Here is a 282,267-nt window from a genome sequence, read left to right on the forward strand (position 1 = left end):
CATTCATATGCAACCAGGGTAGACCCTGCTTAGCTAAGGGGACAAGTCATGTTTGCTACCACAAGACCAGCTCTTCTCTCAGATGGTATGTTCAGCCTACAGTATGTTCAATCATCTATCCCTATTACACATGAGCCCTCTTCAGATGTCATGAGTGCTGCAGGCACTCATGCTGATGAGGGCAAAATCAGAGAGGAAGACCCGCTGCCCTGTTGTCAACCGCCCGTTCATGCCCAACAAACATGCTAACAGCACAGTATGTCTGAAGGGCGTGGCACTGTAAGCATGTTCAATGGCAACTCCATGAGCTGCAAACTCGCTCACTCGAGTTATTAACATCACATGTTCTAATGAACACAGATACAATATACCTCCTATCTACTGGCACCATGTACTTGTAATGCTATCCTGTTGGACGTATCCTACTGTAAGGAAGTGTCAGATAGAAAGTGATAGAAGCAGTAAGGAAGTACAGATAGGAACTCTCAAAATGAATGCAGGTACAGTCATTAACACAAACACATGTAACTGTGTACAGAAAACTGAATGAAAGTGCAACATAATAGCCCTGTTTGCACATTATGTTCAGCACACAAATTATCTGTGTACATTGATACGCAGGTACATTTATTTACAGTTACACTGAATGCAGATATAGCACCACAGTTCCTTTCTGTACCCTACATTGGAGGAGCCTGTAAGCAGGTTCATTAAAAAAAATTAATGCAGGTACAGCCAATCATACAAAAACATGAACGAGCGTACAGAAATCTGAACAGGTACATCACAATGTCTAAAACCTACAGGCACACGAGGTGGTCTTAGGGATGAACAGTGGGCCCTTCTGAGTGATGCCGTACATGTGTGGTATGAGGCTTGTGCAAAATAACTTTGTTGAATTTTGCACCACATTAATGGGGGTGGGGCTGCATTTGACATTTCTACCTTGAGCACCAACCTATGTTGTTTTAGCTGTTAGCCCTACACACTACATTCAGTGCATGTATGATCTCTGCACAGCGTACTCCAGATTGTTGATCTGTACACATGTACAGTTACTCACATGCATAGGCAGAGCCACCATTGGGCGAAAGGGTTCAAAGAACCCAGGCCGCCAATGGGGAAAGGCCAAGAGAGTCCCGCCCCGCGGGACTGGGCTGCCAAGAGCCTGAACGAGCTCTTAGCTCGTCATTTCAGGCAGTGTCGGGCTGCCTGATAGGATGTTTTCCCCTTTCTCTCCCTCCAGAGAGGGAGGAGAAGGGGAAAACGTTCTATGGGGCAGTTGGAGCTGCCTGAATTAATTGGCAAAGAGTTTGCTCGGGCTCTCGGTGGCCCAGGCGTGAGTGGGGGAGGTGTTTGCTCTGGGTTCCTATGGAGCCCAAGCCACGCCCCCGTGCACATGATGTCACACGCACGGGCATATTGGAGGGGGCCGCTGAGCAGGGCTGGATGCAGGCCGCTGCTTGGCTGGCTCCGCACCTGCTCACATGGGCCCTATTCAGACATTTTTGTCAAAAGGCTGTACTCCCATACTGTTGGAGTTCCAATGCATCGACCTTTTGCACCAACTATCCTAATGACCACTAGGGGCACTGGGAGTAGAAATAGTGAGTAAGGGTCTCCCTAGTTATTCTACCTGTCTCTACTCTATGAACCCTGTTTGGACTCCTCAGGTATAGTATTTTCTGTGCAGAGTCAGAATCTTTTCTTTTCCTCTTAGAGAGCAGATGGAAACATGTCTCTCACTCTCCCTATTCAATACATAGTTTTTAAGATTAAGGACTAGGTCTTTCCTATCCAAAGGTGTACTTCACTAATAAATCTACTTAGTATTTTATTCTTCAAGAATCTCCATGTGTCTTCTCCAAATAGCTGCAACATCTAAACTCTGCAAACTGCTCTGTAACTGGAGTGTGGGTAGCTTTTTTAGTGCTCTGCTAATTAAACTGGGGGTGAAAATTACAACCCCTTACAGCAGGGGTCCCCAACCTGCGGCTTGCGGCCACATGCAACCCCCAAGCTCTTTCTGTGCGGCCCTCCAACCTGCTTGTTTGCTGCTATCACACTCAAAGTATTTTCCTTCAGACCCACACTGTTCTTCCTGCCTTCAGAGGCACCATCTACTGCTGTTCTTCCTGTCCCTTTCTTGCAAAAACAAAACAAAATACAATAGCAACTTTGTTTCTTCTCTGGTCTCCATGTTTCCTTCCGTCAGCCCCCTCTTGGTCTTATCCTCCATACTAGCATTTTGGCCATTCTGGGTGCTTTGCTAGCCAGCAAAGCTCAGTTACCTGAACCACTCAGTTTTTTCACTCCCCCTCTCCATGCATTACCATGCTGAAGGCTATATATGTATGTAAGGAAGATAAAGCAGCTGTGTGAATGGGTACAGGAGATGCCTAGCCTGCTTTTGCAAAAAAGGCGGGAAAAGGACAGTAAAAGGGCTGGTATTTTTTCAAAAAAAGAATACACAGTGTTTTGCATACTGAACATTTCTAGAGGCCCCACCCATCAAGGCTTCTCCAAGTGGCTTCCAAGGTTACTGTTGAGGTTGCTACTGCAGGCAAAAGCATTCTTCCTTCCTCAACAAGAGCTGGTTGCTCTGACTTCTTGCTTAGCTTGCTTCTTCTTCTCCTCCCCCACTTACTCCAGCTAGGAGTCTTCTCATACATCTGTGATTGCAGGAGCCGGTGAGTGGCCCCTTGGGTTGAGAGGGAAGGGGTTGTACTCTCTTAGCAGGGAAGCTGATGGGATTCCTCTTCCCGCATTTTCCTCCAGCCAAGTTCCCCTCCCCACCACCGGCTGCCATTTTGCTTCTCATGATTGAGGCTTGGCTAGCAGGCAGTGATGTTTATGTGCGCCCTGCATATGAAGCCAACGTAATGGCATATCCTCTCCAGGTGGAAGTCTGCCCTTTCATTTGCTCTTTCTCTCTACCTGCCCTTTTTTGGAGGGCCTCCAATTTTTAAAGTATTAGCATGTGTAGATTTAAACCTGAAGGCAGTGTGTTTATGAAGAAATAAATCTCATAGTATTCAATGTACTGAGGACTGCAACTCTGCCATATGGTAGGTCAGATTCATAATCCATTTAAAAAAATTCTTCCTAGCCTGTGCATATGGGCCAGTACTCCTAAGAACTGTATTGGATAGGGAGGCAGGGGTCTCTTCTCTTTGCCATGGTCAAAATGAAAATCCCCAGCTAATAGCAGCTAGAATGGGGTGTATTTGATGGGAAAGGAAGAGTTAGGCCCCTAAAACTATACTCATGTTTTTATTTATCCCAAACTAAACATTTTTTGTGAAGCAAGTTAGTGAAGGTAACTTCTCAAACTTCTCATGCTGCAATGGACTAAAATTTGAGAAGGACAGGAATTTACAATTCAATGTTAAAAAACACATCAAAGCACTTAACCTATTGCAGGTGGAATTCCACAATAGATTCACTGATTGCCATAAGCATGGAAAGGAAATAAGAAATGCTTCAGAATCAATTTGAAGTAGCACCAGAAGATGCAATTAACTTTTTTCAGATGGAACTAATTGATTTGCAAGCCAGTGATCATCTCTTTACAAAGAAGAAAGTCTATTAAATTTCTATTCTGGTCTACCTGATGTATTTATCAGCCTACATGAATTTGCTGCAGGCGTGTTCATAGTCTTTGGCACCACATACATCTGTGAACAAACTTTTTCCAAGATGAAAATTGTGAAATCCAAGTGTAGGTCAAAACTTACCAATGAACATTTACCTGACATTTTAAGGGTGTCTGTTGCAAACCTTGACTTGGACATGAATGCCTTGGCTAACAAAAAACAGCCACAAAAATCACACTGACTTGGTAAGCATGTATAGCTAGATAAAAGGATTCCATAGAAAAATATTGTTCCAAAATAGATTATGTTCAAGTTAAAATTTCTTCATTGACCTCTAAATGTTTACTTTTGATCTAGGTAGGTTAGTCATTTTGTTACATTTTGATTTAAGATGTGGCCCTCTTTAGGCATTGGGCATTCTAATGCAGCCCCCATGTGCCAGAAGGTTGGGGACCGCTGCCCTTCAGGATTATGGGCCCAGCAGCCTAAAATGTCTACAGCAGAGTTCATTTTCATTTTAAAGTGCAGCTGAGTTAGTTAGAAAGAAAGCATGGATTATCCTATTCCCAAGTTTGATGGAAGCAACTACGAAATTTGGGCTTTGAAGCTGGAAGGAGTTTTCATGACAAAAGGGATTATAGAAGTCCTTACAGAAAAACGTCCAGATCAAGATGCAGCTGCCCAAGCCTCGTGGACAAGAGAAACCAGCAGGCATTTGGACTCCTGGTTTTGAATGTGAGTGATGATTTATTAATCTATATGTATGATACTAGGATAGCCTCAGAAGCATGGACAATATTACAAGAGCAAGGTGGGGAAACTTTGCCTAATGCTGCTGTTCTTTTGTTTAAAGACTTTGCCAAATGCAGCTAAAGGAAGGAGGCAATTTCTCAGCCCACATGGCCCGTCTCTTAGAAATGAGCCAGATTTTAAAACAACGTAAATGTGAATTGAATGATACAATGCTTATTAGACTAATGTTGCAATCTTTGCCAAAAAGCTTTGAGCCTTTAACAATGGTTCTTGAAACATCAGGCTCTGAATTAAAACTGCAAAACGTTGTAACAAGTCTGAGAAACTTTAGCTTAAAAAAGGAACAGGAAGATTCCCAAACCAAAAGTCTGCAGCTTTCTTGAGCAAACAAAGCCATTCATTTGCAAATAGAGGAACCAAGAAAACTGGAAGCTGCAAGCCCAGTTATCATGACTACAGAGTAAACACAGAGCTTAGTAATGGTGACAAAGAGATGATCAGAAACACAGACCACATGGTTGCTTTGAAAGACAAAGACAGCCACAAAGACTCTGAGAGACAGAGGAAAGGTAATGCTTCTTTACTCAAAGGCAAAACCAGGGGCATATCTAGGGTAGGGTGGGCAGAGCACATGCCCCAGGTGCCACTTGAAGGGGGGGCACCATTTTCTAAAATGAATTTTTAAAAAATAAAATGGCCACTGAAAACAAAATGGTCACTGCACATGCTCAAATGGCCTCTGCAAGGCCCTAGGCCATGTCAGGCCTCACAGAGGCCATTTGAGCATGCGCCGTGGCCATTTTGTTTTCAGTGGGCATTTGAAAAATATATATATTTTAAAATGGCCACCGCACTCGCTCAAATGGTACCTGCTAGGCCCTAGGCCTTGCCAGGCCTCACAGAGGCAATTTGAACATGCGTTGTGGCCTCCAAAACTGCCACCACGCCGATCTTTGTAGGCCCAAATAGGCCTGAAAATCAGCCTGGGACGGGCTGCGGTGGTGAATTAAGAGGTCGGCGGTGGGAGGGGGAACCTTTGCAGACCCCCTCCCCACAGCCTTTAGGAAGCCCTGCGAAGGGGCTACAGATTAAAAAATAATTAAATGTAATATAATATGTCACTGTACACATATTCAGTTTGGCACTATGTACAGAGAATCAAGGCTTGTGAATACTGAGCTCAAGCTTATGAGCTAAGATTGTATTCATTTGCTCTTACTTTGCTTCTTGTGATATGTGAGTTAAATGTGATGTCTTAATAATATGGCTATTAATGGTGAGTTTGTCTCTGAATCAGTGTGAAATCCTTAGTATTAAGGCCCACTGGGAGTTTCTTGCTCTCTTTCAATCATTTTAACTGTCTTTCTGAAATACTAGAATATATTCCAAGCAGTGACAGAGTTGACTCTGCATATCCTTTAATTTTTTTCAGAGTATCTGGGAAAAGTCAAATTCTCCATTTATTTTTAAAACTTTTGTAATAGTGATGTTACAATGCATAGTAGAGAATTAGACAGGCACTTCCATTCAGTTTTCCAAGTAGACCTCCACATAGTATTTGGGTATTTCATGAGCCCCAGCATACTGAAATTAGTAGTTTTCCAGCATTTTTTTGTCTGGCTACATCCACTGCTAAATAGTTTTTGAAATATTAAAAGATATTAATATCTTTTAATTGAGCTTGACTTGTATTTTTAAGCTGATATTATGGTAAAGTTATCTGAAAGATGGGTGTCAGATGTTTGTACATGGGGCGCAATTTCAGTGCTTGCCCTAGGCACTATTTTCCCTAGATATGCCTCTGGGCAAAACCTATAATATAGGATTGATTACAGATAAAAAGCACAATTTTATTGTGGATTCCGGTGCTACTGAGAATGTCTTTAATACTGCAGATTGGTTTATTGAACTAGACAGAAATGACAAATCAACTATAGCTGTAGAAGATGGCAAGGAATTAATCATGCTGGGAAAAGGAATGGCTAAAATCCTCTACAAAGGAGCAGATGATGAAATTCAAGAATAAGTGATGCACTCTTAGTACCAGAAATGCAAACCAATTTAATTTCAGTTGGGCATGAACTTAAGAGAGGATGCAAGGTGATTTTTGAGAATGGAGCATGTTATATTTCCAAAGACAATGAATTGATTATGACTGCTCATATACGTGATGATGGACGTTTTTCAATTAGACTGTGTTACTGCACAAGCAAATTTGGCAAGCATATGCCAACACATAAATTGTGATCTTTTATGGCACCCAAGAACAGGCCGTAGAAAATTAAATTATAAAGCTGATCTTCAAATGAAAGAATTAATCAGACACTTTAATGTAGATATATGTAAAGAAACGGCCAACAGATATCAGTGTTGCATACTTAATAAAGAAGTAATGCAGAGTTTCCCTGCAAGGAAAAATGCAGAGTCAAAGGAAATGTTGGAACTAGTGCATTCTGATCTTTGTGGTCCATTGCAACCAAACATGGCTGGTAATTGATACATATTGACCTTTATTGATGATTTCTCCAGATTTTGTTATGTATATGCTTTGAGAGAGAAAAGTCACATGTTGGAGAAATGTAAAGAAGATGTTGCATTAGTGAATAACAAATTTGGAATAAAACCCCAGTGTTTGAGGTTAGACAATGGAGGGAAATACGTGACAAGCCAGATGAGAGAATTTATGAAGGAAAATGGAATTTTATATCAAAATATTCCCTCATACATGCCTCAACTTAATGGTGTGGCAGAGAGGAAGAATCACTTTCTACTAGAAATTACCAGATGCATGCTGGGTGATTTTGGCTTAGCAGACAGATTCTGATCCACCTAATGGCGGAGTGGGGAAATGCTTGTCTGACAAGCAGAAGGCTGCAGGTTCAAATCCCCGCTGGTACTATATCAGGCAACAGTGATATAGGCAGATGCTGAAAAGCATCATCTCATACTGCGTGGCAGGAGGCAATGGTAAACCCCTCCTGTATTCTACCAAAAGAAAACCACAGGGCTCTGTGGTGCAAGGAGTCGAAATCGACTTGACAGCACACTTTACCTTTAGACAAATTGTGGGGGAAAGCAGTGATAGCAAACTACTTGCAAAACAGATTGCCAACCAAGGCAATAGATAAAACCCCTTTTGAACTATGGCATGGGAGAAAACCTTCCCTAAATCATATCAGAGTATTTGGATCAAAGGCTTATGTGTATGTACCAAAGCCTAAGAGGACCAAATTCAATTGCAGATGTGAACTGGGAATTTTAGTTGGATATGCACCTAGCCATAGAGGATACAGAATTCTTGACCCAACAAGTGGAGAGGTCAGAATTTGCAATATAGTGTACTTTGATGAAAGACAAAGGCCAGATAGAGATGATATGCCAGAACTTGTACCAGAAGTCCAGATGAATGAGAAACCACATGATTGGACTCTAATGAAATTGGAACCAGACAGCGAATCCAAAGAATTGGTGACAAAACCAGTACCAGATTCAGAAGGGGCTGCAAAACCTGAACCCAAACTGAGACACTCACAGAGTCCCAACAAAGGGGCTCCACCCAAAAGACTCTTACTCATGGCCAAAGGAGGAGAGATACAAGAACCTACTATATGAGGAAGAAGCAAAATGGCGTCCGGAATGAAAACACCTGACTAATTAGTAGTCAGGGATTTCATCTACTGTTTGGTCCTAAAACCTTCCATCAGCTGGATGGAGGTTGGTATGTGTGCAGGGCTCGGTCCTCCTTCTGGAGGTGTGGGGCCAGGGTGCCCCCAGACCCTGAAAAGTCTGGAAAACCCTGGATGAACACCTGGAGAGACCTATCTGCAATCATCAGGCTGAACGGGAAGAGGCATTTCCACCGCCCAGTAATGAACAACCTGCTATAAATCCTTTTCCTGCTCTAATAAATCTCTGAGATGACTACAGCTGTGAGTTTTTCAGATCTACGGTTTTTTTACTCTCAACTTTTGCTTATTTTTTGCTATCTTCTATTTTGAATCCTTCTATGGACTTCGCCAGAGAGCTCAGCATTCCAATGCTATTAGCTTTTAGTTTTGCTTTGAAGAATCCTTTTAAAATGTTAGAGGCTACAGCAATTACTTATTTTATCTTGATCTTTAACCTACATGTAATCTGTTGGAGATGATCATGAACTTTGTATTTTCTGAGAACCGCCCTTGAATTTTCAGCAAAAAAGTGCGACATCTGCAATGGAGAAGAGGAATGGCGAAGAAGATTGGATTGGAGAGAAAAACAGCTATTTCATGGGTCTTTGTAAAACTGTCCTGCAATGCCACATATTTACACATTTAACCATCTTAAGTTTTACTTACAAAGTCCCAACTGGAAAGACTTAGTTTATCTGTGTTTGGGAGGATTTGCCTGGCACATCTTCCTTTAATTTATAATTCCTTCTGTTTGCACAGCTGACAAAGTGTTTTATGGCTGGACAATTATCTTCCTATTACCAACCATTTGAAGCTCTGACTGGGGTAATGAAAATGACTGGTGAGAACTGGCTGACTGTTTCGGCAGAGGAAGACTGTTTTCCTATGTTCTATCTCTCTTAGTGGAATCAGGACTTCTCAGTCTTTTGGAATTCAATACCACTGATGGAACTGCTATTCAATCACAGTTAATGTCAATTAGCATTTTGTATCAAGATCTTGACTTTACTTTGAAGAATTTCTAAACTTGTTACTCAGCTGAGTTGGAGTGATGATGATTTTTTATTCTGGTGTTGCAACCATGGTACTTTTTGTTAAACACAGGGAGGGGAAATTGGCATGGGGGGAGACTGTTAAGTGGTGTTTTACTTTAAGATAATTTAAGAATATTTTACAAAAAGGGGTCTTTTAAAGTATCTAAATCTATTTAAAGGTTTATTTGCTTTGGCTATATGTCTTTTGGGTGTGTCCTAGCAGAACTACTTAGTTTTTGGATAGGTAGCCATGGTGAGATTTACGCGGAAGGATTCTAACTGAAGGAATTTTACTGTATAGAAATTTGATAACCCTTTGTTCCCAGGCACAGAAGTTAAAGTCCCGGCACTGTTTAGTAGTCTCCCCCTAAATGAGAGAGTGTCCTTGGACACTGGTTTTAAGATTTGATATTAACCCTATGTCAGCTATGCAACCCTATGTCAACATCGCAGGTAGTCAGCTGCGATGTTTACCAGCTTTTCTTTCTGTCTGTCTTTGTTCTGGGATAAATGAAAAGCCTGATATTTTTAGTGATGTATCTATCAGTATTTTATTTCTCTTTGCTGATATATTTTCAATATAATGAAATGATCTTTTCTCTTTTATTTTTCTTTCCCACTGAGCTTGTTTCCCCCCCCCCTTCTCCTTTTCTCTCCTTTTTGAGGTCTCCTTTTTTCCCCTTTGTGGCTCCTTTTCTTGAGATATTTGACTTATTTAGGGTTCATATATAGGTTTTGGCTTAGAGTATAATTACATATTATACCTTTTTTTATTGTATTTCAATGTATTCCCTGTGTTAATTGTTCCTTTTTTCTTTCTTTTAACCATTAAGATTTAGGGAACTCTATATAGGGGTTTAGTATTGAAATAACCTACTCAGAAACTGAGAATTATTTTTTTTTAATGATATACCCGAATGTTCCAGTGACTTAAGGAACTGCTATATACCTTTATGGAAGAAACGATAATTAATGTAACTAAGTTAGGGTTTCATATATAGGTTTTAACTTTGAGTCTTTTAACCATTAAGATTTAGGGAACTCTATATAGGGGTTTAGTATTGAAATAACTTACTCAGAAGCTGAGATTTATTTTTTTTATGATATACCTGAATGTTCCAATGACTTAAGGAACTGCTATATACCTTTATGGAAGAAACGATAATTAATGTAACTAAGTTAGGGTTTCATATATAGGTTTTAACTTTGAGTATAATTCAATATTATACCTCATTAATCGGCCTTTCATTTAGGGGGCTCTATATAATGGTTTAAAACACATAATAACCTAATTAGGAAATGGGATGTTGTATGATAAACCCAATAGTTTTAATGACTTAAGGAATTGCCACAGATTTTTGTCCTTTGCTTCTTTATGTTTCTCTTTTGCCTTTCACAGAAGAAATGAGATATATTAAGAATGGGGGAATTTTAAGTTTAAGGCATAAGATTATTGGCACTATTTTATTATATGATATTATAGCTTTAAAAAGACTACGTATCGAGATATTTTATTTGGAAAGCTCAGTGTCTGACTTTTTGGTACTCTTAAGTCTTGGTTTGAACAATTTATTAATGAGCCTTAGCTTCTAATTGAAACCAAATTTCAACTTTTAAAAAAATATATACCTTTATCATATCTATTTTCTTCTTCTTCTCAGTATCTTTTTTCACTGTCATTTCCTCCTATGGGCTTTTACTGGTTGTTATGAAAACTATATAATGATAACTGTTGAATGACCTGCTTGTGATGCAAATAATCAGAAGGAAACTGAGAAGGACTACACGTATGTATGGGGAGCGATCTCGGTGTCATAGCTTGATAGCCTATTCTCCCAGTGGTGGGTTATAGAGACCAGTTTTGGCTGAAGTTAGTCTATTTCTTCATGAAAGAATATCTTTCCATTTATCTCTCCGGTTTTTTGTTTGCTAAATGAAGAATAGGACTGCTGAAGGTTTAACTGGTTTCTGTCACTTGCATATCTGGGGACAAGATGGGAATTTTGATTATAAAATATTGGTGGATATGTGGTTCCGTATTTACAATATATGTACCTTCTCCTTATGGCAGAATTTGTGTTTTAACGCTTACATTTTCTTCTCCATTGAATTGTTATGTTTTAAATCGTTCTTTTGAGGCCAAGGTATGGGAGGTTTGAGGTTCATTTTTTCCTCTGACGATTGGATTTAGTTTTTTAGACATCATGTATCCCCTATTTCTTACAGATTATCTTAACTCATTCAAGTATACTTAAATATTATTACTCTGCACAAGTCTTTTTTCCTTTTCTTTTGCTTTCCTTGCTGTGGATGAGCCATTGCTCTAATTCATGTATGATTATGTCAACCTCAGAGATGTAACCAGTCTTATTTCCATTACTAATAAAACCAAAAATTCTATTTTTTTAAAAGAACCTATTATATGGCAAGACACAGAAAAGTTGCCAACTGATGAAGCTGAAAAGTGGAGAAAAGCAGCAACGGAAGAAATTGATTCCTTGCACAAAAATGAGACTTGGATACATGTGGTACTACCCGAAGGAAGAAAGGCTGTGGGATGCAAGTGGGTCTTCAAAGTCAAGCAGGATGCAGAAGGGGATGTACAGCTCTAAAAAGTAGCCAAAGGATACTCCCAAAGGATACTACTTGGTCTAGTAGCCAAAGGATACTCCCAAATCTATGGTCAGGACTATGATGAGACTTTTGCACCAGTTGTAAAACACACTTCAATTAGGACACTGCAGCTAGAAAGATGCAAGTTGAACACTTGGATGTAAAGACTGCCTTCCTTCATGGGGAAATCGAGGAAGACATCTACATGCAACAGCCACCAGGCTTTGAGGAACCTGGAAAGAAGGGGCTAGTATGCAAATTATAAAAGAGCATCTATGGCTTAAAGCAGGCAGCCAGAGCATCGAATGAGAGACTAAATCAACTGCTACTTAAGGAGGGGTTCACACAAGGAAATGCTGACCCCTGCCTATATTCAAGATTCAGAGACAATAGATGGACTTACATCCTGGCTTATGTTGATGACTTGATTCTTGCACATGAGGAAAAGCAAGACAGTCTTGAGATTGTACAGCACCTGAACAAGGAAATACAGATGAAAGAACTTGGAAGCATCTCCTATTACCTTGGCATTCAAATAGAAAGAGAAGAAAATGGGACGTTCCTTCTCAGCCAGAAGCAGAAGATAATGGATCTTTTAGAATGCCTGGGACTGACAGATACCAATGGATGTGAATTTCTGGAAGCAAGATGGAGACAGAGAGCCTTTACCAAGCAACAATCAATACAGAAAGGCAACTGGAAAGCTTCTGTATATAGCCACAGTGACAAGGCTAGATATTGCCTCAGTAGTGGGAATCCTGAGCAGAAAAGTACGTGTATCAACCAACAAGGATTGGATAGCAGTCAAAAGACTGGGAAGATACCTAAAAGGTTCTGCACACTATGTACTGGAGATGCCAGCAAGCAGCAATCCCAAACTAGTGGGATACATGGATGCAGACTGGGGCGAAGACAGAGCAGATCGCAAGTCCACAAGTGGACACCTGTTCTTGTATGGAAATGGAGCCATAAACTGGAGTAGCCTCAAGCAGTCACTTGTTGCGCAGTCATTCTACAGAAGCAGGATACGTTTCTGCAGCTGAAGTGTGCAAAGAAGTCATGTAGATACACCAACTACTATCGGACTTTGGGATTGAGGAACCAACGCCCACAGTGATGTTTGAGGATAACCAAAGTTGTATCCAGATCTTCCAGTTGGAGAAGATGAAGTCTCAAACAAAGCACACTCCTATAAAGTATAACTATGTTCGAGACTTGCAAGAGAAAGGGGTGGTCCAGTTGGAGTACTGCCCAACAGAAGAAATGCTGGCAGATGGATTAACTAAGCCGTTGCCCAGAGACAGATTCCAGATGCTTTGTGAGAGGATGGGAGTTGTGAGCCAGTGTGTCAGGCAATGAGAAGGCGTGTTGGAGTTCCAGTGCATCAACCTTTTGCACTAACTATCCTAATGACCACTAGGGGCATTGGGAGTAGGGATAATGAGTAAGGGTCTCCCGAGCAGTCCTACCTGTCTCTACTCTATGAACCCTGATTGGACTCCTCAGGTATTTCCTGTGCAGAGTCAGAATTTTTCCTTTCCTCTTAGAGAGCAGATGGAAACATGTCTCTCTCTACCTAGTCATTATGTAGTTCTTTAGATTAAGGATTAGGTATTGCCTATCCAAAGGTATACTTCACCAATAAATCTACTTAGTATTTTATTCTACAAGAATCTCCATGTGTCTTCTCTAAGTAGCTGCAACAACTAAGCTCTGCAAACTACTCTGTAACTAGAGAGGGTAGCTTCTTTAGTGCTCTGCTAATTAATCTGGGGGTAAAAATTACAACCCCCAACACATATAGCTTTGAAAAATGGGGTCAGAAGTCCTCCCCCAGCCTGTAACTCACTGCCTCCTCCCTGCTGCTCATGGCTACAGGGGTGTTTGTCTGATGAGGGGGGTGACAGGTGCTTCTGTGATTGAGAAGCTCGGGCACCCTACTCTTAATTTCCAAGGGGCTAGTTCTTGCATTGACTTTTTAAATGACTGGGTGTGCAAAAATCCACACGAGAATGTCTATGTGCATCCAGACACCCATAATTGTTCGTTGCTAAGTATGTGAGTAGGCTAATGGGGTAGAAGAGAATTAAGATGGGCAGCAAATGTGCTGGCAATGTGAGGCTAGGATGATAGAAACAGCAGGAGCAGCAGAAGACTTAACACACACGGCTTTTGGTTTGAATCTCCTTCGGGATAGAGATTGAGAGTCCACATATCAGCTGCCTTTACTTCAAAGTCCCTTCAGGCTATCAAGGACCAGTACGGAGAGAACACTCTGTTTCCCCTCAAATCGAGGCTGCACATTCTGGCTTAGCTCGATTTATGTCTGACTTAAAATAATCCTCTATTTCTAGTGGCTTTTGAAAAAAGTATGTTATGCCCCGCCACTTTCCCTTGATGTGTGGAGTGGCATTTTTCAAAACTCAATGAAGGGGAGTTTGACAGCCGTTGGGTATGGTCTGCTCTGTGTCAGCAATCTGGCCACCCGGTAGGCAAGTCTAGGATGATAGTTCACCAAAAGACCAAACTGAGTTGCAGAAGCAAAACATGGCTCAGAAAAATTTCTCTCTCTTTGGCTCAGGCTGAAAGCTGTTGACACCAGGGATGACATACATTGCCTTCCAGCAGCTAACTACAAGCTGTAGATGAGCTATATAGTCCAAGCTGCTAACTCTCAGCTGGCAGGGATTCAAGGCTTATCAGCCCTCTACAAGAGGCACTTACCTCATGGTTTCCAGCTATACCCGCCATCTTGTGATGCACCTCTGCTGTGGAGTCAGTGGGGGTTGCCTGTACAGCTCATCCTCCGGTTTGTCCGTCACTGTCTCTGCTGCCTCAGACTGCTGTGCCTGCTCTGAAACATCAGCTGGACCTGCCTCATCCGTCTCTTGGGAACCAACAGCCAGGCTCTGCCCCTCAGGCACCCCTTCATCGGCTGAAGGGCTGTCAGCTTCCCCTTCCTCCTCGCTATCTGAGAGCGAGGGCGTGACACTCTGAATATTTGCAATTGCAAGTGCTGGTGGCGGGGGATGGTTTTTATCAGATTGGTTAAATTTGGTGGAGGGAGTCCAGGGGAGGGAGAAATTCCAGAGTTAAATGCAAGCACAAACTGCAAAATGCGGGTCTTAACATAGGCTTTAGATATGCAGAATGGGGACTACAGCCTGATGTAACCTGAGCCCCCCCGCCCTTTTTGGCTGATTCACCTGCATTTTTTGTAATGACAGAGAAAGCAATGGTTTCTACTTTAAACTTCCCTGCCTCTGGGGTATGTGGTGGGGACATGAGGTGATGAAGGCATTCACTCACAAAGGAGAGTTCATTCTAAAAATCAGCAAAGATTTGGGTCAGATTTGGCAGGCTCGGGTTACGCATTCTGCTGTTTGATCCCTTGGCAACTCATCATGCTTTTCTTCCGCAACACTGTAAAACTAACAGCAGCAACAACAAAAGCTCTCTCACCTCCTCCTCTTCGAGGATTGGTTGGAGGAAAAACCCAGAACCAGCTGGTGGGAACGCACAGGAAAAAGACCTGCCAGGGATTGCGGAGAGGAGCTGACACTATTTTAACTGCCCATTTAATGCCCCGAATTAAACATCTTGTGAATCTGCTGCGAAGCAGATTCACTCTTCAGATACCCCGAGGCATAAAGCCATGTGTGAATAACCTCCAGCAGTCATTAAGGTAGGCAGTATGGGAGACAGTTTTGCCCTATGGAACACAATCCAGCAGAAAAATATCCTGTGGAAAGTCCACTGAAATGGAGATTGAAGCAAGAGTGCAACTCCTGTTCATTTCAACTGGGGTTGTGCAAGCGAATTGTGCCCCATGTTTGGGGCTAGGTTGTGTCCCATGTTCATTAGTGTGGTGGAGGTGCCACTTGGATTTTCCACCGCAAGCAAAATGTCTCACGCCAGCCTCGAGATCAGCTCTTCACACAGCCACAGCTGCCAAACACTGAGCAATAGGATTCTTCAGCCTGCCTGAAGAGAAGCAGCTGGTCTAAGGGTAAGGGAGGCCCTGCCTTCCCCCCCACCATTGGCGGATTACTGGAGAGGCAAAGGAGGCATCTGCCTATAGCGGCAAAATTTGTGGAGCAACTTCCTCCACGTGGAGGAAAGCAGGAAACGGCTGCTCGTCAGAGAGGCCTGTGCAGTCGGTTGAAAGGAGGAAGGGCTGCTGGAAAGAGCTCGCAGCGCCCATCCTGGTAAAAGGGGGAACTCTCCCCTCCTGGCCCCCCTCCCTGCAGCCTCCGCCACCAGTGCTGTACCCCATCCCATTCCCACTCCCTGGGTAAAAGGCAAAGAGTTGATTAAGGGGAGCTCTCCCCTCCTGCCCCCCCACCCTCCCTGCAGCTACTGTCTTTTAAAGTAATGGGGGGGCTTTCTCCTCACCACCGCCCCCCACCCTTACTGCAATCACTGCTGCACCCCAGACAAAGAGGGAACGTTTCCCCTCGACCCAACTCCCTGCAGCCTACTGCAGCATTTCCTGCAAAAAGCCTTTTTGCCTATGGGCGGCAAAATGGCTAATCCGCCCCTGCTGCCCCCCCCCCCCTCGCCCCATTCTTTCCTGGAAGGATTTCCTACCGCCTGCAAACTTATAATTGCTGCATGACAGGCAGACACTAAGTAGGTGAGGCATTCTGCCTGCATCCTGGAGAGTCTCTAGGCCAAGAAAAGGAGGGACTTTTGAATTCTGCATTTGGAAGTCTACCAGTAAGAACATAAGGTAACAATCTTGAAGCCAAGGGTGAATACACATAGGGCTGCCACCTTCTATTCTGGCCTTACTCTTTCACCTCTAACAGCGGACTGATACATGGAAATGTAGAAAGGGATGTCGCTCAGTGGTAGTGTGTGTGCCTGCTTTTCATGCAAAAGGCCTCAAGTTCAGTCCCTGGCACTCCAGAGAGAGCTGGGAAAGAGGAGCCCTGCTTGAAACACTAGAGAACTGTTGCTGGTTAGCGTATGCCAGGGGAGATGCGTATGTGGTGGTGGGGGGAGGGGGCGGGCAAAAGGATGTACTAGAGGCCAGTGCTTCAAATGTATTTTATTCTTTAAAGTCTTTTTGCCTCGGGGGGGAAAAAAAGGTTGGGGAACACTGAATGTAGCAGTTCCCTGTGTTCTAATAGGCTTAACTCCGCTACATGTGTGCCAGGTGGCTGTTGAAGACACAGGAGCAGGGCCAGGAAGAACCATGGCAACTCTAAGAACATAGGAAGTGCCCGGTGAGAGACTGAGGTTGAACATTCTAGTTCCAACAGTGACCTACCAGATCCCTACCTCCTGGCAATCAGAGGTATACTGCTTTGAACATGGAGGTTTAATGTTCCAGATTATAACGGCAATAGCCATGGATAGTCCTAACTCTATATGAACAAGAAGCAAGAATATTTTTTTCCCCGTATGTTAGGGGAGCGGCTGCTGCTGCGGGGCGGAGCAAAATCTAATGCCTTGATGTAGCTAGCTAAAAGAATCTCTTACGCCTGCTTCTGATCTGACCGGCTTCCGTAGATGGTCCAAGGGCGCCCTCTACTGTCTTTCTGGGCAATAACAATGTTTTGTTTCTGTCCCTTCCGGTCAGCTGCAATCCTGTTTTGGCGCCGTAGCTCCAGTCCACATTTCAGGGTTGTAAAGTTTGCCTGTGGTTTGCTGCGCTGGCTTCGGAAGCGGAACACAGCGGGTCCGGCAGGTGCGGGGAAAGGATCGGAGATCAGTTTCCAGCATCAGAAGTCTGTGTACTAAAATAGTTGGGGGAGGGCAACGGCAGTAGGCCTAAGAAAGGCATGGGAAGTGGGGTAGGCAATGAGTATTGTGTACATTACAGGGTGCACAAATCTCCTTCAGCACAGTAGGCCCTGGGACTTTGCAAGCGGTGGGAGGGTTGGCTACATGTTTGTAGCGGACATAAGACCAGAATGGAAAAACGAGATTACAAAAATCGTAGGTAGCCGTGTCGATCTATTAAGGGGGAAAGCCAAAAACCACAGCCTGGTAATAGCTTTGTTAGAGGCAACCCAATGACCCAAAGTCAGCACGCTTTCGAGTTCTTCAGAATTCTTCATCAGGCTGGAAGCTGGATGTTTAAACAGTACCCCTCCCCCTTGCTTTGCGAACATCCAACCTGTTTAACACCCCACTCCACGCCGGTTCTGGGGAATTCTTGCTCTCAAAACTTGATTAGAGAGCGAGAGTGTGTGTGCGTGCTGTTGTGTGTGTTTGATTTGCATTCGCATTTGCAAAGGTAGGGGGTCGAAGGAAAGAATGACAAAAGTGGGTAAACTGGAAGGTATATGTGAGAGCTGCAGTGGGAGACCCGGACCCCCACGCCCTTTCAGGCCTGGACACTGCAGAACACAGGAGGATGAAGGGACATAGAGAAACGTGGGCTGATCATTGTAAAGAACAATGGAGTGGAGACCCTCCCCCCTCAGGTACTGTATTTCCCTGAATTGAAGACAACCCCCTTTAAAAGTATGTTTAATATAGGTTATACTATTTACCCAAAAGGAAGACCCTGAATTTAAGATGATCCCCCAATTTCTAACACTGAAGAACTTGTGGGGGGTGGGGGGGGGATCTAGTTTTGGATTCAGGTAAATACAGTACTGCCTGGCAGATGTGAATGGAAGAAGGGGTTGTGTGTAGTGCTGGCTGTCCACTCCATATGCCCCTTCTTCCATTCACATATGCCTAACTCTATCTGAAGGAGAGTCCATCAGGGGAGATGATTTTAGACTGTGAGCTGTTTGGGGACAGGGAACCATCTCATTTAATGATTTTTTTCTGTTTTAAACCGTTTTGAGAACAGTGGCATATAAATATTTGTAGTAGTTCATAGTAGTAGTAGACTCCCCCATAAGCAACCACTGGATGAGAGGGGAGAGTTGACTCCACGCTCTGGACACTGCAAAGGGGAGACGGCAGGGTGGCTTTAAATATTGCAAAAGTTGTGTGGGCATTATAAAAGGTCACTGACAGCCGGGGAATGTATATAGTGCCATCAGTGTGAAGAAAGGGTGTGGGTCCCTGCCCTGCAGAGTTTAAATGGGGGCAGAGGAAGAAGAGGGAGACAGAGGCAGGAGAAGAATCTATCTATATAATTAATTCCCGTAGACGTGCCACTTGGGATGCGTGGGGATGTGTGCCGGAACTCTCGCGAGAGTAGCAGCACCACTTGCTAGAGTTCCAGGCTTTGGGCTGGTGGTGGAGCCCGGGCACAGAGGAGATGTGAGGAGGAGACTGGTCGGCGGGCAAAGCCACGCCGGCCTGGAGAGGCAGCCAGTCAGTGGGTGAAACTGCACCAGCATGAAGAAGCGGCCAGTGGGCGGGCAAAGCCACACTGGCCTGAGGAGGTGGCCGGCGGGATGTGGTGGTGGAGAACTAGGGGTGCAGATGCTCTGTGCCCGGTCAGCTAGTATGCATTGATTTGCTCTGCATATGTTGGCTTAGGTGCAATAGGGCATGGGGATGTGATGATTGTGCCAAAGGACAGAAAAAGTGAGGAGGATTTTGAAGGGTGTAAGATGATGCAGTTTGGGGGGTGTTCCAATTATAAGGGGCAGGGGCAGCAAGGGAGAAAGGGCAGAGTCCTGAGGGAGCAGGATATAAGACAGAAGCAGGTCACGAGAATTTCAAGTGACCTGCTATCCCCATTTATCTTCGAAAGATGTGCGTATTTTGTGCCAGTAAACTAGCTTTGGATGAAATCACGTTGAATAGGGCACCATCACCCACCCACGTTAAAAATGCAAAAGAGGTTCTCCTCCAAGAAGGTGTGATGGCAACGATCTTCAGCGGTCATCTTGTGGCTTGCTTATAGGTAGAATGGCTGTCTCCTGCCCTCTTGTACCCTGCTCTTGCGATTGTTTTGTTTCGCTTCCCCCGGCCTCTGCCACCAGAGAGGTAATCTTTGGCAAGAATTCCGACCGGCCAAGGGATGAAGTCCAGGAGGTAGTCTATTTCCCAGCTGGATGTCATGCCAAAGGGACAAAGGTCCAGGTGAGCTGGGAACGGAGGTTGGCGGGGGGGGGGAGGGCAATGAAATGAAATGCAGCAGAATGTGGAGAATCCGGAAATCTCTACTGCGTTAATCCACTGTAGTCAGAGGCCACCATCACACTCGTGTGTCACACCAGTCTCCTCCTCTCATGAAATCCTTCCCACGTTGGGGTGGGGGGAGTTACATCTACTGGCCACACCCTCTAATACCACTGCACCTACTGGCTGTAGCCCAGTGAACAGCTTTTGTGAGAAAGGGGTGGTATCTGCATACACCATGGGAGCTCCTGTAGTGTATGCAAATACCACCCCCTCCAGCCTTGGTTTGGCTCAGGCAGGCTGCAGGTCTGATTGCAGGGCAGGGAGATGAAGGCCAAATAGGTCAGAGGGAGAGGATGTTGTCAGGACAGGTGGGAGTTGAGGGCTGGATCAGGCAGATGAGGATGAGAAGGGCCAAAGACATAGCATGAGTGGCCAAAGACTAGTTTATACAGCAGACATGCTCAACTTAGGCTCCCCCCCAACTGTTTTTGGACTACTACTCCCATAATCCCCAGCCACAGTGGCCAATAACCGGGGATTATGGGAGTTCTAGGCCAACATCTTCCAGAGCAGCCCTGTTACACAGGAATGAAGCCTGAAGCCTCTGTTACATGGGGCCAGCCAGGCTCCTATTGGCTCCTCAGGTCACCTGGGTTGAAGAGCTGCAATACTGATTCTGGCCATTTTATGGGTGGCAGTGGGGAAATGACTTGATTAGCAAGCCAGAGGTTGCCGGTTCGAATCCCCACTGGTACCTGTATTGGGCAGCAGGGATATAGGAAGATGCTGAAAGGCATCATCTCAGACTGTGTGGGAGGAGGCAATGGTAAACCCTTCCTTTATTCTTCCAGAGTCTACCACAGGGCTCTGTGATTGCCAGGGGTCGACACCGACCCATGGCTTTACTTTTACTGCACTGTGGTAGAGAGCAGACTGATGATTTCCTTTTGACTGGGTTTTGTGGTGGTAGTGGTGGTAGTAGTAAGGGTGTTTGAGCCCTGTTGCCAGAATCCCCAGTTTGAAATTCTGGTGCCTTACAGCTGACTTTTCATGAACGACTGCCATAGGGTGTGACTGCCATTAGGTGTGTGGCCACCAAGTGTATTCCTGCTCTCCACCCCACAATAAACTGAATGTTAGCAGGATTTTATGAGAAGAAATAATATTTTCTGTATGTTATCAGAAATATATGACACTTAGGAACATAGGAAGCTGCCATATGAGCCAGACCATTGGTCTATCTAGCTCAGTATTGTCTTCACAGACTGGCAGTGGCTTCTCCAAGGTTGCAGGCAGGAGTCTCTCTCAGTCCTATCTTGAAGATGCCAGGGAGGGAACTTGGAACCTTCTGCTCTTCCCAGAGCGGCTCCATCCCCGAAGGGGAATATCTTACAGTGCTCACACATCAAGTCTCCCATTCATATGCAACCAGGGTGGACCCTGCTTAGCTAAGGGGACAAGTCATGCTTGCTACCACAGGACCAGCTCTCCTCTTATACAGAGTCAGATTGTTGTTCCATTAGTTCTGTATTGTCTACACTGATTGGTAGCAACTCTCCGAGGTTTCAGTCAGGAGTCTTTCCCGGCCCTACCTGGAGAAAGATAGGAGTCTTTCCCAGCGGATTGAACCTGGGACCGTCTACATGTAAAGCAAATGCTGTACTGCTGGTAGAGCATGGCCCCATCCCCAGAAGGGAAAGGCAACACACAATCTGTCATATTGTCTTAGCGCAACATCTTTTTGGATGAGGCCCCCGTTTCCCTGGGGTGCAGATGACGCCCTCTCCCTTTGTTTTACGCCTGTAAAATGGTGGTGCCTATTCTAGCAGGGGAGTCGTGCAGCTTGGGAAGTTTCACTCTTCTTGAAAAGAAGAAGAACTAGAACACATTTCGCCTTTGTTATACCAACACTAATGTGTTGGTGCTGATGCAGTGTTTGCTACAGACCTTTCCTTTCTTCTCAGTGCACGTACATTGAAATAGACCAGGCAGAGAGGACTCACGCGGTCATTCTGAGCCGACCCGCCTGGCTATGGGGGGCTGAGATGGGGGCCAATGAACATGGCGTCTGCATCGGCAACGAAGGGGTGTGGACCAAGGAGCCAGTTGGAGAGGACGAAGCCTTGCTGGGGATGGATCTGGTCAGGTAAGAGGCAACCCAACGCATGGCACAGGTTGATGCATCCGCACACAGCTTGTGACATGTACCCTGCCCCTGTATAGTGGATCCAGTAGTCTACACAGAGGCTGTGGTGCTGTGCCCGGCTTTGTACAGATCATTGTCAAACAGACACTATTGAGCCTCAGTGCTTTTATTTGTAAAACAGGAGTAAAAGTGATCTGCAGCAATTTTGTGAGGATTGACCTAAAGACTTTGAGCAGGTGCATTGTGCTATTTATTAATAATGGTAAATGATGGTGATTGACAACTTTAATCAGCAAACTTAAATGGTAATAATACTTGGCATTCGTATGGTAGTTTTTCGGAAAGTTTGTATGGCAGTCCCCCCCCCCCCCCCCGTATGGGTATGCATGCAGAGGGTCTCAGGTTCATTCCCTGGCATCTCCATGTAGGGCTGTGAGGCTCCTCCCTGAAACCTTGGAAATACGAATACGATATTAGGGATGTGCACAAATCATTTCAGTGCGGCGGGGAGCGGTCCCTTTAAGCACAAGTAAAGCTGGTACTTACCTGCTCCTCCTCTGCCCCATCACATTTCCTGGTGCGGCGCTGCGGCATTCAGAAGTCCATGTGCCACTGTGTCCATGTGCATCCCGCTGCTGCGCGCAGGCTGCTTTGCACAGCACCACAGCTGCATGCGGACTTGTGAATGGTACAGCGCCACACCAGGAAATGTGTTGGGGTGGCAAAGGAGCTGGCGAGGAGCTCTGCTTGTGCTTAAAGGTACCGCGCCCCACCCTGCCAAAACAATTCGGCGGGCCGTGTCAAATGGATTTGTGCACATCCATAATTTATTTACCACTTTTCAACAAAAGTTTCCAAAGTAACTTGTATGTTAAATGGCTCCCTGTCCCCAAAGGGCTCACAATCGTGTGTGTGTGTGTATGTATGTATATATCTATCTATCAGCTTCCTATGTAACCTGTATATTCAAGGGATAGACTATAGCTCAGTGGTAGAGCATCTGCTATACATGCAGAAGGTTCCAGGTTCAGTACTGGCATCTCCAGGTAGGGCTGGGTGAGACTCCTGCCTGGAACCTTGGAGAGCTGTGATCAGTGGAGACAAGGCTGAGCTAGATGGACCAATGGTCTGACTCAGTGTAAGGCAGCTTTCTATGTTCCTATGCTCACAGCAGTTAATATATGCTGCTACGTTACAGCAGCAACATTATTGGGCAGTAGGTAATACCACTTCACTAATCACTTCACTAATCTAGAGGTTGTGGAGGGGGCAGTCCTTGGGCTGAGACATAATGGCCTGGTGGTGGTGGTGGTGGGGTGTCACCCAGTAAGGGCTAAACTATATTACTCTGATTTTATTTTTTTCTAAATAAGAGCTGCACAGGGAGAGGGAATCTGGATTGAGACTGTGGTGTGCTGGAAGGGGGAGGTTAACTCTTTACCACCCCCTTTGCTGCAGTCTTGTTGAAGATGCCACTCACCCCTACCCCTCTGTAGCTGCGATTTGCAAGGGTCAAGAAATATGGGTTCTGTTCAACAACCAGACAAAATGTTTACTCATCAGATGGTTCCTCAAGCTATGTTGGTGCATGTTTGCTGTCAGGCTCGCGTGTGTTTTCTTCAGGTTTTGGCTCTTTCAACTAAATGAACAATTTATATTTAAAAGCTACTATGAGGGTTGCATAAAGGCTGAGGGAGGGATAACCAACAGAAGTTGAATCCAAATAAGATGGAGGTATTGACTATGGGGAGTCAGGACCCAAGAGATGCTTTAGATCTGCCTGTTCTGGATGGAGGTCACACTCCCCTGAAAGATCTGGAATGTGTAGCTTGGGAGTGCCCCTGGACCCAAAGCTCTCCCTGGTTTCTCAGGTTGAGGCAGTGGCCAGGAGCACTTTTTATCAGCTTCGGCTGATACATCAGCTATGTCCATTTCTGGAGGTAAATGACCTTCAAACTGGTGCATGTGCTGGTAACCTTCAGCTTGACTGGTAACCTTCAGGCTTAACTAATGTAATGCACTCTATGTGGGCTGCCTTTGTACGTAATCCGGGAATTACAATTGGTACAGAATGAGGCATCCAAACCAGTTTCTAAGGGACAACATAACACCGATCTTAAAGAACTGGGACAAACATAACACCGGGACAACATAAAGGGACAACATAACACCGACCTTAAATACACTTAGATACATTTCCAAGCGAAATACAAAGTGCTGGCTATTACCTATAAAGCTCTCAATGGCTTGGGTCCAGGGTACTTAAGACAGAGCCTTCTCTGTTATGAACCCTGTCGCCTATTAAGATCATCTGGAGAGGTCGATTATGGTTGCCACTGGCTTGTTTGATAACGACTTGGGACCAGGCCTTCTCTGTGGCTGCCCCAGGGCTTTGGAATATGCTCCCTGTCAAAATAAGAGCATCTCCATAGGAACATTAGAAGCTGCCTTATACCAAGTCAGACCATTGGTCCATCTAGTTCAGTACTGTCTACCCAGACTGGCAGCAGCTTCTCCAAGGAGAATCTGTGCAGGCAGGAGTCTCTCTCAACCCTATCTTGGAGATGCCAGGGAGGGAACTTGGAACCCTCCCTACTTGGAACCATGCTTGGCGGCCTCCAAAATGGCCACCACCAGTACACAGAGGCCCAGAACAGTTGAAACTGGGCCATTTCGAGATGAGGGGAGGCCAGGGGGTGGCATCTGGAAAATTGCCCCAAGCACCATGGAAAATTCCCCCAAGCACCACCTGGAGGCAGTGAATCCATTTTTTTTTAAGGATTCGACTGTTCTGGGCCTCTGTGTACTGGTGGTGGCCATTTTGGAGGCCGCCAAGCATGCGCAATGGTTTTTAGGGTTTTCCTAAAAACAATCAGTCATGGTCTTGTAGTAGCAAGCATGAATTGTCCCCTTTGCTAAGCAGGGCCCACCCTGGTTTGCATTTGAATGAGAGACATATGAGCACTGTAAGATATTCCCCTCAGGGCATGAGACCGCTCTGGGAAGAACACCTGCATGCTTGCATGCAGAAGGTTCCAAGTTCCCTCCCTGGCATCTCCAAGATAGGGTTGAGAGAGACTCCTGCCTGCAACCTTGGAGAAGCTGCTGCCAGTCTGGGTAGACAGTACTGAACTAGATGGACCAATGGTCTGACTTGGTATAAGGCAGCTTCTAATGTTCCTATGGAGATGCTCTTATTTTGACAGGGAGCATATTCCAAAGCCCTGGGGCAGCCACAGAGAAGGCCATGTCCCAAGTTGTTATCAAACAAGCCAGTGGCAACCATAATCGACCTCTCCAGATGATCTTAATAGGCGACAGAGTTCATAACAGAGAAGGCTCTGTCTTAAGTAAAAAAAATTAAATTTTTTTTTTTTTTAACTTTAGAACCTCCAAACCACCCTCAGCTGGCCGGGCAGGGGAGAATTTGTCTCAACCTCAAGCTGAACCAGGGCCGGTCCAGCTCGAGGGCAAGCCCTTGAGCTGGACCAATTTGGTGTTGAAGCAGCTCAAGGTCGAGCCTGTTCACACATCTCTAGTAAAGGATTGGCTTTCCTTTCCACAGTGATCAGTAGCTTGGGCAGCAATCCTAAGCATACATCCTCCCACTGAACGTGGTCAGACTTGCTTCTAAATAAACATGCTTAGGATTGTGCTGTACTTGTAAATAATCTTGCCCATCCAAAAGGTACTTTTGGCAAGGTAGGCCAAGGAAATATAATACGGCTTTTATATTACAAATTCAACATATTAATGAAGCAGTTGATAGCCAGCTGTACAGTGTGAATAGCAGCTAAACGTTGTGTTTCAGGCTAGGTTTGGAGCGGGGCAGCAGCGCCCACGAAGCACTTGGGGTCATAGCAGCGCTTCTAGAACGCTACAGCCAAGGGGGGAACTGCAAGGAGCAGCTAACCCCTTTCATTTACCATAACACCTTCCTTCTGGCTGATCGCACCGAAGCCTGGGTCTTGGAAACAGCCGGTCAGTTTTGGGCTGCTCAGAGGATCCTAGGTGAGTGTTCATAAAAACGCAGAAGGAAACTCGGAGCTCACTGATGCACTGAAAGCTGTTCATGGAGCTTGGGGTTTTCCCCAGCCTACAACTTGCAGTTGAACAATGCCAACTGAAAGCATCAAAACAATTGGCTTGAATGCAGTAGTCCAGTCATAAAAATCTTCCTAACATGGAAGGTCTTGATCAGCCTTCTAAATATAGGGAGGGAGGAAGCCAGCTGAACAAGGCTGAAATCCTGACTCACAAAGCACTTGTAGGAGGATGTTGCACAAGTGCAAAGGTGTTTTGTGGGCTCCTTGCCCTGACTCTGGAGCTTGCATTCCAGACTACTGTCGCACGGCCACTTCCTTGCGCAGACTGCAGTATACCTCATTTGTTTTCAAGGGAACGTTTGTACACAAGTGCTCTAGCACCAGAGGGCAGTCCTGAAAATCCCTATTTTTTAGTGCAGCAACGTGATCTTTGTGTGCAAGCCCAACTTGGTTATGCAAGCGCTTTGTTCGTCAGGATTTCAGCCAGTTTTCCAGGGAGCAGGTGGAAGATGGCCATCCGACTCGTTTATTTTTATATCTTACTTTTGAATTTTACCGTTATAAAGAAGTATTCACAATGATGTTCTACATGAAATTATAACGGCAGGTAGGGATATGCACAGACTGGTTCAGCGGTCTGTTCACACACGGCCAAACCGGTTCAAAAGACCAGCGTTCGAGCCTGTTCGAAGGGGCGGGGGTAGTTTTAGGTGTGGGGAGAGTGTCCTTATCTCCCCCGCTGCATTTCCCCCTCCGGTGCTGCTTCCAAAACTGCTATTGCGGAGCGGCTGTATACCCTCTTGCCACCCCGGTCAGTGTAATACCAGAAGTGGCCAGCGTGAGTGCGCTCGTCACATACACGTGCTGGCCACTTCCAGAATTACACTGACCGGGGTGGCAAGAGGGTATACAGCCTCCCCGCGACAGTGGTTTTGGAAGCAGCACTGGAGGGAGAAACACAGCAGGGGAGATAAGGACACCCTCCGTGTCTTAAAGCTACCCCTGCCCCCACCTCCCTGGAGTGCAGGGAACCGGTTCCGTGCACATCCCTAGCGGCAAGGCATATAATTGGTTAATTAGCAAATACAACATGACAAAATTCAAAACTAGCAAAAGATAAGCCACAGCAGACAGTGGAGTCGTGCGGAATGGTGAAGAAGGGGAAAACCTGACACCAGGCCAAAGGCATGACGAAAGAACAGAGATAGAGAGTCACTGGGGAGGCAGTTCCTTAGGGGAACTGGGGAGGTAGCTTCACTGGGGAGGCAGTGCCACAGTTTGAATGCAGCTACAGAGGAGGAGGAGGTTGACTCCTGCAACATCTCTGAAGACGGAGGCACCTGCTTCTCCTGCAAAACCTAAAGTATACAAGGGAATATATGGGAAGAAGCACTCCTTCAGAGATCCAAGGTTTAGGCTTTCAAGTTTCAAGCCAATGCTTGGAACTCAACCCCGATGCTCACTGTTAACTAGTTTTTGTTTGAGAACTGGAATTGGATGGGCTCGTTCACTGGTGCACTCCAGCCAGCTAGCTATGATTTCTAGACCTCTTTCAGATGAAGCCCTACATAGGTCACAATGCAGTATTCTAGTCTAGAAGTTACCAGAATATGCATTGTGGTGGCTAGGGCTGCATTTCCCAGGAGCAAATGCAACTGATGTACAGTGGTGTGAGCTGCCTAGAGCATTTTGAGAGAATGATGGGATGTAAATCGCGTGGATAAATACAATCCAAAGCTGGAAACTGATTCAGGGTAAAAATCAAGGGGCTGGTTCGAATGATACTTCATTTGCTGGCCCAGCTCTCCAGAATCAGGATGTCCTGCACTCATCCATCCCCCCACTCCCAGCATGCAAGGGAATTGCATGGAAGAAATGGTTTGTTTTGTACTGCTCATCTACGTGTGGCCCAAATTGTAATTTTAACTAGAGTTTGGCTTGTGTGTAGAGGAGTAGTCTAGATGAACTCCTGCCCCCCATGTGATTTGGGAGAGGTGTCCCTGCATGCTGAGAGTTGGGGGAAGGACATGCATGCACACATCCTTATTGTGTGTGGGCATCTAGTGGTTGAAGTATCATCATCTGAACCAGCCCAAGCGGGTTGAGAGACAGCTTACAAACATGGGCCCTAGTTATGGACTGTCAGGATGGAGACCAAGTTATCCAATTAGCAGAGCTGTCTTCTCTTCTCAACTTCCCACTGGTTCCTCCTACACAGAGGGTGCCCGGAACATCTCCAACCAGCTGAGCATTGGCACAGATATTTCTGCAGAACACATTGGCCTGAGGCAACATGCCCAAAAGCAGGGATGGTGGAGCGGCGAAGGGGAGTTCAGCTTCAAGGAGGTGTTTTCACTCATCCATCAGCCTGTCCGCATGGAGGCAGCCAAAGCTCGATATTGTGCTGGCCAGCAACTATTGCACCAATATTCAGGTAAGTCAGTAAATCTTTATTTCGATCTCTGATCAACATAAAATATACACGTACTGTAATTTTGGGTAGAAACACCGCAGTAAGGAAAAAAGGCTGAAAAATTGCAGAAAGCCAGAAGAAATGCCACATTGGCGTAAACACTGGTTAGAGGCGTTTAAAGCCAGTTAAAGCATCATGCTTTATTTTTTTGCTTGTGTGGAGTACTTAAATTTTGTTACCGTACAGTCAAGTTTAAAATTTTACTACAGGTAAGCACTGCAATCTAAATCACTGGTAACCCATATCCTCATCAGTCTTAACACAATGAAGAGAAATGAATGCAATGAAAGGAAATTAAGACATAAATACTGAACAGGTTTTTTTTAAAATTTTAACTCATCACATTGCAGACGTAATTTCCCATTACACTTCATAGGAAACATCTTATTTTTAAGCACATCGCATTATAAACTTCAGATTGCACTTCAAAGAAAACATTGTTTGCTTTTTTGTTTGCACATCACATTCCAAAAATTATAAATTTTAAATTGCACTTCAGAGGAAACCTTCAAAGTCCAAATTATCGCTCCCCGAAATAAAAAGGTTTTAACAGGGTCTTGTCTAATTTTTCAGGATAGTTTGCATCCTCGTCGTTTTCATCCTCTTGTGAAATGTCAGTTGCATCGCTTTCAGCATTTTCAGATTGTATATAATTCCAGCTTTTGTGAAATCGGAAATCACTGAAGAAGTGATTAGCAGAAGTGATTAACAGTTTTAACAGTTTCCCATGCTTCCGAAACCCATTTTGTGACCTTGCCGTAGGTTGCTTTGTGCATTTCCCCACTCTTTGTGAATATATGCAGGCCTTTCCTCATCCAGTTTTCCCAGCACTTCCGCATTTCACATTTAAATGCCTTGTTCATGGATAAGTCTAAGGGCTGCAAGAGTTTGGTCAAACCACCAGGAATCACAGCTAGCGTAGTTGATACCCTTTTGCATTTATTTTTAACTGAATCCAGTAAGTGTGCATGCATCGAGTCCATTATTAAAATGCCATGTGGTTGGAAAAAAGCTCCTTTTCTTTTCCGCCAAATTTCATTAAGCCATTCAAACATTATGTCTTAGCACAGCTTTCTCATTAGCACAAATAACAACATCTGAAGAAAAATCGCCTTTCGGGATAGATTTCTGTTCCATCCGTGGAATTTCATCCATATTTATTATTTGTGATTGCACAAATTTCCCCCGCTTAATAGTGTTTGCCACAAACTTTTAAAATGTTGGTCCCCCCCGCCCCCCACTAGTCCTTCAGCAGCTGCTGTCCCATTGTTGTTTTAGTGCGCACAGATAAATTCTTTCACCTCATAAATCTATAGCACCACTACCTTTAAAGTCAGTTATTCCCATTGCTTGTGCCATTAATTTTGCTTGTAGACGGATTTTCACAGTAGAGACTGGCAGTCCTTTTCCTCTCTGCTCTTTAATCTACTCCTTGAGGTTATTCTACAAACCAGGCCAGGCTGCAGCACCACTTCTTGCATGTTTTGATTTCAGCATACTTGCCAGGTCGTCTTTTTTTTCATTCCCACCTACGAATGCAGCGTCCATCCACTTCAAATTCACGGGCTGCAGCTCTGTTTCTGATCTGTTCTGCTCTAAGCACAACTGTCAGCTTGAAACTAGCAGTGTAGCTCATATGCCATTTTGGGTTCCATTTCCCCCCACGGAAACACCGCCAGAAATCCCGCCCAGAATTTCCTCGTAAATGCCGCATCAGCGGAAGCACTTTCCCCTGAATTCTTACGTAAACGCTGCAGGCAGTGAAAAAAACGTACCCACCACAGCATTTCTACCCTAAATTATGGGGTATCTTAATTAGAGCTTTCAAAGAATATAGGGATAATCCAGCTTTAATGCCTCCCCAAAGCTTATTACTGCAGAAAAAACAGTATAAATTGCTGAATAATAGGAGGACGAGCACAGTGAAAGCGGCCTGGCAACAATTGATCATTGCAGCTAAGGCACAATATTCAGCTAGGTTTTGGCGCCTTGTTGCGGAGAGACCTGCAAATGGCCCATCCTGTTTGGATTGCCATATTTCAGCTGTAGTCTGGGAAGCCCATTTTTGTGACTTATAATCACAAAGCCCCTGGGAGTGATCTTATTCCACCTGAGTTAATCAAAAACATAATTTAGGGTGGTGGGCCCCTATTTTAGCCTCTCTTACCTTTTTTGATCAGATGACCTGTATTCCTGAAGAATGGGTGTTGGCCATAATAATCCCCCTCTTTACAAAGGGCATAAGAGATTATCCAGTCAATTATCGCCCTCTAAGCTTATTAAACATCATTAGTATGATTTATGCCCACCAATTATATGAGAAATAGCTCGACTGGTTTAAGAGTGAAGAGATTCTAGAGGAGGAGCAAGCCGGATTTAGGTCCGGTCGTTCACCCTTAGAATGGTCTGTCATTTGACAGAAAAATAAAAAATTCTCATCTCTTACATGCTGCTTTTGTGGATTTTAAATTTGCTTTTGATCTAATTTTGCGGGAGAGGCTATGGAGAAAACTTAAAGCCTCCTCAACTGATCAGACATTGTAAATAAGAAGAAGCAATGTCTGATCAGTTGAGGAGGCTTTAAGTTTTCTCCATAGCCTCTTCCGCAAAATTGTATGAGAACATCCTCTTGTGAGTTAGATACAATGCACATGGACAGCTTTCAGATATTCTTACCCAGAAAGGTGCAAGGAAGGGTTGCATTTTAGCCCCACTTTTGTTCAATTTATAGAAATCTCTTGGTAGAGAGGCTAAGTAATTTAGTACACCACCCTCCAAAATGTGCATCTAAGCACATATCTGTGCTCCTTTATGTGGATTATTCTGTGATTTTATCCCTGTCCCCCACTGGGTTAAGAAGAGCACTGCGGGCTCTTGAAGGCTACTGCAGGGAAGATTCCTTGCAGGTTAATTAGCAAAAAAACTAAAATAATGTTTGCAAAATCCCGCAAGAAGTTGAACTAGAGTATTGATAGATTTTTAATTAAGCAGATTGACCATTTTAAATGTGTAGGGGTCTTTTTCCAAATGAAAGGCAGTTTAAATGTGCATAGTTTGTAATGCAAAATGCCCAAAGAAATATTTCAGCAATCTTGTCTTTTTTTCCCCAAACTAGAGGTGGACAGTTTATCTTTATTTTTTATTGTCGTTAAATTTATATACCGCCTTTCATTAAAAACAATCCCAAGGCCGCTATCAAACTATACAAAGCTAAAGTGTTAGTCCATCTCCTATATGGTGCCCCTATCACCTTATATTCCAGTAAGCAGCCTAAGAAACAACCCAACCAAGTTTTGGGAAGCCTGTGTCAAATGCCTTGCTGTGTGCCTAATGTGATTTTACATTTAGAGGTACAATTTACATTGTACCAAGTATGGAAACCTTGGTCTGGCTAGCAGTATATAATTTATGGTTAAAGCTTATTTTTCTCCCTAAGGGTTTGACACCTTTGATACTGAAGGATGGCTTTCAGTCATGATGGAAATTACTAATAGCAATGAAATTCCATCTGCTTAGATTCTCTCCTGAGCTATTGATAGCATGGGGCCATGAACGTGCCATGTTGGCTCTCAAACAAAGGCTCCTAGATACTGCATGCCAAAACTATCTAAATTATGTCACAAATAAATTTTACCTTGGGAACCAAAAATATAACTCCAATCCAGCTAGGTACCTTTGCACATTAACAGTGTCTAAATATAGAAGAATGTTCTTGTTGGCACATTTTAATGTTCTCCCATCAGCGGTTCTGGAGGGTTGGTTTAAGCGGATTCCTTATGAGGAACTGGTATGCCCATGTAGAGATGGAGCAGTTGAGTCTGTAACCCATGTTTTGTTTTACTGTAATCGAGATTCTCATATTTCTCTTACAGCTTCTTTACTAAGAAACTATCCTGGCCATTCAGATGAGTTTTTTGTTTTTCTTTTCTCTTGTGTTGTGGCCAATAGAATTAAACAGACTCTAATACCTAATCCAACTGTTATACTTTAGGATGAATTGTTATTAATGTTTAAAGTTTTTTATCTGTCTACTTTGTATTGCTGGTCAGAGACTGAAAAATAAAACTGAATTGAACATACAGATAATTAATTAAATATCAAATTAATTGAATCTATTAAACAGAATGAGTTGTATAAACAGCAGCACAGAACTTAGCAGTTTTAAATGTAATTTTAGGATTCTGATCTGAAAGCAAATAAGCAACATAACATTTCTTAGAACTGCCCAGTAAGGCCTGTAATATAGTGACAATGGAAGAACAGCGGATTTCTTGATTAAAAACACAATGTAAAAGAATATGCTCCACTGTACCCAACACAGAAATGTTCGTCCTGCATATGGAATTCTCTGATATCTATCTTATAATATTGCTGATGGCAGAGCATCACACAAACCTGAGTTAGTGCAGGCATTTGGGGCAGACCTAAGACATTTTGGTGCCTGAAGTCGAAAACCTAAATGGCAAGCCCTTTTTGCTCATTTCAAATGAATGAATGAATCATTGTCGCTTAGTGGGACAGCCAGCTTGCCATATCCTCTGGTATTAATGCTGCACTCCTCTTTTGTGGCTGCAGGACGCATCACTGCTGAGACCTTCATTACCATCTTGGGTGACAAGGCCAGTGGAATCTGTGTGGATTCTGAGGGTTTCCGCACTACGGGAAGTATGGTGTCCATCCTCCCGCAGGATCCTCACCTGCCTTGCATCCACTTCTTCACAGCCACACCAGACCCTTCTAGGTGAGCCAACCATGGCTGTTTAATTTAAAAGGGAAAACACATACGTGAAGTTTCCTTCTGCTAGGTGTTGCCATCCTTAGCCTTTATTTCCTGGTCCAGAAGTAGCTTTCCAGTGTTGGGCAGCTCTCGAAAGATGCTGAAAGCTAGAGTGTTGTGTGCTCTTTGTGGGGTTGCCCTTGATGGAAACCAACTGGGGTAGATGGTGGTGTCCTACCTCCTATTGAAGTAGGGCCACCTGTGAGCATATTGTAACCCTATGCTAGTTCTTGCACTAGCTAATGATTGCCTTCCGGCTATGATTCAGTGCAGTTGTTCTACAACTATAAAACCCTAAACCACCTGCTTATCTTAGAGGCTGCCTTTTGCCTTAATGTTCCAAACTGAAAACCCAAGAGCACTCCCTTGAATTATTATTGGGCAGACCAGAGTTCAAATGGCCATTCTGCCATTAAGCTTTCTAGATGCCCTTGGAACAATTTCCGGACTGGACTATTGTAACACACTATGTGAGCTGCCCTTGAAGACTATGTGGATGTTTCCACTCATACAGAGTGCAGCTGCACAGCTTCTGTCCAGTGTGCATATACCCTGTTCCACACCAGTTATATTGTTACTAGTTTGCATTGTGTTCAAGTAAAGGTCTTATTTTTAACCCTTAAGGGCCTTTACATCTTGGGACTGGGAAGAGCAGAAGTTTTCAAGTTCCCTCCCTGGCTTCTCCAAGATAGAGCTGAGAGAGATTCCTGTCTGTAACCTTGGAGAAGCTGCTGCCAGTCTGTGAAGAAAATACTGAGCTAGATAGACCAATGGTCTGACTCAGTATATGGCAGTTCCATTTTTCCCTATGAGAGCTTCTACTACACCACTTGAGATCTGATCAGTTGGCATTACTTGTTGCTCCGTTCTTCTTGCAAGCAAGAGTGGAAGCAGCTAGGACTGGATCCCCTATGGCTACAGCAGTGTACCCTGAATTATGAAACCTACATTTTTGGTTGATTCTGCTCTGTTTCTGTGGCTGTGTTTTATAGTGTGTTATATTGATTATTATGCTTACTGCATTCAGCTTTAGAAAAGTGGCTATAAATAACGATTAGATGTTTTGAAGACTTTGCGCAAAATAAAATCATACTTCTCGATGACCTGCAGATAACACATTTTGCATACACAATCCTGCCACTTAAATTAGCTGAATGAATTGCTTTTTACACCAGGATATGCTGAGTGAGAGGTTTAAAATTGGGGGCGGGTAGCAGAAATGCTTATAGTCAGCATTTCTGCTAAAAAAATGATCTTGAACTTTCTTATAACTGTAATCTGTGCAAAATGACTTTGTCTGACATCAGGCACCTCTATAAATAAATAAAAAGACGTACTGTTTTAACCAGGTGATTGGTGGTTGTTAACTGGTTCTGCTTTAATTATATTCTAATTCAGGTATTTAATTGTTTTTGTGTAATCTAATTGTTTTTGGTTGTAAACCACCTAGAGATTCTTGATTAGATTTTTTTACACAAATGCTAACCTACTTGATAGGGTTGTTGTGAGGATAACATGAGATTACCCCATGAGCTTCTCCATGAGCTTCTTGCTAGAAAAGCAGGATGTTGTTGCTGCTGTGGTTTAGGATATGTATCTAGTGCTTGCAACAAAAGAAGTTCTCAAAGCAGTTAATATTGCAAAAGGAATAAGAAGATGGTTCTCTATCCCAAAGGGGTTCATTTGAAAAGAAACACAAAAGCAACACCAGAAACAGCTTCTGATAGGGAGATGAAGTTGAGTTGAATACGGCCGGCTGCTCCCCCTCTGCTAAATATAAGAGAGCCACCACTCTCCAAAGTGCCTCTTTGCCCTGTTAACAGGGGATATAGATGTGATAGATAACTTTCACAAACCATAAATGGTAGAATTCATATATCTAGAATAACATAAGCAATTAGAAATCACCTAAGAAACCAAAACAAAAGTAAATATGCAGAGATAATGACTTCCAGGAGTTACCTACCACACAACTATGGAACTGCTTTTCCTTTGAAGGCTTGACAGAGTTCTTAACAGCTGGGGTTAAGCATTTCTGTGGCATTTTAATTAGTATTCATATATGGCATTTTGTATTTTATATGGTTTCGGATCATGGTCTCATGTTTTTCTTTTCCTCCTCACTGCTTCCTTAATGTGCTTCAGGGACTGGGTGGGTTGAAAATCCGCAAGAGCACCTGAATTTGAATGATGTACCTGACAAGAATCACTTTCTGCTGCTTGGCAGGTCGATCTTCAAACCCTTCATTTTTGTCCCCAACGTGACTTCCTTCCAGCAAGTGAGATCACCAGACTTTGGTGACAAAGACCCCATTAAGGAGACTCCTCGGTTTCAGAGCCAGGTTGACCGGCGGCATGAGCTCTACAAGCAGCACCAGCTAGTCCTGGAAACAATGGATCATAACAAGGTGACCCACTATGCTTGTGTGCAACTTGCCTTAGCCTTCAGCTGCCCCAGTTCAGTGTTGTGGCTGATGCCACCATGAGAATTATAATTATTGGAGTGGCTGAAAGTCTTGTGATTCATAGTCTTCCACTCGCAGAACTACAGTTTCTCAAGGCAGGAGCCAGAACTATTTGCAAGTTTTGTAATATAGAAGTTGCTTTTATCTCTTGACTACCATGGCAGCATTATTTTCAGGCCTTGGCAAATTTTCTGTGGATCTAGGAGCCAGCTGCAAAATTTGAGAGTTAGACAACAGACACTTGACAAAGTTACCAGATTAGTGATGGACACACTGGAAGAGAAGGGTAAACAGGCTTCTCTTTATCCCCTTTATAAGTGACAGAGAACAGACGCAGGGCTTTCTGAGACAAATCAAGATATTATTAAATAACTCTACCTCTGAATATCATTGTGAACCACCCAGAGACTTGCGTATGGGGTGGTATAAAAATGTATTAAATAAATACATAATCTAGGTGCTGTGATTAAATTTCCAGATTCCCTGGCACCTAGGATTTGTCAAGCCCTGTCTTATTCAATATTTCTTAAATGCAGAATTCTGAGCAATCCTGCACTTACCCTGACCACTTCCTAAACGTGACCCTTTGGGTCCCTTTATAACATATTTTGCAGCACAGGAGTCACTAGGGCATTTGATCATGAGAAGCAGTTTTGGCAGTGCTGCAGTGTATTTGTACACTGGCAGATCTCCTCTATGACATGGAAGGAGAAGAAATCTGCATTACAGCTCCTTCCTCCACTGGTGTTGCTTCACTTCCCTGGAAGGGACCCAGTGGCATGAGGAGGAGAAATGACTTGTGGATTGCTCCTGTGTGAGCCCCGGCTTCAGGGGTTTGCAGTTGCTGTAGGAAGGAGCCATGCTGTGTGACAGCCACTCTTGCACCATCCAGGAAACTTGTGCTCCCATTACAAAGGTCTGGTTGTGCACAAAGCAGGCAGGCAGGCATCCTTTATGCTGACTGCAAAATAGAGGTGGGAGGAGATTCCATCATTTGGTATCTTTTGGAAACAGAGAGAAGGGAAAGAGAGAGCACATGGGGAGCTTAGGGGTAGAGAACAGGATACAAGAGTAAAATGAGCCCTGCAGTCTTGTGATTCAGCGGTGCTTGGCGTGCTATCCACCAGATCTCTTGTTTCTGAGTTCACAGTACCCCATATTTATTGTTTCTTTTTAGTGTGGCCTTGAGACTTAGAAACCTTTGTTTTCTATATTATTATATTTTCCTTTTAAAGAAACATGATGAACAGGGGTTCTGGACCCAAGCTCAAATAAAAGACAAGCTTGCACCCCAGTGGATTTAAGTGGAAGGCAGGAGCAGCATGAGATTTTTTTGTGGGTCCACATTAGTATCCTGTTTCTCTCTTTTTCTTCTCTCTTCAGGGGGAGTGCAAGAGACTCCAGGAGACTATGCAGGAATGCCAGCTGCTGATCCTGGAAGCGATGAAGAACTTGTTGGAAGGTTCTTTTACTCTGAAACCCCAGGAGATGGCAGACCTCTTCTATGACAGTGTGGCTACAGAACTCAAGTTATATAAATGATGGAGCCCTGTTGCTTTTCCTCACCCAGGACTAAAAGGCTGAGGTTACTAATACTGATACTATTGAGAGTTCCATGTATGAATGGAGCTGTCCATAAGAATCTTCCCTTTACGTTTCTTATGCGAAGATGAGAATACTTTGAGCTTGCTTGCTTGTTAAGCTCAAAATCTGTTGGCATGCAGAGCCTCAGGAATTCATTGTCCCTGGATGCTTTAGGGCCATTTGCATAGGTAGTGGCTTTGAAAACTTCATGAGGGCTGGGTCTATTTGGTTATTAGCTGTGGTAGCTAAGAATGGAACCTCTCTGTCCAGGGGCTACAGACAAACAAGAAAGAGCTATCTCCATTGTGTGCTACTTGGGGATTCCCTGGTGTCTTTAGCTTGCCACTGTCGGATACAGAGTACTGAACCAGATGGACCTTGGGTCAGACCTGGCCTGGAATTCTTATGAGCAAGCTGTGTGTGATAGGGTGGAGGGAGCGGGCATTAGACACTCCTCAGTGAGCAGAATCGAGAAGTCTCAATACATTTTAGTTTGTCATTCTGTGTTAACATCTTGGCTGACCTTTTGTTGTGCTGGATCCTCTTATCTCCATGGAGGCAACTTGCTGAAACAGCTGTCAGTGCTACATTGTCTGCAGGGTCACCTGGCTTGGGAACTCCTGGGCCCAGCAGAGTTGGCAGCTGCTGTTCACTGTGTCAAGGGAAGGGCAGGCACAAAGCTCAAGGGAGCCTCAGGCTAGGAGAGAGCTCCCTGCAAGCCAAAGATAGGACCACTACACTAGGGATGTGCAAACTGGCTCAAGGTCGAGCTGATTCGCCATAGAACTGGGCCTGTTCAATGGCTTGCCCTTGAGCCAAACAGGGCTGGGTTCGTTTCGGCTTGGCTTGACTTCAAGCTGAACACCCCAGGCCTGCTCTGGGGGTTCGAGAAGTTTAAAAAACCCACAAAACTTACCGTCTGGTCCAGTGGCCTCCAGCGGGTACGGCCATGGTGGGGGTCCTCCAACAATTCCCTGCTGGCCTCCCCCCAGCTTTTTAGGCCATTTACAGGCCTTTCTGGCCCTCTGCCTGTTCGTAGTGGCCATTTTGAAGGCTGCTGTGCATGCGCACTGGACATTTGCATGCCTGGGTCCTGGATCATTGGAGGACACCCCCCAACAGCAGCACCCCCTGGAGGCTAATTAAAAAAAAAAAAAAAACCTCCTAGAACCACACCCTGCTTTGAGCTGAGCCCAAACCGAATAAGCTTCGAGCCAAACTGGGGCCTGGCTTGACATGCACAGAACCGAACCAGGCCTGGTTCAAGTCTGGTTCTGTTCAACCCAAACCGGGCTTTCTGGTTCTGTGTACAACCCTACACTACACTAGCCAAACAGATAGAACTGTTCCATACAGGCTTCCATACAGACTTTACTCCCAAATAGCCTTCTGCTATCTGCTGCGACCACTATCAGTACTGTAGCCAACCCTTTCTTAGTCATATGATGGATATAACTGGGTGTATTTGGAGCAAAATCATCATGGCAATATTACAAACCTGCCCTGTTTGTCTGCTTCTACAGGGAGTAATGAGAGAACTTCTTTCAGACCTGCTTAACTATTTTACCTCCCAAGCTCTGGAAGTAGGTTTAGAACTATTTAATGAAGAATTCTTGTGACAGTACAATTTTCAGGGTCCTTTTAGGGAAACTCTTACTGTTAAACCAGTTTTCGTCCAGTGCAGATCTTTAGTGCAGATCTTTAACTTATATTCCAGTGGGCTGAGTAAATCTGTATTCAACTTCCCCCTCCCCTCCCCACCCTTTTTCTCAGAGGAAGTGCTGCTTAGACACTGCAGCAGAGGTCATTTGGATTTCTGTTTCTGATTGGCAAACTTCCCTCCCCACACAAGGTTTCATTGTATGTTTTGGTTTTTATTAAAGTTAGACAATAAGCTGCCTGCCCCTTTGATTCAAAAAAAGTGTGTATTTGTCGAAATAAAACAGTTATAGACCTTTAATAACAGTGAAATGGTCATTTCTTTACTACCTTGCTTCCCGTTTTTGATGCACTGGATACCTCCCCTTTCAAAGTTTTCAACTTGGTCCGGCTTCCACCTTCAGCTTTCCCTTTTGGAGCACTGGATCCCACATGAAATGTTGCATTTGTTGTTTTTAAAAGCGGCTTAGAAGCAGCATGCTGCTCGGTTTGGAGAGTGGTGTCCTCCGGGGCTGGGCTTGTTGGTTCTGACAGATGCAGCATTGTGGCGGGGCTGCCTTGGCTTGTTTGAAGAAGTCGCTCTTGCAGTTGTTGCCGTTCCTTCAGCTCCTCCAGACGGGCCTCATGCTCACTCATCGCCTGCCCCCTCCTCCGGGCTGAGCGGCTGGTAAGCTCATTGTGGAGGTCAATAAAGAAATCTTCCCAAAAAGATAATAAGAAAAGGCATGATTGCCATATTCTGGCATCTGTGGGACTGTAACTCCGAACCAGAAGTGGAGACCTCAACCTTCCCACCACTGCAATAGGGTTAGAAAATAGCAACGCGTCCCACCACTCCATGTTCTTGCTGGCCATTCTCAGCGTTTGTTTGGTGCCTAGCCTCTTGATGGCCTGGGCACCTCATAAATTTTGCCTGGTTAGGTCTGCTTCAAACTTGGCCTGTTTGCTGACTACATAGAGTAAGTAAGGCTGTATTTTCTTGAGATAACTTCCCTTTGGCTCCAATATTTAGCAAATGGCTTTTCTGATTCCCCATTGACCACAATGGGACCTCCAGGTAAGCACACACAGGATTATTGTATACTGTTAGTTGCCCTTTTTCTATGTTTGACAGTGCCTGATAAACTCTTGCAAGAGGAAACTGACCAGGACTTCAAGCAGTAGAGCTTTAATGCACTGCCTAGCTCTTAGCCCCTACCTGCAGTGGGCAAAATTAAAAACATACATCATACAAGTCCTGTATACAAGTTGCAGAATTTGGCAGGGGGGGGGAGAGCAAAACAGAATACACAATTCTGCCAAAATGATATAAACTTGTTTCATTAATAGAGAGCCAGAGTATACAAGAATACATAGTGTGCAAAATGCATACAGAGTTCTGCGTCGGCAGGGACTGTCAGTGTGTGTACAGACTGTGCCTTGTATGACTGTCAGAATCACACAGAGTTTTGAATTTTATATGAACAGATGCAGGTGCCTTATGCTGAGTCAGAACATTGGTCAAGCCAATTCAGTACTGCCTAGACCAAGTGGAAATGGCTCTTCAGGTTTTCAGACAGAAGTCTTTCCCAGCCCTAACGAGATGCCAGGGGTTGAACCTGGGGCCTTCTGCATGCCAGGCAGGCTCTACCACTGAGCTGTGGCCCCTTCTGCTAACTTGGAGCAGGGTGCACATCACTGCAGCCACTGATCTCAGTGGCTGCAGTTTATTCCCAAATCAGAGAGGCTGAAAGATACAGCAAGCTTTGAAGAAAGTCACGGAGTTCCTGATCTCCGTGCCCCACGGAGATCAGCCCCAGATCTCAGCCAGGAATCCTTGACTTGCTTCAAAGCTTGCTGTATCTTCCAGCCTCTCTGATTTGGGAATAAGAGTGGCATACCTAATGGGGTTAGTGCTGAAGATAAATCACACAAGGCATTAAGAGTCATAGAAATGATGGCAATGATACTTGGTTGCTGAACCTGGAATACTTTGTTCCCCCATCTTCCTAACACTTCTTAACAAATGGAGAGCAAACTTTGGTCCTGCAGCTAAATTTTTTGGATTACCTTTTTCTGTGCTCAGTAGGCTAGAGAGCTCAGGAAAGTCCTCCTCGTCACTGTCTTCTGAATCTTCCTCCTCTTCCCTTTTTGGGAAAGGAGCCTTCTGCCTGGGGACATCCTGGGCATCCAGTTCGATGAGATGGGGCAGGGCTGCCAATACACTCTCCCTTGGAAAGGCAAGGAGAACGCAAGGGATTCGTTTGGGGGTGAAACACACTGCCTCCAAAGCATGAGACAGGCCTCCCCAGTGCGGTGTTGCTAGAAATGCTGAAAATTTAAAGCAAGCACTTCCTGGCTCATCTAATTCTTTTGTGACTCAGTGCAGAGTAGGAGGCAGGGAGAAGATGTAAAACTGGAGAAGAAGCCCCCGGTTTTATCTAGAGAGACTTAATTTCTTTTTTTGAAAAATGCTAGAAGCTATTTTCTTTGACATGGAAAGCTCTGCCTATTCATTCCACACTCTCTGCATCCAGCCAGAACACACCCTGTAATTTCACCTGTTTCATCATGCTGTATGCACAGACCTTTATTTCTGTGGGATGCCAAATGGAGGACAACAGGCAGACCCCAGAGATGGGCCAGGTGTGCCAAGACAGTGGGCAAGTGATAAACTCTATTTCCCCTCCATGTGTAGACCACACAGGTACAAAAAGAAAAAAGGGTAAGTTCCAATATGATACCAAGTGATATGAAAGATGGATTGTGGAGATATAATCTCTATGCCCCATGTGTTTTGGTGATGAAACTTCATCAAGGACATAAAAAGAATTCCTTCAGTGGCAGAGAGCCACATAAAATGGGATGGTCCTGGTAAGTCTGTCACTTGCTTTTGAGGCCTCTGATGAAGGTTTATTGCTAAGATGCATGGGGAATAGAAAGAGGTCTCCACAATAAGTCCCACATATTGTCTGACACCCTCTTGGAGTCTGTTGCTGCTTGGTGCTGTCCTTTCCCCTTTGCTTCTACAAGCCAAATGTGCATGGGTTCTGTGGGGGTGGGGATTTCTTCCTGGCTTTACCTGTAGCCGATATGACTCCTGCATTTGTTTCCTGTGAGGTCAAGGATGACAAGGCTCTGGGGCAGCTCATCTGTGCAGACCAAAAGACAGAAAAAAGAGGGGAGTTGGTGAGAGTGGAAAGAAATACAAATAGCTCCAGTTTCAGAGCTCCAGAGTTCAGAGTTGGCTGACTACAGTTTGGCACTTGGAAGTGAAAAAGGAGAGACCACCACCCATTTAATACGGGGCACTTGCCTTAGTACCAGATTTTGTATTATCTGTGATACCATGATTGATTGCAGCAGACAAGTTCAGGAACAAATAGACATAGAATTTATTTTTTAAAAGCTACTCTCTAGCGTGGAGAAAGTACATAGAAACTTTCTACTTTCTACGTCTGGAGAAACAGCAGAAGGCAGATGTGGCATTTTACAGGATTTCTAGTGTTCGGGGGAGTGGGACAATGCTATGCATGACTCTTGCCCCTAGACAGACAAATGAAGCAAAACAAGGAAAAGTACACAACTTTGCTTAGTTTGCCTAAGTTATGATGGTTGTAGAATTGGGGTTATGTCAGTGCAGGGTTTCCTTGTGGTGGGGAGCACAGCATCTGCTAGTCACACCGATAAAAAGCTCTTTAGTCTTAATACTTCAGAGTGAAGGGCGGGACGGGTGGTTTTCCATAGCAGAACTACAGGCAATGCTTTGACTGTCCATTCACTCCTGACAGCATGTTAAAAACCATGGAGAGCATAAGTAGGTGCTACAATGCAGCTGTAGTATAGGCATACCTGTGTCCAGAGTCTCAATGCAGTTGTGTGAGAGGTCCAGAAACTTCAGCTTCTGGAGAGCCAGGAGGTTCTCCACTTTGTGGATGCGGTTCCCAGCTAGCGATAGGAATCTGTGATTATATGGGGAGGTGAGAAGAGGAACCTGTGAGATTTAGGAGGTCCCTGCTTTGGGAGAGGAGAATCCATTGTATATAAGCAATGAAGCACTGAGGTCTAGTAAGCGAAAGGTTTGGTGGATGATGTCACAAAGGTTGTGATCTACCTCTCACCAGGCAAGTGGGAAATTATGGTCCAGTTTTGACAGCCAGGCAGTGGTTCATCTGCTGGGTTAGTCCCTTTCCTCTTTTTCTTTCTCCTCCTCTATTCCCTGCATAGAGCCAGCGTGGTATAGTGGTTAGAGTGCTGGACTAGGACCGGGGAGACCCGAGTTCAAATCCCCATTCAGCCATGAAACTAGCTGGGTGACTCTGGGCCAGTCATTTCTCTCTCAGCCTAACCTACTTCACAGGGTTGTTGTGAAAGAGAAACTCAAGTATGTAGTACACCGCTCTGGGCTCCTTGAAGGAAGAGCGGGATATAAATGTAAAAATAATAATAATAATAATAATAATAATAATAATAGTCAACCAGAAGTTTCCAAATCTCACTATTCAAGCTATCAATATATCTGCCTCTGACTCACTGAGGTGATAAAAACATCCCCTCCACACTGAAAACCAGCATGTCAGGGAGAAGCACTCTAGCTTAGTTTTCTTCCTGAAATGCTAGTTTTCGATGTAGAGGGAATGTTTGGAAGAACATTCAGTAACATCTGCCACCACCTACAGTCTGAAGTGGTATAGCCCAGTTAAGTTCATGGCTACAGTCTGAAGTGGTACCGTGGAATTAATGGCTCTGACTGTATTCTAAGTGACCAAGTGAGGCCAGGAACAGCTGTATAAGACCCACTTCCAAGGAGGGGCTAAAGGTAACATCATCCTGCCTCCCTCCTCCCTTGTGGGGTGTGTCTGTGTTAAGACAGTGGGCGGGGGGGAACAGCAAGAATATGAGGTTAGACTGGCAGAAATGAAGACGAGACTATTTTTGGAAGAGCCTGGACTGCATAAGCCAGGCAGAAGGGTAGCAGAACCTTTGAGGGTGCAGGAGTGTCTTCACGGAGAGTGGATGTCACCTGTTGCTGACTAATAGGAATGCTCTGCTATCTTCCAACTGATACTCAACTTACATATCTGTGTAAATAAATTAAATATTACAAAGACATCATAAGTCTCCAGTGATCCCTCCTCAAAGGAAAACCAGAACCCGAGAAGCATTGCAGCCCAGGAACTTCTCACTATTTGAAGAAGGTGGGGTGGGGGGTGCACGTAACAGAGTACTAACTTGTTTCCCCAAAATCCCAATCATTTGGGCTTTATTGGGAGTAGCTGGAATTACCTCACCTTCCACACACAAGGAATGACTTTTTCAAATGTTTCCCCCCTTCTGTAATGGTGAATCATTTTGTTGGAAAAACAAGAAAAACCACTTACTTCAGGTTGGGGAGGCAGCTCAGGTTTTCAATTTTCTCTATTTGGTTCTAAAAATGAAATGGTCATGAGTCAGCTTCTGAATCACAAAGAAGTTCATGAACTGAGTGTTGCTGAATGCAGAGCAGCTGAGGGGCTCGTTTGCATGTGTGGGCATTTCTCCTGCCTGTGTGCCTGGCTCTGTGCTGCTCTGCACACAACCCAGCATGTCAGTGGTGTTGTCCTTGAAAATGGCAGATGTCTTTCTCCCAGGATGTTCCCACAGTAATTGCAAGGATGACTATACTCTGTATTTGGGGGTGGGGGGAATCAAGTTTATGTGCCAAAATTAAAAAAAAATTCTGAGCCAACCCACCCCGCTAGCTGAATTTTTCAACCTGTATGGATTCTGCTATGAAAATTCTCATATGTTGCCTTGCTTTGCCTATGTTTATTCTGCCTCTGGTAGTCATGGGGAAAGACAAAGAACCCTGCAGGGCTCTGAGCACACAAATCTACCTCTCCTGTAAAGCTTGCTTCTCCCCTGCCCCCATTCTATTATATTTATTTATTTTATTTTATTTATACACTGCCCTTCCAAAAGTGGCTCGGGGAGATTCACATTAAAAAACAACAACAATTAAAAACATAAACCAGTTAAAAGCAAATTACAATTACAATTAAAACTAGATAACATTAAAACTAAATACCATTAAAAGCCAGGCTAAAAAGATCAACAAAGACAATGCTCATATATCCACGGGGAACATGTTCCACAACCTAGGGGTGACGACAACAGAGAAGGCCTGCTCCCAGGTTGCCACCAGATGAACCGGTGGCACCCAAAGACAGACCCCTCCTGATGATCTCAATGAGTGTGTTTGGGGGGGATCTTGTAGAGTAAGGCATTCCCTCAGGTAACCCGGGCCTAAGCCATTCAGGGTTTTAAAGGTGATAACCAGCACTTTGTACTTTGCCTGGGAACATTGGTAGCCAGTTCAACTGTTTGAGAACAGGCATAATGTGGTCTCCCTGGGATACCCCAGAGACCAATCTGGCTGTCGCATTTTGGTTATTCAACCCTGCATTGCCCAAATGCTTTCAGGCCTAACTTTGCTGCAGCCCCGAAGGCTAGAAACATAAGGGTTACAGTACACATAACATTTCAAGTGTCTTTACCCCCAAGTCTTATTTTTTCTTTACCTAATAGCAGCTGGAGCAGGAGCCCTTGAGGACTGGGACCTGGTGGAGTGGGGGGCTTTAATCCTATCCCCTACCTCATGCATCCCCAAACTGCGGCCCTCCAGATGTTGCTGAACTACAACTCCCAGCATCCCTAGACACAATTTTTTGTGGCTGGGTATGCTGGGAGTTGTAGTTCAGCAACATCTGGAGGGCCGCAGTTTGGGGATGCCTGCCCTACCTGATCCATGGGGGCCTCAATCCGGCTGCTATTATTTACCCCAGAATAAAAACTCCATTTATTTTATTTAAATTATAGTTAATATCCGCAGGATGCTGAATCCTGAACCTCATATCACATTCTGCATCTGTACAGCACACCTGTGGAATTCCGAGATATACATAGCCTTGACTTAGACCAGATTACAGGAAAAGTGGAGGGATTGAAGAGGGTGAATTATTTTCACTTTTGGGGACTCCACACGTTTTTGTAAGGTTTGGATCTGAAAGTACACATCTCCTCTTCCCATTCCGGCAGCAAGATGTTCAAACTACCCCACGTCAGGAGAAAAGTTGGTTAGAAAACTAACTGCTATGGGGAGATGCACGAGTCCTATTGTCTTTTCTGTCACCCATGTCAAGGGAGAAACCAGTGCAGGTATGAGCTTAGAGTCCATGTGAAGCACAGGGGCCCCACCTTATTTATTTATTGTTTAAAATATTTATACCCTGCCCTTCCTGTATACTACTGCTCAGGGTGGCTCAGAACATTTATAAAATAGTTACAATGTAAAACCAAACTAATGAAATGAACCAAATTAAGCTAAAACCACAATCAGAATTACAGATTTTAAAATTTCAAATACTGAAAACCATCCAATATAACAAGACCAGATGGTGCACTGGTAACATCCAGTTCTGGTACGGCAAAAATCTTAGTGTCCAAGTCAGAATGGATTAAAAGAGTCTGTTGTAACAGGACAGCAAACAGAGTGATAGAATGCTTTACCTGTTGAAGGTAGATACTGTGGAGCTGTTCTAAACCTTGCAGGTTTGAAATACAGCTAATTCTCTCCCTGTCTAGCCGGAGGATCTGAAGAGACGCCAAGGCTTGGGATCTGAAGAGAGAGGTTTTTCAGAACTGTAACGCCTTCCTTCCCCAAGTATTATCACCCTCAATTAAATCTTACCACCAGTTTGAACAACCTTAGGATACTCACGTATTCTCCAGGACCACCTCTTCTGCTGGGATGAACAGGTTTCTCCAGGCGATGAGGGTTTTTGTCAAGTTTACCCCTGCTTTGCAGGAGGTCTGTGATTTCTCTGAAACCAACATTAGAATTCTTACTTCTCTGAATCCCAAATCCAAATGATGTTTAACTAACAATTCAAAGATAGACCCAAGGAAATACAAATATAACAATACTTGTTTTATATGTTTTTATAGGCCAAACTACTTCACATTCATTGTCTTGCACTGCAGCCTAATCCTAGGGCTGAAGTTGGTTCCTTGTTCCCAGTTCCTTATTCCTTATTCAACGCAGAGAGCTGCATGAGAAACCTGAATAAGGAACTGATCCTCCCGTTGAAACTCCAAAGACAGTCTTATCTTCAAGATGCACAAGCATTCCGTCCAACTCAAAGTGATGTTTTTGCACAAAATGCTACAACACAAATTTCGTCAGAAATATGTATCACTGTGATCAACACAACTCATAGGAACTTACCATATACTAAGTCAGAACATTGGTCCATCTAGCTCAGTATTGTCTACACAAACTGGCAGCAGCTTCTCCAGGGTTGCAGGCAGGAATCTCTCTCAGCCCTATCTTGGAGATGCCAGGGAGGGAACTTGGAACCTAGATGCTCTTTCCAGAGCGGCTCCATCCCCTAAGGGGAATATCTTACAGTGCTCACACTTCTAGTGTCCCTTTCATATGCAACCAGGGTAGACCCTGCTTAGCTAAGGGAACAAGTCATTTAGCTCTCCTCTCCCAATTAACTCTGCACAGGATTACAGCTTTAGTAATACTATAAGGCAGGTGTGGGCAGAAGGGAATCTGTAGTTCACTGCTGGACCCTGGCCAAATTTTAGAGAGATTACCGTGACCTCATACTTGTGGGTTGCTGAGTAGCTTGGAAAAACATCTGGACTGGGGTCTTGGTCTGATTCTGCAAGATACTTCTCATGTTATCTTAAGAAATAGTGTATGTTCAGGTTCACTGAATGTGGATTGATTATGTGGATTTTAGACATTAAAAAGCCATGTTGGACTGAACAGCAGCCTGCCTGGGACTATATTAGTTGTTAGATCTCCAAACATGAACTATCTGTTTAACTGATGATGCTTGAGGGCAAATACAGGTGAAATATTTTTGCTCACACCCTGCCTTTCTAGAACTGAAAGTCCAATGTGCAAGAATGACCCACACGATTGTACTTTTAGCAGTGGCGGAGGCTGACCACTGGCGGCCTGGGTGCGGCTGCGGCCCCGCTGACCCCACCCCCCGCATCTGATGTCAGCCGCGGATGGCGTGGTCTGGCTCCCAGAGTTCAACCCCCAAAGGGGCCATGCGGGGAAGAGCCGCTCCTGGCTGCACTGTGAACGCAGTGCCAGCCTCAGTTTACCTCCTGAAGGGGCCGCGTGGCCCCCGCTCTGGAGCTAAACCAGCACCCCCGCGTCAGACGCGGGGGGCGTGTTGGGGCATGAGGTGTGGCCCCTGATTGGGCATGGCCCGGGTTCTTTGAACCCGTTGGCCCAATGGTGGCTCCGCCCCTGACTTTTAGGAATATTTCAGAAGAAATGATGATAATGTTAAATACCCCCTCCTTCTGCTGCTTCTGGCCAGCACTGAGCATAACAATTTACACTAAAAAATACAGATTTCCCATGTAATCACCTCTTCAACTAGCATCTTCACACGTACAACATGTGAAGGCCTAATGAAACATCAGTGTCCTCAGAGATAATGAATCTACCCTTTCATTTATTCAATCACTTTTCTCTTGTTCTTTTAGCTGCCTCAAGGACATAACTCGGGGCTAGGGCCAATTAACAGGAAGAAGAGGAAAAGGAGGCAGTGATAGTGGAGAGAGCTGTGAAACAAGGTCTGTTTCTGTAAGACCACATAGATTAAGATGGTGGTGCACTAGTATGTGGCTGCGGGTAGGCTGTGTTAAGGAACAGCTACGTCCAGGCCTCACTTCATCAGAGTGTGTGTGTGTGTGTGATCTTTTACAAAAAGATCTTGAGGAACATTTCTGCCGCAAGAAGAAGGTGCTTCTCAAGAGGAAGATCTCGGGAGGCCAAAGATATCTGGCTCCCAGGCCCACTCTGGCAGGAGAAGAGGACTGAGATCATGATACTCCTAATTTTCAACTGGACAAATCATTTGCTTGGTTTTTATGCTTCTAATTGTCTTATGTTTCTTTCCTGTCAGTGATGAGAAAAAAACAATGCAGTGATTTCATAAGTGCGAAGTACTGAACAAACTCTATTTTTAAAAAATGTACATCAACTGTCTCACTCCAGATGTCAAGGAGACCCGAAGTCACCCAGAGACTACCATGCCTGAACAGAAATTGTAATGCTGGTCTTCCCAGTTGCATTCCAACATTCTACCCACTACATCAGGGGTGAGCTAACTTTAGACTTGTGTGACAGTATACATATTCAGCACCGAGTATGGCAGCCATGGACACCCTTCTTTCAACACTGCTGGTTGCAGCTAGGGCAGTAGAACTTATGGTGCAGTGTCCATCCACTGCTCCAGTTAGTTTTCACAAGTACTTTCCGGGTATAATGTGAACACCTGCAGGCACAATAGGGGTGGGAGGACTTAGCATCAGGCTTTGCCCCAGGGCTCTCCACACCTGGAACTAACCTTGGTGGTAATTTTAATCTATTGAATTCTTGTTTGTCATGCAGTAGGTAAATAAAAGGGACCCTGCTAAAAGAAAGATGGCAATCTTATATGTAGAGAATGCCTCCTTTGTCATGAACCCTGCCGCCTATCATCTGGAGAGGTCCGGTTATGGTTGCTACTTGTTTGGTGGGGACTTGGAACTGGGCCTTCTCTGTGGCTGCTCCAGGGCTTTGGAATTAGGGATGTGCACGAAGTTTCTTCGGCACCGGTGGGGGTAGTCCTTTAAGGGCGGGGGAGGGTGCACTTACCCCTCCCGCTGCATGTCCCCCGCCGGCACTCCGTCACTATTAAGACCCTCGGGGCGGCAGCATTCCTCCCTGCTGCCCCGTTTTTGTCATCGGCCGGAAGTGGCCGAAAGGAGCAAGCACGCGTGCGCCCGTCATGTGCGCGCACCCGCATGGCAGACGGGCACGTGCACGCCCGCAACGGGCGCATGCTCCTTTCGGCCATTTCCGGCCAATGACAAAAACGGGGCGGCAGGGAGGAATGCTGCCGCCCTGAGGGGCTTAACAGTGCCGGAGTGCCGGCGGGGGATATGTGGCGGGAGGGGTAAGTGCACCCTCCCCCGCCCTTAAATGACTACCCCCGCCGATGCCAAAGCACCGAAACTGCCCCCGGAGCCAAAACCTTTCGGAGGCCTCCATAATGGCCTCTGAAACGTTTCGGGCACAAGCCTATTTGGAATACATTCCCTGTCAATATAAGAGCATCATCTTCTCATACTGCGCAGGAGATGGCAATGGTAAACCTCTCCTGTATTCTACCAAAGAAAACCATGTGGCTCTGTGGTCTCCAGGAGTTGACATAGACTCAATAGCACGACTTTACTTTACCAGCTCTGATTGCTTTTAAAAAGACCCCCAATGCACACCTGTAGGGATGTCCCCGAACCAGTTTGGCACCTCCTTAGGGAAGTGCCTAAGGGAAGTGCCAAACTGGCCTCTTTAGGGAAGTGCCAAACCAGATTGGGCGCCTGCATTTGAACCAGTTCAGCGAGGCGGGGATCGGTTCCTTTAAAAAGCAGGTAAGCAGGTCCTCACCTGCTGCTCTGCAGCCTCACCGCTTTTTCAGGTGTGGTGCCTGCTTTCCAAAAGGCAATGCGTGGCTGCAGCACTGCTCCCAGCTGCCTGCGCATGCGTGGCAGCCATGTGTGTGCTGATGCTCTGCACAGGCTGGGAGCAGTGCTGCAGTCACACACTGCCTGTTGGAAAGTGGGCACCACACCAGAAAAACGGTGGGGTGGCGGAAGGAGCAAACAGCTCACAAAATGGAGTGGACTCTTGCTCAGTTCATCTAAGATGGCGCTGCTATGGCTAACTTTCAGGTAACACTTTTAAAAGGAACCAATCCCGCCCCCCACTGGAGCCAGTTCAGGCACATCTGGACACACCTGTTTTCTCAAGCTTTTAATTAAAATTAATTTAAACTGTTTAATTGTTTTTATTCCATAAAATTGTTTTAATTGTTACTTTGTGAAATTGTTTTGTTTTTACTCTGTTTTATATTGTGTTTTAAATTGTGTACACTGCCTAGAGATACACGTATCAGGCGGTATATAAATATGATAAACTGAATGAACTAAATACATACATACACACATACATTATTTGCTTGGGAACTTTTGTTGAAAAGCGGTATATAAATCTTTGTCTTCATCCATACATACATGCAGGCACACTCACACAAACACAGGCAATCCCAGGCTTGTGACCCCTTCAGATAAGATTACCGGTACTCACCTTCTGGCATGATTCTTCACAAAAGAGAGATACAACGTGGATATACAACTCCTAGTAACATAATCCCCCCTAGCTGGGCCTGTGAATGAATTCGTGCCTATGGGTTATTCACGTTTTGGGAATCTCCATAGCAACAGCTCCCGACTAACAGGAAGGTATCCATAGCAACACGTTGTGGGGGGGGGCAAAAACCACGTTAGCAACAGCTTGGAGGTTGCCTAGCAACTACCCGGAAGGGGTGTCCTCCTCTGAAGGGGGTCCCTAGCATTAGGCATGGAGGCCCTTTGCGATGTGGTTGAAAGGTGTGGAAGGAAGCTTGTCAGGGTGTCCATCCTGATGCCAAAAGCAGCTGAGGAGGCAGTTTCTTTGTTCGGAGGGTTCCTTAGTAATGGCTTGCGGGGATCGGTGGGTGGGGCCGCCTCCCTAGAAACAGCTTGGGGAGAGGGTCTCCTTGGTGGACGTTCCCCTTAGCAACACAGCAAGTCCGTCCCAGGATGAATCGCCTTTCCCTTAAAACGTGTGATAACTATACGTGAATGCGAGAGAAAGCACTTAGGGGACCAGAGGTTTCTTGTGGGAAGCGGGGGCGCCCTCTTCATTCAGGCACGCTTCTCCACAGCAGGGTCAATAAAGGTCTCCTTCCCCTTTAAATCCCGCCCCCCCCGCTTTATGGAGGTTTCCTATCCCATCATGCTCTCCTTCCTTGCTCCACACCGCCCTCAAGATGGCTGCTGTTACCGGCTGTTGCAAAAGGTTTTGCAAAACTGGTAAGGAAGGTGGATACATACTACTAGGGGACTTTTTGGCTCTCCCGCCTTTGCTGTATCCGAAAGCCTGTCCTCCGCATGCGTTGCGTCTCCCTTTCCGTCCTCATTGTGATCCAGCGCCTGCACTTTACCTTATTAAAATCCAAAGTGATAATTATAGAATCGTGGGATTTTAGAGTTGGAAGGTACCATCCAGCCTCTGTTTGAAAACCTCTAGTATAGAGTAGGGGAGCCCAGCTCTGCAGAGGCAGACTGTTCCAGGATCAGATTGATTGATTAAGTGCCGTCAAGTCGGTGTCGAATCTTAGCGACCACATAGACAGATTCTCTCCAGGACAGAATCAAACCACACGGATAGAGAAGAATAGCTCTTACAATTAGGAGATTTCGCTTAATGTCTAGCTGATAGAGCTGTTCCACAGGTGTTTTATAGCTCCTTATCACTGCACCCACCCCCATCCAGCATGTAGCATTTCTAGAGTTGTCGCTCTTTAAGCTGGCATGAAGTATCTGGCTGTTGAATAGCTAGAAGTATCTAGCCATTCACCACATCAGTATGAAGTATCTAGCCATTCACCCAATCAGTGGGGTAAGAGGAGTATTGTATTTATCTGAATCCAAGATTAGATTTTTTCCAAGTTTTTTGATATTAGAAATCAGGAGGTTGTCTTAAATTCAGAGTCCCTTTTGAGAAAATGCAGGTATAACTTCTGTTTAACCTCTACTTTTAAAGGGGACCGTCTTAAATTCAGAGTTTTCTTCAATTCCGGTAAATACAGTAGGCTGTCAAAAGGAGCTTATGGCAGCCACTTCTCCATCCTTTAAACTAGGATATTGCATCAGGGCTCTTGAGAATGCCAGACCCAAATATCCCTGCAGTTTTTTGTTATGTTTTAGCTATGCCCCTGATGTTCAGTGTTCCCTCTGTTAAGGGAAGTGTGCCTAGCTAGTGTTGGGGAAAGCACCTGGCAAAGTGGTTGAGGGCCATACAAATTGCACTATATTGATAGAAAACATGATGATTTAATGCAGGCTGTCAAGGTGGGCAGATTTTGACTATATTTTCATGAGAAACAAAATCTCTATGGACAATGCATTTTAAGATACATAATCTGTGATTTGTCATGCATGTGAAATGCATTGTCAATAGAGATTTTGTTTCTCATGAAAATATGGTCAAAATCTGCCCATAATAATTCTTCTACTTATTAAAAGCATCCAAAATACAAGTAGTCTGTGATGAATGATGAGTGGGTGGCAACCCTAAACACTTCCTGCATCTGATTCCATTGGGCTCAACAGAAAAAGCACCCTCCTTTTGTATTTGCATGTGCTTCCCTAACACTTTTGCTCTACCATTTCCCTTTGTGTACCCCGTCTATTAGCATTTAGCATTTAGCATTTCCTTCCCACATTGAAGTGTGAACACTGCTGCATGCAGATACACAATAATCCTTGTTTCCTTGTTTCTCCTATGCCCTATATTCTCCCCTACCCCAGTGAAGCTGGCAACTGCAGTAAGAGATTGGATGAGAACTGTAAACAGGAAGAGGGTATAGTATGTGTTTCCAAGCAGGAAGCTGACATCTTTGTATATTGTGGTGTATATTAATATGAGGTGGCAACTATGACATTGGTAACACTGGGTCCTCCTAGCTCAAGCATTCTATGGCAGTGAGTTCCATAGGCTGATTGTGCCTGGTGGGAAGCAAGTTCTTTTTGCTTATCTTAAACCTGACACCTCTTGGTGACAGTGGATGATGCCTTCCTTTCAGGGGCATAGCTAGGGGAGAGGGGGCCCGTGTTCACCACTTTCCCTGGTGGCCCCTCAGAATGAAGGAGATGAAGAAAATAGGGAGGGGTGGAGGTGGGGGCCCCAGGTTCTTTGAACCCATCCGCTCAATTATAGCTACACCCCTGTTTCGTTCCCCCCCTTTCCCCCTTTTTTGGAATTGTTTTATTACTGCTTAAGATCCTTTTTTTAAAAAACCCAGACTCTCTTGTGCTTTCCTCTTTGTTTATTTTCTCCCTAAATCAAATAGCCCAGATTGTTTCTCTTTGTATGGAAGATTATCTTCCTAATACCTTGAGATGCCTTTTGCGCATTTCCAACTCAACTGTATCTTTTTTCCTTTTTTTTTTAAAGTTGAAGTGACTAGTACTGCACATGACATTTGAAACCTGGGCTGCTCATGAATCTATGTAATGATGATGCCATGCTTGCTATTTTATTTCTTTTCTTCGTCATAAAATAATTCCTAAATGAGATCACTAGCCCACACACTGCCTGATGTGTGAAAATGACAGGAGCTAAATCTGGAAATATGTATCTGTGACCTAAGTTTGAATGTATAGATAGGCTCTTTAGTAGCACCATTAAGAACCCCATCAGGAGCTTCAGTTCATGTGAGGACCTCTGTATCTGCAGGTGCTTTCTATAATAAATAATGATGGAAAATGCTTCCCCTTTCAAATAGGGCTTCCACACTGAATGGAAGACAATGGAATGTTCCATGCTTGGATAGAAACCGTCTGTACTCCAGTGCTGGCTTCAGGGGTTTTGGAAGGGGGCTGGATAAGGTGTCCTCAGTTGGCCCTCCTCCTAGAGTTGGCCCACTTCACCATTGTTACTGCTGCCCATGTGATAGCCCATTGGGCCAAGGCCAGAGTGAGTGGAGGCTGTTGCTGTGCTGTCTTCTCACTCTCATCACTGACTGCACAGTTGGAGAAGGCAGATACAGGCAGTGACAGCAAGGAGCAGTATGGGTGTTGGTGGTTAGGAGAGGGCTTTCTGCTGGGCTTTGGGCCCAGGTTGGTGCCCAGTGATTCTGACCTCTGACACTGGGCATATTTGTTGCAGCCCTCTGTGCCTAAATATCTCATTCTCTGTCATTTTTGAGGCATGAAAACAGTTCAAAGCCATGTCCTAAAAATGAATTTCCCTCTTTGGTTCCTCTTTCAGCTCCACTTCTGACACTGAGCCTTGGGGCTGCACACAGTATTTGAATTATACGCACATTATAAATTCATAAAACAGCTTTATGCTTTGATGATTCTATTAGAACTTGGAAGTGTGTGTGTGTGTGTTCGTTTTGCCTTTTCTGCAGCCTAGAATTGATCGTCTTCCTGTTTTTCCTACTGTTCCAGGCTGGCTGCCTACCCTTCAGCTCATCCGCCATGGCTCCAAAGCTGTCACCCGCCACTGGAAAGCCATGCACATCATGCGGCTGAAGCTGATGGCAGTGACAGAATACATTCCGCCAAAACCTGCAATCCCAGAGACATGCTTCAAACCCCCTGTTGTCATTGAGGAGGTAATGGCATATCTCACCCCTGTTGGGCTGGCTCTGACTCTGTAGAGGTCCCCCTGTGGGTAAAATCCTGAAGTGGGCTTGTCACACTTCTCTCTCCATGGTGTTGCCAGTTGCATTGGGTCTTGTACAGTTTCTGTGCCAGCTAATCACAGTAACGGCTCACTGAGAGCAAAGTGACACTGGTGTCGGCTGCCCTGCCCTTTTCCTGAATCTCTTACAAACAGCTCCAGGCGCTGCTTTTGGCCTATCAGTCTCTGAAGAACTCCATCCCTGCCTTCCCTAGGCATATATATTAAAAGGGAAGTTTTAATGTTGAAGTTGTGTTGGAGCCCTCACACATGCTGCCTACTATTGAGCTTTTGTACCACAAAGTCTGTTTCCAGTGATGCTCGGATTTGAATTAAATGATTTATTTAGCTCTGAAAGTGCTAACTTGAATGTGAAAGTGCCACATTCCTTTGGCACTGGGCCGGGTGAATAGATTAGATCAAGTTTGTGTAAAACGCACTGATCAAAACTTCATATTCCCTAGAACAGGGGTTCCAACCATTTTTAACAAGCCCATAACTTCAGCTCAGATAGTCCATATAGAATGTGTGTGTGTGTGTGTATGTGTGTGTGTGTGTGCGCGCGTGCGCGCACGTACACACGTTTAAATGTTACAGTTAGGAGACAGGCTGCTCTGGTCACTGACTTACATCCAGGCTAAGTTACTCATGGGTACTCCCACTGAAATAAACATTTTGACATTACTCCCATTTGAAGTAAAATTGGATTTACTTCATTTACCCCAATGATTTACCCAATCATTTAAATGCTTATCAGCAGTGTGGGGAGGTAGGTAGGTTCTGAGTACCCCTTGGGAGCCCTTTGGGTACCCCTGTTGGGAACCCCTGCCTTAGAGGCATAATCCAAAACCTCTCGTCATACATACAACTCCCATGCTTTTTGCACTTCAGAATTTGTATCTGCACAGACAGGGGTGATGGATTTCTGTTTGGCACCCTCTTTACAAATGCAAAGACATTAAGTAAGATAATTCAGTTGAAGACCAGGTGTTCTGAAATGTCTAGAAGCAAAGGTGGATAGTTATTGTGTTGCACAGTGTTTATCTGTGATTTGGAAGTTACATATCTGTGCTGTTTGGACCGACTCCTAAGTATTCATACTTTGCACAATAATAAGCATTGCATGGGGTTGTGTCATATTTATAATACTTAGCTTTAAAAGTCAAATAATGATTGTCTCTGGTTTGCTTTTTTACATCGAAAAGTAAGTTAAAAGAGGATAATGGATTCAGTTTTAAAAGGCTGAGAAGATTTTTGACATGTTTGTATTACATTCGGATTGCATATAAAAATAATTTTTAAGGGATAACTGAATTTTTACAATAAAGAATCAGATTTATATATTTTTAATCCATTGTTATCTCCCATAAGGGATTATCGTCTTTGATGAGCAAGACAGCATTGAGGGTCAGGAGTTCACAGTGAGCAAAGGCAGCCATCTCACATGATAATTTGGGTACCATCAAGGGCAGCACAGTAGGAGACAGTTCTGACCTGCAAGATGCTATTTGCTGGGAAGTGCTCTTGTGCTACGCCCCACGAGTTGAACAAGAATAGTGTGAGAGCATGGTTTTTAATGCTACTGTGTCTCTGTAATGTTCGTTTTTGTTTGTTTGTTTTAATGTAAGCTGCTTCAGGAAATTAGTTTGGAAGTGGAGTATAAATAACTTAATACAAAAACATGTCTTGGGCCAGCCCTGACAATGGGCAGACTCACATGATCACCACCAAGTGAGTTATCTGGGAACGTCTGGCAGGCATAACATGCAAAGTTGCCAATTGCAAGTTCCTGGACTGGGTTCTCAAAATTGTACTAAGATCCTCTGCCCAACTTCAATTTTTGATTACAGAAGTTGGTACAATCTTGGGAGCCCAATGCAGGAACTGCCGGTTGGTGGCTTCACACAAAACATCCGCCAGGAGTGTGTGCTCCCTGAAATCTGGTTCCCAGCTTACTGACTTGGCAGTGATCATGTGAACCCACCCAATTTGAGAATGGAGTAGAAGAAAGTATTTTGGCAGTGAATATGCAGACAAGGGCATGCTGGACTGGTTTAGGAAAGGTTTCGCTGAAGAAACAGGTCTTAGAGATAGGCTTGTGAGAGGAGAGTGTTGTGGATACTCGAAAAGAGTATCTTGGAGATGCCATGAAATGAACTTGGAGCTTCATGCATATCATTGTATACCCTACTACTGGTAGGGTCCTTGCCTTACCATGGCTCCTTCCAAGTTTGGTGGGTCTTCACTTTTCTCAGTCCTCATGGCTACAAATAAATTTCTCCCCTCCCCCAGGAAAATGGCTATGCAAAGCTGTTGCGTCGGCAAGTGGAGCAAGCATTCCTTGAGAATAAAATGATTGCTGTGTGTCAATACAATTATATTCCTGGATATGATCTAGTTTTCATGAGGCATCGGTTGCGGAAGTACAACATCCACGCGAAATTCTTCCCCAATGAGGTACTATTCTGTGCAAATCATCTTTTTAAGAATTCAGAGGGTAATGTGAAGAGGGGCTAGTGTTTCTAAGCAACTGCTCAGAGCTGCAGAGGGTGGTGTGGGTGGGCATTAGACGTACACCTTCTCCCATCTCCGGGCACTTTCTATGAAAGGGGTGAGACAACATTATGCACACAACTATCTGCTGCTAGAAAAGAGCCAGTTGCCACCAAGCTTAGCTTAAAGTGGAAGGTTGAGACAAATGTAGAGGTTCCTGCTTAGGACAAAAAAACCCGAAGGAGTTCTGAACAGTGTTCCCTCTAACAGAGATTCTCAGATGTTGTTGACTACAACTCCCAGAATCCTCAAGCAAAAGCCATTGCAACTGGGGATTCTGGGAGTTGTAGTCAACATCTGGGAATCCCTGTTAGAGGGAACACTAGTTCTTTAATTGATTGATTGATTGATTGATTGATTGATAATTCAATTTCTATACTGCCCTTCCAAAAATGGCTCAAGGCAGTTTACACAGAGAAATAACAAATAAATAAGATGGCTCCCTGTCCCCAAAGGGCTCACAATCTAAAAAGAAACATAAGATAAACACCAGCAACAGTCACTAGAGGTACTGTGCTGGGGGTGGATAGGGCCAGTTACTCTCCCTCTGCTAAATAAAGAGAATCACCACGTTAAAAGGTGCCTCTTTGCCAAGTTAGCTGGGGTTAATGATGCAAAAAGAGTTTTGATAAACTGTGTTGAAATTTCCGGGTGTGCTTCTGTTCATCTTTATTATTTGTTTGTTTGTTTGTTTATTAACATATTTTTATACCACCCATAACTTACGTCTCTGGGTGGTTTACAACAGAAAAAAAAACACAGAAAAGCTAAAACATTAGTTAAACAGATAAATGACAACAAATAAATTAAAACATTGGTTAAAATAAATGACAGCAAAATGTAAAAACATTACAACAATTTAAAACCTTAAAACAATATTTTAAAACAATGTTAAAACTATTAAAACGGTATTTAATTAAAAGCAAATGTGTCTTTAAAGATTTTTTAAAAATTGTCAAAGATAGGGAGGCTCTTATTTCAGCAGGGTGCACGTTCCAAAGCATTGGGGCAGCAACGGAGAAGGCCCGTACCCGAGTAGCCACCAGACGAGCCAGTGGCAACTTGCAGACGGACCTCTCCTGACAATCTCAATAGGTGGTGGGGTTCATGATGAAGAAGACATTCTCTTAAATACTTTTTAGCCAATCTGTAGCAATACTTTCTTAAATGATGATTACAATCAAGTGGGCTAGCTCAGGCAAATCCAAGAACATACCAAGGCAAAGACCGCCACCATCCTGCCAAACTCTTCTTGTTTTCATAGGTCTCTCTCCCCCCGCCCCCCACTTGTTATGTGACTTCTCCTATTTAACTGAAATTTTACCTTAATGTTTTTCAGATCATGAGAGCATTTCTTTCAGAATCAAAATATAAGAATCTTCTCCCTCTCTTTGTGGATCGCAACCTTCTACTGGTGAGTCCAGAAACAAGAGTGCAAGAAATGCTGCGGGTCTTGAAGAATGTGCCACAGATTAATCTCCTGGGTAAGTGCTGAGAGCTATATGTTTATGGTGATGTCTATATACTAAGCACAAAGCCTAGAAGTGACGCAGTTTCAAGCCAGAGGACTTTAAATCCATGTTTGATTAATAAGACAAAGGCTGGCAAAAGAAGTCAGGGACTTGTGGAGATGGCAAAGGGGAGAACTGGGTGGAAGTTACTTGAGAATGGAGGGGACAGCAGGTTGCATGCTGCGCTGTCTTCCATTGGGGTGTGGGGCTGGGGCTGTAGCTCAGTGGTTGAGCATCTGCTGTGTATGCAAAAGGTCTTGGGTTCAGTCCCTGGCATCTCCAAGTAGGGCTGGAAAAGACTCATGCCTGAAACCATCAGTACAGACAATACTAAACTAGATGGACCAGTGCTCTGACTCTATATAAGGCAGCAGCTTCCTATGGAAAAGGACCTGCTGGGGCTGCTGCCAACTTCAAAGGCAGGCCCCATGGTATAGCTATGAGGTTGCTGCAGAAAGACTTTAAAGCACTTCTGGGCAGGGCGAAGCAGTGCTCCCCTCCATTGGAAATGGAAAGGAATGCTGTGCCGCTGCCTGGAGGAGGATGGGTGGGTGTTCACATATCTGCCAGATTTATCCCAAAGTCAGTGTGGTATATCAGAGCGCGCTGCATACACGATTCGGGTTTGTCTCTGTGTATTGGAGTTTAGCCCAATTTATGTCCAGAGTTGTTTTTTTTTAAATCCACTTTTTGCATGGGGTTTTTGGGCAAATTCGCAGTAGAGCCTGCTGTCGGGGAAAGCTCCTGGAAGCACTTTAAAGTCTTTCTGCAGCAACAACAATGTTATAACATCGGGGCTGCCTTTAAAACTGCATAGCAGCCCCAGTGGTCCCTTACCTTAACAGAAAACTGTGCAGCATGTAGCCCTGACTCTTTAAGGTTTAAAGGTATTGTGGGGAGACTTGGCCTCTCAGGGGTTCTTAACCTGGGCTCCATGGGGTAGGCCCACAGGTCTGTGGAAAATTCAATTTCGAATTAAAAGTAGTTCACCATTTATAATCAGATGTGGTCCATCGTTTGTTTTACTTGAATGTCAATTTAACCTTCATTGTTGAAAAGAGACATCAGAGTGTTACAGGCTCTAGTGTTCAGTGTTCACAGCCTTTCTCAGCAATGCATATGAAAAGGGCTCAGAGTTTTTAAAGCACATTCTTTGCTGCACTGAATTTAATTTGTTTCCTGGCGAGCCAGAATAAAGTTCTTGAAAATAACTATTCTGAGTACTTCTCTTTCTCTATCTTTTTACTGGCGCCTTATGAAAATAGCAGATGGGGGTCTGTCCATGGGTAATACTTGAGGATCGGCAGAGTGCAAAAGGTTCAAAACTCCTGGCCTAGAGAGTGTCCTGAAGGCACATTATATGATTTTTCAGTTAAGCTCAGAGGGTCTGACACTGTACATTGCCTGAATAGGAAGGGTCTACCTGGAAGCCCTAGGGAAGCTACTCTGAGCTCTTTAAAAGGAAGAGTGGGATACAAGTATGGTAAATCACTGAAAAGTCCGTTAAAATGTACAGTATGAAGGGCAAACAATCACTTACTGCAAATTCAAACCAAAACGTGGCCCAAGAAAACCCAAATTTGGGTATCTGTTAAGAAAATGTGACACTAGACCAATGCAAAATTCTCTCTCACCATTCAGTTTTGTTTTAAAAGCATTCAGCCAGCGCTGTCTGTGTCTGTGTGTGCACGCTGCCTGCCTGCAGTTGTGGAACCAAAATGGTAAAACGGGATTCTGTAATCCTCTCACCAAAGTGTTTCTTGTTTGTTTGTTTTAATACATTGGGTCCTATCTCTGCACCTTTTTGTTTCATTTTTCCAGGAGCTTACATTGACAATACCATCCTAAGCAAGCAAGGTTTCACCAACTACGCTAATTTGCCCTCCATGGTGGCTGCTCAAGGGCAAGTGGTGGGTACACTCTCTCTCATGACCTCCCAGACTAGTACACTTCTGCAACGCGGCCCTGTTCACTTGACTTCCTTGCTGGACCAATACGTTAAACAGCAGAGTGGTGAAGCAGTTGAAGCTAAGGAGGAGAAGACTCCTGAGAAGTCAGAAGCTGCTTGATTAATCCTCTCCAATGCCTGTTCATCACCCTGGACACAAACTGGCATCTGTTGGTTGTATGGCCCTAGTTTGGATTGGAGGGACAGACTAAGGTCTCCATATCAAGAGGGTTAAAATGATGACCCCCATGAATGAGGGATGCTCATTCCATCTGGACATGGAAATTGGTTCACATTTACACTGACTTATAAAGCAGGCCAACAAGAGTGGAGGCAACCCAGTGGGAATCTATTAATTCTGCTGTGATCTAAAATAAACTGGTAAATAGAGGAGCCAACTGTTAAACCCAACACAATGCTTAACTCTGTGGAACAATTTCCTGAAGAATTATACCACATGCTTGCAGCTGCCAATCTTAATATTATTACTACTTTCTAAAAAGGATCCTATTGTGTGTATCATGTTAGGAGATTGGGTTTATGGGAAGATGGGGTGGCCAATATTTATTTTAATAAAACTTGGCTACAAGTTTTAATATAAATAACGGCTTGTTTGCTGATCATGGGGAATGGCTATATACAATACTGAAACTTAACCCCATCTCTAGAGATGTACACAAACCTTGGTTTGTGCAGTGGTTCAAATATGCACCAGTTTGTGGTTTTGTAAACTGGTTTGTGCCGGTTTGGCCCAATCATGAACCAGTTCAAGGGCAGTGCTGGGGTGGACAGCAAGCAGCACCTTCAAAAGTGAGTAGAGTGGGTCCTTACCTGCATGCCTGCTGCTCCATGCAGCTTCCTGCTGCTGCACTGCTCCCCCCAACAGCCTGCACATGGTACCGGCATGCACATGTCCTCTGCGCATGCCTGGAAGCCATTTGTGAGGTCAGCAACACCATTCTGACCATGAAAATGGCTTCTGGGTTCATGCATGTCTCTATCCCTGTCCATTGAAGATTTTGCTCAATCCTCTGAGCTTTCACAAGTTGTTGTCCACACACTTTCAAACAAATTGTTAAAACCATATTTTTCTTCCTTTTTTAATCAAGTACTGAATAAACATAGGCTTGGAGTATGTTTGGTGGAATGTAGACTTTTAGTCATCACTTTCGTCTGTGGCTTTCAGATAGCCTTTGTGTCATATTGGGGGAATGTACAGTTAAACAAGTTCAACCCCCTTTTTATTTTGCAGCCCTAGTGATATTTAGGAATGTACATGGAACCGGTTCAGAGGCCCTTTATGGGTCTTCGAACCGGTTCGAAGAACCTGTGGTTCCACAGGTTCGAAGGCAGCGGGGGTCTATCTTTAAGAGCGGGGGAAGGTGCACTTTCCCCTCCTGCCACTTTCCCCTCCTGCCACTTCCCCCCACCAGCGTCCGTGTTTTTCAAAGCCCATCAGGATGGCAGTGTACCTCCCTGCTGCCCCATTGCCCTTGTCTTCCAGATATGACTGGAAGTCGCCGACGCACCTGTGCCTCTGATAAATTTCTGCCTGATGCATCTCTGATCAAGGCCAAGTGTGGATGCATGGAGCCTCATTTCTAAATCTATCATATATCAGACAGTACAAAGTCTTTACAGTTTATATGGTACAAAAGTTAAGATGAGCACCATAACTTGCAATTTCCATTCTTTATAGTGCAGGTAGAGCACTAGGTAGAGCAGCTTAACTCTCATTTTAAACTGAAAGTTTTGGGATTACTGAATTTCCAAGTGTTTTAGAAAGGGAAATCTGATTAGACACTATAGGGAAGAGCTTATACAAACCACAAGGTAAAACAGCCAAAAACTTTGTAAAACCTTCAAATAAGATAAAATTACACTCTCCACCACCTGAAAAAACACAAGTAAATGAAATCAGTGGATTCAGTAATAGTGACTGTATGATCCTACCTCATGATTATTCAGCAGTGAATAAGGAAACAAGAAGAAGCAGGCAAATTGTGTTCACTTTAAATCTGTACTTCATTTCCCCCCTTTTTCTTAAACATAAGATTTTTTTTTTTTTAAGCCAGCCTCACCTGTTCCAGCATGCTCCACCTTGTCCTGGCCCCGGCAAGCCGGCACTCCTTGCTGGTTGCCCCGCCCCTAGGGCTCAGATGGCCTCTGTGCATATGTGTAGTCCGCACATAAAGTGGAGACCATCTGAGCCCTGAGAGGCTGGGGCAGCCAGCAGGAATGCTGAGCAAGGTGCGTGCTGGAACGTACCAGAATGGAGTTGTGGGAGGCAGCATTCTCTGCCACTGGCCCACTCCTGGGCTCAGATTGTTTCCATGCATGTGTGCAGGCCATCTGAGCCCTGAGGGCAGATGCCAGGGCAGCTGACAGGGAATATGGCTTTCTGGGGCAAGTGGCAGGTAGGCGCGCAGCAGCAAGGTTGGGGCAGCGAGTCAGCGGAATGGAGCAGTGGGCAGGAGCATGGCAGCAGGGTCGAGGGGGCAGGGGCAGGGCAGCAAGTCAGCCACCATGCTTATTGTGGGCAGTGCTGTGGGCACTGTAGCCTCAAACTTGCTACTGCACAGATTCTATTAGTACTAAAAATTCATTCTTCTGCCTCTTAAAACCCAACTTTGAGGATCAATTGTATAATAATCAGTTGGGTCACAGGGAGCTATACAAAAGGCACTTTTCAAGCTGAAACGAAGCAAATGGACTACAAAATCATTTAAATAGCACTTCCTCAAACTGAAAAGATGTCATCAACCCCTTTAAACCCCTGCTCAAAAGAGGAAAATTTTAAACTGCTCTATCTAAGCCATTTCCTAATGGATCTTCACCACATTTGCGGGGGAGGTGTGTCTTGCCACCTAGTGAATGTGTGCTGCTAGCCAGGCAGATCAGTCATATTGTTTTGGTTTTATTAGCAACAGAATATTCAGGGCTTATAACAGTAAACATTGAAAACACTCTCCAGCTTAACTATATTGGCGCTATTGCACCAGTATAATCAGTGATTCTTTCAATCAGCTGCAACACAACTGAGATGAGTATCTCTTGAAAGCAGTCTGCATACAGCTGAACACACTTCTTTCTAGCAAATTGCATGTGAAAAGGTATCAGACTTGCATAGAGAAAAAGGGAGTGACTCACCCTGAAGTGAGCCCATAACTCAAGATGCAGTGTTGGGGCTGATTGTAATTATTCAGTAGAAAATTCGAGGCACTTTGCACATGGTTAGGTATGATCTCATCTTTCAAGGGCCACCTTTCAAGGGCCATCTTTCAAGGGCCACCTACAGTGCAGTGTGAACTCTGTAAAAGTGTTAGACATGGGTAATGAAATAGGTTCAATGTTGAGAGCTAGTAAACTGTCTTCAGGCCAGATTAAGCACTGATAATTCTCTTAGGAACATAGGAAGCTGCTGTATACTGAGTCAGACCATTGGTCTATCTAGCTCAGTATTGTCTTCACAGACTGGCGGCGGCTTCTCCAAGGTTGCAGGCAGGAATCTCTCTCAGCCCTATCTTGGAGAAGCCAGGGAGGGAACTTGAAACCTTCTGCTCTTCCCAAAGCGGCTCCATCCCCTGGTGGGAAGATCTTCCAGTGCTCACACATCAAGTCTCCCATTCATATGCAACCAGGGTGGACCCTGCTTAGCTAAGGGGACAAGTCATGTTTGCTACCACAAGACCAGCTCTCCTTCCCAAATGTATGCCCTTCAGCACTTGACACAGGAGAACGTATACTACAAAAATGCATGTATCCATTCAAAGTATACACATTGAAAGACATACAACTGAGCTGTAATAGCACATTCCCATTTCAGCTAAAACAACAAAAAATATAGTGGCATCTTAGACTAACCTCCCCCCACCCCTCTTTTAGTATAATCTTTCTTGGAGTAGAGCCTTCTGGACACTAGTCCACAAAAGCTGATGCTAAAACTACTTTGTTAGTCTTTAAAGTGTCACAAAGCACTGTTGTGTTTCCTGGCAGACTATCATGGCTACCCTTCTGGGAGTTGTTATTGTGTCAACTAGACAGTCCAGCAAAAATGGATGAAAACGTTTGCTGCTGTGTGGATCACAAAAGGCAGAAAATTCAAACAAGGTGAAGTGATATCTCTCATTAAGACCCCCTCATAATCACTGCCATCATTTTATTTATGTATGTATCATATTCATATTCCTTCTATGTATACATCTGTAGGTGATGTACACAATCCAAATTACAATATATAAATAAAAACAACACACTGTCACAAAATAGAAACAAAAAGTGAAACAAAATTTCAAAGCATAAAAACAAACAGTCTGAAATTAATTTCAATTATAAGGCTGAGGAAACAGGTGTGTCTTAAGGGTCTTTTAAAATGAAATCAGAGATGGAGAAGCTCTTATTTTGACAGGAAGTGCATGCCAAAGCCGCAGAAAGGGCCTTTCCCCTGAGTCCCTGGGCCATTTATGTTGTTGAAAGCAACAAGTTTCTGAGTTCTTCCAAACTACAGCATAGCAAAGAAAAGGAACCCTGGGTGAATACAGGCTCTGTCCTCACTGCCTCCTGTTGGGACAACATTCTTGGGATTTACTTTGGTTCCCAGTTGTGGTGCTAGGGAACCTCCCCTTTGCCTTGAACTCAGGAGCTACCTTGGTCGGGAAACAGAGTTAGTCCCCAACTCTGTGGTGATCCTTAACATATCCCTTTACTTTTTTCCATGCAAGGGAATAGCTGTCATTCCACCCAATGGACAAAAAATAAAATTGAGCACTTGATACAATGTTGTAAGAGCTGCCCACCCTGCTGATGGTGGGTGTTCTGGTCTTCAGCACGAGGTATCCTCCATGGGGGTGTAATGTGTCTATGTGCATCATACATTGTACATTGCCCTCCGCATGTGGGGCTGTACAGTTCTAGGTGAGCACAATTCTCAGTAGTTCCTCTTAAGCTCTGTTGTGGGAGGGCCGAAGCTTGCTCTCCCAAAGAAGAAGTTTTTCTTCATTATTATAATCTAATAATTTATTTATTTATGAAACATATCTTTATACCGCCCAAAACTTACGTCTCTGGGTGGTTTAATTGTAAATGATTACTAATATCTAATGTATCAGTAACAACAAAAACATTAGAAGCTCTTGACTGTACCTTATAGATGAGCAAAAACAGTAATTTTGCTCATTAATAGTGGTCTAGTACGTCTATAACCCTGGTGGCGCAGTGGTAAAAAAAACCTGCCGCCCTGTAACCAGAAGGTTACAAGTTCGATCCTGACCAGGGGCTCAAGGCTGACTCAGCCTTCCATCCTTCCGAGGTCGGTAAAATGAGTACCCAGAATGTTGGGGGCAATATGCTAAATCATTGTAAACCGCTTAGAGAGCTCCGGCTATAAAGTGGTATATAAATCAAGTGCTATTGCTATATAACTTTATTATTAATATTCTTTATCACTCTAATATAGTATTGGTAGTTCTTGTGCTCACTCAAACTAGGCAGATATCTAGTCAGGAGTTGCTCAGCAATGTCCTCACTATGTGACAAGGCTGGAGAATAACAGCTTTTATTGCATTGCATATTACAGAACTTATTGTATGTAACAGAACGTGGTTCCATACATAGTCTGAGGGCACATGATACAGCTTTCTTACTCAAAGCCAAGGAGGTCTGGGTTTGATCAGTGCTTAGATGGGTGACTGTTTGGGAACCCTATGTGCAGTGCCTCAAGTCCCATGATAGAAGAACAGTGGGATATAAATGAACTAACCAAATTATTTATATACACCTGTATAAGAAATGTCTAAGTGGCTTACAAATATGGCGCATGTATTTTCTCCAGATCCTGATAGGATTGTTTTGTTTATTTTATTGATTTAAAACATTTATATACTGCCCAAAACGCAAGTCTCTGGGCAGTTTACAACAAAATAATAAAAACAGATAAAAAGATTAAAACATTACAAAAATTAAAATTTAAAATGTGAAAACTATTTAAAAAAACAATTAAAACAATGGGGCTCTCAGGCGTAGCCCGGTAGCTTCCTGGCAATTAACCCGCCGAACTAGCCCTCCTCTTAAACCGGGTTTGCGGAGCGAGCGCTCCACAAACCCGGTTTTTTAAATTGTGAGTAGCCGCGGCGTGGCTTCTCACGAGTAGACCCCCAGCTGAGAGGCTTAAAAGCAGCCTCCCGGCTCGGGGTGTATGTGTGTGTCTCTCCAGTATGCCCTGCGCGCTCGTGCAGGGCATATTGGAGCTTCCGGGGGCTGCACGGCCCCCCGATCCTCCCAGCCCCTGCCAGATCCGTCACGGAGCCGGCAGTCGTGTGGGTGGCCAATCCGGCCACCCAGGGCTGCCGCCCTGCTCGTGTGCCCGCTCTCCCCGCTCACCCTCCCCAGGCAGGTCTCTTGGATCATGAGACCCGCCTCACTATCTAATTAAAAGCCTGGGTGAACAAATGTGTCTTGACTGCCTTTTTAAAAGTTGTAAGAGATGCATTTTGAATGACGTGACTAGCTGATAATGTTACATTCCATACATGCAAAATATTGCGTGAGCAACTGATGATTTAGAACAGTTGGATTGTACACAATTTATTGTACATGTTAAAATATAAAGTAAAATTATCTAGCTAACAATTCTCTTATATGTGCCTTGCTAAAATGAATGCAAGCTGCATGAGAGCGTGCATTGTTTAAATGGGTTAAGATTCATAATTCTCCTCCTCTGGAATTCCAGTGGTTGCTCAAAGAAGGATCTGATCTCTCAAGCCTCTTTTCTTTTAGAAACCACTTCCAGAGGGCAGCCATGTCAGTCTGTGGCAGCAAAAACAATATTTTATGGCACCTTAAAAGACTAGCTTTCACAGACTAAAGTGCATCTCATCGGTCCTTGGCTTGCAGATATATATGTACACGTACACTGGTACAGAGAAAAAGAAATACAGTCTAAAAAGAAGCCAAATAGCCATGAAATGTAAGAGGTACAGGCTGTGACAATTCCATTTAACTAAGCGTGGTGACAATTCAGTAACTTCTGATAACAAAATCCTTTGGGGTTAGCTTAAAATAATTAATACCAGCCTGGTTTGCACAATTGTTTGAATGAAGGTTTAATGTAGGCTACCGACATTAGTGTATTGTGTGAACGGCAAGGGGGTTTATGGCCCAAAATGAATATGTGATTCCTGCTTTGGCATGAGTTCACACAATCATGCTTCTGCTGGAAAGCCAAATTAAATGTAGATTTGAACGACTGAATCAGGCCACCATAATTTGTTACGAACCCACAAACCCAATTTAGGCCTGTGTGAATACAAGCAAGTGACTTGATACATTCTAATTCAGCTGCTTCCTACGGTGATTTCCCTTTGAAGTTCATTTGTTGAACAATGGAAACTTTAGGTCAGAGTATTCTGGAGGATTAAAATGTCCCCTCACTAGTATTCTGCTCCCCAGTCTCCACCAATTTTTAGAAAGCAAGTAAAATCTTGGCTTTTGACCCAGGCTTTTAAATGAGTGTTTTGATAGCTGCTGCTTTGCATCTTATGGTTATATTGTACATTTTAAAAAACTTTTAATTAGATTTGTATTTTTATATTTCATTTTAATTCTCTTTGTGTAGTTTTGCTGGTTGTATATTGTTGAATGTTTTGTAAACCGCCTTGAGATTATTTTAATAAAAGGCGGTATAGAAATTTAAAAAAATAAATACATACATATTCTGAATATTACAATTTTGATGTCAAATTTCTATCGTCTGTTGGCACAGAGACTGACCTGTTTGCCTTACGCAAACAGGTCAGCAGAAAACTTCTAACTGGAAGCTGTAAAAAGAGAACTTCTGCCCTGGGGTGCACCGCAGGCATTGTTTCGACACAGTCCTCCAGGATGCAGGGTGGCAGAGGCGAGCCGAGCACAAGGCGGATTAACGAAAGAGCACAGGCAGAGGGAGAGGCAGGCACAGGCTAGCTGCTTTTGACTGAGCTTGGCAGCTGCTTCCTGGTTCCGGTTTGCAGCAGCAACAACAGCCGTTGCTGCTTTTGGTGCAGGGATTGCAAAACGGAGACTCCAAAGGAGAAAGCAAGTATTGGTGATGGGAGCGGGCGGGATCACGGCATTGCTCTCCCCCCTCCCGTGCTTCCCACGGGGTGGAGGGTACCCTCCTTGCGCATTTGGGAAAGCAGATGTGCCTCTCTTTCTAAAAAGGAGGAAGGGAGGGTTCTTTTGGACTTTGCCCCCACGGTATTGACAGTACGGGGTGTGCAAGGAGGAGGGCTTATTCCCTTCTGTTTTAACAGGCAAATGTTGCAACCTGGCAAAGAAACACAAGAGATCTAAGGGATACGTGGAGGGAAAGAGGGAGGAATTTCACCCGTGAGTTTCGGAGGCATCTCAGGGGACTGTTGACCTATGTATGGCAAAGCAAGGGATTGGGGACTTTTGCCACAAAGCAAGTAAGGTGATGGGGGACCTCAGGGGTCAGTAAGGTGGCTTTTTGACACGTGCAGAGCGAGTCTGGTGAGGGTACCTTTGTAATGGAATGTATAGATCTGGAAGCTGTGGGGTGGGGGACTGATGGTTTATGGCACAGCGAGCGAGAGGAGATTATTGTGGACATTCCAGTTCATGGCAGACAGATGTGGATGTGGGGCTTAAGGGGATTGTTGACAGATGGGCCTATTGGGAAAGTTTGCTCAGTTCAAAGATGTATAGGGGAATGTGGGGAAAGTAAGGAGAATCTTGATTTATGGGTGAGAGAAAAGGGGAGATCAGGTGTTGGGTTTTGACCTCTATTATATGCATTGATAAAGGAGATTCTTGACCACTGGGTTAGAGAGTCACTGGAGGGATTTTGCAGAAGTATGGCAGAAGTTTTGACCCAGAGAAGGTTTGGTTGGGGAATTTTGTCCTCTTGCACAGAAGGGGAATCTGAGGATTGGAGCAATGTTGACTGAGGACTGGCAGAGATGGGAAATGGTAGTCAACTGAATTTTGCCCCACAACATGGATAGAGGTGGTAGATTGGCCCATGTAGCATAAAGAGGAATGTGGAGGCAGAAGGGAGGGGAGGGCTAATTCAAAGAAGGAAAAGGAAATGTGGTTCCTTTAAGGAAACCTGACAACTTGGTTAAAGAAGTAAGAAAGGGCTTGTGCCCAGACAACAAGAATTCCAAATAGCACAGTCTTCAAAATAAATGTACCCAGGGATTACTGAAGGACTGGTTCACATGTGCATGCGAACGCTTGATTACTGAGTGGTGTACATGGTTATGTTTATGCTCACAACAACCCTGTGAGGTAGGGTAGGCTGAGAGATATGTGATCCACCCAGAGTCACCCAGTGGGTTTCATGGCTGAATGGGGATTTGAACTCAGGTCTTCCCAGTTCTAGTCTAACTCTCTAACCACTATACCACATTGGCTCCCAATCTGTTTGTCACTTGAAGTGCTGAGAAGAATGATTCCGACTACAAATATTTATATACTGCTTTTCAACAAAAGTTCTTAAAGTAGTTTACACTTTCTAGTAGGGGTGTCCACGAACTGGTTTGTGCAGTCCTGGGAAGTGGGGGGGGGCTTTAAGGGGCAGAGAGGGAGCCCTTACCTGCCCCACCGCTCCCCCCACCAGCGCTCTCCTGAAAATCGTTGCCACGGGGCTGCTGAGTACCTCCCTGCATCCCCGGTCAGCATTGTACTGAAATGGTCGATGTGTGTGCACATGGAATGCAAGTGCACGTGTGTTGGCCATTTCTGGTATGGCACTGGCCAGGCCTGCAGGCTGCAGGGAGGTATGCAGCAGCCCCGCAGCAACGATTTTGGGAACAGCACTGGTGGGGGGAAAGCGGCAGGGCAGGTAAGGGCACCTTCCCTGCACCGGACTTCTGAACCAGTTTGGCGCTCCAGAAAAGGAGTGCCGAACCAGTTCGTGCACTTCCCTACTTTAAAATGCTCCATGTGCACCTTTCAAGATGGTGCTGGGATTCGAGAGGACTCTGTGCAGAGTATTTGGCTTCAGCTGAAGCTTTCCACAGGCCTATAAGCAATTGGCACTTAAGGTCAATGGGAGCTGCCATTTATTCCTGGGCCTTGCAGTGAGAAACTTTGGATTAGAAGATGAACCTTTGGATCTTTCAAGGCAATTCTATGCTGTGTTTCATTCTTTATATATTTGTTTCATTTTTTATATATAAAGGTTCATTCTTTATATACTCTTTATATATACTCATTATAATTTCTGTTCCTAAATTTTAAATAAAATTTCCAATATGATATACAACAAATATGAAAAACAAACAAGCCCAGACATGTTTAAACTACAAAATCAAATTAAAATATCAACTCAGATAGTGGCAGCAGAAAGATGAAAGCAGCCCCAACAATAAACATAGTGGCTGACATGAGGACTAGCTGTGAGAGTGCTACAAAATGTTCCATGCATACCAAGGCAGAGGTGTGATATTTGCTGACCTCCCCTTCCCTCTGCAGCTGCCTGTGCTTCCTGAAAATATGACCTTGAGGATTGTGGGACCTGCCTCAAGGATATATTTTATGGAGGGGAGATTGGCAAAAATTGCTTCTCCCCTGTTACACACAGAGAGTGTTTTCGGCATGAACATTAGTCTGGATATGAGCCACTAAAAAACAGATAAAACAGCAACTATGTAGCCTGTTTAAAAGATGGTGAAGTTAGCATTGCTATGCATGAAAAATTTAGATAAGTAAAACATTTTAAACTTGGTACTGAAACGTTCACAAGAATGGCCTCAGGCAGAACTCACTGGAAAAGGCATTCCTTAAGTGGGGTGCCACCACCAAAAAGGCCAATACCAGCAGCTCCCCCTGCAAAAGCACCCAAAGAACGTCTCTGACAAAAAGCCACTTTTTGTATTCATTTATTTAGATATTTATACTCTACTTTTCTATGCTAATAACTGAGGAAAGGGGCAGCTTTTAAAGAGGTGATTTCCTTATGTTTAGAAGAAGAATGTGAACCCTTTAACAACAACAACAAATATTTATATACTGCTTTTTAAGAAAAGTGTCTTTAAGGACAAGGAGCCTCCTCCCTGTGTAAACTGCTGTTTTGTTGAAAAGCAGTATATAATAATACTCAAGGCAACTCTCAAGGAGGAGAGCTGGTGTTGTGGAAACAAGCATGAACTGTCCCCTTTGCTAAGCAGGGTCTGTCCTGGTTTGCATTTGTATGGGAGACTACATGTGAGCATTGTAAGATATTTCCCTTAGAGGACAGGGCTGCTCTGGGAAGAGCATCTGCATGCTTGCATGCAGAAGGTTCCTGGTTCTCTCCTTGGCATCTCCAAGATAGCGCTGAGATTCCTGCCTGTAACCTAAGAGAAGCCACTGCCAGTCTGTGAAGACAATACTGAACTAGATGGACCTATGGTCTGACTCAGTATAAGGCAGCTTCCTATGTTCCTAACCTACAAATAAAAATCACAGCAGATATGAGTGAAAAGAACCCAGAAGTATCAACAGTGCAGAGGAAGTGGGTCCCACGTCAACCCTGCTTATCTAGTGATGCAAGCTGGTTCTTTTATTCTGCCCTGCTGTACTGTGGTAGGAAGCAGTGTGTACTGCATAGGAAGCTGCCTTATACTGAGTCAGACTGTTAGTCCATCAAGCTCAGTATTGTCTACACAGACTGGCAGCAGCTCTCCAAGGTTTCAAGCAGGGGTCTTTCCTAGCCCTACTGGGAGATGCCAGGGAATAAACCTGGGATCTTCTGCATGCAGAGTAGATTTTCTACCACTGAGATACAGCTTAGCAGAGTTCTTTTGGGTAGGGAGGCAGGAAGCAGGATACTTGCAGCTGTGGCTTCTTCGGCTGATGATTGGATCCAGTCTGCTCTTCATCTTGTGTTGATGTTCTTCCTGGGCGATAGGGTGTGCAGCATCCCAGTGACCCTTAGTGCTTTGCCCTGTGGCAGAGGCCAGAGTGTGTGCTGCCACTGAGATCCACAGCCTCAAGGCAAATTCACATGGGAGCAGGCAGTCTTTGAGATAACTGGGTTAGAACTTTCAAGTTGAAAGCAAACTTGTCACTTAGCTGTATCCACACACATCCTGACACACCTTTTCTTTTTCAAATGAAAAGCTGCCGTATAATAAGCCGAAACCTATTTTTAACTTTCAAAGCAGGTGCCTTGATGTGAGCGGTTGAAATCGACAGATGGTAGGCAGCTTGGAAGTATTAAACATCGCCGTCCTCTGAATAGGGTTTCCCCAATGCATTCATTCTCTTGATAGAGTTCTTCTTGCATGCAGATTCTAAAAACCTGAGGGTCACCACTTATACACAAAGACCCTCTACATAAATAATTTTTAAAAAAGCAAATTAAGGACGCAATTCGACTGGAGGTTTTCTTGTTCAAGCCCCATTGACATTTGAGCAGGATTTGGCTACTCAGTGTAGTAGCTCCCATTCATTTCCATTGTACTTATAGCCTTGCCTCACTCCTATTCATTTCAAGGGGGCTTGTGCAGAGAACTTTCCACTGGACTGTGCTGTACGTAGGGATACATAGCAATAGAAAATAATGTAAAATTGATAACTTGGGAGTCAGGTCTGGTCAAAATTCAGGGCTGCTAAGCTGAATTTACTCTCTGGGCGCAGTGTGGGGCAGTTTCTGCCTATTCCAAGCCTGCTCCATTTAGCCCCCCCCAGCTGTGTTTGAACTACAGCTCCCATAATCCCCAGCCACAGTGGCCAATAGCCAGGGATTATGGGAGCTGTAGGTCAACATCTTCAGGAGGGCTGAATTTGAACAGACCTGTTCTATTCCCTTGTGTATGGCCTTTGGTAATTGAACAGAAGTATATGAGAAACAACAGGAACCACTTGAGGCATTTGCTGTTCCTTGTCACCACGAGTCAGCGTGGTGTATTGGCTAGAGTGCTGGACTAGGACCAGGGAGACCCGAGTTCAAATCCCCATTCAGCCATGAGACTTGCTGGGTGACTCTGGGCCAGTCACTTCTCTCTCAGCCTAACCTACTTCACAGGGTTGTTGTGAGGAGAAACCTAAGTATGTAGTACTCTGGGCTCCTTGGAGGAAGAGCGGGATATAAAATGAATGAATGAATGAATGAATAAATAAATAAATACACGCCAAATATTGCAGAGAAGCCATGTTGGGAATTTCTTCTTTTCAGTTCAAGCAGATGGGGAGGGGAGGGGAGGAGCAGCCTCCTCTCTTATGTAACTCAGTGATAGAGCCCCTGCTTCCCACATGGAGGGTCCTAGGTTCAATCCCTGATATCTCCAAGTGAGGCTAGGCAAAATCCCTGCTTGAAACCCTGTTGCCAGTCAGCTGGATTAAGGGTCTGACTGTAATGCATTAGGGCGATAATGATATTGCTCCAGGCTTGCTCGCCTATTATTATTTTTACACATTTATTTCTCATGCTTCCTCTAAAAAGCTTAGGGCAGCATATCTGGGTTGCCTCCTTATAAACTCTTGTGAGGTAGGCTAGGCTGAGAGAGGGTAACTGGGTCAAGATCACACCAGTGAGCTTCATGGATCAGTGGGCACTCAGACCTACCGTGTTTAAATTATCAGCTCTGTTCAGACATTAGGTTGCACCTGCATTCAGATGTCTGTATACAGAGACATGTTTTCGTGCGAATGACTGCACATTTAAAAAGTGAACCTGGGTAACCTGGGAACAGGCCCCCTGAAATGCAAGATACAGATAGCATGTCTACAGCTGTACCTGCATTCAACATAATATCTATGCAACTGTATCTGTGTACAGAACTGTAACTGTGTACATTATTCACGGATTGTACTAGTGTTGTGTTCTATCTAGTAGTCTTTTACGTTTTGTTGTTTTAGAAGTTTGTCCCAGTTCGGATCCTGTAGAGAGGGGGAGGGATGGAGTGAGAAAGAAAAGGGAGGGAAAGGACAAGGAGAAAATTGGAGTTGTTTCTGAATAAAGTCTTCGTTAAAACAAGTCAAGACTGCTTTGTGTTTATGAGGGAAGCAGCTATAAAATGTTGAACACAATGTGTGAATAGGGCTGTTGGGGGGCGGAGCCACGATTGTGCAGGCGGTGTTGGGTCAGAAGAACACGGCTGCCGGCATAGCCATAGGTGGAAGTGGGGCCGCATTCCGCTTCAGCCAGTGTTGGGTTTCCAGCCTGGCTGGGAGCACTTTTCCCTGCCTTGAAAGGCAGAGAGCACTGACTGAAGCATCTTACAAACAGGGTCGTGTGGGGCTAATCAATGGCTGGGTTTGGAAAATCCTTGGAAGTCCGTGGCTGGCTGTAGAGAAAGTTGGGGTAGTGTAACGGCTGAGAGGCTGACAGTGTACTCCTATGCATGTTTACTCAAAAGCAAGCCCCATTGTGTTCAGTGGTAACACACTGCATAGGACTGGATGCAAATAGTAAGTGTATAGGACTGAAGCCTGAGTTATAAATTAGGTGGTCTCTGGTTCAAATCTTGTCTCAGCCATGAACTCTCTAGGTTCACACGGGCAAGCCATTAGTCCTTCAGCCCCATATCTGCAACCTGGGGATAATAAAGTTGGGCTACCTTGCAGGGTTGTTTTAAGGATTACAAGACTATGTGAAAATTTTTGAACACTCTATGGTGCAATGTAAATGGCATGTGTTAATATTATGTGTGCTTTGGATATGGTTTTACTACAGACACACACACACAGACACACACACACACAGACACACACACACAGACACACACACACACAGACACACACACAGACACACACACACACACACACACAGAGTGTATTATATATTTTTGTGTAGTTGTTTAGGAATAAAACAAAGAGTTCAAATAAAACTCTTGAAAGTGCTCATTTCTCCATTCCAGGTTCACACAGATAAAATTATCAGCATACAGGCCCCATCGTAGAAATGTTGTACAAAAATGATACACTTGCCGGATGCATTTCAACCTGCTGTTTTCTCCCCATGGCATTAAATTACAAATAGAAATAGATCCAACTAGAATCAGTTAAAACAAATCATCTGTCTTCCAGGCTCATGGGGCAAATAATAATTCACTTGGTATTAGTTCAGGGTCATTATATCTCCTCCTGCAGAATTAAAACAATCTTTAAACTGCACATTAAAAAAATAGTAAAGTAAATCACACTGCGCAGGAGGAAACAATGGTGAACCCCTCCTGTATTCCACCAAACACAATTACAGGGCTCTGTGGTTGCCAGGAGTCTTTATTAGAATACAGGAGGGGTTTACCATTGCCAACTCACGCGCATATGAGATGATGCCTTTCAGCATCTTCCTATATCGCTGCTGCCTGATATAGGTGTGGGAAACACACCAGTGGGGATTCAAACTGGCAGCCTCTGGCTTGCTAATCAAGTAATTTCCCCACTGCACCATTAAGTCCTTATTCCGAAGGATTTACAAAGATGGGGGGGCGGGATGCTCCACTTTTAGAGAGTGTCCAGCCACAACTGCATCACAATACTCCTGTCACACAAGCTGTAGGTTGATATATTTATAGTAATATTTATTTATTTTCAGTATTTAAATACTGCTTTTTAGATAAACCTCCCAAACTTGTTTACATAAAAACAATAAAACCATACACACTCCTAGAAAGCAATACCAGTTATGCTTAGCTCTTGTGAGTGTATAAAGCCCTTCATGTATTATGTTGGTGTAATCTTTATAGCAGTCCTGTAAGGCAAGTACAGTGGTCCCTCGACTTACAAACTACTCGACATAAGTATTTTTCGAGTTACAAACAGCAGTTTTAGATCCGGTTTTAGATGCGGTTTTTTCGACTTACAAATTTTTAGATGGGGTTTCCTCGACTTACAAATTTTTAGATGGGGTTTCCTCGACTTACAAATTTTTAGATGGGGTTTCCTTGACTTGCCTGCCTGTTTACTGCCTGTTTATTCTTGAAAAGAAATGTTCCTGTGCAGTTTGCAAGCCTTACTGGGGGTCTGGGTCTTTTTTCTAGGCTCCGGAACGCATTAATCCGTTCCCAATGCATTCCTATGGGAAACCGCTTTTCGACTTACAAATTTTTCGACTTACAAATGTGCATTCGGAACGGATTAATTTCGTAAGTAGAGGGACCACTGTAAGTGTTATGTCCCTATATTGCAGCAGGGGAGGAGGAAGTTAAGGTTAAGAGGGACTGGCCTTGCTTAATTAAAGTTATCTAGTGAGTTCATAGCAGGGGTGAGACTTGAACCAAGGAAGTTCTGATTTGCAGTTTATTTGCCTAACCACTACTCTACACCTGTTCTAATAATTTAATTGCTCTTGCTGAAGCAGAGCTGTTGTTTTTTCCATCTACAACTGACCCATTATTTGCAAACCACATTTAGCAGATGTTTTAAACTTCTAATACGTGTTTTAGTGATATGAAGTTGAATAAACCTCCTTTGTAAAATATTGTACTCACTTTTTGAGAACAGTATAAGAATTGCCCCCACATAGGCTCTAGCTGTCCCTACTTTCCAGCAGTAGTTCCATTTTCTGGAATCCATCCCTGATCAATCACTGTCCCTACGTTGACCTCTTGTGAATGCAGTGTTCAGTTTTTTGTTTTTTACTATCAGTTGCCAAAGTTATCATTCTTCAGGATTCAGCACCTTCCCCAGAGTCTCTAGACATTTAAGCTACCCCCCCCCCGCCCCGGCCAGCTGCATACCTCACCCACTAGACCACCTTAAATCAGAGGAGAGCCTTTTCACTGATGCGGTTTAATGCCTTGCCTGCTGCCATTTTGGATGGCAGATTTAAGGGGATACCGCTAAGGAACAGGCTATGTCCATGTGGTTTGAGTCTGTCTTACGTGTTCTTTTACACTGTGCCTATTATAGGGGCATTTGTACTATCTGGATCAAACCATGTTTAAAAAATAGGCTTGGTCAATCAGAAATGTTTTACATCTCTATCTTTTGGCGGAGCAACATAGAGTTGTCACAGTGGGGACAGCAAGATTCTGTGCAGCAGCCTGTAAACTGAGACGGAAACAACTGAGTAGTTGTAACTGAGATTTTTGTATAACCTGATGTTTTGTTATCTAGTTTTATTGTTTTTATTTTGTTTTGTTTTATGCTGATTTATATTTTGGTGTGTATGTTGACTGGTCATTGACCGTAATAAATTATTACATTACATTAAATCTCCGACTGAGTGGGTGGATATAGTGTGTCTCTAGTGCACCTGCATGTAAATAGGTGCACAATACTAAGACACTATGCAGTGCGCAGGATATAACAGCTGGAATCCGGTCTGTAGCAGTGTATAATGGTGGGGTGAGGTAGACTTAGGCAGTAATCCTTGATAAGAGAATTGGTGGTTACAAATGCATCCTTATTTTTATCAGTGAAGTCCTGCGGGGTATGGGCTTGGCTCATCTGCTTTGGTAATCTGCATAATAATATGCTCTGCATGCACTTTATTACTTGCTTTCCATTTGCGGCATATGTGCTTGTAGTCCTTACACATTTCACAGGCATATCTCTGTTTTCATCAGTGAAGTGTTGGCAGGTATGAGATTAGAAAGGAGGTGGTATTGTGTTTTCTTTTCAGTCCATCACTTTGCCACAACTGATCTATCCCACATGTTTACTCCAAAGTAAGTCTCATTGAACCCAGCAAAGCTCAGCTGAGGCAAAGAATTAGCGAGGGGGATTGTGGGGCAGGAGAGCATCCTTCTGGGAAGTGGGAAACACTCCCATCTCTTTTCCAAGTGTTTTTGGAAATATTGCAGTTCTGCATGAATGTATCTGACCACAGAAGTAGGGAGTTCAGTGGAGTATGTGTGTCTGTGTGTGTTGTGGGGCGCAGGTGTGGGAAGATTTATTAGAGGATGTTTCCTGGGAGGGACTGCTAAATATCTAACCACTATCACCACTATCCTCTGCATACTTAAGAGTTTTGGGTGATGTAGGGCTGTTTCGTACCTAGGGAATTCCAAGTTATGTGCTAAACACAAAACTCTTAACATTTCTTCATGCAAACCCAATTATGCAAATCAATATGCCATGTTTGCAAACTAGCTTCATTTGTATCAACTTTGCTCAATTTGTTCCAGATTGCCAGATAAGACTCAATCCAGATTGTTGCTGAGTTTTTTGCTCAGTTTGAAGGTTTTGGGCAAGGCATAGTATAGTGACAGAAGGAGGATGAGAAATGAGTGAATGACTAAGGTGTGTAGGGTGTGTGTGTGTGTCAATGTGTGTTACAATATCATAGTTGGCCATGAGATAAGGTAGCCATGGGGGGTGCAAATGCAATCTGTATGCCTAAAAACAGGTTTCAGTGAATAAGTCTGCTGTACAAGCACAACACATAAAATCAGCAACACATTAAAATCAGCAAAAATGCACATTTAACTCGGTGTGTTAAGACAATTGAAATTGCCTGTTTTGTAAGCCAGGCACAAAAGTATGCACTGATCATCTCAGGTGTGCAGCTTTTTGATGTGTATATCGTTCTCTGGATCAAAGCCACTTCCTGTCTGTTTTCAAATGTTTGTCTATTAGCTTGAGAGCTAGGAACTTGGATTTTTAAAAAAAAGGAAACAAGAGATTATTATAAATCCTGTTTCTGCTCTTAAAAAGTTCCTTTGGTTGCTAACTGCTGAACAGTAGCAGAAAGCAACCTCACTAATGTTTTCCAGTGGCCTACTAACTGAAGCTTGTGGACATGCTCATACACAGATTTTATGGGCAGAATAGTCTTTGCACACACAATAACAAGTAGTTCTGGTGAGAAAAAAATCTGCCTACTTTCCTTTCACTATCTCTACAACTGGAATAAAGTTGGTCCAAATCAGTTAGGCAGTTCACAGCCCACTTGCGTGTCAGACGTTCATGCCTCTGCCATCTTGGATTATGGTGGATGACATCATCACAAACTATGCCTTTGCGGTGCCCCTACAACTATATCGAAATTGGTTCAAATGTGTTAGGGGGTCCACAAGTTAGCCCACTTGCGCCTCAAATGTTTGTGTCCGCCATTTTGAATTGGGGTGAATGACATCATCACAAACTATGCCGTTGAGGTGTCCCTATATGTTAGGGATGTGCACGGAACAGATTCGGAGGCTCTTTATGGGCTTCAGAACCGGTTCGAAGGCAGTGGGGGTCTCCCAGAGGGTGCACTTACCCCTCCCACCACTTTTCCCCTGCCAGCATTGGTTTTTTTTAACAGCCCATAGGGGTGGCAGGGTACCTCCCTGCCGCCCCGTTGCCCTTATCTTCCGGATATGACTGGAAGTTGCTGATGCGCCTGTCACACACGCTCCCGCGCAGGCGCGTCAGCAACTTCTGGTCATATCTGGAAGACGAGGGCAATGGGGTGGCAGGGAGGTACACTGCCACCCCGATGGGCTGTTAAAAAACCCAATGCCAGTGGGGGGAAAGTGGCTGGAGGGGTAAGTGCACCCTCCCCCCGCTCTTAAAGAGAGACCCCCGCCACCTTCGAACCACCCCGCCGCGGTTCCATGCACATCCGTACTATATGTCACTCACTACAACTGTACCAACTTGGTTCAAATTGGTTAGACAGCCCACAAGTTAACCCACTTGCGTCTTAAACATTCACGTGTCTGCCATCTTGAATTGGGTTTGATGACATCACCACAAACTAAACCGTTGCGGTGTCCCTATTTGTCCCTACAACTGTACCAAATTTGGTTCATATTGGTCCAGGCATTGCAAAGTTGGTAGGAGGACACACAGATGATGCCAGGTGATCTCATAAACATACATTCTTTAAGGAAAGTAGGCTACAAACTGTGTCTTAAAATGTGCTAGGTTGCTTTAAGTTAAGAGCTCGCTCAGGGTTTAACCAAGCCATGAGCAAGAGGAGGAGGGAGGAGGAGGAGGAGGAGGAATTAAAATAGATCAGGAAGGAGTAAAGGTCACCCCCAGCAGCTGTCTGTACCTCTTTTAGGCAACCTAGTTTATGCTTTCAGAAACATACACCCAGACCATGGTTTCCTCTTTGTCCCTACTCCCTTTCAATATAAAACACACAGAGAACAAGATACTAAAGATGCAATCCTGTGCATGCTTTCTTGAGAGTAATTACCACTGAACTCAGTGGGGCTTAGTTTGAGTAAACTTGCATAGGAGTGGACTGACAATGAGGAACTTGTTTGCTAAGGGGAGGGTAGATGCAAAATAGGTGTGGCTGAGCAGTTTATCTAAAACAGCAGCTGCTGCAGCAGCAATTATAGCAACTGGAAAAGGGTTGGTGAACAAGCAGGTGAGTTTAGTAAAAGGACAATATACAGAGATGGGGAGATAGGCCCATGTAAGAGGTAGTCATTTGTCTATTTTAGGGGTTGGGAAAGCTGTCACAGATATGCTGTTGTAATTACTCTCTCATTCTTTTAAACCTAATTTTTCCTCTTTCCCTGCAGCTTTTGGGAAACCTGCAATTTGGTATACAGGAGTTGTCTGCTAAACGCTACAACCAGGAAATGAGGGGGTGGGGGGAGGAAATCGGCAGTCCGATCAAACAGTGTAAAGGAAAATCTGTATATTCATTTGATTGTGCTTTCTGTGCAATTGGGGTTGATCTTTGGGTGAGAGTGGAGAGGAAAGATAGTACTGAAAAACAAGCCGCAGGGAGGGGGGAATCTGTCAGATTTCTGGGAAAGGGTGACTAATGTTTTTGAGAGCAAGCATCAGATTTTTAGGCTTCAGCTTTGCTGAAGACTGAAGAGAAAATCTCAGAACTTTAGGGTACCAATATCACATTTCCAGGAAAGTGCTCTTGTCTCCTGACAGTGCAGCCTTTTGGTTCCGAGAATGTCATCTGGCCAGTCAGGAAAAGAGCCAGGCTGTGTCTGGTGCCTCAGAGTTGTTGAGTGGAGGGGATAAAAAAACGCTCTCAATAGTAGTCAAAAATAGCCTGTCAGGAGTGTAGCCAGAATTGAACAAGGAGGGGCAGGTGTCCCTGGGCCCCTGAGGGAGAGGGGGCCTGCCAGCTGAGCAACAGCTTGCTCTTTACTCTCCTCCTCTTGCCTCTCCCAAGAAGGTGAAGCAGGGCAAGAGGATACCTCTCCCACCTACACTTTTTGTCCCAGGACCCGCTCCAACCTTGCTTTGCCCCAGTCTCCTTGATTCTGGCTTTTTCCACTTGAGAGGGAAAATAATGAAATCCTCATACTTTAAGTCAGACTTCAAGAACCGTCAACCCCAGGGGTGCAGATCCCATCCACAAGCATTTGAGGAGCTTCCCTCTCCCAAGCACAATAAACCATGTCTTTCCTTCAGAAGCGTCTTCCCTGCCTCCCCCCAAAATTGTGAGGAGTTGCGTCTCAAGCTTTCCTTCTTACCCCCAAACAACCCTAGCTGCATGGGATTTTTTCAGTCGTCTTTTTGAGTGTTCCCTTCTGTTCGCATTCAGTTTTTTGTCTGTCTTTTGTCAGGGATTGTGGAATAAAAACTGGGATTTGCTGGTTTTTGAGAGCAAGCATCAGATTTGTAGGCTTCAGCCTTGCTGAAGACTGAAGAGAAAATCTCAGAACTTAATTTACACTCTTGCTCCATTGTACCCCTTACCCTCAAATAAAACCTGCTTTGTTCTTGAACGGGCCTTCTCAGTCGCTGCCCCGAGATTGTGGAATGCGCTCCCTGCTGAGATACGATCATCTCCATCTGGCAATTTTCAAGAAACACCTGAAAACCCATCTTTTCACCCAAGTTTTCTCAGCTTCCTAAATGTTTTTAGGTTTCAATCTCTGGGTTGTTGTTGTTGTTTTTTTAAATTGTTAAATTGTTTTAAGTTTTTTGTATATGTTTTTAACTTCTTGTATGCTATTGTTAACCACCCAGAGACAAAAGTTTGGGGCAGTGTACAAATTTGATAAATAAATAAAATAATAAATAAATAAAATAGTCAATTTGGGTTGCGGGGAATATTTCAAGGGCAAAATAGGCAATTTGGGATGTACCTCATAGGGGAAAGCTGGAAGCATGGGTAGGACCTGAAGTCTGGTTGGATACACCCTCCAGCCTTCCTCCCACCCTCTAGTTTCTAAGCCTTTAAGGGAAATAAAATACTTTTAAAAAAGTTTTCTTGCAATGACAAGGGAAAAAAATTCTTAAAAAACAAAGGTGAGGGGAGAAGCTAAGACTTTCAGGACTTTGGAGAGTCTCAATGAAATATATGTCTATATCCACACACACACAAAAATGGATGAATTCACAGACTCCTTTTCTCAAAAATATCAGCCATCACACCACCAGTGAAAATAACCATTGTAAATGGAACAGCCCCGGGGTGATTGGTGAACATCCCACAATTGTGTTTGGGCTTTGTGTGGGGAAATTCGCTCAGAGTGGACCAGTTCCACATCAGAATAATTTTTGTGCAAAGCTTTGGTGTCGGGAAAATTAACTGAAAGAGAGAGATGCTGAAGTTCAAAAACAAAGAAAGTTTTTGAGGGTAAGGGGTGTAATGGAACAAGAGTGTAAATTAAGACAATTTTACTACTAAAAATACATTACAAGATTAACCATATAACTGCTAAGAGGAAATTTAGTTTAGTGTCTGAATTAAAATAACTTCCAGGCTGACCAGAGAAAGGAGGCTGGAGAGAAACAGGTCTTTGGATTTAAGAAGAGAACAAGGATAGAAACAGTGTTCCCTCTAACAGGGATTCCCAGATGTTGTTGACCACAACTCCCATAATCCCCAAGCAAAGGTTGTTGCAGCTGGGGATGCTAGAAGTTGTAGTTAACAACATTTGGGAATCCCTGTTAGAGAGAACACTGGATAGAAAGCCCATAGGGGCACAGGGATTACTATGCAACCTCGTCCTTCCTTTAACAATGGTTGGATCCTCATGGCTCTGGTGTAACCAAAGGACCTTTTTCCTTGGGGATGGACTGGGAAGCAGCAGACAGTAGCGAGGAGCCAAGGGCGTTAGGCAGCAAAGATAGATCCAGTAAGTGTCTGCTCTTGAGTAGCCAACATCTGGTGGCAACATGGCTGGCTGGGCAGATCGGGCGAGGCAAGAGGTCCAGTCTGAAGGCTGGAAGTATTCTTGGCATGCAGAGCAAGACACAGCCAAGTGTAATGGTGGGTGTCAGATCTAGCGTCTAAGGTGTGGGTGACTCGCACTGGAATCCAAATGGAGCACGCAAGGGAGCACACAGCAGGTCCAGTGGAGCACACTGGCTCAAGGAACCAGTGGCAATTAAAGCCCATATCATGTCCTGGGGCAACTTTCCAGTTGCAATTCTTTCTTGAACAGGATAGTTTCGGGGATTTCTCAAGAAGTTCCATTGTTTGTGTTTGTTGTACTGCACTACATCACAGTGCTTTGAAATGGGTCAAATGTACCCTGTTATGTAAATGGAGTGAATGGACATGCAAACACTGTATCTCCTTAGGTTGGAAGGACCTAGTAAAATCATCAGTATTTTAATTGGTACATCTCTGAGTTTCTATGGTCCACTTTAGCTTTCTTCTGATAGGGAGGGAGTTGCATAGCAGAACCTTATCTGACTTCCCTGCTGAGCTGATTGGTTATTAGCTCGTTTGAGGCATCTATGAAGGGGAGGTAGAATGGAGAGTTAACTTTTGCGAGTTAACTCTAGGGTCTACTTAGGTATCCCAGCATAGGGAAGGCGTGAGGCTAGTTCCCTTTCAATTTGGCTTTGGCAGCTGCTAAATCTGGGGGTAACTGTCCCACTGCCTAATAAGTGACAACTGCCCCATGTGCCAACAAATGGAGAGCTCACGATCCCGTGAGGCTCCTGAGCATGTCAAGAGTGAGGAGAGTACACAAGCCTGTGGTCTCAAACATAAGCAGAGTGGCTTCTGGGATCCCCCAGAAGAGCAGTGCTAGTAACACCATGCAACAGAAATATAAAACAGAGAGAATGTCTAAAGTCATCTGATTTTCAAAATGAAACAAAGACGAGTTGATTGGAAATGAATTTGTTAGTTCTCTTCCTTTTGATCATCATAATAACATGATTGTTCCAAGGGCATCCCAAACTTCCCCCAACCCCCAACTATTCCTCAGTGGAAAGCTCCAATTGTCTTTGCCTTTCCTTGTGTAGAAATGGTGGGAATGTTGGGACTGCTGGTCAACTAAACTGCCTGCTTTTCTTTCCTCACAGCCAGCCCTCTATGATGCTCTGGAGATGAAGGCAAGGCCCTGATCCAAAGGTGCATCTCTAACACTTCTTTTGGCAAGAGGGAAAGCCCGCCCCACCAGGAATGGGTAGCCATGAGAGAGATCCGTCTTCTCCCAAAAGGGCACCCCCCCCATCCCGGTCCAACAGTACCGTGTCTTCCAAACACAGCATTGCTCGGCAGGTGTGACTTCTTGCTTCCCCTTCCCACTGGGTAACCTTGTAACCAGTTTCCATGCACCTCTGGAACTGGGTTGGAATGGGCTCCCAGGCCAGGTGGCTTAAAGGACCTGTCTGTATAGGCCTAAGTTGAGCAGGCCTCACTTACCATTGAGGAACTTTAGGCTGCAACAGAAGGCTTCAGCCAAGGTTTCCCCACAGCTTTTCTTTTTCTCTCACTTTTGCTTTGTAGGGTTCTGAAAGCTGGGAGGTAGTGGAGGAGCTGAGGATCCCAAGCGGGGCTGTCCAGGAGCCTGAGAGGCAAGAGGGCTATCTGCTCAAGAAGAGGAAATGGCCCCTGAAGGGCTGGCACAAGGTGAGAACTTTGGGAAGGGTACATCACTGGGGGCTTTCCAGTTTACTTCTGTTTTGGTTCCCTGTGGACCCTCCCCAAGCCCAAGCGTCCAGCTTGTGGTGGGGGTTTGAGTTGAAGATGTGACGGAGGCAGTAATAGGGTTGATCCCTCACGGCTTCTAGTGCTTCCGGGGCAAATAAATGCCTTGTCTGACAAACAGCTCTGTGCCTGCTCTGTGCCCTATTAACTCAGCTTCTGTACTCAAGATAAATAATGTGAACCAGTAAGATTTATGCACATTTTGGCCAAGTCTTCTGCATGGCTTTCTGTTGCTTTCAAATTTTTCTGGTGTGGGCCACAGGGTATATTATATCAGCCACCATGGGTGTCAGCAGGGCTTTTTCCAGGGGTGGGGGGAAGCCAGCAGTCCTATATTCCCCTCCCTGGGAGCATGCCCCATTGAATTCAATGGGAACAGGCTCCATCCAGGGGCGGGAGAGACTGCCTCCCCCAACGTCCATGTCAGCCACATTCCCCTTGCTGTTAAGCCTTGTTACTTTATTTAATTATTAAAGGTACTAGCCTGGCCTAGTACCTATTAAAGAATATTTGGTACTAATGTTTGCACCATTTTTCCCATGGCAAAAGTGTGATTCTTGAAGTGTTTGTTCTACTGTCTTCCTAGGCATGGAACTGGAATTAACAGCTTTGAAAGCTACTTGTGTTTAGGGCCTAAGGGCCAAATGACACCTGATGTTTAATATGCTCTTAGCCTTGATAGGCTTAGTTTTAGTGAGTAACAGGCAGATCAGATCCTTTGTGGCTTCTGTGGGCGTGGGGGAGGGGCTTTAACCCTATCTTCTCCACTAAAAAAAACCCCTCAGCCCATCAAGGCTAATAATATTTTAAACATCACAGATAGTTCAGTCCTAAGAGTCTGAGCCAAAAAGACCCAAATTCAAATGTTTCCTCAACTGAACTTGTTAAATGGCCTCAGAGAAAGCCCTCTATCTATAATATGGGAAAAATGCTGGCCTGCCTTGGCTGCTCCTCATATTTGCTGCGGTAATGTATGTGAGGCACTTTTAACTCTTTAAAGTGCTGTGATAGTGCTGTTTTTTTAAAAAATCTGTAACATAGTAATAAACCTATATGAGTAAATTTAGCCCAAGTACATGCAACAGAACACACATTGTTCCCCTGTTACTCTTGCCTCCATCTTCCTCCCCTTCCTCTGTAGCCTCCTACTATGTTAAATTTTAGATTGTATCCTTCTCAGGGCAGGGACCTACCATGTTGTTTGCTGCTTTGTAAAGCACCACGATTGTGGATGGTGCTACGTATATGATATTAATGAAGGAGTGGAGAAAATATGATCCAGCAAGCTGTGGTTATACTGACTTGCTGGAGCATATCTTTCCTTCCCACAACTCCGACTCCGACTTCTGAAGATAGGTTCTCTAGCAGCTCTTCTCTTTTTTTAAAGGATTATGTTGTTGTTCTATGAATTTCCACATATGATAGCAAGCAGTACTCAGATTTGGTTAGCCAAGTCTTTCAGGACCTTTGAGTGAATGACATTAGGCCCTGCTTGCCTGAATTAATTCAGAGTGACCAATTACTTATTCATGATGCCTTTCTTTCTCTCTCTCTCTTTCTCACTTTCTTAAAGCGCTATTTTGTTTTGGAAGACGGAATCCTGAAATATGCCACAACACGTCAAGATGTGAGTGTGGGGAGGGAAGTCTGGGATACCTCGATTTTTGTGCAGAAAGGTTCACAGGAATCTAGGAGCTGGAGATGACTAAGATTGATGAGAAGCACTGGTTAGGAACACAGGAAAGTGCCTTATACTGAGTCAGACCATTGGTCCATCTCACTCAGCATTGTCTACACAGCCAGGCTGGCAGCGGCTTCTCCAAGGTTGCAGGCAGGAGTCTCTCCCAGCCCTATCTTGGAGATGCTGCCAGGGAGGGAACTTGGAACCTTCTTCATGCAAGCATGCAGATGCTCTTCCCAGAGTGACCCCTTCCCCTAAGGGGAATATCTTAGTGCTCACATACATCTCCCATTCAAATGCAATTCAGGGTGGACCCTGCTTAGCAAAGGGGACAATTAATGCTTGCTACCACAAGACCAGCTCTCCTTTGGGAGGACTAAAAGGAAGGAATATTGGTGTCCGCAGCATAATAACATCTGTGCCCCTTCACTGTTCCCTCAGGTCATCAAAGGGAAGCTGCATGGCTCCATTGACGTCCGCCTGTCAGTCATGTCAGTTAACAAGAAGGCCCAGCGTGTGGATTTGGACACGGAAGAGAATATTTATCATCTCAAGGTAGTGGGTGCAGAGTAGTTGCTTCACCGTGTGTGTGTGTGTGCGCGCGTGAAGGGTGGCAGTGGTGGGTGGAATGGAACATGATGAAGCAGGTGACCTGGGAAACAGGAATGCAGTAATGCCCACGTAATAACAGCCCTCATACATGACCTCATAAGCATCCAGTGCAGCAGCCAGCATGCAAACATGTCAGCTGGTCATTGTGCATACATGTGAATGCATCATCTTCTCATTCTCTGGATCAGGGCAAGATGTAAAAAATAATCCATTTGTTTTCTTTCTTTGGTTGATTTAATCCAGCTTACTTATTTACAGAATTTGACATCTTGCCCTTATTCTCCTTTGGAACTCTCCAAAGCCCTATTTAGACATTATGTTGTACAAGTGTCCGTACACGTGTACTTTTTGTGTGTGAATAGGAATATAGGAAGCTGCCTTATACTGAGTCAGACCAACATTAGTCTATCTAACTCAGTATTGTCTTCACAGACTGGCAGCAGCAGCTTCTCCAAGGTTGTAGGCAGGAATCTCTCTCAGCCCCTCATCCTGGAGAAGCCAGGGAGGGAACTTGAAACCTTCTGCTCTTCCCACAGTGGCTCCGTCCCCTGAGGGGAATATCTTACAGTGCTCACACTTCTAGTTTGCCATTCATATACAACCAGGGCAGACCCTGCTTAGCTAAGGAGACAAGTCATGCTTGCTACCACAAGACCAGTTCTCCTCTCCTGCACCGGTGTTCATTTGGCAAGTGAATCTGCCTATAGGCCACTCCAATGCATGGTACAGATAGGAAGTGCTACTGCTTCAATATAGCAACTGAGTAACTGTTCCTGTGTACACTTCTATGAGAGTTGCATGCCATGTGTGAATGGGCTGAAATAGCTTACAATTCTGGACCTGAATTCTGAATTGATTGATCAATTTTTATACCGCCTTTCATAAGGCATCCCAAGGCGGTATACAAAAGTTAAAAATACAAAACTCCATAAAAATCGCATTTAAATCAGTTAAACAGTAAAAAAAAACCCACAAAAAACACAACCACACACACACACACCAGAAGCAGGAGAGCTGAAAGACCTGGCAGGCCCTGAGGGGTAAAGGCCTGAACAAATCAAAAGGTCTTTAGTTGTTTTTTAAAAAACTGCTACAGATGACAAAGTACGGACATTCACGGAGAGCATTCCAGAGTCTGGGGGAACAACAGAGAAGGCCATGACCTGATATGTTTTTGGTTTGGGTTCCAGGGCTCAAGGTTCAAATCCCAGCTGGTCCATCAGGGCCCATTCATGGGAGGGTTACCTGGGCATGTGGTGACTATAGGAAGGTTATGTATCTTGTCTCCCAGTCCATCACAGATCAGTTGTAAGCACCCATTCCCACCATTTTGCTTTCAGCACATGTTTTCCTTACATTTCCTAGAGCCTGAAAGCTGACTCCTGTATGTATCGAATACATGACACATTTGATGCAGGCCAGGAACTCCCACTTGTGCACTTTCCTTGTGTTATTTCTGCTGCTATGAAACAATCTCGCAGATTTAGGCTGAGGACCAGCTGTGTTCAGAATTCTACCAATAGCCACATAATAGGGCCTGAGAACCTGCTTCACACAAAGAAAAAGAGAACCTGATTCCTAAATATCAACGCAAGTCTTAATTGACTAAGCATCTGGTTGTTTTTCCCCATTTGTGCTCCTCATGTGCTGATGGCCCCTCTCCACTTCATTGCTCCTAGATAAAATCTCCAGAACTTTTCAATAACTGGGTGGCCAAGTTGTGCTCACATCGCCAAGTGGAGAAGATGGATGCATCCCAACGACAGTTCCCGATGGGAGGCCATGGAGGGAGGGTCCCGCATCTCGCACAGGTGAGTGTGGGGGTGGGTGGAGAAGGGATACTCCTTGTGCAGTACAAGGAGTTGCAGTTAGATGGTCTGTGAAGAACTGGCCCTGTCAATGGCCCATGTCTACATTTCTGGGCATGTGTGTGGCCATGGAGTGGCCCTGTGTATTCCAAATTCTCCACCCTTGCTTTTCTTTGTCTAAGTTATATGCAGGAAGAGAAGGCCTTTACAGTTCTGTATCCAAGAATTACTTTGTTAAACATGGATTGAAGTGAATCTTGATTCCCTCAGATGACATGAGTACATTCAAATGTCCACTGGGAAGATTGTATTGGCTCAGTGTAATGGGACACCTCTGATTCTAATGATATATAACCTCAAATACCACAGAGTTTGAGACATTTTGTAGGCAAAAGTGATAAGCTTTGCCAAGGGCACTCATATAGCTTCAGCTAGTGAACTTATGGAGAAGAGTGGCTTTATAGATCCAAACTGCCTTAACTTCTGGAATGGAACATTTCATTCTCAGAGGCATCGGTTGGGCCATTATGTGAAACAGGATGCTGGACTAGATAGGTCTTAGGCATGATCCAGCAGGGCTGTTCTTATGTTCTTACGTCTTGCCAGGTGCTCGAGTATCTTGTTAAGAGTGAATAAGAAGTGAAACAAGAGTGAATAAGAAGTGAAAACTCATAGCTGTCACCTGTACAGTTGCCTGAAGTACCAGAATCCTTTGCTCCTAGCTTCCATGCTTTTTATACCCTCCTGCCTTATTTTTGCAGGCCTGTGGCTCACGGCACCGTGTGCTGATGTCAGAAAGTGCCCCTGCTCTGTCTTCGCTAGCCAGTTCCCAAGACAAGGTGCATTCTTGGCTGAGTGACAGCAAAGGTCTGGACAGGTGTTCTGCAGGTGAGATGGGATCTTCTTTCCACTTGTCTGGTTTGACTTCCTTGTCTCTCTGTGTCTCAAACTAGCTCCTTCCCCTCCTTTGTATCTTGCAAACCTACTTGCTAGACAGAGTGCTTGTTGGCCCACCATAGTGTCTGCATCTCTGGCTAGCTGTTAACACTTTCCTACTCCATTAGTCTCTTTTGTGAAGTGATGGGGCAAGTTTCACCCTGCTGGTATGAAGGCCCTTTTCCCTTTAAAAAACAACAACAAAAACAACAACAAAGGACTTATTAGTGAAAGAAATATTATCACAAGCTCCAGATAACAGAACGGACTATTATTATAACACATTTCTTTATGTCAAGGACCTACAAGCGAAAAAATTATTATTCTTACAAGCTTTGGATAACAGAATGGACAATCATTACAGCGAGCGCATTTCCTTTTGCCAACAACTCTGGGAAACAGTGAACTTGTTTTGGTGTTCCGTTGCAACATCACAGTCCTTCATATTGATTTAGTAAGATTAGTATATTTTTACCATCTTCATTATTCTGTGCTCTGGGCTACTTTGGATATTTTCTAATGTTCCTTTGAAATATGTATGTTTATTTAAAGAATTTAAAGTATTATTTAAAGAATTCAAGACACACATATATAAAAGTATTATTATTTAATCTTTGAATTTGTATGTTTATATATATTTGCTGTTTGCACACAGTTTGTTGCTGGTTTTGGTTTGTTCTTTACACGTGTGGCCCTTTTGTTATATGTTCCATTGGTTCCATACTTGTCAGAATGGTTACATTCTTCCCCTGCTAACTGGGCAAAGAGGCACCTTTTTAAAGTGGTGATTCTCTTTATTGAGCAGGGGGAGAACAACTGGCCCTATCTAGTCCCAGCACAGCATCCCTCCAGTGGCTGTTGCTGGTGTCTGTCTTATGTTTCTTTTGTAGATTGTGAGCCCTTTGGGGACAGGGAGCCATCTTTACTTATTTTTATTTCTCGATGTAAACCGCTTTGGGCACTTTTGCTGAAAAGCGGTATATAAATATTCGTCGTTGTTGTAGTATGAACCTGCCTACCTGTGAGTTCTGACAGGCAAATTGGTGCAGAGGTTCTTCTTATCTCTCTTCAGGGCTTGTTGAGCCTTGTCACAGAATGGTCTTTGTGTGGGTATCTGGCTGACGCTGTCTTCATTACTATGCTTGTAGTACAAGCCACTAACTGTTCCGATGCTGCTACAGAGTTGCAATATAAATGCAAATTGTAATATCTGGAGCACCCAAAGTCTTGAGGTTCTTATCTTTAGGAAATCCCACCTCCTAACGTCCTGGTCTACTTGTACTGTGTTAAGCTGCAAGCACCACCCATACAAGCCCTGTTTATCATTCATTCATTCATTCATTCATTCATTTGAATTCTATACTGCCCTTCCAAAAATGGCTCAGGGCGGTTTACACAGATGAATAATAAATAAATAAGATGTGACTGACCAGTTCCTTTCAGGTGCAAAATTCCCCTGCCTCTCTTGATAATTTTTTATTTCTTCTTTTCCAGAACTCTCGGAATGTCAGGGAAAGCTCCAAGAGCTCAACCAGATGCTTCAAAGCTTGGAGTCTCTGCACCACATTCCCTCTGCCCCGCTCATCTCCACTAGTCAGGTATGTGTGATGGTGGTTGGCAGTGCTATTTCCTCTCCACAAAGATTCCCAGTTTGTACATTACTGTAATGTGATCATTTCTGCTGTTACTGTGGCTGCTCCCACAGCACCCCAGTAACATATAAACCTCCTACAGTGCCTGCCAAATTAGTGAATGCGTAAGAGTATACTGTGCTTTACGCTCTGTTGATTTGGAATAAACATTTGATGGCAGCTGCAGCAGTAGACCTTTGCTTGGTTTTACAGACTTCAGCGGGCACAGAGAGACCCAGAAAGGGGAAGAGATCCACCCGGATCTGGTGCACTCAGAGTTTTGCAAAGGATGACACCATAGGCCGGGTGAGCTGGCTTCGAACTGGTGGTGTTGGTTCTGATATGAGGTAGGAGAGGAGGGGTGTGTCACAAAAGGGGCCCATTTTACGTGGTGGTGGTGCTCCTCGGTACAAAGAGCTTTCTTGGGGCAGAGGAGAGAGCCATTTTAAGTGGTGATACACAATGTGATGTGTGGAGGGAGAGAGGGATGGAACGAGAAGTTGCTCTATTAGGTGCCTAACCTCCAGTTTTTTGCTCCCAGCAGGTGGGACGCCTGCATGGCTCTGTGCCCAATCTTTCAAGGTATTTGGAATCCTGTCAAAATCAGGCAATCTTCAGCCTCCCTCCAGAATATAGCCAGTTGCAGAGAAGTTTCTGGATCTTAGCCCAGAAAGGTGAGCTTGTGCCTGGCATCAGTCAGGTATTATACCTATAACATCCAGCAAGAGCAGTCTTTTGCCTATCTGAACCAGTGGGTGGAACGGATATTAACTTACAGGACAGAGATACAATGGGCACAAAGGAAACTTGGTGGAATGGAACATACAGTGGGATGCAGTTGTTCCAGACTCTTTAGAAAGGTCAGGAGGTGTGCAGTGGGGATGGTGTAGCTCTGTATGTCAGAGGATACAGAATCCAAACTAGAAAATGTAGGTTATTTTACATAATTTGCTCTGTTCTTGCAGAGTAAGAGGACTATGTAGTGAGTGGAAACCTTGAAGCTATTCACACGTGCGTGCAAAACTGGGCTAAGGAAACCCAGCCTGGTTTTGCGTGTGTGTGTGTGTACACACCACTGAGATCAGGCCCAATCCCAGCGGTGTCACAATGGCAAATCTGCCTACAGAGCCACACTCTAAAATGAGGTTAGGAGAGCAAGCCCTCTCCTAACCCCATTTTTGTCATCATCTGCCACCTGTGGCTGCTCTCAGCCAGGGCTGGCCACCTGCAGGGCTCCTGGTAGGCTTCGGGGAAGGGGGGAATCCCCATAATGCACCATGTACTCACATGGTGCATTGTGGGAGCTTTGAGGGGGGCAGGGCGACACGGGGTGATGCGTCCGGCACCTCGAACCTTGGAGCTGCCGGCAACAGCCGGGTGTGGTGCATTGTGGGAGCTCTGTGGAGCGGGGTGACGCAGGGTGATGCACAGCAGCAGTAGAAACGGATTGTCTGCGGGGAGGTAAGCTTTTTCAGGCTTCTCCCCTGCTAGCCCTCTTGTCCTTTCTCACTGCTCATGAGAAAGGGCTCCTTGTCTCCTGATACAAAAATTGAAGTTCCTACTCTTCTGTTTCCTTGCCCCATCACCTACTTCTTGAGACTTTAACAGGCATTTCACACATACTTTTAAAGTTTTCTTTCAGAGAATTGAGGGCTACAGACATGAGCCTCCCCGCACCACCCCGGTTAAAAATAATGATGATATTCTAAGAATTTTGGAGTCTGTGCCCAGTACTGGAATGTGCTTTCTCATGTATTTTGTTCTCTCTTGCTAGTTCATGGGTCCCTCAGCAGTGTGTTGGCCGTGCTGGCTGCAGAGCGGGACCGCCTCCAGGAGCTGCAACGAACACTGGCTCTGCAGCGTTCCTCCACACTGTCTGCACAGGGTGGCCGTGGGGGCAGCATTAGAACTGCAGCAGTCGGGGTAAGGGCTCATTGTCCTCTGCTAGAGTTCCCTATTTTCCTATCCCCCTTCTAACTAAGCAAAGAGGCACCTATTAAAAGTGGTGATTCTCTTATATTTAGCAGGAGGGGAGCAACTGTCCCTATCCAACCCCAGCACAGCATCCCTCCAGTGGTGGCTGTTGTTGTCTCCCTTGTGCTTCTTTTTAAACTGTGAGCCTGCTTGGAACAGAGAACCATCTCCTAATTCCTTTTGCAAACTGCTCTAAGAACTTCGCTTTAAAAGCGGCATATAAATATTCATAGTGGTAGTAGTATTAATTTGCTGCTTTCAGCATAAGAACTTTTTTGCTGCCAGGAGGCTTTGAATATGAGGAGTAATAAGTGCCTTTGAGCATGTGCAGAATGCTTTACCATCGCTACAGTGTGAACACATCCAACAAATAAGATATCTCAGCTGAGTCAGAGATTGTGTCATCCTGGATGACTTGAGCTCTGGTACCTCTCATTCTAGCATTGTCTGGTTTTTGTCTTATCAATCCTTAAAGGGCCATTTCCTCCCGTAAGTATCGTTGCTGACTCAAAAGCTCACCCTTTTCCCTCCTCTGCAGACACTGGACAATCCAGAATGTATACGCCGTTTCCATTCTCTCTCCATCTCCTCGGACACCACTCTAGACTCTTTTGCCTCATTCAACCCTGATGAGGTGAGTTCTCTTTTTGGGCAGGAGTTTTGGAGCTGACTCTACCCTGTAGGATACAGTATGAAAGCCAGTGAGATGCATCACTTATGCAGAATGTGGTTCTGGAGGCGAGTTTAGATGGTTTAAAAAGACTTAGGCAAACTCATAGAGACTTATTATCAGCTATGATAGCCAAAGGGAACCTCAGTGCTTAGAGGTTATATACCTTCTGAACACTAGATGCTGAGGGCCCTTTTCTTCATGCCTGCTTTATGAGCATCTGTCAGGTTTGCTGCTGACCAGTGCCTTCCTTACAGCAGATTTAGACAAAGTACTTGTTCTCATTCAAATAGTTCAGTAAATTGAGTAATTCAGTTCAGGAAATAAGAATGAAGTAGTTCAACAATTTAGTTCAGAATATGACCGTATCTGCTGTCATTCAAACGGATCAAGTAATTCAATCAGGAAATGGTAATTTAATGCATTTCAAGGGGCTTTACAGTTCTGCAGCTAATTCCAAAGCACTTCAAAGTAAATCACAGGGACTGTTGGGTGTTGTGTTATTAAAATGTTAATGTCTTGGACTCTTAAATTAGCTGTTGTGTAATGTATTGTTCTGTACCAAATATAAGAATACTTGTAGGTGAGGCCTATTGTCAACCAGGCAAATTTGTTCTGAGTAGATTACACTGCTAGGAAAGTTCAAGAAATGAAATCCAGGAGACCCTCTAATATCCAGGAGTTGTATTCGCCACCTAATGGTGCAGCAGGGAAGTAACTTGCCTAGGGAGCAAGAAGTTGCTGGTTCAAATCCCCACTGGTATGTTTCCCAGATTATGGGAAGTTCAAGAAATGAACTTCCCAGACCTAGGTTTCTCAGACTATGGGAAACACCTATATCGGGCAGCAGCAATATAGGAAGATGCTGAAAGGCATCATCTCATACTGCACGGGAGATGTCAATGGTAAATCCCTCTTGCATTCTACCAAGAAAAACACATGGCTATGTGATTGCCAGGAGTTGACACCGACTCAATGGCACAACTTTACTTTAGTATTCATGGAACATTGGAGTGCTTGACCTAACCCCCCAAAATGGGGTTAGGTACCTTAGATAAATAATCCACTCTTGTGGTGAGAGTTGATGGAGCAGCCTGCAGGGGGAGAGTGGCTATTTAAACTTCAAACCTCCCCATGCATCAGCTGAGAAATGCAGGGTGTAAAGTGTAAATAGCCACTCTTGTGCAGTGAGATTTAAAGAAGCAGAGGTGAGAGTGGGTGGAGCAGCCTGTGCCTCTAGCACCATTTCTTTAAATCTCCCTGTGTGCCAGCTGAGAAGTGAGGAGAGTGGCTATTTAAACAGTATACCAGTTTAGTAAGGGGCGTAGAAAGCCATGAATAACCAAAACTAACCCCACGATTTCTCTATTGGTTTACGGTGAGGTGGCTCAAAAATGGGCGAAACTGCTATTTGAGGGCCACCTGTATATGCCATATAATTTTTTAAAAATTTATTTGCTTGTGAAAGGGAAGTAAAAGAAGTTTGAAATTTGTAGGATTTCAACTTCAAAATTTGAATAATTCCCATGTATGGTAAGTTTGAAGCATAGTAAATTTGAATCTAAGACAGATCTTCTCTTGGGCATGATGCCGTTTTTGAATTATTGATCTGGTGATTGAGTGTTAAAAATCTGTTGAGAACAATAACAGTTAAAATATGATGATCATATTCAGAGTTCCTTCTTTAAAAATACCCCTCCCAAAATCATGTAAACCTTCCCCCAGCATACACCAGTGTAAAAAGTAGTGCATTCAGCTAATTTCAGTGGCAGGATTATGTATGCAAAATTTGGTAACTGTAGGTCATCGTGAAGTATGGTTTTACTTTGTACAAACACATTTTTCAAAATGGGTAATTTTCTTTCTCTGCTCTGCAGCCAAACACGCTACTGGTTAAGAGTCAGGAGCAGCAGCTCTCCAATCGCAGCATTGTATCTCTTTCGGACTCACACACAGAATTCTTTGATGCCTGCGAGGTGTTCCTGTCTGCCAGCTCATCTGAGAATGAGGTTAGTGGACATAGTTGTCAAGGGACTCTGTTTAAGGGAAAGCCTTGAAAGGAGTCCTTGTCTAATACGTACATGTGTCTGCCCACTCTGAAGCGTGATATCACCCTTGGTGGGTCCTATAGAGCAAGTGGGTTAAACTCCACATTTATGATACAACCCATGAATGGATGACAATGGTGGAATCTTCAAAGCTGGGGGTGAATTACTGGTGTGATATAGGCTGCTCTGATCTGCGTAGTGTCAGTGGAATATCTATTTTGAAAGCTGAAAACTGGGAAGTATAGTTTCTCCTGTTTTAATTTTGTTTAAGCTACTTCGAGTTGGAGGAGCTTAAGATGACACTTATGGGAGGACAGCTGGTCTTGTGGTAGCAAGCATGACTTTGTCCCTTTTGCTAAGCAGGGTCCATCCTGGTTGTATATGAAGGGGAGAATACATGTGTGAGCACTGTAAGATATCCCGCTTAAGGGATGGAACATCTGCATGCTTGCATGCGGAAGGTTCCAAGTTCCCTCCCTGGTATCTCCAAGATAGGGCTGAGAGAGACTCCTGCCTGCAACTTTGGAGAAGCCGTTGCCAGTAGACAATACTGAGCTAGATGGACCAGTATTACAACTCAGCTTCTTATGTTCCTGTGGTACAAGGCAATAGTGTGAGTAGGCTGAAGAGAAGCAATATCTCCACATACTGGTTTTTGAAGAAAGAACTACAAGATGCACTTTTGTGCACAGTAATGTTACCCACTTAACTCCCTGCACAGCTGTGCTTACGTCTACGTAACCTGGTTGGTATCCATGATACGTTTTTAAAAGACGGGCCGTGAAGGATTGCTTTTAGCAAGATGTACCTTCCTAGAAGCAGTAGGAATGGGAATTAACTCAGAATGATTAATTTAATTCAGGGCTAAAGGGAGTGATCTTGCATTATATGTTACTTGTCAGTATAATGATGTTTTCATTAATAGGACACTCTCATTTGGTTTTTTATTATTTCTTCATTTTTGTCATCTTCCGCCTCTTCTTCCTTTGTGAATTAGCCAGCAGCCAAACCACTCCCCCCTGCCTAGCAATTGCTGCCTCCTCCCTCCCATTCCCCCAATGGTCCACCCCACCATATATTACAGCCTCGCAAATCATTATTTGCAGTCTCCCCCCCTTTTTTGCTTACTATTATGACCAGAAAATGCAGGTTAGCAGGAAACAAGCTCTTCATAAGTTTACTTACCATATTTTTGATTCCCTCTGCCCTCTCCCTTCCCCATCAGCTACTAAATCTCGCAATGGCCTGGGGCATGTGGCTCTTCCCATGGGTCTCCAAAGCTCCCAAGAATACAAATGGGCGAATTCTTCTGTTTGGAGGCCTTAGATCAGCTTTCTGCCTCTGAGATCTCCACCTTGTGGCCCTTGCCAGGTTGTGCCCCAGAGATTCCTGGGAAATCTTTCTCTCTCTCTCTGGTTTTCTGCCAGAGAGAGAGAGAACAGCTTTCCTTTGCCTCAGGCTTTCGTATCCAGTCATCTTTCTGCACCCTAATGGGGAACTTATTCCCCCTCTCCTTGCAAGGGCTCCCAACAGTATCTTTGGTCCTTCTTTGCAGCTTGATTAGAATGGAGGTTGCATTTTGATTAGAGCTGTACTGTGCTGTAGCTGCAACTTAGAGTGGAGGACAGGTCTGTCAGGTTTATGTGTCCTCATGATGGACAGGTCTATCAATGGCTACTAGTCTGGTGGCTGTGGGCCACCTCCAGCTTCAGAGGCACTATGCTCTCAATACCAGTTGCAGGGGAGCAACAGCAGGAGAAAGGACATGCCCTCACCTCTGTGGGCTCCCTAGAGGCATCTGGTGGGCCACTGTGTGAAACAGGATGCTGGACTAGATAGGTCTTTAGCCTGATCCAGCAGGGCTGTTCTTATGTAATGTGGTCTGCCTCCTAAACCTCTTCTGGAGGCTTTTTGGAGAATGGATCCTGTTTTTATCTGAAGCTTCTGGGTGTTATTTATTTCCTGCTCCCCGTCCACACTGGATCTTATGCCCTTACACAGTTCCTAGACTCTCTCTCATGCTGATTCAAATTCCCTTCACACCAACACAGCCACTTCTCTTCCTCATCTTCCTGGCAAACCATCTCTTCCCTTGGCTTGTGTAACCTCTGTTGCTCCTCCAGGCCACAGATGACGAGTCCTGCATCAGTGAGGTGGCCAACAACATCTTGGAGGACACAGCTGACATGGCAGGAGGGCCTGGGCGTTTCCACAAAGGTACTTGATCCAGAAATAGACAGGCGTTGTATCTGAGTGGGGCGGAGCTATGGCTGGAGCTTGAATGTTAACACTTGTAATATCTTTTCTCTATAAGAGGACTCAATGCTAGGGATGGCCAATCTGAGACTCTTCAGCTGTAATTAGACTCTTATCTGTAGTCACAATTTATTGCAGCTGGGGATTATAGTTGTAGTCCAGCAAAAACTAGAGAGCCTCAGTTTGATCACCCCTGCTCCATGCCCAACCCCCCCCTCCAAAAAACAAAAAACAAAACCCCTAACATGGAAAAGGTTCAAAGACAGTCCAACTCTGAATTCCAGATGCTGGGGAAGAATACTAGAGGAGGGCTCTTGCCTTCATGCCTGCTTGTGAGCTTCTTGGAAGCATCTGGCTGGTGGCTGCTGGAGTAGATGGATGTTTGACTCCAATCTAGCAGGACATGGACATGTATTTCATGTTCTATTTAGAATGGCAGAATGTGACTTTTTCCGGTGCAGAGTTTTGGGGCTATTTGCCTGCAGCACAGAAGGTCTTGTGTCTCCACGCCTTCCTTGGGCAAATTGGACAGAGGGAATGTAAGAAGTGCCTGGATAAAAGGGATGGCAGTGTGATTCCTAATCTCAAAGATAGCATTAGGACTCAGAATGGAAGCTTGGTGACAGCTGCTTGTGTCCCTCCTGGCAGGCCCAGGCACTTTGCTCTGTGCTGGAGACACCTCCGAGATGAGCCGTGGTCTGCCAGTGCCTCTTCCCTTATACCTTCCTGGGCCGGGACCTGGGAACCCGCGACGGAACTGCCTTCCTGCCTCCCATGTGCATGCCAGTGACATCAGCTTGTGGAACATTCTTCGCAACAACATTGGCAAGGATCTCTCCAAGGTCTCCATGCCGGTTCAGCTGAATGAGCCCCTCAATACCCTGCAACGTCTTTGTGAAGAACTGGAGTACAGTGCTCTGCTGGATGCAGCCAACCGCACTCTGGACCCATGTGAAAGACTGGTATCTGCCTTACTCACTACCTCATTTCCTGGGCCCTCATTTTGGAACAGGGGTGGCATGCCTTTCCTATTGGACCCCTTGGTTAACCAACTCCTGATTAAAAAGAGGAGCCAGATTTCTCCTGCCCTGCCTTTCTACCCCACGCCCAGGCATTGGGGGTAGTTTGGAGCTTTCTGTTCTCTCTCTCCAGCCATGCAGCCTCACCCAGGATTCAGTCCTGAAACTTGAATGGAATGCTAAGGCTTCACCCTGGAGCATGGAAGTAGCAAGAACAGAGAGTGCCTCTGAGCATGTGTAGAGTACCTTTCCTTTCCAGTGTTAATGACCTCAGCCAGCCCAATTATGTCTGGGATTATTGATCAAGAGGGCTTAATATTGAAGCTAATTTAATATCATGGCCTGATTTCCATATCTTCCATATAGCTGGGGCTTTTTCTGCTTCTCCTATATGCATGTAGGCTTGGTAGAAAACAAGTGCTTTCCCGCTCACCACTGAGTGACTAAATCTTTTGGATTAAGGGGAAAGCGCTTCCAAGGTAGAGGGTATGACTTCTAGACAAGCTTTGCCAGGACACCATTCATCTTAAAAATAAATCACTGTTTACTCCCATCAGAACTCATGTTTGGTCTCCCTCTTCTTTTCTGCTGTATTTATGTATATTGCATTTCAACAAAAAAATCACAAAGTAGGTTATATAGCTGCGAAATGAAAAATCGGTTGACCCAAAAAAGGCTGATAATCTTTTTATTTAAAGACAACTCAAGAAATACAACTGACACGGAGAGGGCCACACTGTCCTGAGTTGGACAAGGACAGTTGCTTTCCCTGTCCTAAATATCAGAGAGCAGTCACTTTAAAAGGTGCTTCTTTGCCTGGTTAGCAGGAGTTACCCTTTAACTGGAGATGCCAGGGATAGTGCTTGGGACCCTTCTGTATTCAAACGTGAGCTCGTCTCCCTCCACAGCTGAAAATGTTCTTTACCAGTCTTCCTAAACTATCCTAGCTGAAAGCAACTCCTTCCTAAACCTGAAGTTTAGGGTGTGGTAGCAGTTTGTTTTGTTTAAATTAATACTGTATCAGTATTAAACCCATTTCAGTGATAGGTATGTAGAGTTAGAAGACACCAAGAGGCCCTCATATCAACCTCCAGAAATGCATTTTTCTGAGGGTTGGGAAGAAATTCCCTCCCAGTTCCCAATATGGCGATCAGAGGGAGAGCAAATCTCACCCACTGAGTCTCCCCAGTAGAAAGTTCAATACTCAGCATGGTATTGAGATTCTCCTTCTCATTCTGTATTGGAGAACCTGAGATTGTGCGGCCTCCTTGAGAGAGGCAAAACCTGCAATGTGATTGGTTGCATAAGCATCAAAGTGGAACATATTCTTTCTTTCCCCTCTTGGGTCCTCCCCTTCCAACCCAAGTACCGTCCTATTTTGTGATGGCCCCTACCTGTCCTTACAGCCATCCCTAACATTTTTTTTCTGCTTCATTCTTGCAGCTCTACATGGCTGCCTTTGCCGTATCTGCCTACGCCTCCACCTACTACCGTGCTGGCAGCAAGCCATTCAACCCTGTTCTGGGGGAAACGTATGAGTGTGTGCGGCCAGACAAGGGTTTTCGTTTCATAAGTGAACAGGTACTGAAGTGACAAGATGGGGTGCAGGGAGACAGGAGAATACGGATCTGAGCCAAAGAAGATGGCAGATAATTGTCCTGGTTTTAGACGAAACTGGGGACTCATTTCCCGCTATGTGAACAAGCCTCTGTGAGCTGTGGGCTTGTGTTCTCCGCTTTCCCTCCTCTTTTGCATACAAGGGGGAGTGGGAAAGCTTTTACTATCATTTTGAAGTTAACCACAGTTCTGTGTTAAGTCCAAACTTGGTTGCAAACCACAGTTAGGGGAAAACAAGGATCTGAAACCAGGGGCGTTGCTAGGTACTTAAAAGATCCACTGCCCTGCCTTTGATGATTAAACTCAATCATACCCCCCCCACCAACAATAATTACATATGTTTTTTAAAGTCTCTAATATTTTAATACAGCACCTATGAAGGTGGAAGCAGCAGAAAGCTTAGGTGAGGCTCTCTCCCATGTTCTGTGCAGGTCCCTCCACTGCTGTCCTTTTCTGAAAGTGCTCATGGAGGAGGGAGGTGGATGGTGAGATTCGGGGCACTGAGCAATTAATTGGGGGCCTGTGCCCCATTGATCACCCTCTTATGACACCCCTGTCTGAAACCACAATTTGATCCTGGTTTGTTTTTTCCTAACTATGGCTTGGAATAAACAAGTTTTCCCAGGGTTATATGTAAAACGAAATTGTGGTTTATTCAAAACAGAAGTAAAAGGCTTCCTTCTCCTCCTCCACGCATGCAAATGAAGTGGGTGGGGAGCACGCAACGGTATAGTTCTCCGGGGTTTGTTCACGTTACATATGAATTGAGCCATAATCTTGTGTTGTCTTACGATCCAGAATTATTGGAAGATCACATCTCCTATCCCAAGCAGCTGGGGGTTCTAGCTTGGAAGGGGGAAGAAAAGCAGGGGGTGGAGATGATGGGTTTATAACGTTATTAACAATGTGGAGAGAATTGGTGGGTGGTTGGGACAGGAGGAAACTTATTCTCCAGGATCTGACTCAAAACAGTAGAATTAATTTGATGAAATGAATTGTTAGTGGGTTCAGGAGGGACAAGAGGCCGTTCCACACACACCCCAATCCTTCCCTCCCGGCCATTTTTCTGTTTGCTGCATATTTCTGATCTTGGATCCTAGCTGGGAGAATAGTGACTGGATGAGTCCAACTGGGGACATAGGGAGAAAAATGCTGGGTGGAGGGAAGGATTCAGACACATCCTACCTGCAGCTTATCTGCTTAAAATTGCCCCTCACCCCACTATTCTCCTCTTTTTTTGATGGCAACTTTTTTTGAAGACACACGGTTGTTGTCATCATGTTGAGTTTCAACTTTCAATGTGTTTTTAAGGGGTCTTGTTGATTCTCCTCTTGGCATTGATTGTTAGTCAACTTGAGACTTTGTGAGAATATAAGAGATATAAATCCCTTAAATAAACAAACAGAGCCAATTAAATAATGAAGAATATATTTGGTGCCCTGAACCAAGGAAAAAAAGGAGTGAAAATATGGGAGGATGTGGGTCATTAGATCTGGCCACAGCCCAATTCTCATCTCATCTGGCAACTTGCCCACTGGCAAGTTGATTCCACTCTTGAAGGGAATGTGTCTCTTTGGGCCATATGACTGACTCAGTTTGTGAGCTCTGCTGGCCCATGAGAAGCAAGTAGTAAAAAGGGAGTCTAAAACGTGTTCTTGTTTGTTAAACTGTTGCTACTTGGAGGCCATCTTGACAGTTTAAGCAACACTCATGTTTCTTTGCGATTAGACAGAAGTTTAAGAGACTTGTAATTTGCTAGGTTTGTTGGTGTGGCCAGTGCAGGAAGGGACTTCTGACAGCTACTGGCTATTGTATCGGCCCCATCTGATAGCACCTCGGAATCAGGCCTTCTCTGTAGCCTCCCTGGGCCTCCCTACAATGCACTCCCTGTCAGAATAATACCTTCCCCATCTCTGGTTGCTTTTTAAAGAGTTCTCAAGACATACCTGTTTAACCAGGCCTTTAGTTAATATTTAAATGGTTTTTAGCTTGTTTTTAAATATTTCCATTTTTAAACATATATGTTGTTTAATTTTGTAAACTGCTTTGAGATACGTATATTGGGCGGTATTTAAATTCTGTAAATAAATAAATAAAGTTCGGGAGGCAGTATGTCAGAGCTGCTTCTGTTTCATCTCTGGGCTGCAGGCAACTTCCTTTCTTCATTGTTAATCTGCTCCTTTGATCCAGACAGAAACTTACTCAAATTTCATTGAAATAATAGGACTTCAGCTCGTGATTGTAATTTTAAGTTGTACTCATGTTTTAAAAGAGGGTTTAAGGATCCCAAGCTTGTCTGGATTTCACTTATACACCCTGATCCAGCTATCACACTCCTCAGGTTTGATCAAGTGGATCTAACCTGTCCGGGGAACCTATTTCACAGGATTGTTGTGAGGATAAAAAGGGGGAATGTATGCTGCCATGAGATAATATAGTATTTCATATAAATATATAAATCTTTACTAGATTTGCAAAAGCCTGCTCTGTGCATGGCAGGTGAGGAGGGGGCACAGACCATGACAAGCAACCTGTTAATGCATGCAAGTTACCCCATCCCTTAGCAGAAGTCTGTGCACACTAGCTATTGCTCCTCCACAGGTGCAACTTTCGTTGGCTCTTTCAGTTCTTGGAACTGAGGAGTTAGAACGTTTTGTGTCTGCATACTTACTCCTACAGAAACAGCATTTCCCCTCCTTCCCTCTGGGAGGTTGGTGGGCAAAAAGAGAAACTGCCTCTTAGTGGGCACTCCAAGGAGGCAGTCCTCAAAAGACCGACAGCTTATTATCTCCCTCCTGCCCCCCAAACTGCAGGTATGCCACCATCCGCCTGTTTCCGCCTGCCACGCAGAGTCTGATAACTTCGTTTTCTGGCAAGGTGAGGTCTCAAGGTAAAAGCAAAGGCGTGGCAGGGGGAGGGGGAGGGGGGCAGCAGAAGCACTCCTTGGGAAAAGGTTGCATGCTTTGCTTCCTAGGTCAAGACCACTTTTGGATGCTAAAGAGTTGTAGGGGTGTAGCTATAATTGAATAGAGAGGGGAAGACAAATGTTCCTGGACCCCTGAGGGGGAGGGCGGCCTGCCGGGAGGGTAACTGCTTGCTCTTTGCTCTTGCTGCTGATGCTGTATGAATATGTGAGGTGACTGTAGTAGGTATGTATGTAAGAAATGTTTCTGATCCGAGGGAATGTATGCACACAAGTGTGTGTGTGTGTGTGAGAGACGTGTGGAGTGTGTGATATTATTTGTATAGGAACTAGTACTATGAATATTTATATACCACTTTTCAACAAAAGTTCCCAAAGTGGTTTACATAGAGAAACAAAAATAAATAAAGATGGCTCCCTGTCCCCAAAGGGCCCGCAATCTAAAAAGAAACATAAGATAGACACCAGCAACAGCCACTGGGGGGATGCTGTGCTGGGTTTGGATAGGGCCAGTTGCTCTCCCTCTGCTCAATAAAGAGAATTGCCACTTTTAAAAGGTGGCTTTTTGAACATTTAGCCAGGGACATGCTAACTAGAGAGAGGATATGCCGAGAATGTTTTGTTTTTTGCCATGCCCTTACAATTCTTCTGCACAAACACATGGGCTAGGAGGAGGAGAAGAAGGTGAGAGGCCCATATTTGCTTCTCGTCCCAGGGCCCACTCCAGCCTTACTGCACCCCTGAGCTCCAGCATCTCTTTAAAACAGTTGGGATCAGCTCTCAAGCATAAGAGGGAGTTAGAAGGAATAGTGTTTTTAGGTGTGCAGAGTGTCTTCTATAACTAAAGCAAGCCCCTACAGATCTGACTTTAGGGGGCAGGATTTCTAGGTCAGAAGTTACAGATTCCAGAGAGCTTTGAGCCACAACACCTACCATATTTACCCGAATCCAAGACAACTCTGCATTTAAGAAGAGCCCCTTAAAAATAGAGGTCAAACAGGTTATACCTATATTTACTCAAAAGGAAGAGGACTCTGAATTTAAGATGACCCTCTGATTTCTAACATCAAAGAACATGGAAAAAACCTAGTCTTGGTTTCAGGTAAATACAGTATTTGTTTTTTGCTATGTTAAGAAATGTAACCATGAGCCTTGGGAGTAGAAATGTCCTCAGTGCTCCAGTCACTTTCCACCACCCCAGGCAGTGGCTTACACAGCTGATATGATTTCACATCTTGCCCTGTGGGTTTTCATGTTCTCTTTCTTTCTCCCCACACCCCTTCTCTCATTTTAGACATGAAATGGAAAAATAAATTCTGGGGCAAATCCCTAGAGATAATCCCTGTAGGTACGGTGAATGTCCGGCTTCCCAGGTGAGTTGCCAACCCTTTCCCCTGCCCCTCTTATTCTGGTAGTCAGTTCCTCCCATTTCTGCAAGCCCTGGACTCCCTCTTTGACTCCCTTTCTGCCAATAAAAGGTTTGGGGACCACTATGAATGGAACAAGGTGACCTCCTGCATCCATAATATCTTGAGTGGCCAGCGCTGGATTGAGCATTATGGCGAGGTGCTGATTCGGAACACACGAGACAGCACCTACCACTGCAAGCTCACCTTCTGTAAAGTAAGTTCTGATGTGGGTCTGCTTTTGCTGTGTTTCTGCCTTTCACCCTGTGGCCCCTTCTCTATATCTACCTCACCCTCTAGTGCAGGGCTGCCCCATACTGGCCCTCCACCTGTTTTTGGACTACCGTTCCCATTGTCCCCTGCCACAGTGGCCAATAGTCAGGGGTTATGGGAGCTGTAGTCCAACCTCTGCAGGAGGACCAGAGTTGTGCAGCCCTGCTCTTGTGCTTTAATTCTCCTTCCTTTTGCTCTGGCCCTACCTTCTGGCCCTTACGTTCTCCACCTCTGTATTCTGAGCCTGCCCTCTGGTGCCTGCCCACCCACCCCCTTTCCTAGCACACTTTGCTTTGATGTTGCCTTCCAGGACTGATCCTAGATCAAATGGTGGCCCAGATGAGGAGCATCATTAGCAGTGCCCCACCCCACCTATCCAACATTTGAATACCTTTTTATAGCAATTATTATTGCATTTATAGCCCTTTCATGGCAGTGATGCAGTCTGCATGCATGATGTACATGCATGGACCTGTAACTCTGTATTTATTCAAGCTTTGGATAAGCCAATAAAAACAATGCTGTTTCCTGTACTCCTATAGAATTATGGAAATGATCAGCGCCCAGTGGCCTTGGGCAGTTGCCAGCCCCTGAAGCTGGCCTTGTGCCCTGCTTTGTGGTGCCTGGATTTCCTCACCTATCATCCTTAAGCCAAGCCCTCATTCTGCCCCCTTTCCTCCTCTTCTGCCCCGTGTCTTTTCCTGTAGCTCTTTTACTCTGTGTCTCCTGCAGATGTTTTTGCTCTGCATCTATAACCTTTCCAAATGTCTCCCATACCTCTTTTCTGTTTTACTTGATCCCCAAATTGATTCCCTCCCTCTACTCCCAAGTTTCTGTCTGTCACTCTCCCCACTCTTATCTCGCTTGCCTCCCCTCTATGCTATATTTTCCCCCATCCCTACCTGATTGTACAGAGCCATCCTTCCTGCCCTAACTCCCCCTCCCATCTCTGGCAGGCACGGTACTGGGGTTCCGGGGTCAACGAGGTGCAGGGCGCCATTCTCAGCTATAGCGGCAAGGTTATCCACCGGCTCTTCGGGAAATGGCACGACGGGTTGTATCGTGGCGTGGCCCCCGTTGGCAAGTGCATCTGGAGGCCCAGTAAGGAACCAACTGCGCCGAGGAGTGGGCAATGGGGAGTTACAGCTACCTGTCCTTCCGCAGGAGACTGATGAGGTCTTTCCCCACAAGGGTTGAGTCCTTGAGAATGTCCTACGGATCTGTAATTTCTGCAGGAACTCATGGCACCTTGCTTTCTGATGAGAAATGTTTCACTTTCATTTAAAACCAAAGTTCAGGTTTCTTGCTTTCATTGTTGAACCTCAAAAAGTACATGTAAATACGTTTCTAAAGGCTTAGAAGCCAGAAGGATTCTTGGTGGGTAGGGCCCCAGCGATCAAGTGAAGAGACACAAGGCAGACATCTTGGTGTCAAATTTGAGTCACCATGAAAGGTAACCGATAGATCTTACTCATGGGGCATAAATCACCAAGAGGTTTTTCTGGGCAAGCCCTATTGAAATGAGTGGGAACTGTGCAAGAGTAAAAGTAGTCTCAAAAGACAGCATTTCCCCCCATGGATCGCCAGCAGATGGTGCTAAGAATGTAACACAGTGTCCTTGAACATTGTATGGGTTTATCATTTTATCTCCTGTTGTAATTTGCACTGAAACTGGAATATATCAGCTTTCTATCTACCTTCTCCTGAACCATTTCACTGTTGTGGGTAGGAGTGATAGCACTGAAAAGCGGGGAGGGGAGGGGAGGTAATGGGCTGTGTTGTGGAACTGTTTGTCTGAACGAGTGCCCCAACCCACCCCGGACTGCATAGGAGGGTAGCCTACTCTTCCTTGCTGTAGGGAAGCATCAAAGCTTTTGTAAGATCTCAGTCCTATCTACAGGTCTAGCAGCCAACAGACCCATCAAACTAGGGGAAATGGCTACTTGGTTAACATATGTGGAAGTAAAAGTTCAAGAATGAAAACGAATAAATGAGCAACAGCCAGCACAGGCTGTTGTTTGGAAACATAACTGTTACTGCAGGACTTGGGGAACCAAGGATGCATCATTTAAGGTTTGAGGCAATAAAAAAAAAAAAATTCTGTTAAGCCAGTTTTAGGCCACAGGTCTTATAAGGTATTGAACAAACAATACAGGAAAGGGTACTTATTCCTGTAGGGACCACCTCTCCCTTCTTTTGGCAGGCCTTTGTAATATTGGCAGCCATTGTTCCAATCCCCACCCTCCTATCAGGTCTGTTTGCATGTCTAGCAACCAACGCATCCCACCGCTCTTGCAATAAGTCCGAGAGATATCTGTAGGACTACCATGGCCCCCATCTCTTACTCTCATTTGATTGGCAGGATGAGTGGGAGGCAATATGATGGGTACTTGATGATCTGACACATCTGTCTGTTGCCCTCTTCCAGACCCCATGCCCCGGGACTTCGAGAAGAACTATGGCTTCACTCAGTTTGCCTTGGAGCTCAATGAGTTAACATTGGAGCTCAAACGCCTCTTGCCATCCACGGACACGCGAATGAGACCTGACCAACGGTGAGGACAGGGAAGCAACTGCATGGATTTATTATTTTGATATATTTGTAAACCGCTTTCTAAAGCCATAATTATCCTCTGACTTTATGGTACATACCTCTGTGGACTACTGCATTGATGGACCAATTAACGCAACAGCTTTGAATGTCTCAAGGATGCTCCACCTCAGATTGTTGTATTAACTGTTGGTATCCTCTTATAACATACACAAACCATCATATAGATTCTCTCATGGTTCTACTGGTCATTTTACATTTTGGAAAGATATCCTTTCTCTCTGAAATACAAATAGTCCCTTTACTCTATCTTTCTGATCATATCTATACAGGGATAGAAATTCCCTGAAATGTTAACATATTGCTGCATTATTGCTATTTTTTTGTTTGTGAAACTGCTTTGTTGTTTCCCTCCCCCCTTTTCTTCAAATATATATATAAAACCGATTAATAAAACTTACATTGAAAAAAAAGAGATTAAAAAGGTCAAGCCAAAAAAAACCAGCAGTAAAGGATATCCTAAGGTTTCCTGAAAATTCCACCTTACTTAATTACTTGCTACTATTATTTACTAGCTTAAAGTGCCCGGCATTGCTCGGGCTTATGGTGTGTGTTTCTCTTTGTTATTGCATCCATATACGTTTTGTGGCTATACCCGTTGTATATTGCCTGTCTGTGCGAGGTGGTTGTTGGGGTTCCCAGGTACCCTATGTTACCTGTATGGTCACTTGGTGCGGGGTTCTCTTTGTTTTTGCATCCATATGTTTTGTGGATATACCCATTGAATATCCGCCTATCTGTTGTCGGGGTTCCTGGGTACCCTACGTTACTCATAGGGTCCTAGGCAATCATTGTGCCAATTTTGGTGCTGATAGCTCAAAGGGTGCGGGAATGTACAGGGAACAGACAAACAGACATTCCATTTTAGATCTAGAGAGAGAGATTCTGCTTTTTAACAAAAAGGGTTCTCAAAGTGGTTTACGTAGAATAAGAAGATGGTTCCCTGTCCAAAAGGACTCACAGTCTAAAAAGAGACACCAGCAACAGTTACTGAAGGCATGCTGTGCTGGAGCTGAATAGGGTCTATTGCTCTCCCCCTGCGAAATATAACAGAATCACCACTTTGAAAGGGGCCTCTTTGCCTAGTAGCAAAGATCTAAGATGCCCCTTTGCATACTCAGACCAGGAAGATGGCAACATGGAAGGTACTACATGTTTGGGAAGAGGGGCCCTTGAGTTACCTCCCTCTAAGACTTCATTAGCCTTTGCTTCCTTCCTCCTGCAAGGACTACATAGCAAGAAGATTTCATTGTTGGAGAAAGCAAGGGCACCCCCAGCCCAAAGCTCATTAACTGGCATGATGAAATGCCAACCGTGGCTTGTAAGACACACCGTTGAATGGCAGAAGTTCTATAGGGCAGCTATTTTAAAGCGATTACAGAGCTATCGAAGCCTTGTAACACACAAGCCTTGTGTGAATGAAAAACAATCTCATTTAGTTTGGTGTCTCCCACCCTCTCTACCAGGTACCTAGAAGAGGGCAACGTACAGGCTGCCGAATCCCAGAAAAGGCGGATTGAACAGTTGCAGCGTGATCGGCGTCGGGTGATGGAGGACAACAACATCCTCCATCAGGCGCGGTTCTTTAGGTACTTGCCTCTCTGCTTGCTGTTGCCCTTTTGCAGGCGCTCTGTGTGTGTGTGTGTGTGTGTGTGTGTGTGTGTGTGTTTGTTTGTGTTTGTGTGTGGTTCCCAGTGACTTCCATGCACAGTTCTGTGAAAGGGCCTTTGGGTGTCTGGGCCTGTTTAGTGAGTCAGACAGCTGGCCTCTAATCTCTGGGATCACCAGTGCCTGCTGCATTTGGGCCCGGGTTTTAAGGGACAATCTTAGGAAATTACAGGGAGGGTAGTAGCCATGTGGGTCACTTGCAATGAAAATAACTGTCTAGTGACAACATCATGTGCATTTTGCAGCTAAGCAGTCTCATAGCAGAACTTGGTACTGGATACATTATGAAAATCTCTTTTTTTCCAGTATCTTAACATTTACATCACATTAAACAAATATTGACTTCCTGCTCACACCTCCTCGTGAATCACCAACTATAGAATTAACCCCTGCTATAATAGTAATTCAAAACATAGATCTTAAACCTTACAAACTCGATTTTGATCTACCCAACCTGCTATTATTACTAAATTTCAAGGATACATTATGAAAATCTCAGCTCCATTTTTAAAAAAGCGTTTTAGTCTTTATAGCTGCCAGGGCCAGCCCAAGGGTTGGTGGCATCCCAGGTGAAGTGGGCACCCCATCCCTTCACCTACACAGATGGACACCTTCTGGCGGGTGGTTCCCCATTGCCCGCCTGGCCACTCCTCGCCGCTCCTGCTGTGGTGTTATAACGATGTCATTGTGCGATGTGGCGACATGATTATAATGCATCACGGCAGCTGGAGGCAGCAAGGAGAGCAAGTGTGTGGGCAGGCAGCCCCCATCGCCTGCCCAGTCACCCATTTGCTCTCCCCACTGCCTCTGGCCACTGCTCCTGCTGCTGGCCTGCTGTGGCATATTATTATGACGTTGCCATGTGATGTGGTGACATGATTATAACACGCTGCAGCAGACCAGCCTCTCAGAAGCAGCCAGTATGGCAGGAGCAGCAGGTGGAGGTGGCGAGGAGACGGGTGACGACAGAGATGGGGAGCACTCACCCGCCCACTTTTGTGGGTGGCACATGACCCGAGCCGTTGGCACCCTCCCTGCTTTGCACCCTAAGCAACTGCCTAGTTCACTTGTGGACAGGCCAGCCCTGTTGGCTGCAAATACAGACTTGTATGAGATCTCAGGAGCCCGATGCATGAAATATATGAAATCTCAGGAGCCAGAGAAGAAGCTAAACAGAGCCTCTTGTTCCCAGGCATGGGATTCCAGGGATCTGTATTTCTTCTTTCTGTTCTGCATGTCTTTTAGAAACCAAATAGATTATGCAAAGAAGATACATGTAAATATGCTTGGTTTGCATATTCTGCACTGGCATAGTTTAACTTTTGTTGGTACACAGTTTTTATTTTTAAGCATAGGTTAATAGGCCATTGCCTGTTTAACATTCCAGCTTCATAGTGCAGGGAGAGGTATTAACTCCTTCTAAAACATGCACGGAAGGTTGCAAATGCTCCCCTTTCCAAGCTGGAGCTTCTGGCTGTTAATGGATGCCTTCCTTTCTTCCTTGCAGGCGGCAAGTGGATGCCAACGGCAAGGAATCCTGGATAAGCAACAGCACTTATTGGAAGCTGAGAGCAGAGCCTGGCTTCAGCAATATGGACAGCGCCGTCTTGTGGTAGCTGCTAGCATCCACAGGAGCGACTGTGCCTTCCTGCTGTCCCTCTGAAGTGAGGGAGTAGATAAAAAGGGTCCTCTGATGGATAAGCACAAGGTGACCAAGGAATGCAATCCTGGAATACCAGCACTGCAAGAAACAGGGGTGGGAACACTCCTAGGTGTTAATGCCATGCACTTCCAAAGCAACCCTCCCATTCACACACTGGAGAAGGCTCCCATGGTCCATCTTGCATTCTCGCACTGCTGTCTGCTGGTTAGGCAGCCCTTGGTGGAAACCTGGACTGTCACACGTGCTGATGGGAAGCACTTTAGCATTGCCTGGGTCAAAACGCACTGGGGCAGAAACGACAAGGCAATTATAATCAAATGCCCCAAAGTAACTTGACCGTTGGAGGAGCTCTGATCTCAAAGCCTGCCTTTTGCTCAAATCATTGCAGCAAATAAATGCTCCAGCAAAGAACAAGTGAGGGGCAACGGAGAGTGGTTGTTTGCACAGAGGAGCCTGAATACTTGAAAATGTTGGGCCCTTCTGGGATGCCTGCTGGCTCCCCCTGCCCCCATTGCTTTTCATTGTTTTTGTTTTTGTTTTGTTTTTGTTTTGTTTTGTTTCACTTCCCTTTCAACCCTCTATTAGCTCCATGTTCTTGTTATGAGGCAAGGCCTGACACTGGTTAAGTATTCTCTCTCTAGGAGCAGATAATTTGGGAAGTTGTGGTGGTCCTCTGAGGGAGATCTTCCTTTTCTCTCCTAAGATGGCTGTGGCAATTGGGCACCAGTTTGGGTTGGAGGTGTTCTGCCTCAGGGATACCTAATGATTGGTGCCTGTGTGATGCCTCCATCTTAGCAAAGCCAGGAGCTTTCTCAAGGAGTACGTGGTGCCAACAGCATTGAACTGGGGCAATCTCTGTGTGTGTGTGTGTGTTTATCAGTCTTGTCTTTGGTTCCTCCTCATTCTCTCCTTGTTTGCTGGAAATGTCTGCCACTCTCCTCTCCCTTTCCGTCAGCATTTCAAGCAATAATTTAAATGAAAGGGGGTGGGGGACAACTAGCCCCTTCCCACAACCCTTTGCAGGAAATTGGGGATGACCTTGACAGAAGTTTGTACCTCAGCGTTATTCCAGGTCTATGAGACTTTGTGATATACAAAACTGTTTTGTTTCTGAGTGCAGAGGCAGATGGGCAAGGGTGGTGTGTGTGTGTGTGTGTGTGTGTGTGTGTGTGTGTACACACACATGCATATAACAGGAGCAAAACAGAAGCCCAAGTGAGTTTTGAGGGAATGGAGAGAGAAAGTTTATCTGCCCCATGAAAGCTAAACAAGCCAGACATCTGAGATTTCCCACCCACCCCCGCTCACCAATGGGGAAAGGAATATCGCTATGAGGCTTGGATGCCCAGGTATTTTCTAGTGGAGAGAGCGAGGAGAAAAGGAGGTTACTTCTGTCCAGAGCAGGCCTACGCAGTTTGCCACCCACAAAGCCAAATGTAGCCCTTCAACCATATACTGCAGCCTGCAAGAGAGTACCAATCCCCACTGTTTTTGGAGTCATAGAATCATAGAGTTGGAGTTGGAGGGGGCCTATTCAGAGCTGGCCTGCCAATGAGTTGTAGTGAGGCGGCAGCCTCAGGTGGCATATTAAACAATGTGGAGGTGGTATCCTAGCTGCCACTGCTCCATTGAACTGCTCTGCCGCCACTAATATCCCTGCCTTTTGCAAATGCTATCAGTAGAGAATGGAGCAGCAGGAAGAGGTTGTCCACACTTCCTGTTATTCAGTTCTCTGCCCACCCCACCGGCCACCTTTTCAAAAGGTAGGAAGAGTGGGGACACCTGCAACCAAGGAGTTGCCACCACAAGGTAAGGAGGAGGGGCAGGGGGTGAAGGGGAGCAAGGTCTGGCTGAGAAGGAGTGAAGGAAAGTGGCTGCATTTTGTGGGGTGGGTGGAGGTGGAGGGACTGTGTGAACAGGCATGCGCCACAAGTATTGGAGTGGGAGTGGTAGCTTGCCAAGCTGCCTCAGGCAAGGCTTGAGCTGGTCCTGGGCTTTTTAGGCCGCCTGTTCCAACCCTCTAAGTGCAAGAAATCCAGACCTGGAGTATCCCCAACAGGTGACTGTTCAGCATCTGCTTGAAGGCCTTGAGTAAGGGAAAGCCCACATTTCCCAGGTAACTGGATCCTTTGTTTAATTTTCTTATCCTCCTTTGCCAGGCAGAAAAAGTGAAGGTTTCTCAATCCCCTGGGGCAATTTTCACACAGGGCTTTTAGCTCCCATCTCCTCTGGAATGGAGAGTGTACGTTCACATATCAGCCAGATTTACCCTCAAGTCCTTGTGAGCTATCAGGGAGCACTTCACACACAATTTGGGTTTTTCATAGCATGTAAAAATCGGGTTTTTACCCAATCTGTATCCAGGGTAACCCCCCCCCTTTTGTGTCGTTTTTTGGGTGCAACTTCGAACTCGCAGTAAACTTGCGGTAAAGCCTGCTGTGTGGAAAATGCTGTGTGGAAAAAACGCCCTGGTGTGCCACATACAAGGTTAACATGTAGCTTGGTGAGTCCCAAGATGTGCAGGTCTGTGCTAAGTTCAGTTAAGCACCCAATTTGTCCTTTGTTTTGGTTGTTTTATTTTCAAATAATGGGTAAGGAAGTGACTAGACAATGCTGCATGTCTTCAATATTGCAAATTTCAGGCACAGCTATAAGACCTGCATCATGCAGAGCCACCAGGACCATCTTTCAAGTTCCTTCATCTTGCACTTCTGTTGACCTGTCCAACATTATAGGAACAGACATTTACTGCCAGTTTTCCTAGCTGCTGCTTTACAAAATCAGTAGGGAGATGCAAAGTTAAAAAAACAGTCCTCAGATCCTAGCTTTAAGAGCAGGGCGGCTTAGTGGTCACATTTTTTAAGCATCTGGACTCCTGGGTTATTTTCTGCAGATCATCGGGGAGGGGAGAGGGCTTCAGTCAGGCCTTGTCACTGCCAGAACTGAAGTTAAAACAGTGTGCTACCTAATTCCCTTATTAGTCTTTGTATTAACAAGCATCTTTCTAAGTTTTTCTTTTTTTAATTGACCTAACACTTATGTGGGAATGGAGAGAGGCCATCATTATCTGACTGTTTAGAAAGCACTTTGCTTACCTTCCTTCCTTGGGGGAGGTAGGGTTGGAATACTTCTTCATAAGCCTACGTCAGTTGATATTTGGTCTGAGTTTGAGCTAATGGAGAAGACCTGGGAATGAGTTATTTGAGGTTTCCTCACTGGGATCCAAGACTCTCTTTGGGCTTCAGTCTCTCTGCTTTGCAAATCTCTTGCTGAAACGGGATAATAGCTGTGTGGGAGGGAGAACATCACCTTCTTTCTCATGATCTAATCCTCCCTCCAGAAGATTCTACCCCACACATCCAATAGGCCTCCTGTCTACCTGTTTGCCCATCTCTCTTTGTGTGCTGAGTGTCTTAAGTGTTTGTCTCCCTGCCTTGCAAAGCAGCGAGGCCTGCTCTCATTCTCCTTGCCCGGCTGGTCCGGTGCTGAGTTGCAGCTCTGTCTTTGTGTCTGCGTCAATTGGCCTCTGTTCTGTCCCCGTGTCGTGGCTTGAACATTCCACGGTGTGTCCAATAAAAATTTCAGTAAGTTTCAACGTCTGGCAGCCATTTTGTTCAGTCTCTCAACTGACACACACACCAGCCTCTTCACATGTAGGTATTTGTCCACCACCCATACCAACAACAGTTCAATTATAATAATACTTAGCATTTATATATTGTGTTTAAAATGTTCGAAAGTGCTTTACGCACATTATTTCAGTAATCCTTACAACAACCCTGTTTCATGGCCATTCTGCAGAAGGAGAGCTGTGGCTTAGAGATGGTGGCTCTCTATGCAAAGTGGGGACTTGCTTTTCTTGGCTACAACTAAGCTTTCAAAGAACTTTTGAAGATGAGAGGTGATTGCTTCCATCAACCTCTCAAAATGAGAGGTGATTGCTTCAGTTCCAGCTAGGATGCAAGCCACCTGACTTCCGGGAATGTTTGTGGGCAAAGCGCAACCAAGAGCAAGTCTACTGTAATTGGACTTGCTAAGTTGCAGAGAAAGCCTGCCCTGCTTTTATTATTTTATTTATCATATTTTTATACCGCCTGATATGTATATCTCTAGGCAGTGTACAAAATTTAAAATATTTAGAAGTCACAAATTAAAATACATGACACAAAAAAATAGCATAAAATGATTAAAACAAGTTTTTTAAATTATTACAATTAATTCTAATTAAAAGCCTGAGAGAACAGGAGGTTCTTGAGGTTCTTCCTGAAAACAAATGGAGAAGGGAGATGCTCTTATTTCAGCAGGAAGCCTATTGCAAAGACCTGGGGCAGCCACAGAGAAAGCCTGGTCCTTGGTTGCCACCAAACGAGCTGGTGGAAACTGTAACCAAACCTCTCCAGAAGATCGTAGCAGGCAGCAAGGATTATGATAAGGGAGACATTCTCTCAAATAGCCTGCAACCAAGCCGTTAAGGGCTTTGTAGGTAATAACCAGCACTTTGTATTTCACCCAGAAACATATTTTCATACTGAAAAAGGAAAACGTATTGTTTTCCTTTTTCCTCATAGCCACTTTGGCCTCTCAAGCAGAGCAGCTTGCCCAAGGCCTCCTAGTGATTCCAGAGCCTTCCTTCCACCCCAGCTAGAGAGTTGATGCAGTCTAGTGGTTAGAGTTTTGGACTGAGAGCGGAGAGACCTGGCTTCGGTTCTGTTTAGCCACAAAACTCACCTTGGGCCAGTTGTTGTCTTGGCCTGTCTTAAAGGGACTTTACTTCAAGGGCAGTTCCAGTGGGGGAGGGGGCAAGTGTTCCTTCAGAAAAGTTGTTCCCCACCGTGTGCCCCCTTATTTCTGTTTGAAAAATCTAACATGGGACACAACTCACCCACCCAGAAATGCACTTTGCCCCTTTTCTGTCCCCCCCCCCGCAACCCCACTTTTTGGTGTTTCCCGTTTTTGTGAGAATGACGGCTATGGAGGCCCTAAGGTCTTTGAAAGGGCAGCATAAAAATAACATTGATCGGTATTTCTGTAGCGGAATCAAGATGCAAATTAGGGACTACCTGAGTTCAGTCTCTTGGTTGCTGTACCACAACAGGTCTTTAACAAAGACCTGTTGGTCTCTGTTTTATTATCATTCCTCACAAGTCAGGGAGGTTGAGAGGCCAAGTCCACACCTAGGTGCTGTTGGCAGCTAAGCAGGCCCGAGATTGCTGTTACATGCATGGCCGATTACTAGGAAGACTTCAGTTTGCGAGCTGGTTTCTGCTTCCAGTACCATAACAGGCAGCGCGAGTCTGGGGACTCACCGGAGCTTCTGCACAACTTAAAAGGGAGCCCACATGGCATCACAACAGGGTTTTGTGATGTTCATCACAGCAGTCCTTTCCATTGTATTTGAAAAGAGCATTTAACTGCTGCCCAGAAACAATTTCAAGAAATGGCGACCCTGGCACTACACCAGGGCTGCTTTTAAGTTGTGCAGCAGTCCCAATAGGTCCCTACCATCAAGGTGGCTGCTTGTCATGTCAGCCAATGTGGATAACATGGGTGAGGAGCAAAGGCAGACAGCATGTTTGGGCGATTCTGTCACACAGCACTATGGCACCATAAAAATATACCTCCAACTGATGCTCTCAAACATGTATTTCCAAGATCAGCATCTGATGTCCTCTCTGCCTCCACAGATTTGAGGGTCTGCAAGTAACCAGCCCAGGAAAAGGTTGCACAGTATATGGTTTAGTACACTCCAAGATGGCAAACCTATGTCCCGGCTGCACCATTTCAGACTGCAAGTGGGAGAGAGTCTCCTAAAAACAAACAAACCCAACTTGACTATAGAAGCTAACTGATCAGGAGGAAAGGCCTCCCTGGTGTATTAGTTTTATATGAGGAAAATCTTTTTTGCAGAGAGGCATGTGAGTTTATTGCTGCCCCATAGAGAGGTTCATCACTTCATTGAGCTCTGGGGCAGTGTGTTGCTGTTGGCGGCTAGAAGTGTGGCATATATGCAGTTTTAAATGGTCTGTGTCACTATGTCCCTGTCTCCTGATGCAAGCAGAAGAAATTCAACAGATGTGGAAAAGGTCTGCTCGGTGAATTTCTGTCTCAGGTATTAAAGGCACAGAAGTTCCAGGAAACAGGGCCATGTACCAACCTCACAGCCCTCAGCAGACCGTGTTCCAGTGGAATCAAAGATGTAGCAGCTCTCTGCAATCATGGTGGTGGTCTTTCTCAAAACAGGATCCTGCTGGGGCGCCTGATGAGTGCAAGACCCTCTGCCCATAGTCAAAGGTTTACATGGCAAAATACACAGACACCCACAGCTTTACAGTTTATTTAGAGAAATTCTGAAGCCAAAACAAAAACCCGACAGGGAACCTGTACATTGCTTTCAATAAATATTTGCATTTGTCAAGATTTGTGTTCTCCTGAAGAAAAAAAAAGAGAACTCCAAAACACCACAACGACCATTGTGTCTTTAAATCTACATGTTTTGTTTTAAAAGTGTAAACAGTAATAGAGAGCTGAGCCTGACTCCCACTGACACCCCCCCCACCTCCCGAAAGAGGCTTGGAAGGGATTGCTGAGCCATTAAGAACGCTTATGAGGGGACAGCACCCCTTTTGATTGATTGTCTAGCATAATAATAAATTCACTTCACCAAATGACCATCAAGTCTTACCAGGATCACGGCTTTTAAAAACACCACTGAGATTTGGGGGATGGAGGGTTCTGCAGGGGAAGCAATTTAAGTATAAAAATACAACCTATGTCTTCCTCTTCATAAAACTACATATTGGGTGGGGCACAAATGATGGGGGTTGGCTGTAGCTCAGTGGTAGAACATCAGTTTTGCATGCGGAAGGTCCCAGGTTCAATCCCTGGCATCTCCAGGTAAGGTTGGGACAAACACCTGTCAGAAACCTTGGGGAGCTGCTGCCAGTCAGTGTCAATGATGCTGAGCTAGAGGGACCAATGGTCTGACTTGGACAGCGCCCTATGATCACTTTGGGCACAATCCACTGAGACGTTATTTCTGTGCATGAATGGCAGCTGCGCAAGAGCAGTAGTAACTATATGCTGGTGGATTGTACTTTTCTTGGTATTGCCATTGAGTTTGGAGAGCATCTCCCCAAATCCGAGTATGCACATCATTGCATATGCGATGGAACATTGGCTCATTCTGTATTATTTGCAACAAAGCAGGTTGTGGCATAAACCTTGCCCTTTTGCATGCATTAAGAGGTTGTCTCGTCTTCACTCCACTACACTGCATAGCAGGCTTTTGGCACACTTTTATTATGATGGGTCTGCCTGGGAAACATACTGCTGAACACAGCTTGCATAGGCCAGAATGGGCCATGGGCGTTCTAGGCTGCTGATCCAGCATGTAAAAAGCAAAAGAGGTGGGCAGGTATTTGCACTATAGAATCTCAGCCAAGGCCCATCCCATTGTTACTTTTAGTGGCATGGGAATTACTGCAGTATTGGTTCATTCTATGTTACTTGCAGCAAACTCCCATACTGCCAAAGGCAATGGTGGAAGAGGCACATCTTTGGACTGGAACTTGAGAATGGTTGTGTAGCAGAAACGGTAGGACATGTATTGGTTTGCACGCCAGGCCTGTTCTAACAGTCTGTTAAGCTGGGATCAAAACGGGCTTTAACCTCTGACTTGTTTAGATGGTCAAGGGGTGATCCAGCAGGTACACTGGGTGAGAACAGAATTGGCATTCCTTTGGCAAGGCAGGAGCTCTTGCCTTGTCTTTCTGGTATGCATTAGGTCAGTTCTTGTCTTGGTGTATGAAGCTCATAGTTTGCCATGAATGGTCCAAGAGTATTTTTAGGACACTAAAGCTGTCACCACCTATAACTCCTGCTTCAACCAGATACAGATTGTCATTGCAAGATAATCGCAAGATAAGAATGCTCTCATCCAAATTCAGCTGTAGTCTCTTATAAAAATGGTAGAAATGGTAGTTGTGACAAATGAATTGTGCTCTTTTTTCTTTTATTTTTTGCAGTCAGCCCAAATTGGGCGGGGGGGGGGGAATCCCACATCTTGGAGGTCCTGATCCTTCTTAGGATTGAGTTACAAGGATATTGATTGTGATAATAAGCTCTCAGTACTGAAATGAGTTTCAGGAAAGTTCAAGATTTCAGAAAACAGATTTATATATGAGTTCAGTCCCCGACACCTCCCCACCTGCAAAAGTTCCAAGTATAGGTGCTGTTGGATTTAAGGATTTCAGGGGGTGGAGAAAAAAACAAACCAACCAACAACAGAGTGCAAAAGTTTTCATCCTCATCCAGTTCTGGCTGCAAACAACGGTGTCAATGTGCAACTAGCTGTGCAAGGAAATGGCTGGAATCAGGATGCACATGCATATTCCAGTCAGTACTATGGTGCTGCCATCCACTCAGTGCATGGCAGATGGGTTGCAACCTTGGCCAGATGCACCTCAGATTTACGCCCTTGGTTCAGCAAGTGATACATACTCTGAAGCCTGCTTCTGTACATAAATCTCTTTAGCTATACTGGGCATGTCTAGAAATTGGACAAGTGGATACTTTGCATTATAGTATGCAGTAAAATGAATCACTAAGACGTAAGGTGGGGTTTTTGTTGGTTTTTTAAAAAATCTATCCCTCTAAATTGAGTTTCAAAGGCTGAGAACGTTCAAAAAGTCACATCTGCATTTTTGCCAAAGTTTGGATCTCTAAGAAATGTCATTTCAGCTGCCCCTCTTAGTGTACAGCAATGACAGAGCCCCAAAGCAAAACATGGATGGGAGAGAAGCTTTGTAGATACTCAGGGTGAGGATACATTTGTGTCTTTCGATCTGAGTGCACGCACACGTGTGTTTGTGTGTGCGCGGACAGGGTTGTTGCTTGTGGCACACATGAGCAAATGCCCTTGTGCATGAATATATCCAGAACCCAGATCTGTACACATCGTTGTGTGGGCTTGCATATCCCTATTCACAAATCTGTGTGTGAATCCATGCTTAACACAAGACAACTAGCACCTGGAAGTTGTTGCATGGAGGGGGAAGTCTGACCAGAAAGTACTTGATTCTGTGTCCTAGCAATCCTTTCAGCAGTGCCCGTGAAAGAGTGGACCTTTCCCCCCAACAAGAAGGTGTCCCCTTTTGACTAGGTACCCATGATATGACAAGGAGGGAGCCGAAATACTAAGAGCACCTCCTGCTTTCTCCTTACACATCTCTGTTGCCCTTCAGTTGCCATAGAAGCCATAGTAACCAGCATCGCCGCCTTCTTTGTCATAGAGATCGCCGTTGCGGATGGGTGGTGAACTTTCAGCACTGGAGACATAAGGAGACACCCGGCGGCGTTTGCATTCGGCTTCGTACAACCCCGAGTCTGAGGAATCTGCCGATTTCACCGAGCCTGGCTCTGCCCAGCCCTCGCTGTCCTTCCCTTTCTCGTCTCCAGAGGGCAATGCCTGCAAGTCCCTCACGGGCCGTAACCAGCCCAAGGCCCCCGGCGTGGGCTTGGGGTGATGATACTGAGCTGGGGAGCTCCAGGCAGAGGGAGGACCAAAGGGATGCTCTTGGTAGTAGGGCAATGAGGGGTGCGGAGACGCCTGCAAAGCAAAAGGCTTCACTCCATAGGGCATAAATTTGTTCCCTCTATAGTCGCCCTCATAGGTGCCGTATTCCAGAGGGGCAGGGGGTGGCTGCTGTGAGGCGAAATACCAGTGGTGGGCATCCTTGGGCTGCAAGGGTAGAGGGGTGCGCTCCCTGTTGTAGAAACGGCTCTGGGGTAGTGAGTACTGGTCGTGCAAGAAGGGCTGGAAACGGCTGCCTGCCAGGAGCTGCTGGCAGTTGGCAGCATTGGGTGGTGATGGAGTGGTGCGGTCTCCCTCTGTTGCAGTGTACATCCTGGAGTGGAAGGGGTGGAGAGAGGAGAGAGAGAAATGAAACAGTAAGTTTCCAGCAGGTGGCTGGACGGGACTGTGTTGCACCAGATCATCCCTCGAGGGACCTATTCCAGGAGCAGGTGAAAGAATAATGGCTGACATGATGCACAGCATTACAGATCCATAATCAGTGATGCTGTTGCAAATTCAGAAGTGCCATGTCATGTTCTCCACGACAGCCCCCACGGCCATGCCCTCCCCAACAGCCAGAGAAGCCAAGAAGTACTGGCAGTCCGTCTCTGTGTGTCCCGTCCCCTCACTTCACTACACCCCTGTCTGTCATGCTGCATCCCAGGGCTGCTGCAAACCTGTAAAGCAGCCCGGAAATTGTTGAGAACAGGCGGTTATGCAAGCTGCCCTAACTGCCGTTTCTCCCATTTGCAGCAATGGTAGCACTGCTTGTACAACCACCTGTTCTCTACAGCATTGGGGCTGTCTTACAAGTTGACAGCAGCCCCAGGACACAGCGTTACAGCTCCATAACACTGCGCATCAAGCCAGCCATCAAAAGGAATTCTGAATATATATGCAGCTTTCTCTCATCACAGTGGCTGACATGCTGTGCAGCAAGCCACACATCCAAGAGGGATGTGGATTCGCTGCTTCCGTGTCGGCCAAGAGCCGGCATGCACCTTCCAAAAGTGTTGTTCATGGACCTTCCAAAAGTGTTCATGCACCTTCCAAAAGTGGAGGCCGCTCTGAGCCCCCAAAGCTGAGCATCATTGCACAGCTACAACAAACCCCCATCATTCCCAGTGGAGAGACACTTACGAATCAAAGTTGTCCCGGAAGCCTTTGGCAAAAGGATTGTGGTCTATCTTCAATTGGGTGATCTAGGAGGAAACAAAGATGGAGAAAGTGACAGGGTGCTGGTGGAAAGGTTCATCCCCAAGGCGTCGATCATATCACCCCATGCACTGCCAAATCCCATCTTAGCCTTATACCTTACCCATCCTAAAGCCTCCATCCTTCCATCTCCTCAATCCCTCCTCCAAATGCCATCATGGGGTTTAGACTCAGATTCAGATTAATGCAGAGAGCAAACAAGTTTCTCAATACATGAACCTGTTGCATAAAAGTCTGCTACGTGGAGTAGAGGAAATGAGTGCATACAGCAATCTGATAATTTATTTTTACATGTTATAATAATAATAATAATAATAATAATAATTATTATTATTATTATTATTCAATTTCTATACCGCCCTTCCAAAAATGGCTCAGGGCGGTTTACAAAGAGAGATAACAAACAAATAAGATGGCTCCCTGTCCCCAAAGGGCTCACATTCTAAAAAGAAACATAAGACACACACCAGCAACAGTCACTGGAAGTACTGTGCTGGGGGTGGATAGGGCCAGTTACTCTCCCCCTGCTAAATAAAGAGAATCACCACGGTAAAAGGTGCCTCTTTGCCCAGTTAGCAGGGACAGTTATATCCCGCTTTTCCTCCAAGGAGCCCAGAGTGGTGTACTACATACTTAAGTTTCTCCTCACAACAACCCTGTGAAGTAGGTTAGGCTGAGAGAGAAGTGACTGGCCCAGAGTCACCCAGCTAGTATCATGGCTGAATGGGGATTTGAACTCTGGTCTTCCTGGTCCTAGTTCAGCACTCTAACCACTACACCACGCTGGCTCTCATATAATCATATATATGGTTATGTGCATATATAACCCTGTATCTAAACCCACAGGTATCCCTGCACACTCCAACTGCAGGCACAGCCTTTGGAAATTTTTCTGGATTAAGCGATGGTTTCGAATTAGAAGGGGACTTGCAAACAAAGCCATCATTGATAGAGTTGCAAATAGAATGAATATTTATACATTCATAAAGATGTGTTAAGCATTTGGTATTACTCAGCAATATAACAGCTGCCAGGGAGGGGTAGCAGGGAATCTTCTTTTGTGGGAGCTATAGCATAAAGTTTACAGTCTTTTCAGACTGTTTCTGTAAAGTAAATGCACAGCTATTGCTTTGGTTTTGAGGGGCATCCAGACATTCCCCCTTCAATTAAGTACTTCTGTTGTGGGGAAATGTGTTTTTGCTGTAGTCTAAGTCAGGGTCCCCAGATATTATTGGACTTCAACTCCCATAATCCCCAACCAAAGGCCACTGAGGCTAAGGATTATGGGAGTTGAAGTCCAGTAACATCTGGGGACCCAACGCTGAGAACCCCTGGTCTAAGTTACTCCCTAGCAAACCTCTTCAGACAGTGTATGCAGTTTTGCCCATGGTTGCACTAGTATCACAGGCATCTTTCTGTGAATGCCCTAATGTCACTTATGCTGAATGACATAGTTCCCTTCCTCTATGCTTGCCCATTTTTGCTATGCAAACTGCTTTGTAAACTTTTTGTTGAAAAGCATTATATAAAATATCTTAAATTATAATAAAGGAGGTTGACATGGTGAAAAAAATTACTCAAAGTAGTACTTTTAATTTCAATAGGATTACTTTGTGTAATTTCCCTCCTTCTGTCAGCCAATCACAATAATTTTCAGACACGTTTATTACTTGCTGCAAGGTCAGGGCCATCACTTAAAGACAACTACACTTTACCTTAGCCAAAAGGATGATAAGCGGCATATCGTACTCAATTGGAAGTCCCAAAACATCGGAAGGCATTCACCTTGGCATGTTGCCCCTCCCTCCCCTCAGCTGTGCTTGAAGGCCATTTCAGAAAGACCCCACTTGCAGAGCGACAATGCCCCTGTGGCACCGGGCAGACTGAAACAACTGAGCATGTCCTACTTCATTGTTTGTATTACAGAGACATTCACTTTTCCTTTATCCACCCATTGCTATGCAAGTACCCAGGACGTTCGAGTGATAGCTATGTCCCTATGCTGCTTTCTGACTCTAAGCCCCCTATTACCTACAGCATTGCCAAGTTCTGTGCGGCAGCGTCCAAAATCTGCCGGACTCTGGTAAGCAGTGGGTCCAAGCAGTCCTAGTCTGACCTCCTGCTGGGTTCCTGAGTGATACAATGATTCATCCAACACAGTGCACCACCCAAAAGACTTATGCTCCTCCCACTTTTTGCGCTATAACTTTGCACTTTATATATCTATTTATATAGTCTTGCTGTATTTATCACTTAGGCTTTTATGCAATTAGGAGGCTGTTGGTTCAAATTCCCGCTGGTGTGTTTCCCAGACTACGGGAAACACATATAGCGGGCAGCAGCGATATAGGAAGATGCTGAAAGGCATAATCTCATACTGCACGGGAAATGGCAATGGTAAACCCCTCCTGTATTCTACCAAGAAAAGCACATGGCTCTGTGGTTGCCAGGAATCAACACTGACTCAATAGCTCAACCTTTCCTTTCCTTTCCTTTCTGCCTTTTATACTTTTATGTCTTGTATGCCTTTTTATGCCCTTTTATGTGTTTAGATGTTTTTTTAATGTTTCCTTAGACCCTTTAATGTATCATTATGCATTATACTTTGCACGGTATAATCACCCCCTCTATTTTATGCTGATCTATGACCGTAATAAAGATGATTGATTGACTTAAAGGCAACTTTTTTCCTGTCATCTGGAAAGATGGGAGGGAAATTGCATGTAAATTGTGCTAGAAAGTCCCACAGGATTGTTCTCCCATCTACATGACTGGTTCATTTAGAAGTAATCCCTGGTATTTTGGCAGTTGCTCAGAGAAAAATTTAAAGATCACAGTTATGTGTAAAGGACCCCCATGATTATGATCACTGACATGATGTGCAGTTCTAACATGGTCTGAAAAACTTGTGGCACCACTGTACAAGTCCTGGAAGCGATGATGTCGCTGTACAAAATGGGCAATAGCACTAAGAACATAATAATAGCCAGATTCAGATATTATGTTGAACACTCGTAAAACGACTGTACAGTGTACACAGGTACAAATTTGTACACAGGTACAGTTATTCACATGCTATGTTGAATGCAGTTACAGCAGTACACTTCCTATCTGTACAATGCTTTTGAGGGACCTGTACCCAGGTTCACTTTTAACATGAATACAAGTACAGTCATTCACACAAACATCTGTACCCTCCTACAGCATAATGTCTGAACTGAGCTCATATTTCTTCCTGTTCTTGCGAATGAGAGAGAGTATGGTAACACGCGCAGCACTACCGCCTGTTCTCTACAGAGGCACTGCTGCTTCTGGGTCTGTTGCATTGGCACCTCAAGTTCTTCAGATGCTGTTAGAACTACACAGTGTTCAGTAAATGGTACCTAAATGGCAGGCCTGTTAGCAACCCCTTCATGGATTCATGTTAGCCTGCTTCCCAGAACCTCCCATCTTCCAACTCCTCTGTTATCCAAAAGGTGATGTCTGCAATTGAAGACACGACATGTGGGTCTCTCTCCATTCCCAGAAACTCACGTCTGCATTCTGGTATGCTGTGACGGCGATGAACTGAGTCTCGGGGAAAGTGAAGGTCTGGGTGCAGATGGAAGGGTGCACCTCGTCCACCTCACCTTCCTTGGCCTCGGTGACGTGTAGCCGTGGCTGATATTTGTGCAAGGACTGTAACACAATCATCTGCCAAACAAACGAGAGAGGATTTACTTGTGTGAGATTCAGGCGTAATGTCCCAGCATAATCTGTGACATTGCACCTCCCTGATTGTGCAGCAAAACTGCTTGGATCCTCAAATTTACACAGGTGAGGGTTTTTCAGTGGGGATACTTGAACCTAGGACGCACGCAGGAGGCACACAGAACCCTCCTGCCTCCCTTGAATGCTACACTGTTGGCTCCCTCTCCAAGAGGGGAGGGAGGGGAGTGTCAGGCAGCATCCCTCCCTACTCCTTTCTATGTTACTGGCTGACAATGTGCTCAGGCAGTAATGTGGACAGTAGGAGGGAGAGGCGGGGTCAGAGTAGGGTTATGCTGTGGAGCCCTGGCCTTGAGGCTGTAGAGGATGGGAGGAGGAAGGAAGCCACAGCATAGAGTTAGCCCCCCCCCCGGCCCCGATTCCAGGGCAGATTCGCTTAGCATGTATTTTATTTCCCACCAACTTTGGCAAGCTTTATTTCTGGGGATCACAATTCTTGGCTGCTTGTATGGGGTACCTGAGCTGAGGCTTTGAGAAAGAAGAGGCCTCTTTCTTGTTAAAAAAAGGATGAAACCCTCTAACTTAGACCAACCAAGAAAGCCATCATTACCTGTGTGATATTGTTGGAAGCTCCTTTGTTGTTGGTGAGCTTCAGCTTCCCAAAGGAAATCTCCTGTCGCATCCAGTGGGCTCCAGTGTTGGGAGAATCTGGATGCATGTATGTCCGATTCCCTGCAGGAATATTGCATTTCTGATAAGCATCTCTCAGACTTCCTGCCCAAGTCCAGAGCAAAGCACATGCAAGTGAGGACTGGTGTCAGAAAACAGCCTCACAGAGCTACACAACATCGAGATTAACATGGTTTCAAGCCTGTTTAAATGTTTTTATGCTAGGAATCATAGAAATTTCTGGAACATGAGTCTGCTGGGAATTAATTGATTGTTTTGTATGTGGAACTACAGCTCCCAGAGTTCCTTGACTGGAACCCATGGTACAAGGTTCAAAATAAAATTTAAAACTGTGCTATAATTATACTTATGAATTTGTAAGAGAGCTAATGAATGACCCTACCATAAGAAAGCATAACTTGCATTGTATCTTGGAGTACCATTTCAGCTTTGAGTTGGAAGGCAAGAGCCATAGCCATATTTAAAGGGATGCTGTTGGACATTTTGAAGATGAAATGGAAGGTGCTGTACCACGTCTAGATGAGGATAATCCGATAACCCCTTTAGTATTAGGGCCATCAACCTTCCAGAATTGGCTTGGAGTCTGGGACTCAACATCAATCATCAGGAGATTACTGAAAGTAACTTTACTGATTTTAATGACCTGATATTGGGGGAAATATTGGGAAGAGAACTGGAAAAAAATCCTCCAGGAATAGCTTCCATCAGAGTTGGCAGTCCTATTAGGTATAGTTTAACATACATGCATTAACTGAAGCAAAGGAGGTACTGTAAGGAAGAATAATTGCTGAAGAGAGTGATGTGGACAGTCTAGAAAACATATTGGGGCTATTCTCATGATCAGCAAAAATCGGGCTAGCCTCTGCTAGCCCGATTTTTGCTGATCATGAGAACCATCGGGCTCGGCTGCGAGCCCGGTGGTTCTAGAGCAAGTAACCCACTCAAGGACCCCTCCCCTTAGCCCGGGTTTGCGGAGTGAGCGCTCCGCAAACCCGGGCTATCTGATCGTGAGTAGACCCGGTGCGGCTCCGTGCTGTGGCTACTTGCGAATAGACCCCCGGAGGGGAGGCGAAAAGCCGCCTCCTGGCTCTGGGGTCTCCCCAGTATGCCCTGCGCACTCGCGCAGGCCATACTGGAGCTTCCAGGGGCCGTGCGGCCCCTGAGCTCCCCAGCCCACGCCGGCTCCATCATGGAGCCGGAAATCGTGTGGGCAGCTGATCCGGCCACCCAGGGCTCCCTCCCTGCTCGTGTGCCGGGAGAGTGGACTTAGCCTGCTCTCCCCACGCACTCAGAAAAACTGGGTCTCACTGATCATGAGACCCGGTCCATTATCTGACTGTAGGTCTTTTTCTGCTGATCTTGTTTTACATTATAGATTATTTTTATACTGATTATATTTTATGTTAGCCTCCCTGGGACAAATTCTCCAGAGAAATATTTGTTGTGTGCAATCCACAATTATTCTGAAATGTTTTAAGTGTACAGACGTTATTCTGAGATGTTTAAAATAACTGAGTGTGGAACTGATGTCAACATGTTTATTTTAATATAATACCACTTATTGTCAATTAATTGCAATCTTTCATTTGTTTATTTGTACGTCATATTTATTTGCCTTGATTTGGGGTGGATCAATTGAGAAGGGAAAAAGAAAAAGATTGGATTGAGGAAACTCCTTTTTTAAATATACCAAGTCAACACGAACCATTCCATTTCATACACATCTGAGGAAGTACGCATAAGGAGTCCATTAAGCTTTTCCTCTTCCCTCTCATCAGCCTTCAGTTAGGTGCATATTGTGCTGGATAACGCAACATGCCTGGCCATTACTGTGAAAATGAGATATGGGGCCATAGTTTGGTGGCAGAGCATAAGCTTTGCATGCAGAAGGTCTCTGGCATCTCCAGGTAGGACTGGGAAAAATTCATGCCTAAAAGCTTGGAGAGCCAATGCCAGTGTGGACAATAATACTGAGTTGGATGAACTAATGGTCTGACTCGGTATAAGGCAGCTTCCTATGTTCCCATGAGGTCCTTTTGAGACTCATGTAGAGCCTCCTAGTTGATCTTCTCCAGGCTCTCAAGGCACAGGCTGCATCCACAAAGCCTTTTGCTTGTCTTGAAAGATTATCCCAGTGCAGAATACTAGTACAAATTAAACCCCATTTCAGGAGCAATATACTGCAGTTTCCTTAACCTGCATGTTAATCCAACCTTGTGCCTTCCCAATTATATGCACCTGCCGATATCCCCAGTCTTTGCTTGCTCTCCTCCAAATCCAGGGGAGGGGAGGAAACACAAATGTCCCTTAAGATGGGAAGGGGCAGTGGTTGGAAACAGAACCGACCTGTAGGATTTGCACCAGGAGACTAGCACTGGTGGGAGATGAGAGGGATATGAGGAGATGTGTTGTTGTTTTTTAAACACCAGATGATCAGGCTTAATTTCTGAGGGATGGAATGCCCTCCAGTAAAATACGCAGTTAGCCTTCTGTTGATTTTCAACCTATGTAAAGTCTAATTTGTTTCTCTGTTTCCCTCCTACTCTTTGCCTTGCAAGAAACCTGTGGGTTTTATTAAGCCCTGAGGACTAGATTAATTACCAGATTTTATATTTCCAGAATACAGAAGTATCGCCTCCCCCCACCTTCTTTTTTCCCTGCTTCCCTTGATGTGTACTGAAACTGTCTCACAGAGGACTGCCATATGGAACAGCACACACCTGTACCTTTAAAAGATTCACAGAAGAAGGAATATCAGCAGATGCAGCTTTCTTTTCCCTTGCACGACAAGCTGCATTTGCTGATATTCCTTCTTCTGTGCTTCTCTTAAAGGTACAGGAGACCTGTGCTCTGTTCCACATGGCAGCCTTAGTCTCACACCTTTCAGAGGCTGACCCCAAACTGTATAAAGCCTCATAAACCCCATATCTAAATTCTACAAACTGGAGGCTGCTTGTAACTCTCCTGCCACATGCCCTTTTGCTTAGTACTAGCCTGAGGAAGAATTCTGATAACTCCAAAGCTTGCTGGTTAATGCTCTGTGACTCTTTAGTTGGTCCTAATAAAAGTATTAACCTACTTTGGATTGTGGATGTTTCTATTACTAATGGGAACAGCACAGCTACCTATAGGAACAAAGGAAGCTGCCATATACTGAGTCAGACCATTGGTCTATCTAGCTCAGTATTGTCTTCACAGACTGGCAGTGGCTTCTCCAAGGTTCAGGCAGGAATCTCTCTCAGCCCTATCTTGGAGATGCTTCCAGGGATGGAAATTGGAACCTTCTGCATTTCCCAGAGTGGCTCCATCCCCTAAGGGGAATATCTTACAGTGCTCACACTTCTAGTCTCCCTTTCATATGCAACCAGGGCAGACCCTGCTTAGCTAAGAGGACAAGTCATGCTTGCTACCACAAGACCTCATGTTGATTGGTGACCTTTCTTATCCGAGCCACTAGAGGGCGCCATAGCCACAGATGGATGGACTGAGGTGGTTTTCTTTCAAACCCTTTTAATTAGATGTTTTGTTGTTTTGTTTTAAGTTTAGCTAAAAGAAAAACTGAACTGGTGTGTTGATTTAATCAATACATTTGATGCTGATGTTAGAAGCTGCCTTGAACACATAAAAATGGAGGCCTATAAAGGTTTGAATAAGTAAAATCACACTCACTGCTCAAGTTAAGGAAATATTTGGGTATATCAAAGCTCTGTTTACTCACCCCCCTCATACATTTTGGTAACCCATGTGAGGGAAAGGAGTGTGTTCACTGGCTATGCCCCCCAGTGCCATATGTAGTTTCACACAAATGAATAGCCAATGGAGGGGTGTGCCCAATGGGTGGAGGGGTGGCTCAGTGCCAGGGAGGAAGGGGGGGCCAGTGGGAATGGCATCATTTCCCCCTCACCCATTCACCCCATAGGAGAGGAGCAAATGTACAGAGCTTAAGCAAATTCTGCTTTCAAAACTGACCTCTTCAGAATCACTAAAGCTCTTCCAGATTCTCCTAGATTCCAGCCTCTCTGAGAAAGGTGCATTTGACCAGGGGAAGGTGGCAGATCTTGAAAAATCCAGTTTCCATTCAATCAGCTAACCCCCCCCCCCACCACCATTCAAAATTCTCATCAGTTCCTCTGTTTAAAACATTCAGTGTGACTTTCTGGAGGGAAATGCTGGCACTTCATCACATTCAAAATTTGTGGATGTCATTAGGAAGCTCTGATACAAGACTCAAGGTTGAATTTAAATGAGGGCTCAGCCCTGGAATCTGTTTTCAGGACCATGAAGTAGTACTAAGTGCAAGGATGCCTCTGAACATGTAGAGAGCATATTTCCTACCTCAATAGGTAGGGTAGGGACGAGCCCTAACCCTGATCCCCACAGATGACCAGATTCTACATTTGGCTTTCCCAACTCACCACCCAGATGATTGTGGCTGTCAAGGGCTGTGGCCAGGGAATGTCTTCCAGGTATCAGGAGAGACCTCCCACAATACACTGCGCTGCCAGCACTTGGGAAAATATCTTTCCATCACACACCCCCACCTAGCACAGTACCTCCAGTGGCTGTTGCTGGTGTCTATCTTATGTTTCTTTTTAGATTGTGAGCCCTTTGGGCACAGGGAGCCATCTTATTTGTTTGTTATTTCTCTGTGTAAACAGTCCTGAGCCATTTTTGGAAGGGCAGTATAGAAATCGAATGAACGAATGGATGGATGGATGGATGAATGATTGGCCACAAAGGGGAAGGAGGTGGGGCAAGCCCCACTGAAACCATTTTGAGCAAGTGATCATATAATGTGCTGTGCAGAGAGGCATATTCACAGATCGCAGCCCATCTAGCTGCAGCACTCTCTGACAAACATGGTGGCCAGCGAACAGGATCTGCAAAAACAGGGGAAAGTGGACACATGAGCAAATCCAAGGTAGCATGGCTAGTACTCTTCACTAACCTGGGTTAAGATCGAAGGTTAGAAACAGGGTTATCCAGATTTGGACTACTAGGGTGTCTTAGGGCAGTGTTTCTCAACCTTTTTGGAGTCAAGGACCGGTAAATTCTTCCTGCAGAGTTTCAAGGACCGCTACATTCTTCATGTGCAGTTTCCCAGACCAGCAGTTAGTAAAGAGGTTTCAAGTTTATCTATTAGTACTATACTACAGGCATGCACAATTCAAATGACCTGGGGGACCAAAACTGACTGTGACTTGGCTTATGGGGGCCAAGGTCAATTTTTAGGGTGCTGATGATTACAGTAACACTTAATATCAATCAATTAATTAAATCAAATTAAAGTGAAATTAATTAAAATGAATTTAATCAAAATTTAACTTTTGAAGTTCTGGCCAAGATTAATTTAAATTAAAATAAAATAAATTGAATTAAAAATTCTAATAAAATAAATACAATGCAATCTGTACAAAATACATAACAATAAAATGCATTGTTCTTCCTTTCCACCTCTGCCAAATCATCACACTTAACACAGAGCACTTCTAAGGAAAAAGATTAGAGAAGTTTTTCTCTTAATTTTTGATAAGAAGATTATGCTTTGATCCTTCACCACACAGGCTTTTATAAAAACGAAAGAGAGAAGCAAGAGAGGGAAAGAATAGGGCAGGCTTGGCTTGAGAGAGAGACACAGAGGGATAGAAAAAGGAAAAGGAGATGGAGCAGGCTTGAAGGGAGAGAGGGAGAGAAAGAGAAAGAGCTAGAAAAGAAAGAGATGGAAAGAGAATAGGGAGGTTTGGCTTGAGGGAGAGAGAGAAAGTCTCTATAAGCTGCTCAGATCTTGCAGAAGGAGCTAGGTAAAGAGGCATAGAAAAAGCAAAATTAGGCAGGAGCCTGGGTAGGCAACAAGGGAACTGACAGGCCTAGGAAAGGATGTTTAGCTGAGGGAGCAGTTGAGGAAGGAGGGGTAAAGAAGGCTAGAGAGAAAATGGGTAGATAAGAGAGGTGCATGTGGCAGGGGACTGCAGAGAGACTGGAGTTAACTTATTCATTTGAAATAACAGATCTAATCTTAGGATGCAGACATCTACATTTTCTACAGACAATGCTACATTTTCCTGAAATTTAGCATTCTTGTGAGTTCACCCTCATGAGGTAAAATAAAACATTGCCACATGTAGAGATTTGTGGGTCCCCCACAAGACATATTAACTTTTGAATATGGAATGTGATTGTGGCACCACCAAATCACCTTATCATTGAAAATGACAGTTAAAAGTCATATTTTGATGACTTCACTACAGCATGTTTTCTTGATAGGACTGGGCAGGAGTGAAATCGATTTAAATGCTATTTATAAAAGCCATTTATACCTTGCCCTGACGAGTTAACACCCTCACCCCACCTGCGAACCTCTGTGTAGTTTTTTAAAAATCTTCTAATTCTAGCCGCTTGCTGCTTTACTTGCCGCTTGTCTTCCCTTGCTGCGAACCTCCGTGCATATTTTTAAATTCCGATGCTGAGGGGATGGCTGCTGGGTGGGGGATGAGCCAGTGGTCCTTCTACCCGCCCGCCCCACCCATGCCTGCTTTGAACCTCTGTGCTTAAAAAATTCCTGACATTCCAGCCGCCGCGCGGCCGAGGGGACGGCTATGGCGGGGGGGAGCCCATGGTCTTTCCACCCACACACACCCCGGCGGCGGCGGCGGAGGATCCCAGAGCGACGCCGTGGCCTGCCATCCCGCCCGGCGTCGCTTCCCAACTGTGAGGGACGCCTGCAGGCGTTACTGCGCAGGCGTCCCTCACAGTTGGGAAGCGACGCCGGGCGGGATGGCAGGCCACGGCGTCGCTCTGGGATCCTCTGCCGCCGCCGCCGCCGGGGTGTGTGTGGGTGGAAAGACCATGGGCCCCCCCCCATAGCCGTCCCCTCGGCCGCGCGGCGGCTGGAATGTCAGGAATTTTTTAAGCACAGAGGTTCAAAGCAGGCATGGGTGGGGCGGGCGGGTAGAAGGACCACTGGCTCATCCCCCACCCAGCAGCCATCCCCAGCCATCCCCTCAGCATCAGAATTTAAAAATATGCACGGAGGTTCGCGGCAAGGGAAGACAAGCGGCAAGTAAAGCGGCAAGCGGCTGGAATTAGAAGATTTTTTAAAAACTACACAGAGGTTCGCAGGTGGGGTGAGGGTGTTAACTCGTCAGGGCAAGGACCGGCACTCAAGTCGTCGCGGACCGGCACCGGTCCGCGGACCGCCGGTTGAGAAACACTGTCTTAGGGGATTTGCCCTGGTTCACATAAGCATGCAACCCTGGGTTATCTGCCTCTAACCCAGGTTTAGATGATCATGTGAAGAGGCTTATAGTGACATTTATATAGTGCTTTTCCTAGACTGCTTTTAGTGCTTTGCACATACTATTTGAATTGTGATACAGAAAATTGAAAAGTGAAATTATTATTATTATTATTATTTTAGATTTATATCCTGCTCTTCCTCCAAGGAGCCCAGAGCGGTGCACTACATACTTGAGTTTCTCTTTCACAACAACCCTGTGAAGTAGGTTAGGCTGAGAGAGAAGTGACTGGCCCAGAATCACCCAGATAGTTTTTTATGGCTGAATGGGGATTTGAACTCGGGTCTTCCCGGTCCTAGTCCAGCACTCTAACCACTACACCACGCTGGCTCTCTAGAGAAAATATAACACAATAATAACAGTAATAATAAAAAATAATATCTCTATAATCCTCATAACTCTGAAAGGTAATCCAGATGTAAAGGCAATGCAAGTTGTCTGCTGGGAAGACCTCAGTACAAATCTTGCCTCAGCCATCGCTGACAACTTTTTAAAAGTATCTAGACTATTTTTTTCACCCAAGCTTTTTAACTTGACTGGTTTTAAATTGTTTTAAGGTTTTCATTTTTTATTTGTTATATGTTGTTGTAAACTGCCCAGAGATGGAAGTTTGAGGTGGTCTAGAAATTTGATAAATAAAAAAAAATAAAATGCCTAGGATGGTTTTAGGTGAGTCAGTATTCACCCTCAGCTTCAGCCCTTCATCAGTAATATGAGTATAATACAGGCCTCCCTAGCAGGGCAGTTGTAAGAATTACTGGAAGATATATATATGTGACGTGCACTGAACACCCCAAAGAGCTAAATAAATTATATTATCATTCTCTTTATCCCCATATTACAGATGGTGGCTTAAGGCCTGAACTTATCTGACATTCGTGGGCAGCACTTCCAGGTCAAAGTTTTCTCTCTTGATAAAATGGACTACTATTTATATAAAGGTCCTTTTGTAGGCCACAACTTCAATCCTACTGATGCTATTTTGGCACTTTTGGAGAAACAAAGGAAGTTGGTTGCAGTCGCAAAGCCAATGGGGGGCATGTGCAGAAGAGGGAAAGAGAGAAGAAGGGTGAAAATTACCAAAGAAATCACCTTCAGGAAGAGGAAGGAAGGATTTCTCCAGCATACCTGATGATGGTTTTTATTTTTATTGGTTCTATTTTAATTATGTTTTAAAGTATTTAATTGGTTTGTGTAATGTAATTGTTTTTTGTTATAAACCACCTAGAGATTTTTGATTAGGTGGTATAAAAAAGTAACAAACAAACAAACAAACAAACAAGCAAACAAAATACCTGGCATATTTCCTTCTGCCTTGCCGCACTGAACCCATTTCCCACCTTGGTACCGCCAGTGATGCTGATCCACTAATACAATGTCCACATAGATGCTGTAATGTGCCACAGGGTCCAGCCCAGAGATATTGAAGCTCAGAAATGGGAACATCCTCCTGGTTAGTTGTGCAGAGCGGGATGGGGGAGAGAGAAACACAAAGGAGGTCATCGCATCACAAATTTACCTCAGACCCGAGGTATTCCCCACTTCTATGACATTCCTGCATTCAGAACTGAGACTTCTTTTAAAGTAGGGGTTCCCAGCCTTGAATTCCCAGATGTTGTTGGACTACAATACCCATCATCCCCAGCAATAATGACCAAAGGCAGTTTTAGGAGGTTTCAACTTTGCCCCCTGCTGCAGTCCCAATCTAGATTCACCCCTCCATGCATGCTATTTACACAAGGAGGGAAAGACACTGACTTATTGCTCAGTTATTATGAGGTTAAAGCACAAACATATATCAGAATGAATGTGCTAATATTAGTGATAAGAACTATTGTCTTGGAGTAGGACTACACAACTTTCACATTTATTCAACACTGCCTCAAACAAGAAATCCATCCAACTCAGTAAGCCATCTCGCAACTCTGTGGCCAACCAGATGCATGTAGTAAACTCACAAACAGCATGACGGAGGCAGGCATCACCTGATTATCTGCTAGCCGGACACATCCTCCATCTGAACATGACGGTTTCATTTTTAACTATCTCAATAGCCGTTGAGATATAGACCTATTGTCCATTCATTTGAAAACTCTCTCTTTTTAAAAGCCATCTAAGTTATTGGCATCACATCTTCATGCAACCCGTACATTTATTATATATTGTGGGAATAAATTCTTCTTTTTGTTTGTCCTAAACTGGCAATATGTTCATGTGAGTTCTACCGTTGTGAAAGAGAGAGTAAAGATACTTTCTGTTTGTGTTCTCTGTCCCATTCAGATTTTATAAACTTTCCATTGCACTCCCCTACCAGTTATTTTATTATTAATTCTATTTATTTAACACTTTCTCTGAAAAATGTGTTCATAATGTACAAGCAGTGTACAACAATCAATACACAATAGAAGCCAATAAAAAGCCATAACATACAATTAAAATCACAATTAGAAACAGCAATCAATTTTTTTTAGTTCATTTGTGCCTCGGCCTTCCTCCAAAGAGCTTTGGTGAGTATCTCATTTTATCCTCACAACAACCCTGTGAGGTACGTTTAGGCTGAGAGATAGAGAACTCAAGAGTACTGTTCAGTTATCTTCATAGTAGAATCCAGATTTGAACCCACGTCTCCTTAGGCCAAGCATGATACTCTATCCACTACATAATACTTACTGCCTCCCCCCCTCTAAATTAAAGATCTCTAACCCTTTTGTGTAACACAAGATCCTTTGATGATTCGAGGCTTAAACTGAAGTGCCCAGCTTTTGATGCCACTGGGTCTTTGCCTTCTGCAATGAACCGCCTTTTCCCAAAGGGAGACAGGAAGAGGAAGGAAGGAAGCTGAATTCCTATGCTTCACCTTGAGGGCCTTTTGCTCTTTCGGTTCTCAGCGCTTCCCCAAGAGGCTGTGCTCCACACTCAAATGAGCTTCATCCGTTATTGTATTCAGCGCGAATAGCTCAGTTCTGTGATCTACTTTCCAGCGGTCAATATATTTCCGGGCTCCCCCCACCCACCCACCCTGCACATCACCCCACTCCATTCTAGCAGGGCAGCTCCAACAGAATGACACACAGGCATCTTTTCATTCTTCAAGATCCTCTAAAATGACTGCAGCAGGTGTAAAAACAGCTCCATTTCTTTATTACCCACACTGACCTTACCAAATTCTCTATCTCACTGCTTCCCTTTTGCTCCCTCCTCTCTCCCCCACACTAGACTTCTCCCGCCACATTTCCGGTTCAGAAATAGACACCGCTTCTATTTTCAGAGAAAGTGAGAAGGGGAGAGAGAAACAGAGAACGATCAGGAAGGATGGGCAAAAAGCTGATGGCTTCAGAAGCTCATTCCCAGAGCTAGCCTAAGATAGTTTGGGGCCTGGGATGGGAAGTGCAAACGGCAGCCTCCCACCCCACTGCATATGCACACACATTAATTCAAACAAGGCACAATTCAATTACATCAACAAGAGGTCTTGACTATGCAACCCCCATTCTTGAGACTCATGCAGGAGAACTTTCTGGTTGATTACGTCCTGGCATGAGTCAAATTTATTTGTCTCCCACCTTTCTGCCCTTACTGGTGGTACTCAAATCTGCCCCTGCGGTACTTTCCCTCAGCATAGAGCAGCCTCTGTTTTATGTCACATGAGGAATAATATGGTCATAATGTCCTGCCTTTATGATCAAGTCAAAGAAACACTGAAGCAGAAAGATCAGCTCCAAAATCAAAGGCCTCAACTCAGCACACTCAGTCTGTGCAAAGGAATAAGATTTCCTCATGTTGAATTGCTGGACCAGGTGCAGAACTGCCGGCTACATTGGGGACAAGAGGCTGCATCCAGTGACAAAATAACATGGGAGTAGCCACATGTTTTACAGCTGAAAGCAGCTTTCACAGAAGTAAGTTTGTCAAAAATTGAACTATTCAACTTCTTTAATTTCAAATGTTCTCAAATTTCACTTTTTGGAAACAGCCCTGAGCCATTTTTGGAGGGGTGGTTTATAAATCCAATCCAATCCAATCCATAAATCAATAAGTACAAATGTGGGGCACTTAGAAACCTCCAAGTCACTGAGGAACTATCAGTTTGTCAAATTCAATATTTTTTACATTCAGGTATTATTATTTTTTTAAATCCACCTAAATCCAACAGCATCTATAATTGGGAATGTTTAGGTTAGAGGGAGAGAAGAAAAAAGCACGGTTCACACAGTTGTTCAAATCTAGGTTTAAAGTCAGTAACTGACATTAGCATGATTGTGTGAACCCACACTAAGATTACCACATTAAGATTCAAATCTAGGACCAACAAACAGAAGTACTTTTTCACACAAAACATAATCAACTTGTGAAATTTTCTGCCACAAGATGTGGTGACAGCCAACAACCTGGATGTCTTTAAGAGGGGTTTGGATAACTTAATGGGAGGAGAGGTCTATCATCGGCTACTAGTTGGAGGGCTAAAGGCCACCTCCAGCCTCGAAGGCAGGATGCCTCTGAGTACCAGCTGCAGGGGAGTAACAGCAGGAGAGTGGGCATACCTTCAACTCCTGCCTGTGGCTTCCAGCTACATCTGGTGGGCCACTGTGTGAAACAGGATGCTGGACTAGATGGGCCTTGGGCCTGATCCAGCAGGACTGTTCTAATGTTCTTACCGATGTTAGTTTGTGTCCTGAGGTGTATCTGAGATTTCTCCCTTGATGTGGGATTACACAATCATGCTAATGTTGGTTCCCGACTGGAGCAGGCCAACATAATTTTAAAGTTTTGGAAGTCAGGAGAACCTCTTTCAGCTCCTGAATTTCTCAGGAGTGGTGGGGGGAGAGATTGGAGGGGTTTGTTTCCCCCCACAGAGAAAGTTAGAAAAAGTTAAAACATTTATTTCGTGTTTATTTGCACTTAAAGAAGGCACACACACACCACACACATACACATTGTATCCTCACAACAGCCCTGTGAAGTAACTCACTCAATGTAACCCAGTGAGCTTCATAGCTGAGTGGGGATTTGAACCTTTTTCCTAGTCTGCCATTCTAACCACTGCACCACATGTATAAAATATGCCAGAAATATTAAAGTTTTATACGTGACTAAAATATAAATGATTAGGAAATTAGTCATATATTTTTAGTCATCAAACACTAAGGCACTGGGAGGAGTGTGTGGCAAATGTGAAAAAACTCTTAATGCCAAACCAAAAACACCTTCCAGTCGCCTTCAGAAGAGGCTCCAAAACCTACACTGGACCATTTTAATTCTGAGTACATTTCATATGGATTGTTGACTAGCCCTGAAGGTGAGTTAGGAAAAAATTATTAGCCACCCACCCACCCATGCAAACAAATAGGTCTTGCCACTGTAACAGTTGGTAATCTGAGTGGAATTTTCCATCTATCTTGTGGAAGTGTGTAGGACCCTTCTGGGGCCATTCAATGGAAGAGTGGTGTATTCACCCCACATTTGGTACAAACTTAGCAACCTCCTAGTAGTAAATTAATGTGTCAGCAAAGCAGCTCCACTATAGCATCCTTCAGATACAATTCGATGCTTTAGCATTAAGCCAGAGGTAAAGGTAAAGTGTACTGCTGAGTCGGTTTCGACTCCTGGCGACTACAGTGCCCTGTGGTTTTCTTTGGTAGAATACAGGAGGGGTTTACCATTGCCATCTCCCACACAGTGTGAGATGATGCCATTCAGCACCTTCCTATATCGCTGCTGCCTGATATAGTACCAGCGGGGATTCAAACGGGCAACCTTCTGCTTGTTAGTAAAGCCTTTCTCCGCTGTGCCACTTAAGTTGATTATTAAGCCAGAGACTCAGAAGGAACTTCTTGGAAAATGGTATGGTATGGCAGAGGACTCTCCTGCACCATATCATGACAACTGGGATTACATGGGACTGGGCAGCCCATACTGTTCGGTGCCCACTCTGAGTGGCTGACATACTGTGAAATGTTCCATGCGCTTTGTTACACATTTTTACGACACAAAAAGTTACACATATGAGTAGTTTTAAGCTCCAATTCTGCAAATATAATGGCTGGTTTGCTTGGTGTCTCTTATTCTCCTTCAAGGTAGCTGTGGGGTCAGGATGGAAATGGCAAAATACACTGTGGAAAAATACATTGCAGTTTAGTTCTGCTAAGTTTTCCGTGATGGAATGCTGCACTGCTTTTCCTTGAAAAGAAGTTTGTGTGTGTGCGCGCGCATGCGTGCGCAACCATACACACTTGCATGTTAGAACTGATCTGGCCAGCCAGGCCTGTCTGAAGCATGGCTGAGAGGCGGGATTACCCAAGGCCTGCGCTTATGGGGGTCCTACCCTGCAGCACATTAATAGAGGCCCTTCTGGGGTTCCCTTCTGGTTCTGACATGGGTGGAACAATATTTATTCATCATAGGGGAGCGTTGCAAAAGCTAGAGTCAGCCGTGCAGCCAGCAAGATTTGATTTTTAGTAAGCCAATTAACATGCTTCTACTTAATTGCTGAGGCCTTAAAGGCCAAGAGAGATGTTAAAGGCCAAGTTGAAGACAGATCATCCTGGAGAGAATCTATCTCTGTGGTCACTAAGATTCGACACTGACTTGATGGCACTTAATCAATCAATCAGTCACTTAAATGCTTCTGCTCCCCTGCTTTAAAGAACAATTGGTTCTAGTTGAGGAGTTAACATCAACTCAAACTTGTAGCATTATTTATTTTTCCCATTTTTGCACTGATTAAACTTGAAGAGTGTTGTGTTACTCAAAAGCTCCTTTCCAGCATTTTAAACATTACTTGTTTCAGATGCTGATACCACTTTATTTAAATCTCTTGCTTTGTGCATCCAATCGTGTTTTCATAAATTATTCCAAGAATGCCTTTTAGCCTGCAACATGTCACTTCTGGACATGGGTTAAAGAAAAGAAAAGAAAAAGCCATTTTAACTATTGAGGGTATAAGTCAATGTAGCTATTCCATCCAGTTTGCAGACATAAAATGCAAGAATTGATGCAAGCATCTCATATGAAAATGCCTCATATACTGATGTGGTTTTTAAAAAATGGAATAGTAGTAGTAGTAATAGTAGTTGTAGTAGTAGTAGTAGCATCTCAAAATTGCATTCAAAATGTGCATTCACTAATAATTCAGACTTCATAATTCTATCCCCCAAGAATCTGCATTCACAATCACATTCTTCACTCAACTGATATTTATTCTGTTGATTTATTTAATGTTAATGTAGTTATCATCTATGAGAACTAGAGACATTTTAAGAAAAACTGGCATATGTTGTGCATACCCCTACTATTGGAACCTTCTTTAAAGAAACACTGCTTAGTTTCTAAAATGAGAAGATTCAACTCTGCTTGGAAACCATACCCCCTGCCTTGACAACCTTTCCCCCTAATCCCAGATGTGTAGATAGGCGTAATTTGAGGGCAGGCTCAGGCCAGGCTGGAAACCTGATTTTAGTACCAAGGCTTAGACCTGATATGTATGTAGTAATAATAAAAGAGCATGGCCCTGAATATTTGCAGTCTGAATCGTTTGTTTAGCAGATTAGCCATTTGCCTTTTATGGCATTACAAATAAAAAAGTACTGGGGCTGCACACATTACACTAATTAAACCAATTAAGGATTTAATTGCACGTTAATGCTCCCCCTCACCCTGATTATCTAGGGACTAATAGTGAACAAAAACATTGAGATCCTGCCATCCGCAGAAGCCCACCACAATTGATGGCCTTACAAAAGCACGAGATCCCATTTCTTGTGCCGAATGTGATGAGAAAAGACAATGAAAGATGTTTTCTTCTTCTGGTCTAGACCCAAAACCATAACAATGTTTGGAAATGGTTACTACACATTCAAAGTCATCTGTGTTGAACCTGAAGTTAAACAAGTTACCTTCACTGAGAGCTAGCATGGTGCATAGATTAGCACGGGGTTTCTAACCTGTGGTACTCCCAAATGTTGCTGAACTACATCTCCCATCATCCACAGCCACAATAAATTGTAGTTGAGGATGGTGAAAGTTTTAGTTGAGCAACATCTGGAGTACCACAGGTTGGGAACCCCTGGATTAGCATGTTCAACTTGGACTGGAGAGAACTGGGTTAAAATCACCCTTTCGCCTTGAAACTCACAGAGTGCTCTTGAGCTAATCGTCATTTCTCAGTCTAGCCCACCTCACAGGGAGATTGTGAGAATAAAATGGGAGGGAAGAGAACCATGTGTTCTGCTCTCAGCTCCATGAAAGGAGAATGGGGGAGAGGAAATTATTACATTGATATGTAACAAAATGCACATTGATAAAACTAGATTGTTGACATTTTGCAAAAAATAAATTCAACATTCTGTAATAATAATAATAATAATAATAATAATAATAATACAGCAGTGTCTTTATAATAATGTACACACATTATGATGGTGCCCTGTTATTATTTCTTATTAAAAACAACCACCGATAATAGACCATAGCCCCAGTTCAACAAGAAGGGTGGCAGCCTGCACAACCAAAACGTTGCTGCAATGGGTAAGGACGCTCGCCCATGCTCTCCTGCTTTCTCTGTTGTTATATTATTTTATTTTAAAATCTGTAGCATTGTTGGATGAACTGTGTATTAGGGATGGGCACGGAATGGGTTTTGCATTCCATTCTGAGCTTGGAACGGAACGCAAAACAGCCTGAATGCTCCAACCAGAACACTGGGGTGACCTGGTGTTTCCACGGAGCAAGCCCATTCCATTCAGAACATTCCGGCTTTAAAAAAAAAGAATTTACGGTAGTGAGAGGGCAGCGCTGGGAAGGGGGGTGCAGTGAGAGGTATCATTAACATTAAATCTAAGCACTTACAGGTACCTTTAAGTTGAATTAATCAAAGCTCTTTGTAGTTACCAGCACATGCGCAGAGGCAAGGTGAACTCCAGAGACACACCACCACCGGGCGAGATGCTGGCTGGAGGAGGTGCTGGCCCGATGCACTACCACTGGTAACTAAGAGCTCCGATTACTATAATGTTAAAGGTACCTGTAAGAGTTAAATTGCAGGTACCTGTAAAAGGCACCTGTAATTTAACTTAAAGGTACCTCTTGATGCTGCCCCCCAGCGCCACCCTCTCACTATCTTAATCTCCCCCCCTCCACAAGCCAGAACACTCAGAATATTCCAAACAGAACAGGCTTGTTCCATTCTGAGCTTGGAACAGGACCTTTTTTAAAGGGACACTCTGTTCCGAGCTCAGAACACTCGAAACGGCCCGTTCTGAGCTAGGAATGTTCCGACTCGGAAGGTTCTGCACATCCCTACTGTGTATGAAAGTAAAAGGCTACCCTGACTTCAGTGAAAAACAAGAAGATACAAATATTTGACAGCCTGATCCAAGCAAGTCAACTTGGAAGGAAATCTCACAGGCTTACATGATGCACAATGTTATGTTGCTATAACACTCCACCCCGGGGCTGCTGAGAACTTGCAAGCCCCAACAGCCCTGATGCTGCTCAGAACCAGCAGTTGTGGGCAAGCCGTGCTACCGCAGTTTCCCCCATTTGCTGCAATGGGGATTTGCTGCAGTAGCACTGCTTGTGCAACCACTGCTTCCGAGCAGCATCAGGGATACTTCCAAGTCTGCAACAGTCCTGGTGGCAGAGCGTTAGGGCAATAGAACACTGCACAACATGTAACAGACCTTACAGGATGCACTGCATTACATCAGTGGGATCTGCTCCCAAGTAAGTGCACATTGGATTGCAACCTTGAATCACATTTGTGAGGTCTCCACTGGGACTGAATTACAGACAGGATGGCTTTAAATGTGTTGCTTTAGTTTTGTTTTGCAAGCACGTTGATTTTGTATGGGGATGCTCAGGAGTAAAATATCCTCAGCTGAGGTAGATCAATGCAGGAAATAAATAAATAAATAAATAAATAAATAAATAAATAAATCTATCTTGTGAGAGATCAGCTGACTTGATGCCTTATATATACTCCCCTCCCTTCTTGTGGTCATATGAATGACTGCATTCAAGAGTCTTAGAGAGGATTTGTTGCAAGAGTGATTTTGGTAAACATAGGCCTTAAATCACATAACATTAAAAAACCCCAGCACTGTGTATTAGGGATGTGCACGAACCTGTTTGGAGGCTCTTTTATGGGTCTCCGAATAGGTTCGAATGCCGGGGGGTGGGGTTCAAAGTTCAAGGTGGGGGGGTGCCACTTTAAGGGCGGGGGAGGGTGCACCTAACCCTCCCGCCGCTTTCCCCACGCCGGCGCTCGTTGCCGTTAAAAGCCTTTGTGGCGGCAGCGTACTTCCCTGCCGCCCCTTCCCCCTCCTCGGCCGGAAGTACCAGGTGGGCATGCACCCATTGCGTGCACGCACATGCACCCGGTACTTCCGGCCAAGGAGGGGGAACGGGTGGCAGGGAGGTACGCTGCCGCCACAAAGACTTTTAACGGCAACGAGTGCTGGCGTGGGGAAAGCGGTGGGAGGGGCGAGAACACCTCCCCCGCCCTTAAAGCGGCACCCCCACCGCCTTTGAACCGCCCTGCCATGGTTCCATGCACATCCCTACTGTGCATAACATGTCCTTGTTGGAGCAGGTCCACATATGAATCTCTTCAAAGATGGTGAGTCTAGAATGTCTTGGCAGTGCTGATCATGATCACCCCCATCAAGGGCATGGAAGGAAAATCTCCTTTCTACCTCCAAAAGGTTATTTGTGCTGTTTGGGATGTGTTCATGGAGACATCCATATGTGGACATATACATACGTGCAGAGTGGATCAGGATCACATTTTAAAAGAGCAAAATAATGCATATAATCAGGAAATCCTGACCCAAATGCTTGTTTCATCCGATTTCATCTCTTAAATACCCTGGCATGGTTCCAAGGTATTTAAGAGGGCACCTTCTTTGTCATGAACCCTGGCACCTACTAAGATCATCTGGGGAGGTCCGGGTACAGCTGCCACCAGTTTGTTTGGTGGCAACTTGGGACCGGGCCTTCTGTGTGGCTGCTCCAGGGCTTTGGAATATGCTCCCTGTTGAAATAAGAACATCCCCTTCTCTGTTTGTTTTCAGGAAGACCCTCAAGAAGTACCTATTTCCCAGGCTTTTAACTAAATTTAAATTTATTGTGTGTTTATCTGTGATTTTGTTTTTATTCATTTTATGAATTTTAACTCTTTTATACTGTTTTAATATTTGATGTGTTTTAATTTGTACACTACCTAGAGAAGTTTGTATAAGCTGGTACAGAAATATGATAGATAGATAGATAGATAGATAGATAGATAGATAGATAGATAGATAGATAGATAAGCCCCATCAATTTCCATGGGGCTTATTCCCAAGCATTCACGGATATGAATGTGAACCCTGTTTTCACAGATTTCCTGCATCTTCTCTAGAATGGCTCTATGCATATGATTACAGCCATGGGTTCATTTATTTACATACCCTTTTGCCAAGCACTCCTCACCCTGATACTCCCTATTCCTGGATTTCTTAGTCAAATATGAAAAAGGGGATGATCCCCGTTTATAAACTACACAAGTGAATGTGGGCAGTATGTGCACCGCCCGTGCCCCAGCATGCGTGTAAACAGCTGTGATGAGGCTTCACCAAAGGGCAGGAATGCTCAATGGTAAGAGTTCCATGCACAGAGTTGTGTGACGCAACACCGCTTTATTGCAAATAATGGAAGCTCACTTTACGTTGCCAAGTATGTTAGCCACTATCTTAGAAGTGATCCCTTGCCTTTGTTACCTTATATTGGTTTTTAAGTGTACAAAACATGTTACCATTCTTATATCCTATATCCTCATAAGCTGCTGATACAGGATATTAGGCTGAGAAATATATTCACTCAAGACTATTCAGGTAAGATTCATGACTGATTTTGTTAGCTGCCCCAGCAGCCTGAATTCTATACTCTGTCCATTGCACAACACTCTTGATGAAGATATAGGCTATAGATAATAATTTTACTTTTATATATCAGTTATATAATATCCTATCTTTAACAAATAAATTAGATCTGGAGGGCTGGTCTTGTGGTAGCAAGCATGACTTGTCCCCTTTGCTAAGCAGGGTCCACCCTGGTTGCATATGAATGGGAGACTAGAAGTGTGAGCACTGTAAGATATTCCACCTAGGGGGTGTGGCCATAGTGCTGGGAAGAGCATCTCCATGCTTGCATGTGGAAGCTTTCCGTTCCCTCCATGGCATCTCCAAGATAGGACTGAGAGAGATTCCTGCCTGCAACCTTGGAGAAGCCACTGCCAGTCTGTGTAGACAATACTGAGCTAGATGGACCAATGGTCCCACTCAGTATATGGCAGCTTCCTATGTTGCTATGATTTCTGATAACAAGATCTTCCTGTGAACTGGACAGAGAGACATCTTTTAAAGTGGCAGCTCTCTTATTACCGTGTTTCCCCGAAAATAAGACAGTGTCTTATATTAATTTTAGCCCCAGAAAATGCACTAGGGCAATTAGCGGTACATCAGAAATTACTGCTAGGTCTTACTTTCGGGGTAGGTCTTACTTTCGGGGAAACAGGGTAGTAGGGGGAGAGCAACTGTCCCTATTCAACCCTGTGTGATGTTGCTCCCAGGGCCATTGCTGGTACTGTATCTCTCTTGCAAAGTGAAGTCTACATGTGGGTATACTGTAAATTTAAAAAGCAAATTAAATCAGCAATAGATCATATCTAATAAGTGCTCATAACTGTGCTATTTAACCTCCTTTTGAAAAGGTATTGCAGACAGCTGGAAGAGATAGCACCAGGCCTACTCAGAAAATGTTATAGAATAAAAACCAACTTCTTTAGTGCAGGAGTATAGGAGCCTTTAGGCTGCACTGAACTCCTTCTGCCCAGTGAAGGGTTCTGTGCATTTGGAAGGTTGCTTATTCCTATGCTCAACAGAAGCTTGCCTATTAAAAACTGTCAATTCCCCCTCAACTTCCCATGCTTTTCAGTCTATTTTGCAGTCACTATGTACCATCATAATGTGGAAATATAAGCAATTCATTACCAGAACACATGGCAGCTAATCCAAAGGCTGCATATCTGAAATGGGAAGGAGAAGACACTTAAACCAAACCCATTTCACTGATTCAAATAAACTCCACTCTTCCACCTACTTTCCAGTTGAAACACAACACCTCCTCCCCCTCCCATTTCACTGCAGACACTCACACCCCTGCCACATGCTGGGGACATCTCTATGCAAAAAGAAGTAATCCACTCCCCAATGACTGGCTTCCCAGGAAAGGCTAGGTCAATATTTTAATCCCATTAAATGGTAAATTTAAATCCTAAGAGGAAACAGGCCATCCATGGGCAGCATTTCAGGTCCTGCTGGGATGGAGAGAAGGGGATATGGTAGATGTTCACACCTCATTCAAAATCTCTTGCATCTGTTTTCAATCTCTGATTTTGTTATCTTCCCACCTCAGTCCACCCCCTGAATCCAACTCAAGAGTCATGGAAAGGCATGGAAAGGAGAGGAGAGCTGGTCTTGTGGTAGCAAGCATGACTTGTCCCCATAGCTAAGCAGGGTCTGCCCTGGTTGCATATGAATGGGAGACTTGATGTGTGAGCACTGCAAGATATTCCCCTCAGGGGATGAAACTGCTCTGGGAAGAGCAGAAGGTTTCAAGTTCCTTCCCTGGCTTCTCCAAGATAGGACAAGATTTATTTATTTATTTTTATAGGACACGGTTTTTTTATTGAACCAACAAACTACCAAAGCATACAGTACGTTGCCAAAGCACAATTATATACAAAGTGGTTGTTTGTACATGATATATCTACAAAGATTTACACACAAGGATTTGGAAACCCACAAGGTTATGAAGTATATGCAGGTAGTACTGTAACTCGGGGGTGGGGGATTACAAGGCACATCAGGTAATGGGGGGGTTACATCCAACGCCCATTTCCATAATAGGGCTGAAAGAGATTCCTGCCTGCAAGCTTGGAGAAGCCGCTGCCAGTCTGTGAAGACAATACTGAGCTAGATAGACCAATGGTCTGACTCAGTAGATGGCAGTTTCCTATGTCCCTATGAAAGTTACTAGAATGTTATCCAGTCCAAAAGAATTTAATTTGAGAGTAACAGGGGGAAAAAACTTCTTAGCATGTGCTGAATACATTCTCACTGCGGGAACATTACCTAGCAACCAGATCTATGTGCCTGGGAAGGAGAGCTTCCAAATTCAGAGGATTTGATGAGAAAGCATGTTTGAGCCCCAGAATATATATATATATTTAATTAAGGAAACAGGAGGTGTGAAGGGTTTTCCTCTCCCTGCAATGATATTATGCCATTTTGTGTGGGTCCTGTACTGAATTTCTAAAATGAGAGGTACTAGAATTTAACCCTGCTGTGTGACCCATAGGCGGATAATATATCTTGTGAGGGAAGAGCTTAAAGATACCTTGGGTGCTATCAGAAATTGTGTGAGACAAATCTTACAGAAGCCTAATATGTTTTAATTCAAGTTAACTTATTTGTTATAATAAAATAAAATTACATTGTAAATTTTTTTTCAAGGTCACAAGTACTGTCCAACCATCCCTATTCTTTAGTATCCATTGGTCAGAACATGAAAAAGCAGAAGCCAGGATAGCATGCACAATGCATGTTTTCTCTCTCTCTCTCTCTCACACACACACACACACACACTCCCTTCCCAGTTACAGACTAGCCTTTTATGCTCTGATTTCACAGCCTCCTTCCCCTTCTCTTTAATCTCAGAGAAACAATAAGAACAATTAATTTTGAGCCCTGTGTGTGTGTCTGACCACTGGCAGAAAACGGGACAAGCAGGATAGATGTCTAAACTCATTAATGGCTGAATAAGCAGTTGCTTCTGTATGGAGTGTGTCCCTCTATGATGCCCAAGAAATATTTTCAAAAGTCTGGATTGGCCTTCACAAGTCTGATGCACTGTATGTCAAATTAACATCAGCAGGAATTGAAGGGAAGAAATTAAGAAAGGGGGTGGGGATGATCCCCCCCCTTCGTTAGCATTGTATCCGGGCTTTATCCTTGGGGATTAATCGTTGGGAGAGGGGTGGGGGAAAGGAATTAACACAGGGCCAAGAATGTAGTATTCTCTGACTGCTGGGTCATATTTTCCATGGAGCAATCCCGGATCAGAGTGCTCCTGCCCAGCCGGCCTACAAAAGCAGGGAAATATTCTATACGGAGTGCAATTTTTGCAGGTGTAGAAATTACAGAGGACTTCATGTCCATGCATACCCTTTTTAATGAGCTTCCATGGGAAGGGATGCTGCATTTTTTAAAAAAAATCATTTTAACACAGAACTTTTAGATTCTCCTCCCAATGGAACAGAACATCTTAAGACAAAACTGATGGACCATGTTGAGACATTGACAATCATAGACAGGCAAGCTAGCAGAAAGAATTAAGAACCTGATATGCTGGATATAGGACCAGATAATGTAGCAAACATAAATCAGGGCGATTCAACTGGACTGGCGGATGCAGCGGAGGGACTCGACAGCAGATCCAAGAAGTCCTTTGTTCACAATCTCGCCCCAGCCACACATTTATTAGGCAAATGACTTTTCTTTCAGTCTCAGCTGCGCATCTTCATATGGGAATAATAATCATCGTCTGTATTCAGAATGCCTGAGATGTGTTCTCTCTCTGCCTGTCAACAGTTAGCCATGCTCTAGTAACTCCCAGGCTAGATTACTATAATGCATTGTATGTGGGGGCCGCCTTTGAAAAACCAGAAACTCCCAACTGGTGGAGAATGTAGTGGACCACTTGTGACAAAGGAAGCTGCTTGAGGGAGGAGAGCTGGTCTTGTGGCAGCAAGCATGACCTGTCCCCTTTGCTAAGCAGGGTCCACTCTGGTTTACATTTTAATGGGAGACTACATGTGAGCAATGGGAGATAATCCCCTTAGTGGATGGGGCTGTTCTGGGAAGAGAAGGTCTCAGATTCCCTCCCTGGCATCTCCAGATAGGGCAGAAAGAGGATCCTGCCTGTAATCCTGGAGAAGCCACTGCTATTCTGTGTAGACAATACTGAGCTAGATGGACCACTGGTCTGTCTTGGTAGAAGACAGCTTTCGATGTTCCTATGTTTTACATTGACTTAAACCGTGGTCTATCTAGGTCAGGGACGTAGCAAGGTTAGAGTGGGCCCTGGGACAAGAAGCAAAGATGGGCCTCCTGGCCGCCACCACCTTCCCACAATGTCTTTGCTGCAGAATGCATGGTGAAAAACAAAACATTCTCAGCACACCCTTCCTCTCACTCCTACACAAATATCACACACTCTCCATGAACAGAGTACTTTCACTCACACACGTGCACACATGGTTTCCCATGGCTCAGAAGGAAAACATGTCTTTAACACAGGGCTACACAACTTTGGCCCTTCTGCAGAAGTTGGACTACAACTCCTATCATACCTGACTATTGACCATGGTGGCTGGGGATGATGGGAGTTGTAGTCCAAAACCAGTTGGAGGGTTGAAGTTTTGCAGCCCAGCTTTAACAGATACCTACCGCAATCACTTCATACATCATCAACAGTGAATGACAACACTGAGTGACATCAGTCACTCAGCTGATGCCCCTCCCTCCCTCAGAGGCTCAGGAACATTTGTCCCCACTCCACCCTCTGCCACCATTCAATTACAGCTACGCCCCTGATCTAGGTTAATATTGTCTACATGGATTGGCAACAACTCTCCAGACAGGAATCTTTCCAAGCTCTGCCTGGAAGATATTCAGACACGTCGTAATCCAGTCCATCCACCTTGCTGCTGGTCATCCTCTTTTTCTCTTTCCTTCAACTTTTCCCAGCACAATGGACTTCTCAAGGGAGCTGGGTCTTCGCATAATGTATCCAAAGTATGATAGTTTGAGCCTAATTATTTGTGCCTCGTGTGAAAATTCTGGATTGATTTGTTCTATGATCTATGAGTTTTGCTGGCTGTCCATGATGTCCTCAAAAGTCTTCTCCAGCACCAAAGTTCAAAAGTGTCAATACTTTTTCTATCTTGCTTCTTCAAAGTCCAGCTTTCGCACCCATAGAGTGTCACGGGGAAAACCATTGTCCAAACTATTCCAATCTTTGTAGGTGTAGACACATCACGGCATCTAAATATCCTTTTCAAGGCCTTCATTGCAACCCTACCAAGTGCTAGTCTGTTGCATATTTCTTAACTGCAGGATCCTTTACTATTGATTGTTGATCCTAAAAGGCAGAAGCTATCCTCCACTTCAATGTCTTCATTATCAATTCCGAGGCTGGTTGCTGTACCTGTTGTCATTAATTTAGTCTTCTTTACATTTAATTGTAGTCCCATTTTTTCACTGTGCTCCTTGACTTTCATACTAGAGCTTGCAAATCATCTGCATTCTCATCAGAGTGGTGTCATCAGTGTAGAGCAGGTTATTCATGTTTCTTCCTCCAACTTTAAAACCACACTCATCTTCTTCCAATCCAGCTTCTCTCAGTATATATTCAGCATATAAGTTGAATAAATAAGGAGAAAGTATACAGCTTTGACTTACTCCTTTGCTGACCTGGAACCAGTCTGTTTCACCATGTTCCGTCTGGACTGTGGCTTCCTGTCCTGTATATCGGTTTCTCATGAGAACAATGAGATGTTCTGGGACACCCATTTTCCTAAGGATATTCCACAACTTGACATGGTTGACACAACCATGCTCTTCTGTAGTCAATAAAGCACATGTTGATCACTTTTTGATATTCTTTGGCTTTCTCAATTATCCAGCGTGCATAAGCAATGATGTCTCTTGTTCCTTGGCCTTTTCTGAAACCTGCTTGAACACCCAGCATTTCCCTTTCCACGTAGAGCTCTAATCGGTGTTGAATGATCCTGAGCATTATTTTGCCAGCATGTGAAATTAAGGAAATTGTGCGATGGTTTGCACAATTTGTTAGGTCTCCTTTCTTTGTTATGGGTATGTAGACTGACCTCTTCCAATCTATTGGCCACTGTATTGTTCTCCAAATTTGCTGGCATAGTTTAGTTAGAGCCTTGACTGATTCTTCTTCTGTTTCCTTACGGCATGGATAACAACTGAGGGATCCTCTAGGATAATTTATTCGTGTGAACAAAATCAATGGGCTCTATTTTTCAGCAATTCCTTCCCCACAACACACATGAATTATCCCAAAGTTTTCTTTCTCGAATGGCAAAAATGAGTGAGAAGTTGGAGAGATGCTAGCCTGGGCTGACTTCGTGACAACTCACATTTCGACAGGGCCCACCTAGAACCATTCTAAATTATGTGAAGCAAGAAAAAAAAGCCCCTTTGAGCATGTGCAGAGTGCTGTTGCAGTCACAACCAAGTCCTGGACTTGAGTCCTGGCACCTCTCATTTTTTAAAATTAAGCTCTGAGTTTCCAAAATATGGTGAAAAGCTGCCCCCGCCTTTAGCCACCCGCCCCATATGAACCTTGCACCAATCCTTTCTTTATAAGAGTCACCACCACCACCACCACTTGCCAACACTTTTCTCTGAGCCCAACCTGGAATTGATTTTCTAGGTTCACCAAACTTTTTTAACACAGCCAGAAACAAACATGATCTTCCCCTGCCCAAAGCTGATCCGTGAAAGTTGTGCTCCCTGCACCACAATACTGCCTCCCCATCGCCAGCGAAAGCATGTGTGGCTGGCTCTATTTTGCCCATTCTGCTTCCTAGGTAAGCACAGCCAAAGCTGCATGATTGATCACAGGTAGTTTCTTTCGTCTCCAGCCTTTGATTTCCATCCGGCTTACTGGGAAAAGGCAGGCTATGGGGGAGGGGGAAGGAAGTTGGCGTTCCACAAATCCACTCAGCAATTTCTTTTTTTTTTAAACACACAAAAGTGTGAGTTTTGGAAAAAGCTGATTTATTGGCAATGGCCCCTCCACACATTGCTGAGAAACATCGGGGCAGACCATAAACATTGTGGCCATTGGGGTTTTTTTTTTCCAGAAAAAGCTGCTGCAAATAGAGGATTTTTTTTAGCCCGGACATAATTTGGGCTAAACTAGAATGCACAGCCCTAATTTGGAGAAAGCCAGAATCATGTGTGAACTGGTTCCTGATAGCCTGCTGCAACTTCGGGGTAAATCCAGCTGATATGTGATATCCTTCAGGAGATGCGAGCTACTGTAAAAGCCATGTGTGTATAAGTCCCTGGAGACAACCGGGATTGAACCTGGGACCTTCTGTATGCAAAGCAGGGTCTCTACCACTGAGTTGCAGCCCCATCCCCAGCTAGTACTAACTGTTAATTGGTAGTGATTGCTGTAGTCCGCTGATGTTAAACATCTTCATGGGTTCCCTGTTTGTTTCCTGCCTCAATTCAAAGTGCTGCTAGTCTTGATCTTCAAAGACTTAAAAGGCTGCAACTAGAGTATCTAAATGACTGCATTCTCCCAAATGAACCTGCTGGCAAACTGAGATAATCTTCAGAGGCTCTTTTCTATGTATCCCACTTTCCATCTTGAAAGATAAGCAGATGGCTACCCGAGAGGGTTCCCCCCCCCCGTGGTGGGCCCCTAACTAAGGGCCTCTACATCCAAAGTGGAGTCTGGCCTTTGTGCAACTCAAAGAATCAAAGGATGATCCCATAGATCCAGTGGCATAGCAAGACCCCCGGGGTCAGGGGACAAAATCTTGGCAGGGACCCCCTATAGCGCGTGTGTGCCCCCCAGCACCCCAAGCCCTGCCTCTTGCATCTGACATCAGGTGCAAGGAACAGGGCAACCAACATCTCCCCGACACTGCTCCTACCTCCTGTTGGCCACCCCGTACACAGCTGCTGCCGCTGCCCCACTGCTGCTTCTTATCTTGGCCCCCATGGTAGCGACAGGCACTGTGGCTGTTGGGCATCTCCGGCCGGCCTGCGTACCTCTGGCCATTGCGCAGTTTGACTATGGACATCACATGCCCATGACATCATGGGCATGCGACATCCATAGTCGAAAAGCACAGGTGTGCAGTTCGGCTACAGAGGTGCACAGGCTGGCCGGAGAGACCAGACAGCCACTGCACCCCCCCACTGCCGCCACAGGGGGTGGTCTGCTCCACTCAGCTCAGCCCCACCCCCAGAGGCGAAGATAAGAAGTTGCGGCGGGGCAGAGGCAGGGAAGGGGCGGCAGTGGGGCAGTCTGCTTGGGGGCCTTTTGACCCTCTGGGCCCAGGGACTTGTCCAATGGATGCTATGCCCTTGCATGGATCTACAGTTAACAAAGACCATCATCCAGAGACTAAGGAAGTGTTCCCGCAGAGGGGCTATTTTCAATCTCTTATCTGACGTTGATGGTGCCCCCCCCCCAATATGTCCCAGATAACTGAGTGACCCTAGGCACACATTTTCAAGGTCACAGTCAGCTTCAGAAGGAAGTTGAGATTGATGAAAATCGCCCCTCCCTCAGAGCACTTCTAGTGACACTGTACCAGCATTTTGTTAATCTCGATATTTACCAAAGCTTTTAGATAATATGAGTTTGGGGCAGGTTATGGGTAAGAGATCCCAACTTGTCCTCAAAATGTAACTATAAAATGCTATATAGCAGCAATCTATCCCACTCATTCAGATAACTTTCTCCCCCATGAAGAAGCTATGAAACAGACCTCTGCCAGATCAGACCTTTGGTCCATCTACCTCAGTACTGACTACTTTGAGTGGTAGGTCTTCACCACCCTGCTAGATAATTTAGATGGTGATGGAGATGCTGGGAATTGAACCTAGGCCCTTTTACATACACGACATGTGCTGTACCACTGAGCTATGGCCCCATCCCCAAGGGGGAGCCAAAATCCTTGACTTGGTCAAGGGATCAAAGGGAAAGAGAGCTGGTCTTGTGGTAGCAAGCATGACTTGTCCCCTTAGCTAAGCAGGGTCTGCCCTGGTTGCATATGAATGGGGGACTAAATGTGTAAGCACTGTAAGAGATTCCCCTCAGGGGATGGAGCCACTCTGGGAAGAGCATCTAGGTTCGAAGTTCCCTTCCTGGCATATCCAAGATAGGGCTGAGAGAGACTCCTGCCTGCAACCTCAGAGAAGCCGCTGCCAGTCTGTGTAGACAAGAGATGGACCAATGGTCTGACTCGGTAGAGGGCACCTTCCCTATGTTCCTATGGTTTTAGCTGCTGTTTTTCTTGTGTTGTTTGCTTTTAATGGTGTGTTGTGGATTTTTAAAAATATGTTGATGCTGAAGTTTAGTAAGTTTTTACTGAAGTATTCTGGAAGCTGCTTTGATGGCTTTATGCCACAAGATGGGGGTATACATCCCTCAAATAAATAAATAAATGGAATAGAATAGAATGCAAACATTCAAAATACTATCATGCATTCGTCATGTCAAATTTCAGGAAGATCTCCAGCATGACGTAGATAATTTAAAAAGCGATTTAAAATAAAAACTGGTTTGTACATTTGTAAACTGCAAATGAAAATGATTGCAAAGAACTGGAGGGGAAAAATACTGGCTGATATAATGTGGAAAATTACTCAAAGTAGTTCCATTGAAATTAAAAGGACAAGTTTGGCAATGCCTAACATGTACGTTTAATTTCAATGGAACTACTTTGAGTAATTTTCCTACTCGTGTAGGTCAGTTACTGCAGCAGCAAAACACTTTCATGACTTGTAATGCGGATATAAACCTTTTAAAATTGGAATTTGTTTCTAAATCACTAGCAACTTCATTAAGAAATGGCATAACTTCCCTAAGTGCCTGCCTGGAGGCAGTAATGGCCTGGATGAGGGATAGCAATCTGAAGCTGAATCTAAATAAGACGGAGGTACTGATTGTGCACGGGAGATGACAATGGTAACCCCCTCCTGTATTCTACCAAAGACAACCACAGGGCTCTGTGTTTGTCGGGATTCGGCACAGACTCAACGGCACACTTTAACTTTACTGATTGTGGAGGGTTAAGACCCAAGAGATGGTTTAGATCTGCCTGTTCTAGATGTGGTTATACTCCGCCTGAAAGATCAGGTTACACTCTCCCTGTAACACTCAGCTTGGGAGTCTTCCTAGGTCCCAAACCCTCTCTGTTTTCTCAGGTTGAGGCAGTGGCCAGGAGAGCTTTGAGTGTTAATGACCTTAAAATGGTAGTATATATGCTGGTGACTTCCAGGCTACACTACTGTAATGCACTCTACATGGGGCTGCCTTTGTACATAGTTCGAAAAATACAATTGGTACAGAATATGGCAGCCAGGTTGATCTCTGGGACAATCAACACAGATTCTGAAAGAATTGCACTGGCTGCCAATATGTTTCTGAGCGAAATACAAAGTGCTGGTCATTACCTTAAAAGCCCTCAGTGGCTTGGATCCAGGGTACATAAGAGAGTGCCTTCTTTGTAGGGCTGTGGACGGACGGTTCATAGGTTTGTTCACAGACTGACCCGAGTCTGTGACTGAACTGAACCAGGCCCGGTTCGGGTAAACCGGTTCTGCACAAAACGGGGTGGCTGGGTGGGGGCGGTGAGAGATGTAAAGCAAAGCTTACCCTGCTAGGGCGGCTGCTGGCACCGCTGCTCCCAGCAGCCCCAAGCATGCTCCCCTCTCCTTTTACCAAACCACTGGCTCAGTGGCGGCTTGATTCTGGCTTCCGCACATGCATGCACCGAGGCCAGAACCGAGCCACTGCTGCCCCACCAGCTCAGCAAAAGAAGGGAGCGCACTTGGGCATAGGCGTAACTATAGGGGGGCAGGGGGGGCACGTGCCCCGGGCGCCACTTGGCAGGGGGCGCCAAAAAGTGCCCCTGCTGATTTGCCGAAAAAAATTTATTTATTTATTTATTTTGATTTTTTTTTTTTTTTTTGCGCAGAGCAGTCCCCCTCCCACGGTCCCGGTGCACACGCACCCATTGGCATTGCTCATCCAGCACTGGGTGCCGTAAGGGAGGGGCATCATAATCATAATAATCATCATTGCATCATAATTCTGATGTTTGAGATACAAGCCAACTTCACAGGGTTGTTGTGAGGAAAAACCTAAGTATGTAATGCATTTTGAAAATTTTGGTAATTTTTGTAATTTTCTAAATTTTTAAAATAAAAGTTTTCTGAAACATGTGTGTCAGTCAGATGTATGTTGGGGGTGGCGGTGGGTGGTGGTGGTGGTGGGCGCAATTTCAGTGCTTGCCCCGGGCACCGTTTTCCCTAGTTACGCCTCTGCACTTGGGTCCACTGGAAGGGTGAGTGGAGGCACTGGCAGCCACACCAGCAGGGTAAGCAGCACCTTTCTATCTCTTGCCACCCCTGCCCAGCTGCCTCTTACCTCCCAAAGGGCCCCCTACCCCACTGTACTTTGTAAAGGGGAATCCTCACCGTATTCCCCTTTATAAATATCTCCTATAAATCAGTGCAGCTCGGTTCAGTGGCCGAACTGATCCGGACCCGGTTCGGCCAGAACTGGACTGGGTCAGTTCGAATCCGGTTTGAATTCGAACAAAACTAGCCAAACTGGTTCCATGCACACCCCTATGTCTTTGTCATGAACTCTGCCACCTATTAGGATCATCTGGGGAGGTCCGGTTATGGTTGCCACCGGCTCTTCTTGAGGCAACTCGGGACGTTTTCTGTGGCTGCCCCACGGTTTTGGAATGCACTCTCTGTCAAAATAAGAGCTTCTCCAGCTCTGTTTTCCTCTTAAAAGATCCTTATAACACACCGGTTTTCTCAAGCTTTTAATTAAAATTAATTTTAAATTGTTTATTTGTTTTTATCCTGTGAAATGATTTTAATTGTTTCACTCTGTTTATTGTGTTTAATTGTTTTAATTCTATGAAAGTGTGTTAAATGATGTTTTTGGTTTTATATTATCATTTGGATAGTGTACACCACCTAGAGATGTATATATCAAACAGATTATAAATATGATTGATTGATTGATTGATAAATGAATGAATGAATGAATGTGAGAGGCATTGGGCCAACCTATCCTACCACAAACTCTTCTCAATTCCCTGTGTTTGGGGCAGGCAGTATTTTGGGATAAGAAAGACACTCTCCACATGTTCAGAGGCATTCTTTACACTGAGCTTTGAGGGTAGGTGAACTCCAAGGAGTTTTGAGTTATGGCAAACTGGTTCAGGTTAATGCCTGACCTGTAAGGCCAAGGTACAGCGCAGGCTTGCCGTCATTTATCACTGGAGCTGCCTCTGTCCCCTCCCCACACTGCCCCCGCCCCCGGGCATGAGCTGGCACTGATGCTTCCCCACCACCTGCCTCCCTTGTTAGCTTGTCCCCTGTCTCATCATTCCAGGCTCTGTCCCTCTTCACCTCTGCTGCTGCCCTCCGCTTCTGAGATGTGCAGCCACATGCTGTTTGCAGGCATGAAGCAGTGTAAGGCATGTGTACCTCCGGCAGCACCAGCTGGCCTCTCTTTGTTGCCCTAAACCAGCACCAGCTCTCGCTCTCGCTCTCGCTCTCTCTCTCTCTCTCTCTCTCTCCTCCAGAGGTGCACTCCAGAAGCTGGGGCCAGTAGTGAGGGGAAAGAGTGGCAGAGTCTGGGCTGGTGAGGTGGGGGGCAGGCTGGTTTGACTGATACTGATATTGGTCTGACTCAGGTACACAACTTGTCCTGCCAACCCCTCCCCTCCACTTATAGACCAGAACTTGCATATTCCGTCCCAAACCTCTACACCTCTAGTTTGCAAAAACGAAGGAAAGAAAAATCCTTTTTTGATATTGAAAATGTAAATAATGAATATACTGAGTGGACATTTAAACACTTTGATTTTTATTTGCATGTGTGGCAGCCAGATGAACTGTGGGGACAGGGCAGCCTGGCCCAAGCTGCTGGGTCAGGAAGGTTGCCACTGCCGCATGCCGTGGGGTATGTGTGTGCCTGCGTAGGTGGGAAGAGAAGGGGTGAGGGAGGCAGCCCCAAAACGAACAGGAGGCCTCCCCAGAGGCAGTTCAGCACGAGTTCCTTTGACCCGTACACACAATTACAACTCTGCCTCTATAAAGGCTTCTACAGTCTCAGCTGTGCATTAGAATAGTCCCACCAATAATGTCCATGCTAGATCAATGATTCATCATAGAGCAAATAACTTGGCATAGGGCCTTTTCAACTAATGCTTTCAGTCTGGTCAGCTTGGAGGGACCTCAAAGGGGCTGCCTCAGACAGGATGCATATATAAAAAGAACAGGAGGTTGCCAACATACAAACGGAAGTGTATGTTGTCTCCTCAAGTTTCCCAACCATGACTCTAAGCTACCAGGCACATTACTTAATGTAATCATAGAAAGCACCGACAAGAAGGTGGAAAGTTTCAGTGCAATACCTCCGGGTGCACATGCTTCTGTATCATGGATAATGAGTAGGACTGTCACCAATGAAAGAATGTTTTGTTGATCAAGCACCTGCCTTTCAACAGATGAATTATTTGATTAAATCCACAATCTACCAAAGTTTCAGCATAAATCCCTACTTGAGTTAGTGAAGGAAGTGTGAGGTAGTTTATAAGTCAATACACAGAAACTACCACATAGTTTGAAAGAAAAGGCCATATGTCATATTTTCTTTTTCATTTCCCAAAACATTATTTATTTATTCATTCATTCATTCATTCATTCATTTACACAGTCAGACAGGTGTTATTGACTGGTTTGTTTTATCCAGACATCGAGTCCTTCCCAAGGACCTGGGATGGCTGAATTTTATTATCAGTGTTGTTACTGTTATTATAGATATCGTCGCAGAATATAGGCTATTCCCAGTAAAGTTGCTTTTTGTAATTTTATTATTATTGTAATTTTTTTTGTAATTTTATTATTATTATTATTAATTCGATTTCTATACCACCCTTCCAAAAATGGCTCAGGGTGGTTTACACAGAGAAATAATATATAAATAAGAGGAACCCCTGTCCCCAAAGGGCTCACAATCTAAAAAGAAACATAAGACAGACACCAGCAACAGTCACTGCAGGCCCTGTGCTGAGGGTGGATAGGGCCAGTTACTCTCCCCCTGCTAAATAAAGAGAATCACCACATTAAAAAGGTGCCTCTTTGCCAAGTTAGCAGGGGTGTAATACAAAATAGCCTCTATGAATAAACAGCCGTGCCTTTAGTTTTCACCCTCACCTATTAAAATTGACCTACACTGGTTAATAACTAAAGCTTGAATGGCTTAGATTACTGATTGCCCCTGCTTATCTGGTCAAAGAGGCACCTTTCAAACTGGTGATTTTCTTTATATTAAGCAGGGGGTGAGATGAACTGTTGCAGAGAAAGTACAGGAAGCAACGTTAACTGAGAAACAAGAGTTTGATATTTATTACTAATTAAATACAGGCTTAGAAGACAATAAACTCTCTCTGCATAGAGAGAGGGAAACTCAGTTTGAAATTCAAGTTAGCAAGTAAGAAGCAGACAAACAGTGACTCCACCTTCAAGGCAGTACATAGAGACAAAACATACAGACAAGCATGTGTAGTACATGAACTGAGACAATGCTACGGTAAAATCCCAATAGAACTGGCCCTGTTCAACCCCAGCACAGCATCGCTCCAGAGGTTGTTGCTGTTGCCTACCTTGTGTCTCTTTTTAGATTGTGAGCCCTTTGAGGACAGGAAAACATCTTATTCTTTCTTTTCTTTTCTATGAGAACCACTTTGTGAAGTTTTGGTTGAAATTGAAAATGGATATATAAGTAGTAGTAGTAGCAGTAGCAGCAGCAGCAGTAGTAGTACAGAATAAGCCAATTCAAGTTTGCAGCTTTAGTAATTCATTAGTAGCATTAATTGTGATTCAAGAATTAATAGAATTGTCACTAGGGTTTCCAGCTCTGTATCGATTTCTAGAGGGTCTTTTCCAATGCTACCCCACCCACCCCAACACCAATATTTTTCACTATATCAAGAAACAGGGCTGCTCAACTTCGGCCCTCCTGAAGATGCTGGCCTACAACTACCACAATCCTTGGCTATTGGCCACTGTGGCAGGGGATTATGGGAGTTGTAGTCCAAAAACAGCTGTGGGGCCTAAGTTGAGCAGGCCTGCATTAGAATCTCCAAGATTGTGTTCAATTGTTGCCTAGAAACTGAAGCTGATTCCTGGAGGCTCAAAGTCAATCCTAGAGAGTTGGCAACCCTAATTGTTGACCTCTCTTACATTTCTCCCCTTTTTCTCTCTGTATGAACGTGCACACACACACACACCAGCCAACTGAGGAAAATACTTCATGCATCTGATGTGCACTTTCCAGTCTAGCTGCTCAACAGCAGCAAAATGCCTCTGTTCAGGCAAGTCGCACTTGAAACGTAAACTATAGCAGAAGCAGTCTTGCAGAAACTAACAACCGGGGGGGGGGCAACTTTTTTACACTGGATATACGACACCCTAGCTCTATATCACAGCAATTAAATTCGAAACAAGGCATTGGAAATGTGAGCGGCACCCTGTTGTCAACATAGGGACTGCGGTGTCACAACGCAGGAAGTGTGGAAGCGCACTTCTGATATCCAACGTAGGGTCTAATCTGGAAAGTGCCATGAAGTAGACGATAGTCCATGTGAGCATTGACTGACTGAAGTGCCGTCAAGTCGGTGAGCATAGGCTACAGTTAATTTGTACAGTCAAATACCGCAGAGAGTGCCTTCCCCAACACTCATTAAGATCATCAGGAGAGTTGCCACTAGTTCATCTGACAGTGATTTGGGGTAGGGCACCCACTCACCAGCCACACACATGGCGGCTAGAATTATTTTAAAGATTGGCGGTTCAGCCTCATGGCTGTGGCGGGGCGGGCGCAGGTGGCGGCAGGAGGCAAGACAAAAACATTGCAACATAGTTGGGCCCAGGGCCCCCTTCCGGACCACTTGGCCCCGGTAATTTGTACCAGCTTCTCCCCCGCCCTCTTGTCAGCCCTGCTTGTGAGATGCACTCCCAGTTGAAAAAATGGGATTTGTCATCCTTAGAAACATTTAAGAGAGCCATAAAGACTTGTGTGTTTGTTTTTTAGCCTGGCTTCTTAGTGGTATCTAAATATATTTAAAAATCAATTTTTGTACTAATGTCAAAAATTGAAACTTTTAACTGTTTTAATTCTTTTACAATCTGGTTGTGAACCTCCTTGAGCTGTTTGGATTGGGTAGTATACGAATGAGATAATAAACAAATCAAACAAATAAATGTGTACTTCTTTCAGGTGTCACAAGACTCTTAGTGATTAATTCCAAATTTAAAAGCAGGCAGGACAAAGAGGAGAACCAGAAGTTAAAACCACAAAAGACCTACAGTTCTTAGATCAATTTCGATCTCTTTGGCAGTGACTGAGAGGGGTGAGCACAGAGGGCAAGGGTTAGAAAAAGAGGAGTCTGACGTGTTTGAGATGCTGCTTTTGAAAAAAGAAAACCTGACCTGTCCTTCTGGTAATGCAAAAAAGTGTCTTCCAGACAGGCAAGGAAAGCTAAACCTGAGTGCTTTCCACATTACCCGCTCAACAGTGGCAAAATAGGCCTGGTTCACACACTCATTCAAATTTAAGTTTAACTGAGCTACTGACTTTAGTGAGATTGTGTGAACCCACACAAAGGTGGTTTATGACCCAAGATAAATTCGAGCAAGGGCAGCTCGGGGGAGGGGCAGGAGCCAAGCACCCCTTACAAATAGTTTGTCCCCCAACCTCTCCCCCAATTCTCTTTTAGAAATATAACAGCTTGCCCCCCCATACATACACTTTGCCCCTTCTGTCCCCGTCTGCCATTTTTTTCTGGTGCCACCAATGAATTTGAGATTGTCGCCTTGGCATGGGTTCACGAATACTGGTAACCCACATTAAACCTAGATACGAACAATTGTATGAACCAGGCCATTGTCTGCCTTTCAACACATCTACCCATGCACTGGTCTGAAATAATGACTGAGGGACAACCACCCATTCCTCTCCATTACAGCTCTTATTTATCAAAACAAAAACCTACAAGTTGTTTCAAACATGTACCTGCATCACTTGATGACTGGAGTATCCAGTGGTGGTACATGTATGGAGCTATTACAGAGCTAACATTACACATAGAACTTCTACATCAAACAAATCCTTCTCCCTGTTCACCCTTTCAGCTGCTAGTCTTCAACTGCAGAGAAATCAAGTGATATGCATACACTCCTATGTGAAGCTAACCCTGATCTGAGGATTTCAGAGGTGAGAAGAAGTGCTTGGAAAATGTCAACCGAAATCTCACAAATCTTAAGTCCAAGTTGACTCCACCACTCAGCGATTCATCAGCTGATAACTTGCACCATAGTGTGAGTGAACTGCCTCTTTTGAAAAGTACTGGGCTTGATATGTCAAGCTACAGGAACACACTTTTGTTTCATCTGTGTGGCTTGTTCAAACATGCAAGTAATCATCTGATGTTGTCGTTATTAAGCAATGACAAGTATATGAATGAAGTATATGAGAAATCACCCTCAGAGACTTAATTCTGAATGCTCCCTCATACCAGAATTTCCTGCGGATCAATAGCTAAAAGCTGCACAAGATAAACTAGGACTTGTTACTAATGACAATAGGTGCCTCAGAAGTTCACATGACTACATAGGAACATAGGAATCTGCCATATACTGAGTCAGACCATTGGTCCATCTAGCTCAGTATTGTCTTCACAGACTGGCAGTGACTTCTCCAAGGTTGCAGAGAGGAATCTCTCTCAGCCCTATCTTGGGAGATAATTGTGCTTTGGCAACGTACTGAATGCTTTGGTAGTTTGTTGGTTCAATAAAAAAAATCTTGTCCTATTAAGAAAAAAAAAATCTTGTCCTATCTTGGAGAAGCCAGGGAGGGAACTTGGAACCTTCTGCTCTTCCCAGAGCAGCTCCATTCCCTGAGGGGAATTTCTTACAGTGCTCACACATCAGGTCTCCCATTCATATGCAACCAGGGCAGACCCTGCTTAGCTAAGGGGACAAGTCATGCCTGCTATCACAAGACAATGAAAGATACACTTTTTGGTGGAAGGAGAGGGGGGAAATTCATGGTCTGAGGGTCAGAAGAATAAAGCATATACAGCTCTGGAAAAATCTGACATACCTAGAACAGAAATGTAGAAAGGAAAGACTTTCTAGACTATAAGCAAAAAAATAAAAGTGGAAGAGACTGTAATTGTTGCATATTTATTGCACACATAATTGATCCAGTGCAGGGAACCATGGTTTTGTTTAAACAAGCAAGCCTGTTTTCCCCTATCAAATGATGGAGAATATGACGAGTGAGCTGCAAAACAGAGAATTAAGGAAAAGTCAAGAAGAGAGACCTACAGAAAAATGACTTTCTCAAGACTCAATTTGTGATCTCTGCTCCTGAGGTTCTGTGGCCCCTTCTCTAAACAGCCGAGCTCTGCATCTTCTCCATTTCCTGTCCCACCCCACTACATTCTGGTTGATCCATTGTGCAATGCAGGTGGAGCACAGCCCAGCTCTTCAGAAAGGGTGCTGAAAACCCTCCCCTCCCCATCAGCACACCATGGCAAAACAACAAAAGAGAACTAAATGCAGTGTGTGGTGGGCTGCTTACTTCCTGAGACAACTTGTTGCTGGGGGAACGTGACATGCTCTGCAATAACCACTCAAGCAAAGATGAGGAGAACATGGAACAAGGTGGCTTCTCACCCCCACCCCACCTCACCCCACCATCCCTTCTTTCACCTGGTTGCAAACAAAGAACTTTTATAACATCAACTAATCACTGTGACCGTAAAACACAATGAGGCGATTCTCACGGCCAGTGGGAAGCGGGCTAGGGGAGCTTAGCCCACTTTCCACAGACAGTGGGAACCACAGGTTTCCCCAAAGCAGGTAACCCACTTAAATACCCCTTCCCTTAGCCCAGGTTAGTGGAGCGAGTGCTCCACTAACCTGGGTTTTCCGATCGTGTATTGCTGTGGCACAGCTCCATGCCGCAGCAACACATAAGGAGACCCCTGTCGGGAGGCTGCAAGCAGCCTCCTGGGCTCGGGGGTCTCTCCAGGATGATCCTGGAACTTCCGGGGGCCACACAGCTCCCGATCCCCACAGCCCCCACTGGCTCCGTGAAGGAGCCCTCAGTTGTGTGGACAGCCGATCCGGATGCCCAGGGCTGCAGCCTTGATCGTCTGCACGGAGAGCGGGTTAAGCTCTCCCCGCAGAACCCCCTCTGGCAGTTCTCACTGATTGTGAGACTCACCCCAATATCTGCATCTTCAGCTATATTTAATCAATTTTATTTAATTATAAAATTAATTCCTATTATTATAAATATTAATATTCCACCTTTTAACAAAAAGTTTGTGAAGTGGATTACACAGCAAAACAAAAGGAAAAAAAACATTCCCTTTCCCAAAAGGACTCACAATCTAAAAACAAAATGTATCACACAAAGGAGATACTAGCAACAGCTCTTGGAGAGATGCTATGCTGGGATGAAAATTTCCCCTCTGGCGCCGGTGTGTTGTAGTGGTTAGAGCACAGTTGCACAACCTCAGCCCTCTAAACTACCTCACAGGGTTATTGTAACATAACTGTGGTCACAGCTCTGGGCTCCATATAAATATAGAAACCAACAAAGACAGCTCTAATTTTAATACAGCAGAAGTAATCAGATGAGATAACTGAGACTCTGGACTTGGGAGCTACGACTTCAAGGCCCAGTTTATCCAAGGATTTGTGGGATGTCCTTTGAAAATATGACTCAAAGGACACCCAGCAAATCCTTGGTTAAACTGGGACTTGTAGCTCCCCATCCAGAGTACCAGGTCTAGACCATGCTAGGACACCACAGGAGGGTAATTTATAACGTAGCACTCCATAAAAGACCCTTCTGTTCTGCATGGATTAGGGTACTCATCCTAACTTCACAGACCAGCTGTCAATGTACACAGCCAGAGCAGACGTTAGCCAGGTCAATTTATTATTTCTGCATTATAGATATCTTCAACAGGAGTTTCCACACATTTTTTTCACAATGAATGCAAGCTGTGTGCATCATCTGTGGAACAAATATGTAAGTAGATGTCCCACTTTTTCAGCCTTTGAAATCATAGTACTTCATAGAAGAAGAGCATGATTTAATTTAATTTATTTATTGCCCTGACTTCCACACCCCAAAGGCTTGGGCAGGTAACATTAAGTTTGTTTATTCACCTATGTTATCCCTTCCTTCCTCTCTCTGGCCAACAAAATCTGGTTTGACTTAAAAAATCTTAAGACCATTTTCAGAAGATGCACACACTTGGCTTTCGTGCATCTCCAGAAGAAAGAATTCCAATAATTCCAGAAAGAACCTTGGAGAAAAATAATTCCAAAATTGGCCACGAGTGTGCACTTGAACTCCTGACTTGGGAAACAGACAGTGTCCTTACTGGAGACGTTTCCTCCTTAGACAGTGTATTCCTTGCAAATATGATTGCAGAGCATCATGTTTGGCGTGAGTGTCATACTGTCCCACATATTGTGCTTCAAACTTCCAAACGCTTCAGTCCCTTACTGGATATTTTAGCAGCAAGGAGCACAACTCAGAAGAACCTATATTGTAGCTCCTGAGACCACAGTCCAGTGGTAGAGCATCTGCTTTGCATGCAGAAGGCTCCAGGCTCAATCCCTGGCATCTCCAGGTAGGTCTGGGAAAACCTCTTGACACCCTGGAGAACCACTGCCAGTTAGTGTAAATATTGTGCTAGGTGGACCAATGGTTTGACCTGGCATAAGGGCACTAGTTCACTAGGAATTCCACACATGTAGATCTCTAGCTGGATGGGGGACTGCATATCCAAAGGGGTTCTGTACCCATGTTTCTGATTGGACAACCAAGACTGCATGCGGGGAGCCCTTTCAAAATAGTTAACAATTGACCAATCAGTTGTTCAGGAGAGGGGTGGGAAACTGGATTCAGTCCCCACACTGCTCTCCTCTTCCTGCCAAAGATTGGAGGAATTTCAGCTATTTGGAAAGAACTTCATGCACCCAGCTGCTCCACACATTCCCTGTTTGACTGGATGACTGGCTGTTGCTAAACAATCAAATGGGCCTATAAACTAACGATGCATGTCAAAGACACAACAATGCATGACAAATACACAACTGTACTATGTGTGTCAAATACCTTTGGATTATTATTATTATTAGTAGTAGCAGTAGTACCACCTATTGGTTCTTTGTTGATAATAAGACTTTAATTACTGTGAGGTATTTTTTTAAAAAAATTGCTACAAATTTTCTTATGTGTAGCTTTTCTGTTTTTTGTGTGTGTCTTTCTTCCCCACCCCCATGTAGATGAGGCCTCCAAGACTGAATCTCTCCTCTCTTTTACATTTGCACGAACAGCAAGGGAAGGGTGGGGTGGCTTCATCTTTGAAGGAGCTCATGGCAATATGCCCTTCGGTGGGCCTCATTCTACCTGAGTGGGCTCCCCAGATGTTCCCTTACTGTGGCGGTGGGTATTGTGGTGGTCACAGGAGGTTTGAGCTGGTGGGCCAGCAGCAGCAGCAGCGTTCCACCATCATGCTATGTAGACCACTGTGGGAGAAAAACATGGCGGCCGACAGTGAAGGCTGGCTAAACTGCTTTTGCTGCTGTTGGCCTGCTGCCAACAGAGGCAACCCAAAAGAGCCACAACACCCACTTCCATGTGAGCGGAAGAGATCCACCTAGCTGGTGGCCACCAGTTGCTGGATGGGCCCAATTCTTCTTGAGGGGGTCCTAAGGCAACCTGCCCCCTGCCCCACCCTGCTGGCAGCTCAGGCCAGCTACTTGAGAATGTCACATGCTGATGTGAGGCCTGGCCAACAATAAGGGCGATTCAGCCTGGGGCCACAGAATGTTTCTAACAAAAATCTCCTCCTCCCTGAAGTTATTATTTGCCCCCTTAGGGAAAACTTACACATACCCATATGTTCCCCATAATGGGGCAAGTAGTGGCTTTGGGTGTGCAGGTGATTTTCATCAGGGGGAAATGATATATAGGGGAAGAGTAACCCCTCCCCCTCCCTCAGCACCACAGCCCTGATCTGAATGTCCCTCCTGCCACAGCTTTTAATAAAAATTTCAAAAGACAGGAAATCTGGTCACAGATTTTCATTGTCTTGTATAGTCTGGCTTGAAGACTAGGCCTTTGGGCAATGCAGAATCTTGCTTCCTTCCACCCACAGAACTTGAAATTGCACACCTGTGAATACTTTCTACCTGTTTGAGATAAAACAAAACAGTATGTGGTATTCCAGAGCTTAAATCTCAATGCTGTCTTTTGTTTTTGAGTTGACACCACAAACCTCAAGTGTTTGGCAGAACTGAGGGCACAAGCCTCACAGTAACAAATCAAACCCTGTCGTATCACAAAGCGGTAAAATCATTTCTTTAACCCCCCTGTTCAACTCCCTACCACCATTACATAATTTACACACTTACTCAGAGGGCTGCAGACAGAGGGAAACCTTGAGGAGCAACTCCTCAAATTCTTTTGGAGGGGGAGGAAAGGCACTTTTTTGCCGGGGTGTGGGGGGGGGGAGACCTGGAAGGAGACCTGGAGGTTTGGCGGGGGAGTTCAGTAAAATGCGAGTGGGGATTTCTTAATGCTTATGGCAGGTCTGTACACACATACATGGCCCAGGGTATTATACTCCCTGGTATGAGATGCAAAATACTGCCCTGCCCAATGCCCCTGACCACCCCATGCAAGTTTTGAAAGTGTACAAGGGGCAGGGAGAAGGGAAGGCTGCCAGCATCCTCCCCTTCTCCCCTTGTGCTTTTGCACAAGGTGTGTGAGTGTGAGGAGTGAGGAGAGGCACTCCTTGCAATGTTTGCGAGGGCCAGATGGGTCCCAAAGAACAACTCCAATGATAGCTGTAGATATGATACCTGCAGATATGAAGGTTGCACCTGTTGCATCACACCAATGTGTATCACACCTCCAGATATGGAGGTTGCATCACACCAATGTGTGATGAATGTGTGGCTTTCATCACACCAACTCAGAAGCCCGGTTCAGAAGTCATGGGCCCGGGTGCAGTGTAGCTCAGTACCAGAGCTAGCACACTTGTCCTGGGCACATAACTTCTGAACAGGGCTACAGAGCTCCTTGGGGCAACAGGAGACTGCATGCACACAGAGCAAAAGGCACAATACCCACCCGTTTTTTTTTTACAGGTTTCCACATGAGGACATGTGCATTTGGGGTCACAACTGCAGTTCCAGGCAGGGCCAGCTAAAACGATCTTGCTTTGCCAGGCAAAAATTAAGGTTGCTGCTCCTGTTCTGAATATTTAGCAGGCGCAGGGGGGCAGAGCGGTGTTCCTTCCTTACAGACTTTCTGAACTGCATCTCCTTTCCTCTGCTTCGTAAGTGAATGGAGCAAGGGGAAGGGGCTACAGTTGGGAAAGCTGCAGGGGGTGGAATACAAAGCCCCATCCCACATCCGGACTGTGCTCCAAACACAAATGTGCATACAGTGACCCTGCACTAGTCCTCACAGTTCCAGAGAATCAGGGTGATGTTTCTGCTCAGGCAGAGTGCCTCTGGAGAGCAGGCAGAGCTCCAAAACAATTGTGTTCTTGCTCAACAGCACCCAGGCTTGAAAAGCACAGGGATTTGCATGAGGTGAGTGCTGCATGCACGCTGATATTTGGAGCATTCACACAACATTGTATGCACACAATGTTAGGATGTCCCCCGCTCCATGTTCCAAGGATCTGGTGCACTGTCTTCCCCGCTTAATTGTTTTGCAGAGTTGCTTAAGGCCTATTCACACATTATGTCCAACGCATGTACAGTTGTAAATTTCCTGTCTGTACCCTGCAATTGATGGGGCTTGTACTCAGGTTCAAAATAAATGCATATACAATCATTCATACATAACATGTACATACAAAAACATGTGTATAGCAGAATGTCTGAATAGGACTTTAGCATCTCTTTAGCACCACATGTGTGCCTGTGTCACAGCACATTCTAAGCCTGCTTTTCACAGAGGCTGTAAACTTCTTCTAGTACCAGTTCAGACTGCAAGTGAAGACTTACATAGTTGAGTGTATCTACATTAAAACAAACAAACTTGTGGACAGAAAATGAGCATGTTGGGGAGAAAGCTGGGTTAAGTGTAATTTCATGCTAGCTTTCTTCATAGAGGGTTTTTGTTGTTGTTGTTGTTGTTTTTAGTCTACTCTCCTTAAGGAAAGTAAACTTGTGAGATTACTCAGCATTCTCTGCGTGTCTGTGTGTCCCCCATCAACTTCACAATGCCTGGACCAATATGAACCAAATTGGGTACAGTTGTAGGCACACATAGGGACACCTCAAAGGCATAGTTTGTGATGATGTCATCAACCCCAATTCAACATGGTGGACATGTAAATGTTTGGGGTGCAAGTGGCCTAATTTGTGAACCACCTAGCTGATTTGAACCAAATTTGCTACAGTTGTAGAAACACATAGGGAGGCCTCAATAGCATAGTTTGTAATGATGTCACCCACCCCAATTCAAGATGGAGGATGCATGAACCTTTGAGGTGCAGGTGGGCTAACTTGTGAACTGCCTAACCAAAGTTGCAGTGTGTGACACATAGGAACACCTCAAGGCCATAGTTGGTGATGCTGTCATCCATCCCAATTCAATATGGCGGACACATAAACATTTGAGGTGCAAGTGGGCTAACTTGTGGTCCATTTAAATGATTTGAATCAAACTTGGTACAGTTGTAATGAGTGACATATAGAGACACCTAAGTGGTGTAGTCTGTAATGATGTCATCCACCCCAATTCAAGATGGCAGATGTGTGAATGTTTGAAGTTCAAGTGGGAAATGATTTGGATCAAATTTGGTACAGTAGTAGGAACACATAGGGACACCTCAGAGGCATCGTTTGAGATAATGTCATCCACCCCCAAATCAAGATGGTGGATGCGTGAACCTTTGAGGCGCAAATGGTCTAACTTGTGAACTACCTAGCCTATTTGGACCAAATTTAGTCTAGTTGTAGGGAAAGTTAAAGGAAAGTTGGCAGATCAGTTCTTACCAGAACTTCTTATTTTACATGGAGGAGACTATATTCAGTCCCCACCTACAGTCTGAAGCACTATGACCTAGGCAGACTTACTCAGGCATTAGACCAGGGGTGGGGAATAATTGTGGCTGGAGATGATGGGAGTTGTAGTTCAACAACAGCTGGAGGGCCAAGGTTCCCCACCCCTGCATTAGACGAGTCGGTCTTTCCTATATAGAAGAGGGGGGGAAATACCTCTTCTAAAACATATGGCTTTGGGGCAAAAAATAGTTTTGTCTTTTAAAATGTTTGCTGTTTGGGCATCATTTTGTCAATAAAAATACATGTAATCCTACTTAATTACTACGCGAATTTATTAAGCAACCAAATACTGCAGCCTAACTAATTATTTGCTGTTTTAAAAGGACTTGGTTAATATTGCTATTTTCAGTGGAAAACTCAGATGTTTTGGTGAAGGCTTATTTATACATTTGTTTGTTTCGTTTTAAGAACAAGTGAATGTTCTTCATGTTCACCCTATCTATACCACTCATGAGCTTTCATATCCTTATTATTCCCATCAGTCTGATTTTTTTCCTAAGGTGGACAGGCCAAGTTTTAAACGTCTTTTCTCATAGGTGAGGTTTTGCATTCCCATGATAGGCTGAAGATTTTAATTGCCTTTTTCTTTACCTTCTTCAGCTCTACAATATCCTTTTTTAATGGGGTGAGCAGAATTGCTCACAGGTTTCAAAGATGGACCTACATAACTATATCAGTAAAGGTAAAGTGTGATGTCAAGTTGATTTCGACCCCTGGCGCCCACGGAGCCCTGTGGTTTTCTTTGGAATAATATAGGAGGGGTTTGCCATCGCCTCCTCTCACGCAGTATGAAATGATGCCTTTCAGCATCTTCCTATATCGCTGCTGCCCGATATAGTACCAGAGGGGATTCGAACCGGCAACCTTCTGCTAACTTGGCAAAGAGGCATCTTTTAACATGGTGATTCTCTTTATTTAGCAGGGGGAGAGTAACTGGCCCTATCCACCCCCAGCACAGTACCTCCAGTGACTGTTGCTGGTGTCTATCTTGTGTTTCTTTTTAGATTGTGAGCCCTTTGGGGACAGGGATCCAACTTATTTATTTATTATTCCTCTGTGTAAACTGCCCTGAGCCATTTTTGGAAAGGTGATATAGAAACCGAATAAATAATAAATAATAAAATAATATTAGTCAAGCATTTCCCTAATATCGGATACCTGGAACATGCTGGGTTAAGAGTGGAGTCACTTTTTAGTCTTACACTCATTGGGAATTGATACATAGTCTCCATCCCTATATACCAGGGACAGTCCCTGATTTCTGCACTCTGTCCCTGGAAAATCACTCTCCCTATTTTTGCCTCTTAGGGATGCCTTGTTCGATTTTTTTCGCATGAGTTCCCAAAGTTGTCATTCTTCAGGATTCAGCTCCTTGCACAGATTATCTAGAAATTAAATCTCCAAATGAAGAGGTGGGTGCATGATATCTCTAGTACACCTGCATGTAACTGGGTGCAGACAGAGGCGCTCTTAGCCCTGGAATTTGGGGCTGAAGTCCAGGGCCTCCAGAGCCCCTGGGGCACCCCAAATCCTCTTTAGTCTTTCCTGGGTGGTATGGTCACCCATCGGAGGATGCTGCTGCTTAATTTGCAGGGAAGGGGGGGCCTCCAAAGGCCCTTAGGTCCAGGCTCCAAAATTACCCAGGTGCACCTCTGGGTGCAGAACACAAAGGCACTAAGCAGTGCACAGCGTAATGGGTGGAATCCAGTCTTCAGAAATGTGTAATAACAGAGGCAGGGGCTTGGACAGTAATCCATGGTATGAAAATTAGTTGTTGCAATTGGTTGTATTTTCATCTGTGAAATGTTGGAGGATATGCTGACATAAGTGTATATTCTCCTGGCAGCTGTGGGACTGCCCAGTTAGTATTGCTTTCAGCATCCCACGCTCTGCTTAGCCCAGTCAGGGTGGGGCTCAGAAATGGGATTTGGTGCTTTCTGGGATATGTTGATGATCCTGGAGGTCAAATAATCCTAGTATCAGCAAATAATCCTAGTACAACCCCTCCATCCCCTATTGAAACTAAGCCTGGGAACACCTAACTGAGCTGAATGCATTCCCCTCTTTACCCCCCCTCCCCCGTTGCTTCCCCCATGTCAGTTCTGACATTGTAAAATCTTTGGGGCAGGGACCTGTCTTCTTTGTAAAATGCCATGTATATTAATGGTACATTAATGATGACTGACATGAGGAAGAAAATTGCTCAAAGTAGTCCCACTGAAATCGACAAGTTAGGCGTTTAATTTCGATGGAACTACTGTACTTTTGAGTATTTTTCCTCATCTTGCCAGTCAAAAATCCTGATTTCCTCTCGCAGGATGAGACCAGTTTTCATATCATAGTAGAGACAGGAAGAGTCAGTGCTGCATAGCCACTGCCCACCACTCTAATGGAAACAGAGCAATGGATGTTTCCAGCATGGGTACTTAATTCGTCAGGGCATACTTCACCCCCTTCCAGGGTGCACTTCTGTGCTCTGTCCCAAAATCTGGAAGTCATTTATCTAGATCAGGGCTGCACAACAGAACCTTTGACTCTCCAGCTGTTGTTGGACTACAACTCCCATCATCCTTGATTATCCTGCTTTCCTTTGCTGGGCGGGGTCATGTTGCAGTCGAATGATGTCACTGTGCTTGTGCAAGCTGGCATCATGACATTATGAGATGACATGGTGGACAGCCAAAGAGGCGGGCTGGCAGCAGCCCGGGCAGGCAGGTGATCAGATGGCCAGCAGGGCCCACAAAGGATGAGGGCAGGGTGGCACTGGTGGCCCAGGGACATTTGTCCCCTCACAACGCTCCATTATAGCTAAACCTGGCCACTACACATGTCTCTTTTCTCCATTGCCTCTACATACTGAGCTTTATGGTATGACCAGCAGAGGCGTAACTAGGGAAAATGGCGCCCGGGGCAAGCACTGAAATGGCCCCCCCCCCCACATACTACATTATACTTAGGTTTTTCCTCACAAGCGCCCGCCGCCGCCGCCAAGTCAGGCCACTGACTGGCCGCCAGGCGCCAGCAAAGCAATGCGGGGGGGGCCCGCGGACGGCGCGGAAGGGACCGCTCATGGGGGAGGGGGCGCCGATGCGCTCCCTTGACTGCTGCAGCACTGCTGCACTGAGCAGGAAACATTTGTATTAACAAAAAATTAACAAAAAATTAAAAAAAATATTTTTGTCATGGCGGCGCTCCCCACGTGGCCAGAAAAGATGGCGCCCGGGGCACGTGCCCCCCCTGCCCCCCTATAGTTACGCCTCTGATGACCACACAGTTAGGGTTGCCAAACTTCCAGGATTGGCCTAGTAGCGTCTCTGGAAATCCATCCAGCTCCTTGTCCCAGCTGAAGAGCGCCCCCCCCCCCCACTGCCAACCACAGAGCAGCCAGGGACCATCTTGCTCTGAGGGGAGGGGAGAGGAAGTGAGACTAAAGCCCATATAAAAATGGGCTTGATGTATTGTTCTTTATTTAAGTTTTTTGTAAACTACTTTGGGAGGTTCACCTGAAAAGCGGCATATAAATGCAAAATAAATCTATCTACCTACCTACCTACCTACCTACCTACCTACCTATCTAGGTGGCTGTTGAAAGCAATCCTGTAGATGTTACTGGCTTTGATATTGTGAAAAATGTTGGGGGGGGGATATTTTTTAAAAAAAAATCTCTAGGAACAGCTTCAATCAGAGTCGACGACCCTGCGCTCTGATCACTGGCTGACATTCTGACTAACGAACTGCTTGCAGAAGGACGTTGCACTGGGGCAAAACTGTTGCACTAGCTACTTGTACCACGTCTGGCGCTTGTCTTCCAGTCTAGTGTTGCACTATTGCAAGCATGCTTGCATTGTACAACAGCTACACAACCTGCAGCATGCTTCTTTGGTTTTAAAGAGAACTTTTGTGCAACAGCAGCAGTTATCTTTTTAAGTGCAACTATGTGATCTTGTGCTAGCACAACTTTACTTGTTCTGTTAGCCAGGATGACAGCCACTGTCCTGAATGAATACAACCAATTCAGAACCCACCAGGGTTAGGGTGTGGTTAACTTGTTTACTTATTTACCAGCATTATAACCCTTTTGTCACCTTACCAATGCACCACCTAAGGCTGGAGAGACTGCACGCTTAGGCCTGTCGCCATCTGCTTTTGGTTTTACAGTCTATCTCCAATACTGTTGTCATTTGCAAACCTGGATTCTACACTATTGACCCCTGCAACTCCACATTATTTATGAATATGGGCATGTCCAAATAGCCCAGATTTGGAGGATCAAAGACACTTCCATGCTTGAAGTTTCTCAGAAAGCACTGATGAAAGACAAATGGGGAGGTGTGTGTATTTTAAATGACTGTATAGTTTTAAAGCATTATAGTTTCTGTCCAATGACTTTTAATACACTAGCCCTATTATTTTACACTGCACCATACCCAAAGCAAAGAGTAGCACAACAACAACAACAACAACAACAACAACAACAACTAAATGGAGCCGCTGATTGTCATGAGCAAAAAGTGGGTTGGAGAAGCACCCCACCCTGCTTTGGGAACTGTGCACACTTTTGGCTTCCAGTTGTGTGCTTGAAAAAACCTAGGTAGGAGCTGGGCTGGACATCGCGGTTGTATTTTGCAACTCTGAAAGTGGTGGGGCAGGGGCAGGGAGGAGGGAAACTTAGCAGCAGCCTCTCCTCATGCTTTTTACAAGCTTTTCAAGGAGTGTGGAGACTGACCATACACAGGCTTACCACCTCAATGAGGGCAGCCTTTTCTCTTATCCCCTTGTTCCTTGCAAGGGTCATATCAATCCCAAACAGCTGCTCTGATGGCGGTGGCAGGGGGCATCTTGCCTCCCTGCTGGTGCCTCAATAATCCGCCACCTGAGGCAACCATCTTACCTCGCTTCATTAAAGGCCCACCCCTGACTTCAGACTGCAGGTGGGGGCTCACATAATCAATTGCTCCTCCATACAAACAGATCCCTCCATAGAAAACTATGGAGGGATAGAAAACTAGTTGTCAAGGAGACATATTTTAGCCCGCCTTTATCCCTAGCATGCTAGTTTTCTATGTGCAGGGCCATTGTAAATGGAGGAGGATTCAATCCTGTGAGCTGCCATGTGGAGTTTCAGCGCTATAGTCTACATTCAGGCTTACCACTTCATTGAAAACTAGGCCCAGGTTATTTTAAATGTATATTAACATCTCGGTTAATACCAAGCACATTGGCATTAGCAGTGAACAACCAAAGCTTGTTCCTACATATATGAGGCAGGTCTCCCAGGTCAGAGGGTACAGCTTCAGTGCTGGCAGGAACCCTGGTAGTCCTTTCCTTTAAAAATTAAAAATAAAATAAAATAAAATAATAAAATGCCCCCCACCCCTTGCAAAGCCCTGACAATGGAGTTAAGTTGACCATTGTCCTGGGTTAGGAAAAGCCACGTGGAGAAGCCCCGACCCGCTCCCCCTCATCTCCTCTTAAGGGTTGGAATTTTTGTCCACATCCAGAAGAGGCTGGTTAAAGAACATGCGTGTTGACAGCCTCCCTGGAGGGTTGAAGAGCCGGCACTGCGTGCCAACAGCCCCTTTGAGAAAGGAAGGTTCAGTGGAAGAAAAATTAACAGATATAAACACTCCCTGTGGGTGTGAGAAAGACGCAGCCAAGATTTGTATGGAAGAGACATAATTTGAGGCTCTGAGAAGTGGCAGGCAGGAGGGCGGGAGGGCGATATTCCTGGGAGGGCGAGAAGGCAGCAGGCCCTTGACGGGCAACTTGTGCCATGCTCTCAGGGCCACTTTGTAAACATATCAGGAGCCAGAGGGTTGCGGCTGATTTGCATATTTTGGATTATACTTCATTTCATATCATTTGCATAAAGAGAGGGGATGTGTTCGGGCTCCTTCCACAATGGCACCAGCAAAGATATCTTGCCTCTGCTGAGTCCTGTTGTGAACTGGTTTGAAACCAGTTTGCCTTTCCTAAAACTCTAGACATTGTAATTTTGCTCAGACTTCACCACAGAGCATCAGTCCAAACCAACTGTTCTGCAGACAGGGGGTTAAAAAGTGGGGGGAAGACCCTGTAGCCAAAATCAATATCTGGCCGGGGTGCAGAAAGAAGGAAAATTTGAGAAGCAACTCCTTACTTAAACTGGGGGTGGGGTGGGGTGGGGGGTTGCAAAGAAAAGATACTTTTGGGGGGCAGATATGAGTTTTTTAGGGTAGATAGTAGGGAATAAAATAAGGGGGAACTCAAGAAATGCTTTTGTGGTGGGACCTACGCTCCTGTATCTGGCATCAGAATAAATGCTGCTTTTTAACTTTCATTGTAACAAGATGTGATGGCCACCAACGGCTTTTAAAATGTAGTAGAAAAATTGATAGGGATAAGTCTCTTAATCAATCAATCATACTGTTAAGCATTTTATATACAGCTTTTCAACAACAATGTTCTCAAAGCTATTTACATAGCAAAAGGAATGAGAATTCCCCATCCCATAGGGGCTCACCATCTAAAGGAACACAAAGGAGACACCAGAAATAGCCTCCAGAGAGACCTTATGCTGAGGTGAATAGGTACAGGACAATTACTACCCTGCTGCTGAATATGAGAGCATCACTATAAGAAGTGCCTTTTTGCCTAGTTAGGCGGGGGGGGGGGTGTTGTTGTTGTTAAGAGATCAGTATCAGTAGCTAAGTAAAGGTAAAGTGTGCTGTCGAGTCGATTTCAACTCCTGGCGACCACAGAGCCCTGTGGTTGTCTTTGGTAGAATATATGAGGGGTTTACCATTGCCTCCTCCCACGCAGTATGAGATGATGCCTTTCAGCATCTTCCTTTATCACTGCTGCTCGATATAGGTATTCCCCATAGTCTGGGAAACATACTAGCAGGGATTCGAACCAGCAAACTTCTGCTTCTCATTAGGAAAGCAAATATGATGCCTCTATATTCAGAGGCAGTATACCACTGACTTCCTCAGTTGTCACAGTCATGGAAGTCTGCTTAGGGCCTGCTGTATCCCATAGGGCCTGCTGTATCCTGAGAGATACAGGAGGCCCTACCACCTTACTCACTTCACCCTCAGGTAAACATCTTTTATTCAGGAAGAATGCATGTCTGCAGCTGTGTGGGTTCTAGGAATTTTAAGTCTCTTGCTGTGTTTTGTGTTACTAGATGTTGTTTGGGCTTATATGTTTCATTGACTGAACATCATCACATTGAACACATGTACAATCTGTGTACAGTGTACACAGATACGCATCTGTACCATTATTTACTCATTATGTTTAATGCATGTACAAGCTGTGTACAGCCTATGCATGTTCAGGGCTGACATTCTGACTAAAGGACTCAACAGTCGTTGCACTGAAACTAATAGGACAAGTTAGGCATGACTAACTGATCCTATTAATTTAGTCAGGATGATGTCCCAGACCAGTACACCCATACCACACATTATGTTCAACACACGTACTGTAATACATGTCTTCTCAAGACCCTGCATTTGAGCGGGCCTTTACACTCTCTCTCCCCCTCTCCACCCCCCCGTCTCTCTCTCACACACACACCCATACCTATAGACATATACAACATAATATCTGAGGAGGGCTCTTTGCTCTTCTATCACATGAATGTAGTGTTTTTCAAATTTCTACCTTGATAAATATGCTGAGGACACCCTAAACATCTGCTATGCAGTTCCTGAGCAAATAAGGGGGATTCTGGGGCATATTTTACAGCACACGCTCAGCTCACACGGACTACTGTTTGGGCCAGTCAGGCCTCATTATAACCCTGCATGAACTGAGAGCGAGTTCTAGAATATGTAGTCATTACTGTATATTTTAGAGCAGAGGTTCCCAACCGGCGGGGGGGGGGGGGGGCTTCCAGATGTTCCTGAACTAACTCCCATCAGCCCCCGCTAGAATTTATTGTAGCTGGGGGTGACGAGAATTGTAGTTCAGCAAAATCTGGAAGCCTCCAGGTTGGGAACCACTGTTTTAGAGGAAGATCAGTAGTGGCTTGACCAGCTAATTTTTAGTGCAAATCACCTGCCATTACTGATTTCCCCATTGAGTCCAACCCCAAGAGGCTTTCAAAGACTCTCAGAGTCTTTCACACTGGAATACAGTGTGAAAATTAGCCCAAGATATTTTGCTGCCTGAAGCAAAGGACAATACGATGCCAGCCAATTACAAAGGAACATAGGAAGGCTGCCTTAAACCGAGTCAGACCATAGGTCCATCTAGCTCAGTGTTGTCCACACAGACTGGCAGCGGTTTCTCCAAGATTGCGGGCAGGATTCTCCCTCAGTCTTATCTTGGAGATGCCAGGGAGGGAGGGAGGGAGGGAGGGAGGGAAGGATAGATAGATAGATAGATAGATAGATAGATAGATAGATAGATAGATAGATAGATAGATAGACTTTATTATGATCGTAGATCAGTTATTTTATATTGTAAATCTTATAGCGATGCTCATTTAAAACTAATTTCTCCTCTTTTGGGGAAGTTTTCAGGTCACTCTGATGAATTTTATTTAGAGATTTTGTTATCTAATTTTTATAAAGCGATCACTTTCAATGTGGCTAGGTTTTGCTACATTGTTTGTATTATATGCTCTAGTCTTATGTAATTTTTTTGTTGTACAGTCTGATCTACGATCGTAATAAAGTTTATCTATCTATCTTGCCAGAGAGGGAACTTCTGAGCTGTGTGCTCCAACTGGGCAAGGAAGGGTGGTGGCAGTGGATGGCAGTGTGTCATCCGTGGTCCAGCACTTGCTGTCCCCTGAGCCCATCCCTGCACCTGAGTCAATCGCCTCACCCTGCCTCATGGACAGCCTGCTCTTGTTGAAGACCACTGTACGAATGCTGCAAATATTATCTCTGTTCATAGTCATTTATCAAAAACTAAGCCTTCACAATATCATACAAAACAGATTAAAATCAATAAAAGAAATTAGGAAGTAATAATCAGACCTCTGCAACCTGCCTAGAAATTGCTCATACTACCTGCAGGAGGCCCATTTCCAGCTTCTTCCAACCATGAGCTTCTATTTTTTAATCTTGGTAAACATATCTTTCCCTCCTTCCTTGACATATAAGAGCCCTTGGACATATGACTCAGACTATTTAGGGTCAAACTAGATGTTACTTTAAGCACATGGTTGGGACAACAGTTCTGGTTTTTTATTCAATGGGCTCAGGCCCTCCATGAACTGGGAACATGACATGGGTTTGGTTTATTGAACACTCTGCCCCTGGACCTGATCTGAATCTTTCCCTCCTCCCTGGCTGCTATTTATGCTGGGAGAAAAAACTCCTGTGTGTGCCAAATGAGAGACAGATCAATACTAAGGCACAGTACATTGCAGAAACTACAGTGGGAGGTATGCTTTGCCCACATACTAAGCTATAAGACTGATTTTTAAAAAGAACCATATCAGGCACTAAAAACATAGAAATAAACCCTGTTCCACCTTGTCAGAACTGAAACCCTCAGAGGACATTCAACCCATTTATTGAGGTTTGGAGGCAGACGGAATAGAATCCCCAGAAAAGAAAAATAATTTGGAGTGGTAAAAGCAAAGTTTTGTTGTAGATCTAGCTTTAGACATGTTTTGTTATTGCTGTTCTGGAATAAATGCTCTGTGTTAGTATCTCTTTTCTCCCCCTCCTTTCCCTGATGATGGTGGTATGTCACTGAACCACCCGCAGCACAAGTCAGAGGGGTTGGGGTTTCTTTTCTCTGATTGCAAACCCTTGAAGAGTGTGCAGGAAATGAAGCGGCTTTAATGCATTTAGACTTTCAACACATTAGGAGCGGGTTGGTTACAGCATCAAAGTGACATTCTCTGTCTGGGGCTTGAGAGAAAGGAGAGCAAAAGGAGGATGAGAGAAAGAGAGAGAAATAAAGAGACCGCCCTGAAAACAGAGAGAGAAAGAGAGAGAGGATGAAAGTGAGTGAGCGTGTTCATATCTGCAAGGGGGAGAAAAAAAGGCTTTGCAAGAGAATGAGGGCCATTTCATGTATATTTTGCTGACAAGAAAGCTGCCAGCTATATCGATGCCTGCCCTTCATAAATCATGTTGAATTTAGTACATGAAAATAAGTTCTTCCCAGAGTACAAGAAGTAAGGCATGAAGTGGCCCCGATGAAAAAAACAAAACAAAGAAAATGCAAAGCATTAAAACAAAACAAATAAAAAACCAGGGAGCACAAGAAAGAACAGAATATCAGAATTGCCTTGCTGGATGACACCTAACGTTCATCTTCACAACATAGTGAGGCTATTCTCACGAGCAGCAAAGATGGGGCTAGGAGAGCCTAGCCCCATTTTTGCTGCTCATGTAAACTACGGGGCTCGCAGGCGAGCCCAGTGGCTTACAAGCAGCTAGCCTGCTTGAGAAGCCCGCCCCTTAGCCCAAGTTAGCGGAGTGAGCGCTCCGCTAACCAGGGTTAATGGATCGTGGGTTGCTTTGGTGCGGCTCCACACGGCAGCAACTCATGAGGAGACCTCCGACCGGGAGTCTGAAAAGGGAGGCTCGGGGGTCTCTACAGCATGTCCCGCACGCTGACGCAGGGCATGCTGGAAATAGAGGGAACTGCGCGGCTCCTGAACTCCCCAGCCCCCGCCAGCTCCGTGATGAAGCTGGCTGTCGTGTGGGTGGTCGCAGCGGCCCCAGGCAGGACTTGCTGTTCATCTGTGGGGAGAGCGGGCTTAGCCCACTCTCCTTGCAAACCCTCCCCAGGCTCTTCTCACCGATCGTGAGAAGAGCCTCCTTCTTTTCAGCAGTTGCCAACTCACAAGAATCCCATGGAGACAAGCTCCCTCCCCTATATTTTTGTCCCCTCAACTGATACTCAGGTATACTACCTCTAAGATCAGCTCCAGCTTTCAAGAAGCCCTTGGCAAACTGCCCTCCAAGAGCACCTCCTTACCTGGGTGAGCTCTAGGAGAGTCACTCTAATTCTTCTGTTGTTGTTTTAAAGCTGACTTTTGGTCAGTGGTGCCATTAGGACCGGACCTTGGGGTCCAAGTCCAAGGCCCCACTCTCATGAGGGGGGCCATCACTACTCCTGTGGCTTGCCAGCATCAGGAATCTCCTACCAGTGCTGGCATGGGTGCGAGTGCCAACTTGGAGATTCCTCCATGGCTACTGCTCCATGCTGCCTCCTCCATGCTGTGACCCTGGCACCCGCCAATGGACAGTTCTCCCAGGCATGCACAAGTGCCGGGCAGCCAAGCTGCTGCTCCTCTCCTCACCTGAAGAGGGAGCTGCTCCTCACCTGCTTTCCCCTCACTCCTCAACTGTTCAGCTGGTGGGCAGGCTGGCTGAACCAGAGTGTTGGGCTCGCACGCTGCCTCTGTGTCTGCCTTCCTGCCTGCCCATCCACCTATGGGAAGCTCTCCCATGCACGGGCAGCCAGGCTAGACTTCAAAGAGGCAGAGCCTCCAGCACTGCACAGTGTGTGCTCATGTATGCCTGCCAGTGCTTCTTGATCTTGCTGCCTCCTCCCTGCTGGTGCCCCCAGAGTTCTCCTTGCTTCTGCTGCTTTGCTTCTGCTACTCATTTCTGCTCCAGTCAGGTTTGTGTTTGTGCTCAGAAACACTGTGTGGAAACATGGTGGTGGTGGGTTAACAAGTGCAGTGGCTTTGTATGTTCAAGAATGCTGTGTGAAACCATGGTGTGTGTGTGTGTGTGTGTGTGTGTGTGTGTGTGTGTGTGTGTTACAGATGGTTCTCAAAATGGTTGCTAGAAGTTGTTGATTAGTGTTCCATGTTGCATTTGAATTCATTGGCATGATGCAAGAAAGAATTTGGCCTAAGTTTTAGGAATCCATCAGTAGGTGAGCTGTGTGTGTGTGTGTGTGTGTGTGTGTGTGTGTGTGTGTGTGTGTGAGAGAGAGAGAGAGAGAGAGAGAGAGAGAGAGAGAGAGAGAGAGAGAGAGAGGAAACTATGGATTAAAATTACCTGGAAGCAAGGAGCCCCCATAAGACACTAGGTTCAGGGTCTCATATTACCTAGCTGCACTCCTGCTTTTGGTGATCACTAAATAGTGGCACCAAATGAAGTGAGAAGTTCAGAGAAACTTATGAAATGAAGAAAATAAAGCATGAGATAACAAAGATAAAGCAAAAGCTCAAACAGAGTAAAAACAAAAAACTCTAGGAGGGAGATAAATAAAATGGAAAGGGAATGAGAGAGAGAGAGATTAGATAAAGAGTATGTACAACCTCAGATCCAATCAGCAGGCACTAGAGACAGAGCTTTCCTGGTGGTGGCTCTACTGTTGTGGAATTGTCTAACTAGGGACATCTGCAAAGCCTTTTCTCTTTCCATTTTTAGACAGACTCTGAACACCCTTCTGCATTGTAAGATATTGTGCTTAGCAATCCATATATTTAATTCTTCTAGATGTACCTGTCGCTAATCCCATGCGTGGCAGCTCTTGTGAGAGTTTGCAAGCAGCTGCGAATAGGATAGCAATGGAGACATGGAAGGAAATAGGGATGCCGGCAGGCGGCCACAGGAGGCAGCAGCAGGCCAGCCCAGCCAGTGGGAGCAGGAGAAGGTGGCGGACTGCCAGCCCACCAGGAGGAGGAGGCTGATGCCGGGAGTTGGCAGGCGGGTGGGAGGAGGTGGTGGGCCGGCTTGCAGAAACCACGGGGTTGGGGAGAAGCAGGCCAGCTGGACAGCCCGGGGATGGGGGGAGAAAAAGGCAGCAGCAGTGGGTAGGCTCTGCAACCAGCCCAGCTAATATAATATAATATAATATAATATAATATAATATAATATAATATAATATAATATAATATAATATAATATAATAGGCTTTGAAAAAAATATGCTTTTAAAGGCAGAGTATAAATGTGCAAGAAGAAGACGGAGGAGGAGGAGACGGAGGAGGAGGAGGAGGAGATGGAGACCAGGGAGACCAAAGTTCAAACTTACTGGGTGACCCTGGACCAGTCACTTATCTCTCAGTGGCACAGAGCTATTGTGGGAATACACATAACCATGTTGACTGCTCTGGGCTCTTTGGAGGAATAGCAGGATATAAATGTAAAAATAAATACATAAATAAAACGATTCTATGCATACTGACTCAGAAGTGACTTCAACTGAGCTTACTCTCAAGAAAATGTGTACATGATTGTGGCCTTGTAAGATCTATTCACATGTGATGTTGAATGCACATATAATCTGTACACCATGTATGCACTTACAGCTCTGAACACTTGTACAGCTATTCATGCATTGTATTTGACACATGTAGAACAGAACACTTCCTAAATATAAATTGCATTTGAGGGTCCTATGCCCAGATTCACTTTTTAATGTGATTGCATATACAGTCAAAGAAAAACATGTACTGCACATGTGTGCAGGCACCTGAACCCATGTACAATACAATGTCTGAATAGGGCTATAGATAATATTTTCTTAATGAATGAGGTAGATTTACAGTTTTAGGACCATGCACAAATGCCTGACAGACATCAGAATGGGCATAGATTAGAAATTGTTGGCAAGTTGAACCAAGGAATTTGGGCAGATTATGATGGCCAGCAATCTATTATTTTATTATTATTATTATTATTTATTCTATTTCTATACCGCCTTTCCAAAAATGGCTCAGGGTAGTTTACACAGAGAAATAATAAATAAATAAGATGGATTCCTGTCCTCAAAGGGCTCATAATCTAAAAAGAAACAACAGATAGATACCAGCAACAGTCACTGGAGGTACTATGCTGCAGGTGTATAGGGCCAGTTACTCCCCCGGTGCTAAATAAAGAGAATCACCATGTTAAAAGGTGCCTCTTTGCCAAGTTAGCAGGGGTTAACAAAATCTAGGTGGTTTAAAAAAGGGATTAGACAAATTCAAATATCAAATACCTTGATAACTGTATATTTCCATCAGGACCAGAGGTGGCAAGCCCCTGAACAACAGGTACTAGGGAACACCAATGGGAAATTGTGACTCCCCCTTTCCCCCACTTGTGGGATTCCCAGATGTACCAGGTTGGCCATTGTGTGAAGTGGGATGCTGGACTGGATGGGCCTTTGGCCTGTACCAGCAGGGCTTTTTAAAAAAGTTATTACATTATTAACATCACACAGAAGTGATGCACCTGCTGAAACTCCCCCTTTGAAATGACTATTAAAGAGAAGACATGGGAGCCTGTCCTCCTTGGTATGGCCCAAGCACCTTGCTCTATTGTCAACACAACATTCAAGAAGTGGCTGGCTGGCTGCATTGGCCCTCACCTAGCCACAGGATACTGATGACAAGGCCAGCACATGTAATATGTGCTCTCCAACCCCACTATCATCAGTGGAACGCCCCCAGGAAGACAGAGCCTTGGCTTTATCAGGCACATCACCCACACCTCCAGTTCAGCATCAATAAGCCAGTTTGAAACCATGTAAAACCACACCGCAGACACTGTGGGTGCAGCACATCAGCTTCTTTCCTTTGAGGTGCATTCCTATTTTATGAAGCAATGATAGGCTGCTGAGCAAGGCCATAGCCATAGCGGGGGCTTGGGTGGGCTGACCTCTGTAGGTATTCATTTATGATGGTTGACATGATGAAAACAATGAGGCTGTTCTCATAGGCAGCCTAATCAAGGCCAGGGAAGCCGCCATATCCCACTTTCTGCCCTGGCTTTCAATGGGGGATAAGGGCATGAGTGTGCCCTTTTGCCCAGCTAACTGCTCATGTAACTGCCCAGGCTGCTTGCAACCTGAGCAGTAGGGATGAGCCCGGAACTGTTCCGGAGGCAGAAGGGGTGTTCCCTTAAGGGCAGGGGAGGGTGCACTTACCCCTCCCATCACATTTCCCCCACCGGCGCTTCGTTGTGCCCCTTGGGGCAGCAGCGCTCCTCCTCGCAGTCCCACTGCCCTCATCGGCTGGAAGTGGCCAGGAGTACTGGGTGCGCATGTGCTCATCACATGCGCACACATGCATGCAACGGGTGCATGCGCGCCCAGTACTTCCAGCCACTTCTGGCCAATGAGGGCAACGGGGCAGCAGGGAGGAACACTGCCACTCCAAGGGGCACCGGCAGGGGAAATGCAGCGGGAGGGGTGAGTGCACCCTCCCCCACCCTTAAGGGAACACCCCCGCCGCCTCTGGTAGACGAAATGTTTCGGAGGCCTCTATAATGGCCTCCAAAATGTTTCGGGCTCAAGTCTACTGAGCAGACACAGAGACTGGTGCCTAGAGTACCCATCTCCCGGGGGGGTTCCGTCAATGCATTGTGTTTGTCATGCAGTGCATTGTGGAATACTGGGCACTGTGCAGCTCCTGGGAAAGCCACACATTGGGCAAGCCAGCGATTGTCTGGGGGAAGGTAAGTTCAACACAGCCTTCCACCTGCCTCCGCACGTGTGCCCTCCCCACCTCCAGTTGTGTCAATAGCCTTAATTTCTCTTTTAGTTTCAATGGGACTATCCTGAGTAATTTTCCTCATCCTGTCATCCTGTTTATCCTGCTTTTTAGCCAAGCAACACAAGCCAATTGCTGCTGGGAGGGAGGGGTTCTCAGGAGGGTCTGGGTCATAGCATGAGGGAAAGAGGTCTGTCATTAGGTTCCTCTCTCCTTCTGACAGCTTCAGTTCTTTTATGTATCTATTTTAAAAATATATATATTTATATCCCACTCTTCCCCCAAGAAGCCCAAAGTAGTATACTTGGTTTTGTTTATCCTCACAACTCTGTGAAGTAGGTTCGACTGACTCAAGAGTCACTCAGTGAGTTTCATGGATGAATGGGAATTTGAACTCATGTCTTCCCAGCTCTAGTCCAGCACTCTAACCACGACACCACACTGGCTCTTTTATGACACCTACTGGCTGGGTGGGACCCCCATTCTCAGCTGAAGCTGAACCCAGGTGCAAGGGAGGGGTGCCTTTCTGCAGCTTGCCCTCCTTCCGATGGCCTTAGCAATGACACTTGCTACCTGGCTCCAGGAACCACAGATCCCCGCTTTGAATCTTCACTTTTGGTTTTAAAAAAGGGGAAATATAAAATCAGTATTCTACACAATCACTCTAAGCTAGATGTGTGTGTTGGAGGCACAGTCTATGTGTTAGAATTCAGACTGTGCCAATCAGGTAAAAAGTGGTGTGCGTGTGCGTGTGTGTGTATAGAGGGTTAAGGCAGATAAATGGTAGGGAAGATGGAGGGGGTTAAACTCTTTCCCCACCCTCACTCTCCCCCTTGAAACTGCCTCCCTCGAGCTGCTTTTCTCACAGCAAGGCTCACTTCCAGTTTCAGAGCCCAGCTGGCAGAAAAGTAGCTGGGGGAGGTGACTTCAGGGGGGAAAGTGTTGGTGGCAGAAGGGGCTCCACACACTCCTCCTCCAGCCTGCTCCTTCTCTAGATGAAATGGACCTCTATATCTGTTCAGCAGCCACTCATGCTTTCACACACGCATCTGACAGTTAAACTTTCAAGGAAGAAATCAGCCTAGGCTTGCCAACGATAGCCCAATTCAGACATTAAGCCGTACGAATGTACAAAGGTCTGTGCACTCGTACATGTGTTTATGTGAATGACTGTATTTGTGTTAATCTTAACCTGGATTCAGGCCCTTCAAATGCATGGTACCGATAGGACGTGTACTTTTGTACCTGCCTTCAACATTACATTTATTTATTTTTTAAAATTTATTTTTACATTTTATATCCCGCTCTTCCTCCAAGGAGCCCAGAGCAGTGTACTAGATACTTAGGTTTCTCCTCACAACAAGCCTGTGAAGTAGGTTAGGCCGAGAGAGAAGTGACTGGCCCAGAGTCACCCAGCTAGTATCATGGCTGAATGGGGATTTGAACTTGGGTCTCCCCGGTACTAGTCCAGCACTCTAACCACCACACCACGCTGGCTCTCACATGGGAATGACTGTACCTGGGTACACAGATTATACAAGTGTTGAACATGAATGGCCTGGTGACTGAAGCTATTATATTATTATTATTATTATTATTATTATTAATTATTATTATTATTATTATTTAACACAGTCAGACAGATGATGATGATGATGATGATGATGATGATAATAATAATAATAATAATAATAATAATTCAATTTCTATACCGCCCTTCCAAAAATGGCTTAGGGCAGTTTATACAGAGAAATAATAAATAAATAAAATGGCTCCCTGTCCCCAAAGGGCTCACAATCTAAAAAGAAACATAAGATAGACACCAGCAACAGTCACTGGAGGTACTGTGCTGGGGGTGGATAGGGCCAGTTACTCTCCTCCTGCTAAATAAAGAGAATCACCACGTTAAAAGGTGCCTCTTTGCCAAGTTAGAGGGGGATATTCCTTGAGATCCACCCCCCTCATTATTTTTTGAATGTTTCCCCACAATATCAGGCCTTTAAAATCTCCAGGATTGCTTTCAGAGTCACCTGAAAATTGATGTCAGTTCCTAGAGACTCCAGGCCAGTCTTAAAGGCTTGGCAACTCTAAGTCAACCTGTTCCCATCTTCTAGCATTCTAGGCAATGAGAGCAAAGCTGCTGGGAGAACTAGGACACACCTGGCACTTTTCAAAATAATATCAAAACGTAAATGTTATTAAAATATTTATATTTTTAAATATTTAATATTAATATTCAATTTAAGCAATACAGTCTATTAATCTAAAAGGTTAAATCTGTCAAATAAATTTAAACACTTTAACCATATAAGACAACTTTTGTTTTTAACAGTTTCACTTTCATTTGCAATGCTCCTCTTGCTGTGCTCCAAAGATCCCATTGGCACCCACCCGAAAACTTCTGGCTTAGAACCTTTTGCTTTAAAGTTTTGAAATACTTGGGTTTTATTTTATTTTTGCATCAATACTAATTATTTATTTATAAGATACTTTTGTTGTTTTCTCACCATAGTGGCTTCCAAAGTGCAGTTAAAAACCAAATTAAAAATGGTTTATTACAACTTTTCATGACATTAAGGGCTGAGGAAGAGAATAATTTCAGTTTTGTAGAGTAGCTGGACCAAGCTCTTGCACAGCTCCCACTCATTTCACTGGGGTTTGTGCAGGAGAAGTTTCAAATGGATTATGCTTTCAGATTTTTAAAAGCGTGTGCTCTATACCACAACTGCAGGAAACAACTTATTTTATGGTTGCTCAAAGATTCCTGCATCAGATGTTTAGACATTTAAGGCCAGTTGATGCATACGAGCAGAAACATGTGGTAAAGAGATCTTCCTGGATGGTACCATTTATATCTGTAGGTGAGGAATTTCATGTTTGAATTCTTCCACTTGCAGGTAGGTGGGGGGAACCCTCCATGCACACAGAGAACTAGTACTTCAAGAGGAGAAGGCTAGGCTTAACCTTTCTCTCTGCAAATGTTCTATATGCAGAGAGTGGGAGGAAATTGTTGTTAAATACAATTAAACACACAGTCCTCCTCTCCATTTGCTGCCTAAAGTATTGTCATCTAGGACAGTGTTTCTCAATGTTTTTGGAGTCATGGACTGGTACATTCTTCATGTGCAGTTTCCCAAACCAGCAATTAATAAAGGGGTCACCCCCACTCCAACCCCAACCCCAAGTCCCTCCAAACAATTTCTGGTCGGCAGGGGCCGTTGCCCCCTGAAGCTCTCTGGAGCTCATTTCCAGGCAGCCCTCAATGCTGGATGTTCATTTGAGAAAGCTAAATGAATGTTATCCAGCAGTGAGGGCTGCCTGCCTAGAAATGACTCCGGAGAGCTCGCCTAGGCTCCATGCTTCCCGGGCCCCGGCAATCTATGTGTGATGGACCTGTACCCTCACGGACTGGTACTCAACACCTCGCAGATACCAGCACTGGTCCGTGGACCAGCGCTTGAGAAACACTGATCTAGGAGAAGCGTTTCCATTTGATTCTGTTGAGTATATCAACAGGTTCTTAGATCAGTATCTATATCCCTGCCTACTAATAACGGGAGCACAGCTTGCTCTTCCTGCTTCTTTATTATCTCTGCTACCTATTCCCCTACCCCTGTCCACATTGCTCATGAGGAAATATAAGGCCATATATGGGGGTAGATAAAGTGAACCGACTCATTCTTAAATCTGAAGAGGAATGAGACATGGTGTAATGGAACTGGCCCATTAATGGAAATAATTCAGCAAACCTTAACGGTATCTGGTAATGAAATCCTCACCATTTACCAGTGAGTTTCATTTCTTAAAATGCCCTTGCCCTCCCCAAAATATTAGCTTGAGGAAACCATTGATCAGAAACCAGAAAGTTTCAGAATTGTTATTACTGTTTCACCCCATAATTTAAAGATTGTGAAAAGCAGTGTCTCACTTTTGACAGGCAGGCTTCTGCAACTTTCTGTACACAATAGCTGTCAAACGCAGTGGGCAGATCTTTTGTAATCAGGGCTGTTACTGGATTAAAGAAATCTTATTTGATTAGCTATATGAGCTTTAATTGATTACCCAATAAACGAACTGGTTAAATTAGCATATATTTGCAAATGAATAAAAATAATAGATTTGCATTTTCAAAAGGGGGCATTTGGTTTTTAGGTGATGGATACACTTGTTGAAGTAGGCGCCATCTCAGAAAAGTCATTTTTCTCCTGTGGTAGAGAAGGGGAATACCGCTTGTAAGATGGCACCTACGGTTCACAGTTTTGTGTGAAGGCACTTGTGTGGAAAAGAGTTGTTTTTAAATATGTTCACCAATTAGTTGGAATTACCGGAGCTAGGGCATGGGGGAGGGGGCCCTCAGGACATTTTGCTGCCCGTGGATGAAGGACAATATGCCACTAGGGGCTGTCGTCAGAGCAGGGCAAACAGGGCAACTACCCCAGGCCCCACTCTTTTAACCCCATTAAAATTAACTCGAAGGGGCCCACACAATGGCTGATTTGTTCCAGGCCCTACACCCCACCAGGGCTCTCTAAGGATGCCTGGCATACCTCTTCCCCTCACCCACCCCAGCTTGAGTTAGGAACTCTCCCCAACCTTGCCTGACTTAGTGGAATAGCCCAAGGGTGTTTGTATTCTACTGTATGCCCTTATAGATTTGTATGCCCTTATACAAATCTGTGGTGTGGTCACATACTGCATACAACTTTGGTCACCATATTTTAAGGAGGGTGTTGTAGAACTGGAAAAGGTGCAGAAGAGGACAACCAAGATGATCAGGGGCCTGAAGCACCTTCCTTGTGAGACTAGGTTACAGCATTTGGGGCTCTTTACCTTGGAAAAGAGGTGATTAAGGGGAGACATGATCGAGGTGTATTAAATTATGCATGGAATGCAGAGGGTGGACAGAGAGAAATTTTTCTCCCTCTTGCACAACACTAGAACTAGGGGCCATCCCATGAAATTGAAGGTCGGGAAATTTAGGACCGACAAGAGGAAGTACTTTTTCCTTATGGAAGCCAGCGTGGTGTTGTGGTTAGAGTGCTGGACTAGGACCGGGGAGATGAGTTCAAATCTCTATTCAGCCATGATACTTGCTGGGTGACTCTGGGCCAGTCACTTCTCTCTCAGCCTAACCTACTTCACAGAGTTTTTGTGAGGAGAAACTCAAGTATGTAGTACACCACTCTGGGCTCCTTGGAGGAAGAGCGGGATATAAATGTAAAAATAAATAAATAAATAAATAAATTGCCCATAGAATTCTTTGCTATGGGATGTGGTGATGGCCACCAGCTGGGATGGCTTTAAAAGGGTCTTAGATAAATTCATGGTGGACAGGTCTATCAATGGCTACTAGTCTGGTGGCTGTGGGCCATCTCCAGCGATGCCTCTCAATACCAGTTGCAGGGGAGCAACAGCAGGAGAGAGGGCATGCACATGACTCTTGCCTGTGGGTTCCCCAGAGGCAACTGGTGGGCTACTGTGTGAAACAGAGTGCTAGACTGGATCACCTTGGGCCTGATCCAGCAGGGCTGTTCTTATGTTATGTTCTCACTGCCTCAGCTGTACAGCCTGAGAATGCTGAGCACGCACTCACAGATGGAGGGGGTGACATATTGTCCTTCCTTTACCTCAAAACAGCAAAATGTCTCAGGCCATCCCACACCTCTGGCAGTTCCAATTAGATCCCTGACTTATGTGAATCCTCACGTGCAGTCTGAAATGGTACAACCCAGACACAAATTGACTCTTCGTGAGAATTAGATTGTATGATCCTCATGGCAGAGACCTATCCTTTTCCCTATATGTTACTCCATAAAACACAACGCACACTGATGGCACGATAGTAAAAACAGTAACAAAATAGCTTTTGTTACATTTTGTACATTTCTGTTACATTCTGTATTCAGATGCTACAAAACACATCCTTAAGAACACACATGTGATTTAAAATCCACAGAAGTAATCAGTGATTGAATTATATGGGGGTGAGAGAGCACACCTCCCTATCGTGACAGCCTCCTTAGCTACCATTTTTAGAAGGCTCCAGGGGGCATGATATGGCTACAACTGCGGGGAATCAGGGCATTGGGCTTGTGGATTTAATTAAATGCCCCAATACCTGTTCTCCAATAATTTGAGCCCTAGGCTGAAAGCAATACCTTGGAAAGGATGGTGCCCACATTTGGGACTGAGTCAAGGCTAACAAGTAAAGTAAAGTGTGCCTTCAAGTCGATTTTGACTCTTGGTGCTCACAGAGCCCTGTGGTTTTCTTTTGGTAGAATAGAGGAGGGGTTTACCATTGCCTCTTCCTGCACAGTATAAGATTATGCCTTTCAGCATCTTCCTATATTGCTGCCACCCAATACAGGTGTTTCCCACAGTCTGGGAAACATACCAGCGGGGATTCAAACCGGCAACCTTCTGCTTGTTAGTCAAGCATTTCCCTGCTGTGCCACTTACGGTGACCCAGTACCCTGTGCTAAAACTGAAAATGATACTGTCTTTGAAAAATACAAGTATTATGCTTAGAAGTTTCACCCCAAAGAGTTCCCCTGTTAGGATGTGCCCTTAAAACCAAACTTGCCCTCATTTCTGAGTATTTTAAAGGGACAAATATTGAATTTTTGTGCACATTTTTGCCAGCCTGGATGGAAGGCAGATATATTTTGTACCTCAGGACACCATGTGAAGGAAGAGCCAGCCACCAGTTGGAACAGAGCTAAGCATAAGTTAGATCATGCTAAGGATGTGCTCTAGTGAAGAAAGGATCTGTGTGAGGACCTGAGTGAACATGGCCAAAAGGGAATCTTCCCTTGGCAGGGAGTATGATTTTAAAAGCCTGTTATTCACAAGGCTGAAAGAGGCGGAAAGGATTTTTGGTGTCTGCAACAGCTTGTGTGGCTGTGACCCATATCATATACTGCCCGGGGACCTTGCCTGTCTATGAACCCTGGCATCTGTTCAATTGCCTAATTCTTTCTCTCTTTATGACTGACACAGAACTCAAAGCAAGTGTGTGCAGTACAGAGGAAAAGCTCTTCTATCCTTTCGTCACTTGCACTAAACCAAGAAGCTTGTGGCAGGGGGCAACTCTTCCTCAGGTGGGGTGTGTGTGTATGTGTGTGTTCCTTCCCCTGATCTGCAGACCTGGAGCTTAAGGCTTTCCAGCAGAGGCTGAAAATGCCTCATCACCTTACCAGTATCCACAGCAACTTGAGCAGAAATGAAAGTGCAGTTGGGTGGGGGCAGAAGTGGAAAAAAGAGAAGGAGGTGGTGGTGGTGGTTAATCAAAAAGATTTGCTGACCTGACAGTGAACAGCCTGGAGGAGATAAAGGTTGAGAGGTAAGTGTGTGTGTATGTGTTCAATGCTTAATTTCTAGAAAAAGAGACACTAAGGACCAGGAATATCTGGATACCCCACACTTTGATCTGGAAAGCTTTCTCCCGAATGTCTGATGTGTAGGAACTCTCTGAAGGTACTCAAGAGTGTGAGGGAAATGCACCTGTTCTACACCTGTTCAAGGGCCCCTTTGTCCTGACATCGTATATTGCAAGATGAAGGCCTGACATGAAAAACATGCCAGGGTTAGGCTGTAGCACAAACTAAGTAGGGATATATATAGAGGAGGGGGGGAGGGAGAGAGTATGATCACACACACATTAGTTTTCTTGATATAAAATGCATATACTCTTTCATTTTTTTGTAAAACCATGGCTGCTCATGAGGGCCAAATTGCTTCCCTGTTCTGTCTCCATTCTGAAAAGCCAAACAGCATGTTTACACATGACATTATCATTAGTGTTTTGTATTTCCTGGCTCTATGATGTGACTATAAAATGATTAGGATGAACATTCTGGTTTTAAAACATCTCTCTTGCACTGACAACATTCATAGGCATCCAGTCCACAAACACCACAAGAGAGAGGCTCCTTGGCATTTTTTCATAACAAGTGTGAAAATGCAAAGAGATCACTTAACTAGGATTTCCCTTAAATGGTAGGTTCTAAAATGTCGGGGACCTGGGGACCTGAAGGACTGCCTTCTCCTTTAAGTGTACAATCTGGTTATCATCAGATAGGACCTCCTTTGGCTTATTGAGGGTGTGATCGGCATTGGTAAGAACAAGGCCATTTCAGTGGTGGTGCCAATTCTGTGAGGTCAGGCAGGCTCCTACACTGTATACTTTGGCATCAATCTAAGGCTAAACATTATTTATAAGCAAGCTTTTAATGCTGCCTGACATAAGTACTGTTGTAGTAGTGATGTTCAGCAATATTTATGGATACAGTTCATATTGACTGAGATGTCAAATTCTGGTGGGTGGTTTTTTTTGTTTTTGTTTGTTTTTGTTTTTGCATTTTAATTATTGTAAACCATTTTGGATTTTTTCAGAGAAATGTGGGGTAAAACCTTTCATTCGTAAATAAATTGGATCTGACAACTAGGAAACCATGAGCCAATTCTGGCCAGTCAGATACTTTCTGTCCTTTCCATGCTTCCTTGAAGTTTGAACTGGCCACAAATTACTCTGAGCTTTTTAAAGGAAGGGCAGGATACAAAAGTAACTAATAACTTACTTACAATAAAAGATAATTAGTTACAACAACCACTCTTTTCTTGAGCAGTGAGGCCCATCCTCATGTTTTTATCCCACTTTTCTCCCATCATGGGGCTCTCATATAGTCTCCTGTCCAGGCACTAACCAGACCAAGACCACCTTAGCTTCAGTAAAGTGGTTGTCTCATATGCTCTTAGACCATGCTCTAATTTTCAGATTAAAGTTAAGGCAGGGATGGCAAAAGAGCAGCTTAGCTTGTAGGCCAGCTCCAGTCCCCAGAGTAGTCTTATCTGACCCCTGATGGATTTCCCACATTTTAATCAAGGTTTCTCTTATTAAAATTTTAAGAAGTGTTTCAAGCTTTACGGAATTTTGTACATACCATGTACCATGTACACAGATATTTCTATTTATAATGGCATGCCAGATCAGGTGTTTCTTAACTGAGAGCCAGCGTGGTGTAGTGGTTAGAGTGCTGGACTAGGACAGGGGAGACCCGAGTTCAAAGCCCCATTCAGCCATGAGACTTGCTGGGTGACTCTGGGCCAGTCACTTCTCTCTCAGCCTAACCTACTTCACAGGGTTGTTGTGAGGAGGAACTTAAGTATGTAGTACTTGGGATCCTTGAAGGAAGCTCTGGGATCCTTGAAGGAAGAGTGGGATATAAATGTAATAACAACAACAACAACAACTGGGGAGCCCTTCTCACTAGAAGGCAGCAACCCTATCATGAGGGTGTCACTCTGAGCAGGAAAAACAGGCTTTTGCAAGAGCTCCCCACGGCCCTCCCAACCCACTACCCCTAACTGTTAAGCAGAAAATGGAGAGGCTCCTGCCAATGCAAAAGTTGACCACCTTCTTGCTGAGGGTGTTTTCACAAGTAGCACTAAGAACATTTTTTTAGTTTAGAACATCTGTCATGTAGATGTTGTCAAAGGAGGGCTGTAAACCACTTTTTAAAATATTAGTTGATTACCCACTGGCCTTTATGCCAATTTATTTACATTTAATTACTTAATTTTCATCTCACCAAGACCTCAGTAAAAAGGTGCACTCTGAGATGTTGAAGGAAGCGTAAGAGGACTTGCAATTTAAGAAACAGAAACTGCCACTTGTTAAAAGGAAAAGGGGCCATCTTTAACATTTTCTTTTTTATTCACACCAGAATATGCCAGAACTAAAATAGTTTCAGAACTAACAAGTATGTATTTAACTCTTAGCCAACCAATTAGAATTGGCCTCCAGTTATTAATTGGCTGAAGCTTTTTAAAAAATTCTTGTAAAAAGGACCAAAATAAGAGGAGGACAACTCTGTAAATGGGATTTAACTTGTTGGAATTCAGCGTTAGTCGCTCAATCTACTATTTATGCATTTATTATTAAATTTTTATCCCACCCTCCTTCCAAATAAGAGGACAACACATATTCCCCCACATTTTTTATCCTCACAACACCCCTGTAAAGTAGCTTAGGCTGAGAAAGAGAGTGACTGGCCAAACTTGCAGATTAGAAGTACAGAACGCAGCCTTTTAAATACACACATGTAATGTAGCTTTTATATTCAATTTGGACCAGGGTGAGGAAGGAGATAAAACCCACTTAAAGTGTTGCCTGCAAAAAAAAAAAGAAAAAAGAAAAAAAGTTGCGGATGTGTGTGTGGGGGACTCCAGTATAAAAGAAGCAGTGGAGGTCATTGGACACAAGCATATGCTGAACAGAAGGCCAAATTCTTACCCAGTCAGGATCTGATTTCCTCCTTCCCAATCCCTATGGCACTAGTTAAAAAGAAATGCTCAACACCCCTCCAAAGGTTGCATATGATCAGGGCCTTGATCTAACTGGACTGTTAGTCTACAAAGATGAAGTGGGTATCAATTGGTGCAATATTACCAGATAAAAACCTTCTCTTCTCTGCTTTTCAACCCAGGATCACCAAGGCTCTGCCCCCCCCACCCCCGCACATGCTTTCAATATTATTGCACCTCAGCTCTGGGATGTGGGGAGAGACAATAAGGATCAGGGTTAGGAATATGGGCCAAGCGCCTCTGTCAAACTGCTGTGAAACTGCCGCAGGTCCCCATACATCTGACATCAGCAAGGCAGTGATATTCAGGTGTGAAGCTGGTCAAATGGCAGCAGGCGCTGGCCTGAATCAAGGAACGAACCCATCGCAGTGGCTACTGACGTCTCTGTGCGCCCTAAGCCAGATCTTTCTGCGACTTTTTCAACAGCGCGCTCTACCTTGTGCGCCCTTCCCAGTTTTCTCTGCGCTCTCGTCAAAACCTCAGGACTGAATCTCCCAGCCCGTTCTTGGGCCTGGGAGGAGATGCAGTCTCCAAGAAGATATAACCCGCCCCATCCTTGTTGAAAAAATTCCAGTAGCGGTCGCCTAGCGGGACTCTCAAGTCCTGCTCCCGGTGCATCTGGGAACAATTTCCCGTTTCTTCTCTTTCTTAACCTGGATCCCGCTAACCCACAGCTCTTAACTCGTATCCCCCAGTTATCTCCCAGACCCCGAAGTGCCGAGTCTCATCTAACTTCGGTTTGTCTCCCCTCCGCCGCCAGGCACCCCGCCAACCAACGCTGTGCGCGCCCTGCCTGGAGTCTATTCCAATGCGCGCCCGTGGCCCGGCTCACCTGCCCTGTTTGGTAATGATCATTTCCGTCTGGTGCTTGTGGAACTTGGCCCAGAGAGGATAGTTGTTGAGGACCACCTGGATCTTTCCGGAGACTTGATAGCCTGGAACTGGGTAGAGAGGCCCCCGCGGAAACATGTGCTGAACGGCAGCCGAGTAGCAGCCCTCTCCGCCGGGCGTGCTGGCGTACAGGTCCGCGGTGCTCGGATAGAGCTCGCTGGCTGATACCGAGTAGCCAGGATTCCCTGGAGCGCCCGCCGAAGAGGGGGCAGGAACAGGGGGAGGCGGCTGGGGTCTGTAAGAGGCGCAGTTGTTCACGGCTGGCCCAAAAAACCTGCCCGATGGGGCCGCGTTGCCCACCCCAAAGCCGCCTTGTACCATCTGTCCGCCGTAGGTCAGTCCTAAGTTACAGCTGCCTTCTTGCATGTGGGGCTCGGCGAAGTAGAAGCGCTCCTGATGGACGCCCATTTTCAGCTCGGCGGGGTCTTTGGTCGTCGTTCCCTGGAGGTCTGGCGGCTCCTTGGCGAAACTTTGGCTCTCTGCCCCGTTCAGCATGGTGAGGGCAGCGGCGGTAGGATTGGCGGTTCCTCCGGCGATTGAATCCAAAGCGCCCATTGAAGACAGGCTGAGGGGAGGTGTTCGGAGCTCGAGGGGTGGTGGGGGTGGTAAGCGGGAGGGAGTTGGCAGTCAAGCAAAGGAGGGGTGGGGGAAAGAGCGGGGGTGTGCGGCGTGGGGAGAGAAAAAGTTCGCAGGAGAGGCCGAAGCCCTCACAGGCTCCTCGGGACTGGAAAGGGGGACACCATCAGGGCGCACCCCCTCCCCGAGACCAGCCTGCCCAATTTCAACAGCGATCTGACTGGCCACTTTCCTTACTTCAGTGCGCTACCGAGCTAGGCGCGACTAGTTCACTCTGAAACACGCGGCGCTCTCTCCCCCATCCCTATCGGCAGCAAACCTTGATAGAAGTTTTGCGGTGGCTTAGATTTAGAGATCCAGCGCTGTGGCAGCGAAAGAGTCAAACCCGCGGCGGAGAAATCCGGATTGCTTCCCTGTTTTTCCAAGATTCTGAAGGGTTTTCCCTACACCATTATCTTCTTCGCTACTCTGCCAGCCCATCCTCACTGCCTCCGAAAACTGCACTTTTCGACCTGCCTCCTATTAAAAGAACGGCGTTCCGGCTCTCGTGTCGGCTTCCTCTTCCATTGGCTGGAAGAGTTTTTAAGGCACGCCCCTTTCGCTGTGTTTCCCCCCTTTTCCCTTCAAAGCCAAGGCTCCCTTCTACTGGAAGGAATTAAACCAGGGTTCTCCAAAACTGCCTTCTCCCTACCCCCAGATTAAAGTTGTGCGGGTATCAACTCCTGGCGACCACAGAGCCATGTGGCTTTTCTTTGGTAGCATACAGGAGGCGCAGTATGAGTTGGTGCCTTTCAGCATCTTCCTATATCACTGCTGCCTGATACAGGTGTTGCCCATAGTCTTCGAAACATACCTGCGAGGATTAGATCAGCAACCTCTTGCTCCCTAGGCAAGTTACTTCCCCACTGCCCCACAACTTCATTAATAAATAATAACAAATAACAATAACAACAACTAGCTTAACCCGCGCAGAGCATCTGCACATAGTACTTGATTGCTCCCCTCACCCCCTCCCCGCCACACACCACAGGCCCCTCACCTCAAGAGAGCCACAGGCCCCTCACCTCAAGAGTTCTCTCCATCCAGGGGCGTAGCAAGGTTGGAGTGGGCCCAGAGACAAGATTTTAAAATGCCCCCCCCTCACTAAAGCTCAGCTCATGAAGTAAATAAATCTTAAATGAGGCTGAATAGTGGTAACAAAAAGCATTATATATTATATATGCTATTTGTGTTATATATATATATATATATATATAATATGCCACAATAGAACATCATCCTAAAATTTTTTTTTTCTTAAGGTTTTGTAAATTGTGGACGATGCAAGTCATTTAATGGTACTAGAGAAAGACATGCTGTTCTGGTAGCTCCAGCTCTTAACACCCACATCAATTTCAGAGGATGAATACAACTGAAGGAAGCCCGGGCGGGTACATGGCTGGGGGAGTCAGTCATGTGACTTGCCTCTGGGGACGCCCCGCAAGGCAGTGGGCCCCCAGACAACTGTCTCCTCTTGCCGTATTATAGTTACACCCCTGTCTCCACCCCCAGGAGAGGAGAGCTGGTCTTGTGGTAGAAAGCACAACTTGTTGATTGATTGACTGACTGACTGACTGACTGATTGATTGATTTCTATACCGCCCTTCCAAAAATGGCTCACACAGAGGAATAATAAATAAAAAAATAAGATGGCTTCCTGTCCCCAAAGGGCTCACAATCTAAAAAGAAACGTAAGATAGACACCAGCAACAGTCACTGGAGGTACTGTGCTTGGGGTGGATAGGGCCATTTACTCTCCCCCTGCTAAATAAAGAGAATCACCACATTAAAAGGTGCCTCTTTGCCAAGTTAGCACTGTCCCCTTAGCTAAGCAAGGTCTGCCCTGGTTACATATGAATGAGAGACTAGAAGTGTGAGCACTTTAAGATATTCCCCTCAGGGGATGGAGCGCTCTGGGAAGAGCATCTGAGGTTTCAAGTTCCCTCTCTGGCTTCTCCAAGATAGGAGTGAGAGAGATTCCTGCCTGCAACCCTGGAGAAGCCCTTACCAGTCTGTGTAGACAATACTGAGCTAGATGGACCTATCGTCTGACTCAGTATATGGCACCTTTCTATATTCCTATGTTCCATCCTCACCTGAGCTGCACTCCTGCTCCTCTGCCTCCATCCCATTGCTTCCACCCCACTCATCCCTTCATCCCTCTTGGTTGCTCCTCCACCCCATTGCTTCCTCCCCCTCACCCCTCTTGGTCGTGGCTACAGGGCTGCAGCGTTGCCGGCTTCCACAGCCCCCTAACACCAGAGACCTCCCCACCTTCACTCAAGCCCTGCTCCTGTTCCTCCCCACAAGAGTAGCAGCAGCAGTTGACTGGGCCCTTCCTCACTGCTGCTACCATGGCTGCTTGTTCCCTTCAGAGCGCTGAGGGCCTATGCCTCGCCTGCTTGCCTCCCTCCTCCAACGGCCTCTGTAGCTCCGATCAGCAGGGACAGTTGACCAGACACTTGCTTGCTGCCGCCACTACCACCATGACTATTCGTTCCCCTCAGGCCGCTGACAGGCCCAGGCCCATCCCTTGCCCTTCCTTTCCCTTCTTTTCATCTCCACTTGCTCTTCCCCTCTGTCTTTCTTCTCTTCCCTTCTTTCTTTCTCCCTTTCTCTCTCCCTTCCTGAGTTAACAGATCTTGTTTCCTCATCTAATTTGCACAGTGACAACCTCCTTCTCCTGAAGGGGCTCTTTCCTGCCTCACAACCCCTCTCTTTGCAGACCTCTGCCCACTAACCTTTTATAGATATACTAGCAATTTTCAGCCCGTTAGATTAACGGGCGCTAGTAGACCACCCCCGCCCCCCCGAGTGTGGCCGCCAGCGGGCCCAGTCCTTCCCAGTCCGCCCCGCCACCTTTGGCCTCCCCTTTCTGGCTTCCCCCGCCGCCTCGGCCACACCTATAGCTCCGCCACCGCCTCGCCCGTACTCCCTTGGCGGCGGCCGCTGCCATCAGGGGCCAGTTGGCCCGCCACGGCCGCCGCTGCCTCGCCCGCACTTGTGCCGCCGCCATCGGGGCCAGTCGCCCGCTGCGGCCACCGCCGCCTCACCCACATTCTCAATGTGGCAGCAGCCGCCGCCATCGGGGCCAGTCGCCCCGCCGCGGCCACTGCCACCTCTGGCCGAGGCTGCGGCTCCGCCGCCGCCTCACCAGCACTCTTTTCCCGTTGGCGGCGGTCGCTTCTCCTAGGCCGCCGCTTCTCCTGTTCCAACATGGCCGCCCGTGTCTGGGCGGCCGTGTCTTTTTGGGCAGATCTGGGCATGCGCTGGCCGCACGCCGAAGGCTTTTATGGTATAGGATAGATTTTTTTCTCCTCTACAATCTTCCCACCAGTAACAGCTGCATTCCAACTGACCTTAACCATCACAGGCTCCTCTTCCCTATCTGCATACGGAATTCCCACTGCCCAATCATGATGGTGCTCCTGCTCTGTTATCTCGGATTGGTAAAGCACTGTGTGGGTCTTTCCAGGCACCGTTTGCCACGGACCACCTTAGCCTTTTATATAGATAGATAATAAAAACATAATATTGTATTAGCCAATTAAATGCTAATAACAATAAACAGGAAATCCTGTTTTGCTGCCAAAACAAGCCAAAGAAGAAGGACAAAAACCCCCCAAACTGACAACATCATCCTGTATTGGACTAAGTGGGCCCCAGTCCACCAAAGGGTATATTGTTAGCCCAGGACTCTCTTGTCTTTGCTAGGCCTAGCCTAGTTCTATGGATAAACTACTTCAGACTGCTGTTGGGGGCTCACTTGATTCTGCCATTGCACACACACACCCTGCACATAGAAAACGAGCATATCATTCATTCATTCATCGGGGAGGTAGTTAGGCTAGAACCCTACTCCCTGGCATCCTGCTTTCTATGTGCAGGGAGCTTTTTGAGTCCCTGCCAGCATGGTACAGCTCAGACACAGCTTGACCCCTTTAGGCCAGATTTTCTGTTGGATGCCCACTGTCTCCCATCCTAGCACCCATACCCATTTGGCTGCAACATCCAATACTCCCCGGACATTTGGTTTGGTTTGGGTTTTTCTCTTTCAAGGGAGCCACAGCAGCATTTTGCTATTTTGTTTTTTTAAAAACCAAAATATTATTATTGTGTCATGTTGCTTTTTATATTTATGATTTGTTAAATTGTTTTACTTTTTAGAATAAGGTCAAGGTAAATATAAAAAAATACATTAAATAAAGGGTGCACATGTGTTTGTTGTTTTATTATTTTGCTTTTGCTTTTATTGCGCACATTGTTGTTCACAGCTCTGGAGGTACAAGAATTGAAGGGCAGGCTATACATTTGTAAAATAAATAAATAGGAGCTCCCTACATACAGGGGTGAATCCCCTTCACTTCTATAAGTCAGTAGGTGTTTTGTATGTGCATTGGGAACTCAATATCAAGGTTGGGAACAGCCCTTGAAAACTACCTTCCTTCCACCTTCCCACCACAGATTTTACACTCCAACAATTTAATCCTCACTAAAATGTGATAGCCCACTTCTAGCACCATCAATTACCCCTTATCAGTAACAGATCCAACAATAAGTAAAATCCAACAGTTGAGAGGAGAGCCCCCCTGCCCCCTCCCATCCTGTACACTTGGCACTATTTTTAGGTAAAGTCCATTCAAAAACATGCTCTTCTCAAATCAGATTTCATAAGAGCCACCTGGGTTTGAAATGTGAGCTTAAAGCTCCTTGACAGGGCTCTCTTAAAAAGAGTTCACTGCTTTATTTTGAAGGATATATAGGTGTGCTTTTTTTTTTTTTTAATCAACCCATTTTGGAGATGTATGTGTCTCTCAGACTTTACACAAAGTCAAGCATGAAGTAGAGCTGAAACAATTGCTGGGAGTGCGGAGAAGTGGAGGCAGTGCCTGCCATCCTAACGCAATTTACTCAAGGAAATCCCATTGAAATCAAAAGGACAAGGATGACCCATTGAAATCAAAAGGACAAGAGCTGGTCTTGTGGTAAGGTTAATTAATTTGTGCCCTCAAATTGGTGTTGACTCCAGGGGCGGAGCCACCATTGGGCCAATGGATTCAAAGAACTCGGGCCTCTGACCAATCAGGGGCTGCGAGAGCGGCCCCGACATGCCCCCCGTGTCTGACGACAGACGCAGGGAGGCTAGTTTAGCTCCCGAGCGGGGGCCGCGCGGCCCCTTCGGAAGCTAAACAAAGGCTGGCGCTGCGTTCGCAGCGCCAGCCAGGAATGGCTCTTCCCTGCAAAGGCAGGGGAATGTTGCGAATGCAGCACCAGCCTAAGTAGCTCCTGAAGGGGCCGCGTGGCCCCTTCAAGAGCTAAAAGACTGGCGCTGCCTTTGCAACACAGCCCAGGAGTGGCTCTTCCCTGCAGGGAAGAGCCACTCCTGGGCTGTGCTGCGAAAGCAGCGCCAGCCTTCGTTTAACTGCCGAGGGGGCCGTGTGGCCCCTTCAGCAGTTAAAGAGCAACTGAGTCTCTCTCGGCTGAATGGAGCCTCCAGGCTCCGTTTGGCCAGACCACACCCCCGCGTCTGACGTGGGGGCAGGGTCAGTGGGGCCGCGCGGCAGCTGCACACAGGTCTCCAGCGGTCCCGCTATGCCCCTGGTTGACTCCTGCAACCATGAGCCATGTGGTTTCCTTTGGTAGAATACAGGAGGGGTTTACCTCTTCTCGCACACTGTGAGATGATGCCTTTCAGCACCTTCCTATATCACTGCTACCCAATATAGGTGTTTCCCATAGTCTGGGAAACATACCAGCGAGGATCCGAACCAGCAACCACTTGTTCACTAGACAAGTCATTTCCCCACTGCACCATTAGGTGGCTTGTTTGGTAAAGTGTGCCATTGAGTTGGTGTCGACTCCTCATGTAAATTGAGTCAGGATGTCAGCTAATCTTAAGTAAATTTTCTTAATTTGTATTTTTCTTGTAAACATTCTATGTCTCTGAATCTTTTTCAAGGCTCCCAATTATGGAAACTGGATTGAACGAATTTGGAGGGGAAAAGTGTAAAGTGATTTCAGCAAGCTAATACTTAACATCATTGACAAATGTTTGATTATACATGTCTCCAAGTATAATCACAAGGGCAAAATCAGATGTTTCCCTTCATTCAATACTTTGAATTCTGAAATTGTAAATGTGTGTGAACTTTCCCCTAACTTTAGACAGAGCATCAAACAAATAGCTTTTCTGGTTTGGTTCTGGTTCAGTTGTGTGACTGAAGATACTCCAGTCCAGGTCAACAAAAGCATAGTGACAGAGTGGGCATACCTCTAACCGGTGTGGATCAAGTTAATGGGTCTTTAAAAAAAAACAACCCCAAAACACCTGTCAGCAATTCCTCATAAGTACTATCAAGTATGCATGAAATAAAATAACCAGAGCTACATAACAAATTATTTGCATGCTTTTAATTTGCACTATTACATACTAATATAAATAAATTGCCCTTCACAATTATGCACTTCACTCTTAATACAATAGGGCTTTGCCTTCTCTCCTGCTTGTTAGTCCTTGTAACAGAAGAGAATACAGAAGCTGAGAAGAAACCCAGAGAGTACACATTTCCCGTGGCTTTAGGTCTAGGTACTCATGACATGATTCATTCTGCTTAGTTAGGGCCACTACATTTGGGTTGTATTTTTCTTTAGTGAAACCCTTTTTTTGAACCTGAATTTATTTCAGGGTTTTATTCTAATGCCGATTCAACAGAGACTTTAAAATAGGGTTCAAGGACTGACTGTTCTGGTTCAGAGGGGGAAGGGGTTTTATTTGGTATTGGGGTTAAATTTTGGTTTGACTTCCCCCCTCTAACAGAAACAAGCTTGAAAAACAGTGAATCTAACTCTGTTCACCAGAACTGGTGAAAACATAAAAAAGAACCATTCCTTCAATTAGACATGATCTAATAATTGTATTGCTCACAGCCGTCAAATCTGTGACAAATCAACTACTAAAAACTGGAAAAACAATATTTTTTCTTCACTTAGAGGAGGGTACGCAACAGTATGGTATATTATAACCATGGTCAAGTTATCCATGCAATTAAAAATAACATCCAATCCCAAACATTCTGATAATCTTCTAGAACATGGTTTCACTTCTTACTGCACATAGATGGTGAGAACATTCTGCAAGTGCCCAGTGAAATTCTGCTCATTTTATGCTAAAATACAGTGCTTCCAATGATCCACTTAACAAATATACAACTGTAATTTGAAATGGAGCTATGATTATTTCATTCAAGGTATGTACCTCTCAATTGAGAACTGGATCCATACCGTACTCTCAATTTCTGACTTTCAAAATGTTACATTTTTATTTTGCGACAGTGGTGTTATTGTATAGGGGAAATGAAAAATTCAAAGAAACAAAAAGCATTTTAAAAAGCGACCAAAACAATAACAATAGTGGATTTATCTAACAGTAACCCTGGGCTAGCTTTGCAATCTGTTTCTATTGCACTTTCCCACACACGATTACCAGTACTGGCCTAGCACAGGGCTGACAACAACTCAGGTTTTGCCCAACAATTTTCACAATATGAAGCCATTAAAATCTCCAGGACTGCTTTCAAGAGTCACCTGGAGGTGGATGCCAATCCCTGGGGACACCAGGCCAATCTTGGAGGGTTAAGCAACCCTGCGCTAAATCACAGAGATTTTCAGAAGTGTGTGTTTAAACATATGAGGTGTGGTACAAGTTGCACACTTTGTTGCACAAGCACCAACATGTTTGGGCTAGTGCAACACAAGTCTGAATGCAAGCTCCAGACTTTGTGCAAGTTGGTAGCGCAACAGCCTTCCCCAAGTAAAGCATTATGCAGCCAGTATGATTCACAAACAGCTACATTTAAGTGTAAAGCAGAGGTGTAAAAACAGTCATTTATTTATTATTTTTAAAAGAGATTTCTTTTCAAAGATTGGCTCTCAAAGGTGACATACAATACGACCATAAAGCACTCAGAACTGTTAAAACAAAAACAGCAGTGCAGGTTGCAGCAGAAAATAATCACAAATGCCATAAGTTTTCAGTTAGCACCTGTTGTGACCAGGTTCCCCTCCCTCTAAACAGTTAACTGGAAGTGAACTCTGTCTTGACTGACAGGCTGGTGAACTCCAGGGATCAGCCAATCTGACAGGCTGGTGAACTCCAGGGATCAGCCAATCAGCACACCAGGTGGGTGGGACCTAGAGAGCTGTTGCGAGGTAGAAGGGAGTTATTTGTTAGACAAAGCTAGGCTGGAGGTGCAGAGGAGGACATGTGGCCATGGAGGTTGGCTGTAGGAGAATAACTCTGCAGATCCTTGAAAGACAGGAGGGCAGGAAGCTTGAATTATCATCAGGAGTTTGGTGAGTTCAAGGCAAGGAAGCCTGTGCTTTGGCTTCGGGAAGATTAATTTAGATGAAAGTTTGTTTAGTCAGACTTGGTGTTAGAAACTTATATTTCTTTGTATGTGTGCTCTGCATATTTTGAATACTGTTCTATTATAGTTTACCTGCACTGTAATTGAAATAAGAAACACTCGCCTATGCTCAGTACACCTAGGACATTGCAAACGCCTTTATAAACATTTAAGTGTGCATTAAGACAACCTATTTTTGTAATCCTACTAAGTATTCTTAATTGTATCTAGATGCTGAAAAAGCATCAGATGGAAGTAGTCTGTAGTAATTGAATAAAACTGGGTTTTTTTTAGTTCTTTTCTTTTTACAAGCCTCTCTGAGTTGGTTTTTAACTCAGGAAAAGGGGGAGCCGAAGGGGGTTTTCTTTGGTGCAAACACGTCCTCAAACATTGAACAACTATCAGTTTTCTCACCACGTGTAGGCTTGCATGTGGAAGATTTTTGTACTTATCCAAGAGCCAAATTAAGAGTTTTTCCTCAGTTATCCCACCCCAAGGCCAGAGAGTTTCTGTAGACAAAAGGGGGGGGGCAGTGGTGGCAGCATTCTGAACCTACCAGTAATACAGAATAGTTTAGGAGAAGCCTAGCCAGGCAGCTCAGCAGGGATGATTCAGCATTTTCTTTCACGTGAGCTTGCTCTGAGACAAAGGCTTTAGTTTGCTACAGCACCAGAAACACAATAGTGACAAATGTGCCTGAGAAGAGTGTTCTACATCCTGGGCCACCACTGAGAAGGCCCTGCCCCTTGTAGGTTCCCATCACCTCAGAAGGTAGTCTTGCTTAGAAGAGCAACCAGGCACGCAGCCTGACCGCCAGCGGCTCATGTCTGCCCGTGATGGGGGCCCCACTCACCCCCCGCATCTGACGTCAGATGTAGGGGTGCCCCCGAATCTGATGTCAGATGTGGGGGGGCGTGGTCTGGCTCCTGAATGGAGCTGCACAGCTCCGTTCGGGAGTTGGAGTCCAGCAGCGCCAGCCATTTAACTCCCGAAGGGGGCCGCACGGCCCCTTCGGGAGCAAGACCGGGGCTGGCATTGCGCTTGCAGTACAGACAGTGCCTGAGCCACTCCTGGCTGCGCCACAAATGCAGCGCCGGCCATTTAACTCCTGAAGGGGCCACACGGTCCCTTCAGGAGCTAGACTGGGGCTGTTGCTGCATTTGCAGCGCAACCAGGGAAGAGCCGCTCCTGGTTGTGCCGCGAATGCAGCAGCCATTTAACTCCTGAATGGGGGCTGCGTGGCCCCCTCTTAGGAGCTAAACCAGCACCCCCGCATTTGACGTTGGACGCGGGGGGTATGTCAGGGCCATGAGGTGCGGCCTGTGATTGGTGGAGGCCCGGGTTCTTTGAACCCGTTCGCCCAATGGTGGCTCCGCCCCTGGGAGCAACATGTCTTGGGCTAGCCTTGCTTATTGCTGAAAACATTTAGGACCATCTTGCACATTACCAGCATGGTAGTTAGAATGCTGGATGAGGACTGGGGAGACACAAGTTCAAATATCCATTCAGCCATGAAACTCATTTGGCGACTCTGTGCCAGCCACTTATGTCTCAGCCTAACATACTTTGCAGGGTTGTTGCATAGCCATGTACAACACTTTGGGCTCCTTCGAGGAAGCGTGGGATAAATATGTAAAAATAAATAAAACTGCACAGCAGCAAAACCTGGGTTTGTTGTGAAAACTCCACAGGAAGTGGAGTGGCACCTATAATGAGTACACCTATATGTTACACATGTTTGTAAACATCTATTTGCTGCATTCACATTTTACCTTTTTAGTGTACACTTACAGCATCTTCAGTATACACCTAGAAAAGTGTAGAATAGCTCTTCCTTTAAAACGGAAGGGAAATTGCACAATAATTGAGAAATTGAGAATTCATTTGTCACTTTTCAAAATACTTTCCCCCCCAACATATCTCAAAAAAATCTATTTTTAAAAGTGACACCACTCCGCTCCATAAGTATAATTGTTGCAAGCAATTTATACTTAGATTTTATTTGAGATTCCCCTCTCCTCTACCCTCGATATCTTCTCTAATTTAACTGGAAATAATTCCTCCTTGGGTGTCAGCAACTTGTATCTCCAAAGAAATATACTGTGGATTGCAGCCCTGCACTCAAACCTTATGAAGCCTACTTCCCTAGTTCTAGATTGTGGGGACACTTGTGGTTACTTAGCAGTGAGACAAAGACCAGCTGGCCTGCAAATCCACAAAGGCACCCTCTTCCTTACTCCTACTTCATATGTTCAAAGCGTGGGCCTGGCATTAAAAAACAGAGTCCCAAACTAAATTCTGGCTCAGATTAAGCCATGTTTCTCTGTTTGAGATATTCAGGGATTCACTGTGGCAACTCAGTAGTCAGAGCAAGGCATTCTGTATGCGCCCAGTGGTGCTCTCTGCATCTATGTGAGGACTGAGTTCTAACCCCTGGGGAAACTACTCTTTATGTGTATTAACTGATAAAGAAAAGCACTCCGAATGTGTGAAAAATGCCTTGGTTTCTTTCAGATCATCACAAGGATCCAGAAACACGATGGAGGAGGAAGATGGTGGTGGAGCACTTGTCTAGAAGGGCGCTTGTTCCCCTCTTCATCACCTCTCTACTCCCCCCCCATGGGCCCCCACCCCAGGTTTATTTCTCCTCAGTTGGATTCCAGTACTGGAAGTGAGCTTGCTGTTTTAAGAGAAGAAAAGTGCTATGGAGAAACAGACCCTAGGGAGGTGAGTGTGGGGTATGGTGAGGGTTCAGCTACCCACACCAGGACACCACTTTTGTTCTACAAATCACAGCCCTCATTCTCATGTTATAAGTGTCTAGAACAGACTAGGGTTTAATCAGACAGGCATGCCATACAGTATGTGCATAGTTTGTGCTTTTGTGACTCCTATATGTTTAAAAAATATCATTACATTCTTTTTCAGACTCAGACTTAAGAATAAAGGGGCTCAGATGTGAGTGAGGACAGTGGGCGGCATGCAGCTGTATGAACAGCAGACAATCATACGGTGAAACTTCCCCATTGTCAAAGAGTCTTGTAGCACTTTAAACACAAACAATTTTAATTCAGCATAAGTTTTTGGAGACAACAGTCCAAGTCATCAGATGCACTAAGTATCATAAGACTCTATGTTGCCTTTGCATTCCACAGCATCACCACTCCATGCTGAGGTGACTGATGGTGCTATATAAAAATGAATATCATCATCATCATCATCATCATCATCTTCATCATCATCAGTATGAAAGCCCCACCTATTGAATCTCTGCCTATCTCTCACAAGCCCAAAAGAGTGGCAGACTGTCTAGCAAATCAAAGGTGTTTTTATGTTTTTTGATTTTGACAGTTTTCACAATCACCTGTGTGATGCTTATTACCATTTTGTTTTTAAGGTTAGATCAGGAAATCCTCATAGACATGCATCCAAAACACCAGCAGGAAGGTTGTCTAGGTCAACCAAAGGATGCCCCCTGTGAAGATGTGAGCAGAGCTGACTTGATGGGTCAGGTTGTCTCCCCAGGGGAGTTGTGTATTGTGCCATCAGACAGAGTTTAGCTGAAATCGCAGTCCATTCACAACTTTCATTGTTTGGAGGTGTTTCTTCTCCTTTCTTATCCTGTATGCAAAACCCTTCTTTCCGGCTTCCTGCAAGTTGCACTCTGCTCTGTATGCTTCCAGGGTTTGGGAAAGGGGGAAAATGAATATAGGAAACAATAAAACAGCTGCTTGATTCTAGGATTTTACGAGGGGAAGTGCAAGGGCAGCACCAAACAGACCAGCTAATTCAGGGGGACGGCAAAAACATAACCAAGAAATCTGGAGAGAGACAATACTTTTTAAAGAGAACAAGTGATATGAAAAAGGACTTCATACCCTTCTTTCATTTGCTTTCTTTCATCCTGCAATCATTTCTGGACATACAAGGTTTTGCAGGATTTTGAAGCACTAAAACCTTGCAAAATCTCCTCCCCACCCCACCGCACCCCAGGACAACATTGGGATGAGTGCATACCCCATGAGCAACAATGCCTGCTTCATACCACCTTCAGCATTCCAGAAAAGCCATTGTCTGTCTTTAACCAAAAAATCAGTGGATCCTATGCATTTCTTTAGCATCACTCACTTCAGACAGAAGAAGCCCAGACAGAAGAAAGAAGTTTCCTTGACTATGCACAGTTTTTGTTTGTTTGGTGCCAGGTATTCACTGGCACTTGAAACACATGACACAGTAAAAGAGCAGAGTTTCCCTGAGCATGTGAAGAATAGCTTTGCCTTGCCAGTGAGCAGCCTCCACACTTTGTTTGTTTGTTTGTTTAATGTTTACATATATATCCCGCTCTTCCTCCAAGGAGCCCAGAGCCCTGTACATGGTTACGTTTATCCTCACAACAACCTTGTGAGGTATGTGACGCTGAGAAATAAGTGACTGGCCCAGAGTCACCCAGTGAGTTTCATGGCCAAATGGAGTCTTATTGAATGACTTCTGGAATCAGGGGACAGGCTTTTAGAACAGAAAGCTGGGAAGCTATGTGAATTTGAACAGAAAACTGGATAGGACCAGTTACTACCCAGCTTTCCTCCTACCTTGATTCCACACAATGAGGCGCTTCACACAATATGTGTTAAGTGCCTGACAGGGTTCTGAGCAGCCGCTCGTAGCTGGGTGGCTGGATCAGCTGCCCACACGGCTGCCGGCTCCATTGTGGAGTCAGCAGGGGCTGTGGGGATTGGGGGCTGCGTGGCCCCTAGAAGTTCCAGGATGTCCCGCGTTAGCATGCGGGGCATCCTGGAGAGACCCCTGATCCAGGGAGGCGGCTTGCAGCCTCCCATGCAGGGGTTTACTCGTGTGTCGCCGCACACTGCGGCGACACACGAGCACAAAAACAAGGTTAATGGAGCGATTGTTCAGTTAACCTAGTTTAAGGGGAGGGGGATTTAGGGCGGTTAGCTGCCGGGAGCCGCGCGGTTCTTGTTTGCAGCACACGATCGCCCAAAAGCGGGCTGGGCTCCCTTAGCCCAGTTTTGGGCAATTGTGGGAATAGCCTCTATCAGTTCTTCCCCCTTCTACCTAGTTGTTTGCACCCCCACACCCAGTTGCACCCAGTTTTCGGTAGTGTGAATAATCTCAATTTCTTTGGTTTATATTCTTGGTGGCTGCACACTTCCCCACAGTATTGCTGGAGTGCTCCTCCAGCACTGGTTTAAAAATTAAAAAAATCCAAAAAGCAGCAAGAATCTCCCTCCTGCTTTACTCTCACTACCCTGCCATGTCAGGAGCCCTCTGTAGGACCCCCGCCCCCGCCCCCCGCCCACCAAAAAACCTTTATTGCTTGCTGTGCAAATCTTGACGTGTAGAAAAAGCAATTTAGAAGTTGACATTTTCATCCCAGTTTGTACCTAAAACTAGCAGGTACTTCTCCCGCAGATGAAACTGCAATGGCTTTCTCTCTAACAAGAGCCACAGGCAGCTGAAAGTGACAGTACTCAGTTGAAATCAGCGTCAACACATTTTAAATCTGGATTTTCCACCATATTGATAGGCCTAAAATTTATTTAATTTTTAAAGCCATTTGGTTGCTTCTTGGCCCCATAATTCATCCCATGGAGGAAAGATACAAGCAGCCCGGATTAGGCTAGCAAAGTAACTCCCAAACTACACGCTGCAAGATATAAATAAATTAAATACTCCCGTGAGCTCATAGATAGCACCCATCCATAAAGGAGGCTGCTCATTACAACTCTGCATGATTTACTGCTCTGGCCTTGCCTCCTTCCAAATCAGCTTCCACTGGGGGCAGGTAAATCTGCCATATCTTTGCACCAGGTAGGACTGCATAGCAGCATTAGCATCTCTGCATGAGTCATTGCTCATCTCTGCATGAGTCATTGCTCCTCAGGCATCCTCTTTCCAATTAAGAGGCATACCCAGATCAGTTACTCTGAGATCGGGAACTCTTACTCAGACACAACCTGAAAGGAAGGGTTGTAGCTCAGTGTGGCAGAGCACATGCTTTGTATGCAAGACATCCCAGGTTCACTCCCTGGCATCTCCCAGTAGGGCTGGGTAAAGCCCTTTACTTCTCCCAAGCTCAGCAAACCTGCCGCCAGTCAGCTCAGACAACACCACTGAGCTAGACAGACCAAGGGTCTGATTTGGTCCAAGGCAACTTTATAAGTTAACACACAGATTTTCAATTTAATGTGGTGGGGTTGGGGGCGGGGGGAGTGTGCCACAGATCTCAGATGTTTTGGAAACATGAATATAGCACAAGTAGCTGGTTTGGATACTTGTCATGGTCTTAAAAGGTCTCAACAGGGTTGAGTTGTGGGCAGCCTTCTCTAGAGCATAGAGGGCCCAAAGTGAGGTCCAGCGAGGTTAAGTGAACAAGCAGGAACTCAAGTCAAAGGTCGGAGTCAAGCCAAGCAAACAGTAAGGAACCAGGCACAAGTCTTAAGCCAGGGGTGAGCCAAACAGAACAAAATATTAGGTACAAATAACCAGCAACCATACCACTGAAGCAAAAGCTGGCTTGAGACATGAAGCTCTTATAGTCTTCTCGTAGCCATGAGTGCCCACAGGACTCTTTCTGGGAATTTGGTGGGGGCAGGGGGAGGCTACAACCCTATACCCATTTACCTGGGAATAAGCCCCATTGAACTCAATGAGACTGGCTCAATCCAGGGCAGGAATTGCCCTCTGGATGCCCGTGCCTGTAAGGAGGGGATCCAATGACTGGTCACATTGGATGGAGCTAAACTAACCTAGAGCTTGAGGGCCCAAGAGCTGTTGTAATGCAGCAAGATACCACAAGGGGCAGTGGTACATGGCATCACCCAGGCAGCTCCTGAGAGGCCGCCTTGGTAGCTAAATAGGGACTAGATACAAACACCCTGAGCCACCGAATGGCGCAGCAGGGAAATGACTTGACTGGCAAGCCAGAGATTGCCAGTTCAAATCCCAGCTGGTATGTTTCCTGGACTATGGGAAACACCTATATTAGGCAGCAGTGATATAGGCAGATGCTGAAAGGCACAATCTCATACTGCACGGGAGGAGGCAATGGCAAACCCCTTCTGTATTCTACCAAAGACAACCACAGAGCTCTGTGGGCACCAGGAGTCGACACTGACTCAACGGCACACTTTACTTTACAAACATTCTAGAAGGAACTACCTACCCACAACACTCTGTGCTCAGATGCTGTTCCTGAAAATTGGAGGAGCCTTTCCAGTAGCATCCAAATGCAGCTGAAGGAGCTATAGATGGAAGAAGTTACAGATGTGCTATGATAGTAAACATGCAGAAACAATGGGTATCTCTGAATCCCAGCCAAACCACCCAACAGATAATTTTATATTATTTATTTGGTTACACGTTTATCCCATGTTTCCTCCAAGAAGTTCAGGCTGGCCTATATGTTCTCCTCACCCTGATGTTATCCTCACAACAACCCTGTGAGATGGTCAGACTGAAGACCAAGCTACAGTAACTGGCCCTATCCACCCCCAGCACAGTACCTCCAGTGACTGTAGCTGGTGTCTATCTTATGTTTCTTTTTAGATTGTGAGCCCTTTGGGGTCAGGAAGCCATCTCATTCATTCATTCATTCATTCATTTATTATTTCTCTGTGTAAACTGCCCTGAGCCATTTTTGGAAGGGCGGTATAGAAATTGAATTATTTATTATTATTATTGTTATTGTTATTGTTATTATTAAATAATATGGGGTTGAATGTCTCACTGGCCCTGTTGTGCTTAAATTTTATTGGGTAAATAGATTAGGTCCCCTGTGGATTGGAACAAGGAGGGCAGGAAGGTTTTTAATCCCCCCTCCCGTTACTGCTATTTGGCAAGGAACAGAAGTCTCAGGAGCACAAATGGGAGATCCTCCCCAGCCCCCTTTGAAAACAGCTACTGTGGAGGGAGGATTGGTGCCATATGGGGGTTAAGGTGCTGCAGTTGTGCTGCAGTTCTCATTAGCAGTTCTCTGCAGTTCAGCGCTGCAGTTCTCATTAGCAGGAGGCCGGATCTGGCTACTACTGTATTGACCAAAGTAAACTGAGGATGGGTGGATCCACAGAGCAGGCAGGAGGTGGGCAAGTGCCCCCTCAGGCAAGTAGTTTGCTCTCCTTGCTCGCCCCCCTTAATAATTTCTGTTTCAGAAATCTAACATGTGAGACACAGCTAGAGTTGCCATGCACCCCCCCCCCGGCCCGGAATTTCAGGTTTCACCTGGATTTTAAGCATCTCGTCCAGATTGCTTCACCCACCCAGATTCACCCAGATTTCAGGTTTCATTAAAAAAGAAAGGGGGGGGGGAGCAGGGGGAGCTAAGCTCTAGCCCTTGTAGAAGCGGAGTTATGGAGCAAAACATGCAGTCACTATTCTGCTCAAACATTATTTTCAAGCCAATTTACATAATATGCAAATTAGGCACCCGGATTGGAAAGCCAGAATATGGCAACCCTAGACACAGCTCACCCACTTTGTCTCTTCTGTGCTCCCCCTCAATTCCACCCCCCCGGTGCCAACACTGAAATTGAAACACATCAGAACCAGTGACACATTTAATGTAGTTTGTAATGTAATGTAGTTTGGCCCTGAGAAAGGAAAAGACTAAAAGACTATATATATTTTAGATAGATAGATAGATAGATAGATAGATAGATAGATAGATAGATAGATATAAAATGTTTTCTCCCAGCCCCAACATGTAAAAGAGCTCTGTGTGGCTCAAAAGTTCACTTCCGGTATTTTAAAGACCAATTGGTCTAATAAAAGGTGTCTCTCACTTACTTTCTGTTTACTGTCAGAAGAGAAGATAATGTTCCTTCCACAATTTTCTCCCTTACGCTGGAAGAATGTGTTCGTGAGAACTCATTAAAAAGATAGGGAGTGTTATAGCATGACACTCCTTGATGTAAGAATGTGTTAATTCATTCCTCTGCCAATAAAAATAAAAATAAATGTAACAAATACTGTGTATACTCACGTAACTTGGCCAAGAAAGAAATAATGTAAAACATTACCGTCCTTGGTTTCAGCATGGTCTGTTCTGCAACAGAGGTAAGCAGTGCTTGATCATTTCAGGGGCAAATAGTCACTCCAGGGGGATGGTTTGTGTCAGGAAAAGGTGTAAGTAGAAATTTAGGAGTGAGGATAAAACTGTTAAAACAAAGTAATATGCCAGTCAAGAGCCAATTAAGCATAGTGGCTCAGTTAATCAGTGAGAAATGTCAGGACAATGATTTTCCCAAGCAGTCTCAGCTTACATCTATAGGTTTGGTTTGCAAACATCACAAGGGCTAGAAACTTAGCCTTCTTGACTTTCACACAGTGTAATATTAGTGGTAGAGTATTGGACTAGAATTGGGGATGTCAGGTTCAAAGCCCTGCACAGCCATGAAGCTCACTGGGAGGCTTTTCAGACAGCAGGCTTTACCGTGGGTTTACAGTGAGGCTTTAATGCAAGTTCGGATACTCTGATGTTTTAAAGGGTTTTTAATGTATCGGGTTTTTATAAGGTTTTGAATTGTTTTATATTTTAGCTGTTTTATTGTATTTTAAAATTTTCATTCCCGATTACTGATTGATTTTAACTGTTTTATGACATTTGTGAACCACCCTGAGCTATTCTGTAAGGGCGGTCTAAAAATCGAACAAATAAATACATAAAATAGATTTTAAAAGAGGATTCTTTTAAACCCCAGACATAAATCAGGCTAGGTTACAATACAAAGGGGGAAACCTGAATTGTGTGTGAAGTGCTCTCTGATAGGGATGTGCCCGAAATGTATTCAGCGCCAGCAGGGGTGGTACTTTAAGGGCGGGGGAGGGCGTACTCACCCCTCCCACCGCATTTCTCCCGCTGGTGCTCCATTATTTGTAAGCCCCTCAGGGTGGCAGCATTCTTCCCTGCTGCCCCGTTTCCCTCACTGGCCAGAAGTGGCCGGAAGTGGCTGTTGTGTGTGAGCGCCCGTCTGCCGTGCACGTGCGGTCGCTACTTCCGGCTACTTCTGGCCAATGAGGGAAACGGGGTGGCAGGGAGGAACGCTGCTGCCCCGAGGGGCTTACAAATAACGGAGCGCCAGTGGGGGAAATGTGGCTGGAGGGGTGAGTGCACCCTCCCGCTCCCTTAAAGTACCACCCCCGTTGGTGCCGAAACACCAAAACCCCCCACAGAGCCGAAACATTTTGGAGGCCTTTATAATGGCCTCCAAAACGTTTCGGGCTCAAGCCTACTCTCTGAAATATCTCACAGCCTTCGGGGTAAACCTGGCCAATACGAGAACACACACACACCCTCCCAAAGTAAAGTCATGGTAAAGTCACCGTCTGAAAAAGCTCTCGGTGATCTTGGGCCAGTCACTGGCCAAGTTTACACATAGTGAGGAACCTAAGGATATGGAAGGAACTTGAAACTGCCACTGCAGACAATCACATATCTCGGTTTGTTGGAAGTAGCCATGTTGAACCAGAAGTATGCTCCCTGTCCAGGCCTCCCAGTGAGGCCCTGGATCCTATCCCAGCTTGCCTTGCCCTTCGACTGACAGCTGTTCCCTACATCAACCACCTCACAGCCATTCATCTAGATTGCAATGGAGGCTGGTTTGCCTGCGACAGACCAGAGGTTCATGAAGAGCACGTGTACAGACATGTAACTTGCTTCAAGGTGAGCAGTACTGGTTTTGGAAAGCCAACTTCAAATCTTAATTGTACATTTTGATGCCCAAGTAAATCTCCGGTTCCTGGATTAGCATGGGTTCAAGACAGTCAGGGACAAATCGGTTACCAACTTTGCAACTAGGTTCCATGTTTTTTGGGAACCTGTCCACTATCTCTCAGCCTAACCTACTTCTCAAGGTTTTTGTGAGAATAAAATCGGGATGAATGTATACCACCCTGAGATCCCAGGTAGAGAATAAGATAGATGTTTGTTTTTTAAATATCTATCTTATTCTCTACCTGGGATCTCAAATGTGCTAAATGTGCACAGAATCATTCTCTCTCAGCCCTAAATGTGTCATGGGGATAAAAACACTACCCTAATTTACATGATTGTTGTGCAGGTTACTACATGGTAATGTAAATAACTTGTTTTTAATATCTGAAAGTGTTATATAAATGCTAAACAATATTATTAAATCTCAAGAATGTTAAATTGATATTGCAGTTTAGGGATATGGGGTTTTCAAGTCCCATGTTATATAAGCTAGACTCAAAAAGCACATTAGAAACTTTCATTCAACAACCACATTTCTTATACAAATGTATAAGAAATGTATATTCTTATAAGAAATGTATATTTCTTATACAAGAAATACAAACATTGCAAGGATACAAACATATGCTTAACTCTACTGGAGAAAATGAAGGAAAGTGGTGGTTCCCCACAGCCCAAGTGCTTTGTTTCTTTATCAAAACACCAAACAAAGGATGACTAAACTGAGCCTCTGTCTGTAAGGGGTGGGGAAGAACATCCACATGGGCTCATTTGCATAAAACTTCACCCAAGATCTCTCGGTTCTAAGCATACAGAGGCAGGAAGGCAGAAATCGCTCACTCACTGGCAAAAGGAACATGTGTACCAGCTGGCAACCCCCTTGGGAAATAACCAACTCAATGCCCACACTGAAATAGCTGCTGAGTTTTCGCACATACACACACATATACACCACTGATTACCCAAAGGTCAGCAGGTGGTAAAGTCTACTCTGCAAAATGTCCAGCAGGCTGTTTCTAGTCCTCATGAAATGTGCAAACCAAACCTATCAGTATACAGCCTTCATATTTATTTATTTATTATTTATTTTACATATTTTTATACCGCCAAAACTCACGTCTCTTGGTGGTTTACAACAATAATAGATGGGTACATAAAGCCAGTGCATGGTTTTTCAACTGAGAGGTGCCAGGGTTGTGATTTCTGCAGGCAGTTTGGTGTTATAGGTTTGGTTTGCAAACATCATGAGGGCTAGAAATCAAGCCTTTCGGGCTTTTGCACAGTATATATGTGTATTTAGTTGGAGTAATACCTGACTCGGAAAAAGTAACATAAGAGATCTTATGCGGTGATCTCCCAAATCAGTTGAGAATGCACTCATTTTTATTCCGCCAGGAGTCAAAATCGACGGCACACTTTACCTTTACACCATGTCCAGACATCAATGGTCTGTTGTATGTAGAACTGAATCAAAATTTCATACCAATTTGGAAGTTTACAGTGCAGAATCTAGATTTTTTCATTTGAAACATATCATTTTCAAAGCTGACTTCGAGGGGTGTTTTTAATAAAACCACATTTTTATGGGCAAGATTTTAGCTGCATTTCTGGGGGACAGGGAATTACACTCAAGGTAATATATAACACATTTAAAAACATTTCAATTCTTGTTAAGGACAATTATGTTATAATAATTATATTTCAATACCTGTTATAACTTGCTTTTAAAAAAAAAACCCTCATAAATCAAATAGTCATAATAACAAGTGCTAAATAAGAATTGCTATTAGGGGAATGTAACTGGACATTTGCAGAAAGGAAATCCAAGTTTGGAGAATTTGCTTGAGCATTCCTGCCCTTTCCCTCAGTTATTTCAGTAGTGGCTGCAACAGAGTTATGAAATTTCATTCACTTGGTGCACCAGCAAAGCCCATGGGGAAAATCTGCTGGGAAGTTCTCCTACACATGTCCCACTAAAATGAATCTTCACAATAGCTATTATCATATTTGCAATCACCTCTATCAACATGTAACTTTTCTCCAGTATTACCTTCATTTAATGTGTGATTTTATGCTGGTCTCTGACCGTAATAAAGCTTGATTCTGATTCACTAAAATAAATGAGAGTTCTGCAAAATTACAGTGAAAATTGTGCCCCCAAGATGCAGCAGGTCTGTCTGTTTTCCACTCTGCTGCCCTTAATGACACCCCAAATCTGCCACCTTGAAACATTTGCTGGGTTTTCTTTTTACCTTCTCTGGTGCTGGTGTATAGCTTTGCTCGACACTTTGATTCAATTGGATCTAACAATTCCAGGAATTCATTCATCAAAAGAAAGCACTTTCTCTCATGATACTACTTTGAACATGGAACTAAGAGAGAAAGCTTTTGAGCCTCCTTGTTGCTGTGTGTGTGTGTGTGTGTGTGTGTGTGACTCTGCACGCGATATGGCATGTGGGTAGACCTTCAGGAACTGCTCCTTCCCCAAAAATCCACTCCCATCTGCTCAGCAGTATCATGTTCAAGTTGCTTTCTGCGCTGTGGTCCCCCGTGGACTTGCATTTCTGCCTGCAAAGCGTCATTGTGCATGCAGCGCAATATATCCTTAAGCAAGGCAGCTGTTCTCCTGCAAGCAACGTTAACACGACGCACACACCTCCCTCTGCCTCGGCGCCACACACATAAGACACACACGCACACAAACATACCCAACCCCGCTCAGAAGGATCGCTTGTTAATTATAAGGTTAAGGAAATGACAAACTGTTTCGTTCCAAGCCTGACATCTTGACTCAGCCTCAGCGTGCGTCTGTTTGTCTGTGTGTGAATGCCACTTCCTGCAAGATGCTTGCCCCCGAGATATTGGCCGTTCTCCTGCCTTCGATGCAAGCTGTCACATCTCATCAGAAAGGACCACTCTTGGAAATGCAGGAGGCTTTCCGGGGCCGCCCTGCTTGCTAGTCAGCAGAACTTGACAAATAGGATATCACCCAAGCACAAAACAAGGTACGACTCAAAGGGGCAAAAAGGCTATCGAGGCCACCCAAACGCACCACTCAGAATCTCCTGCCCATTAGTCCTCCCTTACATCAGTTCAGGCCAGACTATTCAGGCCAGTCTATGCGCAGAGAGCAAGACTGTTGTCTGCAGAGCAAATAGCAATGAACTGGTAAATAGAATCTTCTGGACCCTCCTAGAAGGAAAAGGCGTTGCTTGCATGAACCCTGGAGAATAATCTGAAAGGTATCAGACTTTGTCAATGAAGTTGTGTACATAAAGTACATATCATCCTAGGGTCATGCTAGGATCATTCTGACTTAGTTTATTAGCAGATCATTATTTTTAAAGCCACCTTTTAGCATTGGCAATCCTCCAGAATTGGCCTGGACTCTCTAGGAATCAGTATCAGTCTCTAGGAGCATTCCCGGATGGGGCTTTTAGCTCACTTCTACACCAGAATGGAGGGGGCGTGTTTGCACATCAGCCAGATTCCCGCCAAAGTCTGTGCAAGATATTGGAGAGCACTTCAGACACAATTCGGGTTTTTCATTGCAAGTTAGAACCTAGCCCAAATTATGTTTGTGGTTTAAAAACCCCCCACTTTTTGCATTGTTTTGGGGGGCAAATTTTAACTTGCAATAAAGCTGGCCCTATCCACCCCCAGCACAGTATCTCCAGTGACTGTTGCTGGTGTGTAACTTATGTTTCTTTTTAGATTATGAGCCCTTTGGGGACAGGGATCCATCTTATTTATTTATTATTTCTCTAGGTAAACCACCCTGAGCCATTTTTGGAAGGGCGGTACAGAAATCGAATGAAAGCCTGCAGTAAACCCATGGCAAAGCCCCCTGTCTGCAAAAGCTCCAGGAGACTATTGAATGCAATCCTGGAGGTTTTAATGGCTTGATATTGGGGAAAATATTGGAGAGGAAAAATCTCCAGCAAGAGTAGGCAACCCTCCCCACCTTTCCACTCAGAGAGTGACCAAGACACAATGACATTAAAAAATCAGTAATAAAAGGACAACATGCTCCCAAGGGTTACTCCCTGCTTGACAAGGTCATCTGAGGGGGCTCTGCTCCAGGTGCCGACAATGAGGGAGGCTCGGTTGTCATGCACGCAGGACAGGGCCTTCTCTGTTGCTGCCCCCAGACTCTGGAATGCTCTCCCGGTGGCTATTCGCTCCTCGGTCTCCATCACAGCTTTTAGAAAGAGTGTAAAATCTTGGCTTTTTGCCCAGGCATTTATTTGATTGTCTCTGCTGCTACTCTTTGTACTCTGTATTGCTTTTTTATGCTTTTGTTTTAAATTTTTAAATCAGATTTGTTTAATATTTTTCACTTAATATTTTAATTGTGTCTTTTTCACCATCTTGTTTTTAATTTTTTGCTGTAAACCGCCTTATTTTGGTGAAAGGCAGTATATAAATTTGACAATAAATAAATAAATAACATGTCCTCCTGACTCCAGGTTGGCCTCCCTCACCTTTAGGTCAGTATTGATAACCACAGGCTTCCTTCCACACCTCTGAGTCTGGAATGAGAAGTGAAGGACTTCCTGTGCTTGGAGGCTGAGAGATTCAAGCCTGAGTATCTAACACCTCTGTTTTTGGAAAGCAAATACTGCTCTCTTTCATCAGAGCCTGAGCCTGCAAAATGGAGCATTCCGACATCCCAGAAACAAATGGTTGGGGGGGAAACCAGAAAGCTAAGTCCGGAAAAAGATGGAGTGAGTGTGTTAGAGGAGTATATATGTAACTGTGATAGTGCCACAGGGCAACGAATTCAAAGTTCCGCACTGCAAAACTGGATAGCTTGAGCAATTGTGGCCTCAAAATCTCTCTTTCTTCTTAAAAAACCCCCCAAAAAACAAAACACCAGTATGTTGCTAGTCCTTATTGTTCAGAGAAGTCAGAAGGACATCTGCCTCTTCTTTTAAATCCTAGGAGCCCAGAGGTATTATTATTGTTTACACAGTCAGAGAGGTATTATTGACTGGTTTGTTTTATACAGACATCAAGTCCTTCCCAAGGACCTAGGATGGCTGGATTTTATTATCAATGTTATTGCTGTTATTATAGATATCGTCACAGAATATAGGCTGTTCCCAGTAAAGTTGCTTTTTGTAATTGGCTGATGGTGATTTCTGTGGCCCCTATGGCGTTGAGGTGCTCTTCAAGTTGTTTTGGAATTGCATCTAGGGCGCCAATTACCACTGGGATTATTTTGGTCTTTTTCTGCCACAGCCTTTCAGTGTCAATTTGTAGATCTTTGTACTGTATTTTGTGATTTTTTCTATTTCTTTTTCTTCTATTCTGCTAACCCCTGGTATCTATTCTGCTATCCCCTGGTATTTTAACTTGTTTTTCTTTCTTCTCGACTACAGTTATATCTGGTGTATTGTGTGGCAGATTATTATTGTTGTTGTTGTTATTGTTTACACAGTCAGACAGGTGTTATTGACTGGTTTGTCTTATCCAGACATCGAGTCCTTCCCAAGGACCTGGGATGCCAGAATTTTATTGTCAATGGTTATAGATATCGTCGCAGAATATAGGCTGTTCCCAGTAAAGTTGCTTTTTGTAATTGGCTGGTGGTGATTTCTTCTTCTTCTTCTTCTTCTTCTTCTTCTTCTTCTTCTTCTTCTTCTTCTTCTTATTATTATTATTATTATTATTATTATTATTATTATTAACCTTTATATCCCGCTCTTCCTCCAAGAAGCCCAGAGCGGTGTACTACATATGTAAGTTTCTCCTCACAACAACCCTATGAAGTAGGTTAGGCTGAGAGAGAAGTGACTGGCCCAGAGTCACCCAGCAAGTATCATGGCTAAATGTATTACTTTTATACTCTATGGAAAATTGGATCTTTGCTTAAAGAAGAGAGAACTATTTGAAAGTAAAGGACAGGGCTAACACGTCACAGTTCATCACTGCTTCAAAAGCAGAGGTTTCTCAAAGGAACGAAAAGGTCTAACTGAACCAAACGAGGAACGTTCTGCCACAACTGTACTGAAGCAGCTCAGGAAAATTGGCCAGTCAGAGAGAAGGTGAAGTTCTAGGAACCTGTCCTGGGATATTAATTGCTAGTTTTAGCTCCCTGTCAACATCTTTGGACACAGAGGGCTACACGGGAGGGCTCCTTAATCTTCTGGAAGGAAGTGATCTCTAGTTACCAAAGCTCAATCCGATACTTTTCAGTGTAAACAGAGAGGAACAGGAAGGAAAGTCATTAGCATAGTTCAGCTGATGCCATCCAAAAACAGCTTGACATGGAGGGGGCAGCAGGGAGGGGGGAGAGTAGATTCCAAAGGGTTAATTGCTTTCCAGCCACATCCTTTCTCCAGCCTTGAACTCCAAGGAGGGAGAGCTGAGGTCAAATCCTACCTCAGCTTTCAGGGTGAAAGGGCAAAAGGCCCACTCTTGTTGTTGGTCCACAGCATCTGGTGTTCAAAGGTATACTGCTTTGGTACATGCAGGTTCCATTTAACTTTCTTAGTTACTAGCTGTTGATAGAACTAACCCCCATGAATTTGCTTAATCCTTTAAAAAAGCCATCTAAGCTAGTGGCCATCACCACATTTTGTGACAATGAATGGCAAAAGTTGATTATGCATTGTGTCAAGCCTTACTTCCTTTTGTCTTTCCCAAATCAGGATGAAGAGAATGCATTGCTGTATAGTGGAAGTGTTCTGTACCACAATAATTTGAGGCAGTGGTGGTAGTGGAAGTGCCATAAGGGATTAAAATCACACCCAGTTATACCATCCCATTAAATCATGTTCACGTTTCCCCCAGTTTCCTAAAGTGCCTTGTTCACAGAGATCTGTATGATTTTATCTGGAACCTATTAGCATCAGCAAATATTTCCTCGTGAACAGTTGTATAAAACTATTCAGAGACACTTTATCCCATATTACTAATGCAAAAATCACTGAGCAGAAATTTGGCATCTGAAACAGGTTCTGGGGCTCTGGTGTAAGCTTTGGAATGAAGGATGTTCTCAGATCCAGGTCTAATGTTAACCCCTGCTAACTTGGCATAGAGGCATCTTTTAACGTGGCGATTCTCTTTACTTAGCAGGGAGAGAGTCTGGCCCTATCCACCCCCAGCACAGTACCTCCAGTGACTGTTGCTGGTGTCTATCTCATGTTTCTTTTTAGATTGTGAGCCCTTCAGGGACAGGGATCCATCTTATTTATTTATTATTTCTCTGTGTAAACCGCTCTGAGCCATATTTGGAAGGGCGGTATAGAAATCAAATCAAATCAATGAATGAATAAATAATGTGGCGACAGATGTGGACATACAATAACAGGTAAGAGAGGCAAAGGTGGGGAGCGGAGGGGAGGGGCTGGAAACCTAATAGGAGATGAGGGGCCTACAGCTGGATTGTAAACATTGGAGAGGGGTCTGAGGGAGGAGGCGGTCTTGGAACCCATCCAGTCCCCAGAGTTATGGTATGAAGAATATGTGTGACCAATTCACCAAGTCGTTCTAACTCAGGAGGGGGACTGGGATGCTAGTTTACTTGGAACAGCAGGAGGGGGATGTTCAGGGCAGTGGGCGGGGGGAGGGACAGAGGATCATGTGGGGAGAGATTTCCTCCATTTATCCCTAGCTTTTCAGATTTCCAACTGAAGCATCCAAATGCTCTTCCACCTCTGGGGAAAACACATTTCCTTCACTTATTAAGTACTCCCTCCCCCCTCTCTCTCACACACACAATGCTGGCTTCGAAAACAGCAGCAGAGAAGGGAGAGCACAGCAGCAAGCTGCCCTCAAAGAAACTAAATCTGGATATCCAAAAGCCAGAGAGAACTCTTATCACGAAGAACTCACTAGGTGGGCATAGTGGCCTTCCCTATAAGGCGATGCCTGAGATCAGGGGCGTCACAAGGCTGGAGTGGGCCCAGAGACAACATTTTAAAATGGGCCCCTCGCTGATACACACACTTCACAATATATAGTACAGTCACACTCACATCCCCATAATGCCAGCTTCTCTAGAAAACTCCACTCCCTCGCTTTAACCCCGTCCCTCCACCCTCCCATGGGGAAGAGCGCTCCCTGCTCAGAGTTGCTTCTGCAGACAAGGACTTTGCTGCATGCGTGCCGACTTTGCTCCAAACTTGGGGTTGGCTTTTCCACTGCACCGAAGCTCTGCAGGTGTTGGGGAGTCATGTGATTTGCCTCTGGGGGGGCCCTCGAGGCGTGGGGGCCCCCAGGGAGCCACCTCCCCTTGCCTAATGGTAGTTACACCCCTGCCTGAGATATCAATAGCCCTGATGGGTCTAGTTTTTACTTTGGTGTCAAGGTTTTACAGTTGAAGCCTCTCCCCTCCGTCTGTTGCATCTGCCAAGAGTGCGCATGTCGGAGCTGTGGATTGGGACCACAACTGGGTCAAAATTTTACAGCCTCCCCCCACCCCACCCACTGAGGTCCAATGCAAAAGCTATTTACAGTGCAAATAATGAGATCAGGCTCCCACGAAAGTGCTATTTACAAAAGATAATAGTCCTGTTGCTCTTGCAGAGATGACCTGTGTAGTTTGGCCCTTAATGCCTGGAAAAAGGGGCTCCTTTCAAGGACAGTCAGGGCTGACTGCTCCACAGCTCCTCTGCATAGGAGGTCACCAGGGGCATAGAAAGGTTGGAGGGGGCCCAGAGACAAGATTTTAAAATATCCCCCACTCCTCACTGAAGCTCAGCTCATGAAGTAAAGAAATCTTAAATGAGGCTGAATAGTGGTAACAAAAAGCATACAGACACGCAGACACACACACATATGAGCCACAATAAAACATCATCCTAAATTATTTTTTAAAAGGTTTTGTAAATTGTGGACAATGAAAGTCATTTTATGGTACTAGAGAAAGACATGCTGTTCTGGTAGCTCCAGGTCTTAACACTCACATCAATTTCAGAGGATGGATACAACTGAAGGAAGCCCGGACGGGTGGCTGGCTGGGGGAGTCAGTCATGTGACTTGCCTCGGGGGGGGCCAAGGCAGTGGGCCCCTGGACAACTGTCTCCCCTTGCCCTATTATAGTTACGCCCCTGGAGGTCACCTTATCATGTGCAGTCTATTTCTCTACCTGGGATCGGATCCCTAATAATCCCTTCCTAAGGGCTGTGCTCTGACCCCAAGGGTGAAATTAGACAAGACTTTACACATTCTGCTTGTCCTTTCATTTCTTTTTGTTACATGGCAACCATGTGGTGGTGGGCGGGGGGAGGCAAGCCAGATTGGCACATCAGCATGCGGGAACCTTTCCCCTTGCCACAATCTGATCCAGATTAGGCTCTCCATGGCTTCATTGCAAGAAGTGCAACTTGGAAAAGCAGATTGCTGTGAGCACATTTCCACATGCTACACAACATTTCCATTTGCAAATCAGGAGTCATTTGGTGAACTGAGCCAGCATTTTTTTTAAAGAAAGAAAAACAATAGTAGTCATGGGGCCCCCAATCCAGATCAGGCGCATGATAGAGTAAACCTGTTCTCCTCATGCCATAGCATCTCATTACTACACAGAATATTCTCTCCCCGCATTGGCCCATCAGCTGGTCCCAGTTCATAGCCTAGCCAGCTGTATTTTGAACTGACCACAGTTTTCTGAACAGTCTTCAAAGGCAGCCCCCTGTACAATGCATTGCAGTAGCCTAACTGTTACTGGAGTGCAGGTAACTGCAGCCAGGATACTTCAGTTCAGGAGGAGGTAACTGTCACCAAGACCTTGTTTTCCATATATAAGGAATGTTTTTCAGTTGTAAGGAACAATAAAGGTCAAGTGTGCTGTCAAGTCAATTCCAACTCCTGGTGCCCACAGAGCTCTGTGGTTTTATTTGGCAGAATACAGGAGGGGTTTACCATTGCCTCTTCCCATGCAGTATGAGATTATGCCTTTCAGCATCTTCCTATATCGCTGCTGCCTGATATGGTAGCAGTGGGGATTTGAACCTGCAACCTTCTGCTTGTTAGTCAAGCATTTCCCCGCTGCGCCACTTTAGCCCCCTTTTAAATGTTGGGAACATAGGAAGCTGCCCTATACAGAGTCAGACCATTGGTCCATCTAGCTCAGTACTGACTGAGCCGCCAGTCACTACACTAAGTGGCAGTGGCTCTCCAAGTGTTCAGGAAGGAGACTTTCCCAGCCCTGTCTGGAGATGCCAGAGATGGAACCTGGAACCTTCTGCATAAAAGCAAATGTTGCACCACTGAGCTTTGGCCCGAGCTTTGAGCTTCGGGGCTGAAGACCAGGGCCCCCACGCCCCCAAATCCTCTTTAGTCTGTTCTGGGTGGTGTGGTCACCACATCTGGTGGCTGAGTATGATTGGGAACTGTGCTGGGTGCTTGAGAGGCAGAGCGGGGAGTGGGGAAAGAAATATGTGGGATGGGAATATGTTAAGTTCTGTATTGAAATGTTTCTGCTAATGCATATTTCCATAAATATACCTCTTTTATATTCTTACATCCCTGTGAGTTCACTAGTTGTTTGTGCCCTCAAGAACCCACGTGTTAAAAATACTGCATGTGTCATGGTGTGTGTGTGTGTGTGTGTGTGTGTGTGTGTGTGTGTGTGTGTGTGTAGGGGGGATGATGCTTAACTTGCAGGTGGGTAGGGGGCTCCAAAATTACCTAGGTGCACCACTGGCTTAGGTCCCATCTCCTAAGGGGAATATCTTATAGTAGACAGTGCTCACATGTAGTCACCCGACTAAATGCAAACCCTATCAAACCCTGCTTAGCACAGGGGACAACTGATGCTTAAAAAAACCCAAAACATTTTATATCCCGCTCTTCCTCCAAGGAGCCCAGAGTGGTGTACTACATACTTAAGTTTCTCCTCACAACAACCTTGTGAAGCAGGTTAGGCTGAGAAAGAAGTGACTGGCCCAGAGTCACCCAGCAAGTCTCATGGCTGAATGGGGATTTGAACTTGGGTCTCCTCGCTCCTAGTCCAGCACTCTAACCACTACACCACGCTGACTCTCACTGATGCTTGCTACCACAAGGCCGGGATATGGCTAGGTTTAGACTTAATACAGAACCTAAGGTTCATGCAATCTCCCTCATCCCCAAACCTGTACAGATGTCCGCTTCTTTTACAAGCTAGGGCATGCTGAGATTGCTGGGTTCAGACATCGCAACCAGTCTCAACATATTCTAACCTACTTGATTCAGGAACTCTGAGAGCTGACCCTAACTTCAACCCTGGAGTTCAGATCTTGGGTTCCCTGAAGCAGGTAGTTTAGAATATGTTGAGCTTGGTTGCAATGTCTGAACCCACCAATCTCGGCATATCCTAACTAAGAAAGGAAGCAGGCAGTTGCATGGGGATGGGAACAGGGAGTGTGTGTTCCCGGGGCTGAGGGAGGTTGCATGAACCTGAAGTTCCACATGTTAAGTCTGAACCCTCCCTACATGTACACCAAAAGCATGTATACTGGGGAGAGGGATAGCCTCATCAGGCCTGCCCCAACCCAGGCACATTTATCTGGAAGTCTGCATACAGCATGTGTGTGCAGCATTGTATGTGCACAGAGCTCTCTCCATGGGGCTATTCAGGAGGGACTGCAGCTGGTGGGTAGGGGTGTGCATGGAACCGCCAACTGCGGTCCGGCACTGGGGTGGGGGGGTACCTTTAAGAACGGCGGGAGGGTTTACTTACCCCTCCCGCCGCTTTCCCGCTTGGCTCCCATAATTCCAAGAGTAATTGGGGTGGCAGGATACCTCCCTGCCGCCCCTTCCCCGACGCTGCTGGGAAAACTCCCAGCAGTCCTTTGCGCAGCGCACGCGCACGTCACAGAGGCGCCTCTGTGACGTGCACGCACACCGCGCAAAGGACTGCTGGAGTTTTCCCAGCAACGTCGGGTAAGGGGCGGCAGGGAGGTATCCTGCTGCCCCAATTACTCTTGGAATTACGGGCGCCAAGCGGGAAAGCGGCGGGAGGGGTAAGTAAACCCTCCCGCCGCTCTTAAAGTCCCCCCCCACCCGAACCGGACCGCTCAGGTCCGGACTGGTCCGGAGACTGTTTCAATGGCCTCCGGACCGGTCCGGGCCCATCCCTACTGGTGGGAGGCACTCTATGGCATGGAGGCTGGTAATTGCACTGAAAAAAGGGTCAATATCACATCCATTTTATAGAAGAGGAAGTAAAGTTGGAGTATTATGACATATGCAAGGCTACTCATGGACCACATGTCTCAGGCAATTTTTGAATCGGACCTCAAATCTAGCTAACTTCTATGCTGCATTCCATGGTCAATATCAGAAATGAAGACCCTACCTGACCAATATTTTTCCTATACATCTTTGCAGCTTCCCTGAAAATCCCACAATGCATAGTTGGTTACTATTAACCTAGAATTTGGTTAATTTGTTAATTCTCCCCCTCTGCCACAAAAAAAGTAAATTTTGGGAGAAATTCTTATGCAAACAGTAGTTAAAGTCAGCATTAGGAACCTCTGAAAGATAATTGAGGCACATAAACCCGCGGGCCAAATAACTGGATTCGGAATACAAAAAAGAGAAACGTCACTGTTCTGTGTGAAATGTGGAACTAATTTGGGGAGGATCCTTTCTGTTTGGTATGAAGCTGGGGGGTCTGTTCTTGAATTGGGATATTTGGGATTCACTGAAGAAGGTCTGTTCTCTGTACAATAGGGAGCCACAATGGCTGGCGGCAGGTCTGTTTCGAGGGATACATGATCCCACACATGGGTAAATCTGCTTAGGGATATTGAAGAGCATATACTGAGGGGTATGTAGTCAAGGATAGGGGCAACTATGTGCTATGCAAAAGGTCCCCCCCCCAATGCTTGACAATTCCTCCTCTGGCTTATAAGATTTTAGCACAGCTGGTGATATTTGCAAAAATAAAGGCTAAAATCTAGCATCTTAAATGGAGATGCTAACATTAAAAGTTAAAATTTTGCGCACAACACCACCCAGAGCCTCTGGATGGGGCGGTTTATAAATGTAATAAATAATGAAAAATAAAAAAATAATTATAATGATCTGAGAATTCACACAACCCTGCTCACCATCTTTGAAATGAACCTTTCCCCTACCTACTGTCCATCTTTTTCATTCCTGATCCAATCCTTCTCCCCCTCCCCACTTCTCCCTCACTCCTCCCCTCCTCCACCCACACACTGTCACTCCATCTCTGTCCTTTTTTACTCTCCCACTCCACAGAGCTCTTCACCCACTCACCCCAAATTCCCTGGTGCTTAGAATGGAGTGGGGGAGACAGGATCAAGTACATGACATGATCAACTATCCTTGCCTTTCTTTCTTTCTCTCTTTCTTTCTTTTCTCTCTCTTTCTTTTTTGTCAGAAGTTGTAACACATGTTATATTTACCAGTTTTTCTTAGCGGTCAGTACCCATCATTTCCTCGCCTTTTAATCCTTCTGATGAAAGGAGCAGCCCCGCTGGCCATCCGCCCCAAAGACTCTGCTTTCCAGAGTTACACTAAGTCAGGCCGACAGGGACTGGAGTTACCCCACAAGCGGTTAGAAAGGGGAAAGCTTGTTTTCAGACACAATCTGGTTTCCTCTGAAACAAATCTTGGCATACAGAATTCACGCAAGAGGTTAGAGGGAAGGGCGGGATGGTGGCTGAAGCAGCCTCCTTGTCCAAACATACCACACACACACACCCCACCACCACCAGAAAAACAACAACGGAGGGAGGTACAAAAGTGGCAAAGTGCATTTATGGGTGGGCAAGCTGTATCCTGCATGTTAGAGTTCTGAAACAGAAATGGAGGCCAGTGGGGCTACACTACTTCTCTGAGGGGGTGTTTGCTTCCCCGCCCCCTCTCTGGAGCCCCCACCTTTCTCTCTCTCTCTCACACACACTTTGAGATCCGGAGTTGGTCCCTCAATGAAACAAACTGCCTCAGGTGATAGATTTGGGATGCTGTTAATGGCAGCAGGGAGAGACCAACAGTTCTGACTTAGGGTCATCCATTGGGAAGTTCTCTTGCAAATAGCCCACTGAAGTGAATGGGAACTGAGCAAGACCATAGCAGTTCTCATTCATTTCAATGGGGCCTTCCCAATGGATTGTTGCTTATATCTGGTAGTTTTTCCAGTTTTTATAGTTCTTATTCTTTCTGTTTTTTAAATGACGTTTAATTAGAAGCTTTTTTAAAAAATTGTAATTTTAAATGTGGTTTTAGCCTGGCATTTTAACTTTATTGGTCTTATTTTTACATTGTATCTGTTTTATCAATGTTGTGAGCCACCCCAAGCAATAGAGTACTGGATAAATAGACGAAAATAAAAATTGCGGCCCCATGTTAATTAGCAGGAGGTGCTGCCATTTGGATTGTTCATGCAAGGCACTCAGGGGAAATAGGCCAAGCCTGACAGGGGCACATAGCCCTTCGACATGGGCCTGCCCTTGAAGACTATCAAAAAACTTCAGCTGGTGCATAATGCAACAGCCAAGGTTCTTTCTGGAGCCACTCACAGGGAATATTCTATTCCCAGTTTGAAACAGCGGCACTGGCTGCCAATTTGTTTCTGGGTCCAATTCAAGGTGTTGGTTATAACCTTTAAAGTTCTTAATGGTGTGGGTGCTAGCTATTTCAAGGAGTGTCTACTCCCAAATGCATCTGCCTGCCCAATAAGGCTGTCTGAGGTGGCACTGCTCTGCATACAGACAATTAGCTGCTGCGGTCTTGTTCACGGGACAGGGCCCTCTCAAGTATTGCCCTGGATTAGGGATATTTGTTCTTTGTCCTCCCTCATTGCTTTTTGGAGACAGGTAAAAACTATTTTGTTTACCAAGCATTTGACCCCAGGGGGTCATGCTGGATTTTGTTGACTGCTACTGACTATGGTTTATGTATTTTATTATGTTTCCACTGGCTGACATAATTACTCAGTTGCTGCAACCACTCAAAAGTACTCAAAAGAGTCAATTACTCAGATTATACTAAATAAAATTACTCAGAATATACTACATAAATATACTAAATAAACAGTCACATTGAAGTTAAAAGGACAAGTTAGAAAACGCCTAACTTGTCCTTTTAATTGCAATGGGCCTACTTTGAGTAACTTTCCTCATCATCCACTATTGTTAATGGATCATTAGTGTTGTTTAATACATCTGTAAACCACCTTGAGATATTCTTTTTTGAAAGGCAGTATATACACATAAAAATAAACAACTATAAGAACATAAGAACAACCCTGCTAAATCAGGCCCAAGGCCTATCTAGTCCAGCATCCTGTTTCACACAGTGGCCCACCAGATGTCTCTGAGAAGCCCACAGACAAGAGGTATGTGCATGCCCTCTCTCCTGTTGTTGCTCCCCTGCAACTGCTATTGAGAGGCATCCTGCCTTTGAGGCTGGAGGTGGCCCACAGCCACCAGACTAGTAGCCATTGATAAACCTGTCTTCCAATCAAGCATAAGTACTTGTCTTGAGGAAGGACCACATGCACATTCTTAAACACACGCCCCATTTTGCCAGGCATAATATTATAAGATAAGGATAAAACACAATTTGAAAAATATGCTGATGGTCTTTGTGGTGAGTCATCAACGGCCACAGAGAAGAAAGAGAAGGTCTTATTCCTGACTCCACCCAGGCAGGGTGATAGGACCTTCTATGCTTTCAGATCAGGCCTGGGTTTTCTGTCTAGTTAACAGCCAGTCTTGGCTTTAACTTCAGAGGTAGCTGATGTCTAAAAAAAAAAAGGAAGGTATTCCAGGCCCCAGATACTCTGCAAAGCCACTCCCAATTCATTATCCATCTCCCATGCTAGCAGCCTGAGCCTGACACCTTCCAGCTCCGCCTCTAGGTGGGAGACCCAAAATGTGAAATTTTAAATGGGCAGCTTCTCTCCAATCAACATCCACTCACCAGTGCCCTGATTGGCAGCCTGCCTCTCTTCACCCCTTCACCCCTCCTTCTTCACCCCTCCTCCACTATGCCCCAGCACAGATGCTTATAGGGCACTCAGCTCAGCACTAGTCCATAGGGACAGGCAGGCAACAACTCTTGCAAATCCTTTTTGCACTCCTGCACTAAAAAAATTCTTCTACAGTGGACCCTCGACTTACGAACTACTCGACATCCGATGTTTTCGACTTACGAACGACAAAAATGGCCGCACGCGTACGAATTTTTCAAGCTACGAACGGAAACCGTTGGCGGTTTAGATGCGGTTTCCTCGACTTACGAATTTTTAGATGCGGCTTACTCGACTTACGAATTTTTTTAAACCTCCGTGGGTACGCTTTTCGACTTACGAAATTTTCGACCTCCGAACGTGCATTCGGAACGGATTAACTTGATAAGTCAAGGGACCACTGTAAGTCAAAACCCACAAGCAAAAGTGGGAGGAGAAAATGTTCTCAACACTTCTTTAAAAAAAAAGAAGCAGCTTTAAAATCTTAATTTTAATACATGTCAAGCCGCAGTTTCTGTTTCCCCGGAGCCTCATATTTCTGCTCCATCTACTAATCCTATTCCACCGACTTCCTCCTTTCTTCCATTTCCCAAGCTCCACCCTCTTTCCTCCCCTTAACTCTGCTCATCATATTTTAAACTTCTGCTACTCCTGTGTCGTCTATAGCACCATGAACACCGAGAAAGAACTGCAACTAACTAACTAACTAACTAACTAACTATAAACAGTAGCAGCATCTGTGGAAGCAGCACACATAAGACTTCCGACACATAGAACCTTTGACAACTAACTGGCCTAGTGTGTGATCTGGGGTTTCATACTTGCCCTACATTTCCTGTGTGATCATACTTTTGCTAAACTAATACTCACTAGTTGCAGTTGGGAGGGAGGAAAGAAGGAGATATTCTAAATGTTCCAGATAACACATACATTTAAAAATAATAATGAAGTCCAGCCAAGTGGAAACCAGAACTCTGACCGTAGCAGCTGTAAGATTTAGTAATCTTTGCCCTCCTAACCATAGCCTGGCCTTTACCTAATCAAGGGTGTGGGTGACCTCTGCTAACTGAGCGAAGAGGCACCTTTTAAAGTGGTGATTCTCTAAGGTTTAGCCGGGGGAGAGCAACTGGCCCTATCCAGCCCCAGCATAGCATCCCTCCCGTGGCTGTTGCTGGTGTCTGCCTTACGTTTCTTTTTAGATTGTGAGCCCTTTAGGGACAGGGAGCCATCTTATTTATGTATTTTTAATTTTTCTATGTAACCCTCTTTGAGAATTTTGTTGAAGAGCAGTGTATAAATATCAGTAGCAGAAGTAGTAGTGGGTGGGTGTAAATGTGCACATACACACGCACAGTACAACAAATACAATACTATGAATACAAAGAATATTTACATCTCTTTTCTTTAAAAGTTCCCAAAGTGGTTTACATAGATCTACAAACAAACAAATAATGAGCATGTGTTTATGTGCAGAAGAGCAGTTATAAACAGAAAGTCACCCTCTTGAGTGGTTTAGAAAGGTGGAATAATTGTAAGAATTTAAATCAATGGACTGATCAGACAGGTGCAGTGCTCAGTTAAAGCAATGCATAAAATTGCTCCATAAACTGCTCAAGGCTGACTGGTGTAGTTAGATAGTATATTTAAAGACTGAGAGAGAGAGGTGTGTGAAGCATGGAAAGATGATTGCCCCTGTTCATTCATTCTACCCCAGCCCCCTTGACTATAGATTGTTAGCTCCCCCTAGTGGTAATGGTTGGTAAGGCAATGCAAATTGGTACCAAAGCCACAAAAGTTGGTAGGTGTCCAATTTGCTGCTGGCTCTCAGTCTAAAATAATCACTGCATCTTGATATTCTTCATTCTCATCTCCTGTCAGTCCCACCTATGGAGCCCTTGGCCTGTGTTGCCCTGTCTCCAAAGGCCTTTCCAGACACTGTGTCTTTACCTGGTGAAAGCTCAGCTACTCCTAATTTCAACAAGAAGCACATTCCAAAGCTTTGGAGCAGCAACAGAGAAGGCACATCCTGAATAACCACCAGATGAGCCAGTGGCTCATTTGTATGGAGCAGGGAGTTAGACAAAGGCGCTTTCCGGATTACACCCTGCAACGGGGTCACGGCAGATCTCTGAAATGTGCTTCTACACTTCCTGTGTTGTGACACTGCAGTCCCTACACTGACAGCAGGGTGCCGTTCACACATTTCCAATGCTTTGTTTTGAATTTAATCACTGCAATATAGTGCTATGATGCTGTGGATCTGGCGTAAAAAGGTCGCTGGTTTTTCGGGTTGTTAGTTTCCATGAGATTGCTCCCCCTGTTGTTTACATTTCAAATGTGATTTGCCTGAATGGAAGCATTTTGCTGCTTTTGAGGAGCTAACTGGAAAGCGCCAAGATGGCCTCCAGCTCTATGATCCTGATACTCTGACCTACAATGAGTGTCTTCCAGGCAAGGTTCTCCAAGGTTGATTCTGGGAGCTAGGATGTGGAGCCGGAAGTACAGCAAAGATGCAGACTATTGACTAGGCAGAGAGATAAGGCCAGGCTTCTTCAATTTAGACTGTGCCTGGCCAAACCAGATGCTTCATATTGTTGTCTGTTGCACATAGAGGCTCATATCGCACAGCTCTATTCACTTCTATACTATATAAGAGGGCTCTGGAGCTTGAGTACACACAGTCCCCAGAGAGGTCCTTAAGCCCAAATCCCAGCCTCAGACTATGATTGCATACAACCTCTTTTCCCCCTATAAAAATATGTTGGAGTCTTGTTGCAATCTTCTCTCTAGTAATCTTTTATGTTGTGTTGTTGATAAGTTTGTCCCAGTGAGGATCCTGTAGGGAGTGTGGAGGGTTGAGTGAGAGAGGAAAAGGGAGGGAAAGGAGAAAGAGAAAATGGATTTGTTTCTGAATAAACCTTTAATTAAATCTGCATAAGATTTATTTGTGTTTGTCAAGGAAGCAGCTATAAAACAAGTCTGTGGACTTTTGTCTTGCATATATGCACAAGTATTAGCAATATGGTAAAAAACAACAACATCTACCACCCATCTATATTTTCCAATACAAGATCAGCACACACACACTGCACATTAGGAAAGCTAGGTCTCCATCTTCCATAATGTGAAGGCAGTAATACTGTAAAATACAAGTAAAGAATGAATGTATGAAAGTGATATCATCTTCCCCACCTGGCAAAGTGAAGAGGGGCACAGCTCAGTGGTGGAGTACACACTTGCATATTTAAGGTCCCAGGTTCAATCCCCACTATCATCTGTTAACAAAGTGTGGTAGTAACTGCTAGATGGACCAATGATCTAAGTCATGTAAGGCAGCTGCATATGTTTAAGAAAAAGAGGTTGAAAGTAAAACCAGATGATTCAAAATACATGTCATGTCTTCCAATACACTGGCCATTTTAAGCACTGTTAGGCAGAGATAGTATCTTCTAGTCATCCAGGTTTTTTGTTTAGAATGTTATTTTAATAAATGGGTTCTCTGAAGGCCAGGGAGGGATTTGATTACAATGCTAAATTAATCAGTACCATGGAGAGCTCCTTAAGCATCTAGTACCTCAAGAAAGGAATTTGGCTACTTTATGCAAAACAAAGTTTATTTCTGCTGTCACTTCCATGTAGAAAAATGCAAAATATACAGACAAGTGGAAATGAAGGAATGCAAAAATATACTGTGAGCCAGGATGGTAGGGTAAATAGAGTGTTGTCCTTGGACTAAAGATACCTGATTGAAATCCCTTCTCATTGATGAAGCTCTTTGAGTAACCCTGAACTAGTCATTCTCTCTCAGATAATTGCTGTGAGGGTCAAATGGATTCAGCTCTATGAGCCTGGAAAGATAGCATGTCAGGAAGAAAGCTCAGTTGCAATCCCTTGACATGCTAGTTTTCTAGGTGCAGGGGACTGTTTTTATTTAGATGAGCATTCAGTAACATGACCTGCAGTCTGAAGTAGCACAACCCAGACACAGGTTTCCCAGCTTAGTGAAAAGGAGGCCAAAAATGCAAACTGCAACCCCCATCTCTGTCTATACCACATTTCATGCAGATCTTCAGCTCATGGATTGTGACCTCAACAAAGGTGGGCTGTAGTCAGAGAGTTGCCTTTTTCTTTTAAGAGTGCATAGGCTGTGGCACATCATTCCAGAGGTGTATCCATTATCTCTTGTAGCAGCATAGACTGGATGCCTTAAGCACTTTTCTCAAATGATGTGCTATCGCTTTTTCCTAGCTAGGATGCATGAAAAAGGAAGGAGTGGCATACCATGCACAGTGCTTAAGGAGAAGAAAAAGAGAATGAAAAAGAGGAGCAGTTAAACTGACAGAGAGGGATATAACATTCACACTAGTTCCTAGGTCTGAAAAGCCCAGAGACCAAAGATACCAAAGACCAAAGCCCAGAGACCAAAGAGACCAAAGAATATGGATTATGTCATATTCCGTATTAAATGACTTGAGATCCAGTATATCTTCTAGAACCTCTCTTCCAAATGAACCTGCAAGCTTATTTATGTCTAATGGTTCAAAAGATGTACTTCCCACATTCACAGAGTACTCAAGATGGCTCCTGATGATCAGGACACCTTATAGAAATTATCATCTCTTTGACAGATAAGATCCTGAAGATGTTGCGGGAAAACATCTCAGTAGTGATTCCTGCCCTTATGGAAAACTGTTCCTATGGGAGGCATATCAGAATCCACATTTAGATTTTATTTGATATTATTGCAGATATGGAGGTGCTTTGTGATATGGGAACTGACCTGGTAAAGGTAGTATCACTTGCCATGGACTGGGGAGATCATGACCAAAAATGCTATAAGTAGTGGCAAGGGATATATTGTCTGGGCAAACATGGAAGAGAGCTCAGTGGCAGAACACTTGCTTTGCATGCAGAAGGCACCAGATTCAATTCCTGGCATTTCCAGGTAGGGCTTGGGAAACTCTGGAGAACTGTTGCCAGTCAATATTGACCTAGATGAACCAATGGTCTGACTCAGTAAAAGGCAATTTCATATGGTTATCTGGAAGTGATGCTGTTCAGCTGTACAGCTGATATTGGGGAGAATCATGTGGTCAATGTCAGAGGATGTTACTAGGCAAGAACAAGGGGTGGGGTTTGTTTTATGATGCACTTAGAGATAAAGAGGAAGTGAAATTGCAACTATCTTCGTGAAGTTAGACCAAAGTGTGCTTTTTCTTTAAAAGCTGCAGACACAAGGATATCCAATGGAAGTACATAAGCTTAAATGGAAAATACAATCCCCCCAACCCCTGGCTTGGTAAAGCAGTTTAAATGCCTCAGAGTGATTCACCAACTTTCTAGTGGGTGGGCAATTCCCCAAGGCCGCCAAGGAATTCCAATTCAAGAGCATGACTGCTGCTAGGTATGAGTTTAGAGATGGACTAGGAGGGAGTCACTTGTATGGAAATCATAGTCTCAATCCAAGGTCACTGGCGGGCCACTGTGGGAAACAGGATGTTGGACTAGATAGGCCTTGGGCCTGATCCAGCCGGTCTGTTCTTATATCTCAAGTATATGTGGGTAGGGCAACAAGTCAATTTTCATGGTTAAAAATGCTACAACAGCTTTCATTTTCTAAACGGTATTATTAAACTGCTTATTGAATTGTTTGCTATACTGATATAATGATTCATAATTATGTATTCATATTGCTGCTCCCCCCCACCCCACATTTTAGTTGTTAACTGCCCTGAGTGCAATGTTTGCGGAAAAGCAGTGTACAAAGAAAGTGAATATAAGAACTTCTAGATCAGGCCCAAGGCCTATCCTGATCATGACTATACATGTTTGGATTTTGTAATCCATTGTAAGCTACTCTGAGCTCCTGAACATGGATAATGGAAAGGAATTAAAACAAATAATCCCTAAATCCAGTGAGAGGAAGGAATTGCCGTTCAGAAATGGAAATGAACAAAAGTGCGATAGTTCCATCATTTCTGTCCCCTTGCCTTCATCAGTGCTGCTGCTTGTGACAGCGAGATGCATCTCCTTCCATGCTCCACTGAGGCGTTTCCACCTGACCTGATGGACCACGCTCCCAAATTGGAACACTCCTCGATGTTAGTGAGGAAGTTGGTAGATCAATCCTGAGACACAAAATTGCTCAACCAAGTCTGGGAGGACTATATTTTCCATATGAGCGGATGTGCTGCCATTGGTTCTTTTTGTGTCTGCAGATTAAAAAAAGGATGATTAAAAATGAAAAGCACGTTTGGCCTTGTCTCATCAAGACAGTCGCCACTTCACTTTCACTTAGGCAACAAGGCTCCTTATATTCAGTAGCTATTCAGCTTCTAACTTCATCAGAATTATCTCTAGTCTCATACCAGCCACTGTTTACTTCCATGACATGAGCCAAAAGGTGGGACCCAAATGAATAGAAAGTGACCAACCAGGAGGTCATAGTTTGCAGTGGCAGGGTTCAGTCGTGGATAAAGAGGAGCAATCTTTAGTAGTTTGAGCACATGTGCAGAATACTCTCCCGCTCCACGGAGTAACTACAGCTGACTGCCCACTATCTGGGTTGCATGGGCTTAAAGGTAAAGAGTGCCGTTGAGTTGGCATCAACTCCTGGCAACCACAGAGCCCTGTGATTTTCTTTGGTAGAATACAGGAGGGGTTTACCATTGCCTCCTCCCATGCAGTATGAGATTATGCCTTTCAGCATCTTCCTATATCGCTGCGGCCCAATAGAGGTGTTTCCCATCATCTGGGAAACATACCAGCAGGGATTTGAACTGGCAACCTCTGGCTTGCTAATCAAGTCATTTCCCCGCTGAGCCATTAGGTGGCTACCTTGTGATTTATTCCCAGCATCTGAGAAGACTATTTCTGTACATCGAGGTTCCATTTAGCAATTGTGTCTAATAGTCCTAATGATAAACCCATTCACTCCATGAACTTGTCCAGTCCTTTTAAAAAGCCATTTAAGCTAGTGGCCATCACCATATATTGTGGCAGTGAGTTCCCTAAGACAGTTATGTGTAGTTTGCCGGGGTGGGGGTATTTCCTTCTGCATGACTTGAAACTACCACCAGTCAATTTTAGTGGGTAACCTGGGTTTTACTATGATATGAGAGAGAGAAAGATATTGCACCTCTTTGCTCAGTTCATAATCAGGATCCTCCCTGCTCTGTTGTCTTTCTCCCCCACAACCTAAAAAACCTACTTTTTATGTAGAGATGTTCTCCTTGGAGATTTGCTGCCAGTCAGAGTTGGCATGACAAGATGGGTCAGTATAATAAGGCTGCTGCTTAATTTGAACTATGCAAATATAAAGGCACATATAACATTCTTCTCACCCAATCTATTTTTGCCATTGTAGATCTCTTATTAGGAATAAAATAAAAAATGAATAGCTTCCCTCCTGCTGTTCATTGTGAGGACAGAGGACAGACCCAAGGCAATGGACAGCGGGGAAATAATGTCAGCCCTTAATAAACAAATACAATTAATGGACAGACACATGTGGCAATAAAACCTCAGCCCTGTGCAGCTGGGGGAGGGGGAAAGAGAAATGGATAAGCATTTTGTTTCGTGCGAGAAAAGAGCTCCTCAAAATTCAAAGTGACAAATGATGGCCCCTGTGCTTTAATTGATGTGACGCTGGGCTGACATCGCGACTCGGGGAGAAGGCGGCAGGGGGAGGGGAGAGGATGACTAACATCCAAGGGGGGGGAATCAAACCCAATCACATGTTAGAAATAGGTCAGAAGGAAGGAGATAAAAGCAGTTTTAATTTCAGCAGCTAGTTAAATACAATCCCTCTCCCTAACTCTCATCATGGCTTTTGTCCCTCCATTACAAAGTTCTTAAACATGAATTGACAGGGCGGCATCGGGTCCAAAATATTGGCCAGCTCCTATGACAAGAGGTGAAATGGGACAGGCTAAATGGGTTATGAAACGGAAATGCTCACAGCATGTTGTCAGGCTCTTGGAGGGAAGGAGGCCAAGATCCACACTGCATGGGCATGACCTTTGGCATAAGCTCCACACCAGCCTAATGGCAGTTTCTTATATAACTATAGGCTATTGAATGGCTAGGCAGCTGTTTGGCACAGCAGGGAAATGACTTGACCTGCAAGCCAGAGGTTGCTGGCTCAAATCCCCCGCTGGTATTGGAAACACCTGTATCGGGCAGCAGCAATATAGGAAGATGCTGAAAGGCATCGTCTCAAACTGCGCGGGAGATGGCAATGGCAAACCCCTCCTGTATTCTACCAAAAGACAACCGTAGGGCTCTGTGGGCGCCAGGAGTCGACACCAACTCGATGGCACACTTTACTTTTACTTTATTTAATGGCTTAGGAGGCTGGAGAATCCTGGTTCTCTGGCTGCACAAATACTGTAAGGTATTTATACTGGTTTCTTTCCATATATCAGCAGTAAGTCGCGTTACCACCAGGTAAATATGAAACAAGGCAATGTAAGCCAGAAGGCTCAAATTAACAATTAAATCCAGGATAGGATTAAACAGAGAATACTGCAGGGGCTGGAGCAGCCCTAGTGGCTCAACCTGCTCAGCTCCAGACTTCTTTTCAAAAAGGGGAAGGAAAATGCCCAAAGAGATTGTAATGCAATATCTGCCTTGGATATTGAGAAGCTGGAAAGAAAAGCTGGTGTGTACATTCAGTCTACATTTCATGTTCAAATCCAAGCTGAACCCCCACACCCATTTTCAAGGGTACCAGGAAAGCTGTACAAACTCAGAGCAGTGTTATACTTCCCTTGAGCACTGGGATTTAATGAAGAAGCTTGATAGTAAGATTATGGCATAATTCTCTGAAATTCAGACATCAGTTACACACACACACACACACACACACACACACGTACGGTCAACTCCAGGTTTCAGAGAGCCCTCAGCAAACTGAGGTAAGTTCCAGGTTTCACCATGCCCCACTCCCCACCTGAGAGCTCTGCACACATACATACACGCACACTCATCTTAGAGCCCTCACTTTAGCACATTTAAATGTTCTTCCTACAGCAGTATTGGATGGCAGGTTCGAGGGAGCGCCGCTATTTTTACGTCTTTGCCCATGTGGCAAAGGGGTTATAGAATCCACCTCGCACCTTATTCTTTATTGTGATTTTTATAGGGAACCCCGTTTAAGACTTTTATCTCCTATGTTAGACAATTTGCCTGGCCGGTCTGATGAATTTTATTTAAATTATCTTTTAATTAATGAGGACACTGATATTATTTCTGTTATGGCCAAGTTTTGTTGTATTATTTGTAAAATACGTACTGGTTTATTGTAAATGTTTGCTGGTCAATGACCGAATAAACTTATAACTAACACACTCATCTTATATCATGGTGGTGGGAGAACAAAATATACATCATACATTGCAAAGCAGTATCAGAAGAAAGGCCTTGCGAACACTGCTTTACTAGTTTATTAGCCTACTTTCCTTAAGCACATTAAGCTTAGGAGATAACCCAACTGTGTGTCTGTGTCTGTCCCCCTATCAACTTTTCAATGCCCGGACCAATTTGAACCAAATTTCAAATTGGTTCAATTTCAATTAACCCCTGCTAACTGGGCAAAGAGGCACCTTTTACCATGGTGATTCTCTTTATTTAGCAGGGGGAGAGTAACTGGCCCTATCCACCCCCAGCACAGTACTTCCAGTGACTGTTGCTGGTGTGTGTCTTATGTTTCTTTTTAGAATGTGAGCCCTCTGGGGACAGGGAGCCATCTTATTTGTTATTTCTCTTTGTAAACCGCCCTGAGCCATTTTTGGAAGGGCGGCATAGAAATCGAATTATTATTATTATTATTATTATTATTATTATTATTAAATTTGGTACAGTTGTACTAGGGACACCTCAATGGCGTAGACTGTGATGATGTCATCCACCTCAGTTCAAGATGGTGGGCACGTGGATGTTTGAGGCACAAGTGGGCTGGTAATGATCAATTAAGATTATAGTGATGTAGCCCTTTCTCACGATCATGGAGAAAGCTGCAGGGAGGAAGCCTTAAAATGCTTACCTCCCTCGCAGATGATCCTGGTCTTCTTGCTGGGCAAGCAGATTGCTCACCCAGAGGTTTGCTGGCTGCTAGCAGCAACCAAGAGGTTTGGGAGCAGGGAGACCCCCAGAACCTCCATAATGCACCACGTGAGTGCGCAGTGCATTATGGGCAGCCTCCCAACACCAGCTGGGAGCCACGCAGTCTCCCAGCCCTGGCTGCAAGGAGCCGGGACTGGCAGACAATCAGCAAAACAGGGTTAAGAGATCACTTGCTCTCTTTAAGAGGGTGGCTGGTTTGGTGGGTTTGCCACTAAGGGACCACCGGGATTGGGCACGATCATGGCGGTTCCCATGCACGGGAACCGCCACGGGCAAGACTGGGCTTGGCTTCGTTAGTCTGGTTTTGCCTGTGCAGGAGAACAGCCTCAAAGAATAACAGGCAGATTAGTTCTTACCAGAACTTGTTATATTCTGCTAGTCATACAAGGAGTCAAGGAGGCGAGTCTCACGATCGGTGAGACTCGCCGAAATGGGGGTTGCGTGGAGAGTGGGCTTAGTTCTCACTCCCCACAGATAGGGGTGTGCACGGAACCGCCAACTGCGGTCCGGCACTGGGGTGGGGGGGTACCTTTAAGAGCAGCGGGAGGGTTTACTTACCGCTCCCGCCGCTTTCCTGCTTGGCGCCATAAAGTTACGAGTAATTGGGGCGGCAGGATACCTCCCTGCCGCCCTTTCCCCGATGTTGCTTCAAAAAACTCCCAGGAGTGCTCTGCGCGTGCACGCGCACGTCACAGAGACGTGCGTGCGCTCGTCTCTGTGACGTGTGCGCGCGCACGCAAAGCCGCTCCCGTCGCTCTTAAAGGTACCCCCCACCCCTGAACCGGACCGCCCCGGTCCGGACCGGTCCGGAGGCTTTTTGAATGGCCTCCGGACCGGTCCGGGCCCATCCCTACCCACAGACAATCAAGGCTTCAGCCCTGGGCAGCTGGACTGGCCACCCACATGACTGCTGGCTCCGTCACAGAGCCAGTGGGGGCTGCAGGGATTGGGGGCTGCGCAGCCCCCAGAAGTTCCAGGATGCCCAGCGTGAGCACGCGGGGCATCCTGGAGAGACCCCCCAGGGCCGGGAGGCTTGTTTCAGCCTCCCAGTGGGGGTCTCCTCGTGTGTTCCCGCAGCGCTGTGCCACGCCATGGCAATACACCATCAAATAGATGGGGTTAGTGGAGCGCCTGCTCCGCTAACCTTGTCTAAGGGGAGGGAGAAATAAGAAGGTTTGCTGCCAGGAGCTGCACAGCTCTCATGGCAGCAGACAATTAGGCAAAAGCAGGCTAGGCTCCCTTAGCCTGCTTTTGCCCGATCGTGAGAATCTCCTCAAGAACTACATGGGACACTGAACTATGGGACTCTGGGCAATGGGAAATCTTCTGGCTTCTGAGATTTCACTAGTTATTGCCTACACATTACCAAAAAATTCACAATCTTAAGGACTAGAAATGTTTTGAAAGAGAGGGAGAGAGGAAGAGAGAGAGAGAGGAATCCCAAGAATCCTAAATTCTGTGTTCAAAACTATTTCTGCACTTATACAGGACAACTATAGATTGTATGCAGTCTTGTTTGGAGCTACAATGCCTCAAACAGTTTGGGCCTTGCCTTCTTTAAATGCCATCTCCTATCTTATGTCCAATTTAAGTGTATAATGTGAATTGAAATCAGTCTATTAATTAATCATGAGGGCATGTTGAGAAAGATCTTGGGGGGCTGAAAGATCTTCAGACGTGAAATTTAGGATTGCTGAGCTTATACTGCAGTCTCCTTTTAGCAAAACCTTTCATCTCCACCCCCGCCCCTGGGAAAAACCCCGACACTGATTTCAGTAATTTTTGAGGGAGCACATGGACAGAGGGGCAAAAATGTTCACCTCCTTTAAAGTAACAGCTGCCACTGGAATTTCCTTCCTGTGGAACGCCAGGTACATTTCTGAGGAAAGACAAAAACTTTTTCATTTCAAGCATTTGGTATTAGAAAGCTGGTCTTTTAAATGCCTCGTTGGGATTCAAATAACTACTCAAGGTGCACCCATGGGATTGGGCAAGCCCAGTGGGAGTTTTGACAGTTTTTGGTTTTGGATAGCACTTGCCACCCTGCCACACCATATCATAAATTGCTTCTGAAATTCCCACCCCCCCCCCTAGTTTCAAAAGTGGCTTGCTGTGTGACACGGGGGATGGATGCTTTGTGCGGAACCTAAGCAATGTTCCCTTGGGCACACGGAACTAATTGTGTGATTCTTTGGAACTGACACCACTGTGTATGTGGAACAATAGCACATACTAGACTTTTACTAATAATGCAGCTATTTCTTGCTTAGAACTCATTGGGGAAACCCAGTGCATAAACTTAGATTGGTAAAACAACCAATCTAGTTTCTAGTCAATCTAGATTTAAGACTGTTCAAAAACAGGCCCATCCATCACACAGGCTTCTGCTACAAAACTGTCACTGTAGTTCTCTTACATAGCCTTTCTCATCCTGAGGATTTTTGCTTTGGCTCTTAAAGAAACAGTACACATGACAACATATGTTTTAAGTCACGGTTCACCAGTACTCAAAGCAGCAATGTTTTTAAATGGCAGCTTCAGAAAACAGTAGTGTTCCAAATGCCGAAAATGACCCATGATCCAAACACGACCTGTCTAATAGTCCAAAAATCCCATGCTTTATTTATATTTATTTATCCAGAGACTTCCCCTGTATTAGGCTTACAACCATTTAAAATACAAAATAAGATCACATAAATCAAAATAAAACAATAATAGCAACAATTACAACCATAGCTAAAAATCCAGAGAGACACAGCACCAAATGTGAACTTATAGAAGGGGGGGGTGGGGGAAATAACCACAAATTACTTACTTACAAACAAACAAACAAACAAACAAACAAACAAACAAACAAACAAACAAACAAAGTTCTCACCAGCTGATGAGAAAAATCATGAGTGTGAGATGTAGGCAGGCCTCACAGGGCAAGAAATTTCACAATCTGGGTGCCACAATTAAAAAGGCCCTGTGATGAATCCCCGCCAACCAGACTTCCAGCGAGAGGACAGAACACACAGAGCATCATTTTCCATGATGATGAGCAATTTCATATGGTATCAGCTTGTTCATATCAATGGGACATGTACAGGAGAATTTCCCAGTAAATTGTACCCATGTTTATTGGTAGAAGGGGTAGTGTCCATTTGTATTTTCCACCTCAGGAAACAACATGTGGCACTGGCCTACATTTTAGATATATTGCAGAATCTGGAAGTTTGGTTTGGGGTGTGTGTGTGTTTTCAAAAGCATGTTTAAATACAGAGATCTCACCCCTCTTGATTGCATTGGCATTGCACTCATTTGATTGTCAGTAACTCTTCTAGCCTCAGAAGGGTCACCAAAAGTTCAGCCCAATAGAGATACCAGCAGTTTGTATTGACGCATCTGGCTGCTGCAACCTGCCAGGCATGGACTATATTTAGAAAAGAGAGAGAGATATTGACAGCTTTATTTTTTTAAAACTTTGTATCCCATTTTTCTTAACACACAAAAGTTGCTGATAATCATCTTTCAAAATACCACAAGATAATAAAGCACAATTAAACATTAGCATTAAATAAGTAGAGGGTGAATAGAATAGAATAGAATAGAATAGAATAGAATAGAATAGAACAGAATAGAATAGCTTCTAAGTTAAGTTGCACCACTCTCTAAACCCTAAACTACAAAGGATAGCAGGAAACCTAAGTCTCCAAATGGGTCTGCCCAATTACATATGAAGCCTTTTAAAAGTGGCTGGTCGATGAGGGAAATAGAAAGGGGTTGCTTAGCAGCACCTTCTACTCATGTACCTCTTTTTAAAAACTGCAACTTTGCTTTAGATGTGATGGGACACGCTTGTGTTTGAAGACATAGAGCTGCCACCACCACATGTAGTTGGGCCAAAGTGAAGGGAAATCACTCCCTATGATAAAAAGAGGCCTCCTCCCACCAAGCAAGGGCCAGAGAGGAGTCTCGTGTATCACTAGGCTTGAAGTAGGAGCCCTGGTGATTATTAGGCACTGCTTCCTACTTTCCTGTGCCACTGGAGCTGCTGGTCATAAGAGGGAGTTAAAGTGGTAACATCACAGACCACAATCTTCCTGGCAATCAGGTGACCCCAGAGAGTCACTTTTGCAATGACTGAACAGGGCTTCTATGTATGGCAGGAGCTATGAGACCTCCTCCAGAGTTGTTGATCCTGGTTCAAGGTCATTATCAGAGGACCTGGGCACTTAAATTAGCCAGCCCCAGGGGCGTATCTAGGGTAGGGCAGGCAGGGCACGTGCCCTGGGCACCACTTGAAGGGGGCGCCATTTTGTAAAATAAATAAATAAATAAATAATGGCTGCCAAAAACAAAATGGCCACCATGCATGCTCAAATGTCCTCTGTGAGGCCCTAGGTCATGCCAGGCCTTGCAGAGGCCATTTGAGCATGCACAGTGGCCATTTTGTTTTCAGTGGCCATTTTTTAAAAAAGATTATTTTTAAAAATGGCCACCGCACATGCTCAAATGGTACCTGCGAGGCCCTAGAGGCCAGCAGGGTGAGGGGGAACCTTTGCAAATCCCCCCCACAGCCTTTAGGAAGCCCCCCAAAGGGGCTACAGGTACAAAAAAAAAATTAAAAATATATCATATAAGACACTGTACACATATTCACATGGGCACTATGTACAGAGAATCAGGGCTTGTGAATACTGAGCTGACGCTTATGACCTAGGATTGCATTCATTTGCTCTTACTTTGCTTCTTGTGATAAGTGAGTTTAATGTGATGTCTTGCTAATATGGCTATTAATGGTGAGTATGTCTTTGACTCAGTGTGAAATCCTTAATATTAAGGCCCACAGGGAATTTCTTGTTCTTTTTCTCTCATTTTAACTGTCTTTCTGAAATACTAGAATATATTCCAAGCAGTGACACAGTTTACTCTGCATATCCTTTAATTATTTACAGAGTATCCGGGAAAAGTCAAATTCTCCATTCATTTTTAAAACTTGTGTAATGGTGATGCTACAATGCATAGCAGAGAATTAGACAGACACTTCTGTTTAGTTTTCCAAGTACACCTCCACATAGTAGAGCCTGACTTGTATTTTTCAGCTGATATGATGGTAAAGTTATCTGAAAGATGGGTGTCAGATGCTTGGACAGGGGGCGCAATTTCAGTGTTTGCCCTAGGCGCTATTTTCCCTAGATACGCCTCTGGCCAGCCCTACCCCGCCACGCCACCCCACCCCACCCCACAAGTACCTGTAAGTCCACGCCAAGGGCCTTGCTGTGACCAGGCCTCCTGAATCTACTGATAGTGACTCATCTGGTAATGACCTTGAGCCAGGATCAGCAGCCCTGGAGGGGACCTTCTCAAAGGTCCCAAATGCCAGATGTAGAGCTTGAGGGGGAACTCCCCAAAGGCCTCTCTGAGGCACAAGATTGTATAATGATAGATATAGTGAGGATCAAGCTAGGTATGTCATTCCGGGCTCACAAAACTGAGAACACCTGCTGTATCAAAACACAGCTCCATGGTAAAAATAGACAAATCCAGCAACTATAGTAACCCCAATGCACGTGAACGGGTGCTCTTGTTTAAGGTTTACACTGTAACACATTTTTGAGGCTGCAGCTCTTAAACACGGTTGCTCTGCTTTGGAGAGTCAGTCCTGAAACAGGATTCTAACATCTCATCCTCCTGCTTAGAAGCTACAGGTCTCCTATGCTTGTTCTTTGGATTTACTCCTTCTCCCAGGGAGGAGTAAATCCAAAGATGGTGCAAGACAGATGTATTAAACAGTCCACTGCATTTGAAAACTCCGTGAAACTTTTGAAAGAAACAGCAAGGAAGCTACTTATTAAAACTGGTATAATGTATACTTTATCAGTAAAAAATAAACAGTACTTGTAGACTCCATTGAGATTGATGTAAGGCTTCAAAGATTAAAATATGTACAAATCTAAATTCAGTTAGTAAGAATTCTAACCTGCATAATTAAGAAGCAAATTAATAATTAGCATGCAGATTAGAAAACTCTGGCCACTTTTAATGTATGTAGTAGGTCAGACTTGTGTACATTTCACTCTTGTATGTGTTTTCTCAAAAATGAACAACACTTTTTTCTGGCAGAAAATACAAAGAATGGAGGTTACAGTAGGAATAAAACAATTGAATCATTATAGAAATTCATCTGATTGTTACACAGCTATGCTGCACTGATTCTTATAGAGCAGGAGCCCTCTTCAGGCGTTATTTTAAAAGCACTGTGTGGAAGTATAGCTATCCAAAAGTGCTCCGGAAGTCTTGCCTTGGCACATATCTCACCTGTCCACCTGTGTGTCCTTCATGGCTACCACAGCATATGTCTGGAGACAGAAATGCTATAACCATGGTGGCAGGCATCATTTCCGTGATCAGCAGCCTAGGCCATCAGAGCCTGCCAGACACAGAAATGCCTGCCATCATGGTTACGGCATTTGCCTCTTCAGAGAAACCATGAAGAGTGTGGGTGGGTGAGTGACACGCTGTGGTGGGACTTTCAGGGCGTTTTTGGACAGCTGTACTTGCATACAGCTTTTTTAAAACAACATCTGAATAGGGCAAGAGTCAGAGTTGAATTTACTTCAGCAGATGGGGAGGGACGAAAGTGGGGGTGCAGCTCAGTGGTACAATACATGCCTTGAATTTATTCATTTAGTAATAGAATTGTTACCCTCCCCCCCATTCAGGCACAATGCCTCAAAGGTGGCTCACAATAGGAAAATCAAAACACAAGGACGTTATAAGTGTCTCTGATAAAAGACATTTAGATCATAAACACGCTATATAGACCAGGCTTTTTTGAAACAGCAGAGTAAACGAGTTCAGCTAATGGTTTTGTGGTGGAAGAGCCAAGTTTTCACCAATTCTTAAAGGAGGTCAGGGATACAGACTAGAGGGTTTCTCCTGGGAGGGTGTTCCACATCAGCATCGTTACAAGAAAAGCCCTGCCTCTGGTCACCGCCAGATGAACTTAAGATAATGGTGGCATGCAGAAAGTCCCAAGTTCAGTTCCCAGCATCTCCACTTAAAAGGGTCTTGGATAGTAGTGCTCTAGGAAATACCCCTGCCTGAGACCCTGGAAAGTTGCTGCCAGTCTGGGTAGATAATACTGACTTAGATGACTCAGTAGTCTGACTCAGCAGAAAGCAGTTCCACATAGTCATATAAAAATCCCAAGTAGAAATGAGATGTGAGCTTAAAGGTACAGCATGTAAATCTCCAGGTTGCAACCTAGTCACTACATCAGTGCTTAGCACAGCTAATCTACACTAGAGTTGAGGCTGAGCACACAACATCCTGTGATGGCGTTCACTAACACACAGAGGCTATTCTCATGAGCAGCCTGATCTCACGATAGGCTGCTCGTGTGGAGTGCCAGGATCTTCGCGAATCCTGGCACTCCTGTCCAGCCAAACCTTACTTTTAAGCCCAGCTCTTAGACAAGGTTAAGGGAACAAGGGTTCCCTTAACCCGGCTGCCGGGATTGTGTATTTGGGAGACACAGAGATGGGCACCTGGAGCTCCTGTCTGATAGGGAAATCCCAAAATGCATTGCACCCAGCATGTGGTGCATTATGGGATATCTAGAGGCCAGAATGTGCACTGCCTAGAGCCATCTGGGTGAAGTGGTATAAATATTTAATAATAAATAAGATAAGATAGCCTGTGTTTCTCTCCAAGGAGCCCAGGGTGATGTACATAGTAATGAATATTCTCACAGTAGCTCTGTGAGGTATGTTAAGCTGAGAAAGAAGTTACCCAGAGAACTTCATGGCTGGACAGCGATATGAACTCAGGTCTCCTTGGTCGTAATCCAGCACTCTAGTCACTACACCACACTGATAAGAAATATTAGCTGATAATTAATTAGTTGCTGGGTCTCCTTGGCAGTAGCTAAGTTTCCGGCAGTGGGCTGTTAAAATCAGAAGGGAGCTGGTGATGCAACTCTTTAGGGATGAACGTTTGTGGCTGTCCAGGGTCAGATTGTTATTTTTGCTGTTAGTATTGCCTTTTATCAAGTTATGAATCAAGTGCCTCTTTTGTTTTAAATCTGGTCGGTTGATTGTAATAAATTACTCACAAACAACATACGGAAGATTATAAGACCCATACTATCCCTCCTTTATAATACTTTGTTTGTTTAAACGACTTCTATGCCACCATTCTTCATAAAATGAATCCATGGCAGATTACAACAAAATTCATTAAAAGCCGAGTAAAACCAGGCCTCTACGATCATAAAAGTGCAGGATAGGTCTATTAAAACAAAGCAATCACAAAGAAATAGTTTTAGAAGAAGGCCTGCTGAAATGTTAAAAAAGTCTTCAACTTTTATTTAAAATTAAACGGGGAGGAGGCAAGCCTAAGATCGGGATAGGGAGTTCCAGAGAGCTGGGGCACTGAAAAGGCTCGCCCACATGTCACCGACAGTCATACCTCAGAAGATGGTGTGATGTGCAGGAGAGCCTCTCTGTCTGATCTCATGGGTCAGGCAGAGCTATATGAGAGTAGGCGGTCCTTCAGGTATCTTGGTTCTAGGCTTTTAAGCGGGGCGTAACTATAATAGGGCGATGTTCTATTGTGGCGCATAGGTGTTATATATACACACACACAGACACACACACATATGTATGTGTGTATATATATATATGTGTGTGTGTGTGTGTGTATCTATATCTATATCTATGCTTTTTGTTACCACTATTCAGCCTCATTTAAGATGTCTTTACTTTATTAGCTGAGCTTCAGTGGGGGGGGGCATTTTAAAATCTTATCTCTGGGCCCGCTCCAACCTTGCTACACCCCTGCTTTTAAGGGCTTTAACAGTCAAAACCAGCACTTTGAATTGCACCTGGAAAATCACTGGCAACCAGTGTAGCTGGTGCAGCAGCAGAGTGATATGGGCTGAGTATCTGGCCCCTTACTGCTGCATTCTGCATCAATTGTAATATCTGGAGGATCTTTGAAAGCAACACCACATAAAATGTATTACAATAATTACAGTAGACTAAGCATGAGGTTAATGGGAGGAGAGCTGGTCTTGTGGTAGCAAGCAAGACTTGTCCCCTTAGCTAAGCAGGGTTCACCCTGGTTGCATATGAATGGGAGACTACATATGTGAGCACTGTTAAGATATTCCCCTTAAGGGATGGAACCACTCTGGGTAGACTATCTAGGTTCCAAGTTCCCTCCCTGGCAGCATCTCCAAGATAGGTCTGAGAAAGATTCCTGCCTGTAACCTTCTTCTTCTTATTATTTTATTTATTTATTTATTTATCCGATTTCTATACCAGCCTTCCAAAAATGGCTCAGGGCAGTTTACACAGAGAAATAACAAATAAACAAGGTGGATCCCTGTCCCCAAAGGCCTTACAATCTAAAAAGAAACACAAGATAGACACCAGCAACAGTAGTGCTTGGGGGTGGATAGGGCCAGTTACTCTCCCCCTGCTAAATAAAGAGAATCACCACATTAAAAGGTGCTTCTTTGCCAAGTTAGCAGGAGTCCTTGGGGAAGCTGCTGCCAGTCTGTGTAGACAATGCTGAGCTAGAGGGACCAATGGTCTGACTCAGTATATGGCAGCTTCCTATGTTCCTATATTCATGAGGTGACAAGGGTATGGATCACTGTGGCACGGTCATCTTGGCATAGGAATGGATGCAGCTGGCTCACAAGCGGAAGCTGGGCAAAAGCACCCCTGGCCACCATCATTACTTGGGTATCGTAGAGCAAGGCTGGATCCAGCAGCACTCCCAAGCTGCGAACCTGCTTTTTCAGAGAGAGCACAACCCAGTCCAGAACAGGCCAATGACCCACTCCCAGTCAAGCAGATCTCTTAACCAGGAGAACCTCTGTCTTCTCTGGATTTAATTTCAGTGTATTAACCCTCATCCAGTTCAGAACTGCCTCCAGGGACTGATTCAGGGCTGTCAGCCACTCCAGTTGGGATGGCAGTGAGATGTAAAAACTAGTATTATTTGCATATTAATGACAACATCCCACCACCCCCACCACCTCTGCAAGCAGTTTCATGTAGATCTTGCATCATGTAGATGCACCTCACCACCTTAACCTGTGTACTCTAGATTTCTGTGGTGCTCATGTGGTCAACCCTATTGACGTGGATATTAAAACCACCCCTTCTTTCCTTCATTTGATTCAGTTTAGGCCTAGAAAGGATGACCTACTTACCTGTCACCTTTTCACCTGAGACTTCATGTTTATGTTTTTCAGGATGGTTTTTAAAATATAGTTAGTTAATCCATCTTAGTTAATCTAGTTTGCTCCCTGCTCCTCAAACATAAGGATTAGAAAAAGAATTTATACCTACATGGACAGGGTTAATTATAGAGTTAAGGTAAAAATAGATCATAGAAGAAGCAAACAAATTATACGTGGCAGTGAGTTTTCTATTAAGAGAGGATTGGAATGCTGACAAATTTCTCTTTGTTAGGATTTCCTGCTTTCTCATGATACACTTTAAGATTTTAAAAGGGGAGAATTCAGATAGATGTTTTTAGCATTTCATCTGGCTCTTTTGTTAAGTATTGTTATGCTCCTTGAAATTATCTTTCATGTAACACTCATTGTAATTAATATGTTTTGTCTATGTTTTAAGCTCTGTGCTGTACTGGAACTAGAAGCTATATAAGTAAACTAGAATTTTAATAGAAGCTTTGTCTTGAGTATCTATCTATCTATCTATATTGTACAACACTCTAGGAACACAAACTCACCTAGTGGCATACACTCTGGATTAGAGCCCACACAGTTTCCTGATGTAGTTTAAGGCTGATCTAAATACTGGGGTATGAAAGGTCATCTGATTAGATAATCCACACATGTAAGAGAGAGGAAGTGAGACTAAGGCCCATGTAAAAATGTAAATGTGTGGCTTGTTGTATTGCCTTTTATTTAACTATTTTGTAAACTGCTTTGGGAGGTTCACCTGAAAAGCAGCATATAAATGCATAAATAAATAAATAAATGTAACAGCTCCTCCAATCTGATAACAAGTGATATTTTACTACCCTAGGAAGCTGCGTTATACTGAGTCAGGCCAGTGGTCCATTGATGCTGTCTACAATTACTGGCAACAGCTCTCTCGGATTCCAGTTAGGGGTCCTTCCCAGCCCTACCTGGAAGAAACTGAACCTGGGGGCCTTTAGCATGCAAAACATGTGCTCCACCACTGAGCTACAGCTCCTTGTAGCAATTCACCGTACTGCTGGACAGCTCAGTTCACTCTCTGCTTGCTACTGCCATCCCTGCCGAGACTAATATGCTCAACGGGTCCCACGTGTGGTCTTGTCTCAGCATTTATGGCCAAGGGAGACTGAGCAAAACAGACAGCAACTGTCCGGCACTCAAACTCATTTCACAACATTTCAATTTTGACACTTCAGTTGACATGTTCATTTTTGCCCATCTCCTCGAGTCCTTAGCCAGGGGTTTTGGATTCCATATCTATTTCAAATTGGGAGGATGTGATAAGAAATGTGGTGGAATACACCAGACTCATTCGCATGTATTGGCTTTCAAGGAGCTGGCAAATACGCTGCTCTTTTCCTATTGAATTGCTCAAATGGTGGGGGGAAAGTCTCAGTCATCCCCAGAATTATTTTTAAATGACAATGCTCAGCTCTAGAATACATGAAGTGCCTTTGAGCATGTGTAAAATGTATTTAACACCCTTCTGAGTAATGATAACACAACAGCTCTAAGGATCTAGTACTGGGATAAGAGCTTCCAAGTCTGAGACGGTAACTTCTAGGAAGGCTATCTCTTTTTGTTTTTAAGAAATCATTCTTAATTCTTAAGAAATCATTCTTAAGGAAGCAGGGAACCAGCTTTTGATTTTCCTGTTTCAGTTATTGAAAGCAGTAGTATTCTGAGTTAAGAAAACCCAATGTTAAGACATAGTGGTAATTCACACAAGTGAACACTGTATTCTACCCCAGGTTTGGGATCTGTGTGTACTTCCAATTTTTGGTTGTGTGCGTGCAAACAACTAAATAGTAGGGTACTGGGTAGTACCTGGGTAGCTTTTCCTCCTATCTTGCTTCCATACAATCACTTTCCCCTCCTCCTACCGAGTTGTTTGCACCGACACAACTGAAAATTGGGAGCACACACAGCTCCCAAACCTGGGTAGAACACAGTTTTTGCTTGTGTAAATTACCTCATAGGCTAATAATTTTGAACACACAAAGCTGCCATATACTGAGTTAGAACAGTGGTCTATCTATATAGAGCCAGCATGGTATAGTGGTTAGAGTGCTGGACTAGGACTGGGAAGACCTGAGTTCAAATCCCCATTCAGCCATGAGACTTGCTGGGTAACTCTGGGCCAGTCACTTCTCTCTCAGCCTAACCTACCTCACAGGGTTGTTGTGAAGAGAAACTTAAGTATGTAGTACACCACTCTGGGCTCCTTGGAGGAAGAACGGGATATAAATGTAATAATAATAATAATATTTAACCCAGTATTTTTTGCTCCGGCTGACAGCAGTGCTCCAAGGAACAAATCTGGTTCATTTTTATTTAAAAACCCACTAAGGCTGTTCTCACACACAGCCTAACGTGGGTTAGGCTGCGTGTGTGAAGCTCTGGGATCTGCGTGGATCCTGGTGCTCCAGTTCAGCCTGACCCTACTTTTAAGCCCAGCTTTTAGCCGAGTTTGGCTGCGAGCAAGCCCTTAACCAGGCTGCCGGGATCATGTGTCTCTTTGGGCTGCACGCAGCCCGAGGAGACCTAGAGATGGGTGCCTAGAGTGCCCTTCTCACAGGGGTATCCCCCAATGCACTGTGCTTGTCATCCAGTGCATTGTGGGATACCCAGAGCCTGGTATGTGTTGTCCCAGCTTCTGGAGATTCACGCTGCATGGAGCAATGTGGATCGTGAGGGAGCGTGGTTCGTGTTCCCACCACCGTTTAGTGATCATCACCTGGGTGGAAGTTAAGGTTTGTGCAGCCTTCCCCCGGCCCACCCACTCTCCCCACCTCCCGGTCATGTGAATCCCCTTACTGTGCCTGAAGGGTGGAGAAAGACTATGAAACTGGTTTGTCCTGAGTGACAGATGTGTGTGCCAAGATTTTTGTTTTTTTAAGGAGCACTTTGAATTTGACCAAAGAAGGAGAAGCCGTTCCAAGATTTGGGAAGCATCTTGGGTTTCGAGGTGTTGTTGCTTTAGAATGGATGCTTCCCTGCATTGCCTGCCTACTTTTCTGCTTGCTTGCTACCAATTCTATTTGTACACTGAAAAAATCCTACAGTTGATTATAAAAAGAGACTATTAGTCTCAAATATTCTTTCATCTAAAAGGAACCTAATCCTGTAAAAAGGCTGCCCTAGATCTTTCTTCCACTCAAGCAAACATGGAATGCAAAACAATGCTATAAACAATGCAGATTATGGATAATAAAATTAGAGCTAGGTATGCTTTGTACAGCAATGTACCGTAATTTGTACAGTATATACGTTCTCATAACAGCTGTGTGAGGTAAATTCATTCCCATTCTACATAAGGAGAACTGAGGCCAAGGGAGAGTAAGGTCATGCACATGATCGCTTCTGAGGTGGGAAGGGCAGGCGCAGGGGAAAGCAGGGTTGAACCTACCTTCTTCCCATATGATTGCCATATTGTTCAGCGCAGCATGGGTCTGAGCGCCCACACGTGTGCAGATCACTGGAGGCTGGGGAAATGAGTCCCAGCCTCCAGGAATCCCAAAATGCACCACATGACATGTGCAGTGCATTGGTGGAATCCCCCATGAGTCAGGCACTCTAGGCGCCCGACTCAGTGTATGCTTGGGCTGCGTACACCCTTTAACTCGGGTAAAAAACTTGGCCTACTGGGGGAGGCAGCTCCAGGACCGGCTTCGATCCCGGCGCTGCACACGAGCAGCCCTGCTCGGGTAGGACTGCCCTAACCTGGGTAGGGTTGCTTGTGGGCCACTGTGCAAAACAGGATGCTGGACAAGATGGGCCTTGGGCCTGATCCAGCAGGGCTGTTCTTATGTGCACAGCCACAGTGACTTGCTCAAGTCCACAGAGTAAGTCCATGGCAAAGGCAGCAAAGCTGAACTCAGGCAGTGGGCCACACTTGGAAGCTGACACCTCTTCCCTTCTAAACTCAAAGTATAAAAAAGTAAAAGCAAATTGCATATCAACTATGGTGAAGGAAAACAAGATCAGCAGCTGGCGTGTATGTGAATGCCATGGGGCATGAGCAGTAGGCAGTCTACTGAACTCTGCTGGAACAATTGTGAACATGCCAATTTCTGTGCCACCCGCTGCTGCTGCTGCTGCTCATGATTCCCATTCCTTGTTGCCTTAGTTAAGTTTGCTTTCATGGTCTCTCTTCCTCATCAGCGCCAAAGGCCTTCAACCAGCAAAGAAGATATCCATACAGGCCAATCCAGCTGAAGTCCATCAGGACAGGCGCCTCAGATCAGCCTAGGGGGGTGGGGGGCAGTGATGGGAGGACCGCAGCAGCTGAGATGGAGAGGAGAGGCTTGTGGTGGGGGGAAGGCTGGATTGATAAACAAATACCCTTTGATGTTTGATACCGATGACCCCAAATTTAACCCCACTTACCGCTTTGGAAAATGTTACCCCCAACATAGATCAGCTCTGACAGTTGAGATCTACCCCACTGGCTCAGTTTGTTAAGGCTTTGTCCATAGCAGAGGAGAGAGAGAAAATATAGAGTAGGGGGGGTCCAAGGGGGAAGAGTCATATGTAGTAATGTCATGGGAAGTTCAATTCTGTCACCTCCCGACAGCAAGATCACTTGCCTGCAGGCCTCTCTGCATGCTCTGTGTCTTGGGTATTCTCTCTCTCTCTCTCTCTCTCTCTCTAACACACACACACACACACACACTCCAAAACATGCCATTTCCCCAAAGCTGTGACCTGTCACTCCTTTCTCTTCTGCATCCTGTGATCTGGGAGCGACATGCACACACACCAAATCCAGGCCGTTCTCTACAGTTAATTTTAGGTCACTGGCCTTTGGTCTTGGGCGCATGTTGATATTTCGTCAGGGTAAGAGCGAAATGTTGGCCACTGAGGTTGAGGGAGCTTGGCATGCTGAAAAGGAACTCTTCTCGCTCTGGTGCCAGTTGCTAGAGGCAGGGGAATGAAAAGACTGTTACAAATCTCCCAGCAATGGGGGTGGGGAGAGGAGTTGGTTCTCCTTGGCAGCCGAGCCTCCAAACTCCTACACCTGTCTGTCAGTAGTTGCTCACAAAATGAAAAGGCCAACAACCTTCTCCCATAACCAGGGGGCAAAGACAATCCCCACCCCGACAGCAAAGTTCAGGTTTTGGCGTTATGAAGGAGAACAACTTCATGGGTGTAAGCGGAAGCTTTGTTCCTCAAGAACCTTGACGTCCCTTCCATACTAATAAACCGTCTGCATTCAAAATGGTAGTGAGGGATATGCTTGCAGTGAGTGGAAGCAAGCAGAGCTGATGGGGAGGGGGTAGTAGAGCTCTTTGCATAGGATCTAAGGAGCCTATGTGACTGTGTCCATTATGAAACCAACTCCACAGTATAGCCCAGCTCACACATCTGAGAAATCAGCAATGCCACAAAACTCATTGTAAGGCCCAATGGCAGTCTTAGACATTTTTGAACCCGAAGTTAAGGTCAAAACTTCACTCCTGCCCCATTCATTTTGTAATGATACAGTCTGAGATGACATGGAGAGAGGCTGGAATATGCTGCCTGAAACAACTGCTTCATGTATGTGGAAAGATCTGGCCATAGGACTATGCAGGGCAGAAAGACCACCTGGGAGTTATTCACACATGGCTTCATGCTGCGGGGTAAATGTTGAGCGAAGCCACTTCAAACTTCACTCGCGGCATTGAGGGAAGCAGCCCATCCTCTCTGCTCTCGGGTTTTGTTTTGAAACAAGTTCACATGGCAGGCATCTGTGTTTTCCTTCTAGCCAATGGCGGTGGGGGGGGAGCTTCCTAAAGAGCTATATCTGCATTTCTAAAGAGAGCATCCCTCTTATCATGCTAATGGTTCTACGTCAGTGCCTCTCCCCATTTGCTCCGGCGTTTTCAGAGAAAGTAGCTTAAAAACAGCATTTTAAAAATCCAGAAATATGTCGAGATAAGCTAGAATTCGCATCACAAAGCCCGATTTGTGTGTGGAGTGGGTCCAAGAATCTCGAAGGGACTTCGGGCTAAGTTTGGCTGGTGTGTGAACACACACACACTCTCTCTCTTCTGGAGGAGATTTGGGGTAGAAGCCCTGTGTGTAAAGCCTCCTGGAGGAAGGCTAACCCAGTTTCCTCAAACAGCCTCTGAGTCAGGCTGCTGGACAATTGTTCTACCAGGAAGAAAAAAACGAATTTACAAGCCCAGCAATCAAAGCAACTGGCAATGAGGCAGAGAAACCAGAAGATCTGGTGAATGCCATGGATAGGCTCTACACATCCCTGCAAGTGAGAGTGCTGAAGCAATGAGGCTGGGGAGGATACTCAAGCAATAGTTAACAGATCAGAGCTCAGAACTGTAGTGGTTCAAGATGTATTTGGGGACTTCTAAATGTTTTCAGCAGCTCCAAGAGCAGGTGGTTAATGGCTGACATTGGGCAATAAATTACACCACACTTAAACACCATACACTAAACTCTGCACCTCTTTGTACAGTACTTGTTTTTGTTTTTTTTAAGCAATGAGACCAAGACACTTTTTCAGTGGAGCAATGCTATTGCAGAGCTCATGCTAATTTCAATGGCACTTGTGCAGGGGAACTTCTCAGTAGACTGTGCTAGAAATGCTTTACTAATGGGGGTGCATTTACCCGTATCTTTCATTTTCCCTTGTTGATTTGATGTTTGTATCCCAGTGGATGGTTTTTCTCCTCCCTTTCCCTAATCTCATTAGCCTGCACTGCCTTCTTCCCCATTTCACAGACAAAGTGAACCAATTTAGTGCTTTCTTTTGATAGATGAACCAGGCCCTTTCTCCTGGTCTCCCTCTGGCCTATTGGTGCTTGGAGGATTTTTCGTGTTGCCGCTGAGTATGAACCATGTGATACGTTGTGACAAGGAGGGTACACTCGCGCAATGGATTTCGGCTGTGCCTCCCACCCTTCTCTCCTCCTCCTCCTCCTCCCCAATGTCCCTAGAGGCTCATCATCACCTAGAAGGTGATAATAGGAGAAACACGTTCCGTTTTCTCACATTAAGAATGGGAAGGGTGACGGATGGGAACTGTGATCCTGCAAAGAGAGAGAGAGAGAGAGAGATTCACATAGCTCTTTCCTCCCTTCTTCGTGCTTCAGGGTTCATAATCCTAAGGGGCATCCAATATAGAGCCAAACCAAGGGTTTTTGTAGCTGTGTGCTGAAGTTTAGAGATTTAAAATACACACACACAGACACACACCACAAACCAGGTAGAAAATTTTGCAAAATGCATGTAAAAAATTCTGACGTTGATGTTAGTCTGAAGCAGCAAAACAGCAAAAAGTCTGTGGCACCTTAAAGACTAAAAATAAAAAATTGGAGCAAAATTCTGAGGAACTAAATCCCAATTCTCCTCACTCTCATACATTTGCAAATTTATATCCCACTAATGAGAATGTGTTTAAGAATTCCCACTGTTGGATTTAGGGGTCTTATTGGTGGTGGGGAGTAGGTATGCATTAAATTTAACAACTTGATAATTCTTTCAACATCATTGCCTTAAAGGTGGTTTATTTCAGTGCATCCTTCCTGGCCTTAAGGAGGAGAAGTAAAATGTATGTATTTCTGAAAGTATTTGACCAGATAATTAAGATTATGTAATTGGCTGTTGTGATTTGCTGGGCAAATCCCACCCCCCACCCCCACTACTGATTTTTACAATTGTTATTTTTTTAAAAAATTGCATGTTAAATTGTGCAACATTTGTTTTTTTGTTTTTTAAATGGTGTGTTGTAAACTGGAGTGTGTGATTTTGGAGGTTAGATTGTTGTAAGCAATGGAAAGGGGAGGCAAAAACATCAATTACCATCAACAGTCATACAAACCTGCCAGTATGTGATTATGCCCTTACCTCCCCACTGAGGGAAACGTCTATGCACATAAGGAAGCACAGGCATGCACATAAGGAAGCACAGCAACCAAGTCATCAGTGAAAGTGGTGTTTAAAACAACAACAACCCCAAAACAAAACAAAAAATCCCTTTTCCCCTGAAGAGGGAACCGGAAGTGAACCCTGTCCTCTCCATCAGGCAGTGACCTCTAGGGATCAGCCACTCAGCACACGGTGGCCAGGACATAGAGGGCCTGGTGGCAAGAAGTGAAGGGGGTCTTTGTGCAGTTGAAGCCAGGCAGGAGATGAGGGAGGACGGGCAGAAGGCTTAGTGAGAGGCAATGGAGTTTGCGCCTCATGGCAAAAGCTAGCCTGAAGAACTTTCTCATGGAAGGACATCTACAGATCCTTGGGAGACAGGATTGCAGGAAGCTTGAATTCTCTCCTGGAGTTTGGGGTGAGTTTCAAGGGGGAAGGAAGCCAGGGCTTCTGGGCTTCTGAAGGGTTTAGCAGGGAACAGTTTGTTAGCTTACTCACGTTAGATTTCATTCTTTTTGTGCTACTGCAAATCCTTACAACTGGTTTATTATGTTTTTATCTGTAATGTAACAAGCTAAGAGCAATGCTAGCCTGAGCCCTTTCTTCCCACTAGGGCTCTGTAGAAGACTCTATACCCTGTACCTTGTAAAGGTGCTTTTAAAGGTTCCTTGCAATTTGGGGTGCTCCTTGAATTATCTTTGCAACTGGTTAGCCATGATTTTAAGGTGTACCACCTCCCACTATCAACTAGAGTGCTTTTTGAAGTATTCTTGCAAGTACTGAGTGTCTCTGTTACCTGTAACTGAAGCTGCTAGAGCGTCAGACTGAAGCAGTCTGTAGTCTTTTGAATAAAGTTTTCTCTTTTTGTTCTTTGTAATTTCACCTGACTGAGTGGACTTTTAAGGAGTTTTACTCTGGTGCAAACACGTCTCAAGGTTAATTGTTCAGCAACCTACCAAGTTTGCTCTTCACGTGTGGACTGCATGTGGAAGGTTTTTGTATGTTTTTCCATTGGTAAAAGAGGAAGAGGAGTTAAACTCTGTAATTAGGGTGTGGTGGCAGCGATTACCAAGAAATGGTTAAGTTTGAAAGGAATAGCCTTTGTTGAGCAAACTTGGAGGGAATGAATCAGCATTTTTCTTTCCCCCATGTGGACTTGCTCTGAGACAAAGGCTGGGCTTAAACCCACCATTTGCTAGTCTCTATTCACTACAACTACAAAGTGTTGGGAATTCTCTCTGGTAAGAGAAACCCTTTTTCATTATAGCAGAGTGCACAGAGGCACAACACAGTGGAATTTGGTTAGGCATGCGTGTATGCTGAGAGTAAAATAACTTGGAGCCAGTTCATAGTTCAAATCAATATAAGGAGTATTTATTAGAGAACTCCATTCTAGATAGTAAAGTGAAGAGATAGGATCTCTAATCTAGCTAGCTAGCTGGATGCAGATGGATTCTGCATCTCTGCACACATGGTGCAGGGAGAGAGGAGCTTGCATGTTGCAAGGGAGAAGGGAAGAGAAGAGAGAGGAAGTAGGAAGTGGCTGGCTGGAAGTCCCTAAGAATAGCAATCTACATATCAGGGGATAGTGTCAGAGCAGTAGAGAAGGGATGACCAATGTCTTGACCCTCTAGCCCTCTGACAATGTCTTGACCCTCTAGTCTGTCCTCCTATATCATTGAGACAAGAGACAGCGTATAGTCCTTCATTTCCAACACAAAGAACTGAGCAAGCTTTTGACTTCAGAGCAGCCTAGATTATTATTATTACTTATTTACATAGAGCCATCCAGCTACATGGCTCATTACAAAGAATTAAAGGACAGGTCTTTGCCCTGAGGGGATCAGTGCCAGCTCTTATTGTCTTTGCCGCTTGAGGTAAATGCTGTTGGGGGGCCCCTGCCCTCCATCAACCCTATCCGCTGGTGTTAATATGAATATGATGATACACTTTCAACAAAAGTTCCTGAAGCGGTTTACATAGATATAAATAAATTTTAAAAATGGCTTCCTGTTCCCAAAGGGCTCACAAAAAGAAAGAAAAAAAGAAACATGACAGACACCAGCAACAGCCACTGGAGGGATGCTGTGCGGAGGATGTATAGGGCCAGTTGCTTTCCCCCTTCTAAACAGCGAATCACCACTTTTTAAAGGTGCCTCTTTGCTCAGTTAGCAGGGAACACTCAGTTACCACTGTCTTGCCTCCCTTGCCAGCCCTGTCCCCCACCTCACTGGCCCTGATGCCACACCTCTTCCCCATTGCTGGCCTCACCTTCTGGGGCCCACTGCTACTTGGTGTTGCATGCCAACCAGGCAGCGGCAGTGGGGGCAGCAGCAGCAGCTTCACCCACTCACCTCTCATTGCTCATCACTGCTGTACTGCGCAGGACCAGCTCTCTTTCCCCCCAGCACCAAGCTTATCCCCTTTGTCTCCTCCATCTTGGAGGCTCTGCAAGCAGTTGCACTTTAACTGAGCACAGTTTTTTCCCCCAGGCACCACAAAAGTGGTACTGCAAGAGCTAGCCAGGAGACAGCACTGCAAGAATCACACATGAGTTCTGTTTGGCATGTGTACAGAGGATAAAACTGCTAGAAACAGGTGTGGAATCCTGCTGCAGCATGTGTACAAGGAGCAGGGGCATAGCATGATGGGAATGGGCCTTGAGACAAGTGAAGATACAGCCCCTACCTTCCTCTCCCCCCACGTTTGAATATGTAGCACCCTAGAATTCATTCTCTCTCTCTCTCTCTCTCTCTCTCTCTCTCTCTCTCTCTCTCACACACACACACACACACACACACACACACACACACACACACACACCTTTGCCAGTTTTGGTAAGAAAATAGGTAAAGGTAAAGTGTGCCATCGAGTCGGTGAACTCCTGGTGCCCACAGAGCCCTGTGGTTGTCTTTGGAAGAATACAGGAGGGGTTCACCATTGCCATCTCCTACACAGTATGAGATGATGCCTTTCAGCATCTTCCTATATCGCTGCTGCCCGATATAGGTGTTTCCCATAGTCACCATAGTCTCCCATAGTCATATAGTAACATACCGGTGGGGATTTGAACTGGCAACCTCTGGCCTGATAATCAAGTTATTTCCCCGCGGTGCCAAATACAAGCCTTTTAAGTCTGATCCCAGGGGTGGCCAGGGCTCCACCCCCACTTCCTGTTCTCCTTGTCATTGGCTGGCTGGCTAGCTAGTGCTCAGGTTGAGCCTCAGCCTGACTGACAGGCTGAGCAGCCAGGTAAATGCTGGATGGCACCCAGCAGCAACATTTCCCTAACTGTTAAGCCTGTCAGTTAACATTTCTCTGACTGTTGAGCCTGTGGGAGGGCTGGGCTGAGCATGTAGTAGCCAGTCAGAAGGAGAGAAGAGGAGGGACACTCTCTGACACACTTTCCATCCTGTAGAGCAGACCTGCTCAATTAGGCCCTCCTGCAGGTGTTGTCTTACAATTTCCATAATCCCTGGCTATTGGCCACTGTGGCTGGGGATTATGGGGGTTGTAGTCCACAAACAGCTGGAGTGCCTAAATTGAGCAGGCCTGCTGTAGAGGTTTGCTTCAAGCCAAGCCAAGTCTTGGAATGGGGAGTGAACAGCAAGCCAGTGATTCAGGGCAGGTGGAAGGAGAAGGGCAAAAAGAGAGTTCTTGCCCACCCCGAGGCCCTCAGCATCCTCTGCAGTCAAGGGACAGTTGTCCGTGTTCTATTATAACTATGCCCTTGATGGGGAGCAAAATTTCACTTGGAACTTGTTCAAAAGCTTTGAATAATTGGGCACTTTGTTGCCATAGGGAGGTGGCCCCAGGTACATATGAAAACTGCTTCATGCCAAGTCAGGCCATTGGTCCATCTAGCTCTGAACATCCAGCACCGACAGGTTAATAACTCTCCAGAGTTTCAAAAAAGGGTATTTCTCTGCCCTGCCTGATGATACTGGGATTGAACCTGAGATCCTTTGCATGCAAAGCAGCTGCTCTAGCACTGAGCATTGTCTACGGTGACTGGTAGCAACTTTGCATGGCTTCAGACAGGGGTTTTTCTCACGCCTCCCTATAAATGCTAGCGATTGAACCTGGGGACCTTCTACATGCAAAGCAGGTGCTCTAGCACTGGGCATTGTCTACACTGACTCAGCTTGGCATGGTTTCAGACAGGGGTCTTTCCCTCCCTGCCTATAAATTCTGGGGAGATTGAAACACCTTCTACATGCAAAGCAGGTGGTCTGCCACTGAGCTATGGTCACATCCCCTTTGACTCTTTCTTCCTGGTGCTCCCTCCCCTCCCCCACTCATCTACCCATTGCTGAAATTTAATTGTCCCACAAGACTTATATTTCTCTGTAAAGTGCCAAATACATGGCTAGTTCTATAAAAATTAACACTACCACCACCTCATGAGCGACTGAGATATTAGGCAAGGCCTACCTCCTATTGCTTGTTTTGGTTGTACGTTAATAGGGATTTTTCATATTTGTGTCTAATGGCTGATTGTGTAGCTTTCGTTATGAACGGCTTTGAGCACAAAATTGCAGAAAAGCAGTGTATTAATAAATAAACACCAGATATTAAGGAACATGAAGGGTCCTATGGGGACAAGTGCTCCCTCAGGAGTGTAAGACCTTGCTCAAGGAAGAATTGCTCTCCTCACCTTCTGCATTGCTCTGAAAAGTCTTTTGCTCCAAGACTGCGCACACACAGTAGGGAAGACTCTCTCAAATAATCTTCACTGCTTTTAATCCACAGTGAAAAATAGAAGTTCTGTGCCCAAGAGCCACATGGCCATGTCCTTTGGTGGTCTGTCTCTGCTGCCCCCTCCCTTGGCAACCAGTTATTTTTATTTATTTATTTGATTTATATACTGCCCTTCCAAAAATGGCTCAGGGCGGCTTGACACCAGCTCCTTATGTGGTCCAGACTGCCTCAATTTATAGTCGGATCACACTTGTGAGTGCAAGGGCATGGTCCTCCCAGCTTCCTGGACTAACTAAACTTCAGCTAAAAATATTTGTATCTTTAAATCCTCCAACCCTGTATTTTTTCTGTACAAATGGCACGAAATCTCCCTTGTGTAGACATTTGCATAAGCTCGTCCAATGCTTTATTTTTAAAAAGGGCACAACAGGTACCCCAAACTGGTTTTTCCGCACAACCTTTGATACAAAACCTTTGATTCGAAATAAAAGTTTCTTTCTTTCCTCTAGTGCACATGACACAGCAGGTTAGAAATGTGGTTAAGTACTGCTCATTTTAGGCTTGACTCATGCCTGCCTCCATGTGGACAGGAAGCTGTGGGAGGAGAGAAAGCGTTCGACAGGTAAGCATACTATAGAGAGACAGCGATTTCTTTGCAGAGTTTTGAATCACATTTCTTATAAAAGGGGAAGCTTCTCTGAAGCGAAGGCAGCAAGGTGTGTGGGTCTGGGAGTCCCGTGACACAAGCCGCAGGCTCTCCCAAGGGTGCTTGAGGAGGGGTGGGGGAGATACACAGAGAGGAAGCCAAGACCGAAATGTGGTTCCCCACGCATTTGACTGTTTCTGCCAAGAGAGGCAAACCACTGCGGGATTATGGGAGTTCAGAGGCCAAAGCCAACTCTTCCTCTGATTAGAAACTGGTTATTTTAATCTCTCCCTCTATCTACTTTGTGTTACTATTATCCATTTATCATATTTTTATTCTCTCCTTCCTCAGTGGAGCCCCAAATAGCATATATGATTCTACCCCTCTCCCCATTTTATCTTCACAACAGCCTTCTGAGACTGGTAAAGTTAATCTGAGTGTGGCAGTAAAGGGGTCACTCTGTTCACTCAGTGAACTTCATAGCTGGGTCCAGTCCAACACTCTAACCACTATACCATGATGGCTCTCTAGCCACTTGACAGTAGTCTTCAACCTTCTCAGGTTCTGGGCCCACTTTTAACCCCATTCTTCCCACACGGAGCCTATTTTAAGGATATGACTCCCTTTCTTGTTCTTGCAGGGTGCACATGGAAAGGAAAATAGGAGCCTCCATACCTTTAACACTTGTATAAAAGGGGGAATATTGGCAGGTTCAAGTGAAAAAAACTTGTACCTGCTGAAATAATCTCCCTGTTAAGGGTCTTCCTCTCCACCTAGTCTCCTTGTGTAGTTCAAATGACTCTGTATGGCAGCAGATCTGTCTGGACTCTGCCCCAGTTGCATATAAAGCTGAAATAATGGGGGAGTTGTCTGATTTTTAGAGCAAAAATTGAAAGTGGAATAAGGGAACTGAACCCTTCCCATTAGGATTGCCAACTCTGGCTAAAGCTATTCCTGGAGGGTTCCCCACCCCCAATAATTTTTCCAACATTTTTCACAGTATCAAGCCATTAACATCTCCAAGGCTGCTTTTCAGTCGTTCCTGGAGAGTGATACCAATTTCTGGAGATTCCAAACCAGTCCCGGAGAACTGGAAACTCTAGTCCTCATGCCTGGGACTAACCTCCCCACTGTCCCTGCTCCTGGCACTTTTCTCTCAGCTGAGCTAGCTTCCTGGTTGCCGGGGGCAGGAGTAATCTATGTGTGGGGACACAGACCCCATCTCTCATCCCCAACTATGTGCCCCTTTTGCTGAAACAACTAGGCCCATACACTTGGCTTTATATGAGATTAATGCAGACCGTGTATAAACAAATGAGCCTGCCCCCATCATGTGTCATGTTTGTGTGTTCTTTTCTTCCCTGTTTCCTTTCTTTGATATGACTCCCTTTAGACGGAATCAGGACCAACTAGTCCACTAGTCCTAGAAGCACTAGAGTGATTGTTTTCAAACCCTCTTCTATCAGTAATCTCTTTCCACACTGGCTTGTTCTCTCTGGAATCTCTGTGCATTGCAGAGGATTTCAGAGAGTTATGTGGTGTACACTCTGCACACCTAGGGCACAACCATAGCCTCACTGTCACTCCACATTGAGTGTGTGCTCTACAATGCATCCACTTCCCTGTGGCTGTGGATTGCAGAGCAGTAGTGGTGGACCAGCTGCACTTCAGGGATGCTCATCTGCCATTACTGGTCATATCTATCTATCTATCTATCTATCTATCTATCTATCTATCTATCTATCTATCTATCACATTTGTACACCGCCCCAAACTTTCATCTCTACATAAAACAAGTTAAAATATATACAAACACTTAAAACAATGTAACAATTTAAAAATCATCCACAAATTAAAACATTAAATTTTTAAAGAAATGAAAAAGCTTGGGTGAAGAGGTGGGTTTTCAAATGCTTTTTAAAAATGGTCAGAGATGGGGAGGATTGTATCTTAGTAGGGAGTGCATTCCACAGTCTCGGGGCAGCAACTGAGAAAGCCCGTCCCCGTGTGGCCACCAACCGAGCTGGCGACAACTGGAGACAGATCTCTCCAGACGACCTCATTGGGCGGTGGGGCTCATAATGAAGAGGACGTTCTCTTATATATGCAGGGCCTAAACCATTTAGGGCTTTATAAGTTATGACTAGTACTTTGTATTTTGCCCGGAAACCTATTGGCAGCCAGTGTAACTCTATCAACAAAGGAGTGATGTGGTCTCTCCGAGATGACCCAGAGGTCAACCTGGCCGCCACATTCTGTACCAACTGAAGCTTCCGGACTAAGTACAAAGGCAGCCCCACATAGAGAGCATTACAGAAGTCAAGTCTGGAGGTTACCAACATATGTACCACTGTTTTGAGGTTGTTCATCTCAAGAAACGGACGCAGCTGGCGTATCAGCCGAAGCTGATAGAAAGCCCCTCTGGCCACCACCTCAACCTGAGATAACAGGGAGAGGTGTGGATCCAGAAGTACTCCCAGACTGTGAACCTGTTCCTTTTGAGGAACTGCGGAACACTTGTCAAACTTCTCAAGACTCCCAGTTTCCTTAGCACATGTACCGGTTAAAAACTGTACATGACATCATATCAGAGAATTATAAGTGCAAGAGTACCTGTATTGAGAAGGCAGAGGGGTAAAACAGCTTCCTACCATGTTAAAACTTGATCGTTCAAATCATTGTTGAATTGAGACAATTTATCCAAACTATTTAAAATTTGGCATAGAGAATCTACATGATGAGAGTTATCAGCCAGTCAAATATCAAAAAGGTCTGTTAAAAAAATTGGCTGAGCTACTGCAGTTGAAATATACCTTTTTGAATATACATTTTATGTATCTTTATTTATTTTAGGGTTTGTTTGTTTGTTTTTGTTTTTAAACCATTTATAATCTGCCTTTGTTGAGAAGACTAGCCAAAGTGACTTACAGCCAAAAACCCATCATATTACTATAGATACAATACCAAAACAAAAAACAACCTACCAACAGATCCACAAAGAAAATGCCACATTTAACTTTGCACCTAAAAGAATATAATGAGGAGCTCTCAGTAGAAAGGCATTGTATTAACATCAGCATCACCCCTGGAAAGGTTCTGCTTGTGGTGAATGTTCACCAGACTTAGACTAGCAAAAGCATCTGCACTAGGGCCTCACATGAGGAAGGCACAGAGAAAAATAAGTTCTCTAGGTACCCAAGACCCAAGTTGTTTATGGCTTTATAGTTTACTAGACATTAAGCCCGTTACATTAACAGGCGCTAGAAGAGTTGTGTAGAGAACAGTCTTTCTTCAAGGGCAAGGGACGTGGACCTCCTTGTGCTTGTTGCCTCAGGTTTAATGGGTTGCTACGCGGACGTATGACGCAGAGACGGTAACTACACGCGCATGCAGTTGTGTGCGTAGTTTCCGTTGCTGCGTCCGCGCGCGCCACGCATGCACAGAATACCTGCAAGAGACACGGACGCAGGTACCTTAGGGTTTTATTATATAGGACTAGCTTCACCCATGCAGAGCATCTGCATGCTAGTGCTTGGTTGCTCCCCTCACCACCCCCACCCCCCACCACAGGCCCCTCACCTCAGAGTTCTCTTCACCCTCACCTGAGCTGCGATCCTGCTCCTCCTCCTCCATCCCGTTGCTTCCATCCCCCTCATCCCTTTACCCCTCTTGGTTGCTCCTCCATCCCGTTGCTCCACCCTCCCCACCCCACTTGGTCATGGCTGCAGCATTGCCAAAGCTGATTGGCCAAGCCACAGCTCCCTAACCCCAGAGACCTCCCCACCCTCACTCGAGCTCCACTCCTGCTCCTTCCTGCAGGCGTAGCAGCACAGTTGACTGGGCCCTTCCTCGCTGCCGCCACTGCCATAGCTGCTCATTCCCCTCAGGACGCTGAGAGGTTTTGAGTCTATTCCTCGCCTCCCTCCCTCCCTCCCTCCCCCAATGGCCTCTTTAGCTCCAAGCAGCAATGACAGTTGAACGGCCCTTGCTGCCACCATGGCCATTTGTTCCCCTCAGGCCACTGACAGGCCCAGGCCTGTCCCTCACCCTTCCTTCTTTCTCTCTTCCCCTCCCCACTTTTTCTCTATCTCTCCTCCACTCACTCTTCCCCTCTGTCTTTCTTCCCCTCCTTCCCTCCCTCCCTCCCTTCTTTCTCCCTCTCTCTCTCTCTCTCTCTCTTTCTCTTCCTTCCTGAGTTAACAGATCTTGTTCATCTTGTTTCCTTGTCTAATTTGCACAGTGGCAGCCTCCTTCTCCTGAAGGGGCTCTTTCCTCCCTCACAGCCCCTCTCTTTGCAGACCCCTGCCATCCATCCATCTATCTATCTATTTTCTTCTCTCCTCTACAATCTTCCCACCAGTAACAGCTGCATTCCAACTGACCTTAACCATCACAGGCTCCTCTTCCCTATCTGCATATGGAATTCCCACTGCCCAATCATCATGGTGCTCCTGCTCTGTTATCTCGGATTGGTAAAACACTGTGTTGGCAGGGCTTGCCATGCACCATTTACTATGGACCACCAAAGTCTTTTATATAGACAGGCAAGAACTAGAATCTTGAACTGAACAAACAGATAACCAATACAGTCACATAAAGTGTACCTTCAGTTCTTCCTTTTGCTGGTTTAGATTCTCTCAACTATTCAAGGGAATTGCAAGAATCTTGTCTTTCTTGGTTTGATAAATATCCATTGTGTATTAATAAAAAACTTAAAGTTTTTAATTCCCATTTTAATCAATCATTTAAATAAGGGCAAACTGTGTTGCAATGAATGATCAGTGCCAGATTGACCCATCCTGCGAAGGCTCCTCTTCCCCAAATAGGCATTTAAGGGTCATTGTTATCATTGGTTCTCCCCCCTCTTCCCCCATTGCTTGGAGAGTGGGGTATTTTAGTTGTGTCCCAGAGATGAACTCTTGAACAGCTCTTTGTTCATTTCTGTAGAAGGATTGCTCCTTGAGGAACTTGCCATCTGAATTATCCGCCTCAGGCAGGACTGTCTAGGACCAGTTCTGGGAGTTAGCCTTGCTTCTTTGCCAGTACATTTCACAATGAAAGGGTAGGTGAATGCTCCCCATGCAATGATACAGGAGGGGACTCAGACTTCTTCACATTAAGAAAAAGTAAAACTGAAAAATGACTTTAAAAATAGGTTGCTAAGTGATGCAGACTTGGTTGGATGATTCACAGGTAGTAGGCATAGTCTTTATTTTGGTCTTTAACCAACATAACAACAAAATAACAGGTAGTAGTTAACAGGTGCCCCTGATGCTTCTGAAATCATAGAAGCTATTCACATGATTGCCCTGGGCAGGTGGGGAGGGCATGGGGAGAAAGCTGTCTTCTCCTTACCTTCCTCCCAGACGACCAAGCAGGTCCTCTTTGACATGCCTCCTGCACACCCACACACGCAGCCCTGCTCTGTGTAGCAATGTGAAGCACGGAGCAGGGCGGAAAAAGGTCCTGGGCCGGAACTTGTTGTTCTGTGCCCCAGACATCCCTCAATGGAATGCTCGGCACACATGTTGCATTGGGGAGCCCCCCCTCAGACAGGCGCATTATGCGCCTGTCTCTGTGACTCCTCAGGCACTCAGTTCCCGGTAGCTGTATTAAGGATGTGAAACACCCTTAACCTTGGCTAACTGCCGGGTGGATTAAGGAGGTTAGGCAGGCGGGGAATGTTGAGCTCTAGAGAGGCCTAGGTTAAGTTTAAGGAAAAGAGGGGCAAAGGGAGGATAAGTGCTTTGCACTTATGTTTGCCCTGGCCTTCCAGGGTTTTTAATTTGTTGTAAATGTTTTTAACTTGCTGTCACCTGGTTTTCCAGGGTTTTAAAACTGTTTTGAATGTTTTAACTGTTAATTTGTTTTATGGTGTTTTATAGTCTCTGTTTTTAATTGTTAATTGATTTTAATTGTTTTGTTTTAATGTAAACCACCCTGAGCCATTTTTGGAAGGGTGGTATAGAAATAAGTAAAGGAGGGTGAGGAAGAAAATATGGAAAACTAAACAGTTAGAACATAACAGTAAAGCTAGGCCAAGTGGATGTTAGGACCCTGCTCACCTTTTTCTTTCTTTTCTTCTTCTTTTTGCACAGAAGGCCCTTGTGAATTCACACAAGGCTTCCCATATCCTGTGTCCTTTTCTTCCATCACTTTGCACTTCTCACCTCTGCTGCTGCCACATGGCAGACTCTAGCTGGGCTAAATCAATGCTGACACCTCTGTGAACCTCACCCCTCTTGCCCACACTTGGGTTGGGCAGGGCAGAGTTTCCCAGCGGTGTTCTACTAAGTGCTTTGCACTTCACAGCCACAGATACGAGGGTATTTTACCAGGCCTGGGTTCAGCAGCAGGGCAAGTGCTGTTCTTGAGTCTCTGTCAAACACCTCTGCCATTTTGCTTGTTCATTTGCTTGCTCAGTCTCCCATTCCCTTTCAGCCCAGTGCCTCTTTTTTTACTCCCTGTTTTCAAAGCCAGGTCTGAGCCATGGAACATAATAAGGAAGGGTGGCAATGGACAAGGGCCTTGCAAGACAGCAGTTTTTGGCAAGAGTGTACACTTATCACTGATTTGCCAGGCACCTTTGAGAAGTTGCTGCCTTTTCCTTGCAACTGCATGCAGATACTGCATGCCTAATTCACAAGATATCATCTATACCAGGGATTCTCAGCATTGGGTCCCCAGATATTATTGGACTTCAACTCCCATAATCCCCAACCAAAGGCTACCGTGGCTGGGGATTATGGGAACTGAAGTCCAATAACACCTGGGGACCCAACGTTGAGAATCCCTGATCTATACGGCACTGTTTGAGAGTTCAGAGTGCTATTCTACCGAAGAAAACCACATAGCTCTGTGGTCGCCACGAGTCGACATCGACTCAACGGCACAACTTTACCTTTAGAGTGCTTCACATACACTATCTCCATCATCCTTATAACAACTTTCAGTTTTAGATTGTAAACTCTTCAGGACTGGGATCTATAAAGCAACGTGCACACTGATGTGTGTGTGTGTGTGTGTGTGTGTGTGTGTGTGTTATATATACATATTCACCCCACCCATCCTGCACTTTCTCCCTCTCCATTATCTCCTCTTTTTTCTTATCTTTCCCCCTCCTTTCCCTTGTCCATCTTTCATAGCATTCTATTTCTATCCTTCTGTCTTTCTCACTTTCCTTTCCTTCTCGTCCCATCCCCTCTCATTTTCCTCATTTCCTATTCTCTCATTTTCTATTGGTTTTTTACTTTTCTTTTTCTCCCTGTCCTTTATTTCCTTCTCCCCATCCTTTCCCCATACCGTCACTTTAAGTGGCACAGCGGGGAAATGCTTGACTAACAAGCAGAAGGTTGCCGGTTCGAATCCCCACTGGTACTATATTGGGCAGCAGCGATATAGGAAGATGCTGAAAGGCATCATCTCATACTGCGCAGGAGGAGGCAATGGTAAACCCCTCCTGTATTCTACCAAAAGAAAACCACAGGGCTCTGTGGGCGCCAGGAGTAATCAACTCGATGACACACTTTACCTTTACCCTTATCCTTTCCCCATAACGTCCCAATTCTTCTGTCCTGTCACTTGCTAACACTTCAAGTGGTCACTTGCAGTAGTAACTACTGCAAAGGAAGATAGAACTGTACCTTTAATGGTGATGTAGGAGAAAAGTATCTTGTCATGAAAGGACAGGGTGAGAAAAGTTGCATCTTCTCACACATTCCCTCTTCTGTACATCTACTGAGGTATGGAGAGGGGCGTAGCTAGAGGAGAGGGGACCCATGTTTTCCCCTCTCTCCAGTGGCTCCTCCGAGTGAGGGAGATAATGAAGAAAATAGGGAGAGGTGGAGCTGGTGGGCCCTCAGAAACTGTGGGCTCCAGGTTCTTTGAACCCTTTCGTTCAATTATAGCTACACCCCTGGATACGGAAGCATAGCCGTCCTTTCTCAGTCAGCCATTATAATCCCCAACAACTGTTCCCATTTCTATTCTAGGCCATTAGCCTGGATGGCTTTAAAAGGGGCTTAGACAAATTCATGGAGGCTATATGCCACCTCCAGCCTCAGGGGCAAGATGCCTCTAAATACCAGTTGCAGGGGAACAACAGCAAGAGAGAGGGAATGTCTTCAGCTCTTGCCTTTAAGCTTCTCAGAGGCATTTGGTGGTGTCATGGCTCAGACTTCTGACTCAGAAGAGTCAGAGCAGGAATGGGAGGATTGGCCTGCTAGTGAGGGCTCAGAGGCACAGCAACAGGAGTTGGCAGGGAGGCCAGACTCTGGAGCTGAGGATTTGCAACAGCTGCCAGACATGATTTCTGATGGGGAGGAGCCTGGGATTTCACCTGTCTTGAGAAGGCAGCTCAAGAGAGAGTCTCAGTGGAAGTCACGCAGGCGCAGGAGATCACTAGAGAGGAAGCCGAAGAGCTGACTCAGGGAAGCCTGATTGGCTGCTGGTTCTCTTGAGCCATATATATTTGGCAGTCTCTCAATTGCTCAGGTGCTGTTTGCAACTTTCGCTGGTCCGCAGACAGTGTGCTATTGATTTCCAAAACTTTGTCCGAGTTCCAGTTTGCCTTGTTTATGCTTTCCTGCTTTGTTCGGTTAATTCCTTGCTTCTGTTGTCCTTTGCTATTTTCATTCCTTGCTCTGTGTTTCCTGGTCACTTATTACTCAGTTATTGTTAGAGGCAGGTACCTAGTTCAGTTCAGGGGACTTAATTCATTTACTGTTTTTTCTTTGTGAGCCTTTTATTTTTCACTCATGCAGTTCTGCTGCCGCTTTCTGTTAACTCACCGGGGAGTGCTGAAAGGGGTTGTAAATCCTGTTTGGTTAGCGGAGCTAACAGATTAACGACAGGTGGGCCATTGTGTGAAACAGGATGCTGGACTGGATGGGCCTGATCCAGCAAGGCTGTTCTTATGTTCTTAATTTCTCCCCTTTCCATGCATATGGCTGTCTAGAATTGCAGCCAAAGAAAGAAACTGTGAATATGTAATAAACAAATTTTTTTAAGCAAATTAAAAAGAGCACAATTGTCCAATCTGTGGAAAAAATAATAATTTTACTTATATTGCCTGACAAAGAATTCTGTGTAACTCAAAAGCCTGCATATTCTTTTACTGATATAAATTGGTTGGATTAAAAAAAAAAAGCTATCAGATTTTCTGTTTTGCAGCTTTCAGCTGTGGATGAAAGAAACTCCTTCTGGTGCCAGCCCTCTTGTGGTCAGGGATGGAATAAAATCACAAAGGCTCATATTCCCTAGCCACCTGGGCATTTTCCAGATTACGCACTGTAACATTTTCTTAAGGTGTGCACTAAGAGCCCCTCCATTTTGCCTGTGTCATGACATCAGTATTGTTGCATTGCCAGCAGGGTACCATTCATATTTCCCATGCCCTTTTTTGGATTTAATTGTTTTGTTATTGCCCTATAACATGGTAACAGCATTGCAGGAAAGTGGTCATATTATTAGTCTGTGTTTAGGAGTGAAAATGTCACAGTTTCTGTGGACAAGCACTTATTGATCCAGCCTTGACACTATAGTTTCACAGACTTTCCCAAAAAGACAGGTTAAACTGCAACATTCAGTTGTGGTTTGATCTCAAGATGAGTCAGATGTGTGGCTTTCAGTTTTAACTCACAGGAGTAGATTTTCAACTAAAGACAGGGTATTTGAAACTTATTCTAATTTTATGCAAGGGGGGAAAACCAGCCATGTTTTGAGCAAAATAAATTCAAGCTTGGCTCACTGCTGTGATTGTTGTAATATTCTTCAACAGGACCTTCATGTGATTGACCCCATAATGAATTATGCTTGTTCCACAACAAACAATAATTCTGGACTCCAAATTCTATTGCTCCCATTAATAAAATAGATTTGCATTTTCTTCATTCTTGCACGTTCTTTATTCAAAACTTCATATTTTACCTATAGATAATTTAAGGCTTTTGTATATGTGTTTTTCAGCAACAGGTGATTTGGTGTTTGGAACAATTATATGAGGATTTTGAGAGGGTCAGAGGAATTTGTGAATAGAGAAATATGTTTCAGAGTCACAAGGGATAATATGATAGCCCTACATGCTATCAGAAATAATGGAATTTTTGGAAGACCCATTGCCAGTATGGCTTCAGTAGGGATGTGCACGGAACCGGCTGGCCCGGTACAGTTTGAGTCTGGATTGGACTCGAACCTGACCAGACTAGTTCGGTCTGGCACCCCCTTGAACTCCCCCACCCATTTGGTTCAGTCCAGGGGTTGGTGGTTCTGCAATTGTTTTAAAGGTTTTTTTTTAATTAAGTACATAGGAACATAGGAAACTGCCATATACTGAGACAGACCATTGGTCTATCTAGCTCAGTATTGCCTTCACAGACTGGCAGCGGCTTCTCCAAGGTTGCAGGCAGGAATCTCTCTTAGCCCTATCTTGGAGAAGCCAGGAAGGGAACTTGAAACCTTCTGCTCTTCCCAGAGTGGCTTCATCCCCTGAGGGGAATATCTTGCAGTGCTCACACATCAAGTCTCCCTTTCATATGCAACCAGGGCAAACCCTGCTTAGCTATGGGGACAAGTCATGCTTGCTACTACAAGACCAGCTCTGTACCTTATCTCATTCAGGGTAGCTCCTTGGGGCAGTGGGGTAGGGGTGGGGGTCCGTGGAAGTTCCCCCTCCTACCGCTGGCCTCCGTTATTATCGCCTCCGGCTTGTTCGGCTGGTTCTTCTAGGCCGCAGAGGCCATTTGCACATGCGTGATGGTGTCCAAAATGGCTACCACACCAAACTACAGAGGCCTGAATGCAGCCGAACATGGGGTGATAACGGAGGCCGGTGGGGGGAGGGGTAACCTCTGCAGACCCCCCCACCCACCGCCCCAAGGAACTCCCCCGAAGGGGATAAGATACTTAATTAAAAAAAAAAACACCTTAAAAAACAAACAAACTCGCAAACCCCCCAACATGGGGTGGTTCAGTTCGACCCCAGACCATCAAACCAAACCAGCTCGATGTCAAACCTGTCAAACATTGAACCGGTTTGCACACCCCTATTTAGAAGTATTTCTGCACCATCAGGATTAGAAACTTGCTGTTTTAAGAACATAAAGCATAAGAGCATAGGAAGCTGCTTTATACCGAGTCAAAGCATTGGTCCACCTAGTTCAGTATTGCCTACACTGAATGGCAGTGACTCTCCAAGTTTCCCAGCAGGAATTATTCCCAGCCCTACCTGGAGATGCCAGGGATTGAACTAGGGATGTAGCGAGGGTCCAGAAGCCCAGGGAGAAGCTGCTGAGCATGCTGGTCATACCCCTTCCCCAAAGTCATCACGCTGACATAGAGGGTGTGGCCAGTGCAGGAAACAGATGCAAAGTGGCCCCTCGCCCTTTAGTTGGCAGGACACTTTATTTGCTGGCTGCATGCTCCCTTTATCTCCAAGAAAACGTCCATGCCCCCTCCATCTGCATGATGCAGGGGGAAGGGGTAATGGCCTCAATGGCGATCTTCTGAATAAGATCGGAGGAGGTGAGCTTTGACTCTTTACTATCAAGCCTCCTTTGCTGGACGGCTGCGAGTCTTATAGCTGCCTCTTCCCCACCCTTGGTTTGCTGGCCGGAGCAACTCAGGCCAGCCCAGCCCTGCTGCCTGACTGGGAACCTCCCTTCCTCAAAGAGCCTGACCTTTACCACCTGCAGGCACTGACTGATTACATCAACCCTGCCCAGAGTCCTTCGTGAGAGGAAGGACTCTGGAGGCTTTTTAAGGAAGGGGGCTGCGGCAGGCGGCGTGGCAGGCAGCACAGCAGGCGGTGAAGCCGGCCACCAAAGAGGGCCAGCCTTTGGTGTAGGACTGAGGGGCGGGGCACACTATATTCAGTTTGAAGAGTTGCAGCAGTAGATGTGCCAGCTTTGTTATTGAGATTGGGTTGGAGCAGTTGTAATGTGTTTGGGCTTGTCTAGAGATGAGGAGACGGGGGCGCCTTCGTTGAATGTGGGGCAGCTATTCCGGTGGTGGTGGGGAATAGAAGAAGTAACGTTGGCAGGTCAGCAGGCCGTTCCAGGGGAAGGGTAGTCAGACATTTAATAGCTGTCTCCCCCTCTGGCTGTCCTGCCAGCTCTGTGACCTCGGGGAGCACTGCCAACAACCCACATAGCCTTACCTTGTTCCTCTGCAATGCCAGGTCAGTTCAAAATAAACCCGAACTCATCCATTATTTGATTATGGATGAAGGGGCCGACTTAGTGTGCATCGCTGAGACTTGGTTGGGGGAGGCTTATAGCCCAGCCTGGTCCCAGCTTCTCCCTCCAGGGTATTCTGTTGAGGAGCAAGTGAGGGGACATGGGCAGGGAGGTGGGGTGGCTGTGGTCTATAAGGATAACATCTCCCTTACCAGGGTCCCTGTCAGGGTATCAGACCATATTGAATGTGTGTATTTGAGTTTGGGGACCAGGGATAGATTGGGACTTCTGTTGGTGACTGCAAGAAGCCTGCATTAGATCCCTCAGAGTTGAGCAACTATAGGCCTGTTTCCAACCTCCCATGGCTGGGCAAGGTAATTCAGAGGGTGGTGGCCTCTCAGCTCCAGGCGGTCTTGGAGGAAACTGATTATCTACACCCGTTTCAAACTGGCTTTCGGGCAGGCTATGGGGTGGAGACTGCCTTGGTCGGCCTGATGGATGATCTCCAATTGGGAATTGACAGAGGAAGTGTGACTCTGTCGGTTCTTTTGGATCTCTCAGCGGCTTTCAATACTATCAACCATAGTATCCTTCTGGAATGTCTGAGGGTATTGGGGGTGGGAGGCACTGTTTCAGGACAGATTCCAGATGGTGTCGATTGGAGACTGTTGCTCTTCGAAATCTGAGCTTAAGTATGGTGTCCCTCAAGGCGTCATTCTCTCTCCAATGTTCTTTAACATCTACATGAAACTGCTAGGAGAGATCATCAGGGGATTTGGAGCAGGGTGTTACCAGTATGCTGATGGCACCCAGATCTACTTCTCCATGACAACTTCTTCAGGAGATGACATAACCTCTCTAAAAGCCTGCCTGGAAGCAGTAATGGGCTGGATGAGGGAGAATAAACTGAGACTGAATCCAGATAAGACGGAAGTACTTATTGATCTCCCTGTTCTAGATGGGGTCACACTTTCCCCAAAAGAACAGGTTCACAGTCTGGGAGTATTTCTGGATCCACACCTCTCCCTGGTATCTCAGGTTGAGGTGGTGGCCAGAGGGGCTTTCTATCAGCTTAGGCTCATATGCCAGCTGCATCCGTTTCTTGAGATGAACAACCTCAAAACAGTGGTACATATGTTGGTAACCTCCAGCTTTGACTTCTGCAATGCACTCTACATGGGGCTGCCTTTGTATGTAGTCCGGAAGCTTCAGTTCATACAGAATGTGGTGGCCAGGTTGGTTTCTGGATCATCTCGGAGAGACCACATCACTCCTTTGCTGATAGAGCTACACTGACTGCCAGTAGGCTTCTGGGCAAAATACAAAGTGCTCTAAACGGCTTAGGCCCTGGGTATTTAAGAGAGCGTCTTCTTCATTATGAGCCCCACTGCCCATTGAGGTCGTCTGGAGGGTCTGTCTCCAGTTGCCGCCAGCTTGGCTGGTGGCCACATGGGGGCAGGCCTTCTTGGTTGCTGCCCCGAGACTGTGGAATGCGCTCCCTGCTGAGATACAATCCTCCCCATCTCTGACCATTTTTAAAAAGCATTTGAAAACCCACCTCTTCACCCAAGCTTTTTCAGCTTTTAAAATTTTTAGTTTTTAATCTGTGGTTGATTTTTACATTGTTTTAAGTTTTTGTATATGTTTTTAACATGTTTTATGCTATTGTTAGCTGCCCAGAGATGAAAGTTTGGGGCAGTGTACAAATAAAATAAAATAAAATAAAATAAAAAGATGGGTGGGAAGCACGGTGGGTGAGGGTAATGGGGCAGGAGATCCTTGGTGGCCCCCCTGAGTCCTGCAGCCCAGGGCTCCCCACACGCTCCATTTCCCTTACTAGGGATGTGCAAAATGTTTCG

At 44.9% G+C, this 282,267-nt stretch overlaps 5 protein-coding genes and 1 long non-coding RNA gene across 19 annotated transcripts; 4 read left to right on the top strand and 2 right to left on the bottom strand.

Moving 5' to 3' along the window:
• The first annotated feature begins 16,825 nt into the window (after positions 1-16,825).
• Positions 16,826-39,164, top strand: SCRN2 (secernin 2). Of its 4 annotated transcripts, none has more exons than XM_053261554.1 (8): positions 16,826-16,966; positions 19,490-19,668; positions 21,675-21,856; positions 25,668-25,867; positions 28,121-28,336; positions 32,951-33,116; positions 35,380-35,560; positions 37,001-39,164. In XM_053261554.1, exons 2-8 carry the CDS (start codon positions 19,495-19,497, stop codon positions 37,157-37,159), a joined length of 1,278 nt encoding a protein of 425 aa, XP_053117529.1. In that variant the 5' UTR covers positions 16,826-16,966; positions 19,490-19,494; the 3' UTR covers positions 37,160-39,164. The 4 variants fall into 4 exon arrangements, with proteins under 4 accessions (XP_053117529.1, XP_053117525.1, XP_053117527.1 ...); XM_053261550.1 differs by lacking the exon at positions 16,826-16,966 and adding an exon at positions 17,208-17,359; XM_053261552.1 differs by lacking the exon at positions 16,826-16,966 and adding an exon at positions 17,233-17,399.
• LRRC46 (leucine rich repeat containing 46) lies at positions 39,140-51,183 on the bottom strand. Its single transcript, XM_053261555.1, has 8 exons — positions 51,045-51,183; positions 46,599-46,701; positions 46,388-46,496; positions 44,221-44,267; positions 42,692-42,801; positions 41,922-41,991; positions 40,910-41,070; positions 39,140-39,558 (listed from the first exon to the last, which is right to left on the bottom strand). The coding sequence occupies exons 1-8, from the start codon at positions 51,052-51,054 to the stop codon at positions 39,176-39,178; spliced, it is 993 nt and encodes a 330-aa protein (XP_053117530.1). The 5' UTR covers positions 51,055-51,183; the 3' UTR covers positions 39,140-39,175.
• A 106-nt stretch (positions 51,184-51,289) lies between these two features.
• On the top strand, positions 51,290-62,342 carry MRPL10 (mitochondrial ribosomal protein L10). Of its 6 annotated transcripts, none has more exons than XM_053261559.1 (6): positions 51,290-51,346; positions 53,317-53,364; positions 54,959-55,125; positions 57,486-57,650; positions 59,086-59,230; positions 61,079-62,342. In XM_053261559.1, the coding sequence occupies exons 1-6, from the start codon at positions 51,334-51,336 to the stop codon at positions 61,324-61,326; spliced, it is 786 nt and encodes a 261-aa protein (XP_053117534.1). In that variant the 5' UTR covers positions 51,290-51,333; the 3' UTR covers positions 61,327-62,342. The 6 variants fall into 6 exon arrangements, with proteins under 6 accessions (XP_053117534.1, XP_053117533.1, XP_053117531.1 ...); XM_053261558.1 differs by having other exon boundaries at positions 51,303-51,346; positions 53,312-53,364; XM_053261556.1 differs by lacking the exon at positions 51,290-51,346 and adding an exon at positions 51,572-51,811 and having other exon boundaries at positions 53,312-53,364.
• Positions 62,343-69,148: 6,806 nt separating this feature from the next.
• On the top strand, positions 69,149-116,336 carry OSBPL7 (oxysterol binding protein like 7). Of its 6 annotated transcripts, none has more exons than XM_053262664.1 (23): positions 69,149-69,279; positions 85,327-85,521; positions 85,750-85,872; positions 87,524-87,577; positions 88,073-88,186; positions 89,923-90,054; positions 90,813-90,939; positions 92,482-92,585; positions 92,832-92,924; positions 93,160-93,292; positions 94,393-94,541; positions 95,131-95,226; positions 97,140-97,271; positions 99,434-99,527; positions 100,215-100,528; positions 102,029-102,166; positions 105,016-105,079; positions 106,420-106,498; positions 106,604-106,748; positions 107,761-107,905; positions 109,233-109,359; positions 110,882-111,004; positions 112,591-116,336. In XM_053262664.1, exons 2-23 carry the CDS (start codon positions 85,423-85,425, stop codon positions 112,697-112,699), a joined length of 2,694 nt encoding a protein of 897 aa, XP_053118639.1. In that variant the 5' UTR covers positions 69,149-69,279; positions 85,327-85,422; the 3' UTR covers positions 112,700-116,336. The 6 variants fall into 6 exon arrangements, with proteins under 6 accessions (XP_053118639.1, XP_053118643.1, XP_053118644.1 ...); XM_053262668.1 differs by having other exon boundaries at positions 93,163-93,292; XM_053262665.1 differs by lacking the exon at positions 69,149-69,279 and adding an exon at positions 69,494-69,569 and having other exon boundaries at positions 85,323-85,521.
• A 2,726-nt stretch (positions 116,337-119,062) lies between these two features.
• Positions 119,063-199,529, bottom strand: TBX21 (T-box transcription factor 21). Its single transcript, XM_053262670.1, has 6 exons — positions 198,916-199,529; positions 136,524-136,678; positions 127,854-127,975; positions 127,070-127,228; positions 123,461-123,522; positions 119,063-122,651 (listed from the first exon to the last, which is right to left on the bottom strand). The coding sequence occupies exons 1-6, from the start codon at positions 199,527-199,529 to the stop codon at positions 121,985-121,987; spliced, it is 1,779 nt and encodes a 592-aa protein (XP_053118645.1). The 3' UTR covers positions 119,063-121,984.
• LOC128330210 (uncharacterized) lies at positions 131,409-136,426 on the top strand. The gene is made up of 2 exons (XR_008310011.1): positions 131,409-131,576; positions 136,073-136,426. It is a non-coding gene; the product is annotated as an uncharacterized LOC128330210 (long non-coding RNA).
• Positions 199,530-282,267: the final 82,738 nt, after the last annotated feature.

Source organism: Hemicordylus capensis, chromosome 6 (assembly GCF_027244095.1).
Source record: "Hemicordylus capensis ecotype Gifberg chromosome 6, rHemCap1.1.pri, whole genome shotgun sequence".
Taxonomy (NCBI): Eukaryota; Metazoa; Chordata; class Lepidosauria; order Squamata; family Cordylidae; genus Hemicordylus; species Hemicordylus capensis.

What these genes read in the sequence shown, in the direction of transcription:
- TBX21 (XM_053262670.1), bottom strand. Translation starts at nt 199,529, where the DNA reads ATGGGCGCTTTGGATTCAATCGCCGGAGGAACCGCCAATCCTACCGCC. An exon ending in GGCAGAAGGAAATATGCCAG is followed by an intron (nt 127,976 to 136,523) that starts GTATTTTGTTTG and finishes ATATTCCTGCAG; the next exon opens with GGAATCGGACATACATGCAT. An exon ending in CAGCATACCAGAATGCAGAC is followed by an intron (nt 123,523 to 127,069) that starts GTGAGTTTCTGG and finishes GTTTCCTCCTAG; the next exon opens with ATCACCCAATTGAAGATAGA.
- OSBPL7 (XM_053262664.1), top strand. Translation starts at nt 85,423, where the DNA reads ATGGGTAGCCATGAGAGAGATCCGTCTTCTCCCAAAAGGGCACCCCCC. An exon ending in TCTGGACAGGTGTTCTGCAG is followed by an intron (nt 90,940 to 92,481) that starts GTGAGATGGGAT and finishes CTTCTTTTCCAG; the next exon opens with AACTCTCGGAATGTCAGGGA. An exon ending in TTAGAACTGCAGCAGTCGGG is followed by an intron (nt 94,542 to 95,130) that starts GTAAGGGCTCAT and finishes CCTCCTCTGCAG; the next exon opens with ACACTGGACAATCCAGAATG.
- LRRC46 (XM_053261555.1), bottom strand. An exon ending in CATTGAGACTCTGGACACAG is followed by an intron (nt 41,992 to 42,691) that starts GTATGCCTATAC and finishes TGGTCTGCACAG; the next exon opens with ATGAGCTGCCCCAGAGCCTT. An exon ending in AGGAGTCATATCGGCTACAG is followed by an intron (nt 41,071 to 41,921) that starts GTAAAGCCAGGA and finishes TGCCTTTCCAAG; the next exon opens with GGAGAGTGTATTGGCAGCCC.
- MRPL10 (XM_053261556.1), top strand. Translation starts at nt 51,714, where the DNA reads ATGGAGGTTTCCTATCCCATCATGCTCTCCTTCCTTGCTCCACACCGC. An exon ending in CAAAAGGTTTTGCAAAACTG is followed by an intron (nt 51,812 to 53,311) that starts GTAAGGAAGGTG and finishes CCCCTACCCCAG; the next exon opens with TGAAGCTGGCAACTGCAGTA. An exon ending in CGAAATTCTTCCCCAATGAG is followed by an intron (nt 57,651 to 59,085) that starts GTACTATTCTGT and finishes AATGTTTTTCAG; the next exon opens with ATCATGAGAGCATTTCTTTC.
- SCRN2 (XM_053261550.1), top strand. Translation starts at nt 17,224, where the DNA reads ATGTTTTGTTTCTGTCCCTTCCGGTCAGCTGCAATCCTGTTTTGGCGC. An exon ending in CCAAAGGGACAAAGGTCCAG is followed by an intron (nt 19,669 to 21,674) that starts GTGAGCTGGGAA and finishes CTTTCTTCTCAG; the next exon opens with TGCACGTACATTGAAATAGA. An exon ending in CTGGGGATGGATCTGGTCAG is followed by an intron (nt 21,857 to 25,667) that starts GTAAGAGGCAAC and finishes GTTGTGTTTCAG; the next exon opens with GCTAGGTTTGGAGCGGGGCA.